Below are 288,358 nucleotides of genomic sequence, written 5' to 3' on the forward strand. Positions count from 1 at the left end.
GTATATGAACAGCACATAGACAAGAGAGTTTTGAACTAAACACATATTCACTTTGGCCTTGCTACCTTATTCTACTGATATTATTGTATTCCCAATTCAAAATGCTATTTGTAATTCACCGTCTGGGGAACCTGCCATGATAGATATTTAGACAGAAAATGAGATTTCTAGGTTTTTTCATATTTTAGCAGACAATAGGAGCAACTCAATCAATTGACAATGGCTCCTTGCTGTAGTGTGAGTTTTGGTGGTGATGTAAATGATCCACGCACTGACAAAAATCATACGATTTACCCTGTGGAATTTCCGCTTGCGGTGAATCTGATTAAAAAAACTGAAGTCCTAACGACTCTAAAAACAGAGACTAACACCACCGTGCCACCACTCAAAGTACCGTGGTAAATCCACGGGACAGAGTGGCAGTAACAGTAAACGATTTTGACAGTAAGTCAGTGGTTCTACCACCAATTACTGCCACACTCATAATGAGGCTGAAAGTCTTCCTAACCACAGAAAATACCTCTGTGTGCCTGAGAAAATTAGGTATTAATTGAGAGTCAGGGGGAGAAACAGAGCAAATTGAACGAGATTGAGGATTAGGATCACAGTGCACCCAATCTATTATACTCGTACCATTAAACAAATATAAAAGCACCTACCAGCAATTTGATCAATAATTAACTCTTTCTTGTGACTACAGAAAATAAGAAAATAGGCACAAAGAGAGTCAACAGGGTACACATAGGAAACTGAATGAGATGGGATAAAGCCTTATAAAAGCACCAGGAATATGAAATGAGTTAACATATGCTATGAAGATGATTCAACCAATTAATACAACTTTTTCCAGTATGAGTTGGCACCAGTGTTCCCTCTAAGCTGTGTGCATGTGCGCCTGCCCAGCTTCCTTCTGGGTGCCGCTCAGAAGATTTTTAGCAGCGCACACAGACAATTCTCACCTCTTCAAAAATATTTAATGAGGCACAAGCCACAGCAATTAATTGAAATTAGCTTGCTCATAAAATAAGCAACCAGTCTTGATATTCTGCTAATTTGCATTACACTACTATGCAAGGGTGACAGTAAACACCTGAAATCCCCAACAGCAAAATACACACATAAGAGGTAAAAAACTAATATGAAAAACTGGCTCCATGAACAGAAGAATCTAACCTGCACACATTAACCAAATAATGTTTCCTCCCCACTCATGACCCCTAAGCTTGATTCTACCACACTTTGACATTATGACTCCTAACTTCTGCCCCAGAACAGATTAGGATAGTACCAGACAACCTTGACTCCTCCTTTCTTGGCTCTGTGAAAGGTTAGCAGATGTGTACGTACATCCACTTGTTTTATGTTTGTTGTAATATGAATAATGTTCACGTGCCAGAATTTCTGTTACTCATTGTACCTTACCAAAATCGTCACCCACACAATAAAATCAAACTACCAGCTAAAATATTGGATACTGACTGTAAGTAAGCAGGCTACCTGGATGTGTAACCTTATCCCATACTTCCTCTTCTTAGTACATACATCGTGCAAGTGCTTTGAAGCGGCCCCCTTGCAAGTTAACGCATTATAAAACTAAAATATTAATTTGCCCTGTAAAGATTTTGAGAAGACAAATGTGGTGCTCAGAATCACCAACTTTAGCACTACTAACATTACACTATAGGTGGAGAGCAACATTGCAATATCATTTACTTTGCCTACACGGGATAATGGGTATGGACTATGCCTGGGATTACTCGTCCATAGTAATCAGGGCACCAGATATTCAGACAGGAGAATGCCTTCCTTTGGGCATAGACCGTCACACATTGTATGGTAACTTGCTGCTATGTAAAACAGTTTCGCTGAGAACTGTGTAATCCTACACAATGATATGAGGGTCGGGTATGTTGCAAACAATCCTGTATGCACTGCAAAAGAATGGCGCACATGCAGAGTCATGACATTCTTAAAATGCACATAATATGTTGAATATTAAATGTGCCTTGCTTGCAAAGTATGGTGGGTCCTCCTCCTCAGCCTCAGAATGGATTCGTTTTGGACCTTGAAAGCCAAAGTAAAGAGCTGGCTCTTCGATAAGAAACACTCTGGGTCTGCTAACACGCCATCAATAATGTTGTGCCTGCTCAATCTCTTTGTATGTATCTCTGTTATACTAGACTAACTTTCTTACATGTACCGTTTCAACCTCTGACCTGTCTGTAACCATCGGTCGACCTGCACTACTTGTTATTGTGTTGTTGTAAATTCTACTATATGCCTGTAACACTCGCTCCAGTTCTAGCGCCCAGTTACCTCAGAGTTCGGTGCGCTGTGCAAAAACTAAACTGGGTCTGCAAATATCCCAGTGAGTGTTTACTGCTATAATCCCTCACTTTTTACAGTGCTCTATCAACTAGTATTGGAGGCGAGCACAGGGGCCAGGGAAGGGTATGGGTGGAAGAGCACAGGTCATAACTCCTTGCGGTGATGAACAAAGCAGCACATTTCAAAAACCAAGTCAGACGTTTCGGCAGTATACTGGAGGAAATGTGTTGGTTGTTTGCTAAAGACTAGGAAATTCTAGTACCCGTCTAGACAACAGCACCTTCGTTTTCTTTCTATGCTCAGCTGATATTCTTTCAATATAACCATGTGCTCTGTATCGTTTCTAGCATCTCCCTGCATCTTATTTAACTCAAAGTATTACAGAAGAGGGATCCATAGTTACAGAAGAAGGGACTCAATAGGCTTCATTACGAGTTTGGAGGTAGCCATGGTGCTTTTAGCACCATGGCTGTGCTAAAAGCACCATGGCTACCTCCAAACCGGGCTCCATTACCGGGTTCCTACAATGAGGGCTTACCGGGTCATTCTGACATAGGAGGACCCGGTAATACCTCCTTGCAAGAACCATTCCCCATTCCCATTTGAGCCCCCATAGGGCTCAATGGGAATGGGGAGAGAGGTAATAACGGGCACATTACAACTGGCCCGTTATTACCTCCCTCTTCTCCTCGCGGGACCCGGAAAGGACGCCTGGTTTTACCAGGCGTCCTTACAGGGTCCCGCAAAGGGAACCTCGTAATCGGCGCTCCCATAATGAAGGGTGCCGGTCCCGTACCGGCACCCTTCATTACAGGAGCGCCACCCTTGTAATGTTGTATCTCTTGAGATTTGATGCCATTAACTTAAAAGGCGTATATGTGATTTTATTACACAGAGATCCACAATAAACCTCAATAACGCCCTTGTTTAATTTGTCTAGTCTCTGGTGTGGAATGGTGACCAAAACTATAGACTATATTATGTTCCCTGTCATTCCACTTTCTATGTCAGGGTTACAAGCAAGGCTCTAATCAGATTTTGCTCCCTACAAGGAGTCAAATGATTTTTCAGGGAGTAAAAAAGTTATATGCGTTGCCACTAGGGATACTTTCTGCTTATTAAAAGATGTTCTTCCTCTTAAAATTCCTGTTGAGATCAGGCATTCATATTATTAGATTCCTTCCTATGCCACTGCTCTGCTGCTGGTCTCTAATTCGGGAAAAATATCAGCAGAGCTTTGTGGGTTGAAGCAACAAAATGTTCATTGTTTCTCATTTTTTGTTGGGCACATTTTCATTTTTAGGGAGTAAAAACTGATGGTGTATATATCTCTTAGCTGTAAGGACGGTTTTATCACTACCCAAAGGACAACGTAATGTGGATAGTAAGCAGAGGCACAGGAATATTTAATCATCATATTCTGTGGTGCAGTTATTCTGATTCAATTATCATCCTTACACAAATTATTAGACGCATGTTCTCCTGGCCCTTCAATTACTTCATTAAAGTGGCACTTGAACTCCTATCAGCATGTTTTTTGACACATTGCTTTTAATTGCCACTAATCCATCAGCACATGTTGTATTCGGTCTGAATTTCTTGACAGCCACATCCGTTTATGGCAAGAGATATTTGTGTTTTGTAATGCACATGAGTGATTTTCCAGAGGCATAAAACATTTGCAAGGTACTGTGGCAGATGTTGAAGTCTTGGACTGGTTGATGAGTTTTCTCTTTAATCACATATGACATTCTATTTTAGCCTATGTGTTTGGAAAAAGTGTAAGATATGTCAAGAATTGCAGTGGCTGGGAAGAGGAAATTCCTTTCCAAACTCTCTTCTGCGACGGTAGTCCACTGAATACGCATGCTCACAAAGTGGCTTACCTCATTAGTCCGTTGCGCACATGGAAAATAATGTGCGCACAACAGCAAACCAGTTCCGCACATAGAGAAAAATAATTAGAGGGAACATTGGTTGGCACCAGAATTATGCACTAATTGTGATTATTTATTTTAACAGCAGATTTGGGCAAATACATGCTGAAAATATTCTCACCCTTAACAAGCCGTTTTTTAAAATGTATTTAAAAAAACAATGTGCTTAGTTTATAAATGAACTTTTACACTTGAATAAAAGAAGAGGAACAAAAATAAATAAAGTCTAACCATAAACCAAACATAAGTAGTATAAAATTAGCAAACTCGAAACATAAATTCCATGCACAATTCTTTGCAATTCCTGTCATGGTAAAAGTACAGGATTTTCCACAAATATTATCACATTCCTATTTGAAACAAAGTTAAATCATGTTCCACCCGAACAACACGATTCTTCGCCCAGGCAACCATTTGGGCATTCAGTTAGCTCCCCCCCAAATTGCTCTCCAGTCTGTTTCTCCCTGCAACATATTCTTTTTCAGCTCCTTAAATATTTGTACCAACAGCGTTGCCACAGATACTATGAGGGCTTAATGTGTGGTCATCATCAACCTCACCCACACATTTTCTAATAATACACATGAGGTCGATTGAATAAACTTTCCCACTAGACGGATTCTCTGCTCCTGAAAAAACAGACATTCCAGTACAAGATGAAACAGGGATACGGTTGGGACTGACCCGCATGCACGACAAACTCACATTTCCCTTGGTACTTGGAGTTTCGGCACTAAGACCTCCATTGTCGGAAAGACATTCAGGCGAAAACTCAAGTATAGATCCATGTGATTTTAAGAGGGGAATCTTTGAAGATAGGATTTTACCTTATTCGAAGGAGTGCATGGGTACTGATTATTTTTGTATAGTTGTAGCCTTTTAAGATCCTCGTAATCGGTATTTCTCTCCCAGTGTTTTATTTTGTTTTTTAGTCTGGAATATACACTTACATCATATCCGAATAGGTTTTACAGTTTTTATGGAATTTATGTAGAAAGTATTTATGCTCCCGTCCATTATGCATACATTCTTGTACGTACAAGCTCAGTGAATATTCCTCTCCTTCCACTATTTCAGTCATTAGAGACAAGGATCTTTTTATGTATTGTGCCCACCACGAAAGTAGGCCCAGCTTGAATCTGATCGTACAGATCGGGGTGGATTTTGGTAACTTGAACACTGCCTTCCAGATTTTACTTTCTAGATGATCTAGGCATACCCGATCCGCAAACAATATTAATTCACATCCATATAATATTGTTGCCATTATCTTTAGTTTGTTTAACTAAATTAATGGCAGTAGGGAATATGCACATAGCTTATTCTTTAGAACTTTCATCAAGGTGATAGATGCACACATTTGTGCTTCCATCTTCCACTTTTGAATAGCATGATGTTGCTTTGTGGAGATTGGGAAGCACAGGTAGTTTATACTGGTGACTTTTTTTTATTGGGATCTGATTTACTTTCCATAAGTACCTACTATCTGAACATTTAGTTGTGAAGGTCATTGCATATGATTTAAGGCGGTTGAGTTCAAGATGATTAGTCACCAGGGATACTTGAACGCCATCAAGAAGCCTCTCTAGGCCTAACAGCATATAATACATTAGTATTAGATAAATAGGCATAGGCGATGGTGTTCACCCGCAAGTCTTGCCATCTAGGCACATACCCTCCCCATACCAAGCTTTCTTTCCATAGACCGGCTAGATATAGATTAAATATTGTTGGTGCCACTACACTTCCCTGTCTCACCCTTTAGTGATCGGGATAGAGTTGGTGAAATCCCCCTGACTATTTAGCTGGCTTCTTATCGAGTTATCCCTGTATAACAGTTGGATCATCCTTAACAGGCCCTTTTCAATGCCGCACCATCTTAGTTTTCCCCATAGTGCTTGTTTGTTAACATTATCAAAGGCAGCACTCAGAACCAGCACTGCTACATAGAGTGTTTTGCTAAGAATTGCCTCCTATGTCCGAGGTACAGACGGAGAGGACCACAGCACTCATTAGGGTACCCACACCCCTCATAAAGCCGGTCTGAAGCGGGCTAAGAATGTTTTCCTTCTCTGCCCACTTATTTACCTCTTTTAAGACCAGTTTGGCAAGTATCTTTGCTGCACAGTCTATCAGAGTAATTGGTCTATAGTTTGCCGGGTTCGATCTTTCACCTCCTTTGAAAATTGGGATGACAGTCGCTGTTTGCCACGACTCAGGACAGTCCAAGCCCCTGGCAATATGCCAGAAGAGTCTAAGTAGGATTTCAGGCCAGAGTCCAGGATCCTCCTTATAAAATAGATTCAACACCCCGTCCGTATCATTCGCTCTAGAATTATTCAATGTTTCAATTGCCACAGAGATGTCTGTATTATCAAAATCGTACTTCCATAAGTCGATCATTATAGCAATTTCTTGCTCCTGGAAAGTGCTTGGGTGTCACGTCCCCGATCCTGCCCTCCTCCCAACAATTACCCGGCACCATCCGTTCCCGTACCCACCACCCACACCAACGGGGAAGACACGGCAGGCGGGATGTCCGAGGGGGCAGAACCACCTCTTGCCGCCCATTTCCATGCTGGCGCTTGCCATGGCGTCTCATCCATGCCCGACGGCTCCGGTGTCGTCGGCTCCAGCTCCCGCGCACGGGGGAACCCGATCGCGTCTCGCTCAGACGATCACGTGACTGGTCACGGGATCGTCTGTAGCCGACGCCGGCGTCCACATTGGACAAACACCAATCACTGATGGCGTCCGACCTCACGTGACGCTCCTGTGCGGTCACGTGCCCTGTCACGTGATCTAACATTCCTTCAAAAGGAGCTGAGAGGAAACACTCAGTGCTTCACAGCTGTTTCTACCAGAGACCTGTTCGGCATTACCCTCTTTCTTCTTGCTTTAGTTTGGAACTCGACCACGGAACGTTACTTGGACTTGTCTTGGATTTCCCTTTGGATTTGACGTATCTTCTGGACCCCTGGAACTCTTGACCCCCCTTTCTGGCCCTGGAATTGCTCTGGATTACCCTTTTGTCTTGGCAAACTTCTAACCACGCAATTCCTGTCTATCACGTTTTGCCTCCTGAGTCATTTGGGGTTCACCACCTGGACCTTGGATGGACTTGCTATCTGGTCACGCTCTGGCTACCGGTGTGAGTTGGAGGAAGTGCTGTACATCCCAGCCTGCTGTCGGTCTTCCCTCGTTGTCTATTCAGGCTTCCCACCTGTCCTATCATCCCCAGGGTAAGCTTTGTCGTTTTTCCTTGTTTGCTTGCACTGCCATTATTGTTCAAAGTATACCTGATCCTAACCTTTGCCTTACAGCACTCAGGGGTCCTTCCGGTGTTCCCGGTATCTGACTGACGACGCCACTCATCACCTGTGGCCTCAAAGATTGCTAGGGCAGTATTCTTTACCTGCTCGAGCGGTACTTGGGGACGGAGGTAGTTTATAGCTGCACGACCATCAAGGCAGATCACCAAGATCAGAACATTGGGTCATCAGAAAGACATTTTTATGGTAATATTCACACAATTCAGCCTCCAATACACAGCACGATTGCAGGCTTGATTTCTGGTCCTGAGTACTATTTAAAATCCTACAGATCGATCGAGTGTCTTTGACTATCAAACTTTTAAACAAAGTTTGATTTTTGGAGATATAGAGTTGTAATCTATGCACCTTAAGCCATCTACCATATTCTCTTTTGTATAATTTTATCCTTTCTGTAAGAGCCTCCCCTTTTGGTCAGTATGCCTCAGACTTTTCAGTTTCTGCCTAACTCTGTTTTCTTGTCATTTATACTTTGATCAAAGACAGTAACACCATTTTTAGCAAGCAGAGTCAGCAGGGGCCCCCGTGGTTCCAACCCTGAGGAGCCATATTTAGCTAAAATAGCAGCACATTGTGCTGGGAGAGTAACTTCGTTTTTCTGCTCTTCACTCAGAGCAGCCTACCAGATTTTGAGTTTAAGATTGGCTTTGTGGACCTTCCCTATTTTCCAAGATTTATTTTTCTTGTCAGTAATTATCACGCCATTTGGCCCCCTCTTATTGGCTACCCCTGGAGCCCCTGTACTGATAGTAAGGCTAAGCATAACATGGTCACACAAAGATGTCATCTCCACATTAAACGCATGTATGTTACTCTGATCAACATTTTTCGAGAACATATAGTCAATTGTAGACTCAGCGCCATGGTTCTGCCATGTGGGCGTCTTCGCCCCTATCTCCCCAAAAAGTAGGTTAAATTGGATGAAACCCCATCTGGACAAGAAGTGAGAGCACAATCTCCAATGTATCCCCCCCTCTTCTCCAAGCTACCTATGTTATTAATCATGGTGCATGCTTTGTCTTCCCCAAAGCCATCTCCTTCTTCAGAGATTAGACACATAAAGTTAATATCCCCACCTGTTATGATAGGAGTTATGAGGTGCATGACATTCCATTTGAGCTGCACATTTTCTAACTCACTCAGCACCTCCTCAATAGCGAAAGCTATTGAGTTAAAGTACATTTTAATAAAAGCATCTGCGAGATCGGGAGGACCGAGCTCTCCGTGATCACGGTTGCCAGTAGGGCAACCGATTTGCATTGCCAGCTCTATATAGTACAATTCTGACTATTTTTTTACTGCCGTGGCATTAAAGTGGCAGTATATCCATTAACGTCTCTCTATCGCCACATTGCTGAAAAACTGTAGTATGAGTTTTGGCGGTAAGGTAGAGGATGTACCTCAAACAAAAAGCTTGATGTAAATGATCCACCGCACTCACAAAAATTGTGGGATTTACCATGCAGAATTGCTGCTTTGCGATTAATCTGATTAAAAAAACTGAAGTCCTAACGACTCTAAAACAGAGACTAACACCACCGTGCCACCACTCACAGGACCATGGTAAGTCCAAGGGACAGAGTGGCAGTAACGGTAAGCGATTTTGACAGTAGGTCAGTGGTTTTACCACCAATTTACTGCCACACTTATAATGAGGCTGTTTGTCTTCTTAACCACAGAAAATACATTTGTGTGCCTGAGGAAATTAGGTATTAATTGAGAGTCAGGTTCAGAAACAGAGAACATTTAACGAGATTGAGGAATTAGCATCACAGTACACCCAATCTATTATACTTGTACCGTTAAACAAATATAACACCTTCTAAAAGCACCTACCAGCAATTTGATCGATAATTTACTCTTTTTTGTGCCTACAGAAAATAAAAAAAACAGACACAAAGAGAGTCAACAGGAGACATAACAAACTGAATAAAATGGATCTTAAAATGACTGTGCACCCTCCTGTCACGTTGCTATCTTGTATTTAAAGCCTTAAAAAATCATTTTTATAAATGATCATCCGGCTGTGAATCAATGGGCTCTCCAACAACCACATCTCTTGAAAAATGATAATGTCGTAGGAGAGCAACTTTTTTGCTTGGGTTTCTTGCAGAAAGGAGTTAAGTCCTTGTGCCTTGTGTGTTCCAGCACAGTAGATTCAATCTAGAAGCCAGGTCGCACTGCTGAGTTTGCGAGCACAGTGCTTGGCAGCCATCTCCACCCTGCATCCGGATATGATCGATTTTTGGGCCAACACTTATCATAGTCACAATGACATGTTACAGTTAGGTTTTGCTCTTGCTGTGTATAATACCTTAAGCCCTGAAGTAAATTGTCCTCTTGGTGCATGAAGACCAAATCTTCAATCAGTTTTGAAGTAAAATAGATAGTGCACTTGCCTAAGCATGAGCAATCACTCAGATGCACTAACTTCAGATCTTGTGTTGAAAATGATGTAAGTTGTGGGATTGAGGATAACAAAGACAGTACTTTCACACAATTCCGCTCCTCCTCAAAAACTTATTTAAACATCAAAGTCTTTGTAGGGCGGAATTCAGGCTTTCGGTCCACTCGAGTGACCCGCTCTGAAGCGAAGGCCGGTCGCTTATCCACACAGCTCCCCTCATTGGTCTTGGGGCAAATAGCATGTTTGGAGTGGGATTCACTATCTTCATTCCTTTCGCCTTGGGCTATTCATTATTGGGAGAGCCCGACTCAACACCATTGATGTAGTCCCTTGGGTTGTTACATACATTATGAGGGAGTTTAATCATCTTTTTTCTTTGCTTTCTTCCTCTCAACTACTTGCCATTCATCATTCTTGAGGTTCCCTATATCCTTATTTTTCCTCATGCTCCTATTCGTATTGCACATGTTTTTGTTCTCATCGGGTCCACTAGGCATATTGAGGTTACCATTTGCTTTCCGGCTTTACTTGCTTTAGTCTCCAAAGGCATCAGGTTGTTTTGGGCGAGGAACATCGTTCTTAAGAATTCTCACAAGCCCTTATTTCTATTCCGATGGGGCATTGTTTGTTGTTATATTTTCACCCCACGCCCAACGCCCCCACCGATTGTACTGAGACCTCCTCTGTGCTCCTTTTGGAGGCAGTTTCAAGGTTGCTTGGGTCGGTGTCAGACTCCAATATCGTTATTGTTGGAATCACTTTGTCAGCGAGACTCACACTGAGTTATGAAGGTGTTTGCAACCTCCTTCGATTTCCACTTGCTCCACTCTACTAGTAAGATTTGAATTGCCTTCAGGGTACTTGAGTTTGCCCTTACTTCATTCACAACTGTGTCATACAGCCTAACAAAGGACTGTAGCACAATATTCAGCACCATCAGTGGAATGGAGTTGGACTCAATGCTCTGCATGTCTGCCAATAGTTTGCCGGGCAAGGCCATTGAGGAGTGGTCCGCCTCTTCCTCAGAACCAGCCTCGGCATATGAAGTACTTACTTCCATCGGGGAAAAAGCCTTTGAGTTTCAAACATCTGTCGAGACACACTTAATCGCTTCATCTGTTGGACTGAGTCTGTGATCTCTCTCTCTAGGCTTATTCCTCCTTCTGACAGGGAGATGCAGAGTCTGTGCTCTATTTCCCCTAGCACAGCCAGGTGTGATTTCAACCGGGACAGTCGGAGCAGGTTCTACCTGTCGTTCACCAGTCCACACGTTGGTCTGGGAATTTAATTGAGTGACTTTTTTGTCTTAGGGGAAGAAAGCCAGACATTTTGGATTTATCAGGGGCTATTGGCTTTCTTGTCAGAGGTAAATCACCCAGGGAACTCGCACTAGCCAAAGACGAGGTTAGTTCACTCCACAGATTGTATCTCTTTTTTTAGCCTTTAATTTCTCACAGTGAGATTAAATTTACCAGGTTAAACTTGCTCTGTGTGGTAGCGGGATGGTGGGAGTGGAGTGGAAAAAAATGTCCCGCACAGGAAGGTTTCCCATCCCACCCACAGTCCCAATATCTTCTGCCCCCTTTTACCTTGTCATTTGATTGTTTGGACAGGCTTCTACAAGCACCTCCTCCTCTCCTTACCCCGTGCTGTGGACTGCAGACTGCAACCACACTTAGCAGCCTCACTTCGTGGCTGCTTTGCAGTGATTTCCATGTTTTGTGCTGTTTGCTAGGTAATGGGAGGAGCCTTGGAAATACACTGGCAACAGGGAAAACAAATCTGATGAAAACCACAACGCTTCAATGCTGCAGACTGCAACCACACTTAGTAACCTCACTTTGTGGCCGCTTTGCAGCGATTTCCATGTTTTGTGCTTTTTGCTGGTAAATGGGGTGAGCCTTGGAAATCCACTGGTATCAGGAAAAAAAAATCATAAGAAAACCACAACGCTCAACGCTGCAGACTACAACTACACTGAGTAGCCTCACTTCGCAAGTAGGTGAATTGTGTTTTGCCTCAACTCAGAACCGACTCATTCGAAAATATTTGCCACTGTGGGTACAGACTCCCTTGTGCCCATTCAAAAGAGAGATTCAAGCATTACTTCAGACTTGCAGCTGTGTTGCTGGGTACTATTTTACTGAAAACAATAGTTTGACAGTGAGATTAGAGATGCCTGTATTAATCTCTACGGTATCATACATTCCTAGCACAAAAATGTTTAAAGGAAATATACTATGTTTCCTGTTATTAAATTTATTAATATTTTCTTTTGACTTTTTGGATGGCGTTCTGTTTATCATTTTGTTGTTTGATTAGGGGTATTAGAAGCACACTCCTAGCTGCTTGGTCCAGTAGTAAAAGTGTGTGTGTGTGGGAGTATAGGAGGGAGGGGTTGAAGGGAATCTTTTGGTTCCCGTGCTGTGGTTTGCTAGTTGTTCCCTAGCACTTTTTGGTGTTTTGTTTTATCTGCCCTTACAACTTTCCAACAACCAGTTGATTCTGATGGTAATGTCAGAGCAAACATCACGGGTCAGAGATCACAGTGCTCAGGTGCAGAAAAGGGAACCACAGTTGACATGGAGTCGCACTACATTATACAGCAGAAAGGGGGTACCAGGGGGAAGCACAAGCATTTCCCCCGGGGTGATTTTGGGTATGAGCAGGCATGTGCATAGAGCGCAGTCCCAGGGGTATATATGGGGGCAGGGAAGATTTGGGAGCAAGTGACGGTTGGAGACGTAGTGTTTATCTGGTCGCTTTTCCCGAGCCTTCTGTAAGAAAATATATAGCGTTTTACCAAAATGTAAAGGCATACTTTTTATTGCAAAGTGCAGTGGCATTTTACTGCCAGCCGTAATGTGGCACATACATTTATTTTTGTGTTGCCAGTATAACATGTGAATATGTTGTTGGTGGCATGCAAGGTATAGAATTCATAACACAGCAAAGCCCAATGTGAAATTGCAGAGAACGAATTGCGCCAATTTTATTTCTCTGTGATGCCTTATATATAAGACTACATTAATCATATAACTGACTAATTGAATTAACATTACTAAACACTAATTCTAACTTCCTTAACGTTATAATGTAGTCTCATGTGCAAAATGAGGTGAAAATACATATTTTGGTGACACTGCATTTTTTTTCCTCTTTTTCTTCTGTGTTAACTTATGGAGAGCAGAGGGAAAGTATGCACAGCAGAAAATAAATTTAAACAGTTGCTCAGAGAGCAAGGATTTCATTGTTCTAAAAATTAAGGGTGGCGCAGAAAACATGCTTTTGACCTGATTGGAAGAAAGTGTCTGCAGACATGCCACGTAAATAAAGTAGGGAGGCTCTGAGTTTTGCTAATGGCAAAACTTGCAGAGAGGAGTTAGTGGGGACTTGGCTGTGAAGACAGAAGGAGTTCCAGAAGGAGTTCCCATTGGTACAGAGCGCTGGATGAGAAAATGATCTCACTGCGCTCCCCACACACACACAAGATTTACAGAAGCATTCCTTGCTGACTGGGCCTGTCTTTGCAAGTGGAGCAAGGTCGCGTGGGAGACTTCAAAGAAACATTCTTCGGTAAGATATGTACAAGTGAGGATACTGTGAAATGCTGCATGAATGACTGAGTTTTAGAACAGCGTAGAAAGGAAGGGAAGTCACTGCATGTATTTTTCTCCATGTTCAGAATGGGGGAAAATTAACCCTTGCTTTAAAAGGCTTGTTTGCTCTGTTTCTCTTTCTTTTTGCATTTCAGATGATGATGATGCAATGTATCCATTGTAAGATTTGTTAATATGTAAATAAGGTTCCAAATAATAAGTATCCATGAAAACAAATGGGGTTTAGTGTCATTTGTGCATCTGTGAATTTATTTATATAAATATACAGAGCAGATACATGTTGTTCAGTAGTGCATTTGTCAATTTACCACTGCAGATAAAATAACAACCCAAAAGAAGCTAATAATATTCAGTGATAAAGCAGGTTTGTTTATGTGTATGTTTTCATTGCATGATGATGGGAGGCAATCTGAGATAATATATAGATTACTGGACTCCATGAGCCAGTAATACTTTATGACATAGATCACAGGATATAAATAAGCCAGTGATACAGGCCACATCCTATAGGTGGTGCTCTAAATAAAATTGTTGGGTTTCTATCAAGTGCATAGGTCCGAGGCTCACTACAGACCACTAGGAAGGACTCTAATAGAAAGGAAGGTTTTGTTTTATAATGGGGTTATAATATAAGGAAGAAAACCATGCTCATCACTAAATACTGCAAAACATTATATCACTAAATTACCCAATATAAGCTAACAAGGTATGGTCACTAAAATAATATGAGGCCAAACCCAATCTAAATGCAAGGCTAATTTACCACCAAACTACCGCTTATATTTTGACAGTAAGAAATACCGCCAAACCCCAAATTTACCCCAATAAGACAAAATGATCTTACAAATAATGGTGCATTGGCCGGGAAAGTGGCTGTAGAGCCCCTACTGGGCGTGGCAAGTGTGTCTCACACTACCATACGTGCATTAAAGGGAACCCATTTTATGAGAGCAGTGTGACACTAGAAGTGAATTTCAGAATGTCTCAAATGGAGGCCACATTCCCAGAGTTAGTGCAATATCTGGAGGCAAAGCTATATGCACAGGGGACATGGTCATCAAATAATGCCACATAATGGCATCACCGCATATATGGTGAAGTGCAGAAAGAATCATTAGACAGCATTTTTGCAGAAGGTAGCATAATCCAGGTCTGTCTTTTGAGATTATTAAATGCTGCTGATAAACATGCAGAGAAAGATTGTCTGATACGGCTATGTGCCAAGATAGTGTTCATTTTAAATAGGTCTCTGCAAATACAGGCACATGATGCTAAGCTGATTAGCAGGTTAAACATTGAACTAGATGAAGCTAGTGAACAAGAGGAAAAAGTAAGAGCAGATCTAGAGGTCTGTCAAAAGGACATGCAGTCAAAATGTAAAGATCTCGGCATTCAATTGTCCCAAAGAAAGAAACAGTTTGAGGATAGTGAGCAAGAATTAAACACTTGAAAGGGTTGGTAGATCATATTAGACAAAATAAAGATGAAGTTGTTTTGGAAATGCAGATCTTACAAAAAGAACATTTTGAGAAAAAAAGTGATCTTCAAAATGCCGAACAGGAGATGGTTAAAATGTTTGAAGAAAGAGACAAGAGAGACAAAGAATTTAATGAATGTCAAATGCAAATGAGCGACATGCAAGATGTGATTAATAAGATTGGTGATGAAGACAATTACTTGCGTAAGGAGGAAGATAGGCTCCTTAGAAAGTGCAAGGATTTGGAACAGCAAAAATGCATTCCCAGGTCCCAGGACAAATGACAGGGTACCACATTCAATGGAGTTGAGGTGAATTATGTTTCTACAAGGAGAGATAGTGCCCCAGTGGCTGGGCCGGTGACTGGACTTGGTTGCAGCACCCTTGGGGGATTTGACACAACCATTGGGGACCGCCACCAATCGAATAAGCCTGAATGAAGGGTTGAATCACAAAGTAGTGCAATTCCATGCATAGCAACGAGTAGCCCCATTAAAATAATGAAATCAATCAAGGCTCTGATCAAACCATTTAAAAAAAGAGGGGAGTGCTGTATAGAGGACCAATTAGAAGTGGTGCATTATATATTTAAAGCCCTCCAGATACCTATGGAACAATACAGACAATACTTTCACTTAGCTCTGGACGCTCCCATAGCCAGTATCATTAGGGGATTAAATGAACAGCAGAACATGACATGGGAAGAGTTTGAAAAAGAGATTAGACGTCATTTTTCTCCATTCCAGTCATTACATGAGGCGAAGAACGTTGCTTACATGATTACGGCTGGGCGTAATACGTCACCTCACCAATTTTTGCAAGACTTAAAAAGAGCTTATTCTCGCTTTGATGTATCTTTTGACCCCAATTCCAATGAGTTTAAAACTGCCTACTTCTATGGGCTACAGAAAGATATCATATCACAGTTAGTCCGTGAATTTGACCGTGACAAGGCCCTCGAATGGATTGTGCACCAAAGTACAAAACTATATGAGGTGCTATATTGTCAGGGTAGAGAGAATGATAAAATGAAAGACACTAGACCAAATTCTAAAGAATCATCAGCAACAGTGATGGAGATCAGGTCAGCCAAAATGTCCCTTGAGTCCACTCAAAGTCTAGGTAAAAATAATTTGACACCTGAACAAAGGGGTAATCAAAAGAGATTGTCACTCCCTGCACCAATGTTTCAATCACATGATCCTAGTAATAGGGAGAGCTACATTAGTCCTAGGTACTTAGGAGACAGGCCCCGGGCAAGATATCAGCCTGACATGTCAGGTATGAATAATAATCAGAGACAAAGTCAGGATCAAAGAAATAGTGGTCCCTACCAGACATTGGGGGCACAAACCAGATTTGACCCTAATACCATGATATATGGTAATCAAGACCGACCCCGGTATGTGGATCGATTTACTGAAAATGGAAATCAGCATAGGGGACAGTACTCACAAAATGAGAGACAGGACATGAGACAAAGTATGAATTATGCCCCACGTCAATACAATGAATCACCGCCACCATGGGACTATCACCAAAGGACAGGTACACCCCGCTCCCCGCCCCAGATGAATCAAGAATTCAGAAACAACCCCAATAGAAATCATTCTCCTGAGAGATATCAGAATAGATTCAATCAGGGGGAAAACAATCAATATCGACCTAGGCCACAAAGAGAAGATGCTAGAGAGATGGAAAGATTCCAATGTCTCGAGGCCCAAGTGAAAATGTTGGCTGAACAAATAGGAGAGCTCTGTATGGCAGAAAAACAGTCATCAAAGGAGGGGGCAGAATGCCACAGCAATAACTGGGTGATTTCCGATGATAAGTGACTAAAGAATGACACCTACAGTGCTAAAAAGACAGATTGACCTGATCCGGTTTTGCATAATGACTCTGAGATGCTTAATGATTTAAAAACAAAAATATCTGCAAATGAACATGTGACAGAAATTGCAAATACATCTAAAAAAGAAGTTCGATTTAACCTAATGTTAAATCAAACATTGGAGATTTGCACAAATGAAAAAGGAAAACATGAAATTCCAAAAGAACAAACGGACAGATTTAAGAAAGACAACTCATGCATGGGTAGTGCAATTGAACAGGGAGTAAGTTGGGATGTTAGAACGCTTTCCCTAGACAATCAAAACACTAACAAAATACAAGCAGAAAGAATAAGTACTCAAAAGGAGGGTACAGATCAATCACCTGAAGAATTCTTAGAGTCACAGATTTTTGAGGAAGTTAAAAAGAGTGGTACCATGCCAAATATCTACAAATGCCCAAAATTAGAAAATGACAAATTATCAAGTGAGGTTTCTATGCATATTCAGTTGGAGGGTTGTAGTGTGAACTCTGATGATCCCTGGATGGAAGGACGAACAGTGGCCACACTCCAAAGGACCTCTGAATATGGGGGAAATGAGTGAGGTTTCTCAAATGGAAATGGACAAAAAGGAGGAAAAAATGTCTTTTCATTTACCAATGTGCTTAGCCAAAAGTGAAAAAGGTCTGAGAAAAGTGAATCCTGAAATTAGTAAGAATTTGCACTTTTTGTATGTGTTAGCGGAAGTTGAAGACAGCTACTATGCTCCCATTACTGTGGAAGAGAAATGCAATACGTTTGCAATGATTGACACCGGCGCACAGGCCACAATTATGTCCAAAGAATTGGTAAAAATTATCAATGAAGGGAGATCCCCACAGAACCAGATCACAGTGAGGCAGAGTGAAGGCCCAGTGCATAACGTTAACGGTGAGGAGGTGCCTATTGTGGGTGTCACTGAGGTTGACATAAAGATAGGAAAACACAGAATGAAACAGAAGGTGCTGATCACATCTATTTGTGAAATTCCATTCCTAATGGAAACAGAGTGCCTGAAAAGATTGTCTCCTCTCATAGATGGGGTAAATGGTGTACTGTGGTCTTTAACCAAAAAACCATTAAGACCTAAGAAAATAAAATCCCAAAACCACAGTATAAATGAATGTCACACTGTTGCTAAAACGAACGATGCAGTGGAGGTATACCTACAGATTAACTGTATGCGTAGTGTCACTGTCATTTTGATGTGTCAGGATAAAATGCAAAATGAAAAAGAAAAACAATCTGTGCAGATTTATTTGGATCCCAGGAAGAAATGGCAAACTGAAATAGATGAACACACATTGTGATTTTATTTAAAAGAGAATAAATGCAAACAGAATACTATTCCTAAAACAGACACAGAAAAACACATTACCACTGCTGAAATACACATGGGAGATGAGCAGCCATGGAGTCGCATTGGTATAAATGACCATTCTAGAGTAATAAAAGCTACTTTGGAGCTTGAACAGGAAAGGAGCTCTATTAATGAGAAATTACTGCAGAAAATAATGGAGAGTGAGGAGATCCCAAAATTTTGAATTAAGAACCGATATGTCTCTGGTTTGGACAACCCAGATTTTGAAAATCGAATTGCAGGAAGATGCCTGCTAAAGATTATCATTGGACAGAAAACCATCTACCACAATGTGTGGATAGTGAGTGGAACATAAGATGATTTTTACATGGGCAATGATATCATACACAGAATGTGTATGGTGTTAGATTTCCTTAAACAAAAAATATGGTCCTGGCTAGGTGGGCCGGCGCCGGAATTTGAAGACAAGAGAAAGGCTTATCATTGCGCACAACTGGTCCCATATGCAACTGAATTACAGGTGAAGAAGGATATTACTATTCCTGCATTCACCAAGCAGTTTGCTATAACACTAAAGTGCAAGAATGGACAGCAAATGAAAGATTCTGATGCATTTGTGTGCCTGAATGAATTTATGAAACAGCAGGGCCTGGATTATGAATACACCCCATTGATAAATGTTGGAAGAAAGTGTCTGCAGACATGCCACGTAAATAAAGTAGGAAGGCTCTGAGTTTTGCTAATGGCAAAACTTGCAGAGAGGAGTTAGTGGGGACTTGGCTGTGAAGACAGAAGGAGTTCCAGAAGGTGTTCCGAGGGGTACAGAGTGATGGCTGAGAAAATTATCTTGCTGTGCTCCCCACACACACACAAGATTTTGCAAGTGGAGCAAGGTTGTGAATGGGACTTCAAAGAAACATTTTTGGGTAAGATATGTACAAGTAAGGACACTGTGAAATGCTGCATGAATGAGTGAGCTTTAGAAAAGCGTAGAAAGGAAGGGAAGTCACTGCATGTATTTTTCGCCATGTTCAGAATGGGGGAAAATTAACCCATACTTTAAAAGGCTTGTTTGTTCTGTTTCTCTTTCTTTTTGTATTTCAGATGATGATGCAATGTATCCATGGTAAGATTTGTTAATATGTAAATAAGGTTCCAAATAATAAGTATCCATGAAAACAAATGGGGTTTAGTGTCATTTTTGTGTCTGTGATTTTATTTATATAAATATACAGAGGAGATACATTTTGTTCAGCAGTACATTTGTCAATTTACCACTGCAGATAAAATAACAACCCAAAAGAAGCTAATAATAAAGCAGGTTTGTGTGTGTGTGTGTTTTCATTGCATGATGATGGGAGGTAATCTGAGATAATATATAGATTACTGGACGTCCATGAGCCAGTAATACTTTATGACATAGATCACTGGATGTAAATAAGCCAGTGATACCGGCCACAACCACTGGGAGGTACTCTAATAGAAAGGAAGGTTTTGTTTTATGATGGGGTAATAATATAAGGAAGAAAACCTTGCTCATCACTAAATACCGCAAAACAATATATCACTAAATTGCCCAATATAAGCTAACAAGGTATGGTCACTAAAATAATATGAGGCCAAACCCAATCTAAATGCAAGGCTAATTTACCACCAAACTACCACTCATATATTGACAGTAAGAAAATACCGCCAAACCCCAAATTTACCCCAATAAAACAAAATTATATTACACTTCCCTGTCTTGGCCTGTGTGGTGGTGTTAGTTAGCGGTAGGGGGCTGAGGAACTGTGGGTGAGCGCAATGGTGCTTGTGGCTGGGTGGGATATATAAAGAAATAATAATAATAATAATAATAATAATAATAATAATAATAATTATTATTATTATTATTATTAATATTATTATTATAATAATAATGATAATAAGGATTGTTATTTCGTGGTTACTGTAAATAAAGCAACACCTTTACCTGTAAGGAGTCCCGTCGTTCTGCTCCATGGGGGCTTAGTTCCTTTTTCATTTCTTGGGAGTGTTTTTTCCCTCTGTAATTTTTTTGTTGTGTGGGCCGGGCGAGACTGCTAGCAGAGGAGGAATAGGGGTAGAGGTGGGCACGGGTCAAGTTAGTGATGATGTGTGGGTCAGTGGGTCCTCTATACAAGAGGCGTGGCGGTGCAGAGGGGCTGAGGAGGGAAATGCTTGCAGAAGAGTGCAGGTGGTACCCGTTAGATAGCCAAGAAAGGTGGAAGGTATGGAGCGACCTCCCCGCAAATTAGTGTGGTACGCAGAGCGAATTGTCCAGACCCTGTGGTCGAAGATGAAGTGGAAGGAGAAGGTTTGAGAGTGGCCACTCCGGCAGGCTGAAAAGAACAGCCAAGAGGGCACAGTGCAGCCTCCAGCACGACTGAGCACAGGGTGGAGGAGAGAACCCCTTACCCGAGAATAGCAGGAAGGAGTTGTCGCGACACCGCTGAGAAGACATGACAGGAGAATCAGGGTGGATGGCCCATGCTCACCCAAAGATGATCTGACCAGCCCGAGCGTACTCTTGCAACATGAATGGTATTTAACAGGGGAGGATGAACAGGAGGAGGTGACTTTTGTGCGTTGGGAGGATAAGGATCAAGGAGAGTTGCAGGGGAGAGAAAAAGTTCAGAGGCGTTTAAGGTTTCAAGGGGAGGTTGGGGCTCGGGGTAACAGGAGAGCAAGAGGACGGCAGGGAAATTGGCCTGGAGACTCTGCTGATGTTTTCTGTCCCTGCAGCAGGAGCCGGTGAGGAAAGAGAGGAGGACTGTTTCTGTGGATGCTAGGATGACATGTCTGGGTGATGGCAGGGCCGAAAGAGGTAAGCAAGAAAGGGAGTGGTTGGCGTCATGGGGCAGGCTGGGTACTAGGTGGGGGACACACAGTGGGGGGGTTTAGGCACATGCACCAGGTGGGAGATATAGACGGTGTCCGCAAGGGCATTGGTGAGGGCGAGCGGAAGAAGTGTCTCCTCAGTTGAACTACAGATGGACACGGTGGCCCAAGGGTTGGTAGAGGATCTTACTGAGAGCCCACAGAGTACAGAGAAGGCCAAGAAGATGCCTTGTCCGGACCTAACAAAGCCACTGGGCGTGCAGCTGATGAGGCGACAAAAGAAAAAATATGGGCAGGGGAGTTTGTGTATGGTTTCAAACTCTTACACAGGGAGGTGAGAGCAAAAGAAGGGTCCAAGGAATAAGAGCGGGAGTTGGCGGCAAGACCAATTGAAAATTGAACATCAGCATTTATAATATATGCTAGTGTTTATTACGAAATGTTCCCTGAGAGGTGTGTAGCGTTGCTGAAATACATGGACTGTAGAGGAGGTCCCAGACAGGGCCTGCACCCCTTCCCCTCATTTTGAGGTACCAGGAGCGTACTCGCTAAGGTATGTGACGTATGAAGAGCAAATTAATCTACAAAGGCAAGGGAGGGGGAACAGAGGGGAGACAGACAACGATATTACTAGGCCAGGTGTCATTCAGATTGCGTAAGTGCATGGTAAGGGGGAAGGGGAAAAGTGCAAGGGGGAAGGTGGAGGGAAAGGTGCAGTACATGGGATACCAGAATAAATAAGATAAATAAAGAAAACAGCCAATTGGTGGCAAGTGCAAAGTAAGTGTAGACATAAGTGCTGGTAGGGGGACTGTAGGGATACAGAAAAAACAGTCCCCAGGTGTGGTGGTTGCCAGGGAGGCAGTGCAGGTGTGCAACTGGAGGGGCCTGGGCCCGAAATCAGAAGGGTAGCCAGGTAACTAGTGCAGTTTGAGCCAGGAAGAGGGGGAGAGAAAGCAGAAGCAAAGAGGAAGGTTTTAAGCTGCCTCCAGAACCGTAGATCGTTCTCTTCATGTTTCAGGGAGGCAGGCAGGCTGTTCAAGAGGGAGGCACCAGCCAAAGAGAGACATCTACCACCAACTTGTTGCTCGGAGAAGCGACTGACCCTGAGGGGGTTGGAGGCGGATGAGCAAAGAGCTCGAGAAGGAAGATATTTAGGAAGAGAGAGTTGAAGGTATTGAGGCCCCAGAAGGCCTTGTGGACAAGGCAGAGGGTCTTGAACTTAATCCTCGCAGCCACTGGGAGTCAATGCAGAGATTTCAGTCCTGGAGAGATACGATCCCTGGGCTTGAGGCCAAGGACAAGTGTCGCAGTCCTGTTCTGGATGAGTTGCAGAGGGCGGAGAGTAGAAGCAGGCAGATTTAGAAAGAGGCTGTTGCAAAAAATTCAGCCTATAGAGAACCAAAGCTCTGGAGACAGTGTGCTTCTGGGGGGAGGAGTGGAAAGGAGGAATACCTCTTAGGAGGTGCAGCAGGTAGCGTGACTTCTTAGAGACATCAGAGATGTGAGGAGAGAAGGAGAGTGTGGAGTCGAAGATGACCCCACGGTTTTCTCTTCCATCATAATCCATAAATCAAGATAATACATCAATTAAGACCTATCTTCATAATATAAACCATGTTTCTCACAGGGTCAGAGCAGTCCCTGAATCACTGAATCAGCTCAATGGACTAAGTGCCAGCTTGGTGTAATAGTATGGCCTGATGCAGAGGTTTGAATCCTGCCTCAGGCATATATATATATATGTATTACATGGACGCAGTAGCGTCCATGTAGTTGGTGTTTCCATAGGAAGAGAACTTTTTGGGTGGCTTATAACTTCGCTCCCTCTGGACGAATCCTCACCAAACTTTGCAATGTACCCAACACTCTATGGCCTGGCCACAACCACTGCTGCATATCACAGTCATATGCCATGCACCCGAGAGTCTATGCCCTTTCTAGAAGTATCGTAGCATATCACAGTCATATGTCATGCACCCAAGAGTCTATGCCCTGGCCACAAGTATAGCAGCATATCACACACATAGTGGCTAAGAACACTCGTGGGGTGTTGGAATGTTTGCAGGGGGTGTCCTGGAGACGTTGTCTGTATTGTTCGTTGGCAAGCTGAAAGTGTTCTAAGAACAGTCGCGGTGTCCTGAAATGTTCATACACAAAGAAAATGGGGGTGTCCTGAGGACGCTGTCCGTATTGTCCTCTGGCAAGTTGAATGTGTTCTAGGACCTTCCTTGTGTCCGCGGACATTAAAATGATTGCAATGCTTGAATCTATGGGTGTGACATAGTCATATGCCATGCACCCAAGAGTCTATGCCCTGGCCAGAAGCTCTGCAGCATATCACAGTCAGATGCCATGCACCCAAGAGTGTATGCTCTGGCCAGAAGCACCGCAGCATATCACACTCAGAGTGGCTTATAACTTTGGGTCAAAAACAAATTTATAAGGAACAATGTTATAAACCAGTATGGGTGTGATGTGCTCCGATGGTTGTATTTATGATGTTATACTTACTATTTGATTTAGTAACGGGAGTCCATGTTTTTCTTGTTCATTTCTGTGATAAAAGAAAATAGCATGTTAGTATTAGTATTTTATAAAGAGTTATTACATTGTACAATCAACATTTTTTCTTTTTTTTTTACCCTCATATTTAGTCGATGACAAACGAGAGTACTGTGCAATTTGCTCAGTTTCTGTGTTTGTTGCTAAAATCATTGGGTCTGTGGGAGAAAAAAAATCTATGTTGGATTAAAAAAAAACCTTTTTCTGTTATGCTACAGTTTATTTGTTTGTTTGTTTTCAGTGTTTACTTGTTGCTTCTGGCTAATGCTTTATACATTGGATTGTTCCAGTTTTTGGGAGCAGTAAGATATTAGGTATTTGTTTGGATATTGTACAGTTTTGGAATAGTTATATACCAGTAGGCGTATTCTAACTGTTTATTTTTTTATATAATTTCGTGGTATTGATTTATCTGTTTGAATATTTCTAAATTTTGGGAAAGTTAGATACCAATTGGTGTATTCTAACTGTCTATTTTTTGATTTATTTGAGTAGTCCTAATTTATCTGTTTAGTTGTTGTAGCATCTTTGGGCAGTTAGATAGCTTTTGGAATATTGTGACAGTTTATATTTTTTTTACTACAAATGTACTTAAAGTTTAAGTACAGTTTAGTTATCAAATTTTGGTTTTAAGAACAATTAAATAACCGTTTTTAAGATTTGCTGATAATCTCTGCTTTAGAGTAACGGTACTATCATTACATTCAAACAATCCACATTTCTTTTTTATATATGCAGTGTAGTGTCCTGAGTTGGTTGTGGCTCCTGTGTGGTAGATGATACCTATTGTGAAGGTTTTCCTACCAAGTGATATTTGACCATGTGTGAATCCAGTCAGCTTGCAGTTGTTTTTGGTACCATAACATTAGTATTACGTATTTACTATGTGTTTGTATTACTAACGTGGAGCGATTATCTGAATTGCAGGTGCAACATTATCTACCGTGGTTTGCATTTTGTACAAGTTGCTGAAATGGAACGGATTCACAATTAGGTATTGATACATACAGAAAGCGCTCATTGGGGATGTGTTCTTGTGTCACATTTTTGCAGAGAGTGCATGTATGTTTCCACATGTATGAAATCTGGAAGATTTCATTTATAGGTATGTTTTTGTTTTCCAGTACTTGTAGTAAGTACACCAACTATATTTTAGAGTTTAAATGGACCATGTAACTCTGTATCTGACTGCTTTTTTTGGAGTTTGTCTTCCTTCTTTGAAGAAGTACCTGGTTTACTTTCCCTTATTGATTCTTTTTTGATTGCGGTACTTGATGAAGTTTTAGTTTCTTTTACTCTTTTTGGAGGATTTGCAGTGTCATCCTGTTGCATTTCTGTTTGATTTAGTTTTCTTTTAAAACAGTTTCCTTTTTGTGGAACAGGATATGTTTGTAGATGGGGGGTGTATAGTGAACAAAGTCTATTGTATTCTAAAATGCAAGGAATATCAGCGTTTATTTTACTTGCATCAAAGTTGATTAGAAATAGACCGTCAAGTGTACGTAAGCGTGATAGTGCTACATAGCTCATGCCTTCTTTAAAGACTGTTTTACCAATGTCTATCATTGCTTTGTCTAAGGTAAGACCGTGTGATTTATGAATGGTGACTGCGTATGCAAGAGTTAGAGAAAATTGTTCTCTGCGTACATATATGTCTTTGAAGAGAAGGAATCGAGCTGTTGAGCGTCCTATTCTTTTAACTTCTGAAAGTTTGTCAAAGAGAATATTGACAAACTGAATTTTGTTGTCACATGGGTATGTTTGAAAGCCAACAACTGTACCCAGTGCTCCATTAACTAGTCCTGGGTCTACGTCAAGGTTACGTTTCAGCATTACTCTGCAGTTTAAGGATAATTTTAATATCTTTTCCAAGCCTGCTGTGTTTCAGATTGATTTTTCTAAACTGTTTAGTCTTGCTGTGGCTTGGTCACACATGGCTAGTGTCATTCCATGTACATCTAGTTTGTCTGTGGCGCTAATTTCCATTATTGGTTGCATTTCTTTACTTAACATGATTTCATTGAATTTGAAACAGCTTGCAAGAGTTGGTATTAAGGCCATACAATTGACATTGTTGTGGGCTAATTGTTCCATAACATCTGTAGCACATGTATTATCACCATAAAGTGCATAAATGTGCCGGGTTTTCAATATTGCTTCTGCTTCTCTAGAAAGTATACCAACTCTGATACTTTTTAAGATGTTGGCATAAGTGAGATCTGCAGATTGGCGCATGTTTTGTGTTAATTCTCTGTATTGGAAATGTTGCCAAAGGTTTACATTTCCAATGCTGCCAACAGTTTTACGACAGAGTTTGTGTCCTAATGTTTTAAAAATAGGCTCACCTTTTACAGGTGTCAATTGAAGAAGATCTCCGAAAACAATAATGTGTTTTCCTGCAAAGAGCTCTTCATAGTTTGTTTTGAGTACTTCCTGTAATCTGAGGTGAATCAAAGCCAACATTAGGTTGGACACCATGCTCACTTCATCTATTAGTAGCATTTTCATTTGTTTTAATACTCTGCGTAGTTCCATTGTAGATTCTGCAGAAAGTTTGTAATAATATAATTTGTTTTGGTGTTCTCTTGGCAGGACTTCTGTCAGGAGTATCCTTATCTAGTTGGGCATGGAGTTCTTCTTCGTGTTGCTGTTCATTGTGCAACATTGTTTTGTACTGTACAAAGTTTACATCAGTTATACTGCTTTCATTTGCTTTGAAAGCGTCTTCATATGAGTCATAGTTATCTAGTATTTCTTCTTCTTTACTCCATGGTTTAAAGAGTTGTAGCAGGGACATGTAATATACTTCTTTATGTTGAGGAGTCTTTGATGACAATTTGATGTGATTAATTAAATTTGGTTTGGTGAGTTTTACTAAGCTGCCTTCACAGTTTGTCACTTTGTATTTACGGTTTTGTTCATCAGGTTTTATATTATTTTTGTATGTGTAGTTTTGGGCTATGTGGTATAGACTCATGGTTTCCAAAGTGGTACTCCTGTTTGGGTAGTATGTGTCCAATAAATTGTTTTTTAAAATGTCTTGGCTGTTGGGATCATGTTTGGCTATTGTTTCTATATCTTCGTATGATTTTAGAACTCTTTTTCTAGATTTTGCTGGACCAAGACTTAGCCATACTATATTTGCAGATTTACCATACAATGCAGTACCAGTTAATCTACAAGATGCTCTATAGGATCCACATTCTCTATGGGACAGCATTTTTATGCCCGAGCTGCTGTATAATTTCTGAGACACTGTTTTATCTGATGACAGGTCATTCCAGAGGTCTTGGAGCTCTGTCTTTTCTGATTTCGATAAGTATGCTGTGACATATTGTGAAACTGCAGTAGAATTGTCTGCAATGTAATGTACGTGTATGTTTGCATTCCATAAGTAGGCAATGATTGCATTGTAATCATTGATATATTTTTCTTCTTCTTTTCTTTTTATGCAATATGTATTTTTAGGTGACTTACCTTTAACACTATGTCTAACTGAAGACATGAGGTTGTTCACTTGACCTGTATTTGTGACTGGTCTAGGGAAACCAAATCGGCATTTGGTGTAGTATTTCCCTTTGTTTTTGTATTTGCGATGACAATATTTGCCACATTTGTGTCTTTGGAATTGTAAAATGTTTGCATGAAGATCACTATTTGTGGATTCTGATGGAATTTCACAAGTGAAATATTTTTCAATAAACTGTAAAACAGTGGCATCACTGTCTTGACCAAATTTAGGAGCATCTTTAATCCATAAAAGCATGTGGATATGTGGTGCTCCTCTGGCTTGGTATTCTTTTCTCCAAAAGAAGTGTTGCACTTCTCCAAGGGGAGGAACAGTTTTGTTACAAATAAAATGTAGCATAGCAATGAAGCGATGGTGAAAATATCGTGAAACATTAACATGATCCTGTGAGCAAAGTTCTCCAGGGGTTAGTATATCTATGTTTGTTTTGTTTTCGTTTGATATGCGTAGGAAAGCATGTAAATCATCCAATGCATATTCTGCACAACTTAATGTAACAAACCAAGTGAGTGGGCCAAGGTTTCTGATCATACAACGTACATCTACATGATGTCGAAACTAGTACTCTTTAGTACCATGCATATTTGCTAACAGATTTGCTTGCAAAACCTCATCTTTTTGTTGAACTTTTTGTAATAATTGTGTAGCTGTCATATTTTGAAAGTGTGATCCTGATTTTAATATGTGTGCAACTCCGTAACATAAAGGGGTCGATTCATGGAACAAACGTGTGGCGAAAATCCCAGCGCAAGCAGGCGCAAGGAGGCGCAAGCGTGAGAAATCAAGCGCACGCGTGCGATACAAGGAAGGCGCTGCGCTAGTTTCCCGCTGGTCGTGCGCCAAATACATGCATGTCGCACACGGGCACACAGTCATCAAACGGTGTGCGCTACACGCACAGCAAAAGCGCACATAGCGTGGCGCACACAACAAAAGTGGGCAGAACAGTGGGCGTAACACACGGAATGGGGAACAACGCGTGAAAAAGAAGGCGTAACTGGGGAAATACTGCAGGGGACTACACGGAATGCCCACACGCATGCAAACAACCCGTATTCATGGATTCGAATACGGGAAACCCGCACACGGTAAAAGACGCGCACAGGCTTCAACGGAAGCGTCCCCATGCACAGTACAAAAGTGCGCGCAAACAACAAACACGCATATACAGCTACGATGAATGCCCATTTGTCGCAGCACTGATCGTGGGACACCGCAGGAGGAGGAGACTAGCCAAGGCACGCATATTCTCACCACGGACAAGCCTTTTTGGGATGCCTGACGACCATGTCTACGGCAGGTATAGGTTTCCACCCCACATCATCCTAGACCTGGTCAGGGAGTGGGAAGATGACCTTACATCACCCACTTTTTGCTCCCAAGCATTGAGCCCCTTGGAGAAGGTGCTCAATGTCATGCATTTTTTGGCCACTGGGTCATTTCAGCGGACCACTGCCATAGTGGGGGGGTCTCACAGGCCCACGCAGTCACGCTGCCTACACCAGGTCTTGGCAATCATGACAGCGCGCCCCTCAGTCCGCAGGCACATATACATGGCCAGAACACCCACAGAAAGGCAGGCCGTGGTCCTGGATTTTTACAGGGTGGCACACTTCCCCAAAGTGCTCGGTGCCATAGATTGCACCCATGTGGCCCTACGTCAACTTAGGGCCACTGAGCACATCTACCGAAACCGCAAGCACTGGCATTCCATCAACGTACAGGTTGTATGCGATGCAAAGGGAATCATCACCTCTGTCTATGCAAACTACCCTGGCTCCACCCATGACAGTTTCATATACAGAATGTCCGCCCTGAGCCGGGCCCTGGAAGCTGGGCAGCATGGTGACACATGGCTCCTAAGTGAGTACAAATACCTGTGCACATGCATGCAAGTCACACACAGACAAATACCCAAACCCTAATAATCTCAACTATTATCACCTCCCCAGGGGACAGTGCCTACCCTCTGAGCAACCACATGATGACGCCAATCCGGAACCCCACCACACCACCCCAGGTAAGATACAACGCGGCCCATATTGCAACCTGGGCCATGGTGGAGCGCACATTCGGAGTGCTCAAGTCATGCTTCCGCTCCCTTGACCGCTCTGGCGGGCAGCTACTCTATGCACCCCCAGGAGTGTGCAGGATCATTGTGGCAGCATGTGTCCTGCACAATGTTGCAACACGGCAGGGCGTACCGGTGGACATGGTGGTGCCCCCACATCTCCAACCACAGGCACAGGCACTACCCATGGGAGGGGATAGGGCACGTGGCGAGGAAGCCCGGACCCAGCTTGTGGCCACATTTTTCACCTAAACTCCCACCCCTGCGGAGTGCACACAGGCCTGGCACATACCAGGTGACAATTGATGATGACAAAGAGACAGTCAACTGTCACAACCTAACCACCCTGAGATTGTTGCCATGGAAGTGCCACATTGTGTGCATCCCTAGCTACACAAACTATCCTGTGTGACCAAAAGGCACACATATGATATATGATATGATATGACATGGCATTTGTAACACGCCTATACACAAGTGTTGCAAGGCGCAACGAGGCAGGGAGGGGGGAACAAGGGAAGACAGACAACGATCCTACTAGGCCATTTAGATTGCGCAAGTGCAGGGGTAGGTGGAAGGGAAAAGTGCAAGGGGAAGGGGATGGGGGGAGTGCAGTACAGGGTAAGTAGAATAAAAAATAAATAGGCCAGCTGGTGGCAAGTGCAAAGGTAAATGCAGACAAGTGCTGTGAAGGGGGGGCTGTATGGATACAGAGACAGTCCCGCAGTGCAGGGGTTGCCTGGGAGCCAGTGTAAGTGGAGAGTGGCTGGGCCAGGGACCGAGGTCGGTGATAGTGGCCCAGTTGCAGATTCAGTGCAGTTTCAGTGAAGAAATTAGCAAGGGAGAGGGAGAGAGAAGGCAGAAGCAAAGAGGAAGGTGTTGAGGTGCTTCCTGAAGTGGAGATGGTTCTCCTCAAGTTACAGGGAGGCAGGAAGGCCGTTCCAGAGGGAGGCCCCTGCCGCGGAGAGAGATCTACCCCCAGCTTGTTGCTCCGAGAAGCGGCTGACCCTTACATGCAAGGTGTGAATCAAACACACCTGCAAAACAGGCCATGACCATCACTGTTATGTCACTCAAACCCTCCCAAACCACAACATGACATGGCAAGCAATAGCCATACACCAACACAGTACCAATAAGGTACACATTGCCATGTAAAAAATGTAAATTGGCATCAGACAATGATGCCTGACATGGAATCAGATGAAATGACTGACCAACAACCTCCCACCCAAAATAAGTCATTCCCAAATGCATCACAAAAGTAGTAGCCGCAACATAACAAAGAATGCCTGTCTACATGTACATTGTGCATTGCAAAATCAACACTGCAGCTTCTGTATGCTGTGTCCTACTCCTGCAACACACTGCTCAGCGCACAGCACAGTGAACAGCCATTGTGTGTGATGCACACCCTGAGCATCACATCTAAGCGACAAACCACATCAAAAAACAAAATATGCATGTACAGGATCCAGAACATGTGCTACAGGGACACAGTGGGCAGCAGAATGCAAACGGAGTGTACATGTGGATATCGAAGGGTGGTTGTACATGTAGTGCATCATAGTGCAAGTGTGCGGGTCAGCAAGGACATGCACTGAACATATGCATGTGCAATCAATTGACCATCAGTGTCCTCTACACATCACACGTGAACATTCACCATGTGTACACCCCAGCATGTCAAACCACAACTATTCCCTCACACCTGAAAGGTAAATACAACACATGAACATGCATTGATCAGCAGAACACAACATGTACATTGGATACCACAATTACAATGTCAGGGTTCCCATCACACTGCAGGGCAAGGCAACTATCAACAGCAAAACACCCCCCTCCCTCGCAAATGACCATGACCCACTGAACAACTGCACCTAGGTCATGGAGCCTTCAACCCTCAATTTCACCTGGCCACAGGATCACCATTCCCCTTCATCACCATCTCCCACCTTTTGTGTCAAAAGTTGCCTGCACCCTGAGAGTTCACCTTCATTTGCAAAGACACAAAATCCAAGGCAGAAAAACGAACCTGAACAGCCTCCAGTAGATGACTTGAAGTAGCAGTACCTCACAAAGTCCAAGTACTACCACAATGATGTAACAACCAAGGTAGCACAGTAAAACAATGTCACAACAGGATGTGAGCCATGTGTGGTACATAACATACAATGATGCACCACGAATAGATGTGTACTGTCACAGCTCCCGTGTACAGGTGCAGGAGTGGCACAAAACAACCAACCCCACCGTGGCCTGGGTGCCTGCAAGGTCAAACTCACACAGACCTCTGAGACCCTGGTGGGGAATGAGGGTCAGGGATATGCAGTTGGGACAGCCGTTGGCATACTGGATAACTGGAATGAGGCGCAGGAGAGTGGAGTATGAATGACACGTGAAAGTAGGGAATGCACTAAAATGGAGTACTTGCATTAACACGTAGACAATCATAACAAACCTGTATGTCATTGTCAGGGCCTTCCGGAGTCCAGGCACAGGAGTGGCATGAACCAACCACCCCCTCTAGCACAACGGGTAGAGGGTACAGGGTTTAGAATTGGATAGGACTCGGGGTGATTATGGAAAAAAAAACATACCAAATTGAATTACACATTCATCCATGCAACAGTGCACCCCCCAGCAAGCCTATGTAGAGCAGTTTGAAAGAAAAACAACAAGACACTCAGCTCTGGTTTTGAGTGCTGGCCTCCTGCCTGCGCACTCTCAGGTCCGGTTACAAGAGCACTTCAATGCTGCAAAGAGAGCCACAGTTAATAATCTGTGCATGCCCATAACACACAAACACACCACCAAATATGCCCCATAGCAACAAACTACTCTACAAACAGACAATCTGGTGTGGATGCTTCGTACCCATACGTAACATTCCCCCTGTGATGGTCCATACACAGTCAATGCAGTAACTCAGGCACCGGTGGGTGCATGGCAAATGGAACACCAATGTGTCACGATTCACACAACATGCAGTGTTCCCTGGGTAAGCAGACAGACGCATATAGCAAGGTATGCCTTCTGAAAAAGTCGTGTCCCACCATGACCATAAAAAATTAGGCAGTGCATGTTTCAAAATGTACATGGAAATGAGATGCACTGCACCCGAGTCTGTCCCTTGCTGTATGTCCCTGTGAGCTGCTCCTTTCTATGTCTCGGAAGGTATCAGTCCACCAACATATCTGAGCTGTATTGTGTGCTTCAACACAAATATTCGTCCAAGCTCACCCTCAGTGCTGCTACTAAGCCTGCATGTGCAACTGGCCTGGTGGAAGCTTTGCTGTGTTGTGGCCCCCCTGTGCTGCTCACCTTGCCTGTAGTTCCTTGGAACACGTCAGCAGTTCTAGGATGTATGTCTGCAATCCCTGTGCCTCTGCTTGCGCACACATGTGCATGTGGGCACCAACAAACGTGTCCAGAATCCAGAAGTCCAATGGGCCATGTCTGCTGGCAAAGGTGGTCTGAAGGCTCATCCCCCTGCAGAAAGGGCATGAAACACATGATTAATGCTTTAGAGTCATCTGTGTGTGTCTCTTCAGGCATCTCATTACTGGACCAATTCAGAGACGTACATCAGAAATCACACCATCAGTCCGTCTTTCACATCCAAAGTGTGGAACACACTATCTACGGCATGAATTGCAACAAGCACGTGAACAGTAAAGATAAGAAACATACTACACAATGCATAGCAATGAATGTACACATTAATCATGAAACACCCCATCTACCAAAAGCAGAACAGTGTTCAATAACACTGCAATCATCCCCACTAGGGGTGTTAACACATGTTACACAGCACCAGACATGCCACAGATATGACAGTCCAAAGCCCTTGTGTAATAGGCTGTTACACCGAACCATCCTTGCGAGCCCATGGATAAGGGAGGCAGGAGTGGCATATGTGAGTCAAGGACCCCAAGCAGCAAACACATACACAAGACAAGCCTGAAGGGCCCAGCTGGAACAGACAGTGGATGCTTTCAAAAGCCACAAAGCACCACACCGTCACATGAAAGCACAATAGACAAGCAATTTTAAACTATATTAACTAATTACACTAACTATGAAAAACCTACATTACCTAATTAAACTAACTATCAAACAGAAACTTAACTAACTAAACTATAGGAAAAATCAAAAATGGCCACATACGACCCGGGGAGGAGGGGAGGCACCCAGGAGGGGGGAGGTACAGGGTGTGCTCAACACCCACATGCGATGATGCTGAGCCAACAAAAAAAACCTCCATGGGCTCAACGCCTGCACAGCTCGACCTATGTGGGAGATAGATGGTCGTCTGAGTCTGGCTCATCCTGGAAAGGAGGATGTGGCACAGTAGCCTGGCCACGCCTAGCCGCAGCTTGCCCCTCGACGGCAGCAAGTCTGCCGGACGGGTGAGCCTGGTTCTGTGTGGCGATGTGACGTAGGTCTGCATGCAGAACCTCACGTGATACATGTGCTTCCTCTTGCAAGGTAGCACGTGTAACACAGAGTTCCTCCTGCAAGGCCTGGCTGGACAACCGCTGCACCTCCCGGCAAGCCTGTAGCTCAGCTGAGATGGTACACTCAAGCTGTGCAAACCTCTCCTCTGCCCGCTGCCTCTGGGACATCATAAGGACACCCAGAGTGGATTTGAGGGAAGCATACTCCTCCCTCAGGGCATCCATGTGCGCCTCTGCGTGAGCAGCAATTGCTTGACGCAGAGACGACATTTCAGCTTGGCGTGCCCTGTCTGAGGCAGCCATGCCCAGCCTGAGCGAGCGGGCCGTGGACCGTGCCGCCTGCTGCTGGAGAAGCACCTGCCTAGCAGGGGAGAGCACAGATCGGGCCACATGCTCCATGCTCTCAGCAATGTTCTCCATTGCTGTACCCTGCCGTTCTGAATTGGCAGTCATGTCTTACTCCCACTCAGTATACTGCGGTTGCGCGCGGTGACCGTGTTGTTTGGCTTGACCCCTGCGGGACCCAAGGACCAGGTGTCCTAGCTGTGTTGGCACCGCCCGCGGCTGCACAACTACATGCCCCCATCGATGTGATGGCCCAGGCACATCAGTGACTGGTGTGGAGGGTGACCCTGCATCCCGATCCACCACGGGCAGAGGAACCAAGACTGTCTGACCCCTCAGTGCAGGTGTCACGGACAGAGGAGTGTTCACATCAGAATCACTCACCCCTGCCACATGGACTTGATGCTCATCCAACTCGACATGGACGTCAGAGTCGTCATCAGGGCTGGACTTCTAGGCATCCAGAGACAAGATGGACTGTAGAACTTGGGGGTTTTCGTGGCCTACCACCCCACGACCCCCACTTGTGCCGGGTTGATGTAGTGGTAACAACCCTGTGTCTGGCATGACAACACCATCCTCCGCATCCATTGCATCATCACCTGAAAAATAGAGAGAAAAAAGGTCACTACACATGTCAGAAGCACACAACACACACACACACCGACAACAAACACATCAGGCAGACATGTCACACACAAAATGGAACATGGCATGCATGCTGGATCAACTTTGAATTGCTTCTGTGCTCAGACCTGTTGAAAGGTGGCAGTTTGCATAGAAGTGGGTCTACGCAGTGCAGCAAATGTGTATGTCACTCACTACCTACATGTACAAGGACTCCATGGTGTGTGTCAGGAAATGTGAAGGCAGTGCAAGGTCAAATCCAGGCATCACGTGCACTGTGCATTCAATGGGTAGCATATCTACAAGCAAAGCACCCCTCCACACAAGTACAAAAGCAGGGATGCCTAGCATGGTATCAAAAGGCTGACCATAGACCTGTGTATTGACAGGCAGTGTTGACTGGCATCAACAGCTTAATGTGATTCAAGTGACAACACTGCAAATGATGATCGGACAGTAAGCAGGACACATGATGAAAACTCTGGAGGCCGCCCACGTGTGAAGAAGACACTACAACAGTCGGACAGAGTCATTGGCCATTAAACAGGCTGAGGCCTGTGACCCACACAGATTGTCAGACCCTAAACATGTGTGCAACGCAGTACTGAGCCACAGTTGACATGGGAAGGCTGATGAGATGCCATGCAATGTATGTCACCCAGGACTTGTATTACAGTGATCATCCAGTCAAGGACACATAGGGGCATGCGTGCAATGCACATGGAGCATGAATGGGCACTCATGTCCCTGTGGGGCATCTGAACTATACACAGTACAAGTGAGATACCCTGCATCAAGTACTAAGGCTGTACCACACAGCATATGTCTGGCAGATTGTACACTGGACGTTAACATGTACACAGGACGCATGAAGTGGAAAGTACACAATGGAAAGATTGAAGCAGACCAGTGCAAAGGTGGAACTGGGGTGCAGAGTGGCGGAGGAGGGGCAAGGGAGCATGCCTACATGGAGTACCCGCATGCAGGCAGAGGATACATGCACGTCAGTCATGTTATGACATTGTGCCTGGGCTGAGAGGAAGGTCACCCCACGCCACATGCAGAAGGGCCAGTGAGCTGGAACATGGACCGGAGGGGTATACTGGTAACCAGCATGTGAGTAGGGTGCAATAGGGGTGATGCGGACAGTCCTCGTCTGCTCCACATGTCCACCATCCAGCAGACCAGACATGCATCACAGAAGCATTGCATTACTTACACATCAGAACCGTTTACACGTCACATGTAGTGGCAATCATGCACAACACATCCCACAAGTAAAACGCACACGTCCTCAACAAACACGCATCAACACTCACTGGACTGGGCATCAAAGTCCAGCATATCTCCCACTCCTTCGACCGATTCAGGTGGTATGAACTCTGCAACGAGTGACTCATGCGGAGTGAGCTCTTCCTCCTCTGATGCAGGCCCACTGCCAGTCACCAGAGTCAAGTTGTAATTTGAGGCACGCTTAGCCTTAGCGCTGCGTTTGAGGTCATTCCAACGCTTTTTGCACTCTTGCGCTGTGCGCACCTCATGGCCGAATGAACTGACATGTTCCACAACATGCTTCCAGTGGGTGTCACGGTGGGCAGCCGTAGTCTGACTATTGGCACCCACTATCATGTCACGGCTGTGGCCCCGCACGTAGTCCACGAGGAAGTCCAGTTCCTGCTTGCAGAAAGGCTTCTTCCTCGACGTGCAGGAGGTCGTGGCTGTGTGTGGGGTCCCAGCCTGTGCTGCAGGTGCAACCTTCCTCCTCTTGGACTGTGGCGCAGACCCTGGCTGGCTAATGCCGCCCTGACCAGTATGGCCAGTGGGTTTGGTGGATTGAGCCAAGGGAGTGGCAGGTGGAGGGATGACCAAAGGCCTGACTTGTGTCAGTGGCAGCTGGGTGCCCTCTAATGGACCCTGCGCAGCAACATCCGCTTTGGCAGGGTCATTGACCGCAACGGTCCTGGTTGGCAGACTCACAACCGGGGTGTTGTTGGGTGCATCTGCCCCTGCACTTGCCAACACCCGTCTGTTCGGGCAGCAGATGACATAACTGCCCCAGGGACACGTGTCTTGGTCAGAGCAACCATGCATGCCCCTACGGTATCCCTCCTGGCCTGTTGTAAATCTTCCAAGGGCTCCTCAAGTGCCAACGCAGCCTGCGCTGGCAGACCCTGAGCCTGGGTGGCGGTGTCCACAGCTGCACCTGCAGCTACCACTACCCTTGGGCCTGTGGCAGTCAATAGAATGGACTGCCGGGTCACACGGGCACCAGTGCCAGATGCAGAAGCTGCATCTCCCGGAACCACAGAGGGTGGTGGCATGACTGAACTGACACATGGCACAACATTGTGCTCAATTGGCGCACCCCTGCCTCTTCCCCCTCTGTGGCCGCCCTGGACACCCTGGAGTCCCCCTACTCCCTGGTCACCACGGCCACATCCCGGACCACGCCCGCCACAAGGAGTACACCCAGCTGAGGCGCCCCTCACCTTTGCTGGCCTCCCAACCATGGCACAGATGGAGTAGTGCCGGCACAGATGGAGTAGTGCCAATGGGAGGTGTACAGCACAATTGACCTGGGCAATTGGGGTGAAGGGGGTGGGAAGCAAGATGTTAACAGCCCGCCTGCACCTGCAAGGATGTTTGTGACCTCAGTGATGTAGTGACGGGTCACGCAACGCTCAGGCACCCCAAAACTGCAGTAAAACCGTGCACACAACCCTGCGGCCTACGTGCGTGGAATCAACCTCCCGCAGTACGCGGCGGCACCCAGTAACACGAATAACGCGTACACGTGGGACACGCAGGCTACTATGACCTCGAAAATGGGTGCGATACAGAGGGGCACCCGCAGTGGGAAAAATAGCGTGTGCGACTCACCGTCTGACTAGCGCGATGCAGAAAAACACACTTAGCCAATACCCCCGCCAAAAGAAGAGATACGTCCTTGATAGCTGTGAAGTTGTGATGGCGCGCGAAACAACAGGAAGCAGCAACACATGTCGGTCTCCACAAAAGACACGTACAGCGAACTGCTGCCCCCGCTCACCTTTAACTCGTGCTGAGGGAAACGCCCGTGCGCATCACGTCACTTACACGCATGGGCCCTTTCCTCGGATTACACGCATTCACACGCGGTCGTGCAATTTTTCACGCACGTAACGGCTGCGCACGCCCGTGCGCATCACGTCACAGAGGCACTTACGCTTGAAGGGCCTTTGGTCCAATGAAAGCGAGTACGAGTGCTGACACGCTTACGCACTAGGGGCCTTTCCTCGAATCACACGCTGACGTGCACATTTTTCACGTGCCAAATCACTCCGTATCAAGCTGGCCACATGTTCACACACGGAAGACCACGCTCCTGCCAAAAAGGCCAAATCACTGCCCCCAGAACCCCGAGCACGCTCCCACCTGCCATCTGCTGCTGCCTGACTGCCTGCTGCCCACGTGCCTTGCTATTTGCTGCCTGCACATCAGCCAGGGGTGAAGTTGCTGTGACCACCCTCTGCTGGAACAGAAGACTCCCGACTGAGATACCATCGCTCCACAGCCCAGCCCCAGGACCCAGTTGCCCACCCACTCCTGCCTCTGGGTTTGCCATGTCGGGCACTACACCATCTGGCACCACTGGTAACCACCAGCCAGAGAGGCAGAGGGGCACCAGCTTCACTGCCACCGAAGTTGGTGTCCTGGTGGAGCAAGTCCTGGGGCAGTATGATGCCCTCTTTGGAAGTTCCCGCGCTGACAAGGAAGTACGGACTCGGATCTGGACGGACATCGTGACTGCCATCAACGCGGAGGGGGTGGCAGTCCGCGACTTCCAACATGTCAAGAAGCGCTGGGAGGACTTCAGGTCCAGGACCCTCAACAAGGCCCAGAGCCTCTTGAAGGCAGCAGATGCTAAGGGGCGCTGGGGCCACCTGTCGGAACATCAGATGAGGGTCCTGGAACGCATATGCCCAGAGCTCCACGTCCAGGTCCTTGAGAGGCAGACCCGTCTGGAGTCGAGCGGTAAGTGTACATGCATACTGATTGGAAGCTGTGCGTGTGGTGGTGTGCCAGTAGTGTGCAGGTTGTACATGTGTTTTTCTAGGGCCATGTATGGATGTGTATGTACAGGGCTGTGAGGCAGACACATGCAAGTCCTTTCATGTGTGAGACACATGGATGGTGTATGTGTGGGTAAACATGCAAGACAAATGCAGATGTGTGAGCACACATGTTTGGATTGCTGTGTATGTCAGTTGGCATGGTTGTGGTGTCACACATGGATGTTGGTTCCAGCTGCATGTATGTGCACCGTGTACATGTGCATGTGTGTCTATTTGACAAGGGTGCAACAGTGATGCAACATGGATGCATGTGACCCTGATATGTGGAAAACTGATTTGTAGATGTGACATGGATGCCGATCTCAACACTGCGACAGTTGGCAGAAGTTTACACATGCATGTAAGTGTGGTGGCGTGTGTGCATGTGTAGTGCACTCCCTGTGTTTCATGTGATGTCTGGCTCACCTTTGGCTGCTCATGCTGTTGTATGTGTATGGATGGTGCTGACTGTTGCAATATGGCTGTGGAATAGCTCATGTGTGTGAATCAAAATGACACGTGTGTTGGGGATTGTGATGCCATGTCTGAAGTTTGACAATGCCACTCATGTGGAACTGTCATGTGTGTATGAGTCCATTGTACAGTGCCCTGATGCCTGTGTTTTATTTCTCCCTGTCTGCAGCGTCAACTGATGAAGAGGGCGGAGAAGGTGCTGTGGAGCACAGCGGCAGGGATCGGACCGCCAGCCGGAGATGCAAGGCTTGGCTCCCCTCCCAGGTTGTCATCTCGTCGGGGAGTGAGGAGTCCGGTGCCGCGTCCCAGGCCGCAGCTGCCGAGGGGAGGTCCAAGAGGTGGAGGTCAGAGTTGGACTCCTCGGCAGCAGAAGGGGCAACTGAGACCCCACAGGGCCCAACGGAGGAAGATGGCATGGATTCATCCAGGTTGGTGGGGGGTTTGGTGGAGGAGGAGGCTGTGCAAGGGACAGAGACGAGGTCTGGAGGTGGGGATTCCACTGGTGCTAGTGGTGCAGTGCAGGACCAGGGACAGGAGGCAGCACAGACCGCCGCGGAGGTGCCTGTGTGCAATCCTGTCCCTGATCCTTTCACTGCATCATCTTGCACCAGCAGGGATGCCTACGTCCAGACCCGTTCTCAGGGAGGGGATTGGCTTACACCAAATGGCCTTCCTCTCCCTGCGGATGTGGCTATCCGGCACCAGGTTGAGCCTGTCCTGGGTGGTGTGGCGTTGCGTCAACATGCCATGCGAGGTGACCTGCAGTCTTTTCATGAGGAGACTGCATGTCTTCTCGCATGGCTCATTGACCGCGGCGACCCACTGGGACAGCTCACCAGGGCCGGATTCCTTTGTTTCATGGACCTTGTTCCAACCCCCTCCTCAACTGAACCCCCTATGCCCCAGTCATCCTCCATGCCATGTATCACCTGGGTGCCCTGTGGAGCTGCCTCTGACGCTGCGGCCAGGCTGGTGGACAACAGATCCCTGCCACAGTCGGGAGTCGGACGTCCAGCAGGGGTGGCCACCTCCACAACTACACCCCAGCTGGAGGAGGATGTGCAGGCAGCAGGAGCCAGGGCAAAGGCAGCAGCACAGCAGCAGCAGCAAGAAGGTGGGAGCCATGATGGCTTGGGGCCTTCATCATCGGAGGGGAAGGCATCGGCCAGAGGGCAGGAGGACCCTGGACGGGAAGTGTCTTCCGTGTGGCAGTGGTTGGGCCATGCGATAGATGCGGAGCGGCAGCGGGCGGAAGAGGCACGGCTCACGATGGTCAGGGCGGAGAACTCCATGCGTAGGGCCCTGAGGCGGGCTGAGTGCCTCGAGGCCATTCGCAGGGACCTGGAGTTCCAGATGTCATCGTCCCTGCGAACCCTCGCTGCCATGGAAGAGGATCGCCTCCGGGACATTGAGCCGGAGTTCGATGATGCCCTGGCCCGGGACATCCAAAAGTGAGCCGTCAGACTAGCCTGCTGCCCTTGTAAATCGTTAGATAGTGTTAGGTTTCCTTTGGTTTTTTCTTTATTTTGGACCTTTAGGACAATGGACCACATTTTTGTATATAGTTTCTTTTATTAGGTAGGAGTTTTTGGTAGGTTTCATTTCTTCAGTTGGGATCATGGACCCTGGATTGTTCATCTGTATATAGTTCACTGTTGGATTCTACTTTTTTCTTTGGATTTCCCCATGGAGCAATGGTTTTCACTTTTGTTTTGCCCTTGGATTTCATTTTTGGAACTGTGACTTTGGACACCTTTCCTTTGGATTATGATTTGTTGTTTTTCATTATTTTATAGACATGCAGCTTTTCTTTTTTAATTTCCATTGACGTTTGTTTGATTTTAATTCCATTCATGTATATAATACATTTTTTTCATCAAACTTCGATGTGTGGTATCATCTCATTGATTTCATGCATGTCATGATATGGGTTTTGACATTCACTTGCACCCATTGTGTGTATGTGACGGACATGTGTTCATTTAGATACTTGCCATTGGGGTTGCCAGTGGGTGGATGCAATACTTGGATGGGTGTTTGGCATGTGGAGGCTGCCCGTAAGGGCCAGGGATCTAGATTGTGATGATGTGTTGGCTGGGGGACATGTGACGGGGCCTGCTGGCAGGTGCCCTGCACTGCTGGGGGGTGGGTGTGCAAGGGGACATGAGTGGGGGTCTGCTGGCAGGTGCTCTGCACTGCTGGGGGTGGGGGTGCAAGGGGACATGAGTGGGGGCCTGCTGGCAGGTGCCCCGCACTGCTGGGGGGTGGAGGTGCAAGGGGACATGAGTGGGACATGAGTGGGGGCATGCTGGCAGGTGCCCTGCACTGCTGGGGGGTGGGTGTGCAAGGGGCCATGAGTGGGGGCCTGCTGGCTGGTGCCCTGCACTGCTAGGGGGTGGGGGTGCAAGGGGACATGAGTGGGGGCCTGCTGGCAGGTGCCCCGCACTTCTGGGGGGTGGGCGTGCAAGGGGACATGAGTGGGACATGAGTGGGGGCCTGCTGGCAGGTGCCCTGCACTGCTGGGGCGTTGGTGTGCAAGGGGACATGAGTGGGGACCTGCTGGCAGGTGGCCCGCACTGCTGGGGGTGCAAGGGGACATGAGTGGGACATGAGTGGGGGCATGCTGTTAGGTGCCCTGCACTGCTGGGGGGTGGGGGTTCAAGGGGACATGAGTGGGGGCCTGCTGGCAGGTGCCCCGCACTGCTGGGGGCTGGGGGTGCAAGGGGACATGAGTGGGACATGAGTGGGGGCCTGCTGGCAGGTGCCCTGCACTGCTGGGGGGTGGGAGTGCAAGGGGACATGAGTTGGTGATCAGTAGTGCAAGGAGACATGTGCCTTTGCTGGGGGGCATGCCCATGTTGGGTGGGCTGCCTGCGGGACATGACCAGTGGTGCAGGGTAGTCCCTTGTGGTGTGGGCTGCCTGCAGGGGCTGTGGAGGGTGTACAGGGAACACTGCCAAATCACTAGCACTAGGACTCCCCGGCACCCCCGAAATACACGTACCCTGCTGAAATCGCGTGTGAAACTTCCCACGCACCCCTGAAATACACATACCCTGCTGAAATCGCGTGTGAAACTTCCCGCTCACCCCTGAAATACACGTACTCTGCTGAAATCGCATGTGAAACTTCCCACGCACCCCTGAAATACAAGTACCCTGCTGAAATCGCGTGTGAAGCTTCCCGCACACCCCTGAAATACACGTACCTTGCTGGAATCGCGTGTGAAACTTCCCACGCACCCCTGAAATACACATACCCTGCTGAAATCGTGTGTGAAACTTCCCGCGCACCCCTGAAATACACGTACCCTGCTGAAATCGCATGTGAAACTTCGCGCGCACCCCTGAAATACACGTACCCTGCTGAAATCGCGTGTGAAACTTCCCGTGCACCCCTGAAATACACGTACCCTGCTGAAATCGCATGTGAAACTTCCCGCGCACCCCTGAAATACACGTACCCTGCTGAAATCGTGTGTGAAACTTCCCATGCACCCCTGAAATACACGTACCGTGCTGAAATTGTGTGTGAAACTTCCTGCGCACCCCTGAAATACATGTAACCTGCTGAAAACGCGTGTGAAACTTCCCGCGAACCCCAGTAATACACGTACCCTGCTGAAATCGCGTGTGAAACTTCCTGCGCAGCCCTGAAATACACATACCCTGCTGAAATCGCATGTGATACTTCCCGCGCACCCCTGTAATAAACGCACCCTGCTGAAATTGCGTGTGAAACTTCCCGCTCACCCATGATATACACGTACCCCGCTCGCACAGGGCCAATCGCGCGTGAAACTTCCCGCGAACCCCTGAAATACACGTACCCTGCTGGAATCGCGTGTGAAATTTCCCGCGCACCCCTGAAATACACGTACCCTGCTGGAATCGCGTGTGAAACTTCCCACGCACCCCTGAAATACAAGTACACTGCTGAAATCACGTGTGAAACTTCCCGCGCACCCCTGAAATACACGTTCCCTGCTGAAATTGCATATGATACTTCCCGCGCACCACTGTAATACACGTACCCCACTCGCACAGGGCCAATCGCATGTGAAACTTCCCGCGAACCCCAGTAATACACGTACCCCGCTTGCCATGCTGGTACAGGGTTAGCGCAGCCCTTTGCGCTGGATTGGGGATTTTGATGGCTTTTCCCTGCACGAGGGGCATTCTTGGGGGCGTAACTAGCGCTGCTGCAGGATCGCTTCGCCACTGTGTGCCACGGCTGGTTTTGGTAGCTGAAATCCATGAATGCGCTGTGCGCTGAAATGGATTTTAGCGCACGCGGCTGGCGCAGAGATTCGCTCGCGCACACTGTGCGCCAGCCGCGTGCGCCACTTGTGCGCTAAATTCTATGAATTACCGCCAAACTTGCTAGTTCACTTTCAAAGAGTAGGTGGAATATGTATTCCACATTTTGTCGAAATCTGGGATCTTCAGAATACATTCGTAATGAGCGATATTCTGATGCTGATATTTGAATAGGTCTATCATCGTATCTTCCTCCTTTGCCAGTAGGAAAGAGTAGAGGGAAAGCACGTGCTTCTATACTTTTTTCCCTATGCTGATTGGAGATCCTTTTGTTTGACGCATTTGGTACGTTTCCAGTGCATCTTCTATGGTGTCATTAGAGTGCAATGGATGAATTGTATAATGGTCTAAAGTGTTTGATATTGTAGCAGGATCTAGGAGCTCAAATTGACCAGCTTCTTGTGTCTGTTCAATTATTTCACTTGTATCTTGCAAGTTTTCATCAATATTAACTTCTTTGTAATATTCATTGTTCTATTTAAGATATTGCAGGGCTTCTCTAACTTTATGTAAATCTACCAGTTGTTGCCAAATTTTTTTGTCTTTTGTAGGTACTCCATTTACCAAGATAATTAAAGATTGCTGCATTGGACTACGAGAGTGTGCACATTTTCTTTTAGATCTTATGGTAAATACACTACTTTTCCACAAATACCTTTCACTAATTCAGAGGGAGGTAATTTTGCAGTTTTTGGTTGAAGGCGTATTATTGCTTGAAAGGGGTGCACTGTTTGAATTATGATGCTCTCATATAAGTTAAGTTGTTGAAGGGGTTTTGGATACAATTCCAAGTTATTTGTGATAGCACGTGAAAGTGTTTGGTTGTTGTCAAGTTTTGTAGTGCAGTAACTGCAAAGTATTATGGGGTCAGTTATTTCGTATTTGTTTTCTGCTATAAGGTAGAGAGCTAATTCAAACCATTTAGAATCTTCATTGTCTTCTATTTTGTATGATAGGTCTATAGTTTTTGTGCTACTTTTATATAAAGTTCTGCGGCAAAATACACACACGTGGTTTGGTACTTCAGCTGAAGTACTTTCAAATTTTAGTATTTCTTTTTTGTATGTCTGTAGTGAAAGGTTGCCATGTGCAGAATTGTTACTAAGTTGGTTGACAGGTAATTCATCTTGTAAGTGGGTTTTACTTCCAAAATATTTTGTCTGGATATAGTCAATTTCTTCTAGGAGGTCTTTTGCTGTACCATGTAGAAGAATGTTATTTAAATTGGCTAGTACTAAAGCAGGACTTTTAGCATAGTACAGTTTATAAACTAGATTTCTTATACTTGCATGATGTGCTGATATCCTTTTGATATCATGGAAGGGTGTTTTGCAAGTAGGTCCTGTAATGCAGGCCAAGGAATGTCCTTGTAGTCCTGTGTACTTGCGTATTGGACAAACATCCATATTTTGCAATAGTTTCATTTTGATTTTGTCTTTGCTTTTCACATATTGATTGAGGAATTGGCGTAAAGACTTGAACATTTTTTTGGGAATGTTACACATTGACGTGCATGGCCATTTGTACACTAGATGTTCTGATTCAGTTGAATGGAAGGATAAATCTACGTTTTCAGGGCATATTTTTGTAAGGAGTTCTTCTTGTTCCATCATGGTATTATTAACTTTTTCATAACCTCGACCACTGCTATGTATGGCAATTGTATTTGTTTGCTTTTGTTTGTAGGCTTCTTCATTAAAGTATGGTTCTGTGGTTGTAGTGTGACTCCATTCACCTCCACAGATATTTAAGAAGTTATTTCTGTTGACATTTTGTTTATTGAGAAGTCTTTTTTGTAATTTAGTTATTAGTTTTGTTAGTGGTTTCATTCTGTTTAACACTAAAATAAATAACTTTGTTTTGAGAAGAAGTGCACTGTCTATCAACGCTTCCTACGATAGGTTTGAAGTCTTGAACCTGGTTTCTCTCCTGTTTTCATAAGATTTTGAAGGACTTTGTGACGGAACATTTTGGCTAAAATACTTTTCTTGGTATGCTTACTTTGTACTATATCAAGATTTATAGAAGAAGTTTTATTTGTAGTTATAGTTGATTTTCTGTTAATTGTTTTTTGGGTTGTTTTAATTTTTGATAGAGGAGGGAAAGTTTTTGTACTAGAAACTTCTTCTGTTTCACTACATGACTGTATTAGCTGTTGCGTTTCAACTTTTGTTACAAATTCTGCTATAGATGGATGTTTATGTTGGAGACTTTTCTTTTCATTTGCTCTACTTCTGCGTCCATTTCTACGGAGTTGCTTTTTGGTAGGTATTCTTTAAGGTCTGTTGAAAAAAATACAGAAGGTATGCGTTGGGGTGCTCTGCAGTGCATGTGTGGTGTGTGCATGAGTGTTTGAGTAAGGTGATAAAGATGTATGTAATGGTGTGTGATTGTGCATTGGGAAGTACAACTAGTAGGGATGGCTATTCTTGAATTAATGTGTTACTAAACTGGGGTTCAGATGACAGAAAAAAAGTAAGCTAGTGGTGTGGAGAAGTATACATAGTACATCTAAAGCTATACAATTAAAACAGTTGTTTTTTCTACAACATCTAAATTCTAGCGGCTGAGTTGGGTAATTTGTGTGTCGAAAAATAGGAATTTGGGGGCCATTCTGCCAGTAAATCACTGTTTAAGATGGGGGTTTTTTGGTCAGAATGGTGCAGAATCTCTATTTTTAGGCACAGAAATAGCATGAATTAAGCTTACAGTGTGAGTAATAATTCAAATATTATGGTAACATTCTACTTACTTAGTTGTTCTTTGTAGTTCGAATTTGGCTGCTTCTTTTTAGGAGAATGGTCTTCACTGCAATTGTAAAAGAAAGAAATTAGTACATTGGTTTGTATATAGCACTCTTTTTAATTTAGACATAGATTTTTTAAATTGAAATGCTCAGTGCCTTCCTTAAAACCATTAAAACTATTTTATGCCTAACTGTAGGAAAGCAAATAACTTCACTATGGCTTGTTAAATTCATAATGTACCACTGTATACCACTATTCCAGCAACTAAGCTTTTCCACGTAATAGTGAGTCCATGTCATAGCCTGCTTTTCCACGTAATAGTGAGTGAATGTCATAGCCTGCTTGTCCTATATAAATGCAAGTAATTATATAAACTAAAAAAAGTAAAACCAAATATGTGTTTGTACAAATATTATTCTTTGAGATTTGATCATAGTGTGTGCATGTAATTTTGTTTGATTATATGTGGTCTATATATTTGATTTGAAAAAGATTAGTTTAACATTATTTGCGTGTGTGTGTGTGTACAAAGAAATTAAAGGGTATAAAGGTTTGTAAGTCACAGTTCATTTTAGGATAATGAAAAAATGATTGTAGATTCATTTTACAGATTATACAAGGTAAAAGTGGGTTAGAAAATGTGTTCATGTACTGTATAGAAAATATGCATACCTGTAGTTTGTGTTCATGCATATGGATATGGACGAAGCTGCAAGTAGAAATCTTGGAGATTTGTCTAGTATTTCTCATAGATCGTGCTTGCCAATGGCATGAGATTTGTAGCCCGAGAGATTCACCGTACATTTGCAGTGCTGATCTATGATGATGCAGTTACATGAAGAGGTTGTGGATTTGATTGGTGGATGGTCATGTGATTTCTTAGCTACATCCAATGAGGGAATGGCACAGAGAGTGAAGTGGAAATGGTAGAAGGGCTGTTCATGTTACGATACGTTCGCGGACATGGCGGTAGTTCCAGGACACCGCGTATTACATCCGGGGAATTTGGGGTGGGGAGGCATGCAAATGAGATTGAATGTAGCAAGGGATTGGTCAGTAAAGTTTAGTGAGTGTGTTGTGCTAGGAGAGGTTTTATCTAATATTCTTTTTGGTGAGAGAAGAACAGATAGCTATGGCTGAGTGTTTCAAAAAACAGATTGTGTGGATTTTGGGAGACTCGTGGATACATTGGTTGAAGGTGCATGCAGAAAGTTGTGGAGTATCTATAGATCTTGGATTCCCACATGTGGAAGTGCACTGGCATGGAGTACATGGAATGAAGTGGCTGGACTTGCTACCTCTCTGTGCAACTTTGAAGATAGAGGAACATCCAGACATAATTGTAATTCATTGTGGAGGGTACAGTTTAGGACATGTGTCTGGAATTTCTTTTCAATTTGCAATGAAAGAAGGACTTCAGAAGATCATGGATATTTTTCCAAACTCCAAAGTAATTTTTTCACGGATTGCGCAGAGACAAATGTGGCTTCGTTCTTTCTCATGTGGTCCACAAATGGAGAAAGCAAGACGTAATGTCAATAAAGCTGTTTGTGCTTTCCTAAGAGATTTTGGCATGTTCTCTTTTCACAATGAAAATATTATGTTTCGTAGTACATACATTTTTCGCAGAGATGGAGTCCATTTTACTTATGCTGGCAATCAGATTTTTCTGAGAAATGTACAAAATGCATTGCGACCTTTTTTTAGAAATGCAGCATCTATTTTGAAGTAGGTGTTAAGTATTTATTATTTTTTACATATAAACACCTCCCAAAGGCTCTTTTCAGAGCCACCACTTCCTCCCACAGAAAAAGCAATGGTTACGATTGGGCAGCACTCCAATTTTTTTTATTTTCGCGAACTGTCCGCGGACTTTCAAGAAATGGAAAGGGCCCTGCATTCTTTATCGTTACTTCTATTTTTTAACTGTGAAAGGCGTCTCTGAAAAGAGCCTTATTTTTTTTTTTGATTTTTGTTATTTTGTATTTTTTTGGTTTTTTACACATGACACACTAGGAGAGGAGGGGAAAGGAGGGTAACGGGGGGACACCAACCATAGGGATAAGTAAGGGCGAGCTGAGAGAGGAAGATGTAGAGTGGGTTTTATTTGGGTAGTGAGCAGGTGGCTAGTAGGGATTTCCTCTACCTCATTCTCGTCATCCTCTTCTTCCTCCTCTGTATCCTCACTTCTGTTCCCCTCTTCAGGCCCCTGGGGAAATGGTGGTGGTGGAGGGCGTGGGGGTGGTGCTGAGGCAGATGTAGTACCATGTGGTAACAGTCGAGCCATGGATGTCATAGGCTTGGAGATGGAAATCTCAAAATCTGCAAAGTATGCAGCAAAATGCAGTGTGCTCTGTGGAATAGTCAGAAACACAATGAGAATGTGCTCTATGGCGTGGTCTTATATAGGGGTGCTTGTGCGCGGGTCGCGGACATGCGCGCCGTCCGCAAGACAGATCGAACATTAAAAAGGTTCAAAAAGTCACAAAAATTATGTGGAAAGTTGGGATTAGTATGTGAGATTTGTGGTATGGTGATTATTTAATGAGAAATATTGTGGATTACTTGGAAATGTACTTTTAAACTGTTTGGGGTCACGAACAGTGTCCGCATTTAGAGCACGAGATGAGCGTGGGCGCGGTCACATGATTGTTTTGTGAGCATGTTTGCTAAGGTAGCAGCCGTCCGCAGGACACCCAATGTATGGACATTGTTTTTCGCATGCGTGTTGATGTTCTACGCACAGTGTTCGGGTCCTGAACTAATTAAAAGTGCGTCACATGTAAAACGAACAGTTACGGAAAGCCGTTTGTTCTTAGCACACTTTAATTTATTTGCTAACAATACGGACAGACATAGTGTTTCAAGCACACCTCCATTTTCGTTTATTTACGAACAATTCAGGACACCACAAGTGTTCTTAGAACAGTTTCTGCTTGCTAGCGAACACTACGAACAGGCATAGTGTTCTTAAGGACACCTCCATTTTCGTTTATTTACAAACATTTCAGGACACTCTGAGTGTTCTTAGAACATTTTCAACTTGCATGAGAACATTACGGACAGATGTAGTGTCCTCAGGACAGTTACATTTTTGTTTCTTTACGAACATTTCCGAACAACCGTGCTGTCCGTGGACACATAAATTGGTTTCATCACAAAGAACTGAAAGTAATTACAACAGAATATAAGAAAAGTAACTTTATTTCATATATATATACAATTATGACTGGGAAGGTGGGGCAGAAACGGAAACAAAAACAGGAGAATTAGGGATTTCTAGATAACTGGGATCAGGTGAAGAAGGGAAGGAAAGCTCATTGAAATGCTTTAGTCCATAGACAGGGTTTGGGGTTAACTGAGTGGGATAGGGTGAGGGGGGACAAGTGCAGGTTAGACAATGGTGTGCTGTTGGTGGTTTCACATGATTTTCCACAAAGTTTTTCAAATCCATAAAATTTTGCATAAGGTCATCCATTTTTTGATTAATCTGTTGTAGAGTTATATCCTCTGATTGTTGTTGTGAGATGCTTGGAATTTTTGTATGGTCTGTAATAAAAAAAAATGTATATGTTAAATGTATACAAAATAATATTTATTAATTGGTTTATATAGTAAAGTGTGTACCATTAGATGGACTATCTTCAAACATTTCCTCTCGTGGGAAATGCTCCTCTACTTTGTATGTGTGCTGTTTTGTGAATTTGTTAAATGTTCCTATGTTATGATATAACTATTACACATACCCCCCAGAGTTTTTAGGTGGTACTGTTGTCCGAACATGTCTGCGGACCGTCAAATTCAGTAGAAAGGTTTCAGTATGTTCCATATTATAAGTAGATAAAGTCAAAGTTATTATTGTTAACTTGTGCTACTAAAAAACTATGAAATTCAGTAAAAAAACTTTGTTACAGGGACATTTTGGTTGAGTTGCACTAATAAAAACCTATGAAATTCAATGAAAAAACGTTGTTAAAGGGATGTTATGGTTAAGTTGCGCTACTAAAAACCTATGAAATTCATTGAAAAAACTTTGTCAAAGGGACGTTATGGTTCCAAATAAAACCGAAAAACCCTTGAAATTAGCCAGTTATGGTAAGCTAAGCAACCATAACTCACGCCACCACTGTGCACTGCTAAGACTAACACCCAGGACATCAAAGATGACATCACAAATGACTGGCGAATTTCAAGGGTTTTTCGGTTTTACTTGGAACCATAACGTCCCTTTGACAAAGTTTTTTCACTGAATTTCATAGGTTTTTAGTAGCGCAACTTAACCATAACGTCCCTTTAACAAAGTTTTTTAAGTTTTTTCACTGAATATATATATATATATATATATATATATATATATATATATATATGTATAACAATACAAACATCAGGCTGGTGAACAAGAATGCAGGGGGACAAATTAATTTTGCTGCAACGTGAATGTTTTCCTCCAAATATAGGATAGTTTCTGGGGAGAATTCATTCTGAAATGGGAGTCGTGCAGGGGTGAATACATTTCGTGATACCGGCCTCACTCATGAAAATGAAAAAAATGTGAACTTGACTTATTTGAGCTATAATATTCTATATAAATGAACAACGTGAATTGTCTAACAACTCTATGATTGAAAGCAACTGCTTAACTGTGCAGATGAAACAGATTTGTTTTAGAATGGGCACATTTTGCCTTTTTTTCGCTTCCGAACTTCTATAAGTGGAAACTCATTCCGTGTTTAACCTCTGGTGCAGAATGTCTACTTTCACTTTTTCTAACAGGCTAGTACTACTGGTTTGTTTGGCTTATGATGTTGATTGCAGGTGCATGGCCACGTTAGTTTAACTGTGTGGCTGTTTTCTTTTGAGTGCTTAGGTGAAACTATTGCGTGACTCTATCCAAATAGAATTGTGGGATAATAGTGAAGTGAAGTGATAGTGTAGAGGAGGTCCCATACATGGCCTGCACCCCTCCCTCTTATTTCGAGGTACCAGGAGCGTACTCTCCAAGGTATGTGACGTACGAAGAGCAAATGAACCTACAAAGAGCTGCACTGGGACTCTGCCCAGTATACATCAGAATAGCCCTACTGGTAGAGGCACCCATAACCAGACAACCCTGGGCAGCACGGTAACCTATCAGACAACCATACCAGCCGCTGATACGAAATGAGGAGTACCTACACACGGTCCACGAAGAGACCCCAAAAGCCTTAATGGAAGGCCAGTGGAAATGACAAAAGGGCCTGAACAGATCCGAGAATGAACAAGAGCAGCTATCGGAGACAACACACCAGTCCGAGTAACTACGATAATGAATGGAATGGGCACAGAGAAGAGACAATGTAACAACGTGAGGAAACAGTGCTACGAGACCAAATGGAAGCAACTGTCCTGTTAAACATGTGTAAATAGGCTTGAAACGCAAGATGCTAAGTTATCGATATTGCTTGAAATGCTCAGTAGAAGATAGAGCGGCAAGCGTCAACCATATATCTACCTCAATAAGGCACATTATACAAGTGCTACTCCATTTTGTAAAAGCAGAAAGGTACCCAGGCGGCCAGAGGCCTGACAGGCCAAGTTTCGAAACCCAGCCAAAGGCAAGAAAAGGAGCAGAATCGAAACTGAACAAAGGGCGGCTCATGCCTAGGAAATCGAGGTCAACCAGAGAAGGGGAGGAGAGCGTCAGCTCACAAGACTCCAACTTCAGAGCATACCAGCCTGCCTCATGAAGGTCAAGATAAGGGGGGGCCCATGCAGGTGGATAGGCCGACACAGAATTAAATGCACTAAAAGCTGGAAACTGAAGCAGATTCATGGTGAACTAACACGTGACCAGCCAGGCGCGAAGAGGTACTATCGCCTGATGTCATCCAGAACCCAGAATGCCATAACTTTTCCCGATAAGAGGCTACAGTCTCGAGGCCATACCCAGCCAACTAATTGATACATAGCCCTAGGATACTGATTGATGGAAGGGAGGCAGGGTGAAACTTGGTACACCAGGCCCTTAGGTGTCCACTCTGCACGCTGCTAATTAAAATGGGGATTTATGTCTAGGATGTAACCTGACCAATCACAATGAACCAAGTTATCTGGAGTCCTATAGATAGTAGAACCAATGAGACGTCGTACTTATGATGACGTCAATCATGTGTGATATAGTGGGATGGGCGTAGACGCCCTCCAGATAAGAGTTATCCAATCTGCATACCCTATTAATATATACAGATATAGCACCTATAATTAAGTTACCTTTTCTAACTAATTATATTGCATGTCGAGTTTTGTAAAGTTAGACGTCAATGATGACGAACATTGCCTATAAGAATCTCTGTTCAATTGAAATTTGAGGAAGTCGGAGCGAGACCGGTGATCGCACTACAGCTGATTTCCATTTGTTTCCCTGTTTGATGTATGTATCATTAAACAGTCTTCCCTTTGCCAAACTACTGAGTCCTCGTTATTGAGTCGTGTCGGAGTAAGTGAATCCTGCACCCCTGTCCTCACATGGTGCAGCTATCTTGTCTTACAAGTTCTAGAGGGTGAGTGCTGACCAATGAGCCCGTCAGCAAATTCCTCTCCTCGTGAACACTTGGTAGCGTGAGGATGGTTCCGGTCATCGATTATAGATTATCGATTGGTATAGTGTAAGACACCCTTAGACCGAAGGCACGAAGTAACTCTATGCCTTTGGTAAGATCACGAGTCCTTTCGCCATTCCGGCTGAGTAGACTGAGAAGCTTCCCGTGGACAATGATAGAGTAAAATTTCAAAAAATCTGCAGTGGGTCTGAAGGAACCCGCCTTTCCAAGCATAACCCTGCGGATTCCCACGGGCAGCGGATCGGACGAAAACCTTAAAAGCTGGAAGAGGAAGGGACGGTGATCCCAAAGTTCCAGAGAGGAAATGATCAGTGAGTAAAGCAATAAAACTCATTACTTTGGCAAATGTCGTGTAGGCATTAGAGCCAGTAAGGGAAAGGTAACGGAGGGTGGTAGAGAAACAATAAAATAGTTAGAAGTAGAGAAGACTGTATATTTATAGGGGGTAATGACTCGAGCATAAGAAATAAAACATAAAGAATATCAGGGGGGCACCTGAAATAAAAATGTAAATAATATGAGGGGGCACCTGAAATAAAAACGTAAAGAATATCAGGGGGGCACTTGAAATAAAAAAGTAAAGAATATCAGGGGGGCACCTAGAGTTAAACGTAAGGAATACTGGGGGGGCACCCAAGAAGAATAAAACGTAAGGAATACCAGGGGGACACCTGAGAAAAAACGTAAAGATTCGCCTTGTTCCTGCGCTTTAAAGAGTGGTCAGAAGGAACGTGAACCCAGAGCCCACAGTGGGGGGACAATTTAGGCTACGATGACGTTTAAAACGTCATAAAGGGGGTTCGTTCAAACCCCATGACGGGGTATTAATTAGAAGGCAGGTATGACCAGCTTGTGTCTGTCTAGTATGTCAAACGTCTGTCATATGTGTTCTGTTGTATGTCGAATGTAACATAATTGTATTGGTGATTGTTTAAAATGCATTTTGGATTTACACGATTCTGTAACTGAGAGGGAATCACCACTGAATTGATGAATTTTGAGTACATTGTTGGTATAAAATTTGGTGGGAAAAGATTGGATTGGAGCTTGCGTATTTGGTGCTCGCTCATACTATTAAAAGAGTAAAAGAACTGTATAATTATTGTTGGTGATGAAATTAAGAATGGAGGAAGTTACCCCGCTTGCGCATTTATGCAAGCCGCAGATTGGATATTAAATGTATGTACAGAGGGGGGTGAGATGCCCCACCTGAACCAGTAATCGAAGGGAGTAAGTCAGAGGGTCTTTACCCGCTAAGAGAACTTAAGGCAGCCACGGGGTACAGCAACCCGGCATATGAATCGCCTGCATGCAGTGGTGACGACATCAAAGAAAAAGAGCAGGAAAGTAATCTTGCCTCCACAGTCCCGAGGGACAAGGAGAGACGCGGTGATGAAGGAAAGGATCAGGCACAGAGTAGTGCATCTCTTGAGAGAGAGGGAAAGAAGCAGAAAGGAAGTAGCGAGTTAGCCTTCGCAAAGGACGAGTGGATGGGAGGTCAGATATTACTAAAACTTGATGGTAAAGGGAGCGATGACATAAGACCGAGGGAATGGTCTGATGAGGTGCTGAGAAAGGAAAAGGAGAAAGAAAAGGAGATGAGAGATGAGAGGATAAGAAAGAAGAATAGGTTCAGACGAGAACAACTATATTGTAAAGAGCAAGGAATACCGCTCAGTTGCACACAATGCGCAGCCTATGAGAAGTACAGGCAGAACATGCTAAAGCTAGAGGAAGAAAGGAGAGTGCAAGAAAGGAAAGTAAAGAAGCGAGAAGACGAGGAAAGTAGAAGGGCAAAGGAACGTAGAAATGAACGGATGAGGGAAGTAGATAAGGCTAGAGAAGAAGCAAAGAAGCAAAAGGAATGTAACGCTCACCTGATTCTCGCAGAGGCGCCGGTCTTGACTGGGCGACTACCGTATCTTCAAAGGTGATGTGCAGCACCCGGTTGGCTCTTTGGGCTGGACCTCTGTGCCCTGTATGCCTGACGTGCAGAGAGGATGTCTGCAGATAGAAAATACGGGTTAATGAACTGGGGTTATTGGGGTGTCCCTATCTCTTTCCTCTTCTCCTCTCCTGTAGACCCCCACAGGTTAACGCTCTCACCTTAGGTAAGTGAATGCCGAGCTCTCCATCTGCCTCGGAGCAGGGTGCTGTAACCAGTTCCTTCACTGGATAGGTAGCGCAGGCCTCTTGACTTCAGAGGACTGCTGTCCGTCGTTTACTGCACGAACGGTAAGTTTCGAATAACTCAAATGTCTTTAAAGTCTTTAATAATGATGTCTCTTGTTTTGCAGGGTTCCGGCGATGGCGGATGACGGGCTGAAGTGATTTGAAGATGGAGCCCGTGTGATGAATAGAAGCGCCTGGAAGCATGTAAGTAAGCGCTTGTTGCCAGCTTCACGATGCGCTCTAACTGTCTTTTATTTTGCAGGTACAAGTTCGGAGCAGCTGCAGGGTGCCGGGATACCCACTGGGTTAGATGTGGAAAGGAGTAATGGCACGTGAGTATTAAAGTTCCCCAATGTCTTTAAACGCACCTTGTTTTGTCTTTCAGATGCGGGATGCAGCGCCGACGGCCTCCGGAGCGTGCGAAGAGTTGGTAAGCTTTTGTCTTTCAGATGCCGGAATGCAGTGTGAAGACCTCCGGAGCGCACGAAGAGTAGGTAAGCCTTTGCCTTTCAGATGCCGGAATGCTAACCTGTTCTTTCTTGTCTTTATAGGAGTTGCTGAAGACTGGATTCAGGATGGTAAGCCTTTTTCCTTAGGCCCAGGACCGGATGCAGAAGACACGATGAGCGTTCTGCTGCAGAGGGTGCAGAATAACGCAAAGCAAGATTCATCCACCGGGTGTGGTTTAAATAGCCTCCTGTAGTGCTTAGGTGTCTCCTTCCACAGCCACGCCTAAGTAAGAAAAGAGTTCCTGGTAAGAAAAGAGTTCCTGCCTTCCAGAAGAGTTCCAGTGTTCTGAATCTAGGGAGTGGCTCCAGCCCCACCCAACAGGAAAAGTAGTTCCAAACAGAAGAGGATCAGAGACTCAACTGGCAGGCAAGTAAGCAGCATGGTCTGCTGCAGGTAAGTCCACCCAAGCATATGAGCCCGGCGCTCCCAGCGCTGGGACTGGGCACATTTATGAGCCTGGTGCCACTGGCGCCAGGACTGGGTCCAAAAGGTCCCAATTGGGACTGGTTGGCACTCGGAACCTGGGTTATGGATCTGCTTCCAAGGGAGTTGGGAAAACCCTGACCTTTTGGAAGCAGAGACCATGACAGTACCCCCCCTCAAGGCCCCTCCCAAACCGGGCTTCTCCGGGGGTTTTGGCTTGTCAGGAAATGTTCGGTGAAATCTTTTGATTAGGCGAGGAGCGTGGACATATTCAGCAGGTTCCCAGGATCTCTCTTGGGGGCCGTAGCCTTTCCAGTCAATTAGGTAGAATAGTTTAGATTTGGAGATCTTGGAGTCCAGAATGCTTTTGACTTCAAACTCGAGTTCTCCATCAACTAGGATAGGTTTTGGAGATTTGGTTAGTCGGGTTTGAGGTTGCACGGGTTTTAATAGAGAGACGTGGAAGACCGGATGTATCTTCATGTGCGGTGGCAAGTCCAACTTGACCGCTACTGGGTTTACTATGGTAGTGATGGAATAGGGACCAAGGTATCTTGGGTTGAATGTGCGTGGCCCTTTTAGAGATAGATATTTGGTGGATAACCAGACTTGATCCCCTACTTGGTAGTGAGGGGCTTCCTTCCGATGTTGATCTGCTCCTTTCTTATATTGTTCTTTAGCCCTTTGAAGGTGAGAAACAGCTTCCTTAAAGGCTTGGGTGATTGTAGAATGCAGGTAGTCTACTGCTGGTGTTTCAAGATCTTGGAGGGGATCCAACTCCGAGGTTCGAGGGTGACTGCCGTACAAAAGAAAAAACAGGGTTTTCCCAGTTCCCGAATGGACAGAGTTATTGTAGGCATACTCGGCTATCCAAAGGATATCTTTCCAAGTTTTTTCAGTTTGTTGCAGCATGCAGCGTAAATACTGTTCCAGAGTTTGATTGGTCCTCTCGGTTTGTCCGTCGGTCTGAGGGTGGTGACTGGTCGATAGTCTCACATCAATTTGAGCCGACCGACAGCAACTTCGCCAAAAATGAGAAATAAATTCACTACCTCGATCCGAAATTAGAACTGAAGGAAAACCGTGCAGTCGGACGATGTTTTCGAGAAATTCTCGGGCCAGAGTTGCTGCTGTTGGCAAGCCTTTGAGCGGAATGAAATGCGCCATCTTGGAGAATAAGTCCACGATTACTAGAATCGTATTGTATCCGGAGCATGGAGGTAGATCGGTGATGAAGTCCATAGAAAGCGTATGCCAAGGGCGAGGTGGGATGTCAATAGGGCGTAAGAGGCCTGCTGGTCTTTCCTTTTGACTCTTGCTTTGGGCGCATACTCCACAGGACATTATAAAGTCTCTGATATCTTTTTTCCAAGACGGCCACCAGAAGTAGCGCTTGATCTTTTCTGAGGTCTTGGCTATACCGGGATGACCTTCCATTAAAGAGTCGTGATAACAAGAGATTACTTTTTTCTGTAAATCTGTGCTGGGTAGGTATAATCGTTCTTGGAAATACAATAAGTTGTCCTTTACTGCAAAGTCCTTTCCCTGCAGATGCCAATTCTGTATGTCTGCTGGAGTTACCAGTTGCCTGGCTTTATCCTTAACTTCCTCTATGGATTCTGTGGCGATTACACCCAGAATTCTTGGTTCGGGAATGATTGGTACAGGTTTAGGGTTGATCAAGTGTTCTTCCACTCCCATCCGAGAAAGGGCATCGGCTTTACTGTTCTTTGTACCAGGTCGATAGGTAATTATGAAGTCAAACTCGGCAAAGAATAATGCCCAACGGAGTTGTCTAGAGGATTGGGCTTTTGCGGTTTTCAAATATTGCAAGTTTCGGTGATCCGTAATCACAGTAACGGTGTGTCGGGCCCCCAGCAGATAATGCCGCCAAGCCTTAAAGGCAGACTTGATAGCCAGAAGTTCCTTGTCAGTAATCGTGTAATTGACTTTAGGAGGCGGGAATTTGCGGGACCAAAATGCCACGGGATGCAACTGATTGGTTACCGGGTCCTTTTGTGATAGAACTGCCCCCATGGCAAGGCTTGAAGCATCAGTTTCCACGATGTAGGGGAGTTCGGGGCGAGGGTGTTTTAAGATTGGTGCAGAGATAAATTTAGTCTTCAAATCCTGGAAAGCTTGTTCCGCCTCGGTAGACCATTCAAAACGTTTGTTTTTCTTTAACAAGGCAGTGATGGGCTGGACTATTCGAGAGAACTCGGGGATAAACCTGCGGTAAAAGTTAGCGAAGCCTAACATGCTTTGCACAAGTTTTTACGTAGGATGGTGATGGCCATTTGAGAACTGCATCGACCTTCTTTGAATCCATACGCACTCCGCCAGGTGATAATATGAATCCCAAGAATTCAACTTCAGTCACGTTGAAAACACATTTTTCCAACTTAGCGAAAAGTTTGTGTTGACGCAATCTTTCGAGGACCATTTTCACGTGTTTCCGATGTTCAGATTCCGATGAAGAATAAACGAGAATGTCGTCGATGTAAACAACAACACACACATCTATGAGCTCTCTGAGGACATCGTTCATAAAATATTGAAAGGCGGCTGGGGCATTGCAAAGTCCGAAGGGCATGACCTGATATTCAAATAGCCCATACTTGGTGCGGAAGGCCGTCTTCCATTCATCGCCCTCTTTTACTCGTACCAAGTGGTAAGCTCCTCTAAGATCCAGCTTTGTATATATGCATGCTTTTCTGACTTGGTCCAGGAGTTCAGGGATCAAAGGTAACGGATATCTATTCTTAACGGTGATCTGGTTCAGGGAGCGATAATCGATACAAGTTCTAAGGTCTCCTTCCTTCTTTGGAACGAAGAACAAATCTGAAGAGGCAGGGGACTTGGAAGGACGAATAAACCCATTTGCCAGGTATTGATCCAGGTATTGTCGAAGGTGAAGGTTCTCAGGCTCGGTGAGGGCATAAATTCTACTACAAGGAGGAGTAGATCCAGGTATCAGGTCTATCTGGCAGTCATAAGACCTATGAGGAGGCAGAGAGTTAGCCTGCTCCTTACGGAAAACATCTTGGTATTCTAGGTATTCGGGAGGTAACTGGGGAGTCTCTGAAGAAATTGCTGCCAGTGCAACACCAGGTGGAGGGTGACAAGTAGAGACACATTCTGGAAACTGGACCGTTCTTGCTCGCCAATCGATCAGAGGATTGTGTTTCTCTAACCAAGGTATTCCTAGAATAATCTGGAACTGAGGGGCCTTGATCACATCGAACACGATCTTCTCATGGTGTCCATCTTGACTTACTAGCGTCACCTCTTGAGTGGTATGCGTTACTGGCCCGGAGGCTATCTCCGTACCATCCACCGTAGTAATGACGTCCTTTACAGCCTTGGGACAAAGAGTTAGATTCATCCTCAAAACCATTTCATGATCCACATAATTGCCGATGGCACCGCTGTCGACGTAAGCTTCAATTGCATGTAATCGATCCGGATTATCAGGGCTAATGAGGACCATAGGTATCACGAAATGCGAGGTCATGGAACTGGTTTTCACGCTCGGCAAGAGGACCTCTATTCTTGTCGGGCGCGGTCGTTTCCCTGCTCAGAGTTTGTAACTGTGGTAACTGCAGCTCCTACTGCCTTCTTGGCAGGTTTCACCGGACAGTCTCGAAGAAAGTGCCCTGAATTTCCGCAATATAGGCATAATTGAAACTGTTTTCTCCTTTCCCGCTCCCTTTGTGTTAGAGGACCTTTCAGACCCCCTATTTGCATGGGTTCCCCGGAGTCTACTCCTTTGGATGGAGTTGGCGGTTTGGAAAATACTCGAGCATCAAACTTGGAACGATCGGCCTTCCTGTTCTGCAGTCTGTGATCTATTTGAACGACCAAGTCTATATAATCCGAACAGTCTTGTGGGGGATTCACTACTTGGGCTAAAACGTCTTTGAGCTCTCCACGTAGACCTCTATAAAACAGCGTAATCCTTTTGTCCTCAGGCCATTGAGTTTCCACTATTAGTCTATTGAAAGATGCAATATAAGCCAAAAGGTCTTGATTACCCTGTCGCAACGAAAGAAGCTCATTGTCCAAGGACTGCCCCTGTGCATGTCTTGCGAACAGTTTTTCCATACTAAGCTGAAAGGCTTGAAAATCATGGAGAACCGGATCATCTTGATTAACTAGAGGGATCGACCAGTCTGCCGCATTGCCACTAAGGTACGAAAGTACAAAAGCTACTTTAGCTTGATCAGTTGGAAAGGCTGCTGGCCGGCATAAGAAGTGCAACCGGCAGTGATTGATAAATACCGCAAACCTCTTTGGGTCACCAGAAAATCGTTTGGGCGGAGCCAAAGGTACATTCCCAGGTAGGTTGATCTGCACTGGATTCATAGAGGATGTTGAAGGAAGATTTGCCCCTGATGCGGGTAGCGGGGTCTGTCCGGCTTGTGACTGTAGCAATTGTCTAGCAAGATCATCTGTTCTCTCCTTGGAAATAATTAGTTCCCTTCTTAGAGCGTTCGTTTCCTGACGAGCTGCATGCACGTCTGCCCTTAGTTCCCCAAGTAACCGGGCTAGGTGGTCAGTATCCGAGGTTTCCATAGCGCCTGGGCGAGAGTTTTGCGGTTGGCTTTGCGTTCTGTAACGCTCACCTGATTCTCGCAGAGGCGCCGGTCTTGACTGGGCGACTACCGTATCTTCAAAGGTGATGTGCAGCACCCGGTTGGCTCTTTGGGCTGGACCTCTGTGCCCTGTATGCCTGACGTGCAGAGAGGATGTCTGCAGATAGAAAATACGGGGTTAATGAACTGGGGTTATTGGGGTGTCCCTATCTCTTTCCTCTTCTCCTCTCCTGTAGACCCCCACAGGTTAACGCTCTCACCTTAGGTAAGTGAATGCCGAGCTCTCCATCTGCCTCGGGGCAGGGTGCTGTAACCAGTTCCTTCACTGGATAGGTAGCGCAGGCCTCTTGACTTCAGAGGACTGCTGTCCGTCGTTTACTGCACGAACGGTAAGTTTCGAGTAACTCAAATGTCTTTAAAGTCTTTAATAATGATGTCTCTTGTTTTGCAGGGTTCCGGCGATGGCGGATGACGGGCTGAAGTGAGTTGAAGATGGAGCCCGTGTGATGAATAGAAGCGCCTGGAAGCATGTAAGTAAGCGCTTGTTGCCAGCTTCACGATGCGCTCTAACTGTCTTTTATTTTGCAGGTACAAGTTCGGAGCGGCTGCAGGGTGCCGGGATACCCACTGGGTTAGATGTGGAAAGGAGTAATGGCACGTGAGTATTAAAGTTCCCCAATGTCTTTAAACGCACCTTGTTTTGTCTTTCAGATGCGGGATGCAGCGCCGACGGACTCCGGAGCGTGCGAAGAGTTGGTAAGCTTTTGTCTTTCAGATGCCGGAATGCAGTGTGAAGACCTCCGGAGCGCACGAAGAGTAGGTAAGCCTTTGCCTTTCAGATGCCGGAATGCTAACCTGTTCTTTCTTGTCTTTATAGGAGTTGCTGAAGACTGGATTCAGGATGGTAAGCCTTTTTCCTTAGGCCCAGGACCGGATGCAGAAGACACGATGAGCGTTCTGCTGCAGAGGGTGCAGAATAACGCAAAGCAAGATTCATCCACCGGGTGTGGTTTAAATAGCCTCCTGTAGTGCTTAGATGTCTCCTTCCACAGCCACGCCTAAGTAAGAAAAGAGTTCCTGGTAAGAAAAGAGTTCCTGCCTTCCAGAAGAGTTCCAGTGTTCTGAATCTAGGGAGTGGCTCCAGCCCCACCCAACAGGAAAAGTAGTTCCAAACAGAAGAGGATCAGAGACTCAACTGGCAGGCAAGTAAGCAGCATGGTCTGCTGCAGGTAAGTCCACCCAAGCATTATGAGCCCGGCGCTCCCAGCGCTGGGACTGGGCATATTTATGAGCCTGGTGCCACTGGCCCCAGGACTGGGTCCAAAAGGTCCCAATTGGGACTGGTTGGCACTCGGAACCTGGGTTATGGATCTGCTTCCAAGGGAGTTGGGAAAACCCTGACCTTTTGGAAGCAGAGACCATGACAAGGAAATAGATGAGGAAGCAGAACGTAAGTACAGACAGAGATCACGAAATCTAGAATATTTACAACGGGAAGTTAAAAAAAACAATCCTGTTGTAGAATGGGAAGACACAGAAGAATTATTTCCTGCAAGCGATACAGTACCAGGTACAAGCGGGACAAATATTGAAGATGACTTCCACACCAGAAGCATCGAGGAAACAATTGGTAAAATCTATGATGAGATGGGGCTGGAACTAATTTCCCAAGGGGGAAGGGATGATGAGCACTTAGTGAGCACTCAGCTATATGACACTGAGGATGTCACCCAAAGTAGTGGGAGCAGGGGACTGTCCCTAGACAGGCTAGAGATTGGGCAGAATGAAGAAGATACAAGAAGTTGTGTAAACCGGGAGTATTCAGGATCTGACTCCGGTGAGGAAACGGCGGAAGTGGCACATGACGAAGGGAGACGGTGCGGAAAACGGCTCCCAAGGGATCGAGAGGTACGATGGTCGGATGCTAGAGGGTCCACAAGTAGGGCACCGAAGTCCGCTGGACAATCCAGCCGACATGAAGAAACACCCCACAGTCAGAGGGGGCGTCGGCACCTGCCTATGCGGACAGGTTAAGGGCATTGCCAGGTAGACGGCAAGGTGGGAATGTAACCCCTGCGGTAGACCAGAGAACTATGGGGAAAGAGAAGGAGGACTGTGGTTTCCAATTCCCGTTGCTAGAAAATGGAGGAGCAAGACCACAATATATTCCATGGCCACACATGGACCGAGAGAACCTTAAAAATAAACTTCCAATGTTGTCATCGGGAGCCGGAAAGTGGATACATGAGTTAGAGAAAATGACGGGGGGTGTCACCTTAGCTATAGGAGACATAAAGGGCCTCCTAATCGCCACACTTGGTGAAAGAGCGCAAAATGAATATACCTCTATTATATTCATGCCAGACCCCAATAAATATTCTGGGTCGGGACCTGATGACTAAATTAAACATGACCATCTCATTTACCAAGGATGGTATAGTATGCTCCACCCCAGGAATGCATTATTCAAACGTGTGTGAAATAATCAGAGCATACTCAGGACGTATAGCTATGAGAGCTATACCGTTAGAACCAGAAGTCTTTGCATATGGTGTGCGGTTGCTCATGGCGGGATTGCCAGGCCTCACAGACAAAACTATGAGAACCCCTGATGAGTTTCTATTCAGACAAAGAATACCCATGCACGAAGAGGAGGGACAAGTAATTCCCTTGGTAATACAATCTGCCGCAGTGCGAGGAAAAGTGGTATTGGTTGAAGGATATGACGATGAAGGCAGACAATGGTGTGCGATTATTGCCATTGAAAAAGGGTATCGAGTGACTGATGTCACTGATGACGATCTGTTCGAAGAACACCCTGACCTAGAAGAGACAAGGGTGGAGGTGAGTCTCATATTTTGGGTCAAAATGATCAAACGAGAGGTGCCACAGAGAATGATGTTGGCACTGGTACGCCCAGAATACTTTGAGAATTACATGGCCCAAGTTCCTGCCACAGTATGGACTACAGGGCCCTATTATGTAGGTCTCCTGAAAGGGGCAGGTGAAGTGAAAATCAAAGTGAAACCAGGAGCAATTTTACCACGAGCGCAACAATATCCCATGTCCCATGTCCAGAGAGGCAGATGAAGGAATAGCGAAGACAATCTCCGCCATGATGGAGCAGGGCATCCTAGTGACGTCAGAATCACCTTGCAACACAGTGATTTACCCTGTCAAAAAATCAAAAGGAGGGTCTTGGCATTTAATCCAAGATTTACGAGCATTAAACAATGTAGTTGAAGCCAAATTCCCTCTAGTCCCTAATCCATCCACAATTCTGTGCAACATACCCACTGAGGCAAAATATTTCACGGTGATCGATTTGAAAAATGCGTTCTTCTCAATCCCGTTGCACTGTGACTCTCAAGACCTGACGTCATTTACTTTCAGTCAAATGTGCCTGAAAAGTAGGAGGTTGCCACAGGGGTACAGTGAATCTCCATCCATTTTCAACAGAGTCCTGCAGATGGACCTAAGCAATATTGCGGTGGACAGTGTTGTTTTGCAGTATGTAGATGACATTCTGATCTGCAGCACCACTGAAGAGCAATGCAGACATGACTCTGTGCAGCTATTGACTATACTGGCTGAGACGGGATACAAGGTTGATAAGGACAAGTTGCAGTACTGTTAGCCAGTTATACATAGGCCAACTCATCTCTCATGAAGGGAAAAAGGTAACCCATAGAAAGGGCTGAAGCCATCATGAACACGGCCAAGCCAAAGGGCACACTAAAATCTCAGAGAGCATCGGCCTATGAAGTGATCATCTCTAATCCATCGATCAAAATAGTGCGATGTAAAACTGTGAACCCTGCTACATTCATAGCTGAACCAGTCACAGAGGGAGAACCTATACACAACTGTGCGAACTATGAGGAATTCTATGATGAGATCCCCAGGGTAAAAGAGAATGCCCTGGTGAGTGGGGAGATCGTCTTTATTGATGGGTCTTCAAGAATTGACCAAGAAGACGGACAAAGGTATACAGGCGTTGCCGTGATAAAACACCTAGCGAATGGGGAGTTTCGAGTACTCGTTAGCACACGAATACCATCTCATTATTCGGCACAAGCTGCAGAGCTGTTGCCATTGATTCTCGCCATTGAGAATCATGCAGACCAGGAAGTAACAGTGTACAGTGACTCCGCCTATGTGACATCCACATTGCACGCAGTCTTAGCGTGCTGGAAATGGAAGGGCTACCTCCGAGCATATGGCACATGAGTGCAACATACAGCCTTATTGGACAGGCTGATAAAAGCACTACACCTCCCAGTGGGCATAGCGGTCGTGAAATGCGCTGCTCATACCAAGGAGACATATTTCGTGTCACGTGGAAATCATGAAGCGGACCCGGAAGCCAAGCGCATGGCATCCAAAACTGAAACAATCATGGACGTGGAGGTGGCACGTACCCATGAACGAATGATGGTAGTGCGAGCCACACCGGAGGCCTATAGCAATATGGGGCAGACCCAGCTAATGGAGCTCCAGGGGGAGGCACCACAAGAGGAGAAGAATTTATGGAAGCATCAAGGGTGTTCTTTAAACCCCTCTGACGGGCTATGGAGGCAAGACAGCACTGGTAAACCAGTAATGCCTGTCGCCCTCCTAAAGGTAGCATTAGAACAACTGCACTACCCCATCCACATGACAAAAGAAAATCTTGCTGCAACGCTCGCAGAAGACTGGTTCATGCCGAATTTAGCAGAGCATGTTGCATTTTTCATGGTGAACTGCATTATCTGCCAGCAATTCACCGCTGGGCACACATTAAAAGTAGTGAGAGGAATCATTCCCAGACCAAATGGACCATTCCAGCACTTACATATCGACTATGTCGACATGATTCAAGTGTGCAACGGGTACAGGTATTTAATTGTGGTGGTGTGTCCCTTCTCTAGATGGATAGAAGCAGGCTCCTGGACACACCCCAATGCTGCCTCTGCTGCTAAGTTCCTAGTGAGGGAAGTGTTCCCTAGATGGGGGGGGATGCGAGGTAATGAGATCAGATAATGGGGCCCACTTTGTAAATTCAGTGTTCGAACACATTAGTTCATTGCTTGAAATAAAGCACAAGTTCTCGTCGGTGTATCATCCAGAGGGGAATGGGATATGTGAACAGATCAACAGCTTGCTTAAAGAGAGGATAGCCAAGTTGAAGCTCACATTAAAAAAGAGATGGCCGCACTAGCTACCACTGGCATTATATGCACTTTGGAACCAACCAGGCTCCGACTATCACCTCACGCTGCACGAGATAGTTACAGGCAGAAGGATGAGGACCCTTCTAACCCCCAGAGATAGAGCTAGTTGTGATGCCCAGCTGACTAGGGAGATTCTGGGAACAGAGATGCAAAAGTACCTGAACTGTTTGACATCCAGTGCCTCTGTCATTTCAGGCCAACTGCAGCGACAGTGAAAAGGGGGTGGCACAGCACAAAACGCAGCAGGTGCTGAAGCAGACACCGAACAAGGTGTAAATGTGCCCCTCGTCTTCCCTGGTGACAGTGTTTTGGTGAAGAACTTTACCAGGAAAAGGTGGGACGAGCCAAGATTTAATGGCCCTTTCATCGTAGAGGACTGCACCCCCTCCTCTGTCAAGCTCCAGGGCAGAAGGGCATGGATCTTCCTAAATGACATTAAACCCTATATAGGAGAGAGTCATCCTGCTGCATCCAACTGCAAAGAAACCACAGACGACGGGGAAGAACCTCAGCACATGCAGACAAGATCCATGGCGAGGAAGAAGGACGCATGAGCAGAAAACCAAGACAAAGAACTCGGATGCAAGTTGTGGCATAAAACTGGACAGGTTCCCCAAGCAAAGGGGAATAAGGACATAACGAACACTCTGTACATCCCAGTTCCAGGGTAAAGAGAAGCACATCCAAATCCATAACAACATTGATAAGATGAACTTTTGAAAGCACGACATGCCCAAGTGATACAAAGAATCAAGACTCTGATAAACTGCAAATAAGACATGGCCTGAGAGTGAAGCGCAATATCCTGAAGCAACCAGTATCAAGACTTTGTTTTGCAGAACATATGACATCCCCCAATGGGAATATTGCAAGAGATGTGCTGGCCTGTTTTCAATTAGTGCTAGAGACATATCCATCGCTTGTAGGGAGAGTTACCAGTATCACAGACTTTGTCCAAGATCCGGCCAACAAGAAAATAATCTGGCAACTACTAACTGTCATCACGGAAGCCTTCATTGTACTGCCCGAGTACGGTGAGAGAGACACAAATGCTTCCACCGTCAATAGACATTGATGAACTCACGTTTAATTTGTTCTTCCAAATAATCGAGAAGTGCCCAGGGCTCATCGGGACACCAACTGATACACGCACTTATATCAGAGATCCAAGAAACCTTGCTCAACTGAGTCGGCTGTGGACTAAATTAAATCATTTGGTGGTAATCCACGCAACGGGAAGGTGCAAAGACTGTGCGAATCAAAAGAAAAGCTCGTGATCAGGACACAGCCAAACAGGGCAAATGTCCCTATCACCCGAGGACACCCAGCTGGCGCAGAACATCCTGTTTAGATTAGTCACAGACTATCCAGAAATGGTAGGAAGGCCTGCAGATGTTGACGTCATCACCTTCCTTAGAGATCCGGCCAACGCCCCACACATGGGCACACTTCTCCATGGTGTAATGCTCCAAGTGGAGCTGTCCAACTTCCAGCGAGAATTCCTAAGGAGAATCCAATAAACTTTCCGCCGAGGATAGATCGAGAAGAGCAGAAACGAGGATTACGACATCATTGATCCTAGTTATTTTTATTTTTTCTTCTATTTTTCTTATCATCCTTTTCGTCATCCTTCCGCCGTGGAGCAGATCAAGGAGAGATACACTGTTTTTCAACTTGTTGCCGAGAGACCAAGTGAAAGGAGCGGACACAAGAACTTCACCATCTTATTTTCAATTTTCTGCATTTTTATCATTTCTTCATATTTTTTCATGTTCACTTCTATTTTTACTTTTGTTTTTATTTTTACAACATTTTATTTTTGTGTGATTTTTAGCAGTTCCATCTTTTCCTTCTTTCGCATTGAGCAAGTTCCAGCATGTCCTCAGGACCAAGGCAAATTAGAGGCGTGCATTGGGACCTCACCTATTATCGATATGCATAATGAATGTGATGTACCAAAGTTGCTAGTCTAACCCTTTTCCATAGTCCAGCACAGAAACTGTACTGAGTACCCAGAGAATACCATCGTCACTCACATGAGGGGGGACATTTGGAGAAGTACTTGTCACTTTAATAGTAAAGAACTCTCGAACTACGAGACTAGAGCAAGAGAAGGAATAAATAACGGACTATGAACTCATTCGAAATGGAGGCCCAGAACAGTAACTTGGTTTTACCCCCAACAGATGGACGCCCCACTTCCCTGGAAGAAAATGCTGCAAATTGTCGTTCCGAACGATTATGTGTATATGTATAGTTATTATTATTGTTTTCCTGTCGTTAACAATCAGAACTGCTTTCTTTATTGGTGCACAAAGTGTTCTGATCTCAGTCGACCCACCAGATAATGAACATTTGGGGCCTACGAAAGCACCCAGACTCTATATGGTCATTCCAGTCCCACGAAAACCTGATGATAAAAGTAGCAAACTAAATTTAAATGTAATAAGCAATGATTTAGACACATTTGAGGTAACAAATGAAGAGAAAAGCTGGAGACAGGGTCAGCACGGAATGAATGAAAACGTTGCACTGACCACTGCACGCACCCACACACAGGATGCACACAGACAAGGGCAAGTGTCAATGGCTACAAGGCCTCCAATGAAGGCAGCAGAGAAGGAGAGACTGCCTGCCGAACATTCAATTCCAGAGAATAGTGGAGATAACCAAGAAAAGCCAAGTGAATTACCAAACATGGAGGAAATATCAAAATCCCTCGAAAGAACAGAAGTGGCCACAAAAGAATTCACAGAGAAGACACAAATGCTGATAGACTACTTGTTCCCATTCATAGCCAGAGCAAAAAAAAAAACTGCACGATGAGCTGAAACAGAACTATAGAAACTATAACTGCAAGCACACCTGCTCCAACGCAAGGAACAAGCCGCAGGCCTACAACACAGCCACAAGTTGGGAGGTTGATGAACCAATGGTGGTTACGGGAAGTTTATGGCAGACTGCAAAAGGGAAGGAAAGGAAGCACAGATCCTCCTCCTACCACAGCGATGCAGTCGAGGCAGCCTGCCCCATCGAGATACCCGAAGTGGAAAAGCAGCACAGATGCATTCAGAGACGTAGTCATAGCAAACTACAGAAGACGCTGGGAATCAAGAGAAGCCCGCATGAAGATAACAATGAACTTAATGACTACCTGGAAAGCACAGCCCATCTCAGAAACAACATATGGTACCAGCACATGAAGGAAGTAGGACGAAGGCAGTCAGAGGAGAATGCTCCGTCTGTGCACTCCTACCATACAGTATGGGAAAATCCAAGATGTTTGTGGCTGTAGAAATTGATGTCACTACAGCACACTGTATGTCACATGTAGCAATGTGCAACACCAGAGGACAAGTTATGGGAAGAGACGCCTCGCTGATATGGGCCAACGAAAAGGATTACCCGGATGAAGATGGCTATGTCCAGGACATTAAAACAAGAAACCGAGCGCACACCAGAAATCATGTGATCATGTATGAGAACCCTGGCGTCAAAGGATCAGATATAAGATGGGAAGTTAACCCGAGAATGAACGTTTGAGGGAAGACTGCAGAAGAGGCTCAAATCTGGAAGAACAGAGGCCAAATGCAGATCTGGGGGTCAGTGGTCTCCCCAGATGGATGGGAAGACGGAGTAGTAATCTGCCGAGCGTGGATGATCCTTGGAGCCTGCAAGGATGCAATAGAGAATTCACAGAGGTTATGCAAACCTCTGTGGCCAAAGCTAGTAAAGGTACTAACATGGGTCGAAGATAGAGGTGACCCCTGCAGATAGGGCCACTGCAGTGCCCGAAACTATGCTTCAGAAACAATGGCACAAGGAAGATGGGAGAGAATCAAAACTGCGGACGAATCTTTGAAGCTCCGGGAATGACCCAAGGAACCACAGTTATTATGGACCATTACTGGGCGTGTGGATCCAAGGCATACATAAGGCTGCTGAAAAACTGGGGAGGCATATGCACACTAGTGAACGTCCACGTTCCAGCACTAGTGATCCCTAATAATGACCTAAAGTTGGCCAGTTTCCCGAAAGCAGATGCTCATCTAAGAAGAAGAAGATCTGTGGAACTGATATCCAGGATGAAGAGGGAAAATTACTTTTCTCCCAAGTCAGAAGAGGCATTCCATGCAATCCCGTACGAACATAGGCTGTTCAGCCTCACCTCAACAGTATTTACAACACTACTCCTGACCCACATCCAAGTTGGAGTGATTGCTAAATGGTTGCAGATAACCAGATTGGAGTTATTGCAGACCATCAATACCACTATAAAAGGTTTCAACGCGATCAAAGAAGAGCTGAAAGCAATTAGACTGATGACCCTCCAAAACAGATATGTGCTTGACATGATCACTGCAATGAATGGAGGTATTTGTGCACAAATCGGAGAATCATGTTGCACATTTTTACCATAAGCATGCTGACAAGCCTGAAAAACCAGATGATCAATGAAAGTGACGAAGTAAACAATGACAGCTGGTTTGGAGACCTATTCTTATGGGTTCCACAATGGATGGCAGATATATTCAAGTTCCTGGGAGCTCTAGTAGCAATGGTATTGCTAGGATTCTGTGTAATCAAGATAATCATTACACAGTGCCAGAAAACTGCAAAGAAGGCCATAGGGATGAAAATAATGATTGATGTCGAACCAGGATGGAAGCCAGAGACCCGACTGATGAAGAAATAAGAGACTTTGTGAAAGCCAGCAAATTCGAGCCAGAGGGAACAAAGTTCACATACCCTAAGAAACGAAGAAGGTATGAGGGAAAATGGATCTACTGCAGCCCAAATGGACAATGTCAGCTAATGACATGGAACAAAGACGAACATGTGAAAACAGCAGGGAGTTTGAAAGGAGTGATAAAAATATGGACTCCAAAGGCTCACACATTCACACCATCATGTAACAACGCAGAGGACGATGAGCATGACACCGAAGAATCAAAAGAAATGAATGCAAAGGAGATTGCAGAAGTGGTTGATGATCTGACCAGAGGGGGGAGTGTAGAGGAGGTCACAGACATGGCCTGCACACCTTTCCCTCATTTCGAGGTACCAGGAGCGTACTTGCCAAGGTATGTGACCTATGAAGAGCAAATGAACCTACAAAGAGCTGCAGTGGGACTCTGCCCAGTATACCTCAGAAGATCCCTACCAGTTGAAGCACCCATAACCAGACAACCCTGGGCAGCACGGTACCCTATCAGACAGCCATACCAGCCGCTGATACGAAATGAGGAGTACCTACACACGGTCCACGAAGAGACCCCAAAAGCCTTAATGGAAGGCCAGTGGAAATGACAAAAGGGCCTGAACAGATCCGAGAATGAACAAGAGCAGCTATCGGAGATAACACACCAGTGCGAGTAACTACGAAATTTAATTGAATGGGAACAGAGAGGAGGCAATGTTACAATGTGAAGAAACAGTGCTACGAGACAAGATGGAAGCAACCGTCCTGTTAAACGTGTGTAAATAGGCTTGAAATGCAAGATGCTAAGAAATCGATATTGCTTGCTATGCTCAATAGAAGATAGAGCGGCAAGCACCAACCATATATTTACCTCAATAAGGCACATTATACAGGTGCGACTCCCTTTTATAAAAGCAGAAAGGTACCCAGGCGGCCAGAGGCCTGACAGGCCAAGTTTCGAAACCCAGCCAAAGGCAAGAAAAGGAGCAGAATCGAAACTCAACAAAGAGCGGCTTATGTCAAGGAAATCGAGGTCAAACAGAGAAGGGGAGGAGAGCGTCAGCTCACAAGACTCCAACTTCAGAGCATACCAGCCTGCCTCATGAAGGTCAAGATAAGGGGGGGCCCATGCAGGTGGATAGGCCGACACAGAATTAAATGCACTAAAAGCTGGAAACTGAAGCAGATTCATGGTGAACTAACACGTGACCAGCCAGGCGCGGAGAGGTACCATCGCCTGATGTCATCCAGAACCCAGGATGCCATAACTTTTCCCGATAAGAGGCTACAGTCTCGAGGCCATACCCAGCCAACTAATTGACACATAGCCCTAGGATACTGATTGAAGGAAGGAAGGCAGGGTGAAACTTGGTATACAAGGCCCTTAGGTGTCCACTCTACATGCTGCTTATTAAAATGGGGATTTATGTCTAGGGTGTAACCTGATCAATCACAATGAACTAAGTTATCTGGAGTCCTATAGATAGTAGAACCAATGAGACGTCATACTTATGATGACGTCAATCACGTGTGATGTAGTGGGATGGGCGTAGACACCCACCAGATAAGAGTTATCCAATCCGCATACCCTATTAATATATACAGATATAGCATATATACTTAAGTTACCTCTCCTAACCAATTATATTGCATGTCGAGTTTTGTAAAGTTAGATGTCAATGATGACGAACATTGCCAATAAGAATCTCTGTTCAATTGAAGTTCAAAGAAGTCGTAGCGAGATCGGTGATCGCACTACAGCTGTTTCCCATTTGTTTCCCTGTTTGATGTATGTATCATTAAATGGACTTCCCTTTGCCAAACTACTGAGTCCTCGTTATTGAGTCGTGTCGGAGTAAGTGAATCCTACACCCCCTGTCCTCACATGGTGCAGCTATCTTGTCTTAGAATTTCTAGAGGGTGAGTGCTGACCAATGGGCCCGTCAGCGAATTCCTCTCCTTGTGAACAGGACGTAATCAGGAAAGCCTTTCCGAGTTTTGGGGGATTTGCAAGGATGGGTGAGGACAACCAAGCGGAATGGGGAGAGATCAACATGGACCTATGGTCACAGTGGATGGCGCCTACACGTCCAGCACTGACACTGCCTACAGCAAGTGGTTTACCTGTGCCTTACTGGCCCTTTCATGGTCGTCCCACCTCAATTGGGGCAGGGGAAGGAGGCAGGGGTCAGCCACCAGAAGCATGTTGGGCATTAAATAAGGAAAGCTGCACTAGAATGGTGTGCACATTTATGCACAAGTGTAGCCAATGTGTGGGACGGCATCCTGTTACGCAATGTTTTCAAATAGCTGACAGACAGGGGGGAATGGGACAGGGCGAGGAGTTGTGGGGAAAGGCCTATACTCCAGTTAAGCTTGAGGTGTTGGAAGAATTGCTCAGTTTTTACCCAGATAGGGAAGGGGCCAGAATTTTGAGGGAAGGTTTTCGGGATGGTTTTTTTAAGTCTGCTCGGGAGAATTTGGAAGTGGTGAGGCTGAAGTTGCACAATGAGGTGGCAACGGGGAGAGTGGTAGGGCCATGTATGGATTTGCCGGGTGACTTGGTTGTGTCTCCTTTGGGGGCTGTTCCTAAGAAAGCAGCAGGAGAATTCAGCTTGATTCATCATTTTTCATGGCCGGAGGGCATGTCAGTGAATGACTTCATTGCACCTGAGCATTTCGGAGTGAGGAAGGAAGGGTGTGGTGTGTTCATGGCCAACTGTGATGTCAAGGCCCATTTCGTTTGTTACCGGTTACTGGTGCATCTGAAAGATTTTTGGCTGCTGGGGATGCAGTTCGAGGGCCAGATTTATGTTGACAAAACATTGCCAATGGACTATGCAATTTCATGTGCATTGTTTGAGCAGTTTAGCTCTTTGTTGCAGTGGGTTTTTACTTACAGTTCTGGTTGTCAGGGAGTTTTGCATTATTTGGACGATTCTGTTTTCATCGGTGGTGCAGGAAAAGAACAAGAATCTCAGCGGATGCTAGAGGTTTTTCAGACATTGATGCAGGAATTGGGAGCGCCATTGACGGAGGATAAAACTGAAGAGCTGGCGCTGGTGTTGACCTTTTCAGGGATAGAGCTGGATTCTGTGCCCATGACCTCACGATTGCCATACAATAAGGTGAGCTGACTTGTAGGGGTGCTTGAGAAGGCAATAGAGGCCCAAAAAATGAAACTTGTGGACATGCAGAGGTTAGTGGGGCATCTCAATTTCGTGTGTCGGGTAGTGACCCCTGGTCGCACTTTTTATAGGAACATGGCACATTCTATGGCAGAGGCTAAGTATTCACATCACAGGGTGAGGATGTCTGGAGTGGTCTGGGGGGATTGCAAGATTTGGCTAAGATTTTTGGAAGAATTCAATGGAGTGTCAATGTGGCTGCAGGGGGACCCAGTTTCATTGGAAGTTCAAGTTTTTTCAGATGCGGCAGGTTCGGGAGGTTTAGGGCTGTTCTGGGAGGTAAGTGTTGTGCCAAAAAGTGGCCTGAGCATTGGCAGAGAGGAGGGAGGAGCATAGCCTTTTTGGAGTTTTTCCTGTTGTTAGTGGCAGTGGTCAATATTGTGAACAGGCAGTCAGTTAGGGACCAGAGAGTAGCCAGGCTAATGAGAGAATGTGTACTGTGATGTATGAAGTTGAATGTGGTGTTTAGAGCAATTCATGTGCCAGGGAAGGATGATGGCATCGCTGATGCATTATTTCGTTTTCAGTGGCAGAGATTCTATGGATTGGCACCAGAGGCAGAGGTGAGCAGGCATCAGATCCTGGAGGAGCTGTGGTGGCTAGGAAACTGAGAGCACTGCGCTTAGTACAGGGTTCTCTAGCCCCTGCGTCTAGGACTGCATACAAGAGGGCATGGTTTGACTTTATAAAAAGGGGGCGGGTACAGTTGGAAGGGTATGGAGGATGTTGAGGAGAAAAGAAGGGATGATGTGGTTGATTTTATATTGGGGTGTATGGACAAGGGTTGGTCTAGGACAACAATAGCAGGGACATTGGAGGGCATTGCTTTCTACTTTAAATGGTTTTGGGGTTTTTAGCCCAGAGGCAGTGAAATTGCAAGTATAATGTTGGAAGGATGGGCAAAGGAAAATTGGAAGGCAAGGCCAACAGGAGACCAGCTCAGTGGCCCTGTTTTTGAGGTTGTCCAGGGTTTTGGAGGGGGTTTGCTGGTCATCATGGAAGAGGGACATGTTTTTGACCTGTTTTATTTGGTTGTTTTTTGGGGCATTTAGGGTGTCAAAACTGGTAGCGGGGAGAAGAGGTGAAAGAGGTCTACTTTGGAAGGATGTATGCTTATCAGAAATGAGAACAGTTATAAAGATGTGTAGATCAAAGATAGATCAGAAAGGAAAAGGCTTTTGGGTGCCTCTGGGTAGAGGTAGTAAAGAATTTTGTCCAGTGAAGGAGGAAGCATTTTGGTGGAAAAAATGTAAAGGAAGAGAGGGTTTGGTTTTCCAGCATGAAAATGGGTCTGAGGTGACTGCAGCTCAAGTTTAAGGGGGTCATGAGGAGAGCTCTATTGGCTTTAGGGGAGAGAGCTGAACATTTTGGTACTCATTCTTTTAGGATGGGGTAGCATCCGAAGGTTGTAAGATGGGTCTATCTGAAGAGAGGGTCAAGAGTTTTGGGTGATGGAAATCGGTAAAATACAAGGGATACATTAGAGAGCTGGGTAATGGGGTCAGTTAGTAAAGGAAAGAAATTAGGGCGTGAGAGGGCAATGCAGTCGGTGGAGGGAAGGCTCATGAAATCTTTTCTTTTTCAGATGTGGCACGGAGGAATGGTGAGCTGCTGCAGATCTGGATATGTGGACAATCCATAGTCAAATGGACAAGGAAAGATGCAGCAAAAAGAGTTTTTGGGACCCAGTTGGGATGAGCTATAACATTGTTTTATTGAGATCATCTGGGGCTGGGGGGGCCTCAGGTGGGACCAACTGCTGCCTATGCTAGCAGGTTTGAGGGAGCTTCATGGGGTTCTGCAGTTATAATTTTGAATGCAGGGGAGAACGATTTAGTAAGAGATACAGGGTGCCAATGTTAATAAAGATGAAGAGGGATCTGAGTTGATTGAATGAGATATGGGTGGGGCTGGTTCAGACCAAGTTGTTGCCAAGAAGAGTATGAAGGGAGCTGTGAATGAAGGTACTGTAGAAAGGATGGGGTAAAAAGATCAACAGGAAAATGGTGAGGTTTTGCAGTCATTGGGGTGCAAATGCTGGCAGGAGATCTTTTACAAGGATTTTGCATTATTTCAGGAGGACGGGTGCATTTGTCAATATTGGGGAACATGTACTACCTGGGTGATGGAAGGTTGGCTGTGGAGGATAGCATATAGAGTTGGAGGTAGATGAGAAGTTGGGTAGGGAAGGGGTGGGGCAGAAAGAACACCTCAGGGGAGGCTTTTTCTGGTGCCAGGGACATGGCCCTTTAGAGGAGGGGTGGGGGAAGCACAATGGGGTACCAATGTGGTAAAGGAGGGGGCTGGTGCTTTTTGCATGAACGGGCTACCCTAGGGGTAAACAGAGGGGGAAGAGGTATTAAAGATGGAGGGGTGTGGCCTCGGGGAGAAAATGGGAGAAAGCAGGAATGAAGGTTGAGTGGAATTTAAGGGGAGGGTGCAATGGACAGGAAGTGATGAATTTAAATTATTTATTTATTTATTTGTTTTGGCAATTGTTAAAATGGATCTGTTAGTCTGTAAATCCAGGAAGCCAGATTAGCGGGTTTTTGTGAGACGTGTCCTGTCACATTAAAGTGACCTTTTCCACTTAAAAGCGAGACTGGGTAATTTTGTGCAGTAAACACCAAAATCACCAAAGGCAACACCCACTTCAAAGAACACAAACCTGCTCTTAAATGTTTTTAGAATAAAGGACTTGGCAATGCTGTTGGATCTGAAAACTGGTGTATTACAGAAATTGGCACATCTAACACGACTTTAATTTTCTTTACTCTCGTAATTTGACAAGCAGGAGTGTGTATAATGTAACACATGCAAATTTGATTAAGGTTTATTTATTTTTGCAATTATTACCTGATGCGTAAGCAAACAAGCTTCTCCTCTCTAATTAGTTGTGCAATTAAATATTTGCATTTAGTATTTCATTAGGGTATAATTAGTTCTGCATGAGAAATAACAGGATTTTTATTGCAGCTTTTGTCGGGTTGTAGTGGCTCTCTTGTTTAAAAAGGCCAAGTAAGCACTTCCCAGGGAGTCTTAAAAATAGTCACTTTCGCACAAGCATGAGAAAGCAAGGGACTCATTGCCGAACGACAGTGCGCTGGAAGAGAATCCCCTACAATCCTGGGACATGTCCTTAATGGTGGTAAGCAGAAACAGTTTAAATCAGATTGAAAGTAAAATTCTGCTCCATTGTCACTAACTGATGGTGTGAAAGCTTCTGTGAGTCACACACTCTCTGTGTTGGTTCACAGGATAAACAGCAACTGTGTCTTGTTATTCCAACTTTTTAAATGTATTCTTATCGCAATGATAAGGGACTAAAAATATCTCTTGATCAGTAACTTATTCATTTGTGTTCTGTGTCATGTGCACTCTTACGTTGCTTCAGATTGTCAAAAAGAGACATAGGTCAAACGGTGTAATAGGAGATGGAGAAGTTTTGGGGGGAGGCAGGGACGTCATTTCACCAAAATGCCAGTGGTAGTGGAAATGACATCACTCGACCCTTGACCCCTGATGAGATCACAGGACTTGAAGTCATTTGACCATACCTGGAAGTGATATCGCGGAAGCGAGGGAACACGACCTTTCACCAGTTGACAAAACAGGATGTGGCATCACATAGCATTGTTCACTACACGAATATGGTTACAATATCACTATAATTTGATGTACATTTCATACAAAAAAGTATCTCCATATGTATCGTTAAGATCAGTGTGTATAGGTCCATATTACCAAATTACTGTGAATGCAAGCAGACGTCCATGACCAAATGATAACGTGTTATTATATAGCACTTACGCTTAAGCGCTTTATATAGAAAAAATATGCACCCAATATCACCCAACCTGTGTTGGTACTCATTTATCGACCTCAGAAGGATGAAAGGCTGAGTTGAGGTGTTTAAGAACAGACTAAATCAGTGACTCACCCTCTGAAGTGTGCCTGAAATAAACCTTTAATGAGGCTAGCAATTATTGTATAGACTTCCGGAAAGACACATTATTTGGTGTTCATATTCTTTCTTATTTAGGGTCAGCGCTGAAAGTGTTAGACTTGTGGCACTCCTGTTCTTATTTGGGGCTGAATAAGAAAGCCAGCCACCCCAGAAGTAAAGAGCCACATGGTGCTGGCCACATTAAAGAAAACCTTTTTTGTTTAATTTGTTTTTTTAGAGGTCGCAAGGGAGACAAGTTGCGACCTCTGGTGACCCCTAAATGACATCCCTGGGGGGAGGGGAGGATGGATATGAAACCTGCTAGCAACATCAATAAGAAGACTGGGCTGTGTTATGCAAATGTGCATTTGTATAACAAGTTTGACACTAGAAGTCTCTGTGGCGTATCTGGGGTGTGCAGGATGTTCCTTTGGTGTGTGGATAAAAGGGTGCATGGTTGGAGTGTGTCTTATGTGGATACTGTTGAATGTGTTGTATGTGGTAAAGAGATTTGTTTCCTGTCACATTACAGATGCTTGACCAATTTTACACGGAAACTTAACAGTTCCTCATTTCTGAAAGGCCTGCTAGAAATGGTGGTCCTCAAATTGATCCATTGCCAAATATGGGTTCTTAGACATAGCAAGCACTACATCGGGTCAATTACAAAAAATAAAAACAATTCTGCTTTTTAAATAAAAAATATTAATGTAAACAATTGATTTCATTTCACCAAAAATTGGTCAAGCATCTGTAATTTTGCCAAATTAGTTGCAAATTTTCAAGTGGGCGCAAATGCTTAGGTAATCCCAATAAGTGTTTCTGCATTGAAAATACTATCGTTTATTATGCCCACCTGGAAGAAAAACAGCTAAACAAAAGCTCAAAAAATTTGCAAGACAGAGCAAACACAGCCTTATTGTGAGCCTTGTGTTGTGTAGCTTTGATACATTATCCTTCTGTGGCTTTCAATTTCACATTTAAATACCCATGAATATATTTTGAATATCTTGAGCATTGTCATTTAACCACGGCACAATGGACCACACACCACACAGGCACACATAAAACATTAAACATCCAGATATCATGCCCAAATTCAGGCATGCAGACCACAATGTTGGTCCATGGCAATCATTGGCTTGCAGAACCAACTTATACTCCAATAGTGATTAAGTGTCACAGTGCCTGGCTTCAGGCCTAGCCCAGTGGCAACTCTCTGTGGTATGGCCTGGCATTGCAAAAACAATTCAATGGGTACAATGGTCACTGTCCATGGCTACAGATGATGGTGAGTGGTACCTTCAAGGGAAAGACTTGCCCACTAACCATGGAAGCAAGTCATGGCTGTGGATGCTTTGGGTGGCTTGGGCATTCCCAGGGCATGACTGAACACTGTGTCTAGGCCATGGTCAGTTCCAAGTTATTGCGGCATGTGGGCCTGAAGTCCATGCTATGAGCAAAATGATCGGTGGAGGATCAGGGCAAGAAAGCTACTGGCCATGAATGCAGTCCATGATAGGTGGCTACTGTGTGTGCTTGAGTATAAACTGGCTCATTACTAAATAAGGAAATGGGGGTGAACAACAAGACCAGGATAGGTATACCCGGTACTTTGATTTACACTCATATAAAAGTGACCTACGATGGACATGTCACTGCAAGTTTCGATTTGTCATATGCACTCCCATCTCACATTAAGCACAATTGTCTTTATTGCATTCAGCATACGTAAAGATAAATATATTATTGGTCGCCGGTCGCCACCCTATAGTTAAGGTGAGTCGGGCTCCCATAAGAAACCAAACAAAATGAATTGCTTATAACCTTTGACTCGTGCAATGAATTTGGTTGAAATTCTGAAGTCAACAAGGCACACCCCGCCCTCAGACAGCACAATTTGGGAAAGATGTGTCAATGAATAAAAAGGCTACTAAGAAAACAAAACAAAAAAATGCAGTTTTGGCCTACTCTCCTTTCATTTTCCCTCAGATAAAAAAGGGCAATTTTTGCCAGACTGCACAGCCCAAACTGCCGGACGAATTTCGACCAGGTCCAAAACAACTGGCATGAAGTGTTGACTCGCAATCCTTTTGTGGTTTGGGGATATTCCGTCAAGTAGTTTTGAAATATTTGATGTAAAAGGGGGTTCTCCCTTCTCCACAATAGATAGCTAATATAATTTCCAAGAAACTGGGTGTTTATAAATCAAACAGTGTTAGGGAGAATTCGCCTTCTAGGGCTAATTTCCCTCACCTAGTGAGTCCCCCAGCAGGTTTGCTGGATTTTTGGAGTTTATTTTTTTCCACCTGTTAAGAGTGTACATCTTTTTCCACTCTTAAATGTGTTTTGGCCTATGTGTTTTTACTCATTGTGTGATCCTGGGCACTGGAGCACACCACTCCAGGTGCCCCTGTTCTTGTATGGGTTACACTGCACCCTCAGTGTAGTAACACAGCGTTGTTTTTAAGACTTCCCCCTGACTCCATTTCACTGGGGCTGACTACTGTCCCCCAGAGGAAGGTAAAGTTGCCATTTACTTTACATAGTCATTTTTACCACAGACCCAGTACACCCCATTTTACATGGAGTACTGGAAATGGCTAATCTGTACCCCTTTTCTGTCTGTACCTCCCTGAGCATTGTTTCGCTCTTTTAACATTTAGACTTGGCTGGTGGCAGTGGTATCTACCCTAACTTTTCTACCGCGATTATATTAGATAAACGTGGTACTGTTCTTGGCTATTATATTAACCTCGAACATAAACCCGCTTGACCAAATCGTCTTTCTTTTGGCTCCGGTTGGGTTTATTCACCATTTCTTTTTGTTAAAGTCCTTCTTGTGTTTTACTTTGCGCGGCAAACTAGGTTCGCCTTCTTTGTTCGCCGTCTTTTTGGCGGGCTTCTGCAGAGAAGCCCTCCTCAAGCCGCCTGGGTGTCTAGGTGGCCTGAATGTGAGGGAGGGGTGTAATCACCCCCTGCACAGGGTATCCTAGGAAACCCAAGTCGCACTTTGCCATGATTGGCTGAGGTGGTTGTCCCGGCTGGACAAGCCCCCTTCTGCGTGATTGACAGCCAGGCTGTGTGAATGGGGTTTTGCAAATAAAAGGCAGGTCTCTTAGGCTAGAAGTCAGAGTCACCTCTGGAACTACAAGGAACCGAAGAGAAGTGGAGAGAATGACGGCTGCTGCAACTACCCTGTCCCGGTGAAGCCCTGCTGCAGTCCTGAGCTATCTACGACTAAGAGGAGATCCAGTCCGGAGTCTTCTTCCCTTGAGCCTGGTGGGGATAACAAGCTCATCTTCTTCAGCCAAAGATCTCCGCCGTGGTCAAAATCGCTGCACACTGCTGTAGTGGTCTGGATAGCCACCTGCGGAGCCTCTCCTGTTTTTAAGGAGCGCGTCTTTTATTAGTTGTCGCTGCTGCCGGCTTCATCCCTGTGTGGGGCAGACCCCCTTCAGACGTCCTCCTTCACAACAAAGCTCTAGGAATCGTGGGTCTGCGGTAAACTAACAGGAACAACTGCCAGGGCTCCAGTTGCATCGTGGAATAAGGTAATGTGTTCTACTCGAGGAAACTGGGTGCATCCCTTTTCTTCATCCTCAAGGCTCGTCCTTGTCTTCCCTCCTTCTTATAACTTTTGCTTCCGAACATTGACAATATTCAAGTACTTTTGGGCTACGCTGAATCGTGAACTGTCTAACAATGTGATCTTCGGCAACAGGTCTCCGGTGTCACTTAAACCTGGCTCCGACCCTTTGACTTTTGAACTCCTGTTTCTGAGTGTTTGTCGATACCGTCTGCAAAACCTAAATATTGCCTGTGATTTTTGCCTCCAACTCCCTCTGGGTATCTCAGGTGCTAAGTGTGTTTTTGCCCCAGTAGCATTTCATGTCACGGATACGCGTTTATTGAGTAGACCGAACTATCAAAAAGTGATTGCAACAGTATCCGCGGTAGCGTGTTTTGTTCATAACACCGGTTCAATTAAACACAGGTTACTTACCTTGAGACATACTGTGCAAAGTGAAGTGGTTAGTTGTAGTATATTTAACGTGTGGTTTTGCTTAAAGTATAATAGAATTGTTGTGTTTATAATTGATGGTTTAAAAATAAATGTACTTATATTTTTTACCTGAAACCTTGAGTCAGTGTTTGCTTGAGTCACAGTAATTGTGGTCCCTTTGTGTAATCTCTGCTACTGCTCATATACTCTTGGGATACGCCCGGCTGCTCTGCTACTGCTACCACTATAACTTAGTAGTACAGGCTTGTACCAAAGGTAAAACTTGTATTGCCACCTGTAGTCTTTATTGTGTGTAGTCGTCCCTAAGGGCACTGCACAGGATTCTGCCTAACAAACAGCGCCATCTTTTTTTTCTCAATGCGACAGATAACCGCAGATATAGCCCAGGGTATCGGAAAAATGAAATGCTGTAAAAGGATTTTGCAGGTCAAATGGCAATGGGCAAGAAGTGTGTGGGCAAGGGGACAAAAAGTTAACTATGGGATTTGGAGTTGGAGTGGGTTTAGGAACTGAGTTTGCTTTTCTGTAACTTCGACTATTACATTTCATAGCAAGCTATGTCACAGAAAGAGAGAGAGTTGTGGGGTTGAATGGGAGAGGGCAGGGGAGGTGAGATGGTCTTCAGGGAAGTGGGGGGAGCTGGCAGAGACAACACATATCTGAGGCTATCTGCAACAAGGACTGACCCAGTTTAGCTTCAAAGGGAGAAAGGGGTCGGCCCCTCAGGCCATGTTGCCTAATAAATTAGCATAGGTTACCGGCCACTTACAGCAACATGGCCTGAGGGGACCACTCCTTCCTAGCTTTGGAGCTGAGCAGGGTGAGTCCCGGTTACAGAAAGGATGGGAGACCATCCACAGTCATAGATGCTGTGTGCTTTGTTAGTTTTAAATAAATATCTCATAAGACACTAAAAAACACATAGCATCCACATGATTGTTTTTGTTTAAACCTTACTACTGTCAGTCCTTAAAAGTATTTCACTATAAAGGTCAAGCTTCCATGAAGCTCAAGTGAAAAGTGCAGCTATCTGTGAGTAAGGAGCTGATAATACATGGAGAACTGCAAATCCAGCTTGCACGTGCGAGGCAAACTAGAATAACATTTTTATATATCAAGCGCTCAGTAGAGCGTGAAACGTGTTGTGTGCGGGTCATGCCTACGGGCGTCCTGCCTCTGTCTTTGCTGCTGCTTTTCCGGCCGTGTTTTTACCTAACTTTTGTATTACCTATTAAATTTATGACCATTCCTACGTTGTGAGCTGCGCAATATTTTCTCCACTTTGCTGCCTTTATAGTGTCAGCGGGGAGTGCGGTTATATATATATATATATATATATATATATATATATATATATATATATATATATATATATATATATATATATATATATACATATATATATATATATGTGCTCCAATATGCTTTAAAGATCTTTTATGTTCCCAGTGCTCTCTGAGAGCTCTGAGAGACAATTCCTTTGCATTTTGCAGAATTGCATTCTGGTATTTGTAGCCTCCCAGTGGACGGGGGAATAATGCCACAATCTTACATGTTGTGCCTAACATAGTTCTGTAAAGATTTATATATTTGAGTGACACTATGGTATGTGACTTGTCAAGTTATCTCTATGAAGCAAAGTATTGTTGAAAGCCAGACATGGGGTAGGAGGGGAAATTATGAGAGGGCAAGTAAGTCATGAGTATTTATCCAGGATGTATAATAATTGAATTTTTTTAATCCAATTGGGTTAGCATTGTCCTCATTTAGATGGTTATTACATGTGCAATTGATTCAGTACCTAATATCGTTTCTACTAAAACAGGACATTGCTTATGTATTGATTTATTTTTTACATTTGTAGAGCACACTGACAGCCCATGGGCATCAAGGCGCTGTTGTATGAAATTGTCTTAGTTACAGTGGGGTTACATTAATCATGGTTACTGTGGGCATATAGTCATACAAAGCAAAGTTTTAGACATAGGAGGTTACAACATAGGTGTTTACAGTTGAGCTGTTCTGTTTCAAATCTAAATTGTTTTGGGTAGTTACTACCAATAGATCTGGCACTTCAGGGACACAGGACACATTTGGTTCTAACTTACTATTAATGTGATATGTATCTCTAAGAAGATTATAATGACCTTTTTAGGTTACAATACCACAAAAGTGTAATCTTTTTTTGTATTCAGCAATTACAGGGAACCTGTATACAAAAGACATAGGCTACTATTAATTGAAACATGTGATCACGTGATGATACCTCAGGAATAGCTGCCATAATCTTAGAACTCAAGTTGTAAAATTACCTTAGTGCTACACCTTATCTTGGCTTAAGTTCTTTGCACACAGGATATTGTATTTTGCTCTGAATCCTAAGCAACATAATCTCTTCAATAAAAAAAATTAGATAATTACAAAAATCAATTATTGCACCTAAGCTGTTATTTGAACAATCCAGTGTGTTCAATCTGATAACTTAACAGGGTTAACTAAAGTGCTCTCCAATGAAGCCCATTGTTCAATATAACAGGGTTTTCTTGCATCATATGCTGTTTTTATTCTCTCCTAAGCTTACCTCTTGCCTCTAGAAATATGTATATACCAATTACTAACATTGTTATACAAACAATCAGACACAAATGTGGTGTTTGTAGAAAAACAAACATGCACTATTAATGTCTTACTTGTTGATCGCATGATTGATGTGATTTGTAATGTCATCAGTGTTCTATTACAACATGCAATTAGTGATGTCATTGGTGATGTCATCTGTGATGTCATCATTGTGATCCTAGGATGCGCAACAGGGAGTGTGAAGTACAAAGAGTATATGGCTTTTCTAAATCTTCACACTGCATTTAAAACATATGTATACATTTAACAAACTAACTTGTTCAGTTAGATATGTCCATGTTGTATTTCATTTATAACACATTTTTGGAAATGTTGTGTACATACTTAACTTCACCACCTAGAGACATAACAAGTAAACGCAATATATCTAAATTGATCCTCAAATCTGTAATTAGTAGTAACATCTAATTTATTTTTCACAAACATTACACTATATCAGTTTTTTGTATCTACAACCTACTGTTTACTTGTTTCATGTGTAAACTGTCATAACCTTTCTACACTCCCTCACACTCAAAATAATGTACATGAGCCATTTTTGTAACAAAGCATTTATAGGGAACACTTGTACATATTAAAATGTACAGTGTTTTACACAATAAAACAGACGTAGAAAATGACAGAATGCTGTTTTCTTTTCTAATTTATATAATCCTCTGAATATTACCTGTACATTTATTACATAATATTTTTAAAGTCCATCCTAGTAACAATCCCTCTACTACTTTAAATAAAACACATATTACCCTATTTTTCCATTTGAAACTTTTATATAGCATGTTTATATTCAAAAAGAATATTACACATATATTTTAAAACGTTGGTTCTAACAACATTATGTAAGCATTATTTAAACCCTTTGGCAATCTTACTTGGTGTGTGACTACAGAGTCATTACAAGTAAGCCAATCTACTTCTGCATGCAGCCATGTTGTAAAATGTCCACAATCAATGGATGCCCCCTCATTGAAAATAATTGCACACGTTTTAAAAGTGTTCTTACTAAAAGAATCTTGACCACATATAAATTTTAATTATAGAGGTGTTAATTTCTTCTACCTTCTACACTGAATCTTTGAAACATAATCAATACATACTTATTAAAAACTTGATGCTACAGTGTTGATCGTAAAATACAACCACAGTCACTGCATTGCATGTCATGGAATACTTTACTTACAAGATCAGAACAATTTGCACTTTTCTTATCAGGGATAGGCACATGTACAAATCTTTCACAAAAATCTGTAGTAGACTCAAGTTTCTTACATAGTGGACACATATTATTCCACTCATAACTAGTTCCTACATACCTATCCACACTAACAGTTTCCAGCATTAATACATTGAAGACAGTCAATACAAATTCTTGACTATCTTCCTGAGTACTTTGAGAAAATGGTTGATTTCCATTCCAACACCTACTACATTTTGAATTGATATTGCTAAATTTTTCATCTGCACATTGTTTAAGAAGTGAAAGTTCCACATATAGCTGCTTCCCTGCTGTGGAAGATATTTATTGCATTGTTGGTGTCATTTGAAGCAACATACACAAATCTAGCATCAAGTTAGACACCATACCTACTTCATCTAAAGTCAAGGTATTCAATTTTCTAAGAACGTTTCCTACTTCTTCTGCTGCAATTGATACAAGTTTTCAATACTCTAGTTTGTTGTCATGTTCCACTAGTAACATTAACAGGCATTGTAAAGTAACAGCTCCTACATTAAATACTGCCAAACTTGTTGGAGCAGTTACAATACATGACAAAAAGGAATCCTTAACATTTTGGATCATACTCTTATTGCATTAATTTAAAAAAGATTTACCTGTTCCTGCTTGACCACTAACATGCAACAATACAGTTCTGTATGGCACACAAGAACATTCAAGCTTGTCATGCTTTAAACCATGTAAGAACCTATCTTTAATTTTGTAATAAACTTCTTTTTGCTCTACATTAGGTTTAGTAACTATTTCATGAAAATTTGCATCTCAAACTTTAATTTTTTTCCATTGCACTTTCTACTTCCTCCATGGCACGCTCAACATCCTTTTGAATAATTGGCTCACCAAACACATTTTGACTTCCTGCTGTGGAATCTTGACTTCCCTCAGAAATCTCTTTTGCCAATTCAGCTCCCAACAGTTGTTCTTGATGTAGTTCTTGCTCCAGTAACTAGTCATATTTTTTATATGTAATTAAGCATTTCTTTAGCAAAAAATGATTCTTCAAAAGTTTCAAAACATCCAAGCAAATCATTCTCTGCACGCCATGGGAAGGACAACTACAAAACACACAAATAAAATAATTCCCTTTTCTCAGCAGTTTGGCAAGACAATTTCATGTGGTTAATGAGACTTGCCTTCTCATGTCTCACTAGACAATCAGTAAGTACATCCATGTACTTTAAACCATCTTCTGTTACTGTTTGCTTCAATATTTCGATATGAGTATCATTGTGCTACTTCATATAAACAAAGATCCTCCAACACTTCAGATCAATTTGGATAATATGTATCGATCAAGTTGGTTATCAAAATCTCTTTACAATCAGGTACTGCTTCCGCTAATTGCTCAATTTCATTCAAAGGCTTCAGTACCCGATTTCTAGTACTAGCTAGTCCAAGACTTAAGCAAAGTACATTGATGCTACATCCATAGAGAGGAAAACTAGTTAGCCGATCTGTGGCTTCGTAGCTACCACACTCTTTATGTGAAAGCATTTTCAGACCAAAGCTTAAAAGTTTCTGGCTAAGAGTATTATCTGCTGATAAATCTGCCCATACTTCAGCTGATTTGCTCTTTTCAGCTTTTGTCATGTACACTGTAACATAAGGAGCAACAGCTGTTGTATCATCAGCAATACACTGTACATAGTATTTGCATTTAATAGCTGAGCAATGACAGGATTGTAATAATTAATTAATTGGCAATCCTTGCTTCTTTTTAAAAGATAGGTATCTAACCAGTAACATGTTTCGAACAGATGACATTCAACGAATCAACGAACCAAATGGTGTCACAGGCCTTGGAAATCCAAATCTGCACTGAGTGTAGTACTTTCGGAATTTCTCTGACAGTACCTTCCACTCAAGTGCCTTTGAAACCTTTCCACTTCATGCCGTAGATCAGCATTCATGTGCTCAGCAGGAATTGAACAAGTAACATATTTTTCAATAAACTCCATCACACAGCCACCCATTTCCTTACCAAACTGAGGAACATCTTTAATCCACAACAGCATATTAATATGTGGAGCCCCGCATGCCTGGTACTCTTTTCTCCCCACAAAATGTTCCACAGTGCCTAATGGATCATTTTCTTTATTACACATAATGTGTAACATGGCTAAAAATCTGTGATATCAAAAACATGATACACTTAAATGATCCATAGAACACAATTCCCCTGGTGTAATATGTTCTATGTATTCTTTCTGTAAATTACTTTCACAAATCCACTCTTCAATATTTTCCCAGCCATACTCAGCACAATTTAAAGTTACAAATCAAGTTGGAGGGCCCAAGTTTCCCATCATGCATCTAACCTCAGAGTGTATCCTATACCAATATTCCTTGATTCCTCTCATTGTAGCAAGAACATTGGTAAGCTTACCCTCTAAAAAATATTTTTTTTCTTTTACCTGTTGCAGAATCTCAGATGCAGATAGATTTTGAAATCTAGTTCCGGTCTGAAGTGTATGAGCAACAGCATAACATAAAATTGAAAATTCACTTTCATGCAATACAAGAAAAATTAATTCAACATTAGTGTGAAATCGAGAATCTTCGGAATACATTCTGGGGCAAACAATATTCTGAAGCAGAGATTCGCACCTTCCGAACATCCAATGTTCCTCCTGTACTGGTATGAAAAAGCATAGGGAAACAACGACCTTACGATGTCTTTTCCCAAACACTGATTGGTGCACCTTTTGTTGCTTTCATTTGATAAAATTCTAAACTGTCACCCATCACTTCACGCAAGTGTAGTGGATGTATAGTGTAATGTTCATACAAACTATTCCCTTCTGCAACAGTTACACATTGGAATTGACCGTCACAGATAACAGGTACTATTGTATTATCTACACTATTTGTATCTACAGATATAACAACACTACTACTTCCCTGCAGAAGATGCTTCCTAAGAACAGTTTTCTCGTTGGCATCTTACAAAAAATCTGCATACAAATAATTAGGATGTTAACGTCACTCATTACATTTCTTTCTATTTTCAATATATAACATAACTTTCAAGCTCATGTTGTTAAACAAAATATCACTCTCAAGTATGTAATGATCACACATTTAATTCAATCTTATCATCTTAAAAACATATTGGTCCAACCACAAATACATGACAAACTGAAAAACTCAGTTTCCATAAATTCAAAGTCTACTTTGCACATATTATTTGCACCACATACAATGCTTCACACACTTTCTCCAATCATGGGACACTAATCTATAGGGAATATCAGCATATAGGCCAAAAAGCATACCGTTACCAAAAATATGAAAGACAGATATATGCTCTTCTCTCTCTACATTAATTCATCACTACAAACTAAAGGTGCAAAGGGAGCACCTTAAGCCTACATACAATAAACATGGCATAAAGTACCATCATTTTTTATTACGCAGTCATGACAGTGTTCTAGAATAGTCTGTTACACATCTTTAGTTTCATGTACCAACCTACCATTCATGCATCTCTGGTGTATCTTCCATTAATATTGGGACACCTGCTCCCTCCTTTCCTCTCTCACTCTGGCCACCCACCCTGGGCCCTTTAGATGTTCCTTCTTGTGAGGCTGAAAACCTTGGTGTTATCTTTGACTCCACCCTCTCCTTACCTCCTTACATTTCTGACACCTCTAAGAAGTCACACTATAAGCTGCACCTCCTCAGAGGTATACCTCCTTTTCTCACTTTCCCCAGAAGCACACTGTCCCCAGAGCCATGGTCCTCTCTAGGCTGGACTACTGTAACAGCCTCTTTCTAAATCTGCCTGCTTCTTGTCTTCGCCATTTACAACTTACCAATCTTGCCCTTGGCCTTAAGCCTAGGGATCGTATCTCTCCAGCCCTGGAATCTCTCCACGGACTCCCTCTGGCTACCAGGTTCAAGTTCAAGACCCTCTGCATCATCCACACGTCTTTCCGGGACCTGGGTCTACACTATATCCAACTTTCTCTTCTTAAGCATCTTCCTTCTCGAGCCCTCCACTCATCCACCTCCAACTCTCTGAGGGTCAGGCGCTTCTCCAGGCAGAGAGTGGGCGGTATAGCTCTGTCCTCGGCTGCGGCCTCCCTCTGGAACAACCTCCCTGCCTCTCTCAAACTTGAACAGGGCCACCTAAGGTTCCGGAAGCAACTCAAGACCTTCTTTTTTGCTTCTGCTTTCACTCTCCTTCTCGCTTGCTGATGTCTCTGACTGCTGTGCATACTGCTTACCTGGCTACCCACTGTACTTACGGGGCCAGGCTCCTGCATGACCAGTTGCCCTTACACTGCCACTGGGCCTCCCAACCAATTAAGGGACTGTATCTGCCACCATACAGTCCCCTGACTCTCTGCACTTATGAGCCACTTCCCGGCAGAACTTATTAGCTACTTGCACTCTCCCATCCCCTCCCCCCGGCACTCCTCCCCTTCATTCCTCCAAACTATGAATCCTGCACAATCTGAATGACACAAGGCTTAGTAAGATTGTTGTTTTGTCCTCCTTCTGTCCTCCATTCCTTTTCTTGTCACAACTAGAAACACTTGTGTACAGGTGTGTTATCATATGATATCAATAAGTAAGGTAATAATAGAACAGAGCTGCAAGAAAACTCACTGACACTTACTTGCTCCATCAAACTGCAGTTTTCACACCTTAAAAGCCTCTACTTAACAACTGTAGACCATTTCCACACACACACCTATTACTATGCTCCTGCTCACACAACTACATCTGCCACACCATTGCTTCTGCCACCACCCATTTAATCAGTCCTCCTTATCCACTCTCATAAAAAAACATGGAAAATTAAAATTAACAACCTCACCTATTACCATTTATTAAAGCTTAATAAGCTAATGGCCTAGCCCACTGTCCTGTTTTCACCATCAGACTAAACACTACTATTGCTACTCAACAAAACATAATGGCATGTATGTTCTCCCTCCACTGCCCAACATTACTCTCGCTAGGATTTTAATGACCAAGTGCCCTGAGCACCCCCATACAGCCATCCTAGCAAACCACATCAATAATACCATTTCCCCATACCACTATGCACCCCTATTCATTTTACATCTCCGCATGTCAGTGCTAATATTATACACCACAGTACCCATTTTTACATAACCTAACAATGCATGATAAAGCATACACACGTTAAAAGAAATACATACATAAAGCAAGTCATTTACAAGCTCAAACCTATATACAAAAAGTCAAACATATTTTATATATTATATATTACTGCACAAAAGCTGACTATAGCCACGATAAATTCACCTTCATAATTTCCCAGAAAGCATTTACCTGGTATACGTTGCCTACAACTCCAAAAGACTGTGACAACACCTGGCATACTCAAGCCATAATGTCCCATTCTTTTTAAAAACATTTATTTCAAAATATACAAACACGATAATGTACACTTTTAATAATCACAATCAGATACATGCAAATTACATGCAAACTAACATCAATTTCCCTCTCCAACCCCCAACTCCCGTTCCCTCCCCTTGGGCCTACTCTACATTTCCAATCCTGGTCATTCTTGTATCAGCGCCACTCCTCCGGTGGCCACGGATTCGCCTACATAGATCTCACCCACAGCTTGAGTATTGTGTACAGAGGCAGCTAAATCATCTATAAGTTGTTTCGACATATTCACTCTCTCACTCCTAATTCCCCCTCTCTGCTGGATGCTTCTACCCATGCTACCGTTTCCACATTGGGCCATTTCAACAGGTCTGGCCAACATACTCGCACTACTGGTCTCGCCAATACTTTCCATCCATTGCTATTCTCTGTTTCGCCAAAATATACGCTAAATCCTTCAGCTTGCTTACATGTTTAGCCTGCTTGGGTCTCGGGAAACACCCGAGCAGGCAGGCTTTGGGAGAGTCCACGTCTGCCTCCCTCCAGAATCTTCTAATTTCCACACATGCCCAGAACATATGTACCAAGTTAGCCTTTCTCTACCCACATTTCAGGCACGCTTGGTCTCCTGTCTGACTGAACCTAGCTATTTTGCAGATATGCCCCATGTGTCACATACAGCTGGATCTGCTGGAACCTCACGTTTCTCAATACTTTCTTATGATACATTTTTGCCCTCCCCATTCCCTGTCTGACAGAGGTGCACCCAGGTCCGCTTCACACTGCCCCCTGACTTGATCCATTTCCCCCCAGATATGTGTTGCAACTCAGGCACAGCAGGAGGTGCCCACTGGCTTTACATAAATCAGGTAGCCATATCACCTCCTTCAAGAAGAACGGTCTGCCCGCTGTTTTCAACAGCCTCAATTCAGTATTTGGTTCGTTTGACAGCCATCTTGCCACGTATTGTAGCTGACTGAATATGAAGTACACCTTAAAGTTGGGGAATTTAATATTGTTTGTATTAGTTTTGGAGCTTCCATAAGGCTACCTTGTTTCTCAATTTATGCCAAATGAAGCTCCGGCATACACCGTGTAATTTACCCAAAACCTTTTTCGGGATCGCAAAGGGGACATTGGCGAAATAATGCAAAAGTCTCAGCAGCACCACCATTTTCAGCAGTGTTGACCGCACCATCATGGTTAGTGGCAGCCTCCCCAGAATTGTATACTCTTCTTTATCCTCCCCAATGCTACCTCTGTGTTGTGTTCATGTTCCTCCTTGGGTTCGAGATATATGTCCACTCCCAGGTACCTGAAAGTAGCCAGATTTCATTGGATGGGCAATGCCAGCAGACAGTGTAATGGCTTCCCTTTGTAACCTCCCAGGGGTTATAAACTAGATTTCTGGGGATTAACCGATATACCAGACACTAAGGCGTACCGTGCCAGTACCTTCAGGACATATTGTAAATTCTTTTCCGGATAGCTCAGATACAACAACATGTCGTCTGCATACAGTGAGACCAAATGTCTCCCATCCTGTGTGCTTACTCCCACCTCCCCGAATTCCGCCCTCAAGTAAACCGCCAGTGGCTCCAGAGCTAGTATTAATTGCATCGGGGACCATAGACACCCCTGTCTTGTTCCGTTACTCAATTGCCACTGCTCCGAGATTACGGAGCCCATTTTAACTCTGGCCAACAGGGCATTACAAAGTAGTTCCACCCATCCTATGTACGTGGGTCCCATGCTGAAGGCCTTCAGAACCGCCAGCAGCCAGGGCCATTTAACTGAGTCAAATGCTTTCACAGCATCAAGCGAAACCACCATCACCTCGTCTGTCTTCCCATTTGTGTAATCTATTATGTGATGCAGCTGCTTCAGGTTGTCGGTTATGTTCCAATGTGGAACATACCCCGTCTGGTCCGAATGGATAATCTTGCCTATCATCGATCTCAGCCTTGTAGCCATGACTGCCGTAAGGATCTTCCTGTCCTGGTTCAGTAGTGACAGAGGCCTATATGAACCACAATCAGTGTCTGGTTTGTTAGATTTAAAGAGGGGGACAATTACAGACTTACTTAGTGATTCGGGCAACTTGCCTTGTTCTAAAGCTTCATTTAACATTGTCAACAATGAGGGGAGGATATCTGCCCTATACTCTTTGTAGATCTCGCTGAGGAGCCCATCTGCTCCTGGATCTTTGTTGGTGGGGAGATCCTTAATCACATTTTCTAGTTCTTCAATCATTATGGGGACTTCTAATCTGTCTCTATCCTCTTCGGTGAGTCGAGGGAGACTTATCTCCGATATTGCCTCTTGTAAGTTCCCTTATTTCATCCTCCGTAGGTACCTAGTACAGGTCCCTATAGATGTCGTGGAAGCACTCATTCACCTCCTCCTGGGTTTCTCTCAAGCGACCATCTGCCCCTTGCACCACCTGTATTGGTTGGGATGTAAACTCACTCTTATTTAACCACGCAAGTAGGCGGCCAGGCTTGTCCCCTTCTGCGTGTTGGTGCTCAATATATTTTTTATAGCTCAGGTTACCTAGCCTCTCCCATTGCACTATACTTTACTGCTGAAGGCGTGTCGATTCTTTTGCTTCCTCTCGTGTCCCACTACCAGTCCTCATCATGTCTTCCAATCTCCTCTCTGTCATTTGAAGTTCTCGCACTATCTCCTCCTGTAACCCTTTGGACTTGGCTATCTCTGCTCCTCGTACCACCACCCTGAATGCTTCCCAAGCACGCCGGCCGAACTTACACTACCGGTGTTATGTGTAAAATACTCCTGCACTACCATTGCATGTGGTCTCGGAAACCTGCATCTTTCAGGGCTTCAACTCTAAGTCGCCAGGTAGGGATCCTCACGTGGGTAGGCCGTATTTGCCACGTGATGACTAGGGGTACGTGATCGGACAAAACTCTGGCTTTATATTAAGCATGTGTGAACTCAAGCATCACCTTGTTGCCTGCGAACACAAAGTCCAGTCTCGCGTACAGGTTTTGTGGGGTTGTGTAGTGTGAATATACTTGGTCCAGCGGGTGCAATTTGCTCCATATATCAGCCAATTTCAGGTCCCATAACAACACCTTCAATGCTTTGGCCACTGGGGATGGGTGAGAAACCTTATAATCCGACCTATCTTTCGTCAGATCTATAACACAGTTAAAGCCTCCCCCACATATAAACCCACACTTCCTATGCGGGCCTATCTTGGGGTATAGTATCTTAAAATAAGCCGTAGTGTTCTGGTTCGGGGCATAGGTATTTATGACACATATCTCTGCCATAATTTCACATTCTTAAAGCTGTTCCAAAATAATGTACAACACATCTTTGCGTTCATGTACCGACCAAATATTCATTTATATTATTTTTTATATATTTGTCGTGTCCTGAATTCATAAAAAAGATAATAAGAGATAAGAGCTCCACGATAACACACTGCCACTTGGATGCTCCACTCAGCTGCGCTTTTCACACCTTAGAAATCTCTACTTAAAAACTAAAGGACAACTCCACGTAAGCCCCATTGAGAATAGTGCTAGTCATATAACTGGGACTACCACACCCTTGTTTCTCCCACCACCCATTTAATCAGTCCTCCTTGGCCACTCTCATTAAAAAACATGCAAAATTAACAACCTCCCCTATTGCCACCTATTTAAGCATCATAAGCCAATGGCCTAACCCACTGTCCTGTTTTTCACCAACAAACGGATTGCTACTATTGCTACTCAACAAAACATAATAGCATATATGTTCTCCCTTCACTGCCTATCCCCACTCTAGCTAGGATTTTAAGGGCCAAGTACCCTAAAAACCCCTATACAGCTACCTTAGCAAACCATGTCAATAATACTATTTCCCTTATCCCACTATGCATCCCTATCCATTTTACATCTCCCTATGGCACAGCTAATCTTACACACCACAGTGCCCATTTTGTACCTAATCTAACAATGCATGATAAAGCATACACATATTAAAAGAAACACATGTCAATTTTACAATACAACTCCCACCACTTTTCAACAGAAAAAACTTCACTCTAAACTTACTAATTCAAATTAATTTCCACAATTCTAACACACAACAAAATCACCAATATAGAGTCACAGTGAAACAGCTTAATGTCCAATGACAAAGCACACCCACACACACATATCATATATTTAACAAAGCTAGAATTATATTTCTTAGTTCACACTATGGTTTCTTATTCACTCAGATGCATATCCCATCATCCAAAGCCAGTGAGAAAAAAGCTTTACTTGCAAATACATTTGTTGTAACATACCTATAGCATAACAGATCATACTGCTTCGTCACTCTCCTAAAAACAATGAAGTCAAATATAGAAAACAATGCCTATACACTTCACTAAAACAGACACCTAAACAAACTTACTTTACCCTAGATATCCTACAATTCACAATACACATAAAATATAGAAAACATTCAATCACTCACCTTCAGGTGCTCCAATGAATGAATACATCTTCACAATAGCCCAACACAGACCATCTGCACACTCTAAGCTCTGGGATCAGAACGTCACAACTTCACAAAAAGGTCACTTTATTAGCTTTCAGAAATCACTAGCACAAAAAGAGGACTGCACAAAGCAAACAAGTACATGCCCAAAGCATCTTTATTACAACATATAACAATCAACCTTTTTCAATCAACACTTGGGATGAAGCCTCCACTCCTGCCACAAATCTGGTGAAAATCTGTCCAGCGAATTGGGCTGTAGACTTGAGCAAAATTCTTTTTCAAGTTCGTCTATGTGAAAACACACGTTTTGGGACCGCCTATAACTTTGCTCCCCCCAGACGAAACCTCACCAAACTTTGCAAGTTCAATCTGACAGGGCCATATACTTTATTTGCATGGTTTTGTGAGGATTCGCTTAGGTGGGGTGAAGGTCCAAGCCACCCAACAAGTGCTCTTCATATGGGTTGAGCGACTTAACCATAACTACAGGGCCGCTACTGCAGGCCCTGTAATATATATATGCCATATGCCAAGATGGCAAAATAGCCCATTAGGGGAATCCCTTTTTACGCCAGTACATCCTTAAAGGATAGTTCCGGGACTTTTTTTTTATTGTTCCTATGGTTCGGCCATGTGTTTTTAAGCATAAATCGGTAGATCGTAGAAAACTTTCCTATGGACCTTACCCGACTTTTCGTCCATTAACGCACTCGAAAACATCCGCCATTTTATGATAATCCTATCATTTCCCCCCATCGCCCTGGCTCACCTGCTTTTGCGGCACTAAATCAAATCCCCCGCCCCTGAGCCTGACATCAGCAGACGCGTACAGCCCATTTCCCGTTTCGTGTCAACAATCGCTGCGCCTCAGCTAATGAAGTGTCGCCATGGAAATGGCAGGACGCCTCTTTCCTCAATAAGTATAAACAGACCGTTTCACAACACACAGCAGCAGATTTTCGAATCCATTCCTCTCTCTGTGTTACTTTGAGTATTCTGTGACTCGTTTCTGTGCTCTGGTCAGCTACCTTCGTTGATTGTAGCCCATGTGAACAGATACCAGTACCACCCCTATAAATTATTTTACTTTCTTTACCACATAATGGCTACAATAATGCCGTATATGTACGAGCCCGAGTACACCGAGGAAGAACTACTGGAAAGGCAAGCACGCGAAAACGATGGGGATTCGGACGGCAGTTGGGAGGACCAGTCAACGGATGAAGAGCCTGGACCATGTCGCATGGACGGCGTCTCCACCTGGTGCACGTGCAATCGGTGCGAGCTAATGCCAACTGAGGAGGAGAACTGCTGCTGCCGAGAAAACTCGGGATGCCTGGCCTACATTTCGGAAGGCGAGCCAAGTCCGCAATGCATCACTGAGCTGCCAGAGTTCAGGGAAGCCTGCCTCTCACGGACCGTGTTGAGGATGATGATGGTGCTTATGCACGAACTTCGCGGCACTGCTCGTCCGCGTAATCCGAGTAACGAGTAAGTATACTCTGGTTGTGATGTCAGTGATGCCACTACTATGTCATGGTCGTCTCCCACATATAAAATTACATCTACATATCATTCGAATGCATGTAAATTGGTTCCATATTGTGCATTTTCTAGATAGAATTTTTTTCAAAGCAGAATGACATTTTTTACCTGAATCGACAGTGATAAGAAAGTTTTGTCATTTTAATACAGTTTGCATCTTTCATTTTCACAGGTGGTACAGGCTGGTGGCCTATCGTTGCTTCACTTGGTGGCTTCACGGGAGGCTCGGACACCGCGTTCGGAGAGTAATACCTGCCTGTGCAGTACTTGCTATTAGACAACATTTCCCCAGCGACAGTGGACAATACCGCGGATTTTCCCTGGATGTGCTGCAACCGCAAATTTACAATGTGTAATGTTTATTATTTATGTTCAATTGAAATTAAGATCCAAAATAAAACCCAATATATATTTTAACAATGGTTGTTTTGATTTGTTCAAGCGTTGGCAATAAAAGGAAGGCCGTTGTATTTTATTGATACAAAACATGGTTATAGGTAAATATGGTTGATCATAATAAATCATCCTTTTGGGCACTGGGTACAGAGATGACCACCTCTGGCCCGTGCTGCCTTGCCACCACAGGCCAGCCTGCTGCTGACTAACTGCCTAGGCATCCAGGGTCTCCAGGGTGAACTGCACCCATATATTCTCCTGGGAGGGTGAGGTATTTATAAACTCACCCCCCTGCCTTCCATGTACTAGATCCTGCAGCCAGCCTCTTACATGCAGTTAGATGGCCTCTCCTTGGTGAGGCCCTGCGGCAAACGAGTCTTGTCTGCACGACCACTGCCCCAATCCACCCCCCGCCCTATCAAAGGCAGTTCGCACCGGGGTACTTGTGCTGGCAACTGGAGCAGTCAGGGAGCGATAAAGGCCAAGAGGTGCCAAAGACCATGTACACTTCAAAGTGGTCTATAGAGCATGGGTTGTTGTTCCCATGTCTACCTCCAGACCCCGTGTCTCCTGCCAAGCATCCCCCCTCACGCTGGACGGCCCCCTGCAATCCACATAAGTGTGTCTCCATTCATGAGTCTTCCTGTGTCTTGCCTGCACGACCACCGCCCCAATCCACCCCCCCGCCCTATCAAAGGCAGTTCGCACCGGGGTACTTGTGCTGGCAACTGGAGCAGTCAGGGAGCGATAAAGGCCAAGAGGTGCCAAAGACCATGTACACTTCAAAGTGGTCTATAGAGCATGGGTTGTTGTTCCCATGTCTACCTCCAGACCCCGTGTCTCCTGCCAAGCATCCCCCCTCACGCTGGACGGCCCCCTGCAATCCACATAATGCCACGACATATACACGTCATTCATTCACAAACACACCCCTGTTTCGAATTCTTTATAACCCACTTCATATTTCTAATGAGCACTTCTTTGCGCTTTGCTAGTCAACCCGTGAAGGTGCTGGTTATCTGCTCTTCGTCTCTGTGAACTTCCGTGACCACTTCGAGGAAACTCGTCAGTTTGCAACCTGTGAACTGCTCCCTGTTCTACGACAAGAAACTACTCTGATCCCTGCATCTAACTGTTTGTTCGTCAAGGTAAGGCCATGTACCATAATCATTTTGCGTCCAATTTCTTTTCGTTCAAGACAGTACATGCAAGGAACTAGTCACATGTTCTGAGTTTACATTGGTATTCATAGAGAATTGTTGATCTTTACTTTTCAGAACTTTCCACAATGCCTGCCTGTTCCATTGGCGGTTGCCCTTCGAAGACCCATAATAAATCTGAAGGTACTATAATGCATGTTTTCCCTAAGACAATAGATCAGATAAGAGAATGGGTCCGATATTGCGGATATCCACCGTCTGAGCTTGAAAGTAGAGTCCTAGAGGTCTTTGCGGACAAGAGGGGTGATCGATACCGCATCTGCAGCAGGCACTTTACCTCTGACATGTACTCCACATCATTGCTAATAAAGAAGAACACACCGCGAGCGAGGCGAAAATTGCTCTCAACCGCTATTCCCACTCTATTCGTCCACATCCCTACACTGGTGAGTCAAGTTTACGTATTTATCTCTGGGCCTTGCGGTAGTGTGTAGCATTAGCTAACAATAATTTCCCATTTATGTATCCACTCAATATGAAGGCGGAAGATTCTCCATCCGTGTCGTTATTGCAGTCATCAGCCACTTCAAGCGCCTATCGGGTAATCTTACTTGGCTATTCTGCCACTGACTTGTTTTAGGCATGTAAATCAATAGTTTTAATTTATCGTGTAATTATGTTACCTAATGGTACACCCTTGTACTCGTCCTCTAGTCTTTGTTTTCAGTTATAATTATTGTTATCCAAAATAATGCAAGTACTGTCTTTCAGGGAGATGCTGAGGAGACCAACGTATTGACGACTACCGTTGATGTCACTCAGATGCTCGAGGTACGTTTCAGGACAGTTCCGTCGCCCTCCTATGTGTCTTCTTTTTTCAATTTTGTGTTCATTACTAATGAAAGTCCTATGTTTCAGGGAGTCGATGGAGCATTAGTCCAAGAAGAAGGGGGAGCATGCAGTTACGGGTCGGCGCAACAGCTTGCAGAAGTGTGCACCGCAGTTACATCGTCCCTTGATGTTCTTATGCATTTCGAGGTATGGATACTGACAGTTCGATCAAGCGAAATCATATGACGTGATTACATCCGCTATACTTCTTTCTTTATTAACGCAAGTACTATGTTTCAGGGAGATGACGGAGCTTCTTCTACAAGAACATCACCCCTAGTAGTTGATGCAGATCTCTGGGTGGGGACACTTCCAACGATCAAGCAAATCGAATCATATTTACATATCCATTATTTATTTTAGACAACTGATCATTTGTGCAGGTCTATTTAGATGAGCCGTTCACGCCTGCACAAAGTTTCTGTTCTTTTTATCAAAATAGAAAACCATACTAATGCAATTACTGTGTTTCAGGGAGTCACTGAAGCATCATCTTCAATAATATCATCAATGGAAGTCTATGAGGAGCCCGAGGTATGGATCTTGACAGTTCCATCTAACTAGATCAACAATGCGTGAATAATTGTCGTTTGAATGTTCTACACAAAGCGTTCATTCGTGTTTTGCTATTGAGATGTACGTGGGTATTGGTCCCCAAGTACATTTTGTGTTTTCGATATTATTATACATACTAATGAAAGTTCAATGTTTCAGGGAGTCGATGGAGGGTTAGTGCGTGATGGATGTTCTTATCATGAAAATGTAGTCGTTGCAGCGCAAGAGGAAGTGGAGACATGCACACACGAGTCGGAGAAACAGCGTCCTGATGTTGAAGTTCGAGGCAAGAAAGTTTCAAAGAAAAGAAAGCAAAAGAAGGTTAGTGTCCTGGTCACTATATTATGTTGTTTTTCACTGTTAATAGTTCAATACTGTAAGTTGTGTTTAAACTGAACATCCCTTTTCCAATCTGTCCTCTAGTTGCGAGTGGGTGTACGAACTAGATCTACACAGACAGTGAAGCGAACGAGAGATGTTGCTTGTCAAACCTTTTGGCAGGGACTTGAGACTGGAGATGCATCGTGCCAATGGGAAGAATATGAAGTGATTGACAACGGAGCTATACCACCACCAGCCATTGATAGTGAATGTCCTCCTGGTAGTTCGGATGCAGTTGGAGATAAATTCACAGAATCCAAACCCGCAAAAACTAAGACCGCGAGAAAGTTGAAGAAATTGTCCTATTCACCCATTGCCGGAGAAGGAACAGATGTTGCAATGGAAGAGAATGAAGTGGACTACAATGATACACCTTCAATATCACTGAACATAGCGGAAGACGATATCAGAGATTCTACCTTTCATGTGAGTGACATGTCCTCAACGTTACAGGCCGAACCAGCTGGGATGCAGAGTGACAGTATAAGGAAAGAGGCCAAATTCATTGTATTCGATAGTTGTTTGATTGATATTATTATTCGGTTGAAATGTGGGCATTCGGTAGGTGGGGAAGTATGTGGGGAGCCATTGATTAATGTGACTCGTGCAATTCGAGACACTAACCTTAAAATACATGCCACCTGTACAAAATATCATCCTTTCTCATGGTCTGCACAACCCACGCTGGGACAACTGCCAGCAGGCAATCTACTTTGTGCAGCGGCTGCACTTTTTAGTGGTTCAAGTTTTAAAAAATTAGAGTCTTTCTTTCAGTTTGTGGGAATCCGTTTCATTGCGAAAACTCAGTTCTACAAATACCAAACCGATTATCTATTTCCAGCCATTAGCGAAGCTTGGAGAATGGAAAAAATGTCTATTGATAGTACATTCGCGGGCAAACGGTTCAGGCTAGCCGGTGATGGACAGTGCGACAGCCCAGGATTTTCAGCCAAGTACTGCACCTACCACTTTCAGGACATGGAAAGTAAGAAAATTGTGAGTTCGGTGGTTGTGCAGGTGTCACAAAGTACATCCTCAGTGGCCATGGAGAAAGTTGGCTTTGTAGCATCATTGCAAGAACTACAATCGCGGGGAATGGTGATCGACATGATAGCCACGGACAGACACGTTTCAATTGCCAAGACAATGAGAGAAGAGTACAAAAATATAAATCACCAATTTGACGTTTGGCATCTTGCAAAAACAATCAATAAAAAATTGTCGGCTGCAGGTAAAAAAAAAGATATGCAAGGTATTTCACAGTGGTCCAAGTCAATCAGCAACCATCTTTGGTGGAGCTCAAAAACATGTGGAGGGTCGTTGGAAATTCTACTGGAAAAATGGCGGTCAGTAATGCTACACTGTACAAACGTGCACAGCTGGAACACGAACCAACATTTCCACAATTGTGAACATGGCCATTTGTCCACAGAGGAGGCACGGAAGAAGAAGTGCTTGATTCCTTCATCACCCACTCACAAAGCCATTGAAAAGATTGCATTTGATAAAACTATAACAAAAGCTTTGAGGGACTCACGGAATTCTGCCACACAGGAGATTTGGAGGTGTTCCACAATATGTGCCTAAAGTACAGGCCAAAACGATTGCATTTTGGCATGGAGGGCATGATAAATCGGACTCTTTTAGCGGTCTTGGCACATAACCATAATGTCGGCCGTCAACAAAGTAGGACGACCGGAACTTTAGGGACGCTTCGCTACAATAAGGCCTTCACTAAAAGAAGTAAACAATGGGTGATCAAACCAGTGTTTGAGGATATGCAATATGAGTTTATTGAGAGACTTATTGTTGACGTCCTAGATAGGCACATAAATGGAGTTGTGAACGAACCTGTGCAGGTGACAACTGCATTGCCACCCAACATTGCCTCTGTTCCATGTCCACCTAAAGAAGAGCTCATTGAGAAATACACATCACGGTTTAAATGATTGTAATTTGATTGTCTGTTCTCTCGAGTCTCCTCATGTCGCAGGCCCATTGAATATGTTTATATATCCAACCTTGTTCATGTGCGCATTAAATTAAACCAAACAGTAATATAAATGATTTTTCCAAAAATATAGAATGTCTCCGTATTTATGGTTCTGTGAGGCAGCAAAGCACGCAGACAAAATGCAAAGATGGAGTGTAAATTTCAAGTCCTGTAAGACGGCCTTACACTGAATGTAGCTAACTAGGAATGTGTGTTCGTTCAAAGTGAAGGTCAGCTGCTTTGATTTTTTCTCGGGTGCCAGAATGGCCCACGACTCAGTATAAGGTTCTATTGTTATTTGACCTTGACAGGCCGGGACCACGTAAGAAACGATAATGAATATAATTTCAGAAACAAAAGCCATTTCATGTTCGTTCATTAGAAGAAATAAAACGTCGGCATAGAAGGAGTGGTATTTCGGGGCTGCCCTACGCACAGACACAATGGAAAATGCAAATATAATGTAAGTAACTCTTTAGATGAGTTCATACTGCAATTTAATTACTATACAGTAGCTTTAAAGACGGGTTAAGTTGTACTTGTTCATTCTATGTGGCATATTGTTTTGTACCGCGCACTATCTTGGGGAGAACCGTCTCCTTTTACGGAAGCACCTCCAAACCTTCCTCTTTGCTTCTGCTTTCTCTCTCCCTCTCCCCTGCTACAACTTGTCCACTGTCTGCGACCTCGGTCCTGGGCCCTTCCACTCTCCACCTGCACTTCCTGTCAACCCCTGCACTGGGGCACTGTCTCAGTATCCTACAGCCCCCCTTGACGTATAAAACCCAGTTGCACTGTCCTAGCTATGAAATAATTTCCAGACCTAATATATAAAATGAATAATTTTAATAAAGATCTGATGATGAGACTAATTTCCTTTTTTTATGTTTTTCAAATAGATACATCGTCCATTATTGTCTGTGTCACGAGTACCAGACACCGGCGGATGGCTTCTATAATCGCCAGTTGCTTCTCCGCGTGAACAACGTTAGCACCCTGACCATTTTGTGGGACGATCGCCAAGTACAAGTATGCCCTTACGCGGTACTAACGGCTAGATGCAACATACAGACCGTTGTGGTGCCCTAGTGCCTCGTTGTTGGAATAGCCATGCGATTATCAGTGCGACCGAAGAGCTTATTTTATCGTAAACCAACACCCTGTCTACTGCACACGAACATCGCTTGCCTCAAGACGAAAAATTTTGGATCGAGAGCAAATAAAAATTCATTTATCTAAGACCCTGTGTACAGCAAAGGAACATCGTGTGCCTCGAAACGAACTTTTCGGAACGTGAACAAATAAAAATGCAAATCGCTGAATATTCTCAAAACATTTGATGTCAAATAAATGTACTTTGCCAAATGTACAATCTTGCCGTTTGCTTTTAAACCACTGTTTCATATTCCGAATTGTGGCGCTGTATTTTGAGATGATCTAAGACCCTGTGTACAGCAAAGGAACATCGTGTGCCTCGAAACGAACTTTTTGGAACGTGAGCAAATAAAAATGCTAATCGCTGAATATTCTCAAAACATTTGATGTCAAATAAATGTACTTTACCAAATTTACAATCTTGCGGTTTAATTTAAAAGTACAGTTTCATATTCCCAATTGTGGCGCGCTGTGTTGTTTGAGCTCATCTGTGTTGATTTCCTGGTTCTGTGTGGAGTCGCGTAGAAGACGCCTGGGCGTGTTTGCCTACGCAGCTCAGTCACGTCACGGATAGAGGCGGGGAATATGAATGTTTTGATCAAGTCTGTTTCAGGGGCGGGGGATTTGATTTAGTGCCGCAAAAGCAGGTGAGCCAGGGCGATGCGGCAAGTGAGAGGATTATCATAAAATGGCGGATGTTTTCGAGTGCGTTAATGGACGAAAAGTCGGGTAAGGTCCATAGGAAAGTTTTCTACGATCTACCGATTTATGCTTAAAAACACATGGCCGAACCATAGGAACAATAAAAAAAAAGTCCCGGAACTATCCTTTAATAGTCCTCCTAGCAAACTGCATTCTCATGCATTCAATGGACACTGGCGCCCACAAGGGATCACTGCCAGTGGTCCACTTTTTAACATCTGAGGCATGCGATATTTCTACATCAGCACAGTATACTCTACATACTGACATGCCTAGAGAACACACTTAGGAGCACCCACTTGGGCAAGCAGGACACTGGCACCCGTAACGGTTATCTGCCATTGCCCCTGCACTATGCACCATGTCTGAAAAATATGTGTGACCTTACATTAGCACACTGCACTTTATATACCTTGATGGTAGTAGGCATGCACCTGTGACAACAATTGCAATATGCACTTTACATACCAAGTGAATTAGTGAACCCACTAGGGAGCACTCGCTTGGGTCAAGCAGGGCACAGGCACCCGCAAGGGTTTATTATCAATGACCTGTTGCAGCATGTCTGAGGCACATTTCAATTTCACACTAGCACATTGCACTTTATTCACCTAGATGACAGCTGTATCAACCAGGGAGCAACCTCTATGTCCTAGATATTAGCTGTTAACACAATGGTTTGATAATACATATCATGCTGCTATTCTCTGGTATGCTGTATCCAGGATTTTGCACTGTAGAAAATGTGAACAACTTTTGGTCACTATATCATCAGGTCATAACATATATATCATAACAGTGCAACAATAATTGTGCATTATAGTAGGATCAATGAATTAAAAGTGACAATTTATATTCATTATAACAGCTAGTATCATTATAACAGCTATCTGTCACTCTTGTTGAGACATCCAATGCAAATGTATGCAGAAAATATCATTTATTTTTATGTTTCTCTATATTATAACATCTATCTTGTTCAGCCCATGGCAGTGCGATAAGTGTCCAAAAGAGGAAATTATGTGCTTTGCCAATATATACATGTTTTTGTAACATATGACATTCAAAGATGGCGGCATTTAGGCACATAGTGGCCCCATTCAGCATGCAAGCAATTATCATGCACAACACCAATGTAGGACTAAACATCCACTATAAATCACCAGTCCTCTTTTCATTATACTTAAACCGGACAAAGCCTGTCTAGAGTGAAACAGGTTGTTTTCTTGTCTTTGCTGCTATCTTTCTTGTCCATGGATAAATGCTTTAATAAAGGTCTTCTTGCACAGCACTGACATCTGGGATCAAGCATTATTTATCATTTCTATTTTTGCCTGAGTGCCACTGCGTCCCAGACTGTTTGACAGTTCATTATTTTCTTCTCATATATACCCAAGAGTGACAGTGAAATTGGTTTACTAAAGGAACTGGAAAAACTGCAGTGCAAGGAAATCAGCAAATGGTGGGAAGAACACTCAATACAAAATTATATTGAGGTGGGCAGAATCCCACGAGGACTAAGGATCCTTACCATCCCCTTCTTTGAAGAACTGGACCCAATAATGCTGCAAGAATGGAGCGTTGCAACAAATGGATGCTCCAAAACATTTTTACAGTTGCTGGTAAGGTATGCAGGTGTTGACCGCATTAAAACATTTGAAAAAATAAGTGAAGTGGAAAAACAATTAAAAAAGATACATGAAACAGAAGAAGGGAAGAAACTCAAGAGTAATATGGAAAAGAATCTGGTCGAGTATGAAGAGGAAATAAAACAGAGGAAACAGAGGAAACCTTTGAGAGACAAAGAAGACTACGCAAGAGGAAGAGTCTACACCTTTGCTAAAAGGTTTCACCAACTGAGACAAGCATCCCTACCCAAATCAGCCAAATTGACTGATGCTATCGAGAAAAATACAAGTGAAAACTCATCAGCTTCAGAGTCAGATTTAACAAGTAGCGAGACTGACGAGCCGAATATCCGAATGAATTTTTTAGACAAATTGCGTTTACTACGCCAAGATGGCAGTAAAAACAAGCCACAAAGAGGTGGAAATCAAAGTCGGGGGAGAGGCAGAGGCGGCCGAAAACAACAAGGAAGGGGCAGAGGAGCAGGCAGTGTAACGAACAATACCCCGGCCAGATCGCTGCGCTCTGGAAAGTAGGTGAGTCATCAGATGAAGACGACACCAAATTCAAAATAATCAATCTGTCAGAACACGGTCTCACTGAAAACTAAACCAATGTACTTAGTCTGGGTCTAAACTTTTGCCCCAAAGCCAAGAATGACTATTTACAAACAAGAATAGACCTTGATCAATACATACGCAAGATACGCCTAATGAAATTCTTCGGGACCAACATATACAAAAAACGCTCTAAAGAAAAAGAAACGGGGCAAACTGAGGTAAAGATCAAGAAGTTGAATACACTAACAGATCTGGTAGATTTGGAAAAGGGAACAGAAGTGGGTAATGATGGTGAACCCATAGATTTTGATGAACTTGACATCAGAACAGACTGGACAGTTAAGAGCCAATTGAAATTGAAATCAAGGTTTAACCCCATGGCCAACCTTGGGAACAACATTGAGGCATTTCAGAGTCTAGTAGTCGAAGACCTGAAAAAACTATGGAGGAAAGAACAAAAGCGAATCCCAAAGGATAATATGTCAGCCCAAGATAGACAAGCATTACAGGAGCTACAGGAACTAAAAAACTGCCTTATCAAACCATCTGATAAAGGGCGAAATATAGTCATACAGAACAGAACAGACTATATAAGAGAGGCATATAGACAGCTCAATGACAAAAAATGCTATGCAAGGATCAAAACCAACCCCATTAAAGAATTGGAAAATAAGATCAGTATGTTCCTTGCAGAATGGGAAGAAAAGGGCCTATTAACCGAAGAGAGTCGCAAGTTCTTAATCTATTTTCTCCCCAAGGTACATAAGAACATGAGAAAACCACCAGGGAGGCCCATTATTTTTTTGATAGGGTCGGCTTTGGAAAATATGTCCAAGTATATAGACCTCTTTCCTCTTTCCTTTTGTCTCTGTGCTTCTGTCCTACCTAAGAGACACGACGGATTTCCTATCCAGGATCGAAGACATACCATGGGAAAAGGAATATTTGTTGGCCAGTATGGATGTGGTTTCGCTTTACACATCTATTCGCCATGAGTACGGGAAACAGGCGTGTCAACATTATCTTCACACCAGATCCCTAAACTATTTGGAACACACGCAAATGGTACTCTCGATGATTGAACTGTGCCTCACAAACAACGTCTTCCTCTTAAACAATGAGTACTTCAAACAGTTGCAGGGAACGGCTATGGGCACCACCTTTGCGCCATCGTATGCAAATCTAACGATGGGCGCTTGGGAGGAACTTGAAGTCTGGACAGACAGTAATCGTGAATCTACAGACAATGTTATTTTATGGCTGAGATACATTGATGATCTCTTCATTATCTGGAAAGGGACAGAGCAGGGTTGGGTGGACTTTGTCAACCATTTGAACCTCAACAAGAACAATCTCCAATTCACGGAAACGCATAGTCGCACATTAATCACCTTCCTAGATGTCAACGTGAGAATTATGAACGATAACTTGTGAGCTGCATAGAAAAGCTACATGGTCAAATACACCACTGCATGCGAACAGCAGTCACCCCAAAAACCTCATTTGGAGTGTTCCGTATGGAGAATTTATCAGGTTGAGAAGAAACAACACCACACTGGAATCCTACGACAGAGAAAGTAAAATTACGGCTCATGGCTTCTCAAAACAACTGTATCCCAAGAGAATGATTGAGAGAGCGTATCTCAAAACCAGTTCGAAAGAACGAGAAAGTCTCATAGCAGGATCCGAGAGGACTTGACGAAGACGGAAAAAGACAGTACTCACCTGATCCTAACCTTTGACACTCAGGTACCTGCGATTAGGCGAATTCTCAAGAAACATTGGAAAATCCTCATGGTGGACCAAGATCTTCGCAGTAACCTAAAGACTGGCCCTCATATAACTTTTAGAAGAAAACGATCTATAAAAGACTCTCTGGTTCAAAGTTATATGATCAAAGAAGAAGACACCAACAAGAAAAGCTGGCTATTAAGTCAAAAGTAGGGTTTTTTCAAATGCACTCGATGCAGCATCTGCAAGTATGCTAAGAACTGTGGTTCTTTTAAACACCCCATTACAGGCCAAACTGTTTCGATTTTGGACAAAATCACATGTGAAACTGAATATGTTGTCTATGTCCTCACATGTTCCTGCCAAAAATGGTACATAGCAGTACGAAATGTAAATTTAAGACTTGCATACAACAGCACGTACGAGCCATCATCAACAGTGATGCTAATTACCCTATGGACAAGCACTTTGCAGATTGCCACAACAAAAACATGGAGAGCTTTGGTTTTTATGGGATTCACAAAATTGATACAGGTCCCAGAGGTGGTAACAAAGAAAAACTTTTATGACAAAAAGAGACTAGGTGCATTCTAGACTTTGAAAGCAAATTCCCGCATGGGCACAACATAGACGAAGAACTGTACACATTTTTAGGCCAATGATGTCTGTACCATCTGGATTTTCTTCCCTCTTTTGAGTCAACAAATGTATGAATTAAGACATAATGTTATAATTTCCGCTATAATATGCCACTTTGCAAGATTACAAAATGTGCTTTGTGATTAGGAGTCAAAGTTGGACACTAGTATTTTAATATTTTTATGATTTCTTAGATTTCTTGTTGATTGTTTCTTTCGTTTTATATTTACACGCGTGATAGTTGATATTTTTAACATGTGGTGCAGAGATGTTGGGAACTGGTGGATTTTAAGGAGCCTTAAGAAATGCAGTGGACAAAACTAGTAAATGTGCAATTTGGTAAAGAAGTATATGATTAGGTTCCGTGCGAGACACACTGGATGCAGCAGTTCAATGCACTTTTTAATGGGAAATTCAGAAATGATTTTATGGAATAAGTTTACAACTGATAAGAATTGCTGCTATTGCACCTTGCACTTTATGGATATGTATGCACTTTATGTGGCTAATGCAATTTTGCACAAAACCAACTACGTTGCAACTGAAAGTTTCAGTCGTGATACATTGTTATGCTGACCAATACTGCTGCTACTGCACTATGCACTTTACACATTTTAGAACATCAGAGATAGGAACATGATCACAATCATTGCTACTGCATGATGTGGTTTCCCAATATATTGGCACTGAAGGATTCCAAGGCTTTTATATGAACAATACCATGCTGCTAAATCAGAAAAGGTTTGGCACTTGTTGCTATTTGCACGATGCACCTTATGGAATCATCATAACTGTTGCCACTGCATGATGTGGTCCATCGATATGTTGGCACGTAAGGATTCCAATGCATTATTTGCGGATAATATCATATTGCCAAATTAGAAAACGTTTGGCGCTTGTCGCCTTTTGCACTATGCACCCTATTAATTGAAGAGCAATGAAGACAGCCACACTATCAGAATGACTGCCATTGAAGTATGCATCATCTCGCTACCCACATATCATAGGATCCCAATGCACTGCGTAGTATAAGAACTGTGCTGCCGATTATAAGCCAAAGATGAGACAACTGGATCATTAACCAACATAGCCATTGGTGCAATATGCATTTCATGAAATACAAAGGTTTCTGAGAAAGTCAATGCTATGCTGATCAATGAAGCCACTAGGCGTTAATCGCACATTGGGACTGGGTGGCCCATAACCCTGTCAGTGCATTGTGCACGTGTTTGGTAGAACTCTGTGTCAAAATAACGTTAAATGTCTATGTGGCTGTTTATAACTTTGTGGCAAGTCGGGCATCTACATGACATTAGATTTGAAATGTCAGATACTGTGTTTACAAAAATGCACGGAATCCCCAAAACAGAGGATACTCAAGCACAATTTAAAATATTCGATGCACGAGGGGTACCGTTCATGTGTCTAGTGTAGAAAAGCTGCATATAACAGTCAAAAGCACTACCTCTGTCACATTATAAGATGGCCATCATGCTTTTGCTAGACAAGATGTGCATTGGCTAAGGGAGTCCTTCTTCTATTTTGACTAAAATAATCTCCAGTGTTTCCCGTATGCTCTGCACTAATGTTTTAAAACTCACTTGTTGGGGGCTTGCTGTTGTGAACAAGCGGCGAGATTTGCCGCGAAACACATCAACACCCGAAAACGCGCACTTTTTTGCACTATGGGAGTGGAACATTTTGATGGCCTGTAATTTTAACTTTAAAATTTTGCTTGCCGAGTTGTAAGGATCCAAATAAAGAATACATTTTTCTACCAAATGACAATTTTGAATCCGGATGCTTTATTTATCTAAAACGACTGTGAAGAGTGCCACTCACTTTGCCTGATGAAAATCAGTGCCCTAGAGATATATATATATATATATTTGTTGTGACCAAGCGGCAGGGAAAGCCGCGAAACGCGTTAACGTTCCCAACGCGCACATTATTTTTGCACTTTGGGGGAGCCTTATGTTAATGGCTTTTTAATATGTTTGTGCCGTCCTGCAAGGCACCAATAAAGATTACTTTTTAATTGCGAACTGGATGTCCGGACCATCTTTTTGGGAGAAGTGAAGAGTGCTGCTCGGTTTTGCCTGATTCCATCAGTGTGAAGAAAAAGGATATATATATATATATATATACATATATATTCAGTGAAAAAACTTTGTTAAAGGGACGTTATGGTTGCACTAATAAAAACCTATTAATATTATGGTTACAAGTAAAACTGGAAAAACGCCAGAAATTTGCGAGTTATGGTAAGCTAAGCAAGAATAACTAATAACTTGCGCCACCACTGTGCACTGCTTAGACTATACCCCATGACATCAAAGATGAAAGATGCACACAAATAACAGCATCAGAATACCGCTCTTTACGAATGTATTCTGAAGGCCATAGATTCAGACAAAATGTGGAATACACATTCTACCTCCTCTTTGAAAGTGAACTAGCAACTCTATGTTATGAAGTTGCACACACATTGAAAACAGGTTCCAATTTTCAAAACATGTCTGCTACACAGCTACTTCAAAAGGTGCAAAACAAAGACAACATTTTGCAGTAAAGTATTACAAATCTCTTGGCAAACATGAATGGTACAAAAGAATACTGACACCGACGGCACGTAGATGTACAGTGTATTCTACACAACCTTGGCCCACCCACATTGTATGTCACTTTAAGTTGTGTAGAGCATGCATCGGAAGGCTTGCACACTTTCCTACACATAGCAAACCAAAACAAAACAGATATGCACATGAAAACACCAGGAGAACTCTGCTCTCTTGATCCTGGAAATGTATCAAGGTACTTCCATCATCACTTTATTGCCATGCTGCACTTCATTTGTAATAAAATATTTCCTCCCCTCAGAGAAGTCGAACACTTCTTTTGGAGAAAACAATATCAAGCCAGAAGATCACCACACATCCACATGCTTTTGTGGATTAAAAATGCTCCTAAATCTGGTCAGGACTGTTTTGCAGTTCATTCACAAATATGTTGCTTGCAAAATCGCTTCAGAAAGTACACATAGTTACCTGCATGCATAAATGTTGCAGATTCAAAGACACAAGTGTGGCAAGCATTGTCAGCGCAAATATAAAAATATAAAAACAAAGGCAAATACTACACCAAATGGTGCTTTGGTTTCCCTAGACCAGTTTCAGCAACAGAGCAAGTAAACAGCTTCATGTCTTCAGACACAGTGTGAAAGGCAAATCTCCTAAAAATACATACTGCATAAAAAGAACCGAAGCATCAAAGTATATCAATGATTACAAAGCAATCATTGCCATCCTATGGAATGCAAATGTAGATGTGTAATACATTGCAGACAATTCCACTGCAGTAGCACAATACGTCACAGCCTACTTAACCAAAGCAGAGAAAAAAGAGCTCAAAGACCTCTGGGATGACACATCATCTGACAAAGCACTGTCACAGAAATTGTACAGCTTTGTCATAAAAATGCTTTGCCAAAGAGAATGTGGCTGCTACGAAGCCACAGACCGTTTAACCAGCACTGCCTTATATGGGAAATCTGAAAACATAGTGTGACTAAGCCTTGGCCCTGCTGCATCCAGAAAAAGAGTTCTGAAATCGTACAAAGACATAGAAACAATAGCCAAAAACGATACTAACAACCAGGACATTTTGAAAAACAACTTATGGGACACATACTACCCAAACAGGAGTACTGCTTTAGAAACCATGTGCCTATATCACATAGCCCAAAACTTCTCATACAAAAAGAACATTAAGCCAGATGAGAAAAAAGGTAAATACAGAGTCGAAAGTTGTGAAGGCAGCCTGGTGAAACTTACCAAACACAGCCCGATTAATCATATGAAGCTTTCATTAAAAACTCCTCAACACAAGAACTCTAGTGCATGGCCCTACTGCAACGTTTTAGACCATGGAGAAAAGAAGACATTTTATTAGACACCCATGCCTCCTTTGAAGATGCTTTCAATGCAAGTGAAAGCCCCATAACAGATATAAACTTTACACAGTACAAAAACATGTTGGACAATGAACGCCAACAAGAAGAAGAACTAAATATAGACACTCCTGAGAGCAGTCAACCATCACTGACTGGTAGCCAAGAGCCACTTGGACGGCCACTCAGAGCAAATGAGGCAGAGTTAGCCATGACGGAAGTAGTGGACATCATGTGCCAGTAAGAGCAATCAGCAGAAGACCTTGCTCTGCTGCAATCAGAAGTAAACAATGAGCAGCATACCGTTTTCCTAGAAGTAACTAAAGAAATTGTACATGGTATGCAGCACGAAACTAAAACTTGTACCTGTCAACACTACAAACCTGTACTGCTATATGTAAGTGGTCAAGCTCGTTCAGGCAAAACATTCTTAAAAAAAATCATCAGTAAATTCCTCCAACAATTAACAAACATCAAGCTTTCAGTCATCGTAACCGCCCCCACAGGTTTAGCTGCCTACAACATAGGTGGTGTCACTTTACACCGATTGCTAGCCCTTCCAGCAGAAAACCAAAACAAATTAGACTACTACAAACTTTCAACAGAAGCTGCTATGGAGCTATGCAGAGTTTTGAAACAAATTAAAATGCTCCTAATAGATGAGTTGAGCATGGTCTCCAACCTAATGTTAGCTTTGATTCACCTCAGATTGCAAGAGGTCCTAAAAACAGACTATGAAGAACGCTTTGGACTAAAACATGTTATTGTTTTTGGAGATGTCCTTCAATTAACACCAGTGAAAGGTGAACCTATCTTTAAAACCTTAGGACACAAACTATGCCATCAAGCTCTTGGAAGCATACGGAATGTAAATCTTGGGCAACCTTTCCAATACGGAGAAATTACTGAAAACATGTACCAGTCTGCAGACTTCACCTACACCAGCATTATATAAAAAATGTGGATTGCGGTACTATCTAGGGAAGCTCAGTCTACCCTAAATACCAAACACATCCATGAGTTATATGGCCATAACACATGTGCTACTGATGTCATGGAACAATTAGCACACAAAAATGTCAACTGTGTGTCCTTAATGCCAACTCTAGCAAGATGTGCAGAATTCAATGAAACTATGCTGAAAAATGAAATGCAACCACTAGTTCAAATGTACTCCATATACAAACTGGACGTACATGGTATGACAATACCTATGTGTCAACAAGCCATAGCACGACTAAATACCTTAGAAAACTCTATCTGTAACACAGCTGGTTTTCAGAAAATGTTAAGAATGTGTTTAAACTGTAAAGTAATGCAAAATCATAACATTGACGAAGAGCAAGGTTTAGTCAATGGAGCACTTGGTACGGTTGTTGGCTTCCAGACATACCCATGTGACAATAGCATTCAGTTTGTCAACATCCACTTTGACAAACTTTCAGTAGTTAAAAGGGTAGGACACTCAACAGCCCAATTCCTTCTTTTCAAAGACATGTATGTACGCAGAGAACAGTTTCTCTGTCACTAGCATGTGCAGTGACTATTCATAAATCGCAAGGTCGAACCTTACATCAAGCATTAATTGATATTGGCAGCACAGTCTTTAAAGAAGGCATGAGATACGTAGCACTGTCACGCCTATGTACACTTGGAGGACTGTTTCTAGTCAATTTTGATGCAAGTCAAGTCAGCGCTGACATTCCTTGCATTGCAGAGTACAATAGACTACGTACACTCTACACACGCCATCTCAAAATGTACCCTGTTCCTCAAAAACACAAACTTAAAGGGATGCAATCAGAACGTATAAATCATCTCCCAACAGTACCAACAAAGAAATTGAAATCGGCTCATACTCCATCTACTACCAAAAACACAGAAAAATGGACTGAAAAGGACAATACATACCCAACTGCACACACAAAGAGAACTACCTACTCAGACACAAAACTGTCCAATTTTCCAATACAACTGTTGTAAATTTCTATGCAAATGTAGCAATCAATGTTCTATTCCAATTGCCAGCAATTGTTGAAAATATTTATTTAAACGGCTCGGACCAGTTGTGTTTACAAATGCTACTCCTTCACAGAAATGCAACAAATAATCCTGAAAACACTTACAGTGTCTCAGGAATAAGGCAGGAATTGGACTACTGTTCTGTAATGGTGATATTAACTTTAAACACACAAGAAGATCCACAGGAATTTCTAATGTACTTACTACAAGTACTGGAAAGCAAAAGCATACCCACAAATGACATCTGCCAGAAATCTGCCAGAAGTCCTACATGCGGAAACATACATGCACTCCCTGCAACCATGCCATTCAGGAACAAGTCCCTAATGAACACCTTGTCTATGTATCTATACCAAACTGCGATTCCATTCCAGTTCAGCAACTTGTACAAAATACAAACCATAGCATATTGTGTACTACGTGCAATTCCGGTAATCGTTCCACCTTATATATACAATCACACAGCCAATATGTAATATTAATGCTTTTAAGATACAATGCAAATGGAACAAAAAACAACTTTAAGCTTACTACCTTCACACACGGACAAGTATCACTTGGCAAGAAAACCTTCACAACAGTAGCCATAATCTACCACACAGGTGACACAACCAGTGCAGGTCACTATACTGCATACATTAGAAAGGAATGTGCATGGGTTGAATGCGATGATACTTCCATTACTCTAAAGCAGAGATTACCATCCTACTTACTATTCTTGAAACCAAAATGTACTCACTTATCTACAAAATTAGAATAATCTACTCCCCAACACCCACCAGTAAATACATAATTGCACACAAAAATGACCTTCTACTCTATGGAACTGGAACAACTTAGCATACAGCAACGATCCAACAACTACATCAGTGTGCCTGCTGTACAATATTTTCCCCAATGACCCAATGATTACAGTCACAAAAACAATAAGGGTACAAACAGCACACTGATATTGTTGCCTACATGGTACTTAAAAAAAACTACAAATGATGAGGGTTTAAAACCATCCTCAATAAGCTATGAAACCACCAGCTACTGCAATAAGGCAACAACTGCCTAACAATGCCCATACCAATGCATGAAATATGCAAATATTATTAAGTAAACCGATAGTGGTGCACCAGTACTTCAGAATATTGAAAGATGTGACAACAAGAATGCACAAGCTTCTAAACATACCCTGTAAAAATGAGAAACTGTAAACAGTTAGAATATGCCAACTGGTATCTAACTGCAATCATAATAGTTCAATATTACTTGCAGCATTCAAACTGCCAAACTCAACCTTCAGCAACCACAGTGCTACAAGCATATCCATCCTCAAAACCCTCCAAAGTGTCAGAAGTTACAATACGCCAACAGGTATCTAACTGCCCCCACAATTCTGCAATATCACAGCGCAATGGCACAATACTTACAAAACATCAGCAACAACCAAATGCATAAAGAAATACTGCTAAAAAAGGAAACAAATAAACAGTTAGAATACGCCAACTGGTATATAACTGGAACAATACTACCAGCACTTACAAAACAGAAATCAAGCACCATTTCAATTCCTCCAACTGCAACAGTGCACCTTAAACATTGATGTTGTCATGATCTCTGCTTCCAAAAGGTCAGGGTTTTCCCAACTCCCTTGGAAGCAGATCCATAATCCAGGTTCCGAGTGCCAACCAGTCCCAATTGGGACCTTTTGGACCCAGTCCTGGCGCCAGTGGCACCAGGCTCATAAATATGCCCAGTCCCAGCGCTGGAAGCGCCGGGCTCATAATGCTTGGGTGGACTTACCTTCAGCAGACCATGCTGCTTACTTGCCTGCCAGTTGAGCCTCTGATCCTCTTTTGTTTGGAACTACTTTTCCTGTTGGGTGGGGCTGGAGCCACTCCCTAGATTCAGAACACTGGAACTCTTCTGGAAGGCAGGAACTCTTTTCTTACCAGGAACTCTTTTCTTACTTAGGCGTGGCTGTGGAAGGAGACACCTAAGCACTACAGGAGGCTATTTAAACCACACCTGGTGGATGAATCTTGCTTTGCGTTATTCTGCAACCTCTGCAGCAGAACGCTCATCGTGTCTTCTGCATCCGGTCCTGGGCCTAAGGAAAAAGGCTTACCATCCTGAATCCAGTCTTCAGCAACACCTATAAAGACAAGAAAGAACAGGTTAGCATTCCGGCATCTGAAAGGCAAAGGCTTACCATCCTGAATCCAGTCTTCAGCAACACCTATAAAGACAAGAAAGAACAGGTTAGCATTCCGGCATCTGAAAGGCAAAGGCTTACCTACTCTTCGTGCGCTCCGAAGGTCTTCACACTGCATTCCGGCATCTGAAAGACAAAAGTTTACCAACTCTTCGCACGCTCCGGAGGCCTTCGGCGCTGCATCCCGCATCTGAAAGACAAAACAAGGTGCGTTTAAAGACATTGAGGAACTTTAATACTCACGTGCCATTACTCCTTTCCACATCTAATCCAGTGGGTATTCCGGCACCCTGCAGCCGCTCCGAACTCGTACCTGCAAAATAAAAAGACAGTTAGAGCGCATAGTGAAGCAGGCAACAAGCGCTTACTTACGTGCTTCCAGGCGCTTCTATTCATCACACGGGCTCCATCTTCAACTCACTTCAGCCCGTCATCCGCCATCGCCGGAACCCTGCAAAACAAGAGACATCATTACTAAAGACTTTAAAGACATTTGAATGACTCGAAACTTACCGTTCGTGCAGTAAACGACGGACAGCAGTCCTCTGAAGTCAAGAGGCCTGCGCTACCTATCCAGTGAAGAAACTGGTTACAGCACCCTGCCCCGAGGCAGATGGAGAGCTCGGCATTCACTTACCTAAGGTGAGAGCGTTAACCTTTGGGGTCTACAGGAGAGGAGAAGAGGAAAGAGATAGGGACACCCCAATAACCCCAGTTCATTAACCCCATATTTTCTATCTGCAGACATCTTACTCTACACGTCAGGCATACAGTGCACAGAGGTCCAGCCCAAAGAGCCAACCAGGTGCTACACATCACCTTTGAAGATACGGTAGTCGCCCAGTCAAGACCGGCGCCTCTGCGAGAATCAGGTGAGCGTTACAGAACGCAAAGCCTACCGCAAAACTCTCGCCCAGGCGCTATGGAAACCTCGGATACTGACCCCCTAGCCCGGTTACTTGGGGAACTAAGGGCAGAAGTGCATGCAGCTCGTCAGGAAACAAATGCTCTAAGAAGGGAACTAATTATTTCCAAGGAGAGAACAGACAATCTTGCTAGACAAGTGCTACAGTCACAAGCCGGACAGACCCCGTTACCCGCATCAGGGGCAAATCTTCCTTCAACATCCTCTATGAATCCAGTGCAGATCAACCTACCTGGGAATGTACCTCTGGCTCCGCCCGAACGATTTTCTGGTGACCCAAAGAGGTTTGCGGTATTTATCAATCAGTGCCGGTTGCACTTCTTATGCCGGCCAGCAGCCTTTCCAACTGATCAAGCAAAAGTAGCTTTTGTACTTTCGTACCTTAGTGGCAATGCGGCAGACTGGTCGATCCCTCTAGTTAATCAAGATGATCCGGTTCTCCATGATTTTCAAGCCTTTCAGCTTAGTATGGAAAAACTGTTCGCAAGACATTCACAGGGGCAGGCCTTGGACAATGAGCTTCTTTCGTTGCGACAGGGTAATCAAGACCTTTTGGCTTATATTGCATCTTTCAATAGACTAATAGTGGAAACTCAATGGCCTGAGGACAAAAGGATTACGCTGTTTTATAGAGGTCTACGTGGAGAGCTCAAAGACGTTTTAGCCCAAGTAGTGAATCCCCCACAAGACTGTTCGGATTATATAGACTTGGTCGTTCAAATAGATCACAGGCTGCAGAACAGGAAGGCCGATCGTTCCAAGTTTGATGCTCGAGTATTTTCCAAACCGCCAACTCCTTCCAAAGGAGTAGACTCCGGGGAACCCATGCAAATAGGGGGTCTGAAAGGTCCTCTAACACAAAGGGAGCGGGAAAGGAGGAAACAGTTGCAATTATGCCTATATTGCGGAAACTCAGGGCACTTTCTTCGAGACTGTCCGGTGAAACCTGCCAAGAAGGCAGTAGGAGCTGCAGTTACCAAAGTTACAAACTCTGAGCAGGGAAACGACCTCGCCCGACAAGAATAGAGGTCCTCTTGCCGAGCGTGAAAACCAGTTCCGTGACCTCGCATTTCGTGATACCTATGGTCCTCATTAGCCCTGATAATCCGGATCGATTACATGCAATTGAAGCTTACATCGACAGCGGTGCCATCGGCAATTATGTGGATCATGAAATGGTTTTGAGGATGAATCTAACTCTTTGTCCCAAGGCTGTAAAGGACGTCATTACTACGGTGGATGGTACGGAGATAGCCTCCGGGCCAGTAACGCATACCACTCAAGAGGTGACGCTAGTAAGTCAAGATGGACACCATGAGAAGATCGTGTTCGATGTGATCAAGGCCCCTCAGTTTCAGATTATTCTAGGAATACCTTGGTTAGAGAAACACAATCCTCTGATCGATTGGCGAGCAAGAACGGTCCAGTTTCCAGAATGTGTCTCTACTTGTCACCCTCCACCTGGTGTTGCACTGGCCGCAATTTCTTCAGAGACTCCCCAGTTACCTCCCGAATACCTAGAATACCAAGATGTTTTCCGGAAGGATCAGGCTAACTCTCTACCTCCTCATAGGTCTTATGACTGCCAGATAGACCTGATACCTGGATCTACTCCTCCTTGTAGTAGAATTTATGCCCTCACCGAGCCTGAGAACCTTCACCTTCGACAATACCTGGATCAATACCTGGCAAATGGGTTTATTCGTCCTTCCAAGTCCCCTGCTTCTTCAGCTTTGTTCTTCGTTCCAAAAAAGGAAGGAGACCTTAGAACTTGTATCGATTATCGCTCCCTGAACCAGATCACCGTTAAGAATAGATATCCGTTACCTTTGATCCCTGAACTCCTGGACCAAGTCAGAAAAGCATGCATATATACAAAGCTGGATCTTAGAGGAGCTTACCACTTGGTACGAGTAAAAGAGGGCGATGAATGGAAGACGGCCTTCCGCACCAAGTATGGGCTATTTGAATATCAGGTCATGCCCTTCGGACTTTGCAATGCCCCGGCCGCCTTTCAATATTTTATGAACAATGTCCTCAGAGAGCTCATAGATGTGTGTGTTGTTGTTTACATTGACGACATCCTCGTTTATTCTTCATCGGAATCTGAACATCGGAAACACGTGAAAATGGTCCTCGAAAGATTGCGTCAACACAAACTTTTCGCTAAGTTGGAAAAATGTGTTTTCAACGTGACTGAAGTTGAATTCTTGGGATTCATATTATCACCTGGCAGAGTGCGTATGGATTCAAAGAAGGTCGATGCAGTTCTCAAATGGCCATCACCATCCTCCGTAAAAGGTGTGCAAAGCATGTTAGGCTTCGCTAACTTTTACCGCAGGTTTATCCCCGAATTCTCTCGAATAGTCCAGCCCATCACTGCCTTGTTAAAGAAAAACAAACGTTTTGAATGGTCTACCGAGGCGGAACAAGCTTTCCAGGATTTGAAGACTAAATTTATCTCTGCACCAATCTTAAAACACCCTCGCCCCGAACTCCCCTACATCGTGGAAACTGATGCTTCAAGCCTTGCCATGGGGGCAGTTCTATCACAAAAGGACCCGGTAACCAATCAGTTGCATCCCGTGGCATTTTGGTCCCGCAAATTCTCGCCTCCTGAAATCAATTACACGATTACTGACAAGGAACTTCTGGCTATCAAGTCTGCCTTTAAGTCTTGGCGGCATTATCTGCTGGGGGCCCGACACACCGTTACTGTGATTACGGATCACCGAAACCTGCAATATTTGAAGACCGCAAAAGCCCAATCCTCTAGACAACTCCGTTGGGCATTATTCTTTGCCGAGTTTGACTTCATAATTACCTATCGACCTGGTACAAAGAACGGTAAAGCCGATGCCCTTTCTCGGATGGGAGTGGAAGAACACTTGGTCAACCCTAAACCTGTACCAATCATTCCCGAACAAAGAATTCTGGGTGTAATCGCCACAGAATCCATAGAGGAAGTTAAGGATAAAGCCAGGCAACTTGTAACTCCAGCAGACATACAGAATTGGCATCTGCAGGGAAAGGACTTTGCAGTAAAGGACAACTTATTGTATTTCCAAGAACGATTATACCTACCCAGCACAGATTTACAGAAAAAAGTAATCTCTTGTTATCACGACTCTTTAATGGAAGGTCATCCCGGTATAGCCAAGACCTCAGAAAAGATCAAGCGCTACTTCTGGTGGCCGTCTTGGAAAAAAGATATCAGAGACTTTATAATGTCCTGTGGAGTATGCGCCCAAAACAAGAGTCAAAAGGAAAGACCTGCAGGCCTCTTACGCCCTATTGACATCCCACCTCGCCCTTGGCATACGCTTTCTATGGACTTCATCACCGATCTACCTCCATGCTCCGGATACAATACGATTCTAGTAATCGTGGACTTATTCTCCAAGGTGGCGCATTTCATTCCGCTCAAAGGCTTGCCAACAGCAGCAACTCTGGCCCGAGAATTTCTCGAAAACATCGTCCGACTGCACGGTTTTCCTTCGGTTCTAATTTCGGATCGAGGTAGTCAATTTATTTCTCATTTTTGGCGAAGTTGCTGTCGGTCGGCTCAAATTGATGTGAGACTATCGACCAGTCACCACCCTCAGACCGACGGACAAACCGAGAGGACCAATCAAACTCTGGAACAGTATTTACGCTGCATGCTGCAACAAACTGAAAAAACTTGGAAAGATATCCTTTGGATAGCCGAGTATGCCTACAATAACTCTGTCCATTCGGGAACTGGGAAAACCCCGTTTTTTCTTTTGTACGGCAGTCACCCTCGAACCTCGGAGTTGGATCCCCTCCAAGATCTTGAAACACCAGCAGTAGACTACCTGCATTCTACAATCACCCAAGCCTTTAAGGAAGCTGTTTCTCACCTTCAAAGGGCTAAAGAACAATACAAGAAAGGAGCAGATCAACATCGGAAGGAAGCCCCTCACTATCAAGTAGGGGATCAAGTCTGGTTATCCACCAAATATCTATCTCTAAAAGGGCCACGCACATTCAACCCAAGATACCTTGGTCCCTATTCCATCACTACCATAGTAAACCGAGTAGCGGTCAAGTTGGACTTGCCCCCGCACATGAAGATACATCCGGTCTTCCACGTCTCTCTATTAAAACCCGTGCAACCTCAAACCCGACTAAACAAATCTCCAAAACCTATCCTAGTGGATGGAGAACTCGAGTTTGAAGTCAAAAGCATTCTGGACTCCAAGATCTCCAAATCTAAACTATTCTACCTAATTGACTGGAAAGGCTACAGCCCCCAAGAGAGATCCTGGGAACCTGCTGAATATGTCCACGCTCCTCGCCTAATCAAAAGATTTCACCGAACATTTCCTGACAAGCCAAAACCCCCGGAGAAGCCCGGTTTGGGAGGGGCCTTGAGGGGGGGTACTGTCATGATCTCTGCTTCCAAAAGGTCTGGGTTTTCCCAACTCCCTTGGAAGCAGATCCATAACCCAGGTTCCGAGTGCCAACCAGTCCCAATTGGGACCTTTTGGACCCAGTCCTGGCGCCAGTAGCACCAGGCTCATAAATATGCCCAGTCCCAATGCTGGAAGCGCCGGGCTCATAATGCTTGGGTGGACTTACCTTCAGCAGACCATGCTGCTTACTTGCCTGCCAGTTGAGCCTCTGATCCTCTTCTGTTTGGAACTACTTTTCCTGTTGGGCGGGGCTGGAGCCACTCCCTAGATTCAGAACACTGGAACTCTTCTGGAAGGCAGGAACTCTTTTCTTACCAGGAACTCTTTTCTTACTTAGGCGTGGCTGTGGAAGGAGGCACCTAAGCACTACAGGAGGCTATTTAAACCACACCCGGTGGATGAATCTTGCTTTGCGTTATTCTGCAACCTCTGCAGCAGAACGCTCATCGTGTCTTCTGCATCCGGTCCTGGGCCTAAGGAAAAAGGCTTACCATCCTGAATCCAGTCTTCAGCAACACCTATAAAGACAAGAAAGAACAGGTTAGCATTCCGGCATCTGAAAGGCAAAGGCTTACCATCCTGAATCCAGTCTTCAGCAACACCTATAAAGACAAGAAAGAACAGGTTAGCATTCCGGCATCTGAAAGGCAAAGGCTTACCTACTCTTCGTGCGCTCCGAAGGTCTTCACACTGCATTCCGGCATCTGAAAGACAAAAGTTTACCAACTCTTCGCACGCTCCGGAGGCCTTCGGCGCTGCATCCCGCATCTGAAAGACAAAACAAGGTGCGTTTAAAGACATTGAGGAACTTTAATACTCACGTGCCATTACTCCTTTCCACATCTAATCCAGTGGGTATTCCGGCACCCTGCAGCCGCTCCGAACTCGTACCTGCAAAATAAAAAGACAGTTAGAGCGCATAGTGAAGCAGGCAACAAGCGCTTACTTACGTGCTTCCAGGCGCTTCTATTCATCACACGGGCTCCATCTTCAACTCACTTCAGCCCGTCATCCGCCATCGCCGGAACCCTGCAAAACAAGAGACATCATTACTAAAGACTTTAAAGACATTTGAATGACTCGAAACTTACCGTTCGTGCAGTAAACGACGGACAGCAGTCCTCTGAAGTCAAGAGGCCTGCGCTACCTATCCAGTGAAGAAACTGGTTACAGCACCCTGCCCCGAGGCAGATGGAGAGCTCGGCATTCACTTACCTAAGGTGAGAGCGTTAACCTTTGGGGTCTACAGGAGAGGAGAAGAGGAAAGAGATAGGGACAACCCAATAACCCCAGTTCATTAACCCCATATTTTCTATCTGCAGACATCTTACTCTACACGTCAGGCATACAGTGCACAGAGGTCCAGCCCAAAGAGCCAACCGGGTGCTACACATCACCTTTGAAGATACGGTAGTCGCCCAGTCAAGACCGGCGCCTCTGCGAGAATCAGGTGAGCGTTACAGATGTAACCAGAGCAAACGTTACTGAAACGGAATGTGCAACATAACAACAAATGAATTTTGAAAGTTTTTTTTTTTTTAATCCAGCATGGATTTTTTTTCCCCACAGACTTAATAATTATGCAAAGAAACATAGGAACTGCACACATTGCACAGTACACTTGTTTGAAGCATAGTACTTATGAAGGACTAATTATGAGGGTGCACAAAGTATAGAAATATCTGCAATGTTATGAACTACAAAATAACAAAGTACCTGCTCTAACATGTTATGTATTCTTATACCACAGAGAATGAAAGCACGATTACTCCTACATTTCACATACCATACACTAAAACAGCATAGGTCCTCAACAATAGAAACAGTAAGTATAACATTATTGGTGTCATACTTCTTTATAATTTCCAAATTGTAATCTGTGCACATATTTCTGCAATCCACATACTAATATCACAATATTCAATGCATACCTATATTATACTGTGCTGCTTGTACCCACGGCCTACACTCTTGACTGCATACCCTACAGTCTCCAGCCTCCAGCCATGCACTCAATACTGTAGACCCTGGCCACAACCACCAAAGCATACTACAACCATGCATGCAAACATTTACCCACTTAACACAAACCAGAAACATAACACAGCCACGTACCCCCTAGCCACTTCAGGTCACACACTGTTGTATTACTTCCACTCATTGGACAAACTCTTTGCTGAATGGCCTCTTTACCCAAGCCTCTAATAACTGGCCACAATCAATACATTATAGTACAGTAACATACTGAATAATCTGCACAGTCACCAAAACCCAAAAACAAAATGCATCCATATCTCACACAAAGCATGCCCCAGTTAGAGGCATAGATGATATGCAAATTAAGATGCACATTACTTGGTTTAAATAAGGAACATGAGTTGAATGTTTTCCTATGACAGGTCCAACAATGGACACATATTTTTTCAACTCTTACATTTTTTCTATTTCCATTGTACTTGATCATGATATTTAAGCAGGTTAAGTAATATGTTCTATACTCAGATTGTAAAGTTCTCTCTATATAGACAGGATTGTGTGGATGTATGTAAAGGGGAGGATATTGCTGATGCCCAATGCAGGTAAATATCCATAGAAGAATACTAAACATGACACCTTACAGTTACTTCAATATACATAATGTTTGGGTCAATTACACAAGTCATATGACATTTTTGCAACACTTGGTACAAGCTTGTTATATGTCATACGTTTCAGTTATGTGGGAGATAAATAATCCCTACACAACACAAAACATGAATTTCAATCCATCAATTATCTAGATTACATTTTCATACTCAAACACCACAAAAAATTGACAAGACATATATTAGGTGCAATGAATTTGGGTTCAATCTCGGTGCACAACTTTAATAAGAATACGGCTACTTTTTTGCCACGGTGCATTTAATTATTAGGAATACGGTCTTCCGGACCATAATGAACGCGAACGCTTAACCAGCAAGGTCACATGATTACGAACTGATGTGTAGTCATATGATCCTATCCACTCACGTGACATAGCATACCAAGGCTGATAAGTAACATCGAAAGTAGGGACGCGCAAGCCATTTGTAATGTGGGAGCATACGCTACCAATCAGAGGCATTGGAGCACTAAACACCGTCAGTACAAACAAAAGGTAAGACATGTAACATTTGTCGGCTGTAGTGCTAAGGCACTCCCTAAATACAAAACTATTTGTTAGGGAAATCTTAAAATACCCATATTTATTTTTAGAGAATCGAGTCCAGGCACACGTTTGCCAGTTTCTATTGAGGAGGATGATATATGCTTACAATTGCTTACAATTTTTGGGACTAGACGATTTGATGGCATGGACCATATCTGAAATTACAACAGGGACTACAGTAATTGACATGTCCAGACTGACACTTATATTATACATTTAATATTGCTTATCGAATCTGGATACTAACAGGTTGTTACAGCTCCTATTTTCTCACGATTTAATTCACAGAAGTAACCATTACACAACGTTACTTGGGTCTGATACATCTTTCCCATGGGTGAATAGGTCCGAAGACGCGTCATTGGCATCGGACACAGAACGGTAAATTTTGCTCATTTAAGGAAGGTACATTTACTTTAGAACCCATACAGTCCTCAACATGGACCTTTTGCGTATCTACAGCCGTAATATACATTGGGCCTCATTACACGGTAGGCGGTAGGGACATACCGTTACCGGTAAGGGATTACCGGTATCGGTAAATCCCCTCCCCAATCACGACCCGGACATACCGCTATTAGCGGCACCGCAAAGTACGGTGGCACTATTAGCGGCAAGTCCGTGAGCGCGCGGCCCCTCAGACCGGAAATAGCGGCATAGCGCTAATATCACGGCATCACGAGCCATGCGTACATGGCAATACCGGCATGTAGCAGACCCAAAGAACCCTTACCGGCAAGGCGCTAATACCGGCATCGCGAACCACACGTTAAAAGAGCACAGCAGAGTTCCCACCTACCACAGGTGGACAAAATCAGCACAGGTGGAGGCAATGGAGACTGGCAGCACAAAAGAGCACACCACACCCCTCCCCACACCCATTCCCACACCAAGATGGATGCAATACTAGCAGCATTACATGGGCTAGAGGACATGATTGCTGTGCAGCAGCTACAACAACAGGCAGCACAGAGGAGACGCAGGAGGAGGAGGAGGAGGGCAAGACAGGCGCAGCAAGCACCACCAGTGCACCTAGTGATACCACAGAGGCAGCCACCAATTCCCAGGATCAGAGCCAGTCCAGTCAACCTAACCCCTGAGCAGATACACACCCTGTACCGTCTGGACTGGGATACCATCACCACCATAGTAGACATGATATACAACGACATTGTGAGTCTCATTGACATCCGTACTGCCATCCCCCCTCTACTGAAGGTAGTAACAGTGCTCCACTTCTTGGCCACAGGCACCTACCAGCATACGGTAGGTCAGATGCATGGCATATCACAACCAGTAATCTCACGCACACTGAACCAGGTGCTCGATGCCCTCCTGCAGCACACAAGTCAACACATATACATGCCACGGACTGGCCAGGAGATCTCCAACACCAAAGTTGGCTTCCATTCACTGGCAGGCATCCCAAGTTGCATCGGGGCCATCGACTGTACCCATGTAGAACTGCTGGTCCCACATGCCAATGAGGTAGTGTACCGTAACAGAAAGCAATACCACTCCATCAACGTCCAAATGGCATGTGACTCCAATAAGATCATCACACATTGCTGTGCCCGATATCCCGGTTCAACCCATGATGCAATGGTCCTGCGGAACTCGACAATACCACGATACATGGAGCGACATGCTGGACAACGTTCGTGGCTACTTGGTGAGTAGCAGGCCGACCACATGTCAGTGTGATGTGGATTGTGAGTGGGGGGGGGGGGAGATGCATACTCCAACTGGCCGTGAATGGGGGGGGGGAGATGCATACTCCAACTGGCCGTGAATGGGGGGGGGGAGATGCATACTCCTACTGGGCGTGAACTTGTGTCATGAGAAGAATGGACATACATATTTGCATCACTGTACAGTGAGGCAGCCCACAATGGACCAGAGACAAAACCACATGCCGGAAGTGAGTGCCACGGCAAACATATCAATCCATTACGCCAAACAGGCCATTCCAAACAACATGCACACCGCACAACACACCATTCCCCCATTACACAAATCAGCAACATGCATATCAAAATCACAACTGAAATGTACGCTGAACAACATCAGAAATGGTCCGCGCACATGAGTGCATACAAATGGATCCCCTGTAGCCATTGTGGTGAGGCACACCCGTACCCCACCACAGAATTGCCATCAAACAGCATGGGGACATCAACTAAGGAATGGCAGTGTACTAGCAGTGTGGCACTAACGTTGCCAGGGCCAGGAAACACAAATCACTTAAACTCTGGCGGGACATGGCAATCCCTGCTGTATGCATGCATGGTGCATGTCCACTTGCAAGGACCACCTCACCTTCCCACATTGCAGTTACCCTGATTGCCATGCGTGCTTGGATCAGTGGATGTCGTTGAATATGCAATGTTTGGTTGTGTGATATGTGCACGCTCCACATTATGTAGACACTTACACATACCCATTGTTGCACCCATGCAGGTGATGCAGGTTATCCCCTGAAGAGGTGGCTCCTTACCCCTGTGCGGAACCCACAGAACAGGCACGAAGAGGACTACAATCATGCACACACCCGTACCCGCGTGGTGATCGAGCAGACATTCGGCCTATTGAAGGAACGCTTCCGGTGCCTCAGCAGGTCGGGCGGGGCACTCCTGTACGGGCATGAGAAGGTGGCCAAGATCACCATGGCATGTGTCATGCTTCACAATATGTGTATCAGACGGAATGTGCCAATGCCCCCTGACATAGAACTGCGACCACCGTCTGAGGATGATGACGGGGATGAGGATGGAGGAGAGGGGGCTGCAGGTCATGCAGGTGGCGATGCCCATGAGGGACGTGCTGTGCGGCAGCACCTGATAGACCATTGTTTCTGATGCACATGGATTAGGAGGGTGCAATTGGTGTTCAGCTCAGGGCACGGGGTGTATGGAGGACATAATCACAGTGCACCCTTCAACAATAAAACACACATACACAATTATCAATGTCCAGTCATGTGATCATCCATGCCATTACGTCTGTATTGAGCATTATGACATTCAAACGTGCATGTACCCTCCACCCCAACAACCCTCATCCCCCTCCCCCCACAACTCCCCCAAACACCCTCACCCCCCTCCCCCCACAACTCCACCGTACACCCTCACCCCCCTCCCCCCACAACTCCACCGAACATGGTGTGCACATCAGTGCTGCATTAGTTCCCAAGTGTCAACAGGGACAGGCTGGCCCTACTTCCCTCCTCCACTACCACCATTGGGGGGTTGTGAGTCTGACCGCCGCAAGGACCGGCTGGACCTGCGCAGGATGGTTGTCTGGTCGGAGCTAGTAGACGAGGGCGTGGCTGGTTGATCTGCTCCCTGTGAGTGACGCATGCTCTCCATCGCCTCAGCAATGCGCGTTAGGACCTGCCTCACAGCGGACATCTCCTCACATAGGCGCGTCGTGTTGCTGTCCATGGCAGCTTTCATGTCCCTTGACAACACCCGGATCTCCTCCCTGGTCGAGGCAGCCTCGCTCACTTGCCGGGCAACCAGGGCATTGAGCTCCTCCTGGCGCTGGCGTATCAGGCTCATGGTGTCGTCTGCGGCCCTGCCCCTGTTACTCCTCGGCGCAGCTTGCTGCATGTGGCCGACATCAGGTGAGCTCGCCACGGGACTGAATGACCCATCCATTGCATCTCCGGCATGCACCTCATGGATGTTGCCATTGGATGTGTTGCATGGGCTGTGGAGTGGGGACAGCTGGGGGCTGGGTGTACGCTGCCCTTCCGGTGTCGGACATGGGTCGTCCACATCACTCATAGGTGCCGTGGCTGCTGCTTCCCCAACGGAGCTATTGGCTGCGGACGGCGTGCCTTCTGGCACTGGCTCCTGAGTGGTGGGGGTGGGTGGTGGGGGTGCTGCCACAGTGTCGGATGGCATTTCGACCCTTGGTGTGGTCGTTGCGTGGGTGGGTTTTGAACGCTGGGCCACTCCAGATATCCCAGTGCCCCTCGATGTACTGGGCCTGGTGCCTGCATCCTTTCCCTTGGCCTGCTTTTTGGGTGGTGGGGCCTGCGTTGCAGCGTCCAGCTCCTCACTGTCAGATTGTGACCCTGTGGGGGAGCAAGACAGGGATAACATCAGTCATGGGTCAACGTGCATCATGCATATGTTGTTGTTGCTGCAGTTCTTTGGATTTGGACATCTACTTTGGGCCTGCAGGTTGTTGGCCAGATGGGTGGGTCATCCGGACATGTGTCAGGGTGACACGTGTGTGAGGTGCTGCATGCATGTGGTTGTGTGGGGATGTGCAGGGCATATATGCAGGGTTGTGTACATGTGTGTGTGATGACCCCATCCATTAGCTGATTCCCAATTCACATTTAGGGGAGGGGCTCATGCTTGGCATTGCTGTGTCTTGCGTGGTCACTCACCTCCGTCTGACGTTGTTGCCACACCACACTCCATTCGGCCCACTCCCTCGATGGATTCTATGCCAATGGTGCTGGCACATGTCTCCTCCCACTCCTGCATCTTCATCGGGGATCCACCTCCGCCTCCTGTGCCCATGGCCAGATTCCTGTTGGCCGATAAAATGCTGCGTACACGGAGGCGCAGATCATCCCACCGCTTGCGCACGTCCTTTACGGTGCGGGGGGTGGAGCCCACCGCACTGACTTTCTGCGCCACCTCAGCCCAGATTTCCTTTTTTCTCAGGAGTGCCGGGCGCCGCATGTCGCTAGCGAACACTACGTCTGCATTTGCAGCCAGGGTGTCTGCCAGCATTTTCAATTCCTCGTTTGAGAAGCGTTCTTTGCGCTGGCGCGCATCGGCTTTCTTTAGGGCCTTGGGCATTGTTTGTTCTTCTGGGATGTGGTTTTGCCAGTCGTGGTGTTGCTGCAGGTCCTGAGTGCAGGGGATGGCAATGGATTGTGTTTTTAAAGATGGCCGCCGGGCTCTTTCCCGTTCCGGTGCGATGACGCTATTTCCGGTTCCGGTGTTTTACGGTGACCGCTAATAGCAGTGACCGCTAATAGCAGTGACCGCTAACAGCGGTGGCCGCTAATAGCGTGCAGCATGAGGGCGGAGGTGCTATCAGCACTTTGGTCGGAGCCGGTAAGGTGCTTTTCCGCCATGGCGGTGGGGTCATTTACCGTCATGGCCCTATGCGCGTGTCCGCTGACTCGTAATGTAACGCTATTAGCGGTCTCCTACGATGGCGGACACGCTAATGGCGCCATGACGGTAAATCACATTTTTTAGCGCCTACCGTGTAATGAGGCCCATTATCTTTTTCATTCCCATGTAGGGCACTTATGTGCAGCAGATGTTAACCAATAGCGGACAAATGGTGACCAAGATATAATTTGTCAACAGGTGACTACTTATCATTTACATCACCTAATTTAACTATCAGATTTACACAATGCATGAGGACTGGGTAACCAGAGGCCTGTTCACTCATTATTTATTCAAATTATTTTCATTTAGACATTGCACAACTTGGTATACTCTTCTATGGTACTGCATTGGGAACACACACTGACCCTGTCCCACAAACAAGGTTCTTGCTAATAACACCAACTTGCTGCAAGGTACACTTGATATTATTTGTTTGAGACACGCTGGGATTTCATTTGCCTGTTTTATAGTACTATACTGTCATTAGGACACAGAGTGAGACAATATCAGGTGTTAATTAGCTCTCCATTGTTTTCTTTCTCATACTATTTTATGGGTTGAGCATTCACTCTCGGCATCGCTTGTTATTGGAACAGGTTTATTTGTTTAGCACAAGCAAGAATGTTGTTTAAAGGATTTGTCTGCAAAACAAATCAGGCTTTGCATTTTGTTTTTGTCTACACTCCTGTCTTTATATCCATCTTCTCGTCTGACTGCAATTTTATGATCATAATGCATGATGCGGTTTCATATGCTTTACTCATGAATGGGATTGTTCCACCATCATTCGGCGTTGCAATATGTTTTGTATAATATGTATCTTCTGCATTCCCTCTTGTTTTCTTTTTCTTTTTCGTCTTTGTAATAATTTGATCTGTTGTTCCATTTTGGGTTTATGATTTTCATTTCAACTTATCATGTATGATTGATTTTTTTTGGTTTGTGGTTTAATGGACAATTGAGAGTCGGTAGAAACACGTGTTGGCTAAGATTGGGCCTACATTTTCAAACTGTGATGAATAAACACATTTCTGTAAAATAGGCAGAGACTGGGTTAAATAAAAAACAGGGTATTTTTTTATCATCCACCCATTCATTGCACCATGTATAAGGTACCATCATCTATCCATGTACCTAATACTAACTTCTACGTAACCACACTACTTACATTGCGAAATGCACAATAGCATCCTAACACTTTCCCGTCTGAATGCTGTTTTTCCCGCATTCTTGCCGGAAATCGAAACCTAACAAGTCTCTCTTTCAACACGACAAATGTTTATTGTAAAATACCCTTTACCGCTACGCATGAATTACTCCAAGGACAGACATTGTACGAAATAAAAAAAAGAAGCAGAGATAACGTACAATATACTCACAGCACACATTTTCCGCTAAGGTACTCCGCAACCATCGAATACAGCGTACAGACATATTTCCTGTCGACACAGTGTAACCATGGAATTTGCAGAAATTATGTAAGTAGAAGTTAACATAACATTTTTATAGGGATTAAACATGAGTTGGATACAGTGCTGTATGCATAATTATTAACGTACGGTGCCAGAAACATTGTCCATGTCCACTGTACTGGGTTTTCTAGCAGTACTCTTGCACGCTTCGTTACAGTGCCATCTCTCCAAGATTCATCCTAAATGAGTGCTTCGATTGTTCTTTGTTTTGTTCATATCATTCTCCAGCCCATTCAAACGTTTACCTAGAGCACAACACTGAAATTGAATGCAACTCCTGCTCTCAAACAGTACACCGTGAGTTCAATTGTGTGCTTAAAGGTTGGCTGTATTGTCCTTATAATTAGCTTTCCGACACTTAAGAGTTGTACGCTACCTTATTATATTAAAATAAATACCGGCCAGAGGCGGATATAACACTCCCCTGGCAGACAAACGGCGCCAGTTGATGTTGGTCTGTCGGATGTCTTGCCAAAACAGCTCCCTCATTGTCCTGCAATCACAGCGGTCTCGCATGAAGATTTATTTTTGGGAGTTTTTTTGGTACACACAGAGGGAACGTGCCGTGGGTCTGACGACACTCGCTAGCACTGAAATCATTCGTAAAAAGCAAAAACATGAAACGAGGAGGTGTTGACAATGTTTGAAAGACAAATCACATGTGTGTAACCGTGTAAGTAGAGGGACACCTACAAAACAGACAGCAAGCCTCTGGGTGGACACCCGACGCAAGTCAATAACATGCTTTAGCTCCGTGGACACAACCAACTCCACTTTTCATCTATGCATGTTCCACAAAATGCGCACCATCCAGTTTAGTTATAGAAACAAAAATGTTTTGTAGTTCTGCTTAGTCTCTAGATTTTCGTACACAACTATCAAAAGGAAATGAGGTCCCTGCAATATCAGAAACTACCCACCACAGTTCAAAATGAAGGTAGCTGGGCAAGAAACACTATACCCATTATTGCCCTTGCTTTACCTTTTTTTGATACTTCCATTAACACGTGCGTTGTTGAAGTTTGCAATACAACTTGTATATTCATATACCGGCCCAACATAAAATGTTTGTTGAAGCCACTGTGTGTTATACTCCCCCAACCATTCTACTCTCTCCTATAAGAAGGTGTTACTCGGACCATGTAAATAGCCACCTGGGTTCCATACACCCATCCTGGAAGGCGTTCTATGTGCCCAGTCTTGCTTTGATGCCCTGTGACCAACCTGGATGGCACTCTGTGTTCCTGGCCTCATGTGGGCTCAACCTGCAGTTCCTTCTAACTGGATTATGTATCCGCACGCTAGCTGGTGTTCTTTATACCCAACCGGGCCAGCACTATGTAGGTCCTTTGTGACATAGGTTATGTGTGTTTGCCCAGCCTGGACTGGGATTAGTCTTGTTTACCTTCTGGGAGTACATTTTATATCATAGCAAAAGTTGGATACTGAATTGCTTGTATGGGCTCCCAAAATTGGTACATCAACCATGATCAGAATGAATGACGTGCCCACAATTACACACTTTCTTTAAATAGCAAAACCAGGATTTTGTCCACGGCAGACATGTAAGAATTTGACAACGTATCTTCAATCACATAATACAACAATATGACAGTATATACATTGTTATATACATTGGTATAGAAACAGGTCAAGCAAAACAATGTGATTATGCATTTATTTTGGCCATCCTGGATACCAGTTTTCCCGTATAAAACAAGAGAATTCTGTAGTATAATATATGAATGGACACTTTATTATTAATATATAACAACAGTATAGGGTGCACACCCACCCTTAATTGCTTCTATGATGTTTAATGATATTTGTTGTGTGTAGGGTAAGGACACTGGGGACTGTAATAAAATCAACTTTACATAAAAAAAGCTTTTGTCTGGAAAGTCTTCCTTTGAGCATGTCACTGCAATTAACTCCACCCATCCTAAGTTACCTCCACCTCCATGACCCACTCACCTGGAACCCTTTGTCACATGCTTCCCACTGAGCCATTTGCCTTTAATCTGCCACTGATAACGGATACTTAAATGTATTGTTATTCCTCTTCGTTCGCAGATAACTTCTATCTTACTGCCCTTGTCACCCCTTCCACATGCCAACAGACGGATAATGGGACAAACATTGCAAAATTACCATAAGCGGTGTGTTTTCAGTCATCGTTATCTGGGACAATCGCTAGGGCCCTAAATGTACATTTGTCTATCTGGCAATAAGGAGCAACATGCAAGAATTCATGATGTAAGAAACCACAAAAACAGGAACTTTCACCTTTTCAAATCCCCAAAAATCTTGTGTTCTCACACATGAACCACTAAGGACCATCAATCAATTATTTTGCTAATTTGCCATATGACAAAAGAAGGACACAAAAGCACAGACAGCATTCTGCACTCGAAGTTACCCGCAAAATGAAAGAATCAGTAATGCTGTGTTTGAAATAAGACTATAATTTTGAAAGTCAAGTGAAAATGTTTTGTCTCACAGTAGTGTGCATAGTAGTACTTTGACCTTCCATGCAAGATGGGGGAAAAACAAAAATGCATACTCATGTTGAACAACATATTTCTATGACCAATAATATAGTGTAAGGTTAGTCCATTGTCAGATACTCCTTTTTTTGATGTTGTATGTGTTTTTTTCTATGGCATTTCTATAAAGAAAGCCTTAATAAATATGTATAGAAAGTAAACCTTAAAATGTATGTGGGCAACTGCTTAAATTGCCCATATTTTAAATGTGTGATGTTATGCAATCTTATTTCATTCCCTATCCAAATCGTCTGATCTGATCTGAGGCAAACCATTTTAATCTCAAAATGTTACTCCCTAATGTGGCGGAAGGGGAACAAAGTACACCATATGGAACTGCACGCACCCTAGATAAGATGCATATGAAAAATGTGTATGATCGATCAACGTATAGTTATAACAACTTACCCAAACGATCGGCGGAACAGAAATCCACTCTGTACACATATTTGTCGAATCCATATACCAGTATCACAGTGTTTGCATGCATGGCTGTATTACGCTGCAGTGGTTGTGGCCAGGGCCTAGACGCTTGGGTGCATGTAACCGTGAGCTCACATTGAGACGATTGGAAACTAAATGTATTTTGAACCTTGAGACAAAAAAACCCAGGGGACATAACCTCAATGAGGAGTTATATACCTTCCCGGGTACATGAGGTCCTTTGTATACCCCTCCTTTGAAATGTGTCTACTAGATTTAATATGCATTTTACCCAAGTTATCCACCTTAGGAATGTATCGGCCAACACTTTTTTTATATAATGCTGAAGCGCAGTTGAAATCTTTATACTCAAGTACTTTTGATAATTGGCTCCTTTTGACGTTATAACTGTTGCCGACATACAAAATCATGGTTCTAGTCGCTTCTTTTTTAGTTTTTTGAATATTTTTTGAATTTTATAAGTTTGTTCAGCTTTTGGGACTTATTATAAGTGGCCTTTTAACACAGAGACTTTTGGACTTGTTTGATTCTGCCTTTCCTACCATATCTGAGAGAATCCACATGAGGTGCTGCATATAGGGATTTTAATTGTATCCATATCATTGATTTTAAAGATGTATCAAGGTGGGCTCGCATTCAACTAATATGAACAACAGGCATTTTATTAATATTAATACTTTATGCACTAAGCACTTTAGAGAAGAGCAATATTTGCACGCACTATGCACTTTACTAAAAGGTGGTACACCTTTTTTTCCATAACAGCCCATGGAGACACTCAAGGCTCTGTGAGTAATGTACTAAAGGGATATTTTCCCAATTAATATGATGATGGCACTGGTTGCCACACATATATACTAGACTAATGAGCTTTACACTATTGTTAGAGTTGTATGCATGGACGGAGAGCACTATGCACTTTATTTCTGCTGCTATGTTAACAATTGCTGCTTTAATGTATTTTGCACATGTATTCATATTGTTATTCTTGCGTATTTCAACTGCCTTAAAATCAGTAATATTATCATCATGCCCCTTTGAAGTTTGCCCATACGCAAATGTTCCTTTAGCAGACTACGAAACCAATCCAGCATTTAACGGACGTGCGTTTTTCTCGTATGCTGTTTTATTTATAATGGTGATAGCTTAACCTCTATCCATTTTTGTTTGCAACAGTGTATATCTGGAAATCTGTTTCAGTAATGCATTTCAACTGTAAATACCAACTATATGCACTAACCTATGTGGATTATACACTATTATAGTGTTATAAGATGGCTGAATCCTAAAACATGGAGAAAGCGGCCATTAGTAGGTAGACACTCTCTACCTACCATCAGAGAGTTGCTAAGGTTCAAATTACAGTCCATCATCTGTGTCAATTGTAACCTACGTGACCAAGAGCTTGGTATACCGCGAAATGTGTAGTTTTTATCCAGGTTGTTTCATTTTATCCTGTCGCACTTATACTAATAATGAACTCTGTGCTGCCAGAATCTACAGTGGTGCTTCTTTCCCTTTGATTGCTGCAAGGAAATTTGTACCCCACAGCTGCTCTCTGGAGTGCACTCCATTTGCTGCTTTTCTCAAAAGCTTCTCTTTGGAAATAAATAAATATATATATGTGTATATATTCAGTGAAAAAACTTTGTTAAAGGGACTTTATGGTTCCAAGTAAAACCGAAAAACCCCTGAAATTCGCCAGTTATGATAAGCTAAGCAACCATACCTCGCGCCACCACCATGCACTGCTAAGCCTAACACCCAGGACATCAAAGATGACATCACAAATGTCATTGATGACATCACTGATGACATCACATGTCTGACTCCCCCTTTTTTCCTTTCCTGACATATCTAGGGCACATGATTTTCTTCAGTAACAGTCAGGAACTAAAAATTGTAAATTACTATATTCATAGACTTATCCTTCAAGTATGTTCTTAGAATAATTCCCTTATGGTCCAGTAATATCATATGAAACATATACATAGGGGGAAGACACATCCTTAAAAGACAGCAATCCTTTTTGTGCATTAAAATTATCAGTAGATTTATCAGCACTTTCTGATACTTTTGATGTTTTTTTATTACTGTACTTTCCCTGTATATGCTCATATTTTTATATGTTGTACTCACAATATTTTCCTTAGGGTCCAGACACATCATGTGATATATATATAGATAGGGTAAGTAACAGCTTTGAAACAGAGCAATCATTACTCTGCATAAAGGTAATCAGTTAGGTTATGAACACTTTCTGCTACTACTGCTGTTTTTTTTTCTTACTTCAATTCCCTTGTATATATTCATATTTGTATGTGGTGTTGTCTCTTTGTGATTTGTCTATAATAATGCAATTATGTAGTAAGTGGGTTTTATTACCTACTTATCACAAGTTTCACTGTATGCAAAACTCTAACATGAAAACAGTTATAATTTCACTATTCAACATGGCAAGTTTATGAATATTGCACCTCCATCATGTATGCTGCACACAATGCCTATGTTTCTACATGAGTACCTTAGTATACTGGATTGAAGTTAATAATAGAATGCTATTTATATCAATGCATAGCTTAATGCACTGATTAGCACTTCATATTTATTCCAATAATCTTTGACACTTCTTTTTATTAACATTACACTAAGAATCCCTTGTACAGACTTTTCATGAAAGGTAAATGCACATGTGATGTCATCAGTGATGTCATCAATGACATTTGTGATGTCATCTTTGATGTCCTGGGTGTTAGGCTTTGCAGTGCATGGTGGTGGCGCGAGTTATGGTTGCTTAGCTTACCATAACTGGTGAATTTCAAGGGTTTTTCGGTTTTACTTGGAACCATAACGTCCCTTTAACAAAGTTTTTTCACTGAATTTCATAGGTTTTTAGTAGCGCAACTTAACCATAACATCCCTTTAACAAAGTTTTCTTACTGAATTTCATAGGTTTTTATTAGCGCAACTTAACAATAATAACTTTGACTTTTGAACCTCTTCTACTGAACTTGATGTCCGCGAACTCTATTAATGTCCGCGGACATGTTCGGAGAACAGTACCACTACCTAAAAACTCTTGGGAGGTATGTTTGATTGTTATATCATAACATAGAAACATTTAACAAATTCAAAAAGCAGCACACATACACATTATATGTACTTATACATAATAAATATAACCCATATATGTAACACACTAACCATTCATTTAAATACAATGGGCCTCATTACGACCCAGGCGGTAAGTTACCGCCTGGGCCGTGACTTTACCACCATGGCGTAAACTACGTTTACGCCATGGTGGTTGGCGGACTTACCGCCCCATTCCGAGGTCGGCGGGGCGGTAAGTCCCCAATCCCCATTTACCCTTCCCCATTCCCATTTTTGCCCCATAGGGCATAATGGGAGTGGGGAAGGCGTTAATTACGCCACCGTAAATTACGGTGGCGTAATTAACTCCATGGTCCCTTAGCGCCATGGATTTTAACACCTGCTAAAAGCAGGTGTTAAAAGCGCCATGGCGCTAAGGGACCTCGTAGTTGGCGGTAAGGGGTCGGCGCAGCTAACGCTGGCGTTAACCCCTTACCGCCAGGGTCGTAATGAGGCCCAATATGTTCTAAAATGGAATATACCAAAAGAAGATAAATTGGCTTCCAACATAATTACCTCACACACACTACAGAACTAAGAACAAGACCAGACCTACAGAGTACTTAGAACATATCTTACCTGAAATAGTAAGTGTACTTCATTTTACTCATATATTTATAAACTTTCTGTATTAGATTAAATAAAATTATATTATCTTTTTTTTCTCACCGAAATGTCTAGTACTCTGGAATGGCTAGAGGAGCATTTCCCAAATGAGGAAATGTTACAAGATAGTGAAACTAATAGTAAACACTTTACAATATAAACCATTTAATTATTATTATTTTATATACATTTAACATATATATATATTTTTGTACAGAGCATACCAAAATAGAAAATACCTCTGAAGAAACTGTTATGGATAACAAGCTTGACAGCATAAAAGAAAAAATTGATTTATTGTTGACCAAATTTAATAATTTGAAAACTTTGGTTGAAGATCATTTAAAAAAAAAAATTTTAAAAAAAAAACTCATACCATTGCCCCACATGTACTTGTCCCCTCTCACCGTATCCCAGCCAATTATCACCAAACCCTCTCCATAACCTAAAACGTTTTGATGAGACTTCCATGCCTTCTTCACCTGATACCAGTCATGTTGAAACCGCTAATTCTCCTGTTTTTGTTTCCGTTTCTGCCTCACCTTCTCTGTCATAAATTATTAATATATGTTAAATGAAGTTACATTTTTATATTGTGTTGTAATTAGTTTCCGTTTTATTTTTTTTAAAACAATGTAGGTGTCCGCGGACAGCGCAGGTGTTCTAAAATGTTTGTAAATAAACGAAAATGAAGGTGTCCTGAAGAACACTATACCTGACCGTACTGTTCGCTAGCAAATTGAAACTGTTCTAAGAACACACGCGGTGTCCTGAAATGTTCGTAAAGAAATGCAAATTAAAGTGTCCTAAAGAACACTATACCTGTCCGTAGGGTTCGCTAGTAAGTTGAAACTGTTCTAAGAACACAATTGATGTTCTGAAATGTTCGTAATTAAACAAAAATGGAGGTGTCCTGAAGAACACTATACCTGTCCGTACTGTTCACTAGCAAGTTGAAACTGTTCTAAGAACACACGCGGTGTCCTGAAATGTTCGTAAAGAAACAAAAATTAAAGTGTCCTGAAGAACACTATACCTGTCCGTAGTGTTCGCTAGCAAGTTGAAACTGTTCTAAGAACACAATTGCTGTACTGAAATGTTCGTAAATAAATGAAAATGGAGGTGTCCTGAAGTACACTATACCTGTCCGTACTGTTCGCTAGCAAGTTGAAACTGTTCCAAGAACACACGCGGTGTTCTGAAATGTTCGTAAAGAAACGAAAATTAAAGTGTCCTGAAGAACACTATACCTGTCCGTGATGTTCGCTAGCAAGTTGAAACTGTTCTAAGAACACAATTGGTGTCCTGAAATGTTCATAATTAAACGAAAATTGAGGTGTCGTAAAGAACACTATACCTGTCTGTACTGTTCACTAGCAACTTGAAACTGTTCTAAGGACAAAATTGGTGTCCTGAAATGTTCGTAATTAAACGAAAATGGAGGTGACCTAAAGAACACTATACCTGTCCGTACTGTTCGCTAGCAAGTTTAAACTGTTCTAGAACACACGGGGTGTCCAGAAATGTTCGTTTGACGTGTGACACACTTTTATTTACTTCAGGACCCGAACAGTGTCCGTAGAACATCAACGCGCATGCGCAAACCAATGTCCGTGCATTTGGTGTCCTGCAGACAGGCGCTTCCTTCGCGGACATGTTCGCGAAGGGATCATGTGACTGCGCCCACGCTAATCGCGTGTTCTGAATGCGGACACTGTTCGTGTCCCTGAACAATTTAAAAGTACATTTTCGAGTAATCTACAATATTTTTCAATAAAAACTCATCATGGCACAAGTCCCACATAGTAATCCTGAGTTTCTACATACCTTTTGAAACTTTTTTAACCTTTTTTGCGTTCGATCGGTCTGCGGACAGCACGCAATTCCGCGGACCGCGTACAAGCACCCCTATAAAAGACCACGCCCTAGAGCTTATTCTCATTGTGTTTCTGACTATTCTTCAGAACACTGCGATTTTTGCTGCCATTTGCAGACATACATTATCAACCTGATGGCAACCATGGCTCCACTGCTGCCAGCCGGTGCTGTATCTGCCTCAGCACTACTCCCACCCCCTCCACCACCACCACCTTCCCAAGGGCCTGAAGAGGGGAACATGAGTGGGGATGCAGAGGAGGAAGAAGAGGATGATGAGAATGAGGTAGAAGAAATCCCTACTACCCGCACTAGGCGTGTGTCTTGGGTGTGCCGGTTGTTTACCAATATGGGAATGGTCCTAAGGCTCGTGCGAACCGTGTCACCTGCAATGAGTGCAAAATGATACTCAGTCGCAGGAGGCACGGTTCGTACAGCTTTGGGACCACGACCATGAAGCGACACCGGAGGTCATTTCACTCTGGGGCTATTCGCAAGGTTTTACCTTGCGAAGAACGTAGTAGGTTGATTTCCTCTACTTCATCCTCCGTTTCTGATCCTGTCACCACAAGGACCACCTCTGTTGGACAGCGTTTTCCTCAAGCTGCCTCACAGGCCATACAGAATTCTGATGACGCTTACCTTTCGAGGGTCACAGTTGTATGTATGTACTGTGACACAGTACTCTGCAGGGGGGAGCGACTTCGGAGTGCTTTTGAGGCTATCGTCTCAGAGCACGAGAAGACCTGCTCACTACCCAAATAAAACCCACTCTACATCTTCCTCTCTCAGCTTGCCCTTTCTTATCCCTGTGGTTGGTGTCCCCCCCTTTACCCTCCTTTCCCCTCCTCTCCTAGTGTGTCGTGTATAAAAAAACAAAATAAATACAAAATAACAAAAATCAAAAAAAATAAGGCTCTTTTCAGAGCCGACTTTCACAGTTAAAAAATAGAAGTGAAGATAAATGAAGCAGGGCCCTTTGTATTTTTTAGAAGTCCGCAGACAGTTCGCGAACATCTAAAGAATTGGGGTGCTACCCTATTAAAACCATTGCATTTTTCTCTGGGAGGAAGTGGTGCCTCTGAAAAGAGCCTTTGGGAGGTGTTTGTATGTCAAAAAATATAAATACTTAACACCTACTTCAAAATGGATGCTGTAATTTTAAAAAAGGTCACAATGCATTTTGTACATTTCTCAGAATAATCTGATTGCCAGCATAAGTAAGATGGACTCCATCTCTGCGAAAAATGCATGTACTACGAAACATAATATTTTCATTGTGAAAGGAAGACATGCCAAAATCTCTTAGAAAGGCACAAACAGCCTTATTAACATTGCGCCTTGCTTTTTCCATTTGTGGATCAAATAAAGAAGAACAAAGCCACATTTGTCTCTACGCAATTCGTGAAAATATTTCTTGAGAATTAGGAAACATGTCCATGACCTTCCCAAATCCTTCTTTCATAGCAACTTGCAAAGAAATTCCAGACACATGTCCTAAACTGTTCCCTCCACAATGAATTACAATTATGTCTGGATGTTGCTCTGTCTCCAAAGTAGCACAGAGAGGTAGCAAGTCCAACGACTTCATTCCATGTACTCCATGCCAGTGTACTTCCACATGTGGAAATCCAAGATCTACAGCTACTCCACAGCTTTCTGCATGCACCTTCAACCAATGTATTCACGAATCTCCCAAAATCCAAACAATCTGTTTTCTGAAACACACAGCCATAGCTATCTGTTGTTCTCTCAGCAAAAAGAGTATCTGAGAAACTCTCTCCTGCCACAACACACCCACTAAAGTGCTCATTCTCATTTGCATGACTTCTGAACCCAAAAATTCCTGGATGTAATACCGGATGTCCGCGAACTACCGCCATGTCCGCGGACATATCATAACATGAACAGCCTTTCTACCATTTCCACTTTACTCTCTGTGCCATTCCCTCATTGGATGTAGCTAAGAAGTCACATGACCGTCCACCAATCACATCTAACTGCATCATCATAGATCAGCACTGCAAATGTACTGTGAATCTCTCTGAGTACAAGTGGCATATCATTGGCAAGCACCATCTACAAGAAATACTGTACAAGTCTCCAAGATTTCTACTTGGAGCTCCATGCATATCCATATGCATGAACACAAACTACAGGTATGCATATTTTCTGTACACTACATGAACACATTTTCAAACTGACTTTTAGCTTGTGTAATCTGTAAAATGAATCTACTGTTTTTTTTCAATCTCCTAAAATCAACTGTCACTTAAAAACCTTTATACTATTTACTTTCTTTATACACACACACTCTATGTTCAAATCTCAAAAAATAATACTTATACAATTACATATTTGTTTTAATTTCTTTATTTATTTAATTACTTTAATTTAAGCATGACATGGAGGCACTATTACCTGGAAGAGCTTAGCTACAGAAATAGTGGTATTCAGTGGTACATTATGAATTTCATAAGACATAGTAAAGATATTTTGTTTGCTACAGTTAGTCATTGCAATACAATCTGTTCATTAAGAACATATCATATTAATTGAACTGGTGCGACCTACCTTATGTAAATAAGATAGCTTTAATGGTTTTGAGGAAGGCACTGAGGATTTCAATTAAAAAAATCAATGTCTAAATTACAAACAGTGCTATATACAAACAAAATGACTAATTTGTTTCTTTTACAATTGCAGTGAAGACCATTCTCCTGAAGAGAAGCAGCCGAATTTGAAGAACAAAGAAGAACTAAGAAGTAACCTGTTCATTTCAGAAAAAAAGTAAGTAGAATATCACCATAATATTTTTATTATTACTCAAACACACTGTAAAGTTAATTCATGCTATTTCTGTGCCTAAAAATAGAGATCGTACACCATTCTGTCCAAAAATCCCCATGTATTAAACAGTGATTTACAGCCAGAATGGCCCACAAATTCCTATTTTTGGACACACAAATTACCCAACTCAACCGCTAGAAATTTGATATTATAGAACAAACAACTGTTTTAATTGTATACATTAGATTTACTATTTTCAAGAATACCTATCCCTACTAGTTGTAGTTCCCAATGTACAATCAGTCACCATTACATACATCTTTATCATCTTACTCAAACACTCATGCACACAGCACACATACATTGCAGAACACCCCAACCCATACCTTCTTTATTTTTTTAACAGACCCTAAAGAATGCCTGCCAAAAGTCAAGTCCGTAGAAACCAACGCAGAAGTAGAGCAAATGAAAATAAAGGTGTCCAACATAAGCATCCATCTCTAGCAAAATTTGTAAAAAAAGTTGAAACAAAACAGCTAATACAGTCATTTAGTAAAACACAAGACGTTTCACGTACAAAAACTATCAAAATGTAAAACAAACCAAAAAACAATTAGCAGAAAATCAGCTATCAGTACAGATAAAACTGCTTCTTTAAATTTTGATATATATATATATATATATATATATATATATATATATATATATATATATATATATATATATATATATATATATATATAATGCAAAGTAAGTATACCAAGAAAAGTATTTTAGCCAAAATGTACCCTCACAAAGTCCTTCAAAATCTTATAAAAACAGGAGAGAAATCAAGTTCAATGCTTAAAACCTATCGTAGGAAATTAATCTCAGAAGCATTGATAGACAGTGCAATTCTTCTCAAAAGAAAGTTATTTATTTTAGTGTTAAACAAAATGAAACCACTAACAAAACTAATAAATAAATTACAAAAAAGACTTCTCAATAAACGAAATGTCAACAGAAAGAACTTATTAAGTATCTGCGGAGGTGAATGGAATCACACTACGAGCACAGATCCATACTTTAATGAAGAAGCATACAAACAAAAGCAAACACATACAATTGCCATACATAGCAGTGGTCGAGGTTATGAAAAAGTGAATAATACCATAATGGAACAAGTACTCCTTACGAAAATATGCCCTGAAAACTTAGAATTACCCCTGCATTCAATTGAATCAGAACGTTAGTGTACAAATGGCAATGCACGTCAATGTGTAAAATTCCCAAACAATTTTTCAAGTCTTTACACCAATTCCTCAATCAATATGTAAAAAGCAAAGACAAAATGAAAATTAAACTACTGCAAAATATGGATACCTGTCCAGTGCGCAAATACACAGGACTACAAGGACATTCATTGGCCTGCATTACAGGACCTACTTGTAAAACCACCTTCCATGATATCAAAAGGATATCAACACATCATTCAACTATAAGAAATCTAGTCTATAAACTGTACTATGCTAAAAGTCCTGCTTTAGCACTAGCAAATTTAAATAACATTCTTCTACATTGTACAGCAAAAGACCTACTTGAAGAAATTGACTATAACCATAAAAAATATTTTGGAAGTGAAAGCCATTTACAGAATGAAATAGCTTTAAACCAAATTAGCAACTATTCTACACATGGCAACCTTTTGCTAAACACATACAAAAAAGAAATACTAAAATTTAAAAGTGCATCATCTGAAGTACCAAACCATGTATGTGTAGGTTGCCGCAGAACTTTTTATAAAAGTAACACAAAAACTGTAGACCTATCATACAAAATAGAAGACAATGAAGATTCTAAATGGTTTGCATTAGCTCTCTACCTTGTAGCAGAAAACAAATATGAAATAACTGACCCCTTAATACTTTGCAGTTACTGCACTACAAATATTGAAAACAACCAAACTCCTTCACGTGCTATCACAAATAATTTGGAATTATACCCACTACCAAGATCCCTACAACAACTTAATTTATATGAGAGCATCATAATTCAACAGTGCACCCATTTCAAGCAATAATACGCCTTCAACCAAAAACAGCAAAATTACCTCCCTCTGAATTGGTAAAAGGCATTTGTGGAAAAGTAGTTTATTTCCCATTAGATCTAAAAGAAAATGTGCACACTCTAGGAGTGCAACGTCCAATGCAGCAATCTTTAATTATCTTAGTAAATGCAGTACCTACAAAAGACAAAATAATTTGGCAACAGCTGGCAGATTTACATAAAGTTAGACAAGCCTTGCAAAATCTTAAAGAGAATAATGAATATTACAAAGGAATTAATATTGAAGAAAACTTGACGGATACAACTGAAATAATTCAAGAAGCACAAGAAGCTGGTCAATTTGAGCTCCTCGATCATGCTACAATATCAAATACTTTAGACCATTATACAATTCATCCTTTGCACTCTAATGACACCATAGAAGATGCACTGGAAACGTACCAAATGCGTCAAACAAAAGGATCACCAATCAGCATATGGGAAAAAAGTATAGAAGCACGTGCTTTTCCTCTACTCTTTCCTACTGGCAAAGGAGGAAGGTACAATGATAGACCTATTCAAATATCAGCTCCAGAATACCGCTCATTACGGATGTATTCTGAAGATCCCAGATTTAGACAAAATGTGGAATACATATTTCACCTACTCTTTGAAAGTGAACTACCAACTTTTTGTTATGGAGTTGCACACATATTAAAATCAGGATCACACTTTCAAAATATGACAGCTACACAATTATTACAAAAAGTGCAACAAAAATATGAGGTTTTACAATCAAATATTACAAATCTATTAGCAAATATGCGTGGTACTAAAGAGTACTGGTTTCGACGCCATGGAGATGTACGTTGTATGATCAGAAACCTTGGCCCACCCACTTGGTTTGTTACATTAAGTTGTGCAGACTATGCATGGGAAGATTTACAAGATTTTCTACGCATATCAAACGAAAACAAAACAAACATAGATATACTAACACCAGGAGAACTTTGTTCTTTGGATCCTGTTAATGTTTCAAGATATTTTCACCATCGCTTCATTGCTATGCTACATTTTATTTGTAATAAAACTGTTCCTTCCCTTGGAGAAGTGCAACACTTCTTTTGGAGAAAAGAATACCAAGCCAGAGGAGCACCACATATCCACATGCTTTTATGGATTAAAGATGCTCCTAAATTTGGTCAAGACAGTGATGCCACTGTTTTACAGTTTATTGAAAAATATGTCACTTGTGAAATTCCATCAGAAGCCACAAATAGTGATCTTCACGCACAAATTTTACAATTTCAAAGCCACAAATGTGGAAAATATTCTCGTTGAAAATACAAAAACAAAGGGAAATACTACACCAAATGCCGATTTGGTTTCCCTAGACGAGTTACAAATACAGGTCAAGTGAACAACCTCATGTCTTCAGTTAGACATAGTGTTAAAGGTAAGTCACCTAAAAATACATATTACATAAAAAGAAAAGAAGAAAAAAAATATATCAATGATTATAATGCAATCATTGCCCGCTTATGGAATGCAAACATAGATGTGCAGTACATTGCAGACAATTCTACTGCAGTTGCACGATCTGTCACAGCATACTTAACCAAAGCAGAAAAGACAGAGCTCCAAGACCTCTGGAATGACCTGTCTTCAGATAAAACAGTATCTCAGAAATGATAGAGCTTGGGCATAAAATTGCTCTCCCATAGAGAATGTGGATCATATGAAGCAGCTGATCGTTTAACTGGTACTGCATTGTATGGTAAATCTGAAAATATAGTATGGCTAAGTCTTGGTCCAGCTAAATCTAGAAAAAGAGTTCTAAAATCATACGAAGATATAGAAACAATAGCCAAACGTCATCCCAACAGCCAAGACATTTTAAAAAACATTTTATTGGACACATACTACCCAAACAGAAGTAATACTTTGGAAACCATGTGTCTATACCACATAGTCCAAAACTACACATACAAAAATAATATGAAACCTGATGAAAAAAAAGGTAAATACAGAGTGACAAACTGTCAAGGCAGCTTAGTTAAACTCACTAAACCAAATGTAATTAATCATATCAAATTGTCAGTAAAGACTCCTCAACATAAAGAAGTATATTACATGTCCCTGCTACAACTCTTTAAACCATGGAGAAAAGAAGAAGAAATACTAGATAACTATGACTGATATGAAGATGCTTTCAAAGCAAATGACTTTTCACAATACAAAACAATGTTACACAATGAACAGCAGCTCGAAGAAGAACTCCAGGCCCAACTAGATAAGGACCCTCCTGACAGTAGTCAACCTTCTGTAACAGGAAGCCAAGAACCACTGGGAGAACCAGTATTAATAAATGAGGCAGAATTAGCTATGATAGAAGTAGAAAACACCATGTGTCAGTATGAAGATAAAGAAGACTTAACTATATTACAATCAAAACTAAATGAACAACGCATTTTTGAAGAAGTAACAAAACAAATTGCACATGGTATAGAACATGAAAATAAAAGTTTTTCCTGCTATAATTATAAACCTATACTACTATACGTCAGTGGTGAAGCTGGTTCTGGGAAAACATTCCTAATCAAAATCATCAGTAAGTTCCTTCAACAATTGACAAACAACAAACTGTCAGCTGTTGTCACTGCCCCACAGGTTTAGCTGCCTACAACATAGGTGGTGTCAGTTTACACCGATTACTACTATTGCCAGTAGAACACCAGAACAAATTAGACTATTACAAACTTTCTGCAGAAGCTGCAATGGAACTATGCAGAGTATTAAAACAAATGAAAATGCTACTAATAGATGAAGTGAGCATGGTCTCCAACCTAATGTTGGCTTTGATTCACCTCAGATTACAAGAAGTACTCAAAACAAACTATGAGGAGCTCTTTGCAGGAAAACACATTATTGTTATCGGAGATCTTCTTCAATTGACACCAGTAAAAGGTGAGCCTATTTTTAAAACAATAGGACACAAACTCTGCCGTAAAACTGTTGGCAGCATTGGAAATGTCAACCTTTGGCAACATTTCCAATACAGAGAATTAACAGAAAACATGCGGCAATCTGCAGATCTCACTAATGCCAACATCTTAAAAAGTATCAGAGTTGGTATACTTTCTAAAGAAGCAGAAGCAATATTGAAAACCCTGCAAATTAATGCACTGCATGTGCTACAGATGTTATGGAACAATCAGCCCACAAAAATGTCAATTGTATGGCCTTAATGCCAACTAATGCAAGCTGTTTCAAATTCAATGAAATAATGTTAAGTAAAGAAATGCAACTAATAATGGAAATTAGCGCCACAGACAAACTAGATGTACATGGTATGACACTACCAATGTGTGACCAAGCCACAACAAGACTAAATAGTTTAGAAAAATCAATCTCAAACACAGCCGGCTTAGAAAAGATATAAAAATGATCCTTAAATTGCAGAGTAATGCTTAAACGTAACCTTGACGTGGACCAAGGACTAGTTAATGGAGCACTGGTTACAGTTGTTGACTTTCAAACATACCCATGTGACAACAAAATTCAGTTTGTCAATATACTCTTTGAGAAACTTTCAGAAGTAAAAAGGATAGGACGCTCAACAGCTCGATTCCTTCTCTTCAAAGACATGTATGTATGCAGAGAACAATTTTCTCTAACTCTTGCATACGCAGTCACATTCATAAATCACAAGGTCTTACCCTAGACAAAGCAATGATAGATATTGGTAACACATTCTTTAAAGAAGAGCTACGTAGCACTATCACGCTTACGTACACTTGACGGTCTATTTCTAATCAACTTTGATCCAAGTAAAACAATCGCTGATATTCCTTGCATTTTAGAATACAATAGACTTCGCTCACTATACACCCCCCATCTAAACACATATTCTGTTCCATAAAAAGTAAAACGTTATAAAAGAAAAATAAATCAAACAGAAATGCAACAGGATGTCACTGCAAATCCTCCAAAGAGAGTAAAAGAAACTAATACTCCATCAAGTACCACAAGCAAAAAAGAATCAATTAGGGAAAGTAAACCAGGTACTTCTTCAAAGAAGGAAGACAAACTCCAAAAAAAGCAGTCAGATACAGAACTACCTGGTCCATTTAAACACTCAAATATAGTTGGTGTAAGTTGCTATGCAAATGTAGCAATGAATATTCTATTTCAATTACCACCAATTGTTGACAACATTTACTTACACAGTACAGACCCATTGTGTTTGCAAATGTTAGTACTTCACAGAAATGCAGTGAACAATCCTGATAGCACATATAGGGCCTCATTACATGGATGGCGGTGGACCAAGGTGCTATTAGCACCTTGGTCAATGCCGGTAAAATACCGGCACCGCCTTGGTGGAAAGGGGAATTACCGCCCTATTCCAAGGTTGGTGGGGTGGTAATTCCCCCTTCCCCCATTGCCCTTCCCCATTCCCATTTTTGCCCCATAGGGCATAATGGGAATGGGGAAAGTGCTAATTACGGCACCGCAAATTGCGGTGCCGTAATTAGCTCTATGGTCACTTTGCGGGTTGGTTTTTAACGCCTGCAAAAAGCAGGCGTTAAATTCCCCAACCCGCAAATCAAAATCATCAGTAAGTTCCTTCAACAATTGACAAACAACAAACTGTCAGCTGTTGTCACTGCCCCACAGGTTTAGCTGCCTACAACATAGGTGGTGTCAGTTTACACCGATTACTACTATTGCCAGTAGAACACCAGAACAAATTAGACTATTACAAACTTTCTGCAGAAGCTGCAATGGAACTACGCAGAGTATTAAAACAAATGAAAATGCTACTAATAGATGAAGTGAGCATGGTCTCCAACCTAATGTTGGCTTTGATTCACCTCAGATTACAAGAAGTACTCAAAACAAACTATGAAGAGCTCTTTGCAGGAAAACACATTATTGTTATCGGAGATCTTCTTCAATTGACACCAGTAAAAGGTGAGCCTATTTTTAAAACATTAGGACACAAACTCTGCCGTAAAACTGTTGGCAGCATTGAAATGTCAACCTTTGGCAACATTTCCAATACAGAGAATTAACAGAAAACATGCGGCAATCTGCAGATCTCACTACTGCCAACATCTTAAAAAGTATCAGAGTTGGTATACTTTCTAAAGAAGCAGAAGCAATATTGAAAACCCTGCAAATTAATGCACTGCATGTGCTACAGATGTTATGGAACAATTAGCCCACAAAAATGTCAATTGTATGGCCTTAATGCCAACTAATGCAAGCTGTTTCAAATTCAATGAAATAATGTTAAGTAAAGAAATGCAACTAATAATGGAAATTAGCGCCACAGACAAACTAGATGTACATGGTATGACACTACCAATGTGTGAACAAGCCACAACAAGACTAAATAGTTTAGAAAAATCAATCTCAAACACAGCCGGCTTAGAAAAGATATAAAAATGATCCTTAAATTGCAGAGTAATGCTTAAACGTAACCTTGACGTGGACCAAGGACTAGTTAATGGAGCACTGGGTACAGTTGTTGACTTTCAAACATACCCATGTGACAACAAAATTCAGTTTGTCAATATACTCTTTGACAAACTTTCAGAAGTAAAAAGGATAGGACGCTCAACAGCTCGATTCCTTCTCTTCAAAGACATGTATGTACGCAGAGAACAATTTTCTCTAACTCTTGCATACGCAGTCACATTCATAAATCACAAGGTCTTACCCTAGACAAAGCAATGATAGATATTGGTAACACAGTCTTTAAAGAAGGCATGAGCTACGTAGCTCTATCACGCTTACGTACACTTGACGGTCTATTTCTAATCAACTTTGATCCAAGTAAAATAACCGCTGATATTCCTTGCATTTTAGAATACAATAGACTTCGCTCACTATACACCCCCCATCTAAACACATATTCTGTTCCATAAAAAGTAAAACGTTATAAAAGAAAAATAAATCAAACAGAAATGCAACAGGATGTCACTGCAAATCCTCCAAAGAGAGTAAAAGAAACTAATACTCCATCAAGTACCACAAGCAAAAAAGAATCAATTAGGGAAAGTAAACCAGGTACTTCTTCAAAGAAGGAAGACAAACTCCAAAAAAAGCAGTCAGATACAGAACTACCTGGTCCATTTAAACACTCAAATATAGTTGGTGTAAGTTGCTATGCAAATGTAGCAATTAATATTCTATTTCAATTACCACCAATTGTTGACAACATTTACTTACACAGTACAGACCCATTGTGTTTTCAAATGTTAGTACTTCACAGAAATGCAGTGAACAATCCTGATAGCACATATAGGGCCACATTACACGGATGGCGGTGGACCAAGGTGCTATTAGCACCTTGGTCAATGCCGGTAAAATACCGGCACCGCCTTGTTGGAAAGGGGAATTACGGCCCTATTCCAAGGTTGGTGGGGTGGTAATTCCCCCTTCCCCCATTGCCCTTCCCCATTCCCATTTTTGCCCCATAGGGCATAATGGGAATGGGGAAAGTGCTAATTACGGCACCGCAAATTGCGGTGCCGTAATTAGTTCTATGGTCACTTTGCGGGTTGGTTTTTAACGCCTGCAAAAAGCAGGCGTTAAATTCCCCAACCCGCAAAGGGACCTCATAGTAAGGCGGTAAGGGTTTACCGGTACCGGTAAAATACTGGTACCGGTAAACCCTTACCCCCTACCGTGTAATGAGGCCCATAGTGTTTATGGAATAAGACAGGAATTCGACTACTGTGCTGGAATGGTGAAATTCACTATAAACTCACAGGAAGATCCACAAGAATTTCTAATGTACTTACTACAAGTACTGGATAACAAAAAAATATACCTATAAATGAAATCTTCCAGATTTCATACATGTGGAAACATACATGCACTCTCTGCAACAATGTGACAGAAGAAGAAATCCCCAATGAACGCTTCATATATATATCAATAACTAATTGTGAATCCATTCCATTTCAGCAACTAGTACAAAATGCAAACCATGGAAGATTATGTTCTACCTGCAATTCAGATAATCGCTCCACGTTAGTAATACAAACACATAGTAAATACGTAATACTAATGCTTCTACGTTACAATGCAGATGGTACCAAAAACAACTGCAAGCTGACTGGATTCACACATGGTCAAATATCACTTGGCAAGAAAACCTTCACAACAATAGGTATAATCTACCACGCAGGAGCCACAACCAATTCAGGGCACTACACTGCATATATAAAAAAGAAATGTGGATGGTTTGAATGTAATGATAGTACCATTACTCTAAAGCAGAGATTACCAGCAAATCTTACAAACGCTTATTTAATGTTCTTAAATCCAAAATTTGATAACTAAACTGTACTTAAACCTTAACTAAACTTGTAGTAAAAAAAAAATATAAACTGTTAGAACATTCCAAAAGCAATTTAACTGCCCAAAGATTCTACAACAACTAATCAGATAAATAAATACCTCTAAATTAGAGCAAAAAATATACAGTTAGAATACGCCAATTGGTATCTAACTGTCCCAAAATTTAACAATATCCAAACAGATAAATCAATACCACCAAAATATATAAAAAAAATAGACAGTTAGAATACGTCAATTGGTATCTAACTGTCCCAAAATTTAACAATATCCAAACAGATAAATCAATACCACTAAAATATATAAAAAAATAGACAGTTAGAATACGCCTACTGGTATCTAACGGCTCCAAAATGTTATAATATCCAAACAAAATAAATAATATGTTACTGCTCCAAAAAAATGCAACAATCCAATGTATAAAGCATTAGCCAGAAACAACAATTGAACACTGAAAACAAACAAATAAACTGTAGCAAATAACAGAAAAAGGTTTTTTTTTTAATCCAACATGGATTTTTTTTCTCCCACAGACCCAATGATTTTAGCAACGAACACAGAAACTGAGCAAATTGCACAGTAATCTGGTTTGTAATCTACTAAATATGAGGGTCCAAAAAAAAAATGTTGATTATACAATGTAATAAGTCATTATAAAATACTAATAATAACATGCTATTTTCTTTTATCACAGAACTGAAAAAGAAATACATGTACTCAAGTTAATAAACCAAACAGTAAGTATATTATACACTCTATGCCCTGGCCACAACCATTGCAGCATATCACACCCATAGTATCTTATAACTTTGTTCCTTATAAATTTGTTTTTGACCCAAAGTTATAAGCAACTATAACTGTGATATGCTGCAGTGGACGTGGCCAGGGCATAGAGTGTTGGGTGCATGGCCAAATGGCCAAGCACCCAACACTCTATGCCCTGGCCACAACCACCACAGCATATCACACCCATAGAGTCAAACATTTCAACTATGGCCTATGGAAACTTCTAAGGTCCGTGGACATTATGAGTGTTCTTAGAACACATTCAACTTGCCAGCGAACAATACGGACAGCGTCTTCAGGACACCCCCTACGAACATTTCAGGACCACGCGAGAGTTCTTAGAACACTTTCAACTTGACAACAAACAATACAAACAGCGTCCTCAGACACCTCCATTTTGTTTATTTACGAACATTTCAGGACACCCCAAGAGTTCTTAGAACACTTTCAACTTGACAATGAACAATACGGACAGCGTCCTCAGAACACCCCCATTTTGTTGTTTTTTTTGCGAACATTTCAGGACACTGCGAGTGTTCTTAGAACACATTCAATTTGCCATCGAACAATACGGACAGCATCTTCAGAACACCCCCTACGAACATTTCAGGACACCGCGAGTGTTCTTAGAACACTTTCAACTTGCCAGCGAACAATGCGGACAGCGTCTTCAGGACACTCCCTACGAACATTTCAGGACAACGCGAGAGTTCTTAGAACACTTTCAACTTGACAACGAACAATACAAACAGCCTCCTCAGAACACCTCCATTTTGTTTATTTACGAACATTTCAGGATACCCGAGAGTTCTTACAACACTTTCAACTTGACAATGAACAATATGGACAGCGTCCTCAGAACACCCTCATTTTGTTTATTTGCGAACATTTCCGGACTCCGCGAGTGTTCTTAGAACACATTCAACTTGCCATCGAACAATACGGACAGCATCTTCAGAACACCCCCTACGAACATTTCAGGACACCTCGAGTGTTCTTAGAACACATTCAACTTGCCAGAGAACAATACGGAGAGTGTCTTCAGGACGGACAGCGTCCTCAGAACACCCCCATTAAGTTTATTTGCGAACATTTCAGCACACTGTGAGTGTTCTTAGAACACATTCAACTTGCCAGAGAACAATACGGACAGCGTCTTCAGGACACCCCCTACGAACATTTCAGGACACCACGAGTGTTCTTAGAACACATTCAACTTGCCATCGAACAAAACGGACAGCGTCCTCAGAACACCCCCATTTTGTTTATTTACGAACATTTCAGGACACCGCGAGTGTTCTTAGAACACATTCAACTTGCCATCGAACAATACGGACAGCGTCTTCAGAACACCCCCTATGAACATTTCAGGACAACGTGAGAGTTCCTAGAACACTTTCAACTTGACAACGAACAGTACGGACAGCGTCCTCAGAACACCCCCATTTTCTTTATTTGCGAACATTTCAGGACACCGCGAGTGTTCTTAGAACAGATTCAACTTGCCATCAAACAATACGGACAGCGTCTTCAGAACACCCCCTACGAACATTTCAGGACAATGCGAGAGTTCTTAGAACACTTTCAACTTGACAACGAACAATACAGACAGCGTCCTCAGAAGACCCCCATATTGTTTATTTATGAACATTTCAGGACACCGCAAGTGTTCTTAGAACAGTTTCAGCTTGCTTCCGAACAAAACGGACACATATTGAGTCCTCAGAACACCACCCATTCAGTTTATTTAGAACATTTCAGAACACCCGTGATGTCCGCAGACAAATCGAACACAACAAGAACATCTACCACATGAAAAAACACAACTTTCAACCTATCTCATACTCTCCCACCCTCCCCAAAGACTCCTACACACCAACACACTATACTAAATACAAATTTTGAACCAAGTTTCACCGAACTGTCCGCGGACGTCCGCAAATCCAAGATGGCGGGCGCCACCGAAAATCTGACGACATTCACGCCCCACACCGTCCAATCAGCGAACACGTCGCATGTCCGCGGACATGACGTAAACCACTTGGCCAATCAGGACACTGTCCGCGGAGTGAACAGGGAAGTGTGTCCGCGGACCAAACACAGATATCACACATTTTTTATGACCCACTTTTTGGTCATTTTAAAAAAAACTCCTGGATGGATTTTCACCAAATCTACAAAAGCCGCTGCTCCTGGTCCAAATTTGGTGAAAATCCATCCTGCGGTTTGGGCTGTAGGCGCGAGCAAAGTTTTTTTTCCCTTTCAGTCTATGGGAAAAAAAGAAATTTAGTGACCCTCCTATTACTTTTCCCCCCCCCTGGACGAATCCTCACCAGACTTTGCAAAGAGATTCAGAGTGGGCCATATACTTGTTTTGCAAAGTTTGGTGAGGATTCGTCCAGGGGGAGCGAAGTTATAAGCCGTCCAAAAAGTGCTCTTCCAATGGAAACAGCAACTTAGCCATAACTACACGGCCACTACCGTGGCCGTGTACTATATATATATATATATATATATATATATATATATATATATATATATATATATATATAATATTTGAAGGACACTATTGTTCTTTGATGGAATAACTTCGAGGAACCATATGCTGGCGTACAACCTTTTTTTGAGTGCCGTCCTCTTTTGGGAGAAGTGTATTAGCTTCATATTTTGAAATATATATATATATCTATGTGGCAGTATATTGATGATGTTTTTATAATTTGGAAGGGTAATTGAGGGGTTGTCTTTTGTTGAAAGCATCAATGCCAATACTGTGAACTTGAGATTCACTGAATGTCACAGCTATACAGAAATAGTATATTTGGATGTTGTTGTGAAGCTTGACACTGTGGGCGTCCATACGTCGTTATACAAAAAAACGTCTAGTACAAGGCATCCCTTGCATACTACGAGTTGCCATCCGCCCTCTTGTAAGAAGAGCATTCCGTATGGTGAATTTATTTGCTTTCATCGTAACTGCACAGACATTGTTCAGTATGATCGATGCTGTATTGCGTCTGCTGCTGATTTCTTGCAACAGGGCTATGCTAAAAGAACTATTGAAATGGCTTTTTTAAAGGCACGTGCACTTTCAAGGGAAACACTCTTTCATGGGATGAGGAGGAAGAAAAATATCAACCTTGACAATCCTTGTTTGATTTTTACATTTGATAATGCCTCATATGATGTTCGGAAAATCATTTTGAGACATTGGCGTATTCTTATGCTTGATAAAGATCTTGGACCTGTTTTGCCTAAACTTCCTATCCTAACTTACACGCAGCCACCTTCATTAAGGGATAAACTGGTTTCTAGTTACTTGCCTCCTGTAGAGAAGAGCTCTTCTATGACCAATTGGCTATCAGGCTCACCGATTGGCTTTACCAAGTGTCTAAAATGTAAGGCCTGTCCTCATGCCATGGCACGGAAATCATTTATACATCCAATCACGGGTCTTAAATTTGGGATCAGACACTCCATCAATTGTGGCACTGCATTTGTTGTGTATGTCCTCTCGTGTCCTTGCATGAAGTGGTACGTCAGCAGAATTACTTGTAAATTAAAGCTCTGAATTCTTCAGCATCTCAGACCCATTAAAAACTCTGACCGCACGTACCCGATGGCCAAACATTTCAAGCAAGAACATGACAATGATTTCCATTTGCTAATGTTCTTTGCTATGGCTCATGTCCCAACTCATCAAAGAGGAGGAGATCGAACTTTGAGCTTAAGGCAATTGGAAACAGGGTTTATGTCATGATTCGACGTTTCAGTCATTTCTGGACTACGTGGTCCATAAGACATTGCTACATTCCTTCCAAGGTACACCCAACATGGCCGACGCTAGTACATGACTACCACTCTAGTGTTTCCAGGAGTTTGCCAGTTCCTTGAAAAGAGACACGCCCCCGCGGCGCTTCGCGTCTCAACGCTATTTTCCCAAACTTCGGCAAGTGTGGTCGTACTTTTCCTTGTGCTTAGTACCCTTCCTTTCCAGGTTCTGTTAAGCCCCCTATTCTACCCTAGCTGTCTTATCAGTGCTCTCCTTTCCTGGGGCCTTGCCACCCTTAGCGCTTATTCCTTGCCGCCCTTCTACTTGTCCTGGTTCCTTCCTGGCTTCCTTCCTCCCGGGACTCTGCAAATTATTGCTCTTCTTCCCTGGATTTGAAGGCATACTCACCTCGGTCGGATTTCACCTGCAAGCTGGCGACAGAGGATATGTGACCGTGTCTCTACTAGACCCGAGATGTCCGGAAGAAAAAAAAATCCCAGTCCAAGACGTTGAGAAATAAACAGGTGAGATTTCAGGCAAAGTGTGACAGTTTGAGACGCCAAGGATTGAATATTGATTCTACCATGGAAGCAGCCGTTCAAGACCTCATGAGAGGTATGCAAGAACTGACAACTGAAGTACAGAATGTAAAGGCTGAAAATGCAGCATTGAAACAACTTGTGCTCTCCAGGGATTCGGCGTTCCAGGAAAGTGCAATAGTAGGGGGTATTGTGGACAAATATTATGGAACCACCAAGGCATTGCGTTCCTTCCTCGACTCATGTTTAGTGCACTTTACCTTCAAACCTTACTATTTCTCAACACCCAGAGCCAAGGTAGGATTTATAATCTCCGACCTTTCGGGAAAGGCTTTGGCCTGGGCAACACCTTTAGTAAATACAGGGGACCCACTCCTGGACAACTATGAAGGATTTGTAGATGCCTTTAAAACTATGTTTGGTCGACCTGAACAGGTTTGCAGTTCCTAATAGAAATTACTGGAGTTTCAACAAGGTTCTCAGGATATGTTGTCATACGTCACCCGTTTCAAACAATTGGCCAAGGAGGCTGACTGTGCTCCAGAAGCCTGTTTCACACTGTTTCGCCGTGGATTGAATGACGAAATCAAGGACGAACTCGCCCGTGTGGCCCGTCCAAGCTCCTTCCAGGGTTTACTGGATCTGTCCTTGCAAATTGATTTCCGCATCCAGGAAAGGAAGTCTGAAAAGAAAAAGACACATTCCTTGCCAGCAAGAGCACCCTTGGATTATACCAGTCGTAAAGAGACAGTGTCTAATCCCCTGCCGGATCTTGAGCCAATGCAACTTGGCTCCTTATGGGGACCCATTTCTTCACAAGAAAGGACTCGTAGAATCGATACTGGACTTTGTATGTATTGTGCATCTGACAAACACCTTGTAAGAAATTGCCCAATAGCTCCTCCCAGGCATTCGGGAAACGCCAGCTCCTGATCTTGAACGGAGCCCAGCTTCGGGAGAAAGATTTGTGCTCCAAGTCTTCTCCAAGCAAACCCAGTCAACCCACAAACAGCCTGGTGATTCTTCAAGTGTCTTTGTCAATCACCAACAATGAAATGTATTCTGTCCTGGCCCTGGTAGACTGCAGAGCAGTGGGCATATTCCTTGACCATGATTGGGCTCTGAAACACCATATTCCCCGGAAGGCCAAAGACATCATCCAAGCAGTCAAAGGTATCGATGGAAATCCATTATCTTCAGGACCCATAACCCAACAAACCACTGAACTGTTACTAACTATAAACAATCACCAAGAGATGTTACACTTCGACATTATAAAAGCTGCTCATCACCCGATGGTGCTAGGCATGACTTGGTTTCAAAGACACAATCCATATATTAACTGGACAGAAGGTTCCTTGTTCTTAGGATCAGAATATTGTCTTTCACATTGTCTGTTTCAGGGGACACAACCCTCTTCCTCAGAATAGCAGAAGACTAAGAAGTTGCCCATTAGTGTATCTAACGTCACCCACATACCTGAGCCTTACCAACAATTCTTGGATGTGTTCTCATCAGATATTGTTCAAGCATTACCTCCTCACCGACGTGAAGACTGTGCCATTGAAACTGATGACTCTGCAGTCATACCATTCAGAAGGATGTTCATACTTTCGGAACCTGAGAAGAGAGCCCTACGTGAATACTTGGACATTAATCTTTCCAACGGCACTATTCGCCCATCGAAATCCCCTGCAGAAGCGTCCTTATTCTTTGTGCCAAAGAAATATACCAAGGAACTTCGACCCTGGCCGGACTACAGGGGGCTCAACCAATGTACACGAAAGAACCGTTACCCATTACCACTCATCTCAGACATCCTGGAAGCAGTCAGCGGAGCTGTGATTTTTACCATTTACCAAACTTGACCTTCGGGGCACCTACCATCTGATCCGCATAAGCGAAGATGATGAGTGAAAAACTGCCTCCAGGACACCCTTTGGGCATTTCGAGTACTTAGTAATGCCATTTGGTTTATCTAATGCCCCAAAAGTGTTCAAACGGCTCATGGACATAGTATTCTCAGACATGCTGTTCCTCTTTGTCATCATTTATCTGGACGACATCCTGATCTATTCCAAGAATCCCGCAATACATCAAGAACATGTGTCTCTGGTCTTACAACGTTTACGAGAGAATAACCTACTCGCCAAACCAGAGAAATGTATTTTTCATGTTCCTACTGTTCGCTATCTGGGATTTATCCTAGGTCCTCAAGGAATTGAAATGGATCCTGCCAAAGTCGACTCAATCCTCTTGTGGCCCAGGCCCACATCAGTAAAACAAATACAATCCTTCCTGGGACTTGCACATTTTTATCGGAAATTCATTCCTACCTTTTCTGCTATTATACAGCCCATAGTTGCTTTACTAAAGAAAGAAGTTCCTTTCAACTGGACAAAAGACCAAGAATCTGCCTTTCATGAGTTAAAACAAAGATTTACTCAAGGACCCATCCTGGCTCAACCTGACATTAACAAACCCTTCCTGGTGGAAACCGATGCCTCAGATTACGCCATAGGGGCTGCTTTAAAACAAGAATCAGAAGATAAACAAGAGCATCCCGTAGCCTATCTGTCTCGTACTCTAAATTCCAGTGAAACACATTACTCTGTGTTGGAGAAGGAATTGCTTGCCATCCGACAGGCTTTTACCGAATGGTGTCATCTGCTCTTGGGTGCCAAATATCCGATTCAAGTCCGGACTGATCACCGGAATTTGCAAGTTCTTCAGTTATTGGAGTGCAGAAACAGTCGTCAGGCTCGCTGGGCCTTTTTTTTTGCTCAATATCAGTTCCAGATAAACCATGTTCCAGGTGTAACTAACATTATTGCTGACGCTCTGTCCAGATGGCCTGACTATGCACCTGAGGAAACCTGTGCCCTTCCAAAGATGTTTCCCGATTCCATCTTTATTGCCCAGGCAAAATCCTTATTGGATAATATCCGCTCAGAGACACCTCTTTCGGATCTCTGGAAGGAATACCTTAAGACTAACAGATGGGTACTCTTGTTTAAAGACGGTTACCTTTTTAAGGATAAGAACCTAGTGATACCTATACAAGAACTGGGATCGAAGATAATAACCCTCTGCCATGATACCTTCCATTCAGGACATCGGGGCATATCAGCAACTCTCAGACTCATTCAGAGGAACTTTTGGTGGCCCAGAATGGCCGGAGATATAAATAAGTACATCCAAGCTTACGCAGTCTGCAGTCAGAATAAGTCTACAATAAGAAACCAGCAGGACTTCTATACCAACCTGCCTTACCAGACCGACCTTGGGCGACTATTGCTACTGATTTCATCGTGGAGCTACCTCCTTCCAATGGCTTCACGACCATAATGGTGACCATCCACCTGTTTTCCCATATGGCCCATTTCACTCCCTTGGAAAAGCTACCTTCAGCACAAGAAATGGCAGGAATTTTCATAAGCCATATCTTTAGGCTTCATGGCCTCCCTTCTAAAATCATTTCTGACCGGGGCCCTCAGTACATCTCCCAGTTCTGGAAATACTTATGCAAAATGTTAGGCATCAACACGCCTTGTCTTCAGGGTACCATCCTCAAACCAATGGGATTACAGGACGAGTCAACCAAACACTCAAACAATATCTACAATGTTTCACCTCCAAGGTACAGGATGATTGGTCTATCTTGATTCCTGTGGCTGAATTTGCTTACAATAACTCCGACCATGCTGCCATTAAGACCAGCCCATTCTTTTGCTCCCAAGGATTTCATCCATCAGTTTTACCTACTGTTCTGCCTCACTCCACCCCGGTTCCATCGGTCGATTTCTGGATAGAGCATTTGGTCACAGTACACAAGGATGTAAAGGACATTTGGAAAAGGCCAGGATGGATGTTAAACGATATGCTGATACCAGGAGAAGACCAGGTCCAAAATAGGGCATCAGTGATAAGGTCTGGCTTTCCTCCAGACTGTTACCTCAACATTTAAGGCCCAACAAGTTGCTTCCATGTTTCTATGGCCCCTTTTTGATAAAAGAAATCATCAACCCTGTAGCCTTCAGACTTCAATTGTCCCACTCCTGGAAAAGGATTCACCCTGTTTTTCACACATCCTTACTGAAACCTTATTCACAAAACACTAGGACCTCTCCTCGACCTACCCCCGTGCTCAACAATGAACAAGTTGAATTTGAAGTTTCCAGGATTTGTGACTCCAGGTATAGAAGGGGTTGTCTACAATATTTGGTGGAATGGAAAGGATATCCACCCAGTAAACGAACATGGGAACCTATGTCCAATATGAATGCCCCTCGCTTGCTACGACGGTGCCACTTGACCCATCCGGGCAAACAGTGAGGATCGCAGTTTAAGAGGGGGCATGCTGTCATGATTCGATGTTTCAGTCCCTTCTGGACTACGTGGTCCATAAGACATTGCTACATTCCTTCCAAGGTACACCCAACATGGCCCACGCTAGTGCATGACTACCGCTCTAGTGTTTCAGGAGTTTGCCAGTTCCTTGAAAAGAGACACGCCCCCACGGCGCTTCGCATCTCAATGCTAACTTCCCAAACTTCGGCAAGTGTGGTCGTACTTTTCCTTGTGCTTAGTACACTTCCTTTCCAGGTTCTGGTAAGCCCACTCCTCTACCCTAGCTGTTTTATCAGTGCTCTCCTTTCCTGGGGCCTTGCCGCCATTAGCGCTTATTCCTTACCGCCCTTGTACTTGTCCTGGTTCCTTCCTGGCTTCCTTCCCCCCGGGACTCTGCGAATTATTGCTCTTCCTCCCTGGATTTGAACGCATACTCACGTCGGTCGGATTTCACCTGCACGCTGGTGGCGGAGGATACGCGACCGTGTCTCTACAAGACCCGAGCTGTCCAGCAGAAGGAAAAACCCCAGTCCAAGACGTCGAAAGATAAACAGGTGAGATTTCAGGCAAAGTGTGACAGTTTATTTTAGACTTCAATACCAAATATCCCAGTGGTCACAACGTTGATGAGGAGTTATACACATTTATGGGAACTTAATATTGTTGTCTCCTCCCCCATTGCTATTTTCCTGCATCTTAACACTTTTCTTTTTCCTGACTCCATGTGACATCTTTCCTCGGCCTGGTAATGCCTTTTAACTGCCTTTTAACTTTTGTTGATTTTCAGAATAGATCCCATTTGTTGGTTCTATGGCTATCTTCTTGTCTTTTTAACATCTGGGGAACGCCATTTCATGACTATTGCAAGACATCTTCTAAGTTGGTTTCTCCTGCATTGTCCCTTAACCTTGATTCCCTATTTTCCAGTTTTTTAATATCCGGGCCCTTTTTGTCAATAGTGTTTGTCTTGTTGCAACTGTCACTAGATTTTATAACGATTCATGGTTATGCTATTGCGTGTACATTACAGGTTGCAGATTATTTATACATATGCACTTGTACTTTATTCCAAAAACCTATACACTGTAGATTGGGAGATCTTTGTCCATGAATACACCCGCTCTACATTATGTATAATGGTTGTGTGTGTATCTACATCGCTGCTATATTAACATGTCTGCATGTGCACCTTATATTTATGCGTTTACATTCATGTCATGACTACATTGATACATTTGCACTTGCACTTTATGCTTAATTGCATTGTATGTCTCCCTTTTTTTGCCGATTGGGAGATACCTGTTTTTGAATGCATTTGCACTTTATTATAAATGATGACTGTATCTTGTATCTTGTATCTGTATTGCAGCTATATTAACATACCTGCATCTGCACTTTATGTCAATGTGCCTATATTAATATTATGATTGCACTGATATATCTGCACTAGCACTTTATGCTCAGGGGCATTGAATGTTTTTATCTCCTTATATGTTGGATCCGCACTTGCACTTTATTCAATATCTGCTCTAGTATTGGAATTTAGCGTTTTGTATTTGCAATACCTGTACCATCCTTTTTGTTTCCTTATCTTTTTCTTCATGAACTGATCAGTGGATTACATTGTGGGACCTTTATCTCATTAAGGTTTTTTTTGCTCAATAACATTCTTATTTGTGTCTTGCTCTGATCGGCCCGGGCTAGACATAGGGCCTCATTACACGGTAGGCGATAGGGATTTAACGTTACCGGTAAAGGAATACCGTTAATATTAAATCCCCATGCCAATTACGACCCGGATCACCGCTATTAGCGGCACCGCTAAGTACGGTGCCTCTAATAGCGGCCAGTCCGCGTGCGCGCGATCCTCCATCCCGTAAATAACGCCATGCCGCTAATAGCACACCATCACAAGCCAAGCGGACATGCCATTAGCGGCATGGTAAAGCCCCCAAAAACCCTTACCGCCATGGTGCTAATACCGGCATCGCGAACCACCCGTTAAGAGAACTGAGCAGTGTTCCCACCTGCCACAGGTGGACACAATCAGCACTGGTGGCGGCAATGGAGACTGTGGCAGCACAAATGGAGCACACCACACCCCTTCCCACACCAAGATGGTCCCAATACTAGCAGCATTACATGGGCTGGAGGACATGATTGCAGTGCAGCAGCAACAACAACATGCAGCACAGAGAAGACGCAGGAGGAGGAGGAGGAGGGCAAGACAGCCACAGCAAGCACCACCACAGCACCTAGTCATACCACAGAGGCAGCCACCAATCCCCAGGATCAGAGCCAGTCCATTTAACCTAACCCCTGAGCAGATACACACCCTGTACCGTCTGGACCGGGATACCATCACTGGCATCGTGGACATGATACATGATGACATTGTGAGCCTCATAGACATCAGAACTGCCATCCCCCCTCTAATGAAGGTGGTGACCGTGCTCCACTTCCTGGCCACAGGCACCTACCAGCATACAGTGGGGCACATGCATGGCATCTCACAACCAGTATTCTCACGCACGCTGAACCAGGTACTCGATGCCCTCCTGAGGCATGCACCTGAACACATATTCATGCCACGGACTGCCCAGAACATTGCAAACACCAAAGTTGCCTTCTATTCACTGGCAGGCATCCCAAGTTGCATTGGGGCCATCAACTGTACCCATGTGGAATTGGTAGTCCCACATCACAATGAAGTAGTCTACTGACACAGGAAGCAATTCCACTCCATCAATGTCCAAATGGTATGTGACGCCAACAAGATAATCACACATTGTTGTGCCCGATTTCCCGGATCAACCCATGATTCCATGGTCCTGCGGAACTCAACCATCCCATGCCACATGGAGCGACAAGCCGGACAACGTTCGTGGCTACTTGGTGAGTAGCAGGGCAAGCACATGGCAGTGTGATTGGGGGGAGAGATACATACTCCAACTGGGTGTGATTGGGGGGGGGAGATACATACTCCAAATGGGTGTGATTGGGGGGGAGATACATACTCAAAATGGGTGTAGCTTGTCGTCCGTAGGACAAATGCACATACAGATGTACGCCAATGTCCATCTGGGAAGGCCGCAATGTACTTGAGATGAACCGACATGCAAGTATGAGCCACACAACATAGAGAACAATCTTGGTCTAGAAACATTAAATATCCATCCACATCCACAATGCACAACATTCCACACCACAAAAAACACAAATCTCCTACATGCCGTCAAGATAGTCATACAGAATTAGCACATCACAACAACAATAATGCAATGTGCCCTTGAATGCATGCAAAGGGATCACCCCTAGCCATAGCATTGAACCACGCACCTATAGCACCACTGAAGTGATGCCTCTCAGCATGGCAACATCAATGTTGGAATGGCAGTACACTAGCAGTGTGGTTCCAATTCTGCCTGGGCCCAGGGACACCTAAAACCTGGCCTCACCCAGGACATGTCAATTACTGTTGGAGGCATTAATGGGGCATGTTTACTTGCAGGGTCGAGCTCACCTTTGCACATTGCAGTCACACAGATCATCTGCATGCATGCTGTTAATTGTGGACTTCAATCACAATGCAAAGTCAATTTGTGTGATATGAACAGGCTGCTCTTGAGGTGACAGGACCCCATTCGTCCCCCCATACAGGTGATGCCGGCTATCCCCTGAAGAGGTGGCTCCTTACCCCTGTACGGAACCCACAGAACAGGCACGAAGAGGACTACAATCGTGCACATACCCTTACCGCGTCGTGATTGAGCAGACCTTTGGCCTTTTGAAGACACGGTTTAGGTGCATTAGCAGCTCTGGTGGTGCTCTCCTGTATGGCCATGAGAAGGTGGCCAAGATCACCATGGCATGTGTCATGCTGCACCATATGTGTATCAGATGGAATGTGCCACTGCCCCCTGGCGTTGAATTAGAAGCACCTGATGAGGATGATGATGGTGATGAGGACGGAGGTGACAGGGATGCAGGTCATGCAAGAGGGGATGGCCAGGAGGGACATGCTGTGAGACAGCATCTGATCAACCAAATATTCTGGGTAACATGGTTTCTTTCTGTAGGATGGATATGGGTAGTAATGCACTGGTGTCTGTTTTGAAGCGCACAATGGACCCTGTTGCAAATGAAGTACACATACACAATGAAGAAGTCCAAGCCTGTGTATTTATCAAACACCAGTGTATTAAGGAATGTAAAGATGTATAAGTGCATGTCCCCAAACATCCCACCACCCTTCCCCCCTCCCCCCACAACAGTTCCAAAACACCCTTCCCCCCTCCCCCACAACAGTCCCAAAACACCCTTCCCCCCTGCCCCCACAACAGTCCCAAAACACCCTTCCCCCCTCCCCCCACAACAGTCCCCTATGTGTCTGGCACAATGTTGTTGTCCAGCTATACACGTGGAAGCTTGACCTTGCAGTCCCCATTCGCCATTGCCACCACCAGCATTAGGAGGCTGGCTAGACGTGCGCCTGGTGGTGCGTGTGGAGCGGCGGAGGGGGCTTGTCTGCCTCGAACTGGCGGATGAGGATGTGGCTGTCTGTCCTGGTGGTGGTGGTGGGAACTGGCAGTCCATTGCGTCCGCTATCTGCGTGAGGACCTCCCTGAGTTGGACAATCTCCCCACACAGCCTGTTGGTACAGGCCTCCATTGCCTCCATGGAGTGCCTGGGTGTCTCTGTAAGCTCCCCCTGAGACGGGCAGCCTCCTCCACATGCTGCCCAACCAGCAGAGTTATGTCCTCTTGGCGCTGCCTGATGCTGGCCAGGTCAAGGGCACTGTGGCGTTGTGGTGGTGTGGCTGCTGCGCCTTCCGATGCAACCAGGACAACTGGTGAAGCCACCGGTGGGCTACTGAACCTTCCCATGTTGTCCTCGCCAGGGACACTGGACCCAGGTGTCTGCTGTGGTGTTGCCTCAGGGATTCCAGGGGGGGTTAGGGTGTGCATTTCCATGTGGAAATCTGTCAGATCCTCCACATCTGAAAGTGGCGCTGTGGCTGCCGCCTCTCCTGTGGAACTTGTTGCAGCTGAGGGTGAGCCCTCCTTGGCTGGGATCTGTGGTGGGGGTTCACTTCAGGAGGTGGTGCAGTTGTTGCTGGTGTGAACAGTTGCATCTTGGCAGTGGCGCTCCACCGATGTTTGCCACTCTGCATGGGGACTCTTCTCCCTTTGCCCCTTGATGTCGTGGGGGTGTCCTCTGTGTCCTGTGGCCTTAATTTTTTCTGGCAGGGGGTGCCTGAGTGGCAGTGCAAGTATCTTCACTGTCTGTATGTGAGCCTGTCGGGGACAAAGAGGGGATGGCATTGGTTACGGTTCTACGTACTTAATGCAGCATACGTTAATCATGCAGTTGTGGGCATTTGGACTTCATTGGTAGGGATGCAGGTGATGTGTCTGTTGAGTGGCTCATCCATGCATGGTTGTGTGTGGCACTTGTCTCTGGTGATGTGTGCATGTGTGTGTGTGTTTGGGTTTGACACTGACATGGCCAGGGTTGTATGCATGTGTGGATGTTTGGGCATCCATGAGGTGATTCTGGACTCACATGTGGGGGGACCTGAACATTCACAGTGCATACTTTCATGTGTACACTCACCTCCATCTGAAGTGGTTGCCACACCATGCTCCATTGTCCCAACTCCCTCTATTGATTCTACTCCAATCAGGTTGGCGCAGGTCTCTTCCCACTCCTTTAATTTTATCGGCGAATCAGATCCACCTGCTGTGGCTTTGTTGTGGTTCGCAGACAGGATGCTTCTGACCCGGAGGCGGAGATCATCTCACCGCTTTCTGCACTCACAGACATTGCGGGTGGTGGTGCCCACTGCACTCACTTTCAAGGCAACCTCTGCCCAGATTGCCTTCTTGCGGATAAGGGTCTCCCGAGGCATGTCGTTCGCAAATACCACGTCGGCATTAGCAGCAAGGGTCTGTGTGAGCATTATTAGTTCCTCCGTGGTGAACTCCTCCTTGCGCTGGCGGTCAGTGTTTTTTTTTAACGGCCTAAGGCATGGCGAGGGTGTCCTTGTGGCTTTCCAATAGCAAACTACTCAAAACAGGTCCAGGGGGCAGAGGATGGCAATGGATTGTGTTTTTAAAGATGGCCGCCGTGTTCCTTCGCCGTTCCTGTACGATGACGCTATTTCCGGTTCTGCTTTTTAACGGTGACCGCTAATTGCGATGACCGCTGTTTGCATGTTGCGGGAGGTCGGAAGTGCTATCAGCGCTTTCATCGGTGCCGGTAAGGGTCTTTTTGGGGTCTTTAGCGGCATGGCGGTCGGGTCATTACCGGCATGGCCCTATGCTCGTGTCCGCGTACTCGTAATGGTACGCAATTTGCGGTACCGTAATTAGCACCTTCCCCATTCCCATTATGCCCTAGGGGGCAAAAATGGGAATGGGGAAGGGTCAATGGAGGAAGGGGGAATTACCGCACTGCCAACCTTGGAATAGGGTGGTAATTCCCCTTTCCTCCATGGCGGTACCGGTAATTTATCGGCATGGACCAAGGTGCTTTTAGCACTGTGGTTTACCGCCTTCCGTGTAATGAGGCCCTATATCTCTTTAATTATTGAGCAGTATTTTGTTTAATTTTTATCCACGATCAGTGTTATATCCATTGACAGTATCAGTGCTTGATACATTTCAATATGGCCACCACGGTTACCACATATGGAATAATCTTCTGCAAATGGTTGAAATAGCAAAGGGACTATTTCTGCTTACTTATTGGGACTGCAGTCTTTGTTCTCCTTACATGACCAAGTGCTCAGGGAAGCGCGAAATACGTTGTGTTACAGGATTCCCCCATGGCGTTCAGCCACTGTCTGTTTTTTGTCTGCTGACTTGTCATAATTTAATAAAATTTTTTCTATTTTGGACACAAGTTTTTGATTTTTTGCTTTGGGAGCATGGGAGATGTTGTATGCCTCATTTAGAGTGCAGTTTCTGTTCTCTATTTTTTGGATATATATACATATATACATATATATATATTCAGTGAAAAAAACCTTGCTAAAGGGACGTCACGGTTAAGTTGCGCTACTAAAAACCTATGAAATTGATTAAAAAAAGCTTTGTTAAAGGGACGTTATAGTTTGAAATAAAACCGAAAAACCCTTGAAATTTGCCAGTTATGGTAGCTAAGCAACCATAACTCACGCCACCACTGTGCACTGCTAAGACTAACACTCAGGACATCAAAGATGACATCACAAATGTCATTGATGACATCACTGATCACATCACATGTCTGGCTCCCTCGTTTTTCCTTTACTGACATATCTAGGCCAGTAACAGTCTGGAACTAAAAATTCATATACTCATAATTCATATTCAAGTACTATATTTGTAGAGTTATATTTCAAATATGTTCTTACAGTAATTCACTTGGGGTTCACTCACAGCATATGAAACATATACATAGGGGAAAACACAGATTTGGAAAACAGCAATGCTTTGTGTGTATAAAGATAATCAGTAAGGTTATCAACACTTTCTTATAGTTCTGCCTTTTTTTATTACTTGACTTTCCTGGATATGCACTCTACTCTCCTTAGGGTCCAGTCACATTATATGATAGTTATACAAAGCGAAGTAGTAGCTTTGAAGCAGAGCGATCATTTCTGTCTATAAAGTGAATCAGTTGGAATACAAAGATTGGCTGGTAATACTGTTGTTTACTTCATTTTCCCTGTATATGCTCATATTTGTATGTGTTGTTGTCTATTTGTGTTTTGTTTCGAATAATGCAATTATGTAGTGGGTTTTATTAGCTAGTTATTAAATGTTGCAAAGTAGACAAAACTGTAATAAAAAACATTCATCATTTTACTATTCAACATGGTAAGATTAATACTATTGCACATCCATCATGTATGTTGCACACAATGCCTATGTTTCTACATGAGTAGCTTAGTATACTGGAAAGAACCTGATAATAGAATGGTATTCGTATCAATGCATTACTTAATGCACTACGTACCTCATGATATTTATTCCAATAATCCTTCACACGTTTTTATCAACATTACTATAAGAATCCCTTGTACAGACTTTTCATGAAAAGTAAATGCACATGTCATGTCATCAGTTGTACAGGAGGGCGGAGCGACCTCTGACGGGCCCCTGGGATCAGAGCTCACCCTCGAGTACTTTAAGACGAGATAGCTGCACCTTGAGGAGGATAGGGTGCAGGATTCTCTTACTCCAACACCAATCGATAAGGACAACTCAAATGGTTTGGCAAAGGGAAGTCAGTTTAATGACAAGTACAAAAAACGGGGAAACATTAGGAAATCATCAGTGATGCGATCGCCCATCTCGCTTCAACTCCCAAAATCTCCATTCAGACAGCAATAGTTATAGCGAATTTTCATCATCGTTGACGTGTTACACTCAAAGTTTGTCATGCAATTCTATTGGTCGAAAAAGTTAACTTAAGTATAGGTGCTATATCTGTATATGGTAAATGAGTGTGAGGATAGGATAACTCTTATCGGGTGGGCATCTACGCCCATCCCTCTACATCACTCGTGCTAGACATCACTACAAGTACGACATCTCATTGGTTCTACTAGTTATAGGACCCTAGATTACTTGGTCCATTGTGATTGGGTCAGTTACACCCCTAGTCATAAATCTCCCACTTTAATTAGCAGCTTGCAGAATGGTTACCCAGATGCGGCATGCCCCAAGATTCATCCTGCCTCCCTTCCATCAATCAGTACTTTAGGGCTATGTGTCATTTAGTTGGCTGAGGATGGCCTCGAAACTGTAGCTTCTTATCAGGAAAAGTTATGGCATCCTCGGTTTCTGGGTGACATCAGACGTTGGTACCTCTTCGCGCTTGGCTGGTCACGTGTTAGTTCACCGTGAATCTGCTTCATTTTCCATCTATTCGCGTATTTGATTCTCTCTTCCACCTCTCCATCTGCCTGGGCCTCCTTATCTCGACCTTCATTGGCAGGCTGCTAGCCTCTTAAGTTTCGATTCTTCAGATATGCTGCTCTCCTCCCTTCCTGGGGTTGACCTCAAATTCCTAGGCATGAGCTGCTTCTTGCTAAGTTTCAATTCCGCTCTTCCGTCTGTCTTTGTGCTGATATATGAATCCTGGCCTGTTAGGCCCCTACCATCCTGTGCTTAATTCTGTTTTCATGTAAAGTGGACTGCATTTATATAATGTGCTTCATTGAGGTAGATATATATATGTACATAGTTGGCGCTTGCCACTCTATTCTTCTGCTAAGCATAGCAAGCCGTACTGTTTTCTTAGCCTCTTGTGTTACAAGCCTATATACAGGCGTTACTGGTTGCATATTTTCATTCTGCTTCATTGTTGCGTTTCTTTATATTTCGACATCGTCTCTTTTTCTATGTCTGTAATGTCTTTATCCATAGTGTTTCGTCTTAGTGTGTCATCTTTTGGTTGTTGTTCGTTCATCTGTACGTCTGTCCGGGACCTCATAACGTCACCATTTGTCTTCGATTAAGGCCCTTTGGGTCTCTTCTGGGACAGTCTGAAAGTAGTCTTCATGTCGTGTCAGCTGTTGGTACGGTTGTCTCAATGGGTACCATGCTGCCCATGGTTGTCTGGTTATAGGTACTTCAACAGGTATTGCTCTTCTGATGGGCACTGGGCAGAGACCTAGCACTGCTCTTTGTTGGTTTATTTGTTCCTCATACGTCACATATCTTGGCGAGTATGTTCCTGGTATCTCAAAATGGGTGGCTGGAGTGCAGGCCATATCTGGGACCTCCTCTACACTCCCCCCTCTGGTATTGTATTCACCTTGCTTTGTTCTTCTGTATTCATTTGTTCTTCATCTTCTGGGTTTGTACATGATGGTGCGAAGGAGTGTCTCTTTGAAGTCCAGATTTTTTTCACTCCTTTCCAACTTCCTGCTGTTTTTACATGTTCGTTTTTGTTCCAGGTCATTAGCTGGCATTGTCCATTTGGGCTACAATAAATACATTTTCCTTTGTACTTTCTTCGTTTCCTGGGATACACAAATTGTGTTCGTTCTGGCACAAATTCGCTGGCCTTCACAAAGTTTCTTATTTCTTCATCAGTCAGGTCTCTGGGCTTCCAACCTCGTCTGACATTGATCATGATCTTCATCCAATGGCTTTCTTTGCAGTTTTCTGGCATTGTGAGATAATTATCTTGATAACACAGAATCCTAATAGTATCATCAGTAGCAGGTCTCCCAGGAACTTGCATATGTCTGCCATCCATTGTGGGACCCATGAGAAAAGTGTTCCAAACCAGCTGTCATCAACAACTTTGTCAGTTTCATCGATCATCTCATTCTGTAGCTTCTTTAGCATCTCTATGGCTTCTGTCAAGGTTCCATTTTCTTCATCATGGCAATGTGTAAATGTGCAACATGATTCTCCGATTTTTGCACAAACTCCTCCATCCATCGCTGTGATCATGTCAAGCACATATCTGTTCTGTAGAGTCATCAGTCGGATGACTGGCATTGTGAGATAATTATCTTGATAACACAGAATCCTAATAGTATCATCAGTAGCAGGTCTCCCAGGAACTTGCATATGTCTGCCATCCATTGTGGGACCCATGAGAAAAGTGTTCCAAACCAGCTGTCGTCAACAACTTTGTCAGTTTCATCGATCATCTCATTCTGTAGCTTCTTTAGCATCTCTATGGCTTCTGTCAAGGTTCCATTTTCTTCATCATGGCAATGTGTAAATGTGCAACATGATTCTCCGATTTTTGCACAAACTCCTCCATCCATCGCTGTGATCATGTCAAGCACATATCTGTTCTGTAGAGTCATCAGTCGGATTGCTCTTAACTCTTCCTTGATTGCGTTGAATCCCTTTATTGTCGAGTTGATGGTTTGCAGTAATTCCCATCTGGTTATTTGCAACCACTTAGTATTTGCTCCAACCTGGAATCTTGGCATGATGATTGTTTTGAACACTGATGAGGTGAGGCTAAACAGCCTGTGTTCGTATGGGATTGCATGGAATGCTTCTTCCGATTTGGCAGAAAAGTAATTTTCTCTCTTCATTCGGGATACCAGTTCCACATATCTTCTTTTCCTCAGGTGAGCTTCTGCTTTTGGGAAACTGTCAATATTCAGGTCACTTTTCGGGATCACTAGGGCAGGAAGATGGACATTCACTATTGTGCATATGCCTCCCCAATTTTTTGGCAGTTTTATGCATGCTTTGGATCCACATGCCGAGTAATGATCCATAATTACTGCAGTTCTGTGAGTCATTCCTGAAGCTTCAAAGATTCGTCCGCAGTTCTGATTCTCTCCCATCTTCCTCGTGCCATTGTTCCTGAAGCAAATAGTTCAAAGTGAACGTGCACCATCAGATTTTAATATAATGTTCTTTCAATTGGTCTAATTTCGATGAAATTCAAGGAGGGGTGCAAACCCACTGGAGAGGTGCCTCTGGGAAATGGCACACAAAGTAGAACAGGGGAAAAGACCAAGGCCATAAAGCCAGCGGTGCGGGCTGCACTCCCAATCACCACGAAATGGTGGAGTTACTTAGTGTTGGTAAATCAAGAGTAATAAAACTTCTAGTACTCAAATAATGCTTATTGAAAAGGTGTCGCTGTTTATTCATATTTTAATATTAAGCAGCTATACATCTTAATCAGAGCAGATGCATTAGGTGAGCTCATAGTGGCCTATGCATTTCGGAATCAAAAAGTCCTTCGTCAGGGCCAGCTCTTTGTGCATGCTCATGAGATCCGAAAAAAATAAAGGATTGGTAAATAGATTTGTGACCCACAGATTACAACATATAGAATGTATATGAATCGCATAAATTAAGTGCAAGAGGGTATTGTTCCTGAAGCACAATTTTGGGCTTTCCAGTGGCACTATCTGCAAGGGTCCTCCTCCGTCTTCAACCCATGTCAGTAATCTTGTGAGTTTCGGCCATAAAGGTTTGCACAACCTCTGTGAGTTCTCTATTGCTTCCTTATAGGCTCCAAAGACCATCCATGCCGGCAGATCACCACACCTTCTTCCCATCCGTCTGGTGAAAGCACTGTTCCCCAAATCTGCATTTGCCCTCTGTTCTTCCAATTTTTTGCCTCTTCTGGAGTTTTTCCTTGGACATTTAGCTTTGGGTTCACTTCCCATCTGATTGCTGCTCCTTTAACTCCAGGCTTCTCGTACCTGATCAAATGATTCCTTGTATGGGCTCTGTTTCTTGTCTTAATGTCCTGTATATAATCGTCTTCATCAAGGTAATTCGTCTCGGTTGCCCATATCAATGAGGCGTCTCTTCCCATGAACTGTCCTCTGGTGTTGTACATTGCTACGTGTGAAAGACAGTGTTCTTTCGGGACATCAATTTCTACAGCCACAAAGATCTTGGATTTCCCCATATTGTACAGTAGGAGTGCACAAACAAAGCATTCTCCTTCTGATTTCCTTCTTCCAACTTCTTTCATGTGCTGGTACCAAATGGTGTTTCCTAGATGTGCTGTGCTGTCCAGGTAGTCATTCAGTTCACTGTTATCTTCATGCAGACTCCTCTTGATCCTTAGTGTCTTCCTGTAGTTGGCTATAACTACATCTCTAAAGTCTGTGTGGCTTTGCCTTGCTGGGGGACTCTCAGGAATTCTGGTTGATGGAGCAGGTTTCCTTATCTGCATCGATGTGGTAGCTGGAGGTTTTGCAATTCTCTCCTTCTCTCCTTGCATTCTTTTCCTGCCCTCTATACGTGCCTTTAGTATCCACCAGCCTGTCACCGGCCCAGGGTATGGCTGCCTCATGGGCCTGGTACTTGTTCCTTGTGTTGGAACTTGTGAGTTTGTCAGTACAGTCTCTGTGGTTTTATTTTTCAGTTCCTCATGCAGTTTCTTCGCTTTAGCTATAAAGGGAATAAACGATCTATTAACATTTGTGTCTTTGCAGTGAATTCTCCTACAGCTGCTTGTGTTAAGTCTTCTTTCATTGGCTTTTCTCTTGATTCTTCTCTGTTTCTCTCATTGTTTTCTGTGGTCAATTGTTTGGTAGGCAGTCTCATGCTCTTGATTGCCTTCGCTTGAGGTCCTGTGGCCATTGACACATGCCATGGTTTGTGTGCATTCAGTGTGTGAGTGTGTGTAGTTGTCAGTGCTATGTTTTCATTCATTCCGTGCTGACTCTGTCTCCAGCTCTTCTTTTCATTTGTTACCTCAAGTGTGTCTGTTTCACTGCTAAAAACATTAATTTTTAGTTCATTTACTTTACCATCAGATTTTCTCGGGACTGGAATAACTATATAGTACATTATCAGGTGGGTGCACTGAAATTAGAACACATGTTAATGACAGCAAAATAATGATAAACACATTGCATAAATACATGATGGTACTGTACGTGAGGCGGCAGCACTTCCTTCCAGAGAAACGAGGCTGCCCCTCTGCTTGTGGGAGGACCAGGTTACTGTTCTGGGCCCCATCCCGCTCATAACAAAATGTCAATGTTTATTATTTTCCCCCAATTCACTTGTTCTCGAACAGTTTGTATCATAAAGTGTCTGGTGCTTCACAAGTGTCCCCCCTCTTGCGGGTGACGATTGTCTTTTGATACAGGATACAGTATCCTTGCTAGACTATGGAAAAATAGATTAGACTAACACTTCCATAAGTCACTTTTACTGTGTATATTAAAAGAAGGTGAGTTCCCAGTCCACCCCCCAAATCTGCTTCAGTCCTGAGGACATGCTGGACACTGTTCAATGTGAAGAAATGGGAAAAATGGCAATCGAAACAAATAAAGGTGAAGTTCTTGTCTCTGCTCCCTCGATCTGTCCCTCGGCAGAAAGATGAAGTACTTGCCTCGGTTTCCTCGATCTGTCCCTCAGCGGAAGGTTTCACTGGAATCTCCCAAGAAGTCGATGGACATTGGTATTTTTAATCTGAGCAATAATTGCTTGCAAGAGCATGTTCAGTCGAGTATTCTTCACTGGATCTCTGAGAAATGTAAGTACATCAACATTGGTTGGTCTTCCCACTAGCTCTGGAAAGTTCTCAATGAGGTGAAAGAAGACATGGTATGCATATCTGCTGTCTTCTGATGATAACGACATTCATCCTGTCTTGCTAGATTCAGGATTAGAGACTCTTCCCTTGAAGTGAACAATGCTTGCACTTTCCTGACGCGTGGATTGCGACCAAGTAGCTAAGTTTAGTCCACAGCTGGCCCAAATGTTCAGAGTTTGTTGGATCTCTAATAAAAGTAAGAGTGTCAGTGGTTCTCCCACCGATGGCTGGGCACTCCTCTATGATACGAAAGAAAAGCGTATTGGTGAGTTAATCTACTATCACCTGTGCTGGAAGCATTTGTGTCCTTATAACTGTATTTCGGCAACACAATGAAGGCTTCCGTGGTGACAGTAAGCAGTTGCTGGATTACTTTCTTGTTGGCGGGATCTTGGATAAAGTCCGTGACACTGGTGACTCTCCCTACTAGTGATGGACAGGATTCCAATACAAACTGAAAGTAGGTTAGTACATCCCTTGTGATATTCCTGCTGGGAGACACCATAAGTGCTGCACAACGAAGTCTTGATATTTGATGATTCAGCATACTGTGTTTAGCTCTTAAGGTAAAAATCCCTGGTTAATGTCCGTTAGAGTCTTGTTTCTCAACAATGCTGCAGTGTGGGTTAATTCACAAGTTCGCGTCAAAAAAATGTGTTGTGGCTTAAATGCGCAATTATCTTCTTCACCCTGCAACTAGGATGCACAGAGTGTCCGTTTTATGTCCTTATCCCCCTTTTTGCTTAGAGGAAATGGCCAATTTAAGCCACAATTTGCTCAAGAGTTCTTTGTCTTGGCTTTGCTGCTCATGCGTCCTTCTTCCTCGTCATGGATCTCGTCTGCACATGCTGAGGTTCTTCCCCGTTGTCTGTAGTTTCTTCACGGTGGGGTGCAGCTAGAGGACTTTCTCTGATATAGGGCTTAATGTCATTGAGAAAAATCCATGCTCTCCTGCCTTGCAGTTTTACAACTGAAGGAGTGCAGTCCTCTACGATGAAAGGGCCATTGAATCTTGGCTCGTCCCACCTCTTCCTTGTGTGTTTTTTTACTACTACCACATCTCCAGGAAAGACGAGTGGAACACATAGACCTTGAACTGCATCTGTTTCAGTGTCTCCTGCTGTGCTTTGTGCTGCGCTGCACTCTTTTCGTCGTCGCTGCAGTTGGTCTGAAATTATAGTAAGACTGGATGTCATGCAGTTCAGATATTCTTGTCATTCGGATCCCAGGACCTCTCGGGTTGGCTGGGCATCACATCTAGCTCTGTCTCGGGGGGTTAGCGGAGTATTCATTCTCCTTCCTGTGACTATCTCGTGCGGCGTAAGATGCTGATCGGAGCCTGGTTGGTTCCGAAGAGCATACAATGCCAGTGGAAGACAGCACAACTATCCTCTCTTTAGAGTAAGCTTCAACTTGGCTATCCTTTCTTTTAACAAGCCGTTGAGTCACTCACAAACACCATTACCTTCTGGATGATACGCCAATGAGAACTTGTGCTTTATACCAAGCAACAAGCTAATCTTCTCAAAGACTGAATTTACAAAATTAGCACCATTATCTGATCTCATAACTTCACACACCCCCCACCTAGGGAACACTTCCCTCACTAGGAATTTGGCCGCACAGGTAGAGTCTGGGTGTGTACATGGACCTGCCTCTATCCTTCTAGAAAATGGACACACCACTACAATTCAGTATCTGTACCCGTTGCACACTTGAATCATGTTGACGTAGTCGATTTGTAGGTGCTGAAAAGGCCCATTTAGCCGGGGGATGACTCCTCTTACTACTTAGTGCCCAGTGGTGAATTGCTGGCAGATTATGCAGTTCACCATAAAGAATGCAACATGCTCAGTTAAATTTGGTATAAACCAGTCTTCTGCGAGCGTTGCTGCTAAATTTTCTTTTGACATATGTATGGGGTAGTGCAATTGCTCCAATGCTATTTTTAGAAGGGCTACAGACATTACTGGTTTACCAGTGCTGTCTTGCCGCCACAATCCGTCAGAGGGGTTTAAGGAACACCCTTGATGCTTCCACAGGTTCTTTTTCATTCTGCGGTGCCTCCCCTTGAAGCTCCTTTAGTTGTGTCTGCCCCATATTACTATAGGCTTCGGGTGTGGTTCGTGCCACCATCATTCTCTCATGGGTACATGTCACTTCCACTTCCATGATCGTCTCACTTTTGGATGCCATACGCTTGGCTTCCGTGTCTGCTGCATGGTTTCCGCGTGACATAAAATCTGTCCCTTTGATGTGGGCGGCGCATTTCACGACCGCTATGCCCACTGGGAGGTGTAGTTCCTTAATCAGCCTGTCCAATAAGGCTGCATGTTGCAATGGCGTGCCGTCCGCTCTGAGGTAGTCCCTCCTTTTCCAGCGCGCTAGTCCTGCGTGCACTGTGGACATCACATACGCGGAGTCACTGTACACTGTAACTTCCTGGTCTGCAATTCTCAATGGCGAGTATCAACGCCAATAATTCTGCAGCCTGTGCTGAATAATGAGATGGTATTTGTGCACTGACAAGTACCCGGAATGCTCCATTTGCTATGTGTTTCATTACGGCAATGCCTGTATATCTTTGTCCGATTTCTTGGTCAATTCTTGAAGAACCATCAATAAAAATGATCTCATTTTCTTTCACCCTGGGGATTTCATCATAGAATTCTTCATAGTTTGCACAGTCATGTATCGGCTCTCCTTCAGTGATGGCTCAGCTATGAACGTAGCTGGGTTTACTGTTTTACATCAAACTATTTTGATCGATGGATTAGATATGATCACTTCATATGCAGAGGCTCTCTGGGACGTCAACGTGCCTTTAGGTTTCTCTAAAATAGCGAACAGTGAATGTTCAACGTATAACGTCATGGAACATCCCATCACAATAGTGGTTGCCTTTTCTATGGCGAATGCTGCGGCAGCTAAACTTTGTTCGCATGGGAAGTGGCCTCTCATTACTGGGTCCAGGATCCCACTGTGATATGCCAGGGGCTTGTAACCCAACAAAGTTTTTTGAGCGAGCACTGCTGTCATAACGCTGCCATCTTTGTGCGAAAACAGGTAGAATTCCTCTGCATAATTAGGAATTCCGAGAACTGGAGCTGTACAAATCGCTCTATTGAGTTCAGCAAACCCTTTTACCATTGCCTCAGACCATTCAATCTTTTCTTTTGTCATCTGGGCCTTCTTTAGTGCCTGTAGCAAGGGTTTGGTATACGTGCTGTAATCGAAAACCCAAGCTCTAACATAATTGCATAGGCCTAAAAAGCTCTGCATTTGTTTTATTGTGAGTGGCTTAGCTGTGTCCAAGATAGCTTCAGCCCTTACTGGGGTTACCTTTTTTCCCTTATGCGAGATGAGTTGGCCTATGTACAGCATTTCCTGTTGACTATACTGTAGCTTTTCCCTGTCAAGCTTATATCCTTTCTCAGCCATTATGGTCAGTAGTTGAATAGAATCGCATCTGCATTGTTCTTCTGTGGAGCTGCAGATAAAGATGTCGTCCACATATTGCCAGACAACACTTTCTAATGCAATGTTGCTTAGGTCCATCTGTAGGACTGTATTGAAAATGGACGGGGACTCACAGTACCCCTGTGGCAACCTCGTGCTTTTCAGACGCATTTGTCTAAAAGTAAATGACGTCAGATCTTGAGAGTCACAGTGCAACAGGATTGAGAGGAAGGTGTTTTTCAGGTCAATCACCGTAAAATATTTTGCCTCGATTGGTATATTACATAGGATTGTAGATGGATTAGGGACTAGAGGAAACTCGGCTTCAACAATATCGTTTAATGCTCTTAAATCTTGAATTAAACGCCAAGACCCTCCCTTTGATTTCTTGACTGGATAAATCACTGTTTTACATGGTGACTCTGACGTCACCAAGATGCCCTGGTCCATCATGGCGGAAATTGTCTTCGTGATACCCTCATCTGCCTCTCTGGACATGGGATACTGTCGCGCTCTTGGTAAAATTGAGACTGGGAGTGCGTCTGTAAAGGGAACTCGACTGTGAGCTTCTGTAAAACTCTTGAGTATCTATGGCCTCTCCGGACAAGGAAAACTTTTCACGTATGCACGAGCGTGTTGCATCCATGTCAACTAAGAAGGAATATTCTTTACCCCCTATGACGACATTCACCCTAGGTTCCCTATTAGGGTCTGGAGTCACTGATAGGAGAGAGCATATCAGGGTTCCCAGTGAGCTGTCCTAGTTCATATATAAGTTCGGCCCACTATACACTTGCAGATTTCCTCCACTCCCTGGGCTTTTGTGCCCTGAGACGATTGTGGTGGTGCCTGTTGAAATTGCCCTTGAGGCAAATTCCCCATGTTCGGGGGTTGAACTCCTTGTTGCGCACCCTGCTGCACGCCTGGTGCTTGCTGCTGCATTGCGTGGTTTTGCGCATTGCCCTGTTGTGAGATCGCAGCTGGATTCGCTGTGCCTACTCCCATTCCTTGGACATTCTGCCACACGTCTTGACTTCTGCACATGCGCGCCAAATGCCCCATCATTCACACAGCCAACATACTGGCGGTGGTCGGATTATTTGTCCGTTTGGCATATCTGGGTTGCCCATTTGCACATTTTGAAAACCTCCTTGATTACTCTGGAAACCTCCTTGATTACTTTGCCATCCTCTTCCTCTAAATCATCTTCCCCTTGGGTACTATCCTACGTTACCCTGGTTGTTCTGCTGTGGGTTAGCCACCTGTTGTAAGTTCTGTTCAGCTGGGCTTGTTAGCATGGCTCCTTCGAGAGCATACTTTGATAATTTCTTTTGCACCAGCTTGGCTTCTTCACCCTTTCGTGTTGGCTCCTTTTTCCGATTCTTTTCTTGCAACAACCTACAGTAATGTGCGAAAGTTAACTGTATTTCTGCCCAGGGTTTAGCCTCTACCCCTACCAATTTCTTGAGCTGTTTCTGTACTGGCTCTGGTAACCTTTGGCATAATATGTGGTAAAATACAGGTATAGATTTCGTCCAAGATTCATGCGTTTCGAGCACCCACACGTCTTGGAAATTCTGGATATAAATCAACGGATCTTCTGACTCCTTCATTTTGTGAGTCATTATAGCACTCATGTCGGAAGTGTCTGGGTACAGCACTCGTAGCGCTTTCCATACTGCTGCTCTGCAATTATTAAATGGTGCTCCGTCGTGAGCAGTGTTAATCGTTGTTACCCCAGGGTACCCTGCCCGTGTCCACACATCGTCTGCTCTCTCACCATGTATGGCAATCAGGAGACCTGTAATGTCCCCTATTGCGAGTGTAACACCGCCTGTCATTTTTTCTAACTCATGTATTCACTTCCCGGCTCCCAAAGTCAGCATTGGAAGCTTGTTTTTCAGGTTTTCTCGATCCATGTGTGGCCATGGAATATATTGCGGTCTTGCTCCCCCCTTTTCTAACAGCGGAAATTGGAATGTGCAGCCTTTTTTCTCTTTCCCCATAGCTCTTCTGTCTATCGCTGGGGTAATATTGCTGCATCGCTGTCTGCCTGGTAATGTCCTCAACCTGTCTACATAGGTGGGTGCTGACACCCCCTCTGACCATGGGGTGTTCCATCATGCCGATCCGACTGTGTGGCAGACTCTGATGTCCTCATTGCGGACTCACTAGCAACCGACCATCGTACCCATTTGTCCCTTGGGAGCCGCTTTTCACGCCATCTTCCTTCTTCATTTGTCTCGCGCTCCGTTTCCTCACCGGAGTCGGACATTGATTGTTCCCAATTCATGCAACTCCTTGTGTCATCATCATTTTTACTGATTTCTAGTCTGTCAAGGGCCAGTCTCCTGCTCCCACTACTTTGGGTGATATCCTCAGTGTCATACAGCTGAGTGCTGTCCAGGCACTCGTCTTCCCTTTCCCCTTTCGATATTTGTTCTAATCCCATTTCGTCATACATCTTATCGATCGTTTCCCCGATGCTTCTGGTGTCGAAGTCATCTTCAATATTTGCCCTGGTCATGCCTGGTACTGAGTCATACGCAAGGAAGAATTCTTCAATGTCTTCCCATTCTACAACAGGATTGGGTTTTTTAACTTCCTTCTCCAGATATTCGAGATCGCGTGCCCTCTGTCTACGCTTACGTTCTATGACATCATCACATTCTTTGCGCTTCCTCGCCTCTTCTCTGATCTTATCTTCTTCCCTTCTCCTTTCATTTCTACGTTCATTTTCCCTTCGAACTTCCTCATCCCTTCATCTCCTTATCTTGTCACATACTCTTTGCTCTTTGGCTAAACCTTGCTGTTTCTGTCTGTCGAAGGCATAGACTGCTCTATGTTTGCGATCGAGCTGCTTCTCTTGCTCTTCGCGAGCTAGCTGTTCACGCCTCAGTCTATCCTTCCATCTTATCCTTTCATCCCTTGACTCCTTGGCTTTCTCCTTTCTCTGCGCCTGATCTAACCTCTCTATAGGTCTCACATCATCACTTCCTTTTCCATCGAGTTTCAAAAATATTTGTCCTCCCATCCTTTCGTCTTTTGCGAATGCTATCTCATCAGTTCTGTTTTCACCTTCTTTCCATTTCTTTCCCTCTCTCTCCTTATCGAGAGATGCACTAGTCTGTGCCTGATCCTTCCTCTCATCATCGCGTCTCTCCTTGTCCCTCGGGACTGCAGAGGTAAGATTCTAATCCTGATCCTTCCCCTTATTGTCGTCACTACTGTACGTAGGTGACTCATTTGCGGGATGGCTGTACCCCGTGGCTGCCTTAACCTCTTTAATGGGTAGAGTCCCTCTGGTTTATTTCCTTCAGTTTCTGTTTCAGGCGGGGCAGGTGGCGTGGTCAGCGTCTCACCCCCCTCCGTGCATACGTTTAATATCCAGTCTGCAGGTGGCTCTTCCTCCTTCGACTGTTCGAACATTTTCCAAAGTTCTAGAACAGCGAGGCGTTTCTCTCGTTTTTTTCCTGTATACGTGGCATGCAAGTAAGTCGTCATGTGTTGTAAGACGGCTTTCGATGAAGACCCATTTTGTGGCCACGGCATAAACATCTTGTGGGCGGTGCCCTTAACCCACTCTGTGCTATATTTCTTAAGCTTGGGTGCATGTTTCGGCAGTTGCTTACATAAGTGTGCTAATGGTGTAATTTCTTCCATGCTTAAATCTGTTCTACTTTCCTCTTAAACACCACTTTTCAATGCTTCCATGCAATTTTAACACTTGTCAATAATATGAGCGAGCACCAAACACTGCAAGCTCCAATCCAATTTTTTCCCGCCAAAACATTTTTATCACCAATTTACTCAAGAACATCAATTCATGTGCGATTCTCTCTAAACTAGAGAATCGCGTAAAACCCCTAATCAATTTCAAACAACAAGGAGACACATTTCCTTACATGTGACACATCAACAGAACATGTACAACAAACATTAAACAGACTAGACAGACACCAGCTGGACACAGATATCTCTGCCCCTTCTAATCAATACCCCGACATGGAGTCTAAACAAACTCCTTTTACGACGTCTTTAACCGTCGTAGTAGCCTATTTGTTCCCTATTATGTGGGACTATGAGTTCACGTTTCTTCTGACCGCTATATTAAAGCACAGGAAACAAGGCGAATCCTCTCTCTCCTCAGGTGTCCACCCTGGAAGCCTCTCTCTTCTCGGGTGTCTACCCTGGAATTCTTTAATATCTCAGGTGTCCACCCTGATATTCTTTACTATCTCAGGTGTCCACCCTGGTATTCTTTACTATCTCAATTATTCCCGAGTCATTATCCCCTTATACATATACAGTCTTCTCTACTTCTGACTTTTTTGTTTATTCCACCTCCCTCTGTTACCTTTTCCCTTACATGTTCTAATGCCTATGACATTTGCCAAAGCACTTAATTGTTTGCTTCACTCACCGCTCGCATGGTTCCTCTCTGGATCTTCGGGATCACCGTCTTCATTATCGCCTCCTTTGGTCTTTCGTCTGTTCCGCTGCCCATAGGAATGGAAGCTTTTCTGTTTATAAAACGGGTTCCTTCAGACCCACTGCAGATTTTAGCTAGATTTATACTATCATTGTCCACGGGAAGCTTCAAAGTCTACTCCGCCAAACTGGGGAAGGACTCGTGATATTGCCGAAGACCTAGAGTTACTTCGTGTCGACGGTCAATAGTTGTCTTATCAATAATCAATAATCAATAGTTGATGGTCAAAACCATCCTCACCGCTACCAAGTGTACAGGAGGGCGGAGCGACCTCTGACGGGCCCATGGGATCAGAGCTCACCCTCGAGTACTTTAAGACGAGATAGCTTCACCTTGAGGAGGATGGGGTGCAGGATTCTCTTAATCCAACACCAATCAATAAGGACAACTCAAATAGTTTGGCAAAGGGAAGTCCTCTTAATGACAAGTACAAAAAACGGGGAAACATTAGGAAATCATCAGTGATGCGATCGCCCGTCTCGCAAAAAACTCCCAAAATCTCCATTCGGACAGCTATAGTTATAGCGAATTTTCATCATTGTTGACTTGTTACACTCAAAGTTTGTCATGCAATTCTATTGGTCAAAAAAGGTAACTTAAGTATAGGTGCTATATCTGTATATGATAACAGAGTGTGAGGATTGGATAACTACGCCCATCCCTCTACATCACTCGTGCTAACATCACTAAAAGTACGACGTCTCATTGGTTCTACTAGCTATAGGACCCTACATTACTTGGTCCATTGTGATTGGGTCGGTTACACCCCTAGGCATAAATCTCCCACTTTAATTAGCAGCTTGCCGAATGGTTACCCAGATGCGGCATGCCCCAAGATTCCATCAATCAGTACTTTAGGGATATATATCAATTAGTTGGCTGAGGATGCCCTCAAAACTGTAGCTTCTTATCGGGAAAAGTTATGGCATTCGTGGGTTCTGGGTGACATCACAGATTGGTACCTCTTTGCGCTTGGCTGGTCACGTGTTAGTTCACCGTGAATCTGCTTCATTTTCCAACTATTTGCGTATTTGATTCTCTCTTCTGCCTCCCCATCTGCCTGGCCCTCCTTATGTCGACCTATATGGGCAGGCTGCTATGCTCTTAAGTTTCGATTCTTCGTAGATGCCGCTCTCCTCCTTTCCTGCGGTTGACCTTGAATTCTTAGGCATGAGCTTCTTCTTGCTAAGTGTCGATTACGCTCTTCTGTCTGGCTTTGTGCTTGTATATGAATCCTGGCCTGTTAGGCCCCTACCATCCTGGGCTTAATTCTGCTTTCATGTAAAGTGGACTGCGCTTATATAATGTGCTTCATTGAGGTAGATATATATATGTATATAGTTGGCGCTTGCCGCTCTATTCTTCTACTAAGCATAGCAAGCCTTACTTTTTTCTTAGCTTCTTGCGTGACAAGCCTATGTGCAGGCATTAGCTGGTTGCATATTTTCATCCTGCTTTATGGTTGCGTTTCTTTATATTTCGACATTGTCTCTTCTTCTATGTCTGTGATATCTTTATCCATAGGGCCTCATTACAAGTCAGGCGTTAAGGGTTTTACGGCGCCGTAAACGGCGCCGACCCTTAACGCCTGATTACAAGGTCCCTTTGCGGGATGGTGATTTTAAAGCCTGCTTTTAAAAACCATGCCGCAAAGGGACGTTGGTGCTAAGTACGGTGCCGAAATGTCCAGTACTTTGGAATGGCTGGAAGAAAATTTCCCACGAGATGAATTGAGTGAAGACAGTGACACTAATGGTAGACACAACATTTCTCTATATAAGCCAATTAATAACCATTGCTTTATGTGTAGTTAACATATATATTTTTTTAACATATATTTTTTTTAACAGCCATACAGACCATAAGTGTAATATACCAAGAGAGACATTAGAGTATCCTCTGAAACGAATGGAACCAAAAATGGATATTTTAATGAAAAATGTCAATCTTCTAAAACAGTTTATTGAGGACCACATTAAAGAAAAGATTAAATATCACTGTCCCACTTCCCCCTCTCCATGTCCCAGCCAACTATCCCCAAACCTTCCCCAGCAAGAAAAACGTTACAATGAGACTTCCATCCCTTCCTCCCCTCCCATACATCATGTCCAAACTCCTAATTCCCCTGTATTTGTTTCAGTTTCTGCTTCCCCCTCTCTTTCATAATTTTTATACTGTTAAACAATAATTTATAACATTTTAAGTGTGTTCTTAATATATGCCTGTGTCTTTTTTTTCTTTTTTAAAGGCAGTTAGCGTGTCCGCGGACACTGTCCGTAGAACACCCGCGCCCATGCGCACAACCGTCCCTGCGCATTTGGTGTGCTGCGATCAGCTGTCCCATTCACAAAAGTGTCCATGAAGTCATCATGTGACCACACCCACGCTGAGAGTGTGTCCTTATTTGAGGACACTGTCCAAACTCTCTCCTTACACAACACACCCAGTAAACCTTATTAACCAATCCCTTGCTCTGCTCAGTCTCATTTTCATGCCTCTCAACCCCAAAATCCCTGTATGTAATACGTGTTGCCCGCGGACAACCGCGGTGTCCTTAGACAAATCGAAAAAGTGGGAAAAATCTGAGAGTGGGGAATGAAAGTTTAAATAGTGTACCCCATTTCCCCTTTGAGGTTGGCTCTGAAGAGAGCCTTTTTTTTAAGATGCTTCAGAAATATCTTTTATTTTTTTATTTTTTTATTATTTTCCTCCAAATATCTTCACATTAGCTTCTCCAAAGCAATCCAAAACAACATGGAATTTCCCATAAAAGATAAAGAAATACCATCTGCTTTAAAGTAAACAACATTACCAGAATCAATGTTGTCATTATTGCAAAAGAACATCCCAACTCTATTCATAAAAGCAAACATGCCTTGGTTAATTAAACACCTAGCAACATTTTGCCGAGGGCAAAAAACAGAACTATTATCCCATACTGCTCTAGGTAACAAAGCAGAAAAAATAACCTTGGCATTTGGAAGAACTTTCATGATTGCCTGAACCAAGTTTTGCAGATCTTGCAACAAAGTAGGGGCATTGACATAGCTCAAATGCACAGCACCATAGTGAGGGCAACTGCATCTGGACTATTCAACCTAGCCATATCCTGACAAACTTCCAAAATTGCCTGCAAATGAAAACCATGCACAGTACTCCACACCACCTCCGCTCCTTTTACATCAAAATTCTTTGCCACATTCCTACATTTAGCATACTACTCCAAACTATCAACAAACATATCTCTGAGCACCAACACCCTGACTTTCTCCCCATCTTCATTACACACAGCTTCTTTCAAAATAAACCACAGCCTCACCATCTGATTGGCTGACCCCTACAGTCCCTTTTCCATGCTGGATTTACTGAGAAACCCCGGATGTGGCACGCCCTGTCAGCAGAGCGAGAAACACTGGGGCAGCCCTTCTACCCTTTCCACTGCACTATCTGCACCATTTCCTCATTGGCTATTGTTAAGCAGTCACACAATCATCCACCAATCACACCCAAGAACTCTACATCTAACTCTATCATCACAGATCAGCACTTTAGATGTTCTATTGATCACTCTCAGTACCATTCGGCTGTGACTGCAAAGGACCTTCAGCAACAACTACTATTAAACTCCCCAAGATTTCTACTTGCAGATTCATGCGCATCCACATGCATGAACACAGACTACAGGTATGGATATTTTCTACACAGTACATGTACAGCTCTTCTAGGAATACAATACATCACAGGATAATAGGTCAGAGGCAATGTGCGCACCTTGGAGGCAAGACGACACAAAGCAACACAGGTTAGGTCCCTGGGTCCGCGCTTAGAAAGCTCTGGGTGTTTAAGCGCGTTATAAATACGTGACTAAGACAAAATAATTATGCAACTAAAAAACAAACAATTCCTGTAACAACGGCTCGATGCCCGCAGGCTGTGTGAGCACTTTAAAAATATAAAATAAATAAAAATATGAACAGAGTTACTGCCACTTACTCTTTATAAACTGTAAAATTAACTTACTGTCATTTCTCCCATATGCTATGATGAATGGCAAACATTTCAGCTCTCCAAATTTTTGTTTACACACACACCTATCTAAAAAAATATTGTTTCATATTATAAGACGGGCGAAATAACAGTATAATTATGAACAAGACTGTCCAGTGTGTTATAAAATTACACGCACCTAGGATGAGTACATACATCTTCATTCAAGCACACACAGAGACAATATCATTAGAAAGGCTCCCAGCTCAAACAACACCACTGCCTCTATGTGAAATCCTTCTGCTTTATTTCCCACACCTTCACAAATGCATACATGCATGCTTTTCTGTACAATCTCTGCCATTTACCCTGTAAAATAGCAAAAATGCATATGATTATTTCTTCTATCTCTTAACATCCATTAACATAACATTAAAAAAACAAGTGTGCTATATACGTTTACTATTATACTCATTTGTAAAACATATTCAACTAACAGATTCTAAATAAAATATACAGGATGCACATAGGCAAAGGGAAGTGCATGTGCATACTATGCTCAGTTGTAAGAAAACACTACTACTACAAAAAAACAATGGCAAAAGTGCTATAAACACACATATTCACTATCTTCTTTCTTTTACAATTGCAGTGAAGACCGCTCTCCTGAAAAGCAGGAGCATCTGAAGTACGAACAAGGACTTAGAAGAAACCTACTGTTTTCATACAAAAAACTAAGTACAATACTAACATAATGTTCTAACTGTTACTTAAACACACTAGCATTTTAGTATTGTAGAAGAAACAAGTGTATTAACCCTTTACAATTAGATGTAGTATTACTGCTTCCGCTTACCAGTAGCATACTTTATATTGTCATCTGAAGCCCAGTATAGTATCACACAAATACAAGAATAGCCTTTCCAACTTGATGTAGCTGCCCATTGCACAATCACACACCTCCACAATCATCCTTACCATTATTCTCAGACACTCATGCACAAAGCACGCATACACCGCACAACAGACCAACCCACACTTTCTTTTTTTTCTCCAACAGATCCCAAAGAATGCCTACCAAAAAGCAATTCCGTAGAAAGCAACGCAGAAGTAGAGCAAATCAAAATAAAAAGTGTCCAAAATAAGCATCCATCTCTAGCAGATTTTGGACAAAAGGTTCAAACAAAACAGCTAATACAGTCATTAAGCGAAACAAAACAAGCTTCCAGTACAGAAACGTTCCCTCCTCTATCAAAATGTAAAACAAAACAGAAAATGATTAACAAGACTTCAGCTACCACTACTGCTAACGCTGCACCTATAAATCTTGATGTAGTGGCAAGTAACCATACCAACATAAATATTTTACAAAACATTTTCTGCCATAGAGCCCTTCAGAAACTTATAAAAATAGGAGTGAAATCATGCAGAACCTTTAAAACCTACCATAGACAATTAATCCTAGAAGCTCTCCTAGACAGTGCAATCCTTCTCAAAGGGAAGTTATTTATTTTAGTTTTAAACAGAATGAAACCACTAATAAAACTAACTACTAAACTACAAAAAAGTACTTCTCAATAAATGGAATATCAACAAAAATAGCTTCTTAAACATCTGTTGAGGTGAATGGAGTCATACCACGACCACAAACCATATTTTAATGAAGAAGCATATAAACAAAAGAAAAAAACACAATTGCCATACATAGCAGTGGACGAGGGTATGAAAAACTTAATAACACCATTATGGAACAAGAAACTGTGCTCACAAAAATTTCCCCAGAAAACTCAGTATCACCTCCCCATTCCACAGAACCAAAACGTCCAGTCTACAAATGGCCGTGCACATCAATGTGTAACATTGCCCAAAAATCTTTCTAACCTTTACGCCAGTTCCTCAATCAGTATGTAAAAAGTAAAGACAAATTCAAAATGAAACTACTACAAAATATGTATGCCTGTCTAGTGCGCAAATACACAGGACTACAAGGACATCCATTAGCCTGCATTTTAGGACCTATTTAAAAAAGCACCTTCCATCATATCAAAATGATATCCACACATCATTCAACTATAAGAAATCTGTCCAATAACTCTACTATGCTAAAAGTCCTGCTTTAGCACTAGCCAGTTTAAATAACAATCTTCTACATGGTACAGCCAAACAACTACTCGAAGAAATAGAGCATATCCAGAGAAAATATTTTTGAATTGAAAGCAACTTACAAAATGCAATAGATGTACAACAAACTAGCAACTACTGTACAAATAGCAACCTTCTATTAAACACATACAAAAAAGAAATACTAAAGTTTAAAAGTAAATCCGCTGAAGTACCAAACCATGTGTGTGTGTGTTTGTGTGTTGTTGCAGGGCTTTTCATAAAAGTAGCACAAAACTGTAGACATAACGTACAAATTAGAAGACAATGAAGATTCCAAATGATTCCAATTAGCTCTCTACCTCATAGCAGAAAAGAAATACGACATTACAGACCCCTTAATACTTTGCAATTACTGCACTGCAAAACTGGACAACAACCAAACACCTTCACGTGCTATCACAAATAACTTGGAATTATTCCCACTACCAAAACCCCTGCAAAAACTAAATTTATATGAGAGCATCATAATTCAAACAGTGCACCCATTTCAAGCAATAATACGCCGCCAACCAAAAACAGCAAAATTACCTCCCTCTGAATTAGTGAAAGGCATTTGTGGCAAAGCAGTTTATTTACCATTAGATCTCAATGAAAATGTACACACTCTGGGAGTGCAACGGCCAATAGATCAATCTTTAATTATCTTAGTAAATGGCGTACCTACAAAAAGCAAAAAAATTTGGCAACAACTCGTTCGTGGACTTACAAAAAGTTAGACAAGCCCTGCAATATCTAAAAAACAACAATGAATACTACAAAGAAATTAATATTGAAGAAAACCTGAGAGAAACCATTGAAATCATTCAAGAGTCACCAGAAATTGGTCAATTTCAACTTTTAAATCCTGCTACAGAATCCAATATTTTAGACCATTATACAATTTATCCTTTACACGCTAAAGACACTATAGATGAAGCACTGAAAATGTACAAAATGCGACAAGCCAAAGAATCTACAATCAACATATGGGAAAAAAAAGTATAGCAGCACTGCCCTTTTCTCTACTCTTTCCTGCTGGAAAAGGAGGAAGGTACAATGATAGACCCACACAGATAACAGCATCAGAATATCGCTCTTTACGAATGTATTCCGATGACCCCAGATTCAGACAAAATGTGGAATACATATTCCACCTTCTCTTTAAAAGTGAACGAGCAACTCTATATTACGGAGTTGCACACACATTAAAATCAGGTACCCATTTTCAAAATATATCAGCTGCGCAATTATTACAAAAAGTGCAAGAAAAAGATGAGGTTTTACAGTCAAGTATTACAAATCTTTCAGCAAACATGCGTGGTACAAAAGAATACCAGTTCCGACTTCACAGAGATGTACGCTGCATGATAAGAAACCTTGGCCCACCCACTTGGTTTGTTACATTAAGTTGGGCAGAATATGCATGCGAAGATTTACACGATTTCCTACGCATAGCAAACAAAAACAAAACAAACATAGATATAAAAGACCAGGCGAACTCTGCTGTCTAGATACTGTAAATGTATCAAGATATTTACATCATCGCTTCATTGCTATGCTACACTTTATTTGTAACAAGACTGTGCCTCCCCTCGGAGAATTTCAACACTTCGTTTGGAGAAAAGAATACCATGCCATGGGAGCACCACACATCCACAGGCTATTATGGATTAAAGCTGCTCCTAAATTTGGTCAGGTAAGTGATTTCACTGTTTTGCAGTTCATCCAAAAATATGTCACTTGTGAAATCCCTTCACAAACAAAACATAGTGATCTTCATGCACACATTTTATAATTTCAAAGACACAAATGTGGGGAATATTGTTGTCACAAATATTTTCAAAAAGGGAAATACTACACCAAATGCTGCTTTGGTTTCCCTAGACCAGTTTCAGCAACAGGTCAAGTAAACAACGTCATGTCTTCAGGCAGACATAGTGTCAAATGTAAATCACCTAAGAACACATATTACATAAAATGAACAGAAGAATCAAAATACAACAATGATTACAATGCAATCATTGCCCTCCTATGGAATGCAAACATAGATTTGCAGTACATTGCAGACAATTCCACTGCAGTTGCATCATATATCACAGCCTACTTAACCAAAGCAGAGAAAACAGAGCTTCAGGACCTCTGGGATGATATATCATCTGACAAAACACTATCACGGAAATTGAACAGTTTAGGCATAAAAATGTGCTCTCATAGAGAATGTGGCTGCTATGAAGCTGCAGACCATTTAACTGGTACTGCCTTGTATGGAAAATCTGACAATATAGGGCCTCATTACATGGTAGGCGGTAAGGGATTAATGGCACCGGTAAAGGCACCAGTGCCGGTAATCCCTTACCACCCTACTACGAGGTCCCTTAGCGGGTCCCGTCCCTAATGCCTGGTTTCACCAGGCATTATAGAAGGGACCCGTTGAGGGACTTCAAAGCTAATAATGGTACTGCAAATTGCGGTACCGTTATTAGCTCTATCCCCATTCCCTTTGAGCCCTATGGGAGCTCGAATGGGAATGGGGAATGGTTCCCGGAATGGGGATTTACAGGGTCCTCCAAGGTGGGAATTACCTGGTAAGTCCCTATTCCGGGAACACGGACTCGGAATGCGGTAAGAGGGTAGCCATGGCACTAATAGCGCCATGGCTACCGCCTACCGTGTAATGAGGCCCATAGTATGGCTAAGTCTTGGTCCTGCTAAATCTGGAAAAAGAGTTTTTAAATCATATGAGGACATAGAAACAATAGCCAAAAATTATCCCAACAGCCAAGACATTTTTAAAACAATTTACTAGACACATACTATCAAAACAGGACTACCACTTTGGAAACCATGAGTCTCTACCACGTAACCCAAAACTTCACATACAAAATAATATTAAACCAGATGAAAAGAAAGGTAGATACAGAGTTGTAAATTGTGAAGGCAGCTTGGTGAAACTTACCAAACGCAGCTTAATTAATCATATCAAATTGTCATTAAAAACTCCTCAACATAAAGAACTGTATTACATGTCCCTACTACAACTTTTTAAACCATGGAGAAAAGAAGAAGAGTTGCTGGATACATAGGACTCCTATAAAGACGCTTTCAAAGCAAATGAAAGCACTATAACAGACGTAAACTTTACACAGTACTAAACAATGTTGCGAAATGAACAGCAAGATGAAGAAGAACTCGAGGCCCAACTACAATGGACACCCCCGACAGTAGTCGGTCTTCTGTAACAGTAAGCCAAGAACCACTTGGACAGCCACTAATAGCAGAATTAGCCATGATAGAAGTAGAAAACACCATGTGACAGTATGAACAAGCTACATAAGACTTTGCTCTACTGAAATCACAACTGTACAATGTGCAGCATAGCATTTTCCAAGAAATAACAAAACAAATTGAACATGGTATGCAACATGAAAATAAAAACTGTACCTGCCAAGGCTAGAACCCTATACTGCTACACGTGAGTGGTGAAGCAGGTTCAGACAAAACATTATTAACCAGACTCATCAGCAAGTTCCTTCAACAATTGACAAACAACAAACTGTCAGCTGTTGTAACTGCCCCCACAGGTTTAGCTGCCTACAACGTAAGCGGTGTCAGTTTACACCGATTACTACTCTTTCCAGTAGAACACCAAAACAAATTAGACTATTACAAACTTTCCACAGAAGCTGCAATGGAACTATGCAGAGTTTTCAAACAAATGAAAATGCTGCTATTAGATGAGGCGAGCATGGTCTCCAACCTAATGTTGGCTTTGATTCACCTCAGATTACAAGAGGTCCTCAAAACAGACCACAAAGAGCTCTTTGGAGGAAAACACATTTTTTTCGGAGATCTTCTTCAATGACACCAGTGAAAGCTGAACCTATTTTTAAAACCTTAGGGCACAAACTGTGCCGTAAAACTCTTGGCAGCATAGGAAATGTTAACCTTTGCCAACATTTCCAATACAGAGAATTAACTGAAAACATGCGCCAGTCAGCAGACCTCACATACGCCAACATTTTAAAAAGTATTAGAGTTGGTATACTATCTCAAGAACCACAATCAATATTAAAAACCAGGCACATCCATGCACTCTATGGCCATAGCTCATGTGCTACTGATGTCATGGAAAAATTAGCACACAGAAATGTCAATTGTATGTCCTTGATGCCAACTCTTGCAAGCTGTTCAAAAATCAATGAAACAATGTTGAAAAAAGAAATGCAACCAATAATTGAAATTTTCTCCACAGATAAACTGGACATACATGGTATGACACTACCCATGTGTCAACAAGCCACAACAACGCTAAATACCTAAGAAAACTATCTCCAACACAGCTGGTTTAGAGAAAATATTAAAATTATCTTTAAACTGTAGAATAATGCTTAGACGTAACCTTGACGTGGAGCAAGGACTAGTAAATGGAGCACTTGGTACTGTTGTTGGCTTTCAAACATACCCACATGACAACAACATTCAATTTGTCAAAATTCTCTTCTTAACAGTACCCGCTTCTTCTTTTCAAAGACATGTATGTACGCAGAGAACAATTTTCACTAACTCTCGCATACGCTGTTACCATTCACAAATCACAAGGTCTTACCCTAGATAAAGCATTAATAGATATTGGTAGCACAGTCTTTAAAGAAGGCATGAGCTATGTAGCACTATCGCGCTTACGTAGACTTGACAGGCTAGTTCTAATCAATTTGATGCAAGTAAAGTAAATGCAGATATTCATTGCATTCTAGAATACAATAGGCTGCATTCACTCTACACACCATTTAAAAACCTATCCTGTTCAACAAAAAGCAAAACGTTGTAAAAGAAAACTATTTCAAACTGAAACGATAAAGGATATCACTGCAATTCCTGCAAAGAAAAAAAAGAAACTAATACTTCATCAAGTACCACAACCAAAGAAGAATCTACTGGTCAAAGTAACTCAACTACTTCTTCAAAGAAGCAACACATACTCTGAACAAATAACTTCGAAACAGAACTGTCAGGTCATTCAAATTTTCAAATATAACTGCTGTAAATTGCTACGCAAATGTAGCAATAGATATTCTATTACGATTGCCACCAATTATTGAGAACATTTACTTACACAGTACATACCAATTGTGTTTGCAAATGTTAGTCCTTCATAGAAATGCAACCAACACCCTGACAACACTTACAGTGTTCATGGAATAAGACAAGAATTGGACTACTGTTTTGGAATGGTCAAATTCACTATAAACTCACAAGAAGATCAACACGAATTTCTAATGTACTCACTACAAGTACTGGAAAGCAAAAACATACCTATAAATGAAATCTTCTAGATTTCATACATATGGAAACATACATGCATTCTCTGTAACAATGTGACACAGGAGCAAATCCCAAATGAGCGGTTTGTGTATGTATCCATACCTTATTGTGAATCCATTCCATTTCGGCACTTCTACAGAATGCAAACCATGGCAGATTATGTACTATGTGCAATTCAGATAATCGCTCCACCTTACTGATACAAACACATAGTAACTACATAATACTTATGCTTCTACGGTACAATGCAGATGGTACCAAAAACAACTGCAAGCTGACTGGATTCACACACGGTCAAGTGTCACTTGGTAAGAAAACCTTTACAACAATAGGTATAATATACCAAGCAGGAGCCACAACCAATGCAGGTCACTACACTGCATATATTAAAAAGAAATGTGGATGGTTTGAATGTAATGATAGTACCATTACTCTAAAGCAGAGATTGCCAGCTAATCTTACAAATGCGTATTTAATCTTCTTAAAGCCCAAATTTAATAACTAATGTGTACTTCACCATTAACAAAAAGTTCAAGTGAAAGACTATAAGCAGTTAGAATACGCCAACAGGTATCTAACTGCCCAAGAGTGTATAACAACCACACAGATAAATGAATACCACAGATCCATAACAAAAAATACACAGTTAGAATATGCCAACAGATATCTAACTGTTTAAAACATCTGCAACAAGCCAACATACATACATTAATCGGAAACAACAAGTAAAACAAGTAAACACTCAAGGAAAACAAAGAAATAGTTTGTAGCATAGCAATGAAAGGGTTTTGTTAATCCGACAAGAATTTTTTTTTCCCCAGACCCAAGGATTTGAAAAACAAACACAGAAACTGAGCAAAATGCACAGTACACTAGTTTGTAAGGAAAATATGAGGGTCAACAAAAAACCTAAAACATCTATTGTACAATGTAATAAGTCTTTATAAAATACAAACACTAACATGCTCTTTTCTTTTATCACAGAAATTAAAAAAGGATATTTCCGACAAAGAACTAAAGTCATGTAACAAATATATGGAATCTCAACAAAGTAAACAGTAAGTATAATTTCACACATATCATACATATTGGAATCTACACGTCTGATGTATGGCAGTAATATTGTGCAGTGGCTGTAGGCAGGGCCTAGAGTCTTCGATGTATAACCTACCACCTACACCCTGCGCCCAAGCAACCAAGACTGTAGGTCCTACCCACAACCATTGCAGCATATCAAAACCATGGTGGCTTATAACTTCATTGCTTATAACTTTGGTCTTGGGTGCATGGTCTGCGGCCATGCACCTAAGACTCTAGGTCGTGCACACAACCACCGCACCACAGCACACCCATGCTGACTTATAACCTCAGTGCTTATAACTTCAGTATTGGGTGCATGGCCTCTGGACATGCACCCAAGACTCTAGGTCCTGCCCACAACCACTGCAGCATATCACACCTATTGTGGCTTAAAACTTCACTACTTATAAATTTGGTCTTGGGTCCATGGCCTTTGGCCATGGACCCAAGACTCTAGGCCCTCCCCACAACCACCTGATCGATATGCGATACTACTGGTGTATCTATTACTGTCATATGCTGCGGTGGTTGTGGCCAGGGCCTAGAGTCTTGGGAGTATGGCCTACGGCCTACGGCCTACGGCCATTTACCCAAGACTCTAGGCCCTGGCCACAACCACCACAGCATATTACACCCATGGTGGCTTATAAATCATTAGCACACCCATAAAATAAAACATTTTAACTGTCTCATGTACTCAATTTGCACGCAGGACTCTAGGCCCTGCCCACACCTACCAGATACATAATTGATTGTATGGGTGTGATGTATGAATGTGATATGCTGCAGTGGTTGTGGGCAGGGTCTGCACTCTTAGGTGTATGTCCTACGGCCTGCAGCCATGCACCCAAAACTCTACGTCCTGGCCACAACCACCGCACTATATAAAACCCATGGTGACTTATAACGGCAGTGCCTACAACTTTGATCTTGGCTGAATGGCGTTCGGCAATGCACCCAAGACTCAACATACTGGCCACAACTACCACAGCATATCGCACCATTGTGGCTTATAATATCTCTACGTATAAATATGATCTTGGGTGCATGGCCTTTGGCCATGCAACCAAGACTCTAGGCCCTCCCCACAACCACCTGATCAATATGCAATACTACAGGAGTATTTATAGCTGTGATGTGCTGCGGTGGTTGTAGCCAGGGCCTAGCGTCTTGGAAGTATGGCCTACGTCCTACGGCCTACGGCCATGCACCCAAGACTCTAGGCCCTGGCCACAACCTCTGCAGCATATTACACCCATGGTGGCTTATAAATCATTAGCACACCCATGGAATGAAACATTTTAATTGTAGCATGTACTCAATTTGCACCCAGGACTCTAGGCCCCGCCCACACCTACCAGATATATAATCGATTGTACGGGTGTGATGTATGAATGTGATATGCTGCAGTGGTTGTGGGCAGGGTCTACACTTTTGGGTGTATGGCCTACGGGCTGCAGCCATGCACCCAAAACTCTATGTCCATATTTATAAAAAATACATGGTGCCTTATAACTGCAGTGCTTAGAACTTTGGTCTTGGGTGCATGGCCTTTGGCCATGCAACCAAGACTCTAGGCCCTCCCCACAACCACCTAATCAATATGCGATACTACTGGTGTATCTATAGCTTTGATATGCTGCGGTGGTTTTGGCCAGGGCCTAGCTTCTTGGGAGTATGGCCTACGGCCTACGGCCTACGACCTACAGCTTACGGCCATGCACCCAAGACTCTAGGCCCTGGCCACAACCACAGCAGCATATCACACCAATGGCACCGTATAAATCAATAGCACACCCATAGAAACAAAAAATGTAACTGCGGCATGTACTCAATTTTAATATTTGCTAACACTATGATTGTCCTTAGAGCAGTTTCAAGTTGCCAGTGCACACCACGGACTAAAGCACTATCCTTAAGATACCCCTCATTTTCAGTACTTACAAACATCCCAGACAAGACGGGCATATGGAATACATCATTAACACCTGCTGCCTAAACAAATACAGTATTTCACCCAAATCTTACTCTCTGACCCTCCCCAAGCACTCTGACACACCAAAACAGTTTCCGAAACAGCATTTCACCTCGGGTCGGCGCTGCGCTGTCAGCAGATCCAAGATGTCGGGCACATCCAAACAATCTGACGCATATCACAGCTTACTGCAGCCAATCGGCGTGTCCGCGGTCATGACGCCAGCCCCTTAGCCAATCGGTATCTTGTCCACGGAGCGAACAGGGAAGTTTGGTGAGGATTCGTCCAGGGGGAGCGAAGTTACAGACCGCCCAAAAAGTGCTCTTCCTATGGAAACAGCAACTTAACCATAACTATATATATATATAAAATGTAAATACTCCAGCATCTGAGGGTGATCAATAACCATGACCCAGCATATCCACTTGCCAAACACATTGATGAAATACATGGAATAGACATTTCTTCCCTCAAATATTTTTCCATTGATACCATATTGCAACATCCGAGAGGAGGGATTCGGGAGCATAAATTGAGTCAATATGACACCAAGAGCCCCAATGGCCACACTAAAGAACTTTGTACGTTTGTGGGAGGTAAAATCAGAGATCAAAAGGACAATTCCATCAGTATATGTAATAACATTCTATTATTCTTCATATGTTTGCAATTTGAGAAAAATAGGCATTGAGTGGTGCCCCAGGTTGAGCTTTATTTTAATTTTTGTCTTTAAATGTTAAGTTGTATCACAGTTTTTACCATTAAAAAAATCATATTTTTTCTTTGTTGGTTTTTACAATTCACATGATGGATCAGCTGTAGTAGCATTTTCCATTTCAAGAATAATATGTCAACATTATGATGGCACAGTTGAGGCCCATTCCCTCTTCACAGCATGGTTTGGCCACCTGTTGTTACCAACATTAAGCTCAAGTAAAGCACCATCTGTGCCACACATCATGTCCCTCCCCTTTTTCCTGCCGCTTCCCTTTTTCCTCTCTCCTGCCCCCCTTTTTGACATCACGCACTATGCACTTTATCATGATATACATAGGACTGGGAATTTACTGTAGCAGTACATCACCACCATGTGTATTCACACATAGTGTGTTAGAGCAGGGATTGGCCATAATATGGAGCACTATGTATTCTCATATGGAACAAATTAAGAGCACTATGCACTTTATGATGATGTCACTGCATGCAGGGCACCTCATTATGTTTTCACAATTTTGACGCAAATATAAGGTCATTTGATATCTTCCAGCCTAGATTAGTTTAATATCGAACAATCAACTAATTAGCATGATGCATTTTTAAGCTGAGTGAAATCTTTGAATGTAGATTTCCATTATTTCTTCATAGATTGACACATAGACAGACACAAGGTCAACTCAAATCTGTCAGTTTGGAATGGCTCCAAAATAGGGCAATCGGAGATTGAGCTCTATGCCCCTTATGGTGGGGTATGGCATGTTGAGCACTTTATTGTGAGCTTTCAGCTCAAATTGCCTCTGATAGTTGGCATGTGAGTAAAGCACTATGCACTTTATCAGGAACTCCCATGCTGATTGAAGCACCTTATCATTATACTCTAAAATCTGAGGATCAGGAAATGCACTTTACACTTTACATAGACTTTCAAGCTATAAGCAATGACTTAAATACTGTGCAGTCAGAGATAGAGCATTGTATTACATGTTAAGCACTTTATTAGGAGCCATTAGTACAGGTGGCTTCTGATAGTCTGCGTTTGAGTAAAGAACTATGCACCTATGGGTAACTCCTCAGATCATCAAAGCACTTTATCATGATATTTCAAAATCTGAGGTTCATAAATTGCACTGTGCACTTTATTTCTGAATGTGTATGTTATAGAAAATGACCACACACGTCGAGATAGCCCAATCAAGTGTGTAAGGCACTTTAGGGTTAATAATATGATGGCGGACCATGGGATGAAATTAACCAGTGACGGCGAATGTAATGCAACGGCAATAGCTTGTGCTCTCCATTTCTCTTTTATGGCCAAAAGGGACGTATTTACATGTGTATAAATTGCAGATAAACGCTAAAGCCATGCATGATTACATGTAGCTTTTGTAACTTTTTTCCATGATATAATATACAAAGTGCCCTCATTTGAAACTATAAGGACCAACACAATGTAAATATTAATCTAAAATTGGAATTCCATCCATGGCCAAAAATAGATATAAGTCTATTTAAATGCTATGTCTGTGGCATATGAGGCATAATAGGCATTGTGGATAAATAGTTGCTGAATCTGTTAGAGGGCTTAACAAGTGTTGTAACCCCATTTATGCCGCAACATGGCAGACACAAACAGCACAGTGCTAACATTAGTGGGCTGTACTAGATTATGGAAATGGAAAATGCACTCAACATCTTTTAGATGAATATATACACCGGAAACACTCAGGTTCACACAACCTAATGAAGCCCGCCAGGGTGAAACACGTGATTTTCTCTATTCCTCCTTGTCCACCGAAGCACTAATAAAGGACTATGCACAGAGAACAGTCTCTTTGTTTATATATATATATATATATATATTTATATATTCAATGAAAACACTTTGTTAAAGGGACGTCATGGTGATGTTGCACTAATAAAAACAAAACTTTGTCAAAGGGATGTTATGGTTACAAGTAAAACCGAAAACACCCAGAAATTCACCACTTATGGTAAGCTAAGTAACCATAACTCATGCCACTACCATGCACTGCTAAGACTAACACCCAGGACATTAACAATGACATTATTTGTACTAGCACAAGTGTGTAGTAAGTCTTGAATTGTTAGCTAGTTCTGACATGTTTGACATCACACAATCATCCCTGACATCGTGTTACCAACATTATAAACACAACCCCATGTAGGGACTTTTCATCAAAATTAATTTCACATGTGGTGTCATCAGTGATGTCATCAATGACATTTGTGATGTCATCTTTGATGTCCTTGGTATTAGTCTTAGCCCTGCACAGTGGTGGCGCGAGTTATGGTTGCTAAGCTTACCATAACTGGCGAATTTCTGGGGGTATTTGGATTTTTTTGTAACCATAACATCCCTTTACCTACATTTTTCCATTGAATTTCATACGTTTTTATTAGTGCAATTTAACCATAACTTCCCTTTAAAATGTTTTTTCATTGAATTTCATAGGTTTTTATTAGTGAAACGTAACCATAACGTCCCTTCAACAAAATTCTTTCATTGAGTTTCATAGGCTTTTCTTAGTGCAACGTAACCATAACGTACCATTAACAAAGTTTTTTCAGTAAATTTTATAGGTTTTTATTGGTGCAACTTAACCATAATGTCTCTTTAACAACGTTGTTTTCAGAGAATTTCATGGGTTTTTACCAGTGCATGTTATTTTCCTACAACTTACTAATATTATACTTACCCCAATATAGCAATATTTTTGTCCAATTTACCAAGTTTCACCTTAAAACTCCACTGTTTTTGCTTCCGCTGATGTCCGCAAACATCTGCCGTCATTGCGGACCTTCTGGACAGTGGCACATGACCATGGCTTGCGCGCGGCATGATGACGTGTCCATGAATGCGTTTGCACTTCGCGTTCGGGTCCTTGCTTCGAGGATGGTTCGGAACTCCATTTTCTACTGATCTAGGAACTTGCAAGCTCAAAATGTACCCTTGCACACCTCCTGCACCTTTTCTTACTCATTATATATACACATTATATATACACAATCAAGTACTAAGCACTTACTTGGATGAATAGTAGCAAAACTGCTATTTATCTTAAAAATGGTATCAGCTATTGCCTTCCCTCTTCCCCAAGAGCCACCTCCACCACCAGCTGGTGGACCCACACAACAAAAAAGCACAGTATTTCCAAAGACAATGAAGAGGACCAAGAAGATGAGGTAGAAGAAGTGCCTTCCACTAGCACCCAGAGAGAATCATGGGTGTGTCAGTTCTTTACCACTGTTGGGAATGTACCAAAGGCTAAAGCTACAAAAGTGAAATACACTGAGTGTTGCACTCAGTCGCAGACTACATGGACATTACTCCTACGGGACCACCTCTATGTGCTGCCACACCAAAGCCAACTACCACAATGCTCTCAGAAAGATTTCTTAGCAAGTAGTAGGCTGTCTTCCTCCACATCATCTTCCACAACCAATAATTTAGCCACACAGCCTACTTCTGTAGGACACAAAATCCCACTAGCTACCTTGAAAGCAATAAAAGAGGCTGTTAATCCATATATTTGGAAGACAACAGTCCTCTGTATATACTGCAACACTTTAACCCTATTTTCCATCCCTCAAGGCCATGGCAAGTAGCCAGATTATCCGGGTCATGACCTTATACCATGACCCAGACAATCTAGCCACTGCCCATGGCCACAGGCTATACGTCAGTCACCAAAGGTATATCACTATTTTTTGTACCTAAATTATGACACTTGTCAAAAAATAACACATTTGCAAAACCATGCTTTAAGGTCCTTCCCAAAGCTCCTTACACGAGTTTGTTTGAAATTCGCCCATGTTTTATTTGTTCAAAAGTGTCAAAATGCATGTACATATAATAATCATATAACTTAGCACCCACTTGACAAAATCCATTCAGACTTTACACAAACATTGAAGGTTAGGGCTATAATCTTTCTGAAAACCTTTGTCCACATTTGTGAAATAGCAACAAAGTTATAAGCTATCTAAAAATGTTGAGAGCTCCCTCTAATTTAGACCCCTCCCGACAAAATCCCACCAAAATTTACAAAAACATTTACATCTAGATCTAAAATTGGTTTGCAAACTTTTGTGTAGATCTGTCAAATGACACCACATTTATAAGACTTTACATTATTTTGGGACCCCCCATCTAAATGTGTTGCCTCTTCTGACTCCTCCCTGCTTCCAGGGTTGGTGGAGAATCACCCCCACTGCCCTGATTGGGTGGGGGTTTTCAGAATACTCTTTTAGGGCCTCAATTCATGCTCTTTTTTTCTCCGCAAAGTGAACCAAGTGGTTCCTTTGTAGGTGATGTTTCTGCAGGTCTAGTTCCCTAATTTTCTCCTCATAGGAGCTTTCCTGGTCAGATCCCTCAGCCATAATATTTTTGTACCTGTACAGGGATGTCCGTCCATCAGTCTCTGATGGGCGCTGACCTGTCAGCTCAATCATGCTAGGCCTATTTAAGTCTGACTGCCTCATGGTTATCAGTTCATGTGAACCTGGGGACATGAAGTCAGCAGTACTTGGTCCATATGAGATGGTAAATGGGTTTGAGGCCCTTGGTACAGCGTGCATAACACTGTGATCAGGGGTTGCCCTGCCCCTCTCTACTTGTTTGGGGTCCCTCAAGTTTTGATTCAGCCTAGCACACTCTTTTTCTAACTTCCCACGTTTTTCCTTTTCAGTCCCTAGCTCTTGATAGTAGGCAAAGACCTGAGCCTTTTGCTCTGCTATCTGGGCTTGGCTGACCTCTATTACCTTCTCCTTGGTTGCTACCTGACTCTGGAGTCCACTGCTCTCATCAGAGTGCCTCATTGTCTTTTTGTGCTGCTTGTATAGCCTGGGAACACTGAGGCCATTTTTGTTGCAGGAGATACATCGCCTGACTCTGTACATTTGTGGCTTGGGTGGTCTCTTCTAGATCACCTTCTACTTGTCTTGTGTGCCCCAATACTTTTTCATATTCTTCTTTTAGTTCATTCCATTCCTGGAGGTCTAACTCTCTTTTCTGTAGGTCGGTTTTTAATTTGCACACTTTCTGGCATAGGGCATCTATATCCTGATATAGGGTGCCAACCTGTCAAGTCAGTTCATCTCTTTGTTGTTTGATAGCACCGAACTTCTGGCGCTTTTGGTCAAATTCTGTTTGGGAATGGAGTTCCTTAAAAATTAATGTATTACTCTCCTCTTCCAATTTCTCAATCTGTTTTTGTAAAGTAATTATCTGCTCTGAGCAGGCTCTGTTATATGTTATTTGTTGATTCAATTTTCATTGACTCTCTTCCAGACAGTCAACCTTTTCCTCTTTTAATGTAGCTACTATGCCCTCTTGCTCTAAATTGTTTTGTTATTGTACTGCCAACTCTTCTTTGAGGTGCTTGATGTGCTTTTCAAATTCTACCTCAGAATGTTGGCCCATTTGTTATTTTTCTTCTACCTGTTTCTATTCGCTCTGGATTTGATTTAGGTGGCCAGACTGGTTTTGTGCAAAGGTTATGCTTTCTTGATATTTTTCCTCCATAACCACCACGTGAAGATATATGTAGGCAGTGGGTCAGACCATTTGATGCTGTTCTTCTTTAATATTCTCAGTCATCTACAACTCAGTCAAGGCTTGATGTAACAGGCCGCTGTCCTGCCACACATCCATGATCATGGAGTTGACCTGTTGCATCATGTTGGCTAGCCAGGCTCCCTGCTCCTGTTCTGCCCATTCTCCTCTAATGAATAGTTTGGACCGAAGGTGCTGCCTAGCTATATTAATCTCTACGGTGCTCATTATGAAGAGTGTTCTTCCTTTATTTAATTATCTATGCAATGAAAGATATATACTCTGCTTTTGTCTAGTTTAGGGTTAACTTTACTTTATTTTTACACACAGGCCTGATACCTAGGGTATACGTTTTGGGATGGTGCTTATACAGTGTAACACAATTTTCTAACCACCAAAGGTATCATTACCTTCAATGAGTTAGCCTGCTGTGTTAAGCTGTCACAGGTGGAAACACTTACTTCAATCACGGCACAAGCCCCCACATGTAACAGATTTTAAAACATGGCACACTCCAGCCAGGGACTTCTTCCCCTGACACTGAAGGAGGCACACAATAAAAACACGCCCTTTCATTTTTATTTGAACCCTGGGTCCTTTTTTGAGAAGGTACCCAACCCGTCACACACCCACCTTGGCAAATACCCTGTGTCGCAATGGACAATGAGCCAGGCCGGTGTGTAACAATTAAATATTTATTTATGTTTAGATTTCAAATGAACAATCAGAGCAAAACAAAATTTAGTGCAGCAGTCACTGTGGTGTGGAAATACAAATGCAAAATCTAATAACATGGTTAATTCACATTTTTACACTAACTCAAGACACCTTTAATATAAATGGAAACAAAATCCCTTTCCTTCACAATCATAGATGGCACATCGGTTAAGCACTCCCCCTGCAACACTTCCCCCAATCACCTGCTGACTAAATTCTGTGTGGATGGAAAGCAGTGGCAAGGAGTCAGAAAGAAGAGGGAAAATCAGACTGAAGATTCAGCCCACCACCCCAGAATGGGAGGCCAGAAATGAAAATGAAAACTCTCAAAAGGAGAAAAATGGCATACTCAGATTTTACTTGTTACTTATAGATCAGTTACAGTTGTGGTAGGATAGCTTGGACAGATATTCGTGTTGCTGCATTAAAGAAGCAAGGGAGCTTACAGGCTACTGAGCAGGACCCTATAGCAACGTGAACACAGGTGAGAAAATAGATTTTTGGGAAGGAAAACAATTCAACAAAAATCACACTTGGCATAATTACATTTTCCGATTTCACACAGGCTTTAAACTAGCAAACAGCTAAGAAAATGGGCTTAGCAATCAAAATCAGAAATCGGATACTAATGTGGGTTTTATTTATGGAAAGGCAAATCGGATTTGAAAGACAAGCAAAATACACAGGCAAATCGGTTTTGTTAGCACAATGGTTAGTTCTACTGAAACTATATTTTAAGTCTATAATTAGTAAAAACACTCGACAGAATTGTTACTTTCGAAATGCAACAATAATGAATGTGAGTTTTCAATGGATAATTCATTAATTTATTCCAAATGATACACAGGTAACTGAAGGAAATAGAAAAGAAATATGCTCACAAATGTAGACTAATCAGATTCTTCTAGTAAAAGGGTAAACGGAGCATACTGACAATTTGGGCAATGACTAGGGTTTTTTTTTTGGGATTTGTATAGGATTTGAACAGAATGCAAGGAAACAGAGCGGGATATGCAGTTTTTGGGTACTGGGTGATATGATACTTACAAGGGACACTTGAGTTTGGTAATTTGGACAGCCAGCAGGGTCTCTAGATGGCGGGGCCACAGATCTGGTCTCAGGCAGCAGGGTCAAGAGATTTGGTTACTGGGTCAGCTGGGCTCTCCTGGTTGGGAACAGCTGGGCAAAGGCTGGTCACTGTGAACAGCGGAATGGGGCAGCTGGGGAAAGAGTCTGGTCACTGGATTCTACTAAAGGGGATCAATTCCCTTTCCTTCTTTCTCCCTGGATTATTAGGATGAATGTGGTTCTGGATAGGTGATTCTGCCTGGATCTGGGTCAGCTACCTCTGGACCTGGTTCCGGAGTCTTGGAATCTTGCAGGGTGAATTTTAAATGTTGAATATCCGGTGTCTCCCTGTCTACCCCGTATATAGGCAGAGTGACATCATATAATTTACAATCTGGGGGGAAGTACTCTGGAGGTAGTCCTATTCCTCCAGGCTGATTGGTTCAAAGGAAGTGACCTCAGCTTAGGTGTGAGCATTTTATGACTCCCCTTTGTCTCATAAGCCTAATTTTTCACAAAAGGAGTTATGGAATACAATTTCATATTTACACTTGTCACCATCATGAAAAATAGATGTACAGATTCCATATTTCACAAGGAATTGGCCAGTCCGAATGCCAATTTTGTGTGATGTTGCTTTGTCCTTTGGCACCATTTTGCCATTTTCAGGAGAAACATATTAACTACAATTCGACAAATGGCTACACATATGCATAACAGTATTTGGCATATTTACCCCAAGTTTAATGTCTATGCTATTTCTGTTTCCCCCAGAAGTGCATTTTCCTGCCATTTCAGTTCACCACATGTCAGAGAGATGCACATAGTCTTATTGTGCTTGTCCAGAAATCACAGTAAAACTGTCATAATATCACATTACTGCTTATTCAGATTATGGAGAAAAATGCCTTAAAGTATAAATGTCCTGCATTGTCAATGAGATGTATTTTCCTAAGATGTGGGTGGTGCTGCCACTCCCACAATCCAAATTGTCTCCCCTGGGTCAGCTTACACAAGGGTTTCCATGACTCCACTTTGAAGTCCTCCAGTTTGAAGGCAGAGGAAATCACACCTCTGAGGCAAAACACAGGCCTGACCCCCAATTCTTTGTCCTTGGGAGCAGTTCTGTCTGGCAGTCTAGGAGACCCTGTAATAATCCTACTTTCAAGTCCATGAGAACAGGGCACATGCCCTTGAAGCCTTAGTCACTGGTCTATCATGGACTTCACTGTGAAACAATGTCGTTCTGTGAGGGATGGCCTTATTTGATAGAGTTTCAAAATGAAACACACAGACAAGCCCGTGTTTTAATAGATCAAACTCTGTGATGTTAAAAAAATGGAAGTAGCACCAGTGCAATGCCGTTTTAAATGTAGGTCATTTTCCTGTGCAGCCTTGAATGTTTAACTGACAGAACAGCAATGGACAGCCATTCTGAATTTGAGTTGTTTTCTCTGGATTCATGTAAATGACAACACAATGCAGCTATTCTTGGGGTGGCTGTGTTCAACTCTCGCCCCATATGTGCTCAGCGGACCAGAGCACAGCCATTTTTGGGTAACTGCTGAAATGCAGTTTTTGTTGCAGGGGGTTTCTGCCTTAGGCCTTAAATGTACCCCACAGTACGGAAAGGCTAGCCCAAAGTCACTGCCCAACTTTTCCCGTACCATATCCCTCATCACAAATGTACCATCGGATAAAAATCATACATGTAGTTTATGCCATTGCCGGATCAGAAAGACTTAACTATGGAATCATAAGAATGGGCAATATCCCAGATAGCCCATACTCGCAGCTCAGGTGTATAAGGAAACTGAACACTCAACCTTTCCATCAATTGCTACCAGCCCTAAGAGTGCATGCCACTGTGTCATATTCACAACCCTCATCCACTTTCATCCTCACAAGTGCCCCTTGAAGGGAGTAGGGGTGCGCTGCTCTTTTTTCTACCCTCATGTGCGGATACAATGGAGAACCCAGCATCCAGTACGATTCAAGCGATAGCTGAGCAGTCAAAATCTATAACTCCAAATCCGGTGCATTGAGCCCCCATTCTCAAAGGATTTTGTCAGGGTTTCCCACTTGATTTTAGGCTGTTTTAGATGCCAAGCAAGTTTAATCATGAGCAACCAAACTGTCTTAAAAAACGGCGCTCCTGGCCAAACTGGAACATTAAAAAAGAAATATAGAAACTTAGGCAAAACCACAATTCTCATTATAGCTATCCAGTCCAACAATGTAAGAGGGAGGGTAACCCAACGCTCCACCACTTGAGCCAAAGTGTCCAAGTCTGCTAAATGGTTGTTTTTCAGCAGAGACACAGGGTCCATGCTAATCATGAACCCTAGGCACCGAACCAATGACTGCTCCCACCTATACTCCCTAAGCCCTGTGGCCTACAAGTGCCCTTTGCCTTACTCTGCCTTACTGAAACAAGACTGGTTTTCACCAATTGATACGTAACCTGGAGACATTTCCAAAATGCTCAATGATATGATATGATATGGCATTTGTAACGCTCCTATACACAAGTGTTTCAAGGTGCAAATCTCTTCCATAAGTGGAGGTAAGTTGATCACTGTGTCCTTGACATAGATGATAATATCAGCATACAAGACCTGCTTGCGTGCCACACCCAGCTCAATACCTCTATGACAATGTAACATCCTCAATCGACCCACAGGCCATTCCATAACAAGCGCCAATAAGAGGGTTAACAGGGGGCACCCCTGCCTTGTTCCGCTCCCCAGTGAAAAACGCTGCTGACCAACAGGCCAGGCCCCCAGTAAGACCTGTAACATCAGTCTAAAGAACCTTCACACACCTTAAAAAGTATTGTGGAGGTTCTACCCTTTCTAACACTGCAAACAGATATTCCCACCATACTGAATCAAAAGTCTTCTCCATGTCTAGGAGGGCCCCCACTGCTTGCAGCTTCGGATCTATCTGTGCCAAGATTGTAAAAGGTTGTCTCAAATTAAGCACTGTGGAATGCTCTGGTATAAAACCTGACCAGTCCAAATAGACCAGCGATGACACAAAGGGAAGAAGCATATATGCAATATTTTTGAAAAAATCTTGATGTCCAAATGAATCAATGAAATGAGCTTGTACAACGTTCACTCTAAGGAATCCTTATCTGGCTTTAGGAGCAAATATATAACACCCTCCCTCATAGTGCAGGGAAGCCTGTCAACAACAATTCTTGCTATACGTGCTATAAATGATGTGCCACGTTCGAGCTAAATTCCTTATAGAATTCGGCTGTAATTCCGTCTGACCCTGGCATCTTGGAGGAAGGCAAGTCCTTTATCATGGTCATAATATCCTCGACCGTTATCGGTGCATCGAGACACAACCAAGCTTCTTCATCCAGAACCGGTAGTGGGATCTCATGAACAAACTCATGGAGTGCAGCTCGGTCCTGCTCTTCCCTTCCACTGTATAGGGATTCATAAAATTTGCAAAACACCTCCAAGATAGGTCTGGGGTCAGCTACCACCTGCCCTTTATCATACTTAATAGCCACAATATCCCCAGAATAGCCTTGAATCGCTAAGTGCTGCCCAGGTCTACCTTCCTCCCCATAATGGCAAGCTCTGTGGTGAATCGCCAAATACTGCATCTCCCTATCGGTTTCCACCCTAAATGCATCCAATGCCAACCTGATAGAGGCCCCAACCTCGTGCTGGCTCTGCTCCATGGGGTTTCGGCCAAAATGACTGAATCCAAATGACCTAACCAACTAATAGTCTGAAAGAAGGTACCACCAAATGTTCGACCTTCATTTGGACTTTTGGTTGGTTAGGGCATCTGGATTACAAAAAAATAAGAAAATGACCCTGTGGCGCCGGTTCCCGATCACAGAAGTGAAAGCGAACAGGCATTGCAGGGACAGGGCGAGACGGAAGGCAGGGTAAATAAGGGGGTGGGGCTATGGGTGTGTTGGGGTGGGGTTAGGGATGTGGGTGGGGGTATGGGGAGGGGGTTTAGGCACATCGGGAATGTTTAGGGGAGAAATGATGGTCCCTCGAACATTTCTAACTCTGGTAAATCACCCTGATTCCTCCATGGTATTTCCGTGTAACACTTTCAACTCCACCTGAAGAGCAACCAACCTGTCTCTGATTGCCTTAAGCACTGCATATTCAAGGGATATGCACCAGCCCCATAAATAGACCTTGAATGTCTCCCAAACAGTGCCCAGGAGAAGTGGATACTTAGTCAGTGAAAGGAGCAAGGTGTACTCAGCTCCCCTTAGCTCGCCTGAATTCAAAGGCGCTAGTACAGAAGAAATAGGGTTATATCCTTGAGAGGAGTTGAAAGCAGTGATGGGGTATTGTAATCCGATATAAGAACCTCCCGCTTACAGTAGCAAGGTGTCATGAAACACCCATGGAGCCTGTGGGAGAGATGGAAGCAATGGAAGAAGGACTGAGCTCCTCCTTTAACTGGATGTTACGTTCTAGCCTCGCTGGAACAGAGGCTATAATTAGCTGTCAGGTGTGGCATCCGGTGCGTTGCAACTGATTTCTTTCCCGACGCCAATTGACAGTGCTCCTGTCTTGTGCTACTCCTTGTTATTCCACCCATTTGCCTTTACTCTGTTTGTTTCCCTGCTTTTTATTGTGCATTTTGCTGCAGCGCTCTCTGCGGGGCATTTTTCTTCTTTATTTTTGACCTTTCCCTGCTCGTGCTTTCTTGCTACCCTCCCAGCGTGTGTGTCTGTTATTTTTGCTGGAGTCAGCAAACACCTGAGTTCACTCTGGGGCCATTACTCAGCGAGCGTGAACTTGCTATCTGCAGATCTTTTCTAACACACGCTTTTACAAGCAGCTGCCACTTTCAACTCGTGTCCCCTGAGTTGTGTGCTTCCTCTGACCTGTGTCACCTCCCCTTCTGTTTATTTGCTCAAACCAGCTCACAGAGTTCTTGGAATCATTTCCAAAGCATAGACATTGCACCAAAGTGCATTCTGGTATATGTAGTGCTCTCACGAAGGATTGTGAATTACCCACTCACTGAACAGTATTCCATATTCCTTATATGAACTTAAGCTGTATTCCAAGAAGGATTGTGAATACCTATTTGAACAGATCAACTCACCTGAAACTACCCAGGGTTTTTCTGCCACGGCTTTTCCCTGGTTTGGGGTGGGCTCCCCAGAGTCCCCGCTGCTGGGCATTTTGCCTTACTGGCAAAGTGGCCTCCGGAGGAGCTTGACCCTATCTCTTCAAACAAAAGGGCAAGACGGTGAAGAAGAAGAACCCAAGAGCCTGGAGAGAGAAACCTGTGGAGACTTCTTCAGACGAGCCTTCGGAAGCCAACTCAGAAACCTCAGGTGATGAGTGGGAGAGTGATACGGGTACAATTGTAGACACTAAATAGCCTGAACCTGAGACAAGGATAGTCCAGAGGAGAATAAGAGAAAAGAAGAGATCTATAAGATCATACAAGACAAAGAAGAAAAGAGTGCGCAATCAAATCTGTCGACAGAAATAGACAAGGAGATTAAGAGATGGAAAGGAGAGAAGGATAAAGCTGATGAAATAGTGCTTTTGCAGAAGGAATGTATGGCAGGACAGATACAATTTAAGATAGATGTGAAAAGCATCGAGGAAGTTAGGCAAAGAGAAGATAAGAAAGAAAAAGAAAGAAAAAATAAAGAACGAGAGAAGCGATTGAAAGAAGACAAGCAGAAAAGGAAGAGCAGGAAGCGACGAGAACAGATATATCAGCAGGAGGAAGAAAGAAAAGAATAACAGGCAGAAGAGCAAAAAAATGTATGACATTAGACAGAGAGCGATAGAAGATAGGGATAGAAGAGAAAGGAAGAAAGATTAGGAGGAAGCGCAAAGACTAAGGGAACAAAGATTATAGAGATGAAAAGAAGAAGAGGAAAGAAGGAGAGGAGTAAGGAGAGAAGAACAAAAGCAATAGGAAGAAAGAATCAGAAGGGATGCGAGAAAGCAAAGAGAATTAGATGAAGACATAGAATTAAAAAAAAGACGGCAGGGTCTTGATACCAGTCTTGTTTGTAAGGAACCAGTAGGGCCAAGCCCAGAAATACGATGCGACATAATAGAAGAGTTCCTTCTGATAAAGGAAGTAATGTCAGGGGCATCTAGAGTAGTATTGATAGATGAAAACTTTGATGTGATGAACATTTGAGAAAAGATCGATACGGTCTATCAAGAATTAAAGGAAGGTAGCAAGTATCGAAGTTGAGGGGCGAGGGATCAATCCCTAGTATTTCAATCATGAATCGAAGAACAAATTCCATTTAGTCACAGATGTAGGGCATTGTTCTTAAGCAGAGTGAACCTAGACAAAGGTGAGGAAGATAATAGTTACACTAGTTGGGGACAAGACATGTCAGATGATGAAAGAGAATCTACCCTTGAGGTAGAAAGAGGGAGCGCGTGTGCCACTGAAGGAAGCCTGCAAATGGATAAAGAAGTAAGATGGTCGGATATGGAACAACCTGAGGATAGGACGTTTGATCCCATAGCATATCCAGAGTGTACCCGAGGATGATTGTATAGTGAGAAAGGAGAATCGCTGCTATATGTGAGCAGGTTAAGGTTGCTACCGACAAGGAGACAGACAGGGACGATTGTCCCGGCCATGGATAGACTAATGATGAGAGTCGACTCTTGGTTGGGGTTCACACAGTTTCCCTTATTGGAAAAAAGGGGTAGCAAGACCACTGTATATTCCATGGCTGCAGATGGACAAGGATAATTTAAGGTGTAAACTCCAAAATCTGACTTTGGGCGCTGGGAAATGGATATACGAAAATGACAGGAGGAAACACATTGGCCAAAGGGGACATAAAAGGTATCCTGGAAGCTATTCTTGTGGAAAGAGCTGATGACATATGGAGGATAGCAGGATATTCAAGTGTGACAGCGCATGACGGAGGGCCGTTTAATAATTGTAGAGCAGACGTGTGGAAGGCACTCAGGGTACAGTATCCTGACACATCAGATATGGGTGTAATTATGACACGTAAGATGAAGGAAGATGAAGACCATATTGCTTTCATTCAGGATATTCAGGAGAAATGGTGACTGGAAACTTGTGAGCTGTGGGAAAAGACGGTGGCGTTATTTTACCACATTTCATGTCAGAGGTTGCCTGAGCCAGTGCATAGACAGAGGAAAAAACAAGTGGGGATGGAAGTGAAACCCTGGGCTGAGATACAGCTGAAAATAGTACACCATTGTCGGTTATTAAAAGAGAAAAATGGAAGGGCCGGTATTGACAAGTGGAGAAGGCTTAGGCATGCAGGAAGCTATGGGTGCATCACTGGTGAGTAATCAACGCCCGATGGATCAAGGTGGATACGGGTTCATGCCACAAGGCAGAGGCACAAGCTATAGAGGAAGAGGAGGAGAATTCTAAAATAATCAAGGTGGGTTTCAGAATACACAGAATGAGAATCAGAGTACCCAGGGAGGATATAACCAAGGGGGACTTGTCAGACGGGCACCCCCACTATGTTGGACTTTTGGAATGACAGGGCATATTGCATGCATATGTGCGAACCAAGTGAATGTGCAGAATGAACAATTTCCAAGAGGGGGGCAGCTTATCCTCCACTATAAAGCACACAAACTAGGGAAGGGTTCACCTAAGATCACACATTGTATCAGACACAAGCGCCGTGAAAATAGCAGGTATAGCCACAAGAGTGGGTACAAATGAGTCCACTACAATGGCAGTCACAACAAGCCCCTATGCAGACACAGCAGTATGCAAACACAGGACAAGTGCTGACATCCAGAAAATGAGGTGTAGGAGGAAATCCTTTCACAGGGACGGGGATGAGACTGTACCCACAATAAGACAGCTCACAGGTTAAGTTGATGTGTTCAGTACTATCTGTGACACATGAGCATGGAGTGAGCATTCTATTCACATGTCTACCTGGCTTGGTGGGAAAAATTGTTAGGATGCCTGATGAGTTTTTGTTTAGACCACAAATACCTATGGAAGAAGAGGGGGGGCAGACTATCCCTAAATTAGAAGCAGTCATAGTACGAAGGGAAATGGCAATGCTCAAAAGGAGTAGAGGATGAGGGTAGACCATGGAGAACAGTAATAGCTCTCGAGGAAGGGTACAGATTAGCTGACATCACTGATGACAACATGTCAGGGAAGACCAAACAGATGATGAAGTGTTGTTCTTCATGAGCATCACATATTGGATAAGGATAGAAAAGATCGAAGTCCCACAACGAATGGCGATAAAGCGGCAGCATCCAGTATTGTTTTCAGGAAGACTTGGAGAAGGTGCCAAGCGTCCTTTGGACCACAGGCCCTTATGACGCAGGTTTATTAAAGGAAATATGGGAAGTTAAAATAAAGCTGAAGCCTCGAGCGATTTTACCTCAAGCAAAACAGTAGCACATCTCTCGAGAGGCTGATGAATGTTTATTTCAGACCATTTCAGCATTGATGAAACAAGAGATTCTGCTGCAATCGGAATCATTGTGTAATACCACGGTGTATCCGATTAAGAAATATAATGGAGGGTTGTGGAGATTTATACAAGATATGAGACAGATTAAACAGATTGTAGATGCAGAATGTCCTCTAGTTACTAATCTGGTGGCAATACTATGCAGTATCCCGGAAAGCTCTATATTTCACGGTGATCGATTTGAAAAATGCATTTTTCTTGATCCCATTGCACAAAGACTCACAACTTGACGTCCTTTACGTTCTGCCAAACTCAACTGAAACATACTAGGCTGCCCCAGGGGTACTGTGATTCCCCATCAATCTTTAACAGAGTCTTACAGATGGATTTAGGCAAAGTTGATCTTAAGAGTGTGGTGATACAATACGTAGATGACATTTTAATTTGTAGCACCACGGAAGATGAGTGCAGACAAAATTCTATTCAGTTGATGACTATGTAAGCAGACAAGAGCTATAAGGTAGACAAGGAGAAGCTACAATACTGCCAAGAAGAGGTTTTGTACTTAGGGCAGCTGATTTCACATGAAGGAAAGCAGGTGACACCTGAAAGAGCTAAGGCGATTATGAAAATCACAAAGCAAAATACAGTGAAACAGATGCAACAGTTTTTGGGGTTTTGCAACAATGGTAGAGCCTGGATGTTTGATTACAGTCTATACACAAGACCCCTTTGCAAGCTTTAAAGAAATCACAAGTGGATAAAGTAAACATAGAATGGACTGAAAAATAGAGGAAGTGTTTGAGGAGCTGAAAAAAAGCAATTTGTACAGCCCCTGTTTTAGGGATTCCCAATTTTGCTGAAGAATTTTTTTTTTTCGCACACAAATGGTGCAGTCATGACAGCAGTTCTTACGCAGAGAACTCCATTGGGGTACAAGCCTTTAGCGTATTACAGTGGGATTTTAGACACAGTTATGAGTGGGCAATTTCTTTGCAAACAATCTTTGGCTGCTGCCACGTTTGCAATTGAGAAGTGAACAAGTATTGTCATGGGTTGCTCTATGACTCTCTTTGTGGAGCATGCACTGTTTGCCATTTTAGAGAAACCCAAGGGCACAATGACATCCCAAAGAGCTTCAGCTTATGAGGTAATGATTTCAAACCCAACAATAAAGATTGTTAGATGAAAAATAGTGAATCCTGCCATGTGTATAGCTGAGTCAATAGAAGAAGGCGATCATGTGCATGACTCAGCTAATTATGTTGACTTTTATGATGACATACACCAAGTGAAGGAGAATACTTTGGCAGGAGGGGAAATCCTCTTTTTTGATGGTTCTTCAAAAATTGATTAGACTAGTGGGGAAAGGCATTCAGGCACTCACAGTAGTAACATACAAATTAAATGGAGTATTGGAAGTTGTAACAAGTGCAATGTTACCGCCTTACTTTTCAGCTCAAGCGGCAGAATTAATAGTGCTTATTGTAGCGCTCGAGAAACACAAAGTTGCAGGAAGTGACAGTGTTTACTGACTTCGCCTACGTGAGGTCAACCATAAACGCAGGATTAGCACATTGTAAAATGAGGGGCTAGCTCTGTGCGGACGGCACTCCAGTGCAGCACGCATTCTTATTGGACAGTCCTATTAAGGCACTACAACTCCCAGTGGCCATAGTGGTCATTAAATGTGCAGCACACACTAAGCAAACACATTTTATCTCTTGGGGGAACAAAGCCACAGACAAAGAAGCCAAAAGGTTTGCATATTTCATAGATATTTTGAGTTTTGATACTTTATTAAAGAAAACGTAGTTATACCCATGCTAGTTCAAGAAGGTTTTAATAAATTGTTGCAAACCCAACTAATGGAATTTCAAGGGAGTGCACCACAGGAAGAGCAGGAATTGTGGAAACGAAGGGGGTGTTCTTAATTCCCCACAGAAGCATCATGGTGACAAGACATCACTGGAAAATCAGTAGCGTTATTAAAGGTTGAGCTTGAACAGCTGCATTACCCAGTGCATCTAACTAGGGAGAGTCTTGCTGCTACAATTTGCAAAAGACTGGTTCATTCCAAATTTGTTGGAGCATGTTGCACTATTTATGGTAAACTGCATTGTGTGTCAAAGGTTTACTGCTGGGCATACACTGAGAACAATTAGAGGGGTAATACCTCGACCGAATTATCAATTTCAGCATTCATATATATCGACTATATGCTGCAAGTGTGTAATGGATATAGGTATCTATAAGTGGCGGTGTGTCCCTTCTATAGGTGGATCGAGGCAGGTCTGTATACAAACACTGAAGCCACTTGCGAGGCAATGTTTTTAGTGCATGAGGTCTTCCCAAGATGGGGGTGTGTGAAGTGCTGAGATCCGACAATGGCCCACATTTTGTTAATGAGCTATTTGAACAAATAGGGCTTCTATTGAATATCAAGCATACATATTCTTCTGCTTATCACCCACAGGTGAACAGGATATGTGATGAACTCAACGGCCTCCTTAAACAAAGGATTGCCAAGATTAAATTGACTTTGAAGAAGCGATGGCTATATGGCCTACCCCTAGCTTTATATGACCTTTGGAATCAGCAAAGATCAGACCATCATCCCACCCGTCATGAACTAGTGACAGGGCGACATATGAGAATACCCCTTAGACCTCCATCTAGGAGTAGAAGTGATGCCCAGAGTATGGCTTAAACTTTAGGTGATGAATTGCACGACTATTTGAAATGTGTGATCTCTAGCATCTCTCTCATTTCATGTCAAGTCAAAAGCAAGGGGGTTGGTCTCAGAACACAGAAGAAAATTCAACAACCAACCCAAATCAACTGCTATTGGCACCTAAGTATTATGTTGGAGGCCTAGGACTCATTAAAAAATTTACTAGAAAGTGGCATAAGCCACGATTGAATGGTCCCATCTGCATTGAGAATGTAACCCCTTCAGCTGTAAAGGTCAAAGTAAGATGCGCTGGGCTTCACCTGTGTGACATGAAAGCCTATAAAGGTGAGACCTGCCCTGCCACCATTGCTGATCGACAAGCAAGCCAAGAAGAAGAATTTCAGTGTGTGCAGACTTGATCGATGATAAAGAAGAGGGACGATGAAGCAGCCAGCTAATAATACAGATTTTGTATTGAACTGAGATTCAGTTATGTTATGTCATGTTATTTGGCATTTATACAGCGCTCGATATATCACTGGTATGATCTCAAAGTGCTGGTAGGATGAATGCCATCAGGGACCGTAGTCCAGGTCAGTTAAAAGTATAAGGTGTCATAGGGTGCTTGGGTGCACCAGTTATGTGTGCAGCTGATGTAATTGCCTGCCGGTAGCTGCATCCTAGCATTAGGTGTGGTGTTATTGATAACAGTTGAATGTGTGCAGTCTGGTGGGTGGACAACAAGACTGGGTTCTGGCTGCGTTTGGCCTGTGGGATGCTTATGTGTGCAGTAAGGCTGGATTGTCATGGTGTATAGCTGCGTTTTATTAGAATGATGAGGTGTGCATAAGGTAATGTTTGTATGTGAGCAGGGAGCCAAATTTGATCGAGGGGTATAGCTGTACTCTAATTGAGTGATGGTGTAGAGTAGAGAGTACGCATAGTGATATGGGGTAAGAGTTTGAGTTGAGTTAGGATTTAAAACATAAGGAAGTTAAAGAGTAAATCAGGTGGCCCGTTCTAGTTGTGTGTCGAATGAGTCAGAGCAATTCTAATAGTATAGTGCATGCGAGTGAGTCACAGTGCTATATCAGGGGGTACGCCAAGATGTGAGCTATAGTAGCTTTCTAGAAGTCTAATGTTCACAATTCTATCAAAGTGTGGCATTGCTATCATTAACGAATCTGTCTGGGTATGACGCAGGCTAACATTCAGTAATCCATCAAAATGTGGCATTGCTTTCATTCACAATTCTATCAAAGTATGGTGTTGCTACCATTCACAATTCTGTCTAAATGTGATGCAGGCTATTGTTCACAATTCTATCAAAGTGTGGCCATTGCTATCATTCTGTCTAAATGCAATGCAGGCTAATGTTCACAATTTTATCAAAGTGTGGCCATTGCAAGCATTCACAATTAAATCAAGTGTGGCATTTGCTAACATTCTTAATTCTGTCTAAATGTGATGCAGGCAAATGTTCACAATTTTATCAAAGTGTGGCGTTGCTATCATTCACAATTCTGTCTAAATGTGATGCAGGCTAATGTTTACAATTCTATTAAAGTGTGGCCATTGCTATAATTCTGTCTAAATGCGATGCAGGCTAATGTTCAAAATGTTATCAAAGTGTGGCCATTGCTAGCATGCACAATTCTATAAAGTGTGGCATTTGCTAACATTCACAATTCTGTCTAAATGCGACACAGGCTAATGTTCACAATTCTATCAAAGTGTGGCCTTGTTATCATTCACAAATCTGTCTGGGTATGTTGCAGGCTAATATTCACTATTCTTTCTTAGTGTGGCATTGCTAACATCCACAATTCTATACAAATGTGGCATTGCTATCAATCACAATTCTATCAAAGTATGGCCATTGCTATCATTCACAATTCTGTCTAAATTTGACTCAGGCTAATGTTAACAATTTGATCAAAGTGTGGCTGTTGCTATCATTCACAATTCTATCAAAGCGCGGCCATTGCTATCAATCACAATTCTATCAAAGTATGGCATTGTTATCATTCACAAATCTGTCTGGGTATGACGCAGGCTAACATTCACAAATCTATTTAAGCATGGCATTGCCATCATTCACAATTCTATCTAAGTGTGGCATTGCTATCCAACATAATTCTGTCAAAATGTGACGCAGGCTAATGTTGACAATTCTATCAAAGTGTGGCATTCTTATCATTCACAAATCTGTCTGGGTATGATGCAGGCTAACATTCACAATTGTTTATAAGCGTGGCATTGCTATCATTCACAATTCTATCTTAGTGTGGCACTGCTATCTATCACAATTCTATCAAAGTATGGCCATTGCTATCATTCACATTTCTGTCTAAATTTGACTCAGGCTAATGTTAACAATTCTGTCAAAGTGTGGCATTGCTATCATTCACAAATTGGACTGTGTATGACGCAGGCTAGTGTTCACAATTCCATCATAAGTGTGGTACTTGCTAGCATTCACAATTCTATCAAGTGTGGCATTTGGTAACATTCTCAATTCCGTCTAAATCCAACACAGGCTAATGTTAACAATTCTATGAAAGTGTGGCCTTGCTATCATTCAAAAATCTGTCTAAGTGTGGCACTGCTATCATTCACAAATCTGTCTGGCTATGACGCAGGCTAACATTCAGTAATATATTAAAATGTGCCATTGCTATCATTCACAATTCTAACAAAGTGTGGCGTTGCTATCATTCACAATTCTGTCTCAATGCGACACAGGCTAATGTTCACAATTCTATCAAAGTGTGGGCATTGCTATCATTCACAATTCTATCAAAGTGTGGCATTGCTATCATTCACAATTCTATCTAAGTGTGACATTGCTATCAATCACAATTCTGTCAAAGCATGGCCATTGCTATCATTCACAATTCTGTCTAAATGTAGAGCAGGCTAATTTTCACAATTCTATCAAAGTGTGGCCATTGCTATCATTCACAATTCTATCAAAATGTGGTCATTGCTATCATTCATAATTCTATATCAAAGTATGATCATTGCTATCATTCAAAATTCTATCAAAGTGTGGCCTTTGCTATCAATCACAATTCTATTAAAGTATGGCCATTGCTATCATTCACAATTCTATCAAAGTGTGGCATTGCTATCATTCACAATTCTGTCTAAATGTGATGCAGGCTAATGTTCACAATTTTATCAAAGTGTGGCCCTTGCTAGCATTCACAATTCTATCAAGTGTGGCATTTGCTAACATTCACAATTCGTTCTAAATGTGACGCAGGCGTATGTGCACAATTCTATCAAAGTGTGGCATTGTTATCATTCACAAATCTGCCTGGGTATGATGCAGGCTAATATTCACTATTCTTTCTTAGTGTGGCATTGCTATCATTCACAATTCTATACAAGTGTGGCATTGGTATAAATCACAATTCTATCAAAGTATGGCCATTGCTATCATTCACAATTCTGTCTAAATGCGACGCAGGCTAATGTTCACAATTTGATCAAAGTATGGCCATTGCTATCATTCACAATTCTATCAAAGTGTGGCATTGCTATCATTCACAATTCTGTCTAAATGCGATGCAGGCTAATGTTCACAATTTTATCAAAGTGTGGCCCTTGCTAGCATTCACAATTCTATCAAGTGTGGCATTTGCTAACATTCACAATTCTGTCTAAATGTGACGCAGGCTTATGTGCACAATTCTATCAAAGTGTGGCATTGTTATCATTCACAAATCTGCCTGGGTATGATGCAGGCTAATATTCACTATTCTTTCTTAGTGTGCCATTGCTATCATTCACAATTCTGTCTAAATGCGACGCAAGCTAATGTTCACAATTTGATCAAAGTGTGGCCATTTCTATCATTCACAATTCTGTCAAAGTATGACCATTGCTATAATTCACAATTCTATCAAAGTGTTGCTATTGCTATCATTCACACTTCTATCAAAGTATGGCATTATTATCATTCACAAATCTGTCTGGGTATAACGCAGGCTAACATTCACAATTCTATTTAAGTGTGGCATTGCCATCATCCACAATTATATCTAAGTGTGGCATTGCTATCCATCATAATTCTGTCTAAATGTGACGCAGGCTAATGGTCACAATTCTATCAAAGTGTGGCATTGCTATCATTCAAAAATCTGTCTAAGTGTGGCACTGCTATCATTCACAAATCTGTCTGGCTATGACGCAGGCTAACATTCAGTAATATATTAAAATGTGCCATTGCTATCATTCACAATTCTAACAAAGTGTGGCGTTGCTATCATTCACAATTCTGTCTCAATGCGACACAGGCTAATGTTCACAATTCTATCAAAGTGTGGGCATTGCTATCATTCACAATTCTATCAAAGTGTGGCATTGCTATCATTCACAATTCTATCTAAGTGTGACATTGCTATCAATCACAATTCTGTCAAAGCATGGCCATTGCTATCATTCACAATTCTGTCTAAATGTAGAGCAGGCTAATTTTCACAATTCTATCAAAGTGTGGCCATTGCTATCATTCACAATTCTATCACAATGTGGTCATTGCTATCATTCACAATTCTATATCAAAGTATGATCATTGCTATCATTCAAAATTCTATCAAAGTGTGGCCTTTGCTATCAATCACAATTCTATTAAAGTATGGCCATTGCTATCATTCACAATTCTATCAAAGTGTGGCATTGCTATCATTCACAATTCTGTCTAAATGTGATGCAGGCTAATGTTCACAATTTTATCAAAGTGTGGCCCTTGATAGCATTCACAATTCTATCAAGTGTGGCATTTGCTAACATTCACAATTCGTTCTAAATGTGACGCAGGCGTATGTGCACAATTCTATCAAAGTGTGGCATTGTTATCATTCACAAATCTGCCTGGGTATGATGCAGGCTAATATTCACTATTCTTTCTTAGTGTGGCATTGCTATCATTCACAATTCTATACAAGTGTGGCATTGGTATAAATCACAATTCTATCAAAGTATGGCCATTGCTATCATTCACAATTCTGTCTAAATGCGACGCAGGCTAATGTTCACAATTTGATCAAAGTATGGCCATTGCTATCATTCACAATTCTATCAAGGTGTGGCATTGCTATCATTCACAATTCTGTCTAAATGCGATGCAGGCTAATGTTCACAATTTTATCAAAGTGTGGCCCTTGCTAGCATTCACAATTCTATCAAGTGTGGCATTTGCTAACATTCACAATTCTGTCTAAATGTGAAGCAGGCTAAAGTGCACAATTCTATCAAAGTGTGGCATTGTTATCATTCACAAATCTGTCTGGGTATGATGCAGGCTAATATTCACTATTCTTTCTTAGTGTGGCATTGCTATCATTCACAATTCTATACAAGTGTGGCATTGGTATAAATCACAATTCTATCAAAGTATGGCCATTGCTATCATTCACAATTCTGTCTAAATGCGACGCAGGCTAATGTTCACAATTTGATCAAAGTGTGGCCATTGCTATCATTCACAATTCTATCAAAGTGTGGTCATTTCTATCATTCACAATTCTGTCAAAGTATGACCATTGCTATAATTCATAATTCTATCAAAGTGTTGCTATTGCTATCATTCACACTTCTATCAAAGTATGGCATTATTATCATTCACAAATCTGTCTGGGTATAACGCAGGCTAACATTCACAATTCTATTTAAGTGTGGCATTGCCATCATCCACAATTATATCTAAGTGTGGCATTGCTATCCATCATAATTCTGTCTAAATGTGACGCAGGCTAATGGTCACAATTCTATCAAAGTGTGGCATTGTTATTCACAAATCTCTCTGGGTATGATGCAGGCTAATATTCACTATTCTTTCTTAGTGTGGCATTGCTATCATTCACAATTCTATACAAGTGGCATTGGTATAAATCACAATTCTATCAAAGTATGTCCATTGTTATCATTCACAATTCTGTCTAAATGCGACGCAGGCTAATGTTCACAATTTGATCAAAGTATGGCCATTGCTATCATTCACAATTTTATCAAAGTGTGGCATTGCTATCATTCACAATTCTGTCTAAATGCGATGCAGGTTAATGTTCACAATTTTATCAAAGTGTGGCCCTTGCTAGCATTCACAATTCTATCAAGTGTGGCATTTGCTAACATTCACAATTCTGTCTAAATGTGACGCAGGCTTATGTGCACAATTCTATCAAAGTGTGGCATTGTTATCATTCACAAATCTGTCTGGGTATGATGCAGGCTAATATTCACTATTCTTTCTTAGTGTGGCATTGCTATCATTCACAATTCTATACAAGTGTGGCATTGGTATAAATCACAATTCTATCAAAGTATGGCCATTGCTATCATTCACAATTCTGTCTAAATGCGACGCAGGCTAATGTTCACAATTTGATCAAAGTATGGCCATTGCTATCATTCACAATTCTATCAAAGTGTGGCATTGCTATCATTCACAATTCTGTCTAAATGCGATGCAGGCTAATGTTCACAATTTTATCAAAGTGTGGCCCTTGCTAGCATTCACAATTCTATCAAGTGTGGCATTTGCTAACATTCACAATTCTGTCTAAATGTGACGCAGGCTTATGTGCACAATTCTATCAAAGTGTGGCATTGTTATCATTCACAAATCTGCCTGGGTATGATGCAGGCTAATATTCACTATTCTTTCTTAGTGTGCCATTGCTATCATTCACAATTCTGTCTAAATGCGACGCAGGCTAATGTTCACAATTTGATCAAAGTGTGGCCATTTCTATCATTCACAATTCTGTCAAAGTATGACCATTGCTATAATTCACAATTCTATCAAAGTGTTGCTATTGCTATCATTCACACTTCTATCAAAGTATGGCATTATTATCATTCACAAATCTGTCTGGGTATAACGCAGGCTAACATTCACAATTCTATTTAAGTGTGGCATTGCCATCATCCACAATTATATCTAAGTGTGGCATTGCTATCCATCATAATTCTGTCTAAATGTGACGCAGGCTAATGGTCACAATTCTATCAAAGTGTGGCATTGCTATCATTCAAAAATCTGTCTAAGTGTGGCACTGCTATCATTCACAAATCTGTCTGGCTATGACGCAGGCTAACATTCAGTAATATATTAAAATGTGCCATTGCTATCATTCACAATTCTAACAAAGTGTGGCGTTGCTATCATTCACAATTCTGTCTCAATGCGACACAGGCTAATGTTCACAATTCTATCAAAGTGTGGGCATTGCTATCATTCACAATTCTATCAAAGTGTGGCATTGCTATCATTCACAATTCTATCTAAGTGTGACATTGCTATCAATCACAATTCTGTCAAAGCATGGCCATTGCTATCATTCACAATTCTGTCTAAATGTAGAGCAGGCTAATTTTCACAATTCTATCAAAGTGTGGCCATTGCTATCATTCACAATTCTATCACAATGTGGTCATTGCTATCATTCACAATTCTATATCAAAGTATGATCATTGCTATCATTCAAAATTCTATCAAAGTGTGGCCTTTGCTATCAATCACAATTCTATTAAAGTATGGCCATTGCTATCATTCACAATTCTATCAAAGTGTGGCATTGCTATCATTCACAATTCTGTCTAAATGTGATGCAGGCTAATGTTCACAATTTTATCAAAGTGTGGCCCTTGATAGCATTCACAATTCTATCAAGTGTGGCATTTGCTAACATTCACAATTCGTTCTAAATGTGACGCAGGCGTATGTGCACAATTCTATCAAAGTGTGGCATTGTTATCATTCACAAATCTGCCTGGGTATGATGCAGGCTAATATTCACTATTCTTTCTTAGTGTGGCATTGCTATCATTCACAATTCTATACAAGTGTGGCATTGGTATAAATCACAATTCTATCAAAGTATGGCCATTGCTATCATTCACAATTCTGTCTAAATGCGACGCAGGCTAATGTTCACAATTTGATCAAAGTATGGCCATTGCTATCATTCACAATTCTATCAAGGTGTGGCATTGCTATCATTCACAATTCTGTCTAAATGCGATGCAGGCTAATGTTCACAATTTTATCAAAGTGTGGCCCTTGCTAGCATTCACAATTCTATCAAGTGTGGCATTTGCTAACATTCACAATTCTGTCTAAATGTGACGCAGGCTTATGTGCACAATTCTATCAAAGTGTGGCATTGTTATCATTCACAAATCTGTCTGGGTATGATGCAGGCTAATATTCACTATTCTTTCTTAGTGTGGCATTGCTATCATTCACAATTCTATACAAGTGTGGCATTGGTATAAATCACAATTCTATCAAAGTATGGCCATTGCTATCATTCACAATTCTGTCTAAATGCGACGCAGGCTAATGTTCACAATTTGATCAAAGTGTGGCCATTGCTATCATTCACAATTCTATCAAAGTGTGGTCATTTCTATCATTCACAATTCTGTCAAAGTATGACCATTGCTATAATTCATAATTCTATCAAAGTGTTGCTATTGCTATCATTCACACTTCTATCAAAGTATGGCATTATTATCATTCACAAATCTGTCTGGGTATAACGCAGGCTAACATTCACAATTCTATTTAAGTGTGGCATTGCCATCATCCACAATTATATCTAAGTGTGGCATTGCTATCCATCATAATTCTGTCTAAATGTGACGCAGGCTAATGGTCACAATTCTATCAAAGTGTGGCATTGTTATTCACAAATCTCTCTGGGTATGATGCAGGCTAATATTCACTATTCTTTCTTAGTGTGGCATTGCTATCATTCACAATTCTATACAAGTGGCATTGGTATAAATCACAATTCTATCAAAGTATGTCCATTGTTATCATTCACAATTCTGTCTAAATGCGACGCAGGCTAATGTTCACAATTTGATCAAAGTATGGCCATTGCTATCATTCACAATTTTATCAAAGTGTGGCATTGCTATCATTCACAATTCTGTCTAAATGCGATGCAGGTTAATGTTCACAATTTTATCAAAGTGTGGCCCTTGCTAGCATTCACAATTCTATCAAGTGTGGCATTTGCTAACATTCACAATTCTGTCTAAATGTGACGCAGGCTTATGTGCACAATTCTATCAAAGTGTGGCATTGTTATCATTCACAAATCTGTCTGGGTATGATGCAGGCTAATATTCACTATTCTTTCTTAGTGTGGCATTGCTATCATTCACAATTCTATACAAGTGTGGCATTGGTATAAATCACAATTCTATCAAAGTATGGCCATTGCTATCATTCACAATTCTGTCTAAATGCGACGCAGGCTAATGTTCACAATTTGATCAAAGTGTGGCCATTGCTACCGTTCACAATTCTATCAAAGTGTGGTCATTTCTATCATTCACAATTCTGTCAAAGTATGACCATTGCTATAATTCACAATTCTATCAAAGTGTGGCTATTGCTATCATTCACACTTCTATCAAAATATGACATTGCCATCATTCACAATTATATCTAAGTGTGGCATTGCTATCCATCATAATTCTGTCTAAATGTGACGCAGGCTAATGGTCACAATTCTATCAAAGTGTGGCATTGTTATTCACAAATCTCTCTGGGTATGATGCAGGCTAATATTCACTATTCTTTCTTAGTGTGGCATTGCTATCATTCACAATTCTATACAAGTGTGGCATTGGTATAAATCACAATTCTATCAAAGTATGGCCATTGCTATCATTCACAATTCTGTTCAAATGCAACCAGGCTAATGTTCACAATTTGATCAAAGTGTGTCCATTGCTATCATTCATAATTCTATCAAAGTGTGGTCATTTCTATCATTCACAATTCTATCAAAGTATGACCATTGCTATCATTCACAATTTTATCAAAGTGTGGCCATTGCTATCAATCACAATTCTATCAAAGTATGGCTTTGTTATCATTCACAAATCTGCCTGGGTATGAAGCAAGCTAACATTCACAATTCTATTTAAGTGTGGCATTGCCATCATTCACAATTCTATCTAAGTGTGGCATTGCTATCCATCATAATTCTGTCAAATGTGACGCAGTCTAATGTTCACAATTCTATCAAAGTGTGGCATTGCTAGCATTCACAATTCTATCTAAGTGTGTCATTGCTATCAATCACAATTATATCAAAGTATGGCCATTGCTATCATTCACAATGCTGTCTAAATGTGGCACAGGCACATTTTCACAATTCTATCAAAGTGTGGCCATTGCTATCATTCACAATTCTATCAAAATGTGGTCATTGCTATCATTCACAATTCTATATCAAAGTATGACCATTGCTATCATTCACAATTCTATCAAAGTGTGGCCTTTGCTATCAATCACAATTCTATTAAAGTATGGCCATTGCTATCATTCACAATTCTATCAAAGTTGTGGCATTGCTATCATTCACAATTCTGTCTAAATGCGATGCAGGATAATGTTCACAATTCTATCAAAGTGTGGCCATTGCTATCATTCTGTCTAAATGCGATGCAGGCTAATGTTCACAATTTTATCAAAGTGTGGCCATTGCTATCATTCACAATTCTATCAAAGTGTGGCGTTGTCTTCATTCACAATTCTGTCTAAATGCGACGTAGGCTACTGTTCTAATTCTATCTAATTGTGGCATTGTTATCATTCACAAATCTGTCTGGGTATGATGCAGGCTAACATTCACAATTGTTTCTAAGCGTGGCATTGCTATCATTCACAATTCTATCTTAGTGTGGAAATTGCTATCAATCACAATTCTATCAAAGTATGGCTTTGTTATCATTCACAAATCTGTCTGGGTATGACGCAGGCTAACATTCACAAATCTATTTAAGCATGGCATTGCCATCATTCACAATTCTATCTAAGTGTGGCATTGCTATCCAACATAATTCTGTCAAAATGTGACGCAGGCTAATGTTCACAATTCTATCAAAGTGTGGCATTGTTATCATTCACAAATCTGTCTGGGTATGATGCAGGCTAACATTCACAATTGTTTCTAAGCGTGGCATTGCTATCATTCACAATTCTATCTTAGTGTGGCACTGCTATCTATCACAATTCTATCAAAGTATGGCCATTGCTATCATTCACATTTCTGTCTAAATTTGACTCAGGCTAATGTTAACAATTCTGTCAAAGTGTGGCATTGCTATCATTCACAAATTGGACTGTGTATGACGCAGGCTAGTGTTCACAATTCCATCATAAGTGTGGTACTTGCTAGCATTCACAATTCTATCAAGTGTGGCATTTGGTAACATTCTCAATTCCGTCTAAATCCAACACATGCTAATGTTAACAATTCTATGAACGTGTGGCATTGCTATCATTCAAAAATCTGTCTGGCTATGACGCAGGCTAACATTCAGTAATATATTAAAATGTGCCATTGCTATCATTCACAATTCTAACAAAATGTGCCATTGCTATCATTCACAATTCTAACAAAGTGTGGCGTTGCTATCATTCACAATTCTGTCTCAATGCGACACAGGCTAATGTTCACAATTCTATCAAAGTGTGGGCATTGCTATCATTCACAATTCTATCAAAGTGTGCCATTGCTATCATTCACAATTCTATCTAAGTGTGACATTGCTATCAATCACAATTCTGTCAAAGCATGGCCATTGCTATCATTCACAATTCTGTCTAAATGTAGAGCAGGCTAATTTTCACAATTCTATCAAAGTGTGGCCATTGCTATCATTTACAATTCTATCAAAATGTGGTCATTGCTATCATTCACAATTCTATATCAAAGTATGATCTTTGCTATCATTCAAAATTCTATCAAAGTGTGGCCTTTGCTATCAATCACAATTCTATTAAAGTATGGCCATTGCTATCATTCACAATTCTATCAAAGTGTGGCATTGCTATCATTCACAATTCTGTCTAAATGTGATGCAGGCTAATGTTCACAATTTTATCAAAGTGTGGCCCTTGCTAGCATTCACAATTCTATCAAGTGTGGCATTTGCTAACATTCACAATTCGTTCTAAATGTGACGCAGGCGTATGTGCACAATTCTATCAAAGTGTGGCATTGTTATCATTCACAAATCTGCCTGGGTATGATGCAGGCTAATATTCACTATTCTTTCTTAGTGTGGCATTGCTATCATTCACAATTCTATACAAGTGTGGAATTGGTATAAATCACAATTCTATCAAAGTATGGCCATTGCTATCATTCACAATTCTGTCTAAATGCGACGCAGGCTAATGTTCACAATTTGATCAAAGTATGGCCATTGCTATCATTCACAATTCTATCAAAGTGTGGCATGGCTATCATTCACAATTCTGTCTAAATGCGATGCAGGCTAATGTTCACAATTTTATCAAAGTGTGGCCCTTGCTAGCATTCACAATTCTATCAAGTGTGGCATTTGCTAACATTCACAATTCTGTCTAAATGTGACGCAGGCTTATGTGCACAATTCTATCAAAGTGTGGCATTGTTATCATTCACAAATCTGTCTGGGTATGATGCAGGCTAATATTCACTATTCTTTCTTAGTGTGGCATTGCTATCATTCACAATTCTATACAAGTGTGGCATTGGTATAAATCACAATTCTATCAAAGTATGGCCATTGCTATCATTCACAATTCTGTCTAAATGCGACGCAGGCTAATGTTCACAATTTGATCAAAGTGTGGCCATTGCTATCGTTCACAATTCTATCAAAGTGTGGTCATTTCTATCATTCACAATTCTGTCAAAGTATGACCATTGCTATAATTCACAATTCTATCAAAGTGTGGCTATTGCTATCATTCACACTTCTATCAAAGTATGACATTGCCATCATTCACAATTATATCTAAGTGTGGCATTGCTATCCATCATAATTCTGTCTAAATGTGATGCAGGCTAATGGTCACAATTCTATCAAAGTGTGGCATTGTTATTCACAAATCTCTCTGGGTATGATGCAGGCTAATATTCACTATTCTTTCTTAGTGTGGCATTGCTATCATTCACAATTCTATACAAGTGTGGCATTGGTATAAATCACAATTCTATCAAAGTATGGCCATTGCTATCATTCACAATTCTGTTCAAATGCAACCAGGCTAATGTTCACAATTTGATCAAAGTGTGTCCATTGCTATCATTCACAATTCTATCAAAGTGTGGTCATTTCTATCATTCACAATTCTATCAAAGTATGACCATTGCTATCATTCACAATTTTATCAAAGTGTGGCCATTGCTATCAATCACAATTCTATCAAAGTATGGCTTTGTTATCATTCACAAATCTGCCTGGGTATGAAGCAAGCTAACATTCACAATTCTATTTAAGTGTGGCATTGCCATCATTCACAATTCTATCTAAGTGTGGCATTGCTATCCATCATAATTCTGTCAAATGTGACGCAGTCTAATGTTCACAATTCTATCAAAGTGTGGCATTGCTAGCATTCACAATTCTATCTAAGTGTGTCATTGCTATCAATCACAATTATATCAAAGTATGGCCATTGCTATCATTCACAATGCTGTCTAAATGTGGCACAGGCACATTTTCACAATTCTATCAAAGTGTGGCCATTGCTATCATTCACAATTCTATCAAAATGTGGTCATTGCGATCATTCACAATTCTATATCAAAGTATGACCATTGCTTTCATTCACAATTCTATCAAAGTGTGGCCTTTGCTATCAATCACAATTCTATTAAAGTATGGCCATTGCTATCATTCACAATTCTATCAAAGTTGTGGCATTGCTATCATTCACAATTCTGTCTAAATGCGATGCAGGATAATGTTCACAATTCTATCAAAGTGTGGCCATTGCTATCATTCTGTCTAAATGCGATGCAGGCTAATGTTCACAATTCTATCAAAGTGTGGCATTGTTATCATTCACAAATCTGTCTGGGTATGATGCAGGCTAACATTCACAATTGTTTCTAAGCGTGGCATTGCTATCATTCACAATTCTATCTTAGTGTGGCACTGCTATCTATCACAATTCTATCAAAGTATGGCCATTGCTATCATTCACATTTCTGCCTAAATTTGACTCAGGCTAATGTTAACAATTCTGTCAAAGTGTGGCATTGCTATCATTCACAAATTGGACTGTGTATGACGCAGGTTAGTGTTCACAATTCCATCATAAGTGTGGTACTTGCTAGCATTCACAATTCTATCAAGTGTGGCATTTGGTAACATTCTCAATTCCGTCTAAATCCAACACATGCTAATGTTAACAATTCTATGAACGTGTGGCATTGCTATCATTCAAAAATCTGTCTAAGTGTGGCACTGCTATCATTCACAAATCTGTCTGGCTATGACGCAGGCTAACATTCAGTAATATATTAAAATGTGCCATTGCTATCATTCACAATTCTAACAAAGTGTGGCGTTGCTATCATTCACAATTCTGTCTCAATGCGACACAGGCTAATGTTCACAATTCTATCAAAGTGTGGGCATTGCTATCATTCACAATTCTATCAAAGTGTGCCATTGCTATCATTCACAATTCTATCTAAGTGTGACATTGCTATCAATCACAATTCTGTCAAAGCATGGCCATTGCTATCATTCACAATTCTGTCTAAATGTAGAGCAGGCTAATTTTCACAATTCTATCAAAGTGTGGCCATTGCTATCATTCACAATTCTATCAAAATGTGGTCATTGCTATCATTCAAAATTCTATCAAAGTGTGGCCTTTGCTATCAATCACAATTCTATTAAAGTATGGCCATTGCTATCATTCACAATTCTATCAAAGTGTGGCATTGCTATCATTCACAATTCTGTCTAAATGTGATGCAGGCTAATGTTCACAATTTTATCAAAGTGTGGCCCTTGCTAGCATTCACAATTCTATCAAGTGTGGCATTTGCTAACATTCACAATTCGTTCTAAATGTGACGCAGGCGTATGTGCACAATTCTATCAAAGTGTGGCATTGTTATCATTCACAAATCTGCCTGGGTATGATGCAGGCTAATATTCACTATTCTTTCTTAGTGTGGCATTGCTATCATTCACCATTCTATACAAGTGTGGAATTGGTATAAATCACAATTCTATCAAAGTATGGCCATTGCTATCATTCACAATTCTGTCTAAATGCGACGCAGGCTAATGTTCACAATTTGATCAAAGTATGGCCATTGCTATCATTCACAATTCTATCAAAGTGTGGCATTGCTATCATTCACAATTCTGTCTAAATGCGATGCAGGCTAATGTTCACAATTTTATCAAAGTGTGGCCCTTGCTAGCATTCACAATTCTATCAAGTGTGGCATTTGCTAACATTCACAATTCTGTCTAAATGTGACGCAGGCTTATGTGCACAATTCTATCAAAGTGTGGCATTGTTATCATTCACAAATCTGTCTGGGTATGATGCAGGCTAATATTCACTATTCTTTCTTAGTGTGGCATTGCTATCATTCACAATTCTATACAAGTGTGGCATTGGTGTAAATCACAATTCTATCAAAGTATGGCCATTGCTATCATTCACAATTCTGTCTAAATGCGACGCAGGCTAATGTTCACAATTTGATCAAAGTGTGGCCATTGCTATCGTTCACAATTCTATCAAAGTGTGGTCATTTCTATCATTCACAATTCTGTCAAAGTATGACCATTGCTATAATTCACAATTCTATCAAAGTGTGGCTATTGCTATCATTCACACTTCTATCAAAGTATGACATTGCCATCATTCACAATTATATCTAAGTGTGGCATTGCTATCCATCATAATTCTGTCTAAATGTGACGCAGGCTAATGGTCACAATTCTATCAAAGTGTGGCATTGTTATTCACAAATCTCTCTGGGTATGATGCAGGCTAATATTCACTATTCTTTCTTAGTGTGGCATTGCTATCATTCACAATTCTATACAAGTGTGGCATTGGTATAAATCACAATTCTATCAAAGTATGGCCATTGCTATCATTCACAATTCTGTTCAAATGCAACCAGGCTAATGTTCACAATTTGATCAAAGTGTGTCCATTGCTATCATTCACAATTCTATCAAAGTGTGGTCATTTCTATCATTCACAATTCTCTCAAAGTATGACCATTGCTATCATTCACAATTTTATCAAAGTGTGGCCATTGCTATCAATCACAATTCTATCAAAGTATGGCTTTTTTATCATTCACAAATCTGCCTGGGTATGAAGCAAGCTAACATTCACAATTCTATTTAAGTGTGGCATTGCCATCATTCACAATTCTATCTAAGTGTGGCATTGCTATCCATCATAATTCTGTCAAATGTGACGCAGTCTAATGTTCACAATTCTATCAAAGTGTGGCATTGCTAGCATTCACAATTCTATCTAAGTGTGTCATTGCTATCAATCACAATTATATCAAAGTATGGCCATTGCTATCATTCACAATGCTGTCTAAATGTGGCACAGGCACATTTTCACAATTCTATCAAAGTGTGGCCATTGCTATCATTCACAATTCTATCAAAATGTGGTCATTGCTATCATTCACAATTCTATATCAAAGTATGACCATTGCTATCATTCACAATTCTATCAAAGTGTGGCCTTTGCTATCAATCACAATTCTATTAAAGTATGGCCATTGCTATCATTCACAATTCTATCAAAGTTGTGGCATTGCTATCATTCACAATTCTGTCTAAATGCGATGCAGGATAATGTTCACAATTCTATCAAAGTGTGGCCATTGCTATCATTCTGTCTAAATGCGATGCAGGCTAATGTTCACAATTTTATCAAAGTGTGGCCATTGCTATCATTCACAATTCTATCAAAGTGTGGCGTTGTCTTCATTCACAATTCTGTCTAAATGCGACGTAGGCTACTGTTCTAATTCTATCTAATTGTGGCATTGTTATCATTCACAAATCTGTCTGGGTATGACGCAGGCTAACATTCACAAATCTATTTAAGCATGGCATTGCCATCATTCACAATTCTATCTAAGTGTGGCATTGCTATCCAACATAATTCTGTCAAAATGTGACGCAGGCTAATGTTCACAATTCTATCAAAGTGTGGCATTGTTATCATTCACAAATCTGTCTGGGTATGATGCAGGCTAACATTCACAATTGTTTCTAAGCGTGGCATTGCTATCATTCACAATTCTATCTTAGTGTGGCACTGCTATCTATCACAATTCTATCAAAGTATGGCCATTGCTATCATTCACATTTCTGTCTAAATTTGACTCAGGCTAATGTTAACAATTCTGTCAAAGTGTGGCATTGCTATCATTCACAAATTGGACTGTGTATGACGCAGGCTAGTGTTCACAATTCGATCATAAGTGTGGTACTTGCTAGCATTCACAATTCTATCAAGTGTGGCATTTGGTAACATTCTCAATTCCGTCTAAATCCAACACATGCTAATGTTAACAATTCTATGAACGTGTGGCATTGCTATCATTCAAAAATCTGTCTAAGTGTGGCACTGCTATCATTCACAAATCTGTCTGGCTATGACGCAGGCTAACATTCAGTAATATATTAAAATGTGCCATTGCTATCATTCACAATTCTAACAAAGTGTGGCGTTGCTATCATTCACAATTCTGTCTCAATGCGACACAGGCTAATGTTCACAATTCTATCAAAGTGTGGGCATTGCTATCATTCACAATTCTATCAAAGTGTGGCATTGTTATCATTCACAATTCTATCTAAGTGTGACATTGCCATCAATCACAATTCTGTCAAAGCATGGCCATTGCTATCATTCACAATTCTGTCTAAATGTAGAGCAGGCTAATTTTCACAATTCTATCAAAGTGTGGCCATTGCTATCATTCACAATTCTATCAAAATGTGGTCATTGCTATCATTCACAATTCTATATCAAAGTATGATCATTGCTATCATTCAAAATTCTATCAAAGTGTGGCCATTGCTATCATTCACAATTCTATCAAAGTGTGGCATTGCTATCATTCACAATTCTGTCTAAATGTGATGCAGGCTAATGTTCACAATTTTATCAAAGTGTGGCCCTTGCTAGCATTCACAATTCTATCAAGTGTGGCATTTGCTAACATTCACAATTCGTTCTAAATGTGACGCAGGCGTATGTGCACAATTCTATCAAAGTGTGGCATTGTTATCATTCACAAATCTGCCTGGGTATGATGCAGGCTAATATTCACTATTCTTTCTTAGTGTGGCATTGCTATCATTCACAATTCTATACAAGTGTGGAATTGGTATAAATCACAATTCTATCAAAGTATGGCCATTGCTATCATTCACAATTCTGTCTAAATGCGACGCAGGCTAATGTTCACAATTTGATCAAATTATGGCCATTGCTATCATTCACAATTCTATCAAAGTGTGGCATTGCTATCATTCACAATTCTGTCTAAATGCGATGCAGGCTAATGTTCACAATTTTATCAAAGTGTGGCCCTTGCTAGCATTCACAATTCTATCAAGTGTGGCATTTGCTAACATTCACAATTCTGTCTAAATGTGACGCAGGCTTATGTGCACAATTCTATCAAAGTGTGGCATTGTTATCATTCACAAATCTGTTTGGGTATGATGCAGGCTAATATTCACTATTCTTTCTTAGTGTGGCATTGCTATCATTCACAATTCTATACAAGTGTGGCATTGGTGTAAATCACAATTCTATCGAAGTATGGCCATTGCTATCATTCACAATTCTGTCTAAATGCGACGCAGGCTAATGTTCACAATTTGATCAAAGTGTGGCCATTGCTCTCATTCACAATTCTATCAAAGATTTGTCATTTCTATCATTCACAATTCTGTCAAAGTATGACCATTGCTATAATTCACAATTCTATCAAAGTGTTGCTATTGCTATCATTCACACTTCTATCAAAGTATGGCATTATTATCATTCACAAATCTGTCTGGGTATAACGCAGGCTAACATTCACAATTCTATCAAAGTGTGGCATTGTTATTCACAAATCTCTCTGGGTATGATGCAGGCTAATATTCACTATTCTTTCTTAGTGTGGCATTGCTATCATTCACAATTCTATACAAGTGTGGAATTGGTATAAATCACAATTCTATCAAAGTATGGCCATTGCTATCATTCACAATTCTGTCTAAATGCGACGCAGGCTAATGTTCACAATTTGATCAAAGTATGGCCATTGCTATCATTCACAATTCTATCAAAGTGTGGCATTGCTATCATTCACAATTCTGTCTAAATGCGATGCAGGCTAATGTTCACAATTTTATCAAAGTGTGGCCCTTGCTAGCATTCACAATTCTATCAAGTGTGGCATTTGCTAACATTCACAATTCATCTAAATGTGACGCAGGCTTATGTGCACAATTCTATCAAAGTGTGGCATTGTTATCATTCACAAATCTGTCTGGGTATGATGCAGGCTAATATTCACTATTTTTTCTTAGTGTGGCATTGCTATCATTCACAATTCTATACAAGTGTGGCATTGGTATAAATCACAATTCTATCAAAGTATGGCCATTGCTATCATTCACAATTCTGTCTAAATGCGACGCAGACTAATGTTCACAATTTGATCAAAGTGTGGCCATTGCTATCATTCACAATTCTATCAAAGTGTGGTCATTTCTATCATTCACAATTCTGTCAAAGTATGACCATTGCTATAATTCACAATTCTATCAAAGTGTGGCTATTGCTATCATTAACACTTCTATCATAGTATGGCATTGCCATCATTCACAATTATATCTAAGTGTGGCATTGCTATCCATCATAATTCTGTCTAAATGTGATGCAGGCTAATGGTCACAATTCTATCAAAGTGTGGCATTGTTATTCACAAATCTCTCTGGGTATGATGCAGGCTAATATTCACTATTCTTTCTTAGTGTGGCATTGCTATCATTCACAATTCTATTCAAGTGTGGCATTGGTATAAATCACAATTCTGTCAAAGTATGACCATTGCTATAATTCACAATTCTATCAAAGTGTGGTCATTTCTATCATTCACAATTCTATCAAAGTATGACCATTGTTATCATTCACAATTTTATCAAAGTGTGGCCATTGCTATCAATCACAATTCTATCAAAGTATGGCTTTGTTATCATTCACAAATCTGCCTGGGTATGAAGCAAGCTAACATTCACAATTCTATTTAAGTGTGGCATTGCCATCATTCACAATTCTATCTAAGTGTGGCATTGCTATCCATCATAATTCTGTCAAATGTGACGCAGTCTAATGTTCACAATTCTATCAAAGTGTGGCATTGCTAGCATTCACAATTCTATCTAAGTGTGTCAATGCTATCAATCACAATTATATCAAAGTATGGCCATTGCTATCATTCACAATGCTGTCTAAATGTGGCACAGGCACATTTTCACAATTCTATCAAAGTGTGGCCATTGCTATCATTCACAATTCTATCAAAATGTGGTCATTGCTATCATTCACAATTCTATATCAAAGTATGACCATTGCTATCATTCACAATTCTATCAAAGTGTGGTGTTTGCTATCAATCACAATTCTATTAAAGTATGGCCATTGCTATCATTCACAATTCTGTTCAAATGCAACCAGGCTAATGTTCAAAATTTGATCAAAGTGTGTCCATTGCTATCATTCACAATTCTATCAAAATGTGGTCATTTCTATCATTCACAATTCTATCAAAGTATGACCATTGCTATCATTCACAATTTTATCAAAGTGTGGCCATTGCTATCAATCACAATTCTATCAAAGTATGGCTTTGTTATCATTCACAAATCTGCCTGGGTATGAAGCAAGCTAACATTCACAATTCTATTTAAGTGTGGCATTGCCATCATTCACAATTCTATCTAAGTGTGGCATTGCTATCCATCATAATTCTGTCAAATGTGACGCAATCTAATGTTCACAATTCTATCAAAGTGTGGCATTGCTAGCATTCACAATTCTATCTAAGTGTGTCATTGCTATCAATCACAATTATATCAAAGTATGGCCATTGCTATCATTCACAATGCTGTCTAAATGTGGCACAGGCACATTTTCACAATTCTATCAAATTGTGGCCATTGCTATCATTCACAATTCTATCAAAATGTGGTCATTGCTATCATTCACAATTCTATATCAAAGTATGACCATTTCTATCATTCACAATTCTATCAAAGTGTGGCCTTTGCTATCAATCACAATTCTATTAAAGTATGGCCATTGCTATCATTCACAATTCTATCAAAGTTGTTGCATTGCTATCATTCACAATTCTGTCTAAATGCGATGCAGGATAATGTTCACAATTCTATCAAAGTGTGGCCATTGCTATCATTCTGTCTAAATGCGATGCAGGCTAATGTTCACAATTTTATCAAAGTGTGGCCATTGCTATCATTCACAATTCTATCAAAGTGTGGCGTTGTCTTCATTCACAATTCTGTCTAAATGCGACGTAGGCTACTGTTCTAATTCTATCTAATTGTGGCATTTCTATCAATCACAATTCTAGCAAAATGTGGCATTGCTATCATTCACAATTCTGTCTAAATGTGATGCAGTCTAATGTTCACATTTCTATCAAAGTGTGGCCATTGCTATCATTCTGTCTAAATGCAACGCAGGCTAATGTTCACAATTTTATCAAAGTGTGGCATTGATATAAATCACAATTCTATCAAAGTGTGGCATTGCTATCATTCACAATTCTGTCTAAATGCGACGCAGTCTAATGTTCACAATTCTATCAAAGTGTGGCATTGTTATCATTCACAAATCTGTCTGGGTATGATGCAGGCTTATATTCACAATTCTTTCTTAGTGTGTCATTGCTATCATTCACAATTCTATACAAGTGTGGCATTGCTATCAATCAAAATGTTATCAAAGTATGGTCAATGCTATCATTCACAATTCTGTCTAAATGCGACGCAGACTAATATTCACAATTAGATCAAAGTGTGGCCTTGTTATCATTCTGTCTAAATGCGACGCAGTCTAATTTTCACAATTTTATTAAAGTGTGGCCATTGCTAGCATTCACAAGTCTATCAAGTGTGGCATTTGCAAACATTCACAATTCTGTCTAAATGCGACGCAGGCTAATGTTTAAATTCTATCAAAGTTTGGCCATTGCTATCATTCACAATTCTGTCTAAATGCGACGCAGACTAATATTCACAATTAGATCAAAGTGTGGCCTTGTTATCATTCTGTCTAAATGCGACGCAGGCTAATGTTCACAATTTTATCAAAGTGTGACTGACCATTGCTAGCATTCACAATTCTATCAAGTGTGGCATTTGCTAACATTCACAATTCTGTCTAACTGCGACGCAGGCTAATGTTCGAAATTCTATCAAAGTTTGGCCATTGCTATCATTCTGTCTAAATGCAACGCAGGCTAATGTTCACAATTTTATCAAAGTTTGGCCATTGCTAGCATTCACAAATCTATCCAGTGTGGCATTTGCTAACATTCACAATTCTGTCTAAATGCGACACAAACTAATGTTCATTGCTATCATTCACAATTCTATCAAAGTGTGACTTTGCTATCATTCACAATTCTGTCCAAATGTTACACAGTCTAATGTTCACAATTTTATTAAAGTGTGGCCATTGCTAGCATTCACAATTCTATCAAGGTGTGGCATTGTTATCATTCACAAATCTGTCTGGGTATGATGCAGGCTAACATTCACAATTCTATTTAAGTATGGCATTGCTATTATTGACAATTCTATTTCAGTGTGGCATTGCTATCACTCACAATTCTGTCTAAATGTGACACAGGCAAATGTTCATAATCCTATCAAAGCGTGGCATTATCATTCACAAATCTGTCTGGGTATGACGCAGGCTAACATTACCAATTATATCTAAGTGTGGCATTGCTATCATTCAAATTGCTATCTAAGTGTTGCTTTGCAATCAATCACAATTCTATCAAAGTATGGCCATTGCTATCATTCACAATTCTGTCTAAATGCGATGCAGGCTATCATTCACAATTCTATCAAAGTGTGGCATTTGCAATCTTTCACAAATCTATCGAAGTGTGGCCATTGCTAGCATTCACAATTTTATCAAGTGTGGCATTTGCTAACATTCACAATTCTGTCTAAATGCAACACAGGCTAATGTTCACAATTCTATCTAAGTGTGTCATTGCTATCATTCACAATTCTATCAAAGTATGGCCATTGCTAGCATTCACAATTCAATCTAATTTTGACGCTGGCTAATGTTCACAATTCTATCAAAGTGTGGTCATTGCTATCATTCACAATTCTATCAACGTGTGGCCATTGCTATCATTCACAATTCAATATAAATTTGATGCAGTCTAATGTTCACAATTCTATCAAAGTGTGGTCATTGCTATCATTTGCAATTCTATCAAAGTATGACCATTGCTATCATTCACAATTCTATCAAATTGTGGCTATTGCTATCATTCACAATTCTATAAAAGTGTGGCCATTGCTATCAATCACAATTCTATCAAAGTATGGCATTATTATCATTCACAAATCTGTCTGGTATTACGCAGGCTAACATTCACAATTCTATTTAAGTGTGGCATTGCCATCATTCACAATTATATCTAATTGTGACATTGCTATCCATCATAATTCTGTCTAAATGTGACGCAAGCTAATGGTCACAATTCTATCAAAGTGTGATTCACAAATCTGTCTGAGTATGATGCAGGCTAACATTCACAATTCCTTCTAAGTGTGGCATTGCTATCATTCACAATTCTATCTAAGTGTGACATTGCCATCAATCACAATTCTATCAAAGTATGGCCTTTGCTATCATTCACAATTCTGTCTGAATGCAACGCAGGCTAATGTTCACAATTCTATCAAAGTGTGGCATTGTTATCATTCACAAATCTGTCTGGGTATGATGCAGGCTAATATTCACAATTCTATCGAAGTGTGGCATTGCTATCATTCACAATTCTGTCTAAATGCAACACAGGCTAATGTTCACAATTCTATCAAAGTGTGGCCATTGCTAGCATTCACAATTCTATCAAGCCTGGCATTTGCTAACATTCATAATTCTGTCTAAATGCAATGCAGGCTAATGACCACAATTCTATCAAAGTGTGGTATTGTTATCGTTCACAAATCGGTCTCAGTATGACGCAGGCTAACATTCACAATTCTATCTAAGTGTGGCATTGCTATGAATCACAATTCTGTCTAAATGCGACACAGGCTAATGTTCACAAAATTATCAAAGTGTGGCATTGTTATCATTCACAGTTCTATCAAAGTATGGCCATTGCTATCATTCGCAATTCTGTCTAAATGGGACGCAGACTAATGTTCACAATTCTATCAAAGCCTGGCATTGCCATCATTCACAATTCTGTCTAAATGCAACGCAGGCTAATGTTCTAATTCGATCTAAGTGTAGCATTGCTATCAATCACAATTCTATCAAAGTTTGGCCATTGCTATCATTCACAATTCTATCAAAGTATGGCCATTGCTATCACTCACAACTCTATACAAGTGTGGCCATTGTTATCATTCACAATTATATCAAAGTATGGCCATTGCATCATTCACAATTCTATCAAAGTGTGGTGTTGCCATCCTTCACAAATCTGTCAAAATGCGACGCAGGATCATGTTCTAATTCTATCAAAGTGTGGGCATTGCTATCATTCACAAATCTGTCTGGGTATGAAGCAAGCTAACATTCACAATTCTATTTAAGTGTGGCATTGCCATCATTCACAATTCTATCTAAGTGTGGCATTGCTATCCATCATAATTCTGTCAAATGTGACGCAGTCTAATGTTCACAATTCTATCAAAGTGTGGCATTGCTAGCATTCACAATTCTATCTAAGTGTGTCAATGCTATCAATCACAATTATATCAAAGTATGGCCATTGCTATCATTCACAATGCTGTCTAAATGTGGCACAGGCACATTTTCACAATTCTATCAAAGTGTGGCCATTGCTATCATTCACAATTCTATCAAAATGTGGTCATTGCTATCATTCACAATTCTATATCAAAGTATGACCATTGCTATCATTCACAATTCTATCAAAGTGTGGCGTTTGCTATCAATCACAATTCTATTAAAGTATGGCCATTGCTATCATTCACAATTCTGTTCAAATGCAACCAGGCTAATGTTCACAATTTGATCAAAGTGTGTCCATTGCTATCATTCACAATTCTATCAAAATGTGGTCATTTCTATCATTCACAATTCTATCAAAGTATGACCATTGCTATCATTCACAATTTTATCAAAGTGTGGCCATTGCTATCAATCACAATTCTATCAAAGTATGGCTTTGTTATCATTCACAAATCTGCCTGGGTATGAAGCAAGCTAACATTCACAATTCTATTTAAGTGTGGCATTGCCATCATTCACAATTCTATCTAAGTGTGGCATTGCTATCCATCATAATTCTGTCAAATGTGACGCAATCTAATGTTCACAATTCTATCAAAGTGTGGCATTGCTAGCATTCACAATTCTATCTAAGTGTGTCATTGCTATCAATCACAATTATATCAAAGTATGGCCATTGCTATCATTCACAATGCTGTCTAAATGTGGCACAGGCACATTTTCACAATTCTATCAAAGTGTGGCCATTGCTATCATTCACAATTCTATCAAAATGTGGTCATTGCTATCATTCACAATTCTATATCAAAGTATGACCATTTCTATCATTCACAATTCTATCAAAGTGTGGCCTTTGCTATCAATCACAATTCTATTAAAGTATGGCCATTGCTATCATTCACAATTCTATCAAAGTTGTTGCATTGCTATCATTCACAATTCTGTCTAAATGCGATGCAGGATAATGTTCACAATTCTATCAAAGTGTGGCCATTGCTATCATTCTGTCTAAATGCGATGCAGGCTAATGTTCACAATTTTATCAAAGTGTGGCCATTGCTATCATTCACAATTCTATCAAAGTGTGGCGTTGTCTTCATTCACAATTCTGTCTAAATGCGACGTAGGCTACTGTTCTAATTCTATCTAATTGTGGCATTTCTATCAATCACAATTCTAGCAAAATGTGGCATTGCTATCATTCACAATTCTGTCTAAATGTGATGCAGTCTAATGTTCACATTTCTATCAAAGTGTGGCCATTGCTATCATTCTGTCTAAATGCAACGCAGGCTAATGTTCACAATTTTATCAAAGTGTGGCATTGATATAAATCACAATTCTATCAAAGTGTGGCATTGCTATCATTCACAATTCTGTCTAAATGCGATGCAGTCTAATGTTCACAATTCTATCAAATTGTGGCCATTGCTAGCATTCACAATTCTATAAACTGTGGTATTGCTATCAATCACAACTCTGTCTAAATGCGACACAGTCTAATGTTCACAATTCTATCAAAGTGTGGCATTGTTATCATTCACAAATCTGTCTGGGTATGATGCAGGCTTATATTCACAATTCTTTCTTAGTGTGTCATTGCTATCATTCACAATTCTATACAAGTGTGGCATTGCTATCAATCAAAATGTTATCAAAGTATGGTCAATGCTATCATTCACAATTCTGTCTAAATGCGACGCAGACTAATATTCACAATTAGATCAAAGTTTGGCCTTGTTATCATTCTGTCTAAATGCGACGCAGTCTAATTTTCACAATTTTATTAAAGTGTGGCCATTGCTAGCATTCACAAGTCTATCAAGTGTGGCATTTGCAAACATTCACAATTCTGTCTAAATGCGACGCAGGCTAATGTTTAAATTCTATCAAAGTTTGGCCATTGCTATCATTCTGTCTAAATGCGACGCAGGCTAATGTTCACAATTTTATCAAAGTGTGACTGACCATTGCTAGCATTCACAATTCTATCAAGTGTGGCATTTGCTAACATTCACAATTCTGTCTAACTGCGACGCAGGCTAATGTTCGAAATTCTATCAAAGTTTGGCCATTGCTATCATTCTGTCTAAATGCGACGCAGGCTAATGTTCACAATTTTATCAAAGTTTGGCCATTGCTAGCATTCACAAATCTATCCAGTGTGGCATTTGCTAACATTCACAATTCTGTCTAAATGCGACACAAACTAATGTTCATTGCTATCATTCACAATTCTATCAAAGTGTGACTTTGCTATCATTCACAATTCTGTCCAAATGTTACACAGTCTAATGTTCACAATTTTATTAAAGTGTGGCCATTGCTAGCATTCACAATTCTATCAAGGTGTGGCATTGTTATCATTCACAAATCTGTCTGGGTATGATGCAGGCTAACATTCACAATTCTATTTAAGTATGGCATTGCTATTATTGACAATTCTATTTCAGTGTGGCATTGCTATCACTCACAATTCTGTCTAAATGTGACACAGGCAAATGTTCATAATCCTATCAAAGCGTGGCATTATCATTCACAAATCTGTCTGGGTATGACGCAGGCTAACATTACCAATTATATCTAAGTGTGGCATTGCTATCATTCAAATTACTATCTAAGTGTTGCTTTGCAATCAATCACAATTCTATCAAAGTATGGCCATTGCTATCATTCACAATTCTGTCTAAATGCGATGCAGGCTATCATTCACAATTCTATCAAAGTGTGGCATTTGCAATCTTTCACAAATCTATCGAAGTGTGGCCATTGCTAGCATTCACAATTTTATCAAGTGTGGCATTTGCTAACATTCACAATTCTGTCTAAATGCAACACAGGCTAATGTTCACAATTCTATCTAAGTGTGTCATTGCTATCATTCACAATTCTATCAAAGTATGGCCATTGCTAGCATTCACAATTCAATCTAATTTTGACGCTGGCTAATGTTCACAATTCTATCAAAGTGTGGTCATTGCTATCATTCACAATTCTATCAACGTGTGGCCATTGCTATCATTCACAATTCAATATAAATTTGATGCAGTCTAATGTTCACAATTCTATCAAAGTGTGGTCATTGCTATCATTTGCAATTCTATCAAAGTATGACCATTGCTATCATTCACAATTCTATCAAATTGTGGCTATTGCTATCATTCACAATTCTATAAAAGTGTGGCCATTGCTATCAATCACAATTCTATCAAAGTATGGCATTATTATCATTCACAAATCTGTCTGGTATTACGCAGGCTAACATTCACAATTCTATTTAAGTGTGGCATTGCCATCATTCACAATTATATCTAATTGTGACATTGCTATCCATCATAATTCTGTCTAAATGTGACGCAAGCTAATGGTCACAATTCTATCAAAGTGTGATTCACAAATCTGTCTGAGTATGATGCAGGCTAACATTCACAATTCCTTCTAAGTGTGGCATTGCTATCATTCACAATTCTATCTAAGTGTGACATTGCCATCAATCACAATTCTATCAAAGTATGGCCTTTGCTATCATTCACAATTCTGTCTGAATGCAACGCAGGCTAATGTTCACAATTCTATCAAAGTGTGGCATTGTTATCATTCACAAATCTGTCTAGGTATGATGCAGGCTAATATTCACAATTCTATCGAAGTGTGGCATTGCTATCATTCACAATTCTGTCTAAATGCAACACAGGCTAATGTTCACAATTCTATCAAAGTGTGGCCATTGCTAGCATTCACAATTCTATCAAGCCTGGCATTTGCTAACATTCATAATTCTGTCTAAATGCAATGCAGGCTAATGACCACAATTCTATCAAAGTGTGGTATTGTTATCGTTCACAAATCGGTCTCAGTATGACGCAGGCTAACATTCACAATTCTATCTAAGTGTGGCATTGCTATGAATCACAATTCTGTCTAAATGCGACACAGGCTAATGTTCACAAAATTATCAAAGTGTGGCATTGTTATCATTCACAGTTCTATCAAAGTATGGCCATTGCTATCATTCGCAATTCTGTCTAAATGGGACGCAGACTAATGTTCACAATTCTATCAAAGCCTGGCATTGCCATCATTCACAATTCTGTCTAAATGCAACCCAGGCTAATGTTCTAATTCGATCTAAGTGTAGCATTGCTATCAATCACAATTCTATCAAAGTTTGGCCATTGCTATCATTCACAATTCTATCAAAGTATGGCCATTGCTATCACTCACAACTCTATACAAGTGTGGCCATTGTTATCATTCACAATTATATCAAAGTATGGCCATTGCATCATTCACAATTCTATCAAAGTGTGGTGTTGCCATCCTTCACAAATCTGTCAAAATGCGACGCAGGATCATGTTCTAATTCTATCTAAGTGTGGCATTGATATCGATCACAGTTCTATCAAAGTGTGGCGTTGCTATCATTCCCAATTCTGTCTCAATGTGATGCAGGCTAATGTTCACAATTCTATCAAAGTGTGGGCATTGCTATCATTCACAAATCTGTCTGGGTATGATGCAGGCTAATATTCACAATTCTATCGAAGTGTGGCATTGCTATCATTCACAATTCTGTCTAAATGCAACACAGGCTAATGTTCACAATTCTATCAAAGTGTGGCCATTGCTAGCATTCACAATTCTATCAAGCCTGGCATTTGCTAACATTCATAATTCTGTCTAAATGCAATGCAGGCTAATGACCACAATTCTATCAAAGTGTGGTATTGTTATCGTTCACAAATCGGTCTCAGTATGACGCAGGCTAACATTCACGATTCTATCTAAGTGTGGCATTGCTATGAATCACAATTCTGTCTAAATGCGACACAGGCTAATGTTCACAAAATTATCAAAGTGTGGCATTGTTATCATTCACAGTTCTATCAAAGTATGGCCATTGCTATCATTCGCAATTCTGTCTAAATGGGACGCAGACTAATGTTCACAATTCTATCAAAGCCTGGCATTGCCATCATTCACAATTCTGTCTAAATGCAATGCAGGCTAATGTTCTAATTCGATCTAAGTGTAGCATTGCTATCAATCACAATTCTATCAAAGTTTGGCCATTGCTATCATTCACAATTCTATCAAAGTATGGCCATTGCTATCACTCACAACTCTATACAAGTGTGGCCATTGTTATCATTCACAATTATATCAAAGTATGGCCATTGCATCATTCACAATTCTATCAAAGTGTGGTGTTGCCATCCTTCACAAATCTGTCAAAATGCGACGCAGGATCATGTTCTAATTCTATCTAAGTGTGGCATTGATATCGATCACAGTTCTATCAAAGTGTGGCGTTGCTATCATTCCCAATTCTGTCTCAATGTGATGCAGGCTAATGTTCACAATTCTATCAAAGTTTGGCCATTGCTATAGTTCACAATTCTATCAGAGTGTGGCCATTGCTATCATTCACAATTCTATCAAAGTGTGGCCATTGCTATCATTCACAATTATGCCAGGCAAGCTATGTTGTGAGGTAAGGTATTGTAGAGTGGCAGGCCTTTCTGTAGTAGAGTAATTGCTCTATTCCCTACACATGCCACACTTGCTTTGCTGGATGATGGCTGGACACTAACTTCCCCTGCTGACACCTGCAGACACGATCCGGAGCTGCCTCTGTAGGAGCCGCCCTTTGCTTCAGGGCCCTAAGCCGCAGGGGCTGCATGGGCAGAGGGCTGCCCTGGAGAGGTCAGTTATGTCTCGGAGGAGAACCAATCAGGAACGGCGGGTGGAATGGGAGGAGTGAGGTGGGGAAGAAGGAAGGAATTTCAAAGGGAGATGCAGGCAACACGGGGGGCCTGGGGGCCGGAAAAACATTTTTTTAGCCAAATGGGGGTGCGAGCAGCACATACACTGACCTGTTACAGTTTTGGAAAGAGAGGTGAGCAGGCCAACGCGGGTCACTAGACCCGAACAACACTGGTAGAAACAACCAATCAGGGATGGTAGGCGGGTTGTGAGGCGGGAGGTGGGGAACCAGGAAACAATTTCAACTGGAGATGCAGGCAACACGAGGGGCCTCGGGGCTGGAAAAACATTTTTTTTAGCCAAATGGGGGTGCGAGCAGCACATACACTCACCTGCTACAGTTTTGGAAAGGGATGTGAGCAGGCCAACATGGGTCGCTAGACCCGAACAACACTGATAGAAACAACCAATCAGGGACGGTGGCTTGGTTGCGAGGCGGGAGGTGGGGGAAGCAGGAAGGAATTGCAATGGGAGATGCGGGCAACACAAGGGGGCTGGGGGCTGGAAAAACCATTGTTTGGCCTAATGGGGTGCGAGTAGCACATACACTCAACTGCTACAGTTTTGGAAAGGGATGTGAGCAGGTTAACGTGGGTCGCTAGACCCAAACAACACTGGTAGAAACAACCAATCAGGGACGGTGGGCAGGCTGGGAGATGGGAGGTGGGGAAGCAGGAAGGAATTTCATCAGGAGATGCAGGCAACATGAGAGGTCTGGGGGCTGGAAAACCATTTTTTTAGCCAAATGGGGGTGCAAGCAGCACTTACACTCACTTTCTACAGTTTTGAAAAGGGAGGTAAGCAGGCTAACATGGGTCTCCACGGATTACCGGAAACAATCCTATCCGATCGATGTCCGCAATATACCTCTAAATCTTTGAAAGTTTTGTGGGAGAAATTGGCGATACATCAGTCTCTCACTTCGGAGTATCATCCACAGTCAAATGGACAAATGGAGAGGCTAAATCAATCCTTGGAACAGTACTTAAGGTGTTTCGCTTCAGCCTCTTATGATAACTGAGCAAGCTTACTTCCATGAGCTGAATTTGCATATAACAATGCCATGTCTTTGAGGGTGATTCCCTTTATTTGCACTTATGGTTTTCGTCCAGTCTGTTTACCTGATTTAGACATCAGAGCCACAAATTCTCCTTCAATTAATGAATATGTGACCAACATCACGAAGGCGCAGGATACCACCTTAAAATGATTACAGGATAATCGAGTTTACAGTAAGGTGTTGGTGGACAAACACTAGCTTCCTTCTCCCAATTGGGTAGTGGGAGATTTTGTGCGGCTTTCTTCACGTTTTTTAGCCAAGCATTTGGTATCCTTCAAATTGGCACCACGCTATTTTGGACCATTTAGAATCTGCAGGATAGTGGGACCTGTAGCTTACAAACTAAAATTGCCATCTTCATGGTCTTGCATTCATCCAGTTTTTCATGTATCGCAATTGAAGTCCTATCATCCTGATCGATTCTCTCAGAGGAAAACCAACATTCCTCCTCCAGTTGACACTGAGACAGCATCTGAGTACGAGGTCAAGGCCATATGTGACTCCAGATACCACTGGGGCCGATTACAATACTTACTGGATGCTGGCTGATCGCACCTGGGAACCAGTCTCAGGGGTTCATGCTACCCAGTTGTCGTGCAGATTTCATCGCCTACACCCCTGGAAACCGGGGCCCTGGACTCTTCAGGGGGGGCATAATGTTAGGAAAGCCCCATCCTCCTGGTCTCTCTGGAAGCACTGGCGCAGAAGACCTTCCTATGGTTTCCACACCTTCACAAGATGGCGTCAACTGCGCCCTCAGTGCATTATCAAACATCATCTCTAGTTGTACCACCAGAGGGCAATGTGAGCAGGCTGCTCAAGCTTCCTTTCCTCATCCAGTGTATAAACTGTGAAGAGGATGTGTTTGGTGTGTTGCTTCATGCGTTAGTTTGTAAAGTGCTACGCTAGTTTTCTCCTAGCTGGGTAAGCCTTCTACATTCATGCAGCCCAAGCCTGCGTGGCTCACTCTCGGCTCTTTCTCTGCATTAGACTTTCTTGACTCCTCCTTTACTACGCTGCCTCCATTTCTCCCTCTTTCGGCAGGCTGCTCTTTTTGTTTTCGTAATCCGTTCCGCCTTATTCCGTGGTACTGGATTCCCCCTGTGATCTTTTGTTGCGGGTCTTCCACCCACTCCTCAACTGTTTTATCCCTCATTTGCTCTCCTGCCCTTTCGCTTCCTCCGCGGTACCGGTTTTCTTTTTTTATTCTAGCTGCGGGTCTTTCCGCCCGCTCCTCTGCTGTTTCCCTCATTTCAAAAGTGCCTTTCCGTTTCTTTCGCAGAATCTGGCATTATTTTCCTGTTTGCAGCGGGATTTCCCTGAGAATTTGGGCTTGGCCCCAGGAGCACCTCCTCAGATCCATTACATTACCGGGGCGCAGGCGAGGTTTTCAGGGTCTTGGTCCTCTAGCACCAAGAAGACCGGGACCAGACTTCCAAAGAAGAACATACAAGTTCTGTGTCATAAATTGCTGCACATTGGTATTACTGCATGATTTGGATGAGGTCTAACACACTCCCAACTCAGCAGCCTTCCTGTACCCCAAATAATTGCTTTCAAAGGCTCTGCTTCGCCACCTCATAACCCTATCATACCAACATGAAAAAACGGAATCCCATCACCCACACAAACACCAGGCAAGACAAACAAAATCTTCTTTCACCATACAAACTAACACAGAAAAACAAGAATTCACCCAGTGGGCACCCAGAGCCTGCAAGGCACTACAATCCCATGTTCAAAGCTCACACTCCATCATCGCGTTCCAAAAAAGACTATTTTTAAAAAACATACCTCTTTCCCCACTCCTTAATCCAGTCCAAGCAAACGCCTCCTTTTCTATCCTGATCTCCCTGTACTGAAAATAGTGTAATTTATTTTTCACCTCCGCCCATTTAAACTTTCTAAGGCGCTCTGAGAACATCTGGGTAGAGCCAGCACTGGACAAAAATTCAAATAAAATAAATGAATAAAATACATTTACAATAAACGTATTTATTGAAATAATAGACTATAATCATAATATACAACTAGCAGTATCATATAGTTATAGTGGTCGAATTAAGTGTGCTATGTTGTCTTTGTGACTTCTTTGAAAACACAGGATTATTTCTAGTCACTATAAAATATATAGCATTAGGAAATTGTGCGCGGGCAGTAATCACAGCAAAAGATCTCGTGGCCTTAAAAATGAACCTGGATTTTCTGCTGATGTTTTTTTTTTTATTATATTCGTCATGGGGAAGGATTTATGCTTCAAATGTAAATTTTATCTCGCAATAAATATTTGCAAATGCAGGCACTGCATGGCTCGTGTAATCTGGAGATAATCACGTCCCCGCGGGAATAGGGATTCTTGGCTGTTTCCGTGCCCTGCTGAAAGGGCCCGGAGGTGTGATTAGCACATGGTTACCACACCCCTGTTGAGTCTCATTGATAGATTGAAATAAATGAGCCGTTAAATTGACAGTCCCAAATGAACTTCCTGCTGGCCAGCTGACAGCGCAGAGCACTGTTCGGGCTGATAGAGAGAGCAGGACCGGCTATCCGCTTGGTTCTTGCTAGCGCCTTCACAGACCGTCTCGTGACTGGTGATGAAGACACCGATAGCAGAAATAACTGCTCCCCAATGCGATTAGCTGGGATGCCAAATCGCTGTCGAGGCGCTGTTTAAAGAAATAAATACTCATAAGCCAATCAGACAAAATGGTGGTTTCTCCCCCGATAGGATGGGAGCTGAAACAGCACTGGCAGCGATCCCGCTTGGCTTTCCAGATACTTTGAAGCCTTTTAAATGTTGTCTTGGTTTTGGCGGGTTCGCAAATTGTATCTGTGTGTTGCACTCAGCCCAATTTCCCAAACCTCACGCACTGTCAAATTGCCCACAGAAAACCATGCGTTTTTAAGGATCATCAAATAGGTGCAATTGTCGCAAGTACATGTTATCAATGGTGTAATACAGTGCCACGCCGACAAAGAGTAGTAGTTTGGTTCATTTGTAGGCCCATTGGCAGTTTAAAAAATAAATAAATAAGGAGTCGTTTTACTTGGTGGTGGCTGCTGCGTGCTACGTTACGCCCTTTGTGCTCGAGCTGCTTGCAATTGGAATTGGCTTTTTTATATGCTTTTTTGGTTTGTTATGCCAATACAAAGTTAGTTATGTATTATTTAGTGACTAGCTGCCATCACTGTTAATGAATTGTACATTTTCTTGTAGATATCTTTGAATGGTATTGCTTAGTACCCAGCAAAAGTCGTATAGGTAAATTACTTCACTTGTCTATATGGTTTGTACGGCTGTGAGACCGTCCTCGCCTATGTGGCAACGTTTAGACATCGAATACTTTTGTTTTTCTAGCACAAAACGGCTGTTTTATCAACATATATCTCACCATTTTTTGGCCCCCAACATTTACTAAAGATGTAGCTGAAACAGACGCGCAAAGCGCTGTCTATCATTTCGTCACTAGGTGTGTGTCCCTGTCATTCAACATCTGTCATCAAACCTGCACGTGCCTGCTCTGTCCACAGTGTGCAGTCGTCTTGTTTGTTATGTGTGCTCAGACATGCATCTTCGCCAGAGCATGGTTGGACCAAAGGTTGGAGCCCTTGCCTGGAAAGGGAGCAGCTGCAGGGGCTGTTGCATTAATCTTTCCTACCATTGATCTTATGTTATCAATTTCCTTTCCCCCACTAATATTTTAAATAATTTATCTCTGCAAAAACAACAGCTGCTTTCTTTCAGAGTGTGTCCCAGCAATGTGTTGCAAGATTATTGGTTATGCAAACCAGAAAACATCAATAGTATTCCATCATCACGAAATAAAGAAAACAAATTGCATGTTAGAATTGTTCGCTATAGTTAATTTATTGAGATATACAATAAGGGGTCAATTACAGTGACATGGCATACATTCATGGTGTTTTTTGGGTGCTGGCTGCATAGAAGAGGTACTTCAAACCGGACACAGACCATTTTGGCCAGTGTATCTGTGGCGAAGGGAACTGGCTGAGGCCTAAACTCATACCACTACCAAGTTTCATCGCTCTTAGGTGACCATGGTTAATAGGGGAAAAAGTGAAAATGTGCGTGGTAATCCCTCCTCCTTCAAAATAACCCCATCCTCCCTTTCCGTAGTCTTGTCACCTTTCAAAGCCCCCCCCATAAACAACCAATGGTCATTCCCTTTTATTTTGTGCAACTCTGCTCCAACCAATAATTAGTTTTAAGAATCTTGTGTATATGGGTCATGCTGGCACGTATGTGAATGTAAATTGCAGACAAATGGTAGATTCTTCTGCCACTACTCTGCACATCAATCATCAAGGGTTATATCAGTGCGTGTGTTGCACCCTAAAAATACATGTATTGCTGCCCTTGAAGGGGGTTAATCCATGCCTTAAAGATACATCCTACACATCATGTCCTTTCTGCCTAAAGAAAAGAATTTGCATGATAGAATATTTTTCACAGTGATAAGCGAGCTTCTGGAAATTAAAAAAAGTTCAGCCAACAAGTTGTAAGCCATGTAATAAGAACTTTGCAAACTTCAAGAACACAACTGTTGGTACATAGAGCCCCCCTCCCTACGCCACACCTGTCTTCTACACATTCCACTCTGCAAATTAACATGCAGACAAACACAAGCATATAGCAACTGGGCATCCAGAGTCTGGTGGAACACCCTACTTCTTCACATCCTCACGGCACCCTCCATCACCACTTTCAGAAAGAGCCTCAAAACATACCTGGTTCCCCTCACATAACCTAGCCCCTCCATCTCCCCAGCTACCACTTGTCTACCCTAATTTTTCTATCATATCCTGAAAACATGTTGTAACTTCTGTTTCACCTCCCATCTTTTCAACCGTTGAGCCTGGTCAGGTGCTCCGAGACCCTTTGGGTAGGGCCAGCACTAAAACATATTCTAACAAAATAAACAAATGACATTTGTGATGTCATCTTTGATGTCCTGGGTGTTAGGCTTAGCAGTGCACGGTGGTGGCGCGAGTCATGGTGTCTTAGCTTACCATAACTGGCGAATTTCAGGGGGTTTTCGGTTTTACTTGGAACCATAATGTCCCTTTAACAAAGTTTTTTCACTGAATTTCATAGGTTTTTGGTTGCACAACTTAACCATAACGTCCCGTTAACAAAGTTTTTTTACTGAATTTCATAGGTTTTTAGTAGCACAACTTAACCATAACGTCCCTTTAACAAAGTTTTTTCACTGAATTTCATAGGTTTTTAGTTGCGCAACTTAACCATAACGTCCCGTTAACAAAGTTTTTTTATTGAATTTCATAGGTTTTTAGTAGTGCAACTTAACCATAACGTCCCGTTAACAAAGTTTTTTTACTGAATTTCATAGGTTTTTAGTAGCGCAAGTTAACCATAAACTCCCTTTAACAAACGTTTTTCATTAGCACACAGACAATATACAAAGATGGAGTGTAAAAAGCAATTTCTCAGGGATGGCTTTACATAGAATGTTGCAAAGTGAAAATTTATGCTTGTTCACAGTGAAGGTCAGCTGCTTCCATTTTTTGCTCGCGGGCCGAGTGGCCCACGACTCGCACTATAAGGTTCTATTGTTTTTTTACCTTGACACACAGGGATCGTGCCAAAAGACTTATTTTGAAGGAGGGGTGCAAAAACGTAAGAGACAATAAGGTTGACATTTCTGAAACTAAACCGCTTTTATATATTATATCACTATGAGAAAGATCCTTGACACAGACAGAGTCGTATTTAGGGACTGCATTACGTGTAGACAATGGAAAATGCCAATATAATGTAAGTAACCCTTTACATTATTTTATATCGGAATATAATAACAATAGCGTGGCGTTAAACCCGGTTAAGTTGTACTTGTTTGTTCAATGTGGCATATTGTTTTGTACCACGCACTATCACCACCGAAGTGGTACCCTGGTGCTCAGACGGCTCTGAAAAAGTCAGAGGAGAGAGGGTGGGTTAGTGGAAATAAGTTAACATACTCCGTTGCACTATACTCGGTAGCAAATAGTTTCCCGCCCTAATAAATAAAATGAATATTTTTAATGAAGTTCGGCTCGTGAGACTAATTTATGTTTTTAAAACAGGTACATCCTTCCCTACTGTCAATGCCACGATTTTCAGACCCCGGCCAACGGATTCTTTAACTGCCACGTGCAGCTACTTCTAAACAACTTCATGACCCTCACCATCTTATGGGACAATTGCCAAGTACCAATATGCCCTTACGCGGTACTAGCGGCTAGAAGCAACATACCAACCATTATGGTGGTCTAATGCCTCGTTGTTGGAGCAGCCTTCCAATTATCAGTGCGACCATAGTGCTTCTTTTATCATAAACCAACACCCTGTGTACCGCAAAGGAACAGCGCGTGACTCAAGATGAACTTTTGTGGATCGACAGCAAAGACAAATGCAAATCGCTGAATATTCTCTAAACATTTGATGTCAAATAAAAGTACTTTATGAAATGTACAATCTTGCTGTTTGCTTTTAAATCACAGTTTCATATTCCGAATTGTGGCACGCTGTGTTGTGAGATGATCTGTGTTCTTTTCCGGGTTCTGTATAAAGTCGCTTAGGACTGGAGACGACTGGGCCTTACGCGGTACTAGCGGCTAGAAGCAACATACCAACCATTATGGTGGTCTAATCCCTCATTGTTGGAACAGCCTTCCGATTATCAGTGCGTCCATAGTGCTTCTTTTATCATAAACCAACACCCTGTGTACCGCAAAGGAACAGCGCATGACTCAAGATGAACTTTTGCGGATCGACAGCAAAGACAAATGCAAATCGCTGAATATTCTCTAAACATTTGACATCAAATAAAAGTACTTTACGAAATGTACAATCTTGCTGTTTGCTTTTAAATCACAGTTTCATATTCCGAATTGTGGCGCGCTGTGTTGTGAGATGATGTGTGTTGTTTTCCGGGTTTTGTGTAAAGTCGCGTAGGACTGGAGACGACTGGGCGCGTTTGGCTACGCACCCTGTAACATCACGGAGAGAGACAGGGCATATGAATGCTTTGATAATGTCAGGCTTAGGGGCGGGAGATATGATTTAGTGTCGCAAAAGCAGGTTAGCCAAGTCGATGGGGCAAGTGATAGGATTATCACATAATGTCGGCGCACAGCAGCCTGATTTATCGTTTGTTTAGTGGACAAAAAGTCGGGTGAGGGCCATAGGAAATTGTAAGTCAACGGACATAAGGAGGGTTCTTAGAACACTTTCAACCTGACAACGAACAATACGAACAGCGTTCTCAGACCACCCCCATTTTGTTTAATTGCAAACATTACCTCCACGTCCACTCTTTCCTCGTCCCAGTACTTACGTCATGAGGCCCCTGCCTCTGACACAGGACCTTCTTCTATTTCTTTAAAATCCTATAACTCCTCCCCCACATCCACATCACTCAATTTCATATTACCAAGCCGGAGCATTGGACCTTCCCCGCAGGGAGGGTGAGGAGGGTCGTCAGTACTGTGACGAGGAAGAGTAGGACTAGGAGTAATGAAGATTACTGGTAAGTAATCAGAGCATTTCAGGACACCGCGACTGTTCTTAGAACACATTCAACTTGCCAGAGTACAATACGGACAGCGTCCTCAGGACACCCCCATTTTGTTTATGTACGAACATTTAAGGACACCGCTCAATTTTAGCTTGCTTGCGAACAAAACGGACACATACTCCGTCCTCAGAACATCCCACCATTTAGTTTATATAGAACATTTCAGAACAGCCATGTTGTCCGCAGACAAATCGAACACAACAAAAGTGTCTAGCACATAAAAAAAACAGAACATTGAACCTATCTCAGACTCCCCCACCCTCCCCAAACACTCTTACACACCAACACACTCCACTAAATACAATTTTTAATCCAAGTTTCACCGCGCTGTCCGCGGTCGTCCGCGAATGCAAGATGGCGGGCGCCACAGAAAATCTGACGCGCTTCACGCACCACGCCGTCCAATCAGCGAACACGGTGCATGTCTGCGGACATCACGCAAGCCGCTCGGCCAATCAGGGCACTGTCCGCGGAGCGAACCGGGAAGTCCGTCCGCGGAGCGAACGGAGATATAACAAATTGTTTTGCCTTACATTTTGGTCATTTAAAAAAAAACTACTGGACGGATTTACACCAAATTTGCAAAAGCACGCTTTTGGGACCAAGCCCCCGCTCCTGCTGTAAATCCGTCCAGCGGTTTGGGCTGTAGGCGTGCGCAAAGTTTTTTCCCATTATGTCTAAGGGAAAAAAATAAGTTTTGGGACCCCCCCTATAACTTTGCCCCCCCTGGACCAAACCTCTCCAAACTTTGCAAAATAATTCAGAGTGGGCCATATACTATTTTTGCAAAGTTTGGTGAGGATTCGTCCAGAGAGAGCGAAGTTATAAGCCACCCAAAAAATGCTCTTCCTATGGAAACAAAAACGTAACCATAACTACAAGGACTCTACCGCGTCCATGTAATGTGTGTGTATATTTATATATATATATATATATGTATATATATATATATATATATATATATATATTACATGGCCTGCGGTAGTGGCCATGTAGTTATGGTCAAGTTGCTAATCCCATAGGAAGAACACTTCTTGGGCGGCTTATAACTTCGTTCCCCCTGGACGAATCCTCACCAAACTTTGCAAATATATAAGCATATGGCACACATTTCCCTGTTCGCTTCGTGGACAGGACACCGATTGGTTAATCGGCTTGCGTCATGTCCACGGACATGCAACGTGTTCGCTGATTGGCTGGAGTGAGGCGTGAGGTGCGTCACATTGTTTCAATGAGCCCGCCATCTTGGATCCACGGACAGCACGGCGGCGAACAGAGGCACAATGCAATTTTGGGGAGTGTGTTGGTGTGCAAGAGTGCTTGGGGAGGGTTGGGGAGTAAGAGATGGGTAAAATACTGTATTTGTTTAGGTGGCAGGTGCTCCTGATGTGTTCACCATGTCTGCGGTCATCGCGGCTGTCCGCGGATATAATAAATGCTGGGCGCACTCCTAGCTATTTTACTTTAGTATGATGTTGGTTTTGGGTTGTTAGTAGAGCATTGTTTGTAATTAATATCCCCTACAAGCAGCCCACATACCACAGTCAAAATGTTTGGTAGCATAGGTGTGTTATGCTGCGGTGGATGTGGTGAGGTGCACCCAAAACTCTAGGCCCTGGCCACAACCACTGCAGCATAACAGACCCATAGAATCACACATACATCAAATATTCACAACCCAAAAGATTGTGTACTGTTTCATTTGTAGAGTTTGTATGTGAAGTTTTGGCTAGGCTATGCAGTTAAGATTGTAGAGTTTGTAACAAGGACTGCATCATAAGATACCCATGGAAGTAAACATTTTGGTTTGTGGTGTATGGTTAGATGTTTGCTTGAAAGGGGTGTGTTGTGCAGCAGTGTTTGTGAATCCATTTATTTTATACTTACTAGTTGAGTTTTTTGTGGTTGTATGCAGTTTTTTTCACAACATGGGTAATTGGACCAGACATACTTTTTCAAACTCTATGATAAAAGAAAAGATCATATGTTAGTGTAGGTAGTTCATAATGAGTTATTGCATTGCATAATAGACATTTCTGTATTTTGTTACCCTCATATTTAGTACTTTACAAGTACTATAGTTCAAACCAGTGTACTGCGCAATTTGCTCAGTTTCTGTGTTTGTTTCATAAATCATTGGGTCTGTGGGGAAAAAAATCCATGCTGGATTAAAAAAAAAAACCTTCTATGTTGTGGTACACTATATTTCTTTAATCGTTTTACTGTTTATTTCTTGTTTCTTGCTAATCTTCCATCTGTTGGCTTGTTGCAGAGTTTTGGGGCAATTAGATCCCTGTTGGCGTATTCTAATTGGTTATTTCTACTTTTATGCTCTGCATCTATCTGTGGGTTGTTGCAGACTTTTTGGGGCAGTTAGATACTGGTTGTCATAACCTAACTGTATATTACTTGTTTGATTTTAGTGGTATTTATTTATCTGTTTGCTTGTTGCAGAATCTTGGGGCAGTTAGATACATGTTGGCGTATTCTAACTGTGTATTTCTTGTTACATTTTTCTGGTATTTATTTATCTGTTAGCTTGTTGCAGAATCTTGGGGCAGTTAGGTACATGTTGGCGTATTCTAATTGTGCATAGCTTTGAATCGAAGTTTTGCTTATGTTCATACTCAGATTACGTATAATATTTTGGTTTTAAGAATATTAAGTAAGCATTTACAAGATTTGCTGAAATGCAATGGATTCACAGTTAGGTATGGATACATACACAAAGCGTTCATTAGGGACTTGTTCCTGTGTCACATGGCTGCAGAGAGTGCATGTATGTTTCCACATGTCTGAAATCTGGAAGATTTCATTTATAGGTATGTTTTTGTTTTCCAGTACTTGTAGTAAGTACATTATAAATTCTTGTGAATCTTATTGTGAGTTGATAGTGAATTTTACCATTGCTGCACAGTAGTCCAATTCTTGTCTTATTCCATGAACACTGTAAGTGTTGCCAGGATTGTTGGTTGCATTTCTCTGTAGGACTAACATTTGCAAACACAATTGGTCTGTACTGTGTAAATAAATGTTGTCAATAATTGGTGGCAATTGGAATAGAATATTTATTGCTACATTTGCGTAGCAATTTACACCAGTTGTATTTGAAAATTTGAATGGACCTGACAGTTCTTTGTCGAAGTCATTTGTTCGGAGTGTGTGTTGCTTCTTTGAAGAAGTAGTTCAATTACTTTGACCAGTAGATTCTTCTTTGGTTGTCGCACTTGATGAAGTATTAGTTTCTTTTTTTCCTTTGGAGGAATTGCAGTGAGATCTTGTATCATTTCAGTTTGAAGCAGTTTTCTTTTACAACCTTTTGCTTTCTGTGGAACAGGATAGGTTTTTAGATGGGGGTGTAGAGTGAACGCAGTCTATTGTATTCTAAAATGCAAGGAATATCAGCATTTACTTTACTTGCATTAAAGTTGATTCGAAATAGCCTGTCAAGTGTACGTAAGCGTGATAGTGCTACATAGCTCATTTCTTCTTTAAAGACTGTGCTACCAATATCTATCAATGCTTTATCTAGGGAAAGACCTTGTGATTTGTGAATGGTAACTGCGTATGTTAGAGTTAGTGAAAATTGTTCTCTGCGTACATACATGTCTTTGAAAAGAAAGAAGCGGGCTGTTGAGCATCCTATCCTTTTAACGTCTTATAGTTTGTCAAAGGGAATTTTGACAAATTGAATGTTGTTGTCACGTGGGTATGTTTGAAAGCCAACAACTGTACCAAGTGCTCCATTAGCTAGTCCTTGCTCCACGTCAAGGTTATGTTTAAGCATTACTCTACAGTTTAAATATAATTTTAATATTTTCTCCAAACCGGCTGTGTTGGAGATAGAGTTTTCTTAGGCTTGTGGCTGTTGACACATGGGTAGTGTCATACCATGTACGTCCAGTTTATCTGTCGAGAACATTTAAATTATTGGTTGCATTTCTTTTTTCAACATTGTTTCATTGAATTTTGAACAGCTTGCAAGAGTTGGCATCAAGGACATACAAGTGACATGTTTGTGTGCTAATTGTTCCATGACATCAGTAGCACATGAGTTATGGCCATAAAGTGCATGGATGTGCCGGGTTTTTAATATTGCTTGTGCTTCTTGAGATAGTACACCAACTCTAATACTTTTTAAAATGTTGGCATATGTGATGTTTGCAGACAGGCACATGTTTTCTGTCAATTCTCTGTATTGGAAATGTTGCCAAAGGTTGACATTTTCTATGCTGCCAAGAGTTTTATGGCACAGTTTGTGCCCTAAGGTTTTAAAAATAGTTTCACCTTTTACTGGTGTCAATTGAAGATCTCCGAAAACAATGTGTTTTCCTCCAAAGAGCTCTTCGTAGTCTGTTTTGAGGACCTCTTGTAATCTGAGGTGAATCAAAGCCAACATTAGGTTGGAGACCATGCTCACCTCATCTATTAGCAGCATTTTCATTTGTTTGAAAACTCTGTGTAGTTCCATTGCAGCTTCTGTGGTAAGTTTGTAATAGTCTAATTTGTTTTGGTGTTCTACTGGAAGGAGTAGTAATCGGTGTAAAGTGACACCAACTATGTTGTAGGCAGCTAAACCTGTGGGGGCGGTTACAACAGCTGACAGTTTGTTGTTTGTCAATTGTTGAAGGAACTTGCTGGTGAATTTGATTAAGAATGTTATGCCTGAACCAGCTTGACCACTCACGTATAGCAGTATAGGTGTGCAGTCTTGGCAGGAACAGTTTTTATTTTCATGTTGCACACCATATTCAATTTGTTTTGTTATTTCTTGGAAAATACTATGCTGCTCATTGTTCAGTTGTGATTTCAGTACAGCAAAGTCTTCTGTAGCTTGTTCATACTGAAACATGTAGTATTCTACTTCTGTCATGGCTAATTCTGCCTCATTTGCTATTAGTGGCTGTCCAAGTGGTTCTTGGCTTCCTGTTACAGAAGGTTGACTACTGTCAGGAGTGTCCACTTCTATTTGGGCATGGAGTTCTTCTTCGTGTTGCTGTTCATTGTGCAACATTGTTTGGTACTATGTAAAGTTTACATCTTTTATAGTGCTTTCATTTGCTTGGAAAGTGTCTTCATAGGAGTCATATGTATGCAAAACTATTCTTCTTTTCTCCATGGTTTAAAAAGTTGTAGCACGGACATATAATACAGTTCTTTATGTTGAGGAGTTTTTAATGACAATTTGATACGATTAATTAAGCTGCATTTGGTAAATTTCACTTAGATGCCTTCACACAATTTACAACTCTGTATCTACCTTTCTTTTCATCTGGTTTAATATTATTTTTGTATGTGAAGTTTTGGGCTACGTGGTAGAGACACATGGTTTCCAAAGTGGTACTCCTGTTTGGGTAATATGCGTCTAGTAAATTGTTTTTCAAAATGTCTTGGCTTTTGGGATCATTTTTGGCTATTGTTTCTATGTCCCCATATGATTTGAGAATTCTTTTTTTTTAGATTTAGCAGGACCAAGACGTAGCCATACTATATTGTCAGATTTTCCATACAAGGCAGTACCAGTTAAAGGGTCTGCAGCTTCATTGCAGCCACATTCTCCATGAGAGAGCACTTTTATGCCTAAACTATACAATTTCTATGATAGTGTTTCGTCAGATGATATGTCATCTTAGAGGTCCTGAAGTTCTGTTTTCTCTGCTTTGGCTAAGTAGGCTGTAACATATCGTGCAACTGCAGTGGAATTGTCTGCAATGTACTGCACATCTTTGTTTGCATTCCATAGGAGGGCAATAATTGCATTGTAATCATTGATGTATTTTGCTTCTTCTGTTCTTTTTATGTAACATGTGTTCATAGGTGATTTAGCTTTGACACTATGTCTGACTGAAGACATGAAGTTGTTTACTTGACCTGTAGCTGAAACTGGTCTAGGGAAACCAAAGCGGCATTTGGTGTAGTATTTCGCATTTTTTAAATATTTGCGATGACAATATTTCCCACATTTGTGTCTTTGAAATTGTAACATTTGTACATGAAGGTCACTATGTGTTGTTTGTGAATGGATTTCACAAGTGACATATTTTTGGATGAACTGCAAAACAGTGGCATCACTGGCGTGACCAAATTTAGGAGCATATTTAATCCATAATATCCCGTGGATGTGTGGTGCTCCTCTGGCTTGGTATTCTTTTCTCCAAAAGAATTGTTGAACTTCTCCAAGTGGAGGAACAGTCTTATTACAAATAAAGTGTAGCATAGCAATGAAGCAATGATGGACATATCTTGATACATTTACAGGATCTAGAGAGCAGAGTTCTCCTGGTGTTTTTAAATCTATGTTTATTTTGTTTTTGTTTGCTATGCGTAGGAATTCGTGTAAATCTTCCCATGCATATTCTGCACAACTTAATGTAACAAACGAAGTGGGTGGGCCAAGGTTTCTTATCATATTGCGTACATCCCTGTGACGTCAGAACCAGTATTCTTTTGTACCATGCCTGTTTGCTAAAAGATTTGTAATACTTGACTGTAAAACCTCATCTTTTTCTTGCACTTTTTGTAATAATTGCGCAGCTGACATATTTTGAAAATGGGTACCTGATTTTAATGTGTGTGCAACTCCGTAGCATAGAGTTGCTAGTTCACTTTCAAAGAGAAGGTGGAATATGTATTCCACATTTTGTCTGAATCTGTGGTCTTCAGAATACATTTGTAAAGAATGGTATTCTGATGCTGTTATTTGTGTGGGTCTATCATCGTACCTTCCTCCTCTTCCAGTAGGGCATAATAGAGGAAAGGTAGGTGCTTCTATACTTTTTTCCCATATGCTGATTGAAGATCCTTTGGCTTGTCGCTTTTGGTACGTTTCCAGTGCATCATCTATAGTGTCTTTAGAGTGTAAAGAATGAATTGTATAATGGTCTAAAAAATTGAATTCTGTAGCAGGATTTAGAAGTTGAAATTGACCAGTTTCTGGTGACTCTTGAATTATTTCAATGGTTTCTCTCAGGTTTTCTTCAATGTTAATTTCTTTGTAGTATTCATTGTTGTTTTTTAGATATTGCAGGGCTTGTCTAACTTTATGTAAGTCCACGAGTTGTTGCCAAATAGTTTTGTCTTTTGTAGGTATGCCATTTACTAAGATAATTAAAGATTAATCTATTGGACGTTGCACATCCAGAGTGTGTACATTTTCATTGAGATCTAATGGTAAATAAACTACTATGCCACAAATGCCTTTCACTAATTCAGAGGGAGGTAATTTTGCTGTTTTTGATTGAAGGCATATTATTGCTTGAAATGGGTGCACTGTTTGAATTATGATGCTCTCATATACATTTAGTTGTTGCAGGGGTTTTGGTAGTGGGAATAATTCCAAGTTATTTGTGATAGCACGTGAAGGTGTTTGTTTGTTGTCCAGTTTTGCAAAGTATTAAGGGGTCAGTAATGTTGCATTTGTTTCTGCAATGAGGTAGAGAGCTAATTGGAACCATTTGGAATCTTCATTGTCTTCTATTTTCTACGTTATGTCTACAGTTTTTGTGCTACTTTTATAAACAGTCCTGCAGAAACAAACACACACATAGTTTGATACTTCAGCGGAGGTACTTTTAAACTTTAATATTTCTTTTTTGTATGTGTGTAGTAGAAGGTTGCCATCTGTAAAGTTGTTGCTAGTATGTTGTAAAGCTATTGCATTTTGTCAGTGGCTTTCAATTTAAAAATAATTTCTCTGGATATGCTCTATTTCTTTGAGTAGTTATTTGGCTATACCATGTGGAAGATTGTTATTTAAATTGGCTAGTGCTAAAGCAGGACTTTTAACATAGTAGAGTTTATGGACCAGATTTCTTATAATTGAATGATGTGTTGATGTCATTTTGATATGATGGAAGGTGTTTTTGCAAATAGGTCCTGAAATGCAGGCTAGTGAATGTCCTTGTAGTCCTGTGTATTTGCGCACTGGACAGGCATCCATATTTTGTAGTAGTTTCATTCTAATTTTGTCTTTGCCTTTCACATACTGATTGAGGAACTGGCGTAAAGATTTGAAAGATTTTTTGGGAATGTTACAAATTGACGTTCATTGCCATTTGTATACTGGACGTTCTGGTTCAGTCGAATGGAGAGGTAGTTCTGAGTTTTCTGGGAATATTTTTATAAGCAGTATTTCTTGTTTCATTATGGTATTATTCATTTTTTCATAACCTCGTCCACTGCTACGGATGGCAATTGTGTTTGTTTGGTTTTGTTTGTATGCTTCTTCATTAAAATATGGTTCTGTGCTCGTAGAGTGACTCCATTCACCTCCGCAGATATTTAAGAAGTTATTTTTGTTGACATTCCATTTATTGAGAATTTTCTTTTGTAATTTAGTAGTTAGTGTTGTTAGTGCTTTCATTCTGTTTAACACTAAAATGAATAACTTTCTTTTGAGAAGGATTGCACTGTCTATTAAAGCTTCTAAGATTAATTTTCTATGGTAGGTTTGAAGGGTTGTGCTTGATTTGTCTCCCATTTTTATAAGATTCTGAAGGACTTTGTGGTGGAACATTTTTGCTAAAATACTTTTTTTGGTATGGTTACTTGCTAGTATATCAAGATTTATAGGAGCAGTTTTAGCAGTAGTGGTAGCCGAATTCATGTTAAGCATTTCTTTGTTTCGTTTTACATTTTGATAGAGGAGGCAAAGTTTCTGTACTGGAAGCTTGTTGTGTTTCGCTAAATGATTGTATTAGCATTTTGTTTGAATGTTTTTTACAAACTATGGTAGAGATGGATGCTTATTTTGGACACTTTTATTTTGATTTGCTCTATTTCTGCATTGCTTTCTGCGGAGTTGCTTTTTGGTAGGCATTCTTTGGGGTCTGTTGAAAAAAAGAAGGTATGGGTTGGGCCGTTCTGCAATGTATGTGTGCTGTGTGCATGAGTGTCTGAGTATGATAGGAAAGATGTATGTGGTGGTGTGTGATTGTGCATTGGGCAGTTACAATTAGTTCGGAAGGCTATTCTTCTATTTGTGTGTTACTAAACTGCGGTTCAGATGAGAGTAGAAAGTGAGCTAGTGGTGAGGAGAAGCATTAATAGTAAATCTAATGGTATAACATTAAAACAGTTCTTATAGAAAATATGTTAGTTCAACATGCTCTGCAAATGAGTAGAATTTTAAGTGCATGAAATTCACTTGGTTTTTTAAAGGTGTGTTGTAGATAGCAGACAGGTTTGGAAGTGACAGTTGATTATAGCAGATGGGAAAAATGTCAATAAGTTCATTTTTTAGGTAGACATGCCAACAGTCGGGAGCACCTGAGAGGGAGATTTCACCACAGCAATCAGGAACATTTATTTTTCTCATAGGATTGCATTGGGATTAGCATTAATTTAGGCAGGAGACAGTAAAAAATAGTGTGATTGGGGGGCGCTGTTGTGCGTCGAGCAAGATGGCTGCCTGATGCGTGAGCTCCGTGGCGAGCGGACTTCATAACCCTGTTTTTGGCGCTTTTCCCATCTGCTGTCGTGTACCGGGCACACGATTCTACTGCCACGGCTTCGGGGCTCCTGCGGACCCGATCCTGCAGCGAATCGGAGCCGGGAAGGGCTTTCCCCGACTCCGCAGCACCCATCCCCCCGCCTGCGGCGCTCCTGCGCGCCTAAAACTCAGCCCCGGTGGAGGGAGGTCATACCCGCCTGGGGCCCTGCTGCGCTGTTTCCCACATCTGCCGGGTATCGGTGGGGGCCGGCGTGCCTCGTCCCTTCCGGCGGCGGGGTCGACGGGGACCTGGATCGTGACCCGCCGGCCGGGCTGCTGCTTCTGCTGGGACGGTGCAGCCTGGGGCGCGCTGCCCCCGTGTCCCTGGAGGGACGTCGGGCCTGTGACGCGGCCGGCCCGCTCCCCCCCCTGCTGCATACTTCATCTTGGGCCCCCCTCGCCCTCTCCGGAGGATCTCCGCGGCCTGTGGGGAGGTCGCCGGAGCCTCTCCCCCCGACAGCACGCGCTGCGCTGCTGGAGCGGCGCGGCTCCCAGATACGTGCTGCGGGGGTCTCACTGCCTCCGGGGGCGACCTTGCGGCCGCTGCCTCGGCCCTCCTGCGGCCCCTCGGGCTCCGCTCGGCCGCCCCCCCCCTCCTGGGGTGATCTTGTGGGTCACGGCCGGCCCCGGCGGGGGGTGGACGAGTCCGGCTGGGGGCCTTGCTGAATTCCTCCCAGCATCTGCGATCTGCTGGGGGGGGCCGGGCTTTCGTTCCCCCTGGTGCCGGGCGGCCTGGGGCGCGCTGCCCCTGCCATTCCTGGCGAATTGCCTGGACTGATCCCTCTTCCCGACTTGGGAGTCGCCGTGGAGACTCCTTTCCTCTTTCCTTTGGATCCAGCAGGGGGGTCGTGGGGACCTTCCCCCCCCTGCTTGCACGCGCTGTGTTGGTGGGGCGGCGCGGCCTCCAGGGGCGTGCTGGGGAGGCTCCACTGACTTTTTATGCCTGAACTGCTGCCACCCTGCCTCGGGACTCTGGGGTCACCCCTCTTTGGCGGGTCCTCTTCTCTGCGGTGAGGGGTGTCTGAGGCCCACAAGCAACGACCACCGGCTCCGCTTGGTGAGCCCTGACCTTCCTGGCTCTCCTGCTTTGAAGCCCAGCTCTTGCTCTCCCCCCCCCTGGGGGGCTGCTCGGCCTTCACCAACTCCACATTGCTTCTACCTCGGCTGGAATCCCTCGTTCTGTGTGGCCCTATCGTTCACTGGCGGCTGGCCTCTCCCCGCCTCATTGCTTTAGAGGCTCCTGCCGCTCCACCCGGAGTGATACTCTGCAGAAGGGTTCCGTCAATACCGCTGGTCCCCACTCTTCCATCTCTGGCTGTTTTCCACACCTTCCTGATCGGGCAGGAGCCCTGCAGCCGCCACTTCTCCGGCATAGTCTCGTGGCCACGATATTCCCTGCTTCCCTTTCTTGTTACGCACTCTACCTGGATTATTGACTTGCACAGCCTGGGATCCCCCCGTCTCCCTCTCGGGGCGGCTGGTGGCTCCCCTTCACCCCACTCAACCATCACCATTGTCAAAATGACCAAGGGGGGCGCGAGGAAACAGAGCTCCATCAACATGTTTGCGAAGGCAGCTGTGAGATCCCCGGAGGACTCCATTGAACAGGCCCCTGGGGCGTCATCATCCGCAGTGGCACCTGAGTCCCAGGGCATGATGGACTTTATCAGGGAAGGTTTCACTGCCCTACACTCAAAACTGAATGATATGAACAGCACAATATCCTCAATTAAAGCCCACATCGAGAGGACCGATAGCCGCGTGTCTGAGGTCGAGACACGGGTCGGTTCCGCCGAGGATGCACTGGGTGCACTGCGCTCCGAGGTTGTCGCTCTCTCGAGCCGAGTCCTTGAGGTGGAGAAGAAGAACGAGGACTTGGAATCCCGCTCGAGGCGCAATAACCTTCGCATCATCGGGGTCCCTGAGAACGAAGTACACGAGCCAATGGAGGACTTCGTTGAGCACACATTAATGTCACTCCTGGATTCGCCCAAGCTCTCCCCCCACTTCGCTATTGAGCGAGCGCACCGTGCCCTTGCCGCTAAACCCAGACCCGGGGCTCCGCCTCGTCCCATCATCGCCCGGGTCCTGAACTACCGGGATCGTGATACTCTACTCAGAGCCGCAAGGGTCAAGGGCGAGCTGTTATTGGGGGGTGCGAGAATTCATCTTTACCCCGACTTCTCGACCACCGTCCAACGAGAACGCAAGACTTTCCAGGCTGTGAAGCGGAGACTGCGAGATCACTCCATTAAATATGCCATGCTCTACCCCGCCAAACTGCGCATAGAACATGCTAATCAGGTGTTCTTCTTCACGATCCCGGAGGAGGCCTCCCCCCTTGGGCCCTGCGGGGGGCGGCCGGGTCCGGCCCTTCCCTGTCATCGGTGCCGCATTGATCCTCTCTCCCGGATTCGACTTGTTCAAGTTTCTTCTTTCATTTCAATGATGTGCCATACTGCTAAGTGCAAGACACCCTGTCTAAGATACATTTAATGCTTGTAGTTGCACCTTGAGCTCTACTGGTCCTGCTGCGGCCCGGAGCGCTGCGACCAGCCCGGCCTACAGGCCCCCAGGCGCTGATGCCTCTAGTTTGGTTTTGGTTGAGGGGGTTTGGGATTGTCATTCCTCTGTTTGGGAGGGGGATGTGGGTGGGGGTGGGACATGTTTGGGGTTTTATTATCAGAAAATTGGCACTGGCAGCGAAGGCGGACTGGGGTGCAGCACTTACCCATCGGTCTAGGGCACCTTTTTTGACTCCACCACTACCACATCTATGGCTGAGGGGGACTTAACCTTTATGAGTTGGAATGTTCGGGGGTTGGGGAACTATAGAAAGATGAGGCAGCTCCATCTGCAGGCTGAGCGCCACGGGTCCAAGATTCTCTTTTTGCAGGAGACACATGCTCGCATGGAACAATGCGTGCGCTTCGCTAAAACCTGGGGCCCCCATAGGTTCTTTACCGACTTCTCTACTCAAAGTCGCGGGGTCATGACCCTTATTCACAAGAGTCTCCGGTTCACTCTCATCTCGTCACATATTGACCCCCTGGGCAGGTATGTTCTGTTACACGCCACGCTTCAAGGGAAAGAAGTGGTTTTGCTGAACATTTATGGCCCCAACCTCGATGACCCTGAGTTCTACAGACAGGTCACGTCCCTTCTAGATGGCTTCCCCCTTGTTCCAATTCTCTGGGGGGGGGACTTTAATACTATTTTCGATGTAACCCTTGATAGATCTGGGACCAAGCCCCGTCATCTCTCCAGGGCAGCCTATGCTGCATTATCATCTCTGCCCCGCTTAGCCATGGTGGACGCATGGAGGTTCTTTTACCCTGATTCCCGCATTTATTCATTTTACTCTTCGGTCCACGATTCATACTCCCGAATTGACCGCTGGGTGATCTCCAATGTCTTGGTTAAAGACGTGAAACAGTTAATGATTTTACCCAGAACCTGGTCCGACCACTCTCCAGTGACCATCACCGTGAGTTGGGCCCCTGATCCCGGCCGGTCCCGCTGTTGGAAACTGAAACCCCTCGCTCTTCTTGATCCAGAGTTTCATTCCGAGCTCGAGGACTCTATTGAAGAGTTCTTCGAGTTAAACGCAGGGCTCGGTACCAACAATAGCCACCCTATGGGAGTCTTTCAAGGCCTATATTAGAGGGATTGCGATTTCCAAGGAAAACGGGGTCCTCAAATCAATTAGGAGAGGCCTAGCCGAGAGTGAGTCCAGACTGTCGACCCTGGAGGCTGCATGTTCACTTCACTCTTCTCCGGGTAACCTGGCGGCCATTGGGATGGAATTGGATACATTTCGCTCCCTGGCTGATCGTGAACAGAGGTTTCTGGACAACCCAGGTATCGCGCGGAAATACGGGGAGGGCGAGCGCCCTGGTCGATTCCTCGCGAGGTTGATCCGACATGAGACAGGTTCCCCACACATTCTCGGGATTGGGAGACTGGACGGCTCTTTGGCTGTCTCCTCCCGGGATGTCAACACGGAATTCTTTAATTTTTACGAGTCCCTATACTCTAATTCGGACGAAGTATCAGTGGAAGAAATCGACTCCTTTCTCAGTTCCCTTCCCTTGTCAACTTTATCCCCTGAGGCCGCGGGCTCTCTTGACTCCCCACTTACACTGGAAGAGCTCTCCGACGCTATCGATTCCCTATCCTCGGGGAGAGCCCCCGGCTCCGATGGCATCCCAGTCGAATTTTACAAGTCCTATAAGTCACTTCTCCTTCCCCACCTGTTGGCTGTGTGGGAGGAGTCGGTCGAGACAGGTGTGTTCCCCCCTTCACTACGTGAGGCCACGATTACAGTATTGCTGAAGGCTGGCAAACCCCCCTCGCATTGTGGATCGTATCGTCCACTTTCCCTTTTAAATTGCGATGCCAAAATATACGCAAAGGCCCTGGCTCTCAGGTTGGCCCCCATCCTACCGTCCATCATTCATTCCGATCAAGCGGGCTTTGTCCCGGGGCGGTCCACCTCCCTGAACTTAAGGCGTATATTTAATATAATTGACAGGATTAGCCCAGAGACTCAGGCGGTAGCGGCTACGCTGGACATGCAAAAGGCCTTTGATTCGGTTTCATGGCAATTCCTTTGGCGGGTTCTCGAGAGCTGTAAATTTGGCCCCTCCTTTCTCTCTTGGGTCAAGCTACTTTATTCGTCCCCCGTGGCTAGGGTCCGTACAGGTGACCACTGCTCTCCTTCCTTTGGGATTGCCAGGGGGACGAGGCAGGGGTGCCCATTCTCTCCCTTGGTTTTTGCAATTGCCATAGAGCCCTTTGCGGACATGCTTCGTCATCGCCATGCCCACAGAGGCCTCCGTACTGCCGGGAGGGCGGACATAGTTTCCCTGTATGCGGATGACGCGTTGTTGTTCATTCGCTCTCCATCCCTCAACTTGCCTCCAGTGCTGGAGGATGTCATTTATTTTGACCGGGTCTCGGGCCTTAGGGTGAATTGCTCGAAATCCACCCTTTTCCCACTCACGGAATGCACTCTTCCCCCCCCTGACACTCTGGGATTCACATGGGCTCAATCCACATTCACTTACCTGGGGATAGCAGTAACGCGCCAACAGGCACTAACCTTCGAAGAGAACTTCCGAAAATACCTTACACTCCTGACCGTTAAGGTTTCAGCCTGGGATAAGCTCCCGATTTCTCTCGCGGGCAGAATGGGTCTATTGAAAATGGTGGTGTTACCTCAGCTGCTTTACAAGTTTGCCAACGTACCCTTGTGGCCAGGCGCGGACTTTTTTCGCGACTTGACTCGTACAATTAACTCCTTCCTTTGGCACTCGGGAGCGGTCCGGCTTAGGTATGAGACCTTGTCCATCCCCATGGCCGGGGGGGGCTTTGGTGCCCCTGACTTTCTCAAATATTGGCTAGTATCCCAGATTCAATATATCTCCCATTGGTTTAATACAACTGACCCCCCCCCCATGTCCAGCTCGAGAAACTTGCGGTCAGTGATCGCGAAATCCGCTCTTTGCTTATACAACCCGCTCCTCAGGTACTGGATTCACAGAGTCCGGTTGCCTGCACATCCCTTGCATTAGCCAAAACATGGAAGCTGCTTGGAATAGCCCGTGCCTTCCACGGCAACCTTCCCCTCTGGAACTTCCTCCCGGGGGTCCCCCAGGTCACACCACTTACTGCTCGTCGCTGGGCCGAGGCAGGTTATGAGCTGTTGCGGGACGTGTTTGACCAGGGCATATTCATCGAGTGGACTGATCTTCCCCTACCCTTGAGGAGTGACCGGAGTGTCTGGCTTCAATACGCGTCTCTCCGTAAGACCCTTAAGCGTTATTATCCAACATTCCCTGCGTTACCACCAGACGACCCGGCCATTGAGGAACTCACTTCTCCCTCACCCATGAAAGGTAAAATCTCCAGGTTATACTTGGGAGAGGGACCTGGGGGTGGAAATGTCAGACGACCACTGGGCACATATGTGTGACCGCACTCACCGGGTGTCCTTTAATTCCCGATTTAAACTCATCCAGTTAAAAGTGCTGCATAGGTTCCACTATACTCCGGTCAGATTGCATCGCATGTCCAGTGAGCATCCATCTAGTTGCCCTCGATGCGGGCATGATGACGCGGACTACATCCACATGATCTGGTCCTGCCCCCGCCTTTCACAGTTCTGGGGAGCGGTTTGCTCGACGGTATCTGCTATGCTTGATCACCCCATTGTTCCTTCCCCAGCATTGTGTCTCTTCCATGACCTCCCTGGTCTCCCTCGTAACTCCAAAAAACTGACTGGCCTCTGCATGCTCTTAGCGGTTCGGTCCATCCTGCTCTGCTGGCTTCGCCCCTTTCCCCCCACACATGCCCAATGGTTAAAGGCGGTTACTTGGGCCTCTGACTCCGAGGAAACTTGGTCTCACATGCAACCTACCCACTCCAGGCCTAGGGACATCTGGCTTAGGTTCCGCTCCTACTTGTCCGACCTTGATATGACTCCGGTTGCTTCCCCTCCACCTGCTCTTTCTCACTAGTCTGAGAGCTCCTCCCATATTATTTTGATCAGTCTCCCCTCCCCGCATGCCGTCTGTAATTCTGTTTTTGAACCATTTAATGTGCAATCTCCGTATGACTGTATCACGATTTGTATTGTCAGTCTGTACCTGCTGGGCGCTGTTCGCCTGTTGTTTTGCTGCCACGCTGCCTAATAAAAAAAGAATTAAAAAAAAAAAATAGTGTGATTTTTCAATGAAAAATCGGGAGTCTCGCGCCTGAATCGGGAGGGTTGGCATGTATGTATAGGTTATGCGGGAGACAGTAAAAAATGGTGCGATTTTTCAATGAAAAATCGGGAGTCTCGTGCTTAAATCGGGAGGGTTGGCATGTATGTATAGGCTATGCAGGTTTAGTGGCATTACTCTGTTTATATGGATTCATAACACTTGTACATGTACTGTGAATAAAATATGCATACCTGTAGTTTGTATTCATGCATGTGGATATAAATGCAGCTGTAAGTAGAAATCTTGGAGACTTGTAGAGTAGTTTTTGTAGTAGGTGCTTTCCAATGATATGAAACTTGTACTCAGAGTGATCAACAGTACATTTGAAGTGTGGAACTCTGATGATGGAGTTAGATGTAGAGGTCTTGGATGTCTGTATCCAATGAGGGAATGGTACCGAGAGTGATGTGGAAAGGGTAGAAGGGCTGGTTAAGAGTTACGTGCAGCGCGGACACCGCGGCTGTCCGCAGGTAGGGCGTGCCACATCCGGGGTTTTCCAGCAAATCCATTATGAAAAGGGGACTGTAGGTATCAGCCAATCAGATGTTGACATTGTGGATTTGTGTAGGAAGAGAGTGTGTGTAGTGAAGATGGCAGTGTTGGTGCTCGGAGATATGTTTGTCCATGGTTTACAGCACTATGCTCAATGCAGGCATGTGGCAAACAATTTCGATGTTAAAGGAGTGGAGGTGGTGTGGACTGCTGTGCCTGATTGCAATGTAGAGGGAATTCTGCAAGTTTGTGAAGATATGCGCAGGATGAACAGTCCCCATCTGGTAGATTTGCACTATGGTACTTTCCATTTGGGCTACGTCAGTGCCCCTACTTTGTTGGTAGATTTGGAACAGTTGGTTCAAGCAGTAATGAACATCCTTCCAAATGCAAAAGTAATTTTTTATGGATTACAACGTAGGGCAATATGGGACAATAGTTCTGTTTTTTGTCCTCAGCAAAACATTGCTAGGCGTGAAATCAATCGAGGCATGTGTGCTTTTATGCTTAGAGCTGGTATATTTTTCTGTAATAATGAGAATATTGATTCGCGTAATGCTGTTTATTTTGAAGAAGATTGGATTTCTTTATCTTATTTGGGAAATGCCATGCGATTTTGGAATGTAACGGTTGCTTTGGAGAAGGTTATGTGAAGATTTTAGTTGTAAAGTAAGAAGAAACCCCCCCAAAAAATAAAAACTAACAGGTATCTGTCAGGCATCTGCAAAAAAAAAAAAAAAAACTTCTCTTTCCAAAGCCCGCCTCAATGGGGAAATGGGCCACACTGTTTAAATGTACATTAACCACACTAAGATTTTCGATATGTGCTCGGACATGGCGGTAGTCTGCGGACAACGCGTATTACATACAGGGGTTTTGGGGTGGAGAGGCATGCAAATGTGAATGAGCGGAGGTACGGATTGGTCAGTAAAGTTTACTGGCTGTGCTGTGTAAGGAGAGATTTTGTCAGAACGTCTTTTTCCTGAGAGAAGAACAGATAGCTATGGCTGTGTGTTTCCAAAAACATATTATCTGGATTTTGGGAGACTCATGGATACATTGGTTGGAGGTGCATGCAGAACGCTGTGGAGTAGCTACTGATCTTGGATTTCCTCATGTGGAAGTGCACTGGCATGGAGTGCGTGGAATCAAGTGGCTGGACTTGGTACCTTTCTGTGCTACATTAGAGACAGAGCATCATCCAGACATAATTATAATTCATTGTATAATTGTATATTTCATTGTATAATTCATTGTGGAGGGAACAGTTTAGGTCATGTGTCTGAAATTTCTTTGAAAATTGCAATGAAAGAAGGTCTTGAGAAGGTCACGGACATGTTTCCAAATTCCCAAGTAATTTTTTCTCCTATTGCACAAAGGCAAATGTGGCTGCGTTCTTCTTTATTTGGTCCACAAATGGAGAAAGCGAGGTGCAATGTCAATCAGGCTGTTTGTGCCTTTCTAAGAGATGTTGGCATTTCCTCTTTTCACAATGAAAATATTATGTTTCGTAGCACATACATTTTTCGCAGAGATGGAGTCCATCTTACTTATGCTGGCAATCGATTTTTCTGAGAAATGTGCAAAATGCATTGCAACCATTTTTGGAATTATAGTCATCTACTTTGCAGTAGATGTTGACGATTTCAAGTTTTTCAAAAACACAAAAACACCACCAAAAGGCTCTTTTCAGAGCCACCATTTCCTACCAGAGAAAAGTGCATTGGTTTTGCTAGGGCAGCACCCTAAAATTGTATACGTCCTAGGACTGTCCATGGACTTCCAAACAGTGCAAAGGGCCCTGCACTGTTTATTTGCCGCTTCTATTTTTAAACTGTGAAAGTCGGCTCTGAAAAGAGCCTTTTTTTTAGATTTTTGTTGTTTTATATTTGTTTTGGTTTTTTACACACGACACACTAGGAGAGGAGGGAAAGGTAGGGTAAGGAAGGGACACCAACCACAGGGATTAGAAAGGGCAGGTGGAGAGAGGAAGATGAAGGGTGGGCCTTAGGTAGGTAGCAGGTCTTCTGGTGCTCCGTGACTGTAGTCTCGAAAGCACTTCGAAGACTCTCCCCCCTGCAGAGTACTGCGTCGCAGTACATACACAATATTGTGACCCTCGAAAGGTAGCGGTCAACAGCATTGTGAATGGCCTGTGAAGCAGCTGGAGGGATGCGCTCTCCCACAGGAGTGTCTGTTGTGGTGAGAGGAGCGGAAACGGAGGATGCTGTAAAGGACCTCAACATACTACATTTATCACAAGGTACAACTTTGCGAATGTCTGCACTGTGGAACGACGTTAGGTGTTGCTTCAGGGATATTGTACCAAAGCTGTACGAACCACGTCTCCCACGACTCAGCACCATTTTGCACTGGTTGCAGGTGACCTTGTTCGCACGTGATTTTGGTACGTTACCATGAACGGTAAACAACCGCCACACCCAAGACTCTGGCGAGTGCTGGTAGTAGGGAGTTCCTCGACCTCATTCTCTTCATCCTCTTCATCCTCGTTCTCTACATCTTCATGCGTGTTCCCCTCTGAAGGCCCTTGGGGAGGTGGTGGTGGTGGAGGGTTTGGGGATGGTGCTGAGGCAGATGTAGCAACAGCAGCCATGGATGCCATCAGGGTTGATGAGATAATCTCAGCAAGAGCAGCAAAGGTAGCAAAAGTCAATCTGCAATAGCCAGAAGAACACTGAAGATCAGCTCTGGGGTGTGGCCTTTTATAGGGGTGGAGGGGTGCTCTTCGCGAACAGATCAAACACCCAAAAAGGTTCAAAAAGTTACAAAAAGTATGTGGAAAACCAGGGTCATAGTCTGGGACATGTGCAATGGTGAATTTTTACTGTAAAATAATTTGGATTGTCTGAATAAGTTCTTTTAAAATTTTGGGGAACCAGAGAGTGTGCGCAAATAGGATACAGCGTGGGTGCAGTCACATGATGACGTCAGGAACACGTCCACCAAGGGAACGGGTGTCCACTGGACACCATATGCACGGGAACTGTCATGCGCATGCGTGCGGTTGTTCTACGGACAGTGTTCGGGTCCTCAAAATTAAAAGTGTGACACAAGTGAGATGGACAGTTATAGACAGGCGCGATGTTCGCAGGATTTACCGGTGTGGTGCGCATGTGCGTAGATGTTCTGCAGGCTGTACGGACAGGTATGGTGTCCTTAGGAAACCTCCATTTTGTTTGACTACGGTCATCCCGGACACCGCGCATGTTCGTAGGACAGTTTCAACTTGGCTGCGGACGGTACGGACAGGTATAGTGTCCTTAGGATTCCTCCATTTTGTTCACTTACGGACATCTCAGACACCAGGTGTGTTCTACGAATAGTTCCATCTTGGTTGTGAACGGTACGGACAGGTATAGTGTCCTTAGGACACCTCCATTTTGTTCATTTACAGACATCCCGGACACCCGGTGTGTTCTAGGAACAGTTCCATATTGGCTGCCAATGGTACGGACAGGTGTAGTTTACTTAGGACATCCCCATTTTGTTCACTACGGACAGCCTGGACAGGTGAGCTGTCCGCAGACATTCTAATTACTTTTTTTAAAAAAATAAGACACAGAGGATTGAATTAAAAGACACATAATATGTTTTATTATTATATACAGATCCACAATTTATGAAAGAGAGGGGGGAGCAGAAACTGATACAAATAAGGGGAATTAGGGGATTGGAGAGGATGGGTGGGAGGGGATGAAGGGATGGAAGTCTCATCAAAACGTTTTTCTTGGCGTTGAGGGTGTGGGGATAGTTGACTGGGACATGGAGAGGGGGAACAGGTACATGTGGGACAATGGTATTTAATTTTTTCTTTTATGTGGTCCTCCACTAACTGTTTCAAAACATTGACATTTTCCTTGAACATGTCCAATTTCTGTTCCATCCGTTGCAGAGTCTTTTCCAATGTGTCTTTTGGTGTATTATTTTCAATTTTTGTATGGTCTGTTAAAAATAAATATATAGTAAGTAAAAAAACTTTGTTAAAGGGACGTTATGGTTAAGTTGCACTACGAAAAACCTATGAAATTCAGTAAAAAAACATTGTTAAAGGGACTTTATGGTTCAAAGTAAAACCGAAAAACCCCAGAAATTCGGCAGTTATGGTAAGATAAGCAACCATAACTCGCGCCACTGTGCACTGCTAACACTAACACCCAGGACATCAAAGATGACATCACAAATGTCATTGATGACATCACTGATGACATCACATGTGCATTTACTTTTCATGAAAACTCTGTACAAGGGATTCTTATAATGCTGACCAAAAACTGTCAAGGATCATTGGGATAAATATCATGAGCTAATTAGTGCATTAAGAAATGCATTGATATAAATAGCATTCTGTTATGAAGTTCTATACAGTACACTAAGCTACTCATGCAGAAACATAGGCAGCGTGTGCAGCATACTTGATGAAGGTGCAATATTCATAATCTTGTCATGTTGAATAGTGAAATGTTAACTGCTTTCTTATTAGAGTTTTGCGTACTGTGAAACATGTAATAAGTAGACAATAAAACCCACTTAATACATAATTATTACAGACAAAACACAATAAGACAACAACACATACAAATATGAGTAGATACAGGGACAGTGAAGTAAACAAAAAAGCAGAAGTAGTAGCAGAAAGAGTTCATAACCTAACTGATTGTCTTTATGCAGAGAAACTATTGCTCTGTTTCAAATCTGCTATTTACCATATGCATGTGTATCACATGATGTGACTGCACCCAAAGGAAAGGAGAGTGAGTACAATGTATACAAATATGAGCATATACAGCGAAGGTAGAGTAATAAAAATAAAACTATGAGAAAGTGCTGATAACCCTAATGATTATCTTCATGCACAGAAAGGATTGCCCTCTTTCAAGCCTGTGTCTTCCGCTATGTATATGTTTTATATGATGTGACTTGACCCTAAGTCTACAAATATATTACCTTTTCAATTTGTACTTCCTGACTGTTACTGAAGAAAACTATGTGGCCTAGATATGTCAGTAAAGGGAAAAAAGGGAGAGCCAGACATGTGATGTCATCAGTGATGTCATCAATGACATTTGTGATGTCATCTTTGATGTCCTGGGTGTTAGTGTTAGCAGTCCACGGTGGCGCAAGTTATGGTTGCTTATCTTACCATAACTGTCGAATTTCAGGGGTTTTTCGGTTTTACTTTGAACCATAACGTCCCTTTAACAACGTTTTTTTACTGAATTTCATAGGTTTTTCATAGTGCAACTTAACCATAACGTCCCTTTAACAAAGTTTTTTCACTGAATTTCATAGGTTTTTAGTAGCGCAACTTAACCATAAAGTCCTTTTAACAAAGTTTTTTCACTGAATTTCATAGGTTTTTAGTAGCACAACTTAACCATAATATCCCTGACTTCATATACATGTAACATAGAACATACTGAACCCCCACGTAGTGATTTTGATGTCCGCGGACTACCGCCATGTCCGCGGACATATCGAGAATCCGAGCGCGGTGAATGTAAATTTAAATAGTGGTGCCCCATTTCCCCTTTGAAGTTGGCTCTGAAAAGAGCCTTTTTTTTGTTTTTTTTACAGATGCTTGACAGACACCTGTTATTTTGTATATTTTTTCTTATTTTTTTTCTTACTTTACTCCTAAAATCTTCACATAACCTTCTCCAAAGCAACCCTTACATTCCAAAATAGAAAGGCATTTCCCGTAAAAGATAAAGAGATGCCATCTTCTTTAAAATTAACAGTATTACTGGCATCAATATTCTCATTATTACAGAAGAACATACCAGCTCTAAGCATGAAGGCACACATGCCTCGGTTGATGACACACCTAGCAATGTTTTGCTGAGGACAAAAAAACTGAACTATTGTCCCATATTGCCCTAGGTAGTAATCCAGAAAAAATTACTTTCGCATTTGGAAGAATCTTCATTACAGCTTGAACCAAGCGTTCCAAGTCAGCCAACAAAGTAGGGGCACTGACGTTGCCCAAATGGAAAGCACCATAGTGCAAAACTACCACATGCGGACTGTTCATCGTGGCCATATCCTCACAAATTTGTACAATTCCCTGTACATTGCAATCAGGCACAGTGCTCCACACCACCTCCACTCCTTTCACATCAAAGTTCTTTTCAACATGCCTGCATCGAGCGTACTGTTGTAAACCATGCACAAACATATCTCCAAGCACCAACACCCTGACTTTCTCCACTTCTGCCATCTTCACCACACACAGTCTCTTTCAATACAAATCCACAACCTCGATATCTGATTGGCTAATCCGTACAGTCTTCTTTCCATGTTGGATTTGCTGGAAAACCCCGGATGTAGCACGCCCTGTCCACGGACAGCCGCGGTGTCCGCGGACCGCGTAACTCTTTGACACCCCTTCTACCATTTCCACTTTACTCTCTGTGCAATTCCCTCATTGCATACAGCTAAGCAGTCACACAATACGAAGAACGTCCTCAGAACACCCCCATGTTGTTTATTTTCGAACATTTCAGGACAATTATCATTTCATTATTCAACATATTAACATTACAAATATTATACTTTCATCTTGTACGCCACACATAATGCTATGTTTCTCCATTAGTAGCTCAGTATACTAGATAGAACCCCATAATACAATGCTATTTATATCAATGCATCATTCAAAGCACTAATTACGGTATGATATTTATTGCAATGATCCTTGACACTTTTTTCGCAACATTATAATAAAAATCCCTAGTACACAAATTTCATGAAAAGTAAATGCACATATGAGGTTATCATTGATGTCATCAATGACATTTGCGATGTCATCTTTGATGTCCTGGGTGTTAGTCTTAGCAGTGCACGGTGGTGGCGCGAGTTATGGTTGCTTAGCTTACCATAACTGGCGAATTTCAGGGGTTTTTCGGCTTTACTTGGAACCATAACGTCCCTTAAACAAACTTTTTTTATTAGCACGCAAACAATATACAAAGATGTAGTGTAAACTGCAAGTTCTCACAGATGGCTTTACACAGAATGTTGCAAAGTAAGCATTTATGCTCGTTCACAGTGAAGGTCAGCTGCTTCCATTTTTTTCTCCCGGCCCGGAGAGACCTACGACTCCCAGTATAAGGTTCTATTTTTTTTTTTACCTTGACAGACAGAGATTGTGCTGAAAGACTTCTTTTGAAGAAGTGTAGCAAAAACGTAAGACACGATAAAGATGAAATTTCTGAAACGAAACCACTTTTGTATATTATATCACTTTGAGAAAGATTGTTGGCACACACAGAGTCGTATTTTGGGACTGCACTCACTACACTTGGACAATGGAAAATGCAAGAATAATGTAAGTAACCCTTTAGATTATTTTATACCGGAATATAATAACAATAGCGTGGCATTAAAGCCCGGCCAAGTTGTACTTGTTCGTTCAATGTGGCATATTGTTTTCTACCGTGCACTATCACCGTCGAATTGATCCCCTGTCGTTTAGAGGGCTCTGAAAAAGGCAGACGACACAGGGTGGGTTAACAGAAATAATTTAACCGGTCTGTAGCAGGTAAAGCGCTCTACTCGCTGTGCCACTTCACTGTAGCCGGTCAAGTGGCACAGCGAGTAGAGCGCTCGCTTTGACATCCGTGCACAGCTTGCTAACGCAGGTTTGAATCCCGGCACGGCCAAACTCAGCCTTTCATCCTTCCGTGGTCGATAAATGAGCACCACACACCGTGGGTAATAATAAGCAGCGCTGAGATACCTGACGGTTCTTAGCGCAATATAAATGTGAAAATATTATTATTTTATTATTAACATACTGCATTGCACTATCTTCGCTAGCAAATAGTTTCACTCCCTAATAAATAAAATGAATATTTTTTAATAAAGATCGGCTGGTGAGACTAATTTATGTTTTTTAAAACAGGTTTGTTGCCCCATTTTGCCAATGTCACGATTTTCAGACTCCAGCGGATGGATTTTTCAACTGCCAGGTGCAGCTCCATGTAAGCAACTTCATGACCCTCACCATTTTATGGGACAATCGCCAAGGACCAATATGCCCTTACGCAGTACTAGCGGCTAGAAGCAACATACCAACCATTATGGTGGTCTAATGCCTCGTTGTTGGAGCAACCTTCCGATTGTCAGTGCGACCATTTACTGCTTTTATCATAAACCAACAGCCTATCTACCGCAAAGGAACAGCGCGTGGCTCAAAATAAACTTTTGCTGATCGACAGCAGAGACAATTGCAAATCGCTGAATATTCATTAAACATTTCATGTGAAATAAATGTACTTTACCAAATGTACAATCCTGCTGTTTACTTTTAAACCACAGTTTCATGTTCCGAATTGTGGCTCAATGTGTTCTAAGCTGATCTAACACCTTCTGTACTACAAAGGAACATCGTGTGGCTCAACACGAACTTTTGCGGATCGACAACAAAGACAAATGCAAATCGCTGAATATTCTCTAAAAATTTGATGTCAAATAAATGTACTTTACAATCTTGCTGTTTGCTTTTAAATCACAGTTTCATATTCCGAATTGTGGCGTGCTGTGTTGTGACATAATGTGTGTTGTCTTCCAGGTTCTGTGTAAAGTCGCGGAGGACTGGAGACGACTGGGCGCGTTTGATGACGCACCCTGTAACGTCATGGAGAGAGGCGGGGAATATGAATGCTTTCATAATGTCAGGCTTAGGGGCAGGAGATATGATTTAGTGTCGCAAAAGCAAGTCAGCCAGGTCAATAGCACCAGTCATAGGATTATCACATAATGTCGCCGCACACCAGCCTGATTTATCGTTTATTTAGTGGACAAAAATTCGGGTGAGGCCCATAGGAAATTGTACTATCAGCGGACAAAAGGAGGGTTCGTAGAACACTTCCAACCTGACAATGAACAATACAAACAACGTTCTCAGAACACCCCAATTTTGTGTAATTGCAACCATTTTGGGACACCGCGAGTGTTCTTAGAACACATTCAACTTGACAGATTACAATACGGACAGCGTCCTCAGGACACCCCCAGTTTGTGTATTTACGAACATTTAAATACACCGCAAGTGTTTTTAGCTCAATTTTACCTTCCTTGCGAACAAAAAGGACACATACTCCGTCCTCTGAACACCCCACCATTTAGTTTATTTACAAAATGTCAGAACAGCCGTGTTCCCCGCGGACAAATCGAACACAACAAAAGCGTATAGCACGTTAAAAACAAAACATTGAACCTATCTCATACTCCCCCACCCTCCCCAAACACTCTTACACACCAACACACTCCACTAAATACAATTTTGAATCCAAGTTTCACTGCGCTGTACGCAGTCGACGGCGAATACAAGATGGCGGGCACGACAGAAAATCTGACGCGCATCACGCCCCACGCCGCCCAATCAGCGAACTCGTCGCATGTCCGCGGACATGACGCAAGCCCAGGGGCCAATCGGGGTGCTGTCCGCGGAGCGAACAGGGAAGTCCGTCCGCAAAGCGAACACAGATATCACTAATTTTTTTGCCTTACATTTTGGTCATTTTTACAAAAACTACTGGACGGATTTACACCAAATTTGCAAAAGCACGCTTTCTGGACCAAGCCGCCGCTCCTGCCGCAAATTTGGTGTAAATCCGTCCAGCAGTTCGGGCTGTAGCCGTGCGCAAAGTTTTTTCCCATTATGTCTATAGGAAAAAACTAAAGTTTTGGGACCCCCCCTATAACTTTGCCCCCCCTGGACCAAACCTCTCCAGACTTTGCAAATAAATTCAGAGTGGGCCATATACCTGGTTTGCAAAGTTTGGTGAGGATTCGTCCAGAGGGAGCGAAGTTATAAGCCACCCAAAAAGTGTTCTTCGTATGGAAACACCAATTTAACCATAACTACATGGACGCTACCGTGTCCATGTAATATGTTAAGTACACATAAAGTAATGATTATTAATTTGGTTATATAGAGAAGTGTCTACCATTATTATCACTGCCTTCAGACATTTCCTCACGTGGAAAATTCTCCTCAAGCCATTCCAAAGTACTGCACATTTCTGTGTGAAAAACAAAAATATATTAATTGTAGTGTACCTAATGCAAAAAGGTTAGAAATATATAAGAAAAATTAAGTTTACTTACTAGTTTCTGGTAATTTGTATTCGTACTGTTGTGTAGGTCTACTGTTGCTTCTAGTTCTGCGGTTTGTGTGAGGTAATTATGTTGGAGGAATATCTTTTTTGTTTTGGTATATTCCATTTGACTACATATGGTATTTAAATGGATGGTTGATGTGTTAGATATATAGGTTTCACTGTTTATTTATTATTCCATATAATATGTTTATGTGCTGCTTTTTGAACTTTTGCAGTGTTTATATGGTATGATAGACCCATTTAAGATACCCCCTGAGTGTTTGGGTAGTGTTGATGTCGTCCGCGACCATTCGCGGACATACGCACAGTCCGCGGACAACAAAATCACTAGCTGGGGTTTCAGTATGTTGTATGTTACATGTATATAAAGTAAGGGAATCCTAGTAAACATCTATCAAATTCACACTATGTAAATGTTTATTCAGTAAAAAAACTTTGTTAAAGGGACGTTATGGTTAAGTTGCGCTACTAAAAACCTATGAAATTCAGTAAAATAACTTTGTTAAAGGGACCTTATGGTTCCAAGTAAAACCGAAAAACCCCTGAAATTCGCCAAGTTATGGTAAGCTAAGCAACCATAACTCGTGCCACCACCGTGCACTGCTAAGACTAACACCCAGGACATTAAAAAAATGACATCACAAATGTCATTGATGACATCACTGATGACATCACATGTGCATTTACTCTTCACGAAAACTCTGTACAAAGGGATTCTTATTATACTGTTAATAAAAAAGGGTCAAGGATCATTGATATACATATCATGAGCTAATTAGTGCATTAAGCAATGCATTGATATAAATAGCATTATATTATGAAGTTCTATCCAGTATACTAAGCTACTCATGCACAAGCATAGGCAGTGTTTGCAGCATACACGATGAAGGTGCAATATTCCAAAAATAAATATTCATAATCTTGCCATGTTGAATAGTGAAATGATAACTGCTTTCTTATTCGAATTTTGCGTACTGTGAAACATGTAATAAGTAGCTAATAAAACCCACTTACTACATAATTGCATTATTACAGACAAAACACAAAGAGACAACATCACATACAAATATGAGTACATACAGGGAAAGTGAAGTAAGCAAAAAAGCAGAAGTAGTAGCAGAGAGAGTTCATAACCTAACAGATTATCTTTATGCAGAGAAATAATTGCTCTGTTTCAGAGCTGCTACTTAGTGTGAGTGCAATGTATAGAAATATGAGCATATACAGGGAAAGTACAGTAATAAAAAAAGGAAAGGGCTGATAATCCTACTGATTATCTTCATGCACAGAAAGGATTGCTGTCTTTCAATCCTGTGTCTTCCCCTATGTATATGTTTCATATGATGTGACTTGACCCTAAGGGAATTACTGTAAGAACATACTTGAAGTATAAGTCTACAAATATAGTACCTTTTCAATGTTTTGTTCCTGACTGTTACTGAAAAAAACCATATGGCCTAGATATGTCAGTAAAGGAAAAAAGGGGGAGCCAGACATGTGATGTCATCAGTGATGTCTTCAATGACATTTTGTGATGTCATCTTTGATGTCCTGGGTGTTAGTCTTAGCAGTGCACGGTGGTGGCCCGAGTTATGGTTGCTTAGCTTACCATAACTGACGAATTTCAGGGGGTTTTCGGTTTTACTTGGAACCATAAGGTCCCTTTAACAAAGTTTTTTACTCAATTTCATAGGTTTTATAGTAGTGCAACTTAACCATAACATCCCTTTAACAACGTTTTTTTTACTGAATATATATATATATATATATAAATAAACATATATGTTTTACCATGTATTCACTGTTGCCCATATACGTAGTGGTCATTATATTTTGATGTAATTTCCTGTGATGTCACTTCCTGTGATGTTATCAAATGCATATTAAGTGGCCTCACACTTAATTTGTAGCACTTGGCCCGGCAAATCCAAGGGCCAACCCTGACTGAAAGAATAAGATAAATTAATTCCTGAGGTTGGAATAACAGAATACTTAGGTGCCCATACCCGACCGTACCATCACCGTTTCCATTTTAGGCAAGGCTCCATTTAAAACACATGCCTCCAAGCCTCAACACCTCTACCAACATTAGTGCCACAGGTCAAAACGTAATTCCCTGAACTGATTATCACACTGACTGAGTTTATTGTACATCAGTGTCAAAATTTAAAGTAATGTATTAATGTATGTATTTATTGATTGTGTAATTCACATTTTCCATAAATAGAAATGCAACATACAAATAATAACTCTGCGTGTGTTCTTGCTCGTTCCTTAAGCATCATTACAAGAGAGTTAGACCTGTAGAAAATCAAAAAGGGGCTGCCCTTTGACATTGACCATAAAAATATGAACCATCTAAATATAGTATTATGGAGAGCCTATTGCCAGAACTACAAGATTAAAACAGTGCATGTGTGTGGTATCCCGTCTCCCCAGGCTCATATTGCTCTCATGTCTCTCCTCCAATGTTGTCCTATCCTCTTAAAGCTGCTGTGAAGAAAACGCCAGTACACCTGCTGTCTATGCACTGTTGTGACACAGTGACAAAACGATTTCACTTATCATAATGAGCACAGCTCTTGGTCAGATCTCTGTCCATGTAATGTGGGGAGGACTAACATGCATCCCCCCTGCAGTTGTACGAGTAATATTGAGAGTAACTGCCATATGCAGAGATGAAAATCTCCCACCATAGGCAGAATAGCAGTGCATATGTGGATGATGTAAAAAGTTGTGCAAGTGTCAGGTGCGAGGGTGATTTATACTATAATCATCACTTAGAAGAAACATGTGTAATATTTTATATAATATGCATTAATAGTGTTTCCAGTCAAGCATGCTGTTTCCAACTGGTAGTGTATCAGTGGACAACTGAGGAAAGGTTAAATCGTAGAGAACCTTTGTACCACTGTACAAAATGTATTTACAGTAAACCCATGGTGTATCACCCACAGTATGAGCAAAAGCAGCTGATTGCCTACCACAATGGAAAAGGAGCTGGAATAGCATCATTCAGAACTGTGTTCGGCAGAACATTCTATGCCGTTGACCTCTTTGTCCTTGTAGCTGAACCATCTACCTGATCCCCCACCTCTTTGATGCACTGAGATCTTAGGTAAAGTATTTAGGTAAAATGTTAATAAAATCAAAAATGAAAGTTTACAATATTACAGTCTGGCACCAGAGCTTTGTTCATAGAGCTTTAGTTTAGCTGGGCCTGAGATAACTACAAGTATTTAATAGTGAACGTATCTAGAAATGTGAGGAACGTGGTGGAAACCACCTACATGATAAGCCTGTTGCCATAAATTCAGAATGCTCATGGTGGCACAAGTTCAACCTCTTCTTGTTGGGAAACATTGGAGCTATAAAGATTAATGTGCTTCCAAAACTGTTATATATTTTTAACGTGGTTCTGCTCAGCCTTGACTTTACTTATGGCAAAACAAAAATGTATAAAGTGTTTACAAAAACTCTGTGGGGTCGGTGGGGAAAAAAGACCAAAATGTTTTTGAGCATACTTTAAACCCCAGTGGACCAAAGACAGTTTAATTACCCCGATTAGTGTAGCTAGTATCAAGTGTTCCTCCTCACAGGATCACTAGGCGAAACACCTCTAAACCCAGTCTGCCACTCACTGAAAAATATGCACAGCTTCTTATTCCACTGGGTGACCTCATATCTTTGTATTTCCACCCACAGCCTGCACCACTCCTACACCAAAATGGTGGAAGACGACTAACAACATTTTTCATTGTAATTATCTGTCATTTGACAATGTGGAAAAACCATGCTCTGAAGACTAATAAATAAAATCAACTGGAAATATTGTCAAGCCACAAGAATTTGTTTGTTTAATGATATACTAGCTGATAATACTCTGGTTGAATTTGACTACGAAAGAATTAAATATAATCTGGGCATTAATGTAGAAGAAAGTGGCAATATGGTTCCAAGACCTCATTGTTGTGCTGAGTAGCCAGATATACGACCCACTGAGCTATCTTTA

The sequence above is a fragment of the Ambystoma mexicanum genome, chromosome 7p (genome assembly GCF_040938575.1).
Source record: "Ambystoma mexicanum isolate Mex_15411 chromosome 7p, UKY_AmexF1_1, whole genome shotgun sequence".
In the NCBI taxonomy this organism is placed as follows: Eukaryota; Metazoa; Chordata; class Amphibia; order Caudata; family Ambystomatidae; genus Ambystoma; species Ambystoma mexicanum.